Source organism: Bos taurus, chromosome 7 (assembly GCF_002263795.3).
Source record: "Bos taurus isolate L1 Dominette 01449 registration number 42190680 breed Hereford chromosome 7, ARS-UCD2.0, whole genome shotgun sequence".
NCBI lineage: Eukaryota > Metazoa > Chordata > Mammalia > Artiodactyla > Bovidae > Bos > Bos taurus.
In genome coordinates this window covers 98,554,061-98,842,418 of record NC_037334.1, presented here as the reverse complement: position 1 = coordinate 98,842,418, position 288,358 = coordinate 98,554,061, and the positions used below count along the sequence as shown (strand labels likewise).

The 288,358-nt window shown below is 38.3% G+C and overlaps 1 pseudogene; it reads right to left on the bottom strand.

Moving 5' to 3' along the window:
• Positions 1–55,104: 55,104 nt before the first annotated feature.
• LOC112447531 (uncharacterized) lies at positions 55,105–198,427 on the bottom strand (annotated as a pseudogene).
• Between the last annotated feature and the right edge of the window lie 89,931 nt (positions 198,428–288,358).

Sequence of the window (288,358 nt, the reverse complement as noted above, 5' to 3'; positions counted from 1 at the left end):
CACTTACCCCTCGGAAAGAAAGTTATGACCAACCTAGATAGCATATTGAAAAGCAGAGACATTACTTTGCCAACAAAGGTTCGTCTAGTCAAGGCTATAGTTTTTCCAGTGGTCATGTATGGATGTGAGGGTTGGACTATGAAGAAGGCTGAGCACCAAAGAATTGATGCTTTTGAACTGTGGTGTTGGAGAAGACTCTTGAGAGTCCCTTGGACTGCAAGGAGATCCAACCAGTCCATGCTGAAGGAGATCAACCCTGGGATTTCTTTGGAAGGAATGATGCTAAAGCTGAAACTCCAGTATTTTGGCCACCTCATGCTAAGAATTGACTCTTTGGAAAAGACTCTGATGCTGGGAGGGATTGGGGGCAGGAGGAGAAGGGGACGACAGAGGATGAGATGGCTGGATGGCATCACTGACTCGATGGACGTGAGTCTGAGTGAACTCTGGGAGTTGGTGATGGACAGGGAGGCCTGGTGTGCTGCGATTCATGGGGTCGCAAAGAGTTGGACACGACTGAGCGATGGAACTGAACTGAACTGAAACCTTTGAATTTCCATACAACTTTCAGAACCCACTTTTCAGTTTCTTCAAAAAACCATTCATTATTAATGATGACTCTTTTCAAATCTACAGATTAATTTAGAAAGAATTCACATTAAGAAAATATGAAGTCTTCTTGTCAATAAAAATTCTATGTTTTTCCATCAAAAAATATTTAGATCTTTTTAGATTTAGATCTTGCATTTATTTCTGCATGGTTTTGTCATTTTCAACAGAGATGTCGTGCATAATTTTATAAGATATATTACAGCTTGATATATGAATATCTTGTTGCTATAAAAAGGTATTTTTCTATTTCAGGTCTAATATTCCATTGCTACCATAGAAAAATATAATTTATTTCTGTGTACTGAAGTTCTATTTGCAGTCTTGCTCAGTTTACTTACTAATTCTAGGAGCAGTTTCTAGATACACAGCAGTGTCATTTACAGGTAGAGCTTCACTTCTTTCACAGTCACCTCAGCTATTATTCTTTATATGTATGTAATATATATATATGTAGGTTTTCTCTTATTCTGTTTTTAATTCTTATACTGTTATTAATAATAATTCCTTAGCAAAATTTATAAAAACAAAACAAAAAGAACTGTTGCAGAAGGGACAACAAATACTCTTATTCAAGGACTCAGACAAGACGACTTCTTTTGGAGAAGTAGAGAAAATAAAGTTTGCCTCTGGGGAAAGTATAGAGAAACTACTCATGTCCTAGACACAAACAATAACACGTCGATGCTGGGGTTAGAGAGATGCCAAAGTTCTTGGCCCTGGTAGAGAATCAGGAAGTCATCCTGGGCAGAGGGTCCTATACTGATTGCAAGTGGAGCTCTATAACCCCAAGACAAAAGGTAGAAAACTCCTTACTACCAAGGACATCAGGATGAAGTAGGTTTCTGAGAAATCCTCATCCTGATGCCCAGGAGCACAAAGTTTATATATGAATTAGGTGGACAAGGACAACGGCGGTCTGCCTCTGCCTTTATCATAAGCCTGGGGACAAGAAACAAGCAGTGACAGTCCACTGCTGATGGAGCACAAGGAACATGGATACTGACTCCCACCCTGTGCAAACAAGTAAGGAGGAATAGCAGAAAGCTTAGAGAGGAGTCAAAACACTGAGAAAAGTCCTCTAGCCTCCTGGGTCGGGCATTAGAGCACAAGGTATCTAGAGCCCTCACCCAGAGAATGATGAACCATACATTGCCAAGAAGATAAAATAGGAATGCAATCCCAACAGTTCCACTCCTAAGTAGACTGAATCAACCACCTACACTCTGGCCTAATAGAAAAAGCAGCATGACCATTCCCTGACAAAAGTAGAATTTTTGTCTCTATTGTTATGCTACATGTGATAGCTGTTAGTCAATCAAAAGTTAAAGAGCATGTTAAAAACAAGGAAAATGACCCACTTTTAAGACATAAAGCAATAAACAGAACCAGCCTCAGAAATGACCCAGATATTGTAGCTATTAGGAAATCAAAAACAGCTATATTTAATTTTTGAAAAATTGGAGGGGAAAATGTTGATTAACATACATGAACAGACTAGGGAATTTTAGTGGAGAGATATGATCTGTAAGAAAGAATATAATGAGATTGTTAGAAATAAAATCAATGATAAAGAATTCTTTTGATGAACTCAACAGTCAGCAGAAATCATCCAAAGTCAAGCATAAAGAGGAAAATAATTTAAAAAGAACAAAAAAATGACAGTATGCAGAAGCGGTGGAATTAAACAAACAGCCTAAATTCAAGTTTGAGAAGTTCAAGAATGAGAAGAGAGAAAGGGGAGAAAAAAAGGAAGGTTGGAGAGACAATAGCTGAGAACTTTCCAAAAGAAATAAAAGCATACAGGAGATAGACAACAAAATATAGACACCAGTAGCACAGAGAAACCCTAGCAGGATAATAACAACAAAAACACATACCTTAATCAAAAAAAAAAATTAATAACTAAAAGTAAAGAGAAAAGCTTAAAGGCAGCCAGAAAAAAAATATATATATATATATATATAAAGAGGGACAAAAATAATTATAGCATACTTCTTCTGAGAAACAATTCAAAATACTGTGGGGAGGGGAGAAATAAACCCAGAATTCCATATCCAGCGAAATACATTTCAAAAATAAGAACCCTTTCAGAAAACAAACACTGGAATGTATTGCCAGGAGACTTGCTATAGACTAAATATTAAATTGATGCTTTTGAACTGTGGTGTTGGAGAAGACTCTTGAGAGTCCCTTGGACTGCAAGGAGATCCAACCAGTCCATCCTAAAGAAATCAGTCCTGAATGTTCATTGGAAGGACTGATGCTGAAGCTAAAATTCCAATTCTTTGGCCACCTGATGAGAAGAGCTGACTCATTTGAAAAGACCCTGATGCTGGGAAAGATTAAGGGCAGGAGGAGAAGGGGACGGCAGAGGATGAGATGGGTGGATGGCATCACCAACTTGATGGACATGAGTTTGAGTGAACTCTGGGAGTTGGTGATGGACAGGGAGGCCTGGCGTGCTGCAGTCCATGGGGTCGCAAAGTGTCGGACACGACTGAGCAACTGAACTGAACTGAACTGAAATATTGTACAAAGTCTTATGAAAGTAAAAGTTTATCATCTTATGGAAATTTTATGGGCAAAAGTAAATGGAGAAGACAGCAACTACAAAAAGACATAAACATAAAAGACACTGTTGTCTTATTTCACGTCCCTTTGTAAGCTAACTGATTATGTGAGCAAAAACACAAACAACTAAGTGTGAGATTTACAAGGTCTATTAAGATAATCTGTGTTTTAAAACAGCACAAAAGTAAGAGGGAAGATTTGGGAACACACTGTTTTAAGTTTTATACACTTTACGCAGAGTAGAATAAGAAATAAAAACCAAAACAACAAACAAATGAAACAGAAATAGACTCCAATACAGGGAACAAATTAGTGATTACCACTTATGAGGGGTGGGGTGGGGGAACAAAACAGAAAAAGGAGAATAAGAGGTATAAACTACCAGTTATGAAACTAGTAAGTCACAGGGAAGTTAAGTACAGTATAGGGAATATAACCAATATTTTATAACAATTTCATATGGTGTGTATAATATAAAAATACTGAATCACTATGTTGTATATCTGAAACTAATAATATTTCAAGTCAACTATACTAAAATGACTTTTAAAAAGTAGACGATAATAAGTTACAGACATATTTCATTAAGTCTAGGCCAATTAATAAAAAAAAATAAGAAAGATAATACTGATTGACGAACAGAAAAGAGTTGGAATAAAAAATACTGAATCCAAATGAAGGTGGGAAATAAAGGCAAAAAGAAGGAACAAAGTCACCATAGAGAACATAGCTAACAAGATGGGATACTCACATCAAATCGCATAATTACATTAAACAGGAATGATCGAATACTCCAGTAGGAAGTAGATTGTCAAATTAAAATTTTAAAAGACCAAAATGAGTCATGTGTAATAGGAAACCAACTTTAAATACAAATACATAGATTGGTTAAATGTAAAAGACTGGGAAAAATACATCATGCAACATTGGTTAAAGGTGACATGACTAGATTACCAGGAAAAAAAAAATAAATAAATATATATATATATATATATATATATATATATATATATATATTACAGAATAAAAAAATTACCAAGGGTACAGAGGAACATCAAATAATTTTAAGCTAGTCAGTTCATCAAGAAAACATAACAATCCTAAGAATGGATTAGCCACCAAGAGTACCTCAAATTACATGAAGCAAATACTGTTATAGTAAAAGAAGAAATAGAAAAACATACAGGTATACATGGAGACTTCTCATTTCTCCCTCAGTAATCAATTTCAGAAGACAGAAAATCAGTAAGGGTTTGGAAGGCCTGAGATGTCAAACAGCTCGACCAAATTGAAATTTATAGTACAATCTGCCCAATAACAGCAGGACATACATTTTTTTTTAAGTGGATATGGCAGATTGACCAAGACAGACTATAGTCTGGGTTGTAAAACAAACGTCAACAAATTCAAAGAACAGAAATCATACAAAGTAAGTTCTTTTCATTGCTAAAATGGAAAAAAGCCCTACAATATATCTGGAAAAATTAGATTTCAGGGGCTTCCCTGGTGGCTCAAATAGTAAAGAATCTGCCTGCAATGCAGGAGACCTGAGTACAATCCCTGGGTCAGGAAGATGCCCTGGAGAAGGAAATGGCAACCCATTCCAGTATTCTTGCCTGGAGAATTCCACGGAGAGGGGAACCTGGGGAAGCTACAGTCCATGGGTTCAAAAAGAGTAGGACACAGCTGAGCGACTAACACACAATTAAATTTTAGCAGATTTCATTACATGAGGCTAGGTAGACATAAAAATTAATTATATTGATTCTTAAAATTATATTTAAAATTTTGTACTTATTTGCTATATAAAGCATATAATAAATATGACTAAAATTCTAAATTTCCAGAAGAGATATTAATTTGTGTTAGGGTCTAATGTTAATAATTTTTAAAATATTCATTATTGTGTTTTTGTACTTTTTATACTTTGTTATCAATTTTCTTGTATTCCACTATGAAATTTCAATGAGTTAAAAAAAAAAAAAGTGTCTTATACAAAGGGGGCTGTAGATGATGAGAAGATTAGATTCATGCATGCTAAGTTGCTTCAGTTGTATCTGACTTTTGACCCTATGGACTACAGACCTCCAGGCTCCTCTGTCCATGGGATTCTCCAGGCAAGAATACTGGAATGGGTTGCCATGCCCTCCTCCAGGGGATCTTCCCAACCAGGGATCGAACCCATGTCTCTCATGTCTCCTGCACTGGCAGGTGGGTACTTTACCACCAGCATCACCAACTCAATAGACATGAATTTGAGCAAACTCCAAGAGATAGTAGAGGATGGAGCCTGGTATGCTGCAGTCCCTGGGGTCACAAAGAGTTTGACATGACTTAGTAATGGAACAACAACAAATCTCACCTACTTTGTTGAGTATAATTATCTTAATAGTAATAACAAGAGGTAAAAGTAGCTTTTCTGCCACAAGATGCATTTAAAGCAGAGGACTTACAACAGACTAATAATTATGAGAGTGTATAAACATAAATCATCTGCATACTCACTAAGAATGACACAAAATAAATTCAATAACTTTTTCTGATTATGTTTTTCCCTAGTGGCTCCTGCAATGCAGGAGACTCAAGTACAATCCCTGGGTCAGGAAAATTCCCTGGAGAAGGGCATGACTACCCACTCCAGTATTCTTGCCTGGAGAATTCCATGGACAGAGGAGCCTGGTGGCCTACAGTCCATGGGGTCATAAAGAGTTGGACATGAGTGAGCGACTAACAGTTATCCAATATTTAGTTTTAAACAATAAAAAATATTTTTAAATTCTATCTTTGGAAAATAATACTGAGATCTCTGAACTGTTACAAATAATCAACCATGTATTTAAGCTTAGGTTGGCTATCATAAATATCAAACTTTTTCTAAGGGGAAAAAAAAAATACAGCTCCTTGTCCTTAATGCCAATTCTTCTTTCTTGATTCTTTAAAAAAAAAATATGGGGGGTGGGGGTGGTGGTGGTGGTGGGAGAATTTCAATTATATATTTTCTCCTAACTGAAATTGTTCATTGGCAGCTGGTTCTCTGGTTCTGAAGTTTTATAAATCCTCTTTGGACGCATATATTCTAGAAATGGATTTTGCCTTTAGCACTATGATTCATCTGGAGGTAGGAAAACTTCTAAATTAATGTCTGTCTCTCCTCACTCTCATTCTTGGATTTCAGGCTTTCTTTTTTTTTTCCTTATCAATATCATGAAAAGTGATACAACATTCTACATCTGGACCATTTGATTATTTTTCACTGAAAGTTGTATAAAATGAAAACTTACCAAACAACATCTTATGTGTTATCAATGTTTAAAAATAATTATTTAAATATAAAAGACCCAAATGTGCTTTATTTCTTAAATCTATTGATAGTGGATATCAATAATCATCACACACAGATGGTTTAATAATCATCACACAGTGCAGTCTTTAAAATATACCATGAATGCTTTGAATAAAGATTAAGCAAATAAAAATATCTTTATTAATTTGTGTTTAATACTGGTGAGAATCTAGACATGAAATATAACAGTTATATATAGAAAACAATAAGAATTTACAAATTACTTGTTCTTAAAAAATGTACTAAAAATTCACCTATCCAGAGTCTAATTTAGGAAATTGCTTTTCAAATATGTTAAGCAGTATGTTAACTCTGTTTCTACCACTGCATCACATTCCTATATTTACAATCTGATGTCAACTACAGAGCAGGGTTGGGGGGTGAGAGAGAAGGACGGTAGTCTTTGCCACTTTGAAGAAATCTATTCCCTGAGCCTCATGGAGTCTTAAAGGCCTTCAGATATGAAAGCTATTTCAGTTCAGTTCAGTGGCTCAGTTGTGTCCGACTTTTTGCGGCCCCATGAATTGCAACACGCCAGGCCTCCCTGTCCATCACCAACTCCCGGAGTTCACTCAGATTCATGTCCATCGAGTCAATGATGCCATCCAGCCATCTCATCCTCTGTCATCCCCTTCTCCTCCTGCTCCCAATCCCTCGCAGCATCAGAGTCTTTTCCAATGAGTCAACTCTTCGCAGGAGGTGGCCAAAGTACTGGAGTTTCAGCTTTAGCATCATTCCTTCCAAAGAAATCCCAGGGTTGATCTCCTTCAGAATGGACTGGTTGGATCTCCTTGCAGTCCAAGGGACTCTCAAGAGTCTTCTCCAACACCACAGTTCAAAAGCATCAATTCTTCGGTGCTCAGCCCTCTTCACAGTCCAACTCTCACATCCATACATGATCACGGAAAAAAACCATAGCCTTGACTAGACGAACCTTTGTTGGCAAAGTAATGTCTCTGCTTTTCAATATGCTATCTAGGTTGGTCATAACTTTCCTTCCAAGGAGTAAGGGTCTTTTAATTTCATGGCTTCAGTCACCATCTGCAGTGATTTTGGAGCCCAGAAAAATAAAGTCTGACACTGTCTCCACCGTTTCCCCATCTATTTCCCATGAAGTGGTGGGACCAGATGCCATGATCTTCGTGTTCTGAATGTTGAGCTTTAAGCCAACTTTTCACTCTCCACTTTCACTTTCATCAAGAGGCTTTTTAGTTCCTCTTCACTTTCTGCCATAAGGGTGGTGTCATCTGCATATCTGAGGTCATTGATATTTCTCCCAGCAATCTTGATTCCAGCTTGTGCTTCATCCAGTCCAGCATTTCTCATGATGTACTCTGCATAGAAGTTAAATAAGCAGGGTGACAATATACAGCCTTGACGTACTCCTTTTCCTATTTGGAACCAGTCTGTTGTTCCATGTCCAGTTCTAACTGTTGCTTCCTGACCTGCATACAAATTTCTCAAGAGGCAGATCAGGTGGTCTGGTATTCCCATCTTTTTCAGAATTTTCCACAGTTTATTGTGATACACACAGTCAAAGGCTTTGGCATACCCAATAAAGCAGAAATAGATGCTTTCCTGGAACTCTTATTTTTTCCATGATCCAGCAGATGTTGGCAATTTGATTTCTTGTTCCTCTGTCTTTTCTAAAACCAGCTTGAACATCAGGAATTTCATGGTTCACATATTGCTGAAGCCTGGCTTGGAGAATTTTGAGCATTACTTTACTACCGTGTGAGATGAGTGCAATTGTGCGGTAGTTTGAGCATTCTTTGGCATTGCCTTTCTTTGGGATTGGAATGAAAACTGACCTTTTCCAGTCCTGTGGCCACTGCTGAGTTTTCCAAATTTGCTGGCATGTTGAGTGCAGCACTTTCACAGCATCATCTTTCAGGATTTGAAATAGCTCAACAGGAATTCCATCACCTCCACCAGCTTTTTTCATAGTGATGCTTTCTAAGGCCCACTTGCCTTCACATTCCAGGATGTCTGGCTCTAGGTCAGTGATCACAACAACGTGATTATATGGGTCGTGAAGATCTTTTTTGTATAATTCTGTGTATTCTTGCCATCTCTTCTTAATATCTTCTGCTTCTGTTAGGTCCATACCATTTCTGTCCTTTATTGTGCCCATCTTTGCATGGAATGTTCCCTTGGTATCTCTAATTTTCTTGAAGAGATCCCTAGTCTTTCCCATTCTGTTGTTTTCCTCTATTTCTTTGCATTGACCGCTGAAGAAGGCTTTCTTATCTCTTCTTGCTATTCTTTGGAACTCTGCATTCAGATGCTTATATTTTTCCTTTGCCCCTTTGCTTTTCACTTCTCTTCTTTTCACAGGTATTTGTAAGGCCTCTGCAAACAGCCATTTTGTTTTTTTGCATTTCTTTTCCATGGGGATGGTCTTGATCCCTGTCTCCTGTACAATGTCATGAACCTTATTCCATAATTCCTCAGGCACTCTCTTTCTCAGATCTAGTCCCTTAAATCTATTTCTCACTTCCACTGTATAATCATAAGGGATTTGATTTAGGTCATACCTGAATGGTCTAGTGGTTTTCCCTACTTTCTTCAATTTAAGTCTGAATTTGGCAATAAGGAGTTCATGGTCTGAGCCAGTCAGCCCCAGGTCTTGTTTTTGCTGACTGTATAGACCTTCTCCATCTTTGGTTGCAAAGAATATAATCAATCTGATTTCAGTGTTGACCATCTGGTGATGTCCATGTATAGAGTCTTCTCTTGTGTTGTTGGAAGAGGGTGTCTGCTATGACCAGTGCATTTTCTTGGCAAAACTCTATTAGTCTTTGCCCTGCTTCATTCCGTATTCCAAGGCCAAATTTGCCTGTTACTCCAGGTGCTTCTTGACTTCCTACTTTTGCATTCCAGTCCCCTATAATGAAAAGGACATCTTTTTTGGGTGTTAGTTCTAAAAGGTCTTGTAGGTCTTCATAGAACTGTTCAACTTCAGCTTCTTCAGCATTACTGGTTGGGGCATAGACTTGGATTACTGTGAAAGCTATTTATTATCACTCAAAAGGGCTCTCTCATCCCATCCTTATTTCTGGCTCTCTTTTGTGACCCATGTGGCCCCACAGAGCCCACCAGTTTCCTCTGTCCATGGGATTCTCCAAGCAACAATTCTAAAGTGGACACCATTTCCTTCTCAAAAGGTTCTTCCTAACCAAAGGATCAAACCCAGGTGTCCTGTATTACAGGCAGATTCTTTACCATCTGTGCCGCCAGGGAAGTCCTCTGGCACATATAAATGTGCCTACATCAGGGATTTTATTTATTTGCACTCAGTTTCTTTGGAAGTTTAATGTGTAGCTTAGACAGATGTTGGGATGTTGCTATGGGTCTCAATGTTTCATCCCCCCAAAATCATATACTAAAATCTTAATCCCCAAGATGATGGTATAAAGGGGTGTGGTTTATGAGAGCCGATCACATCATGAGGAAGAAACCCTCATAACTGACATTAGTGACCTTATAAAAGAGTCCCCACAAAGCTACTTGGCCCTTTCCACCATGTGAAGACTCACCGGAGAAGTCAGCAGTCTCTCAAGCCAGAAGAGGCTCTTTGCCAGAACAGAAAACATGCTCACTCTCTGACCTTGGTCTGTGAGAAATAAATTTTTGTTGTTTATAAACAGCCCAAACAAATTAAGACAGATGAGTATAAAAATAAAGTGGCACAGGAAAGTAATGACAAAGAAATATGACCAGGAAGGCATAACTGAAATTGTTAATACTATGACGGTTAGGAAAAAAAAATCACCTGAAAAAGTAGGTAATAAGAGTCAGCAAGACATTGCCAAGAATTATGCTTTGAGTTGATACCTACACATGGCAGAACCTGCTGCCTGGGCTCCTTTCCCTCATTTCCTGAGGGCTTCATGGTTTACAACTTTTAACTGTGAAAAGAATAAACAGGCTCTGGATTAAAACTCATTGCAAGATGTTGCCATTGTGACAGAGAAGGAATTAACAGTTTGTTCATTTAATTTCAAATGGTGGCTCAGACAGTAAAGAGTCAGCCTGCAGTGCTGGAGACCCAGGTTCGATCCCTAGGTCAGGAAGATCCCCTAGAGAAGGAAACGGCAACTCACTCCAGTATTCTTGCCTGGAAAACCCCTTGGATGGAGGAACCTGACAGGCTACAGTCCATGGGGTCGCAAAGAGTCGGACATGACTGAGCGACTTCACTTAATTTAGTTTCTGAAATTAATGTAACACTTTAAACCAAATATTGAAAACTCATCTGTTTCCTTGCTATTAAGAAACATAATTGTATTCTCCAGTTGAAAAGATTTTTGCAAAATTTAGTAATATGTCAAATATTCACTGGTTCCAAATAGGAAAAGGAGTACGTCAAGGCTGTATATTGTCACCCTGCTTATTTAACTTATATGCAGAGTACATCATGAAAAACGCTGGACTGGAAGAAGCACACACTGGAATCAAGATTGCCAGGGGAAATATCAATAACCTCAGATATGCAGATGACACCACCCTTATGGCAGAGAGTGAAGAGGAACTAAAAAGCTTCTTGATGAAAGTGAAAGAGGAGAGTGAAAAAGGTAACTTAAAGCTCAACATTCAGAAAACAAAGATCATGGCATCTGGTCCCATCACTTCATGGGAAACAGATGAGGAAACAGTGGAAACAGTGTCAGACTTTATTTTTCTGGGCTCCAAAATCACTGCAGATGGTGACTGCAGCCATGAAATTAAAAGACCCTTACTCCTTGGAAGAAAAGTTATGACCAACCTAGATAGCATATTCAAAAGCAGAGATGTTACTTTGCCAACAAAAGTCCATCTAGTCAAGGCTATGGTTTTTCCTATGGTCATGTATGGATGTGAGAGTTGCAATGTGAAGAAAGCTGAGTGCCGAAGAATTGATGCTTTTGAATTGTGGTATCGGAGAAGACTCTTGAGAGTCCCTTGGACTGCAAGGACATCCAATCAGTCCATTACTAAAGGAGATCAGCCCTGGGTGTTCTTTGGAAGGAATGATGTACTTTGGCCACTTCATGCGAAAAGTTGACTCATTGGAAAAGACTCTGATGTTGGGAGGGATTGGGGGCAGGAGGAGAAGGGGACGACAGAGGATGAGATGGCTGGATGGCATCACTGACTCGATGAACATGAGTTTAAGTGAACTCCAGGAGTTGGTGATGGACAGGGAGGCCTGGCATGCTGCGATTCATGGGGTCGCAAAGTCAGACACGACTGAGCGACTGAACTGAATTGAACTGAACCTAAGTAAAAGGCTCATGAGATTTCTTCTCATTTTAATAATATAGAGACTATTACATGTACCAGATACTCAAGTAAAGACCTTATATTCTTGTTATTCAGTCGCCCAGTTGTGTCCAAGTAAGTCTTCACGACCCCATGGACTGCCAGGCCTCTCTTTATCTCACCATCTTCCAAAGTTTGCCCAAGTTCATGTCCATTGCATCAGTGATACCGTGTGACTTTGTATAAGCATCTTATTTAATCCTCACAACAGCCCTATGGTATGGCAAAGCTATATAGGAAAACAAACCAATGTTTACAGAAGTTAATGACTAACAGAGAGCAAAGCTAGAATGTGAACCCAGGGATTCTGATTATAGATTCTATGTGCTTAATTATCATGTTACATTGTTCTGTGTGTGTGTTAGTCACTCAGTCGTGTCCGACTCTGCAACCCTATGGACTGTAGCCTGCCAGGCTCCTTTGTCCATGGGATTTTCCAGGCAGGAATACTAGAGTGGGTTGCCATCTATGTATGCAGAAACTGAGCAAGGAAGAACCAAATGACTTGATCATGCTCATGTAGTGAATTAGAGATAACAGAACATTAAAATGAAAGTTACAAATGTCATTCATTCTACCAGTCAAACCAGACTGAAATCCAGGTGTTGGTCAGAACTAAGCTCTGATCAGAAGCTTGCATGGGGAATGGTCCCCTCCCAGGCTCCCTCAGATTGTTTGCAGACCTCATCTTCTTGTGACTAAAAGACTCAAGTCTCCGTTGTCTTGTGGGCTGTCATCTGAGACCTCTCAGCCCACACAGACTGATCAAAGTCCTCTGTTACCCAGCCTCTCCATAGCCAGTGAAAAGCCATGGCTTTCTGTCATACAGACACAAGAAAATGAATTCTGCCAACAATACAAGTGAGCTTTGGAGTGATTCATTGCCTAGTGGGGTCTCCAGATAAAAACATGGCCCAACTGAAAAAGTGACTGCAGCCTTGTAAGACTCTGAGTAGAGGACGTATGTAAGCCATCCCCACCATCCATCGCTACTGTGCTGACCCCTCTGAGGGAGGAAAGGAACAGGCCGAGCTGACTTCATCTTGAAAAAGAAGGAAACTCTGTCTGCATTTTCAGTGAGCTTTGGACTATGTGTTTGGTAGCAATGGGGATAACATACCTATGGCCAAACTGGCCTCCTGGACTGACAAACACGATTCCATACCAAGATCTCCTGTTGCCAAAAAGACTGTAATAATCTCCTATGTAGTCAATCATCTCTGTAATCTTTATGGCACCCATAGGTGTAGGCCACAATGTATAACCAGCTGACCCTTTTGATTATGAATCATGGCTGTAGCCTGACTGTATCTCCCTTTAACACTTTCCAGGCTAGGTTAAAGAAATTTGGGGATGTGGGCTTGAGCAGTGCACTTAAGGTATATAAGGTTTTCACAAAAGTCAGTCAGGGTCCTTGGGTAAAAGGAGACTCTGCCTTCGGCCCGCCGGTGTAATAAACTGGACTCTACCATCTGCATTATCCTTTTGAGTGAGTTTGTTTCCCGGAACACATGGCTATAACACCCTGACCTGAGGGGAATAGATTGCCAAGAGTAGGGACATGGCATCAATAGCAGAGGGCAAGGCATTAGCCCTCATTTTATGTAGACAAGAAGAGAAGCCTGGCTGCTGCTAAGTTGCATCAGTCGTGTCCGACTCTGTGTGACCCCACAGACAGCAGCCCACCAGGCTCCCCCGTCCCTGGGATTCTCCAGGCAAGAACACTGGAGTGGGTTGCCATTGCCTTCTCCAGTGCATGAAAGTGAAAAGTGAAAGTGAAGTCGCTCAGTCGTGTCTGACTCTTAGCAACCCCATGGACTGTATCCTACCAGGCTTCTCCGTCCACGGGATTTCCCAGGCAAGAGTACTGGAGTGGGTTGCCATTGCCTTCTCCAGGGGATCTTCCTGACTCAGGGATTGAACTCGTGTCTCCTGCATTGCAGGCAGATGCTTTTACCATCTGAGCCACCAAGAAAATAGTGGGCTATTTTTATGTCAAAGTTTATATGGATTGAAAAAGTCATAAAAAATCTTACCCAATATTTCTATAAATTGAATTGGTAAAAAAGAGGGATTCAGTGAACTTAACACCAGATTTGACGTACCAGCAGAGAAGGGTCTTGACCTAAACCGCCTGACTCCTCTTCCAGCCAGTATCTGCCTGCACCACACTGGTCTTCGTGTGGTTGTCTGTTTACTCATTTGTTTTCTCAATAAGCTGAATGCTGATCATACAGCAATGGACATAATTTTTCTAGGTACTGGGGGAAATACAATAATAATCTAAGTGTGCTATCAACAATGCAAAGAATGGCACAAAAGAGCATGCAGAGTGTTTCATAGGAGAGGTGCAGATAACGATAACTTGCAATTTAATGAAAAAAGAATAATTTTACTTTGGGAGGAATGATCATTGAGAAGAGATCTTTAAAATGAGGTTAGCATCCTACCAAACTTGAAAGCATCAATAAATTTAAAATTGATGGCATCAGAGTAAATGTTAAGATAAAATACTCCTTTCTCATGAGGATTTCATATAAAATGACTTGTTCTGCATCAAGTAGACTTAGTTTTCCCAAATGCTGGTCATATCAAAGTCATCCATATATATTTTTAAATGGATTTACCTTAGGAAGAATGCTTACATATGTGCTGGTATGTATGTGTGTGTTGAGAGTGGTGTGACTGCTTTTCCTCAAAGTACTTGTGCTATCAGTTAATAGTTCAAACCATCCCACAGCAATGGGCCCAGCAGCTGTATTTTTTTAAAGCCTCACTGAGGATTTTGGTAAACAACATGTATTGAGGAACCAAAGCATTACTTCCCAAGAATGCATTTAAAATTCTCTTGGACTTCCAGTTTCAGGACAGTGTCTTTCAACCTCTAATATGCATACATATTGCTGGGGGTCTTGCCCAAATGCAGACAATATTGCAGCAAGTCTAGAAGGGACCTGAGATTCTGCATATCTGAAGCTGGAACCAACTCCTCTGAGCTGCTTTGGCTTTACTTTGTACTCCTTAGTATCACAAGAACAGGATTCCACCTACAAAACTCACCCACTCCAGTTATTTATCCCTGTAAAGGAACTTTGCCCTCAAACCCTCCTGCAGGCTGGGGCTCAGCTACAGCAAAGTGTAGCACTAGAAGAGTTCCCCAGCTTTTCATGGGTATGTACCAATACCTAAAATCCATTGGTGGTTATTTTTCTCACTTAAAAAAAGAGGGGAAAACCCTTTAAAATTAATCCAGGTACTGCAAAGCAATGAGATTCCCTGTTAGATGCTTTTCAAAATATATATTATTGATGTGTCCTTCTATTTAATTTTGCCACTATTAGCCTATGAAATGAAGTATTTCTTTCCATATTGGTAAACAAAGATGTCACAGCCATCAGCAATTTCAGCCTTTCAAATGTAAATTTCTGAGCCCAGAAGGCAATACCAGCTACTTGGCAGCTACCAACCGCTTCCCTGGTAAGCACTGAGGAATAGGAGTGGGGGTGGGGGGAATGCAAGAAAGTATTAGAGGCAGCCACCTGCCACATCCAACACCCCTCATGGTGACCGAGGAACGAAGGACATGAACAATCCAAAGGCAGGATTTGGCCCAAGATAGATGCGATGCATATGAAAAACAACTTCAGTAAGCCTGGATGCTTGTATCTTCCCATACATAGAAAAGCGCTAAATCCCTTAATGCAAGGTACCTGGGTTTCCTTAATTAACAGTAATCTTTTAATATTCAGATTACCTGCCCCTTGCTGCAAAACTTCTATATAGCCTGACTCTTCCTCCAGCCTCCTCAGAAACAGTTCTCTAGGGGTCCCCTGAGATGCTGTCTTCCAGGCTTGAAGTCCTCAGGATTCCTATCAAACCTAATTCTCAACTTTTAGGTCACGTGTATTTTTTCAGTTGGCATCTATTACATCTATATGTAACTTTTAACAAATATCTAACTGAGGGGAAAAAAATCAATTTCCTCTGAACAAACAAAAGTGTGCTGACCTGTGATGCATTAAAAAATAAAAAAGCACCTTGCTGAATGCCACTGCATGAAAGAATACTCTGGATTTTCAAGACAGGCAGTAGAAGGCCTAAATGATAACAACATGGGATTCGGAGACAGGCAGGTCTGCATTTTACTTCTGGCTTGAAGTTAACTGCATGATCTTGGGTCATTTGCTTATGTCTTAGTTCTGAAAACTGGCACTTGCCACGGGTGTTTGCCATCCATCTCTATGTGGATTAAACTCTGTGCTGCTGCAGCTGCTGACCTCCAGCACCCCCTCAAGGAGCTCAGGATGGGGAACACATGCTGCAGCTGCTGACCCGCAGCATCCCCTCAAGGAGCTCAGGATGGGGAACAGACATGAGGCGCTCTGTGCTCTGGGAAAACTGGCAGGACAGGTCTTCAGATAGTTAGACATTCTCAGGAGCTGGTTTTATGAGCCCATTTCTTGTATCTCCTGATACCCAGAATAGCGTTAAAATCCATCATGGTGATCACTGTTTCTCTAGTCTAGCAGAAGTGTCACCAGACCAGAAGAAACTTCCTAAAAAATAAACAAGCTTAATTGCCTGTCCTGCATATTTACCAAAATCATGTCTATTCTGGATTTCTCCCCCCATCTCTCTGGAGCAGCCTCTCACAGCTATCTGATGTGCCGTCTCCCAGGCTGCAGTCCTCATATTGCCCCGAATAAAACTTAACTGGTAACTCTCATGTTGTGCATTTTTTTAAGTTGATGGTGCCTAGCTTTCCACAACTGCAAACAGGAAGTAGATTTTGATAGCCCTAAAGAACCAGGTTTTGATAAGCTTTACACATGGTAAAACTCTCAATCCATAAAGACCTACACAACAGGTATCATTGTGCTTAAAGTGGAAGAAACTGAAAACTAATTATTGCCCAATTCTCCTTCCCTGCCCTTTAGTCTTACAAATCAGGGGAAACATCTGTGATTTATTGTGAAAGAGGAACAGAAATGAACACTCTAGAAGCCTCTCTACAAAAGCCACAGAAGCCTTTATACCTTTTTTCAAGTAGCAGAATCCTAACTTCTATTTCCTTTTTCCTTTAGTATGATGTCCTTGAAAAGAACTGCCATTTTCATTCAATAGAAATACTAAAAGCTAAGTTTACTTTCTAAAATTGTAGCTAAAGTGAAATCAAAGTTAAATTCATTTTTTTTCTGAACTTTTCATCTGAGTAGTTGTATCTTACAGTTTCTGTGTAAACAGTATTCTTGCCATCATAACATTTTGTACAAACCAAAATCATAGGATAACTGTTACTTTAAGTAATGCATTACTCTATAAATGTAAATAGCCATAAAGGGTAAAGAACACATTAAAAAGCAACTGAGTTTAATTGCATCCCTGGGACTACAGCTGGATGTTAGCTCAAAAAAAGACAAGGTCTGAGATGTATTTTTCAATTGCCCCTGAAATTGTAGAGTGGCTCTATGTCTAGCCTTCAACCACTGAATAGTATTTAAAGATGAAAGGTTTTTAAATGTAATTTTTTTTTAAATGTTGACATTTTATCCCACAATAATAGTATAAAATTTACTTGTTCTGTTTCTGTTTTTCTCCCATCCCTCCCACTACCACATTCCACCTCACTTAGGGAGGGCATAAAATGGTATTTCTAAGCAGGCATCATCGAAATGTTGGCCTTCCCAAATAACTTAAAATTAGGACTGTAAAGAGACTATAAACAAATTGTATTGAATTTTAGTAATTCTGACCCATATGGCAGAAACCAAAGAAGAACTAAAGAGCCACCTGACGAAAGTGAAAGAAGAGTGTGAAAAAGTTGGCTTAAAACTCAACATTCAGAAAACTAAGATCAATGCATCTGGTCCCATCACTTCATGGCAAATAGATGGGGAAACAATGGAAACAGTGACAGACTTTGTTTTGGGGGCTCCAAAATCACTGCAGATGGTGATTGCAACCATGAAATTAAAAGATGCTCCTTGGAAGAAAATCTATGACCAACCCAGACAGAATATTAAAAAAGCAGAGACATCACTTCACCGACAAAGGTCCGTCTAGTCAAAGCTATGGTTTTTCCAGTAGTCATGTATGGATGTAAGAGTTGGACTATAAAGAAAGCTGAGTGCCAAAGAATTGATTCTTTTGAACTGTGGTGTTGGAGAAGACTCTTGAGAGTCCCTTGGACTGCAAGGAGATCAAACCAGTCAATTCTGAGGGAGATCAGCCCTTGTGTTCTTTGGAAGAAATGATGCTAAAGCTGAAACTCCATACTATGGCCACCTGATGTGAAGAACAGACTCATTGGAAAAGACCCTGACAGTGGGAAAGATTGAAGGCAGGAGAAGGGGATGACAAAGGATGAGATGGCTGAATGGCATCACTGGCTTGATGGACATGAATTTGAGCAAGCTCTGGGAGTTGATGATGGACAGAGAATCTGGCTTGCTGCAATCCATGGGGTCACAAAGAGTCAGACAGGAATGAGTGATTGAACTGAGGGTATAAAAAGGGTTTGTGTTAAAGGGGAGAGGAACATGTCACCCCAAAATATGCCTCTTCAGCATAAGAATTATTTTAGGCTAATTATTGAAAAAGCAGAAGCTGGAGAAGCTCTTAAGTTACCATTTTGTAAGAGACACTTGCAAGGGAAAATCTCCATTTGTAAGGATGTCTCCAGGACTGTACCTGGAACAGAAGACCGACTCTAAATCTCTGGGAATGCTTAACAATGGAGGAGGTAACAACCATACCCTGATTACTGTGCTTTTCCTGTTAACCTTCCATCACTGACCTTCCCACCCACTCCTTCCCATCCTTTTTATTTTTTTCCATCTTTAGCTGGAGATGGCATTTTTAAGGTGGAAGCTCAGGCCTTTTTGGAGAGTTACACAGGTTTCCTGGGTCTTTGCTGCATATACAGGAGGTATCCACTTTATTAAACTTCTGTTTGTTTTTCTCACATTAAACTGCCTTTTCTTATAGGAGGTTTCAGCCAAGATCTTAAAAGGGCAAATAGAAAATTATTTTTCCTCCCTCGACAGTATATAGATGGGTCAATATAGCCTGGAAACAAAGAATTCTACAGATTTCCTTTGGTAATAGGGCATTAATATGGCATATTTTTCCTTAGATCCTGATGTGGTTTCTAATTATCTGCCAGTATTCAATAAGCTATTTCCAAGAATAGGGAAGACACTGTTAGTTACTCTGACAATAGCTATGGAAATGAAATCCCTTAAGTATAATGTAGCAGGTGACCTTAAGCCAAAGAATAGGGGGTGAAAGCATATGCCACGGGAACACTCAACCACCAGAGTCTTAACCTTTCACCTTTGCATAATGTGGATCACTCTGTTGTCACAGGGAAAATAAGCCTAATGCATACCAGCTTTAAATCTTTCAGAAAAATAGCAATATCCCAAGTCACATTGTCCAATGGATAGTAACAATTTCCAAAACCTTGACTCAGAACTTTATGATTCTTGGGGAAATGAAGAAGAGCTTCATCTAATCAGTCGATTCATAAGACAGAAAAAGTAATAATGAACAATACTATCTGATGCATATATATTTTCAACTTTTCCTTTTGTAAAGTTTACTTTGCTGACAAAGGTCCATATGGTCGAAGCTATGGTTTTTCCAGTAGTCACGTATGGATGTGAGTTGGACCATAAAGAAAGTTGAGTGCCAAAGAATTGATGCTTTTGAAGTGTGGTGCTGGAGAAGACTCTTGAGAGTCCCTTGGACAGCAAGGAGATCTAACCAGTCCATCCTAAAGGAGATCAGTCCTGGGTGTTCATTGGAAGGACTGATGCTGAAGCTGAAACTCCAATACTTTGGCTACCTGATGTGAAGAGCTGATTCATTGGAAAAGACCCTGATGCTGGGAAAGATTGAAGGCAGGAGGAGAAGGGGATGACAGAGGATGAGATAGTTGGATGGCTTCACAGACTCAATGGATATGAATTTGAGCAAGCTCAGGAGATGAAGGATGGGGAAGCCTGGTGTGCTGCAGTTCATGGTTTCGCAGAGTCAGACATGACTAAGTGACTGAATAACAACATGCAAGGCACTGCCAGAGTATATTACTGTCACCACACTAGCGGATGGCCATGACCAAGGTGGCCTTAATGGTCTTACCCTTGTCCTCAGCTTCATTAAAATTCAAATGGGTTTCATTCTCACTTTAAGTCTCTGATCTCCCTTTTCTGAGAACATTTACTTTATGAGGTTTGTAATTACAAATTCTTTCTCGATCCCTTTGAATTATAAATAAATCTTCCAGCCTCTGACCAGTTTTCCAACCCCGGAATATCTTTTTCAAAGACCAAAGAGCCAGTACCTTTGAAATGTAATAATCTAATGAGACAGATCCCCTATCTCCAAGTTTCCTGAGCCTGATTTAGATAAACATCAATTAGCAAACACAAAAGACTTCATCTCATTCACCAATGGCCCCCCAGTAGCCTATCTCACCCCAGCTAATGGGAAACTCTCTTACCTCTTGTTTTAGTGGAGTTGAGTTCAATCTTTCCTATTGCAATAGTTTTGAATAAATTATTCCTTGGCTCTTTAACTCTGCCCAGGGCAATTTTTCTTTGACAGACTATGGATTCAATAGAAATTGTACAATAGGAAAGATGTTATATTGTTTCAAAGATTGAAAATTATCAGTTACAATAATGTGTATGAAGATGATGAGTCAGGGATGAAAGTCACAAATTCAAACTGTACCTGGGTCTCTGCTTAAGTGTAAGATTTCTTTGTCTTAGATTTCTATTTCATGCACGTATCTCTTTGTGTCCATGTGATCTGTAAGTAAAGTCAGATGTTACTCAGTTCCTCTGAGTTACTATGGAATGGTAGTAACCAGGCTTCCCTCATAGCTCAGTTGGTAAAGAATCTGCTTGCAGTGCAGGAGACCCCAGTTTGATTCCTGGGTCGGGAAGATCCCCTGGAGAAGGGATAGGCTACCCACTCCAATATTCTTAGGCTTCCCTTGTGGTTCACCTGGTAAAGAATCTGCCTGCAATGCGGGAGACCTGGGCTTGATCCCTGGGTTGGGAAGATCCTCTGGAGAAGGGAAAGGCCACCCACTCCAGTATTCTGGCCTGGAGAATTCCATGGACCGTATAGTTCATGGGGTCACAAAGAGTTGGACATGACTGAGCGACTTTCACTTCACTTCACTATGAAATCGATCTTATGAAGAGTCTAGAACAAACTTAAGTGTTCAGAGAACATGAGTAAAGAGGAAGGACCAAGGGGTAGGAGGGAGAAAGAAGTGACATGTCAGGGAACAGCAACCACATTTATTTTAACTAGAGAGTGCCAACTACAGATTGGCACTTGTCATGGCTACTTACCATCTACAAGGATTGAATCACGTTCTGCTGCCGCTGCTGACCTTTAACTTCCCTGAAAGGAGTTCAGGATGGAGATCAGAAATGAGGTACTCTATACTCTGGGAAAAACGGGCAGAGTAGCTCTTCAGATAGGCATTTTCAGGAGCCAATTTTATGAGCCCAATTCCTGTATCTCCTCATATTTAGAAAAACACTAAAATCCTTCATGGTGAAGATGGCTCCTCATGACTAGAAGAAACCTTCTGAAAAAAAAAAAAAAAAAAGGATATATAAGCTTGAATGCCTGTACTCTTCCTTCACCAAAACTACATAAATACTGACCTTCATCCCTTACCTCGGTGGAACACTTTCTTAGATCTGTCTGAGACGCTGCCACCTACATTCTTCATTTTGCCTCAAATAAGACTTAACTTGCAACTCTCACATTGTGTGTTTTTTCTTTTCTTTTTAAGTGAGCAAGTGTGAAGTCCAATTTGGGGAAAATAAAAAATAAAGGTGCTTAGTTACAGAAATCCATCACTGAGAAAGCTTAAACACATAGTCTCTGTTGCTTAAAGGGTTCTTTGAAATCAAGTGGATTTTATTAATAGTTTTGAAGACTGAAGTTTGTATTCAGACAACCCAAAAAATATCTGTTTAAAATGAGTATTAGAAGCCTTTCCCCTTTCTCATCTTAACATTAAAACTGATTGGATGACCAAATTATTTTAAAAGTATTTTCACAGTAATCTCCTCACATTAAAATACTCTATCTGGTTATATCATGCAATACTTTATTTAAATATTTAGATCTATACTGTTACTCTAGCTCTTTGTAAAGACCTTTGAAATGTTCTTATCATCTACATAAAGCAGTGTATGTTTTTATTTATACCATAATTACTACATTTATAATATCAGCATTCTGCTCAATGATTAATTAACTCACAGTAATAAATGCAAGGGTTTTCAGTTTACATGGCATTTCTGCAGTATTAGACCCTACGGATCACTCTTTTTTTCCTTCCTGATATTCTCTCATTTCTTTGCACTTATACACTGAATAATCACGATTTTCATTCTAATACTTTCTCCCTCTGCCTCTAAAGGTACATATGTAATTTGCATTAATTTTTCTTCTGTATTTTTTCCCCTTAGAAACCTCATCACTTAAACATTCATCTTGGCAAGCTTATTAAAGTAAGCGAGTTACATCTCTAGCATTCCTAAGATAGGGCTATAATTGTTTAGTGGAGACCTAAGAGCAGTTAATAGGAACTTGTCAGAGTAAATCCTTGGGACTGGGGGTATTATGATGTTCACTAGCATGCCATTTATTTATGCAATAAATATTTAGTAAGGATTTACAATGTCCCAAACACTGAGATAGATCATGAATATATACCAACAAATAAGAAGAAGAACTCATTCTAGCAAAGACAAAGTAAGCAAGGAAAACGAGGTAAGTGAATATTGTAGCAAACTTGTCTGCCAAAAGTTGTGTATGGTGTGAGAATGATTATCTCTTGCTATCATATGAGACAGTTCAAAGAAATGAAACAACTTTTAAAGGTTCAGTCTGGCATGGTTAGTGCATTGCACAATCAGGATGAGAATCTCTAATTATCAGGACACCCAAATTCTTTCTATAGTCCCTTTCTCAAAAGAAATTAACTAGAATGTTAAAACCATAAGACAGAGAAAGCCATCAACAAGATGATGAATAGCAGATATCAGGCCTCATCTGTCTCATAAACACTGGTTTGGCAGCCATGTGCTAACCAAAGTGCCTTTGCAAGAGCTTTGGGATCCAGGTAGGAGGATGCAGCACCCTAATGTCCAAGAGCAAGGACAGCAGCTTTCTGAAGGCAGGCCAGTTGAAAGCAGATCTGAGTGTGGATCTGATCTGGAAGTGGCCTGATGACTTATCTACAGTCCCGCTCAACCATCTCCCAGAGTCTCTTTCACCTAGGGATCCAAAAGGAACTACTACATATGCCAATGAAATAAACAAAATGAAAATGTATCCAATTGAACAGGAAAAAATATTTGTAGAGCATATACCTGATAAAGAGTAAATATTCTGCATATATAAGGAACTCCTACAACTCAGTAACAATAACAACAAAAAAAGCACCCAAATAATCCAATTTTTTAAATCTTTTTTTTAATCCAATTTTAAAAACAGGTAAAGGACCTGAATATACATTTCTCCAAAGAAGATATACAAAACGCCAACAGGTATGTAAAAAGGTGCTCAAAATCACTAATTATCAGGAAATTCAAATCAAAACCACAACAGGATATCACCTCACACCTATTTTAGGATGGCTACTATGAAAAAACAAAAAGATAAAAAAGTGTTGGTAAAGCCATGAAAATAATTGTATACTGTTAATGGGAACGTAAAATAGTACAGATATGGAAAAGTGCAAGGAGTTTCTTTGAAAAATTTAAAATACTGCTACCATATATTCCAGCAACCCTACTTCTGGGCATATATCCAAAGGAATTGAAGCCTCAAAAAGATATTGGCTGCAGCATTATTCATAATAACAATGTTCACTGCATCATTATTCATAATAGTTAACATGTGGCTGATTAGTTGCTAAGTCGTGTCCAACTCTACAGCCCCATGGACCACAGCCCAACAGGCTCCTCTGTCCACAGGATTTTCCAGGCAAGAATACTGGAGTGGGTTGCCATTTCACAAACTAAATATCCATCACTGCATAAATGGGTAAGGAAAATGTAGTATATATAAATATACACAATGGAATATTACTCAGCATTAAAAAAGAAGGAAATCCAACCATTTGCAAAAACATAGATAGACCTGGTGGGCATTTTGCTAACTGAAAAGAGTCAAATACAGAAAAACAAATACTGTATAATCTCATAGGTCAAAACTAAAACAGTCAAAACTTATCAAAGTAGACAGTAAAATAATGGTTACAAGGGACAAAGGAAAATAAGAAATTGATGGTCAAAGAGTACCAAACTCAGTTATAACAGATAAATCAGTTCTGGAGATCTATTGTAAAATACTGTGCCTATAGTTATTAATATTGCATTGTATACACAAAAGTTTTTAAGTGGGTAGATCTTATATTAGGTGCTCTTATCACAAAAGAAAAAAGGGATGAGAGGGAGGACATTTTGGGGGGTTATGAATAGGTATATAGTATTGATAATGATGATCATTTCACAGGTATAGATTTATCTTCAAGCACCTCAAGTTGTATATATTAAATATTCACAGCTTTTTACATATCTATCATACTTGAAAAAAAAAGGTGTTTTTTTTTTTAATCATGCACAATCCAGTCATTAGAGAATGTGTGCCAAGAAGCAAAGATCAAAAAGACATAACAGCATAGTAATCATTCTCCCAGCCATCTCTTCATATGTTTTCTCTGTGCTTTGAATTAAATAGTAGAGCATCTAAGGAAGTGTATTAAGATGTAGGTGAACATTAATAGACATGTAAGTTGAAGACAAATGGTGGTGGGGAAAGAGACAGTTAAGGTGCTTTAATTGGACTCTTTAATTTGAAGATGAATATTTTTAAAAAATCAGTTAATTTGGGACAATGTATATGCTACATTTTCTTTGTAAAGTATTCTAATAGAATACTTAATAGAAATCAGTATTATTCTGCCTTGACACTTAATGAATAAAAATTTTTCAGCAGTAATACCATAGTCTTTAAGTTTCTTTTTTACAAATGTGACAAATATTAAGAGAAAGAAAATAGAATGGCAGTGTTACAATTGCTAGATAAAACTGCTGTCATTTTTTACGTTCTTCCTCATTTTATAAAAGCAGTGAGAAAAATTATGAGAGTGCTTTCTTTTCTAAGCAGTTTGGAATGATATTATTTAGCTTGGATAACACTATCATTTATTTAGTATCAATATTAATGATTTGGAATGGAACTAAAATTACAGTAATGAAATTCACGGCTGATACTAAGTCCTCAGCTGTTAGAACTGCCCACGGGAGATAAATATACAAAATGACTTGCACTTCTTAGGACCCTGGTTTATAAATTGCAATGGGAGTCTTAACATGAACTTGGACATTGGGGAACAAGGAACAGATATTTCCAGTGAGGAAAGAAACTCTGAATTGAAGAATATTATTTAAAAACCAATATATCAAATAAAATAAGATCAGCTCATTTCATCTGAGTACTATTTTGTTGCTTTTACACTCTTTGTAAAGGAAATCTGTGTATTATTCTTTTAAATATAAATTACTCACAGGGACCCTGAGGCTAAAGTCCTGTTCCTGGACTATTCTAACCAACATCAGCTGAGTCCCTTGGAATGTTTGATTTAAAAAACAAACAAACAAAAAACATTTACTGAAAAGTTGAGGTTTAATGACATCTCTTACAGAGCAATTTGAGCTTCCTTCTCCTGTACCTACTACTGTCTGCCTTAACTGGGGCAGTGGCGCCGGTACCTAATGCCCGCTCCCATGAGCGTGCTAATCAAGCTACGTAGGGAATGTAATGGGAGCCATGTTTGCTTGTGTGTAAGAAGATTTCTTCTTAGTTTCTGCTTACAGAACACTGATCCTTTCACTAAAACCAGAGCAGTGCAATTCCCACCCAACTCCAGTACTCTTGCCTAGAAACTCCCATGGACGGAGGAGCCTGGTGGGCTGCAGTCCATGGGGTCATACACAGTCGGACACGACTGAGCGACTTCAGTTTCACTTTTCACTTTCATGCATTGGAGGAGGAAATGGCAACCCACTCCAGTGTTCTTGCCTGGAGAATCCCAGGGATGGGGGAGCCTGGTGGGCTGCCATTTATGGGGTTGCACAGAGTCGAACACGACTGAAGCGACTTAGCGGCAGCAGCAGCAGTGCAATTCCACCCCCACCCCACCCCCAAGTGAAAGTGAAAGTTGCTCAGTCGTGTCCAACTCTTTGCGACACCACGCCCTATACAGTCCATGGAATCCTCTAGGCCAGAATACTGGAGTGGGTAGCCTTTCCTTTTCTCCAGGGGATCTTCCCAACCCAGGGATCGAACCCAGGTCTCCAGCATTGCAGATGGATTCTTTACCAACTGAGCTATCAGGGAAGCCCCAGCCCTAGCTGTTGGCCAAAAGGTTGATCCCAGAGGCTCTGGGGGCAAAGAATAACACCTTGGATAATATATGCCTGGTCTTTAGCAGAGAACAACAGAGAAAAAAAATTCTTTAAACCAAATGAAGTTTTTTTAACCCCCCCCCCAAACTGGGGGATAGGAAATGATTTTCTGAAGGAAGAACTTAAGTTTGAGAAAAATATGAAAAATAAAAAGTTATAGATCATCATCATCATAAGAGCAGCTACCACTCACTATTAAGCTACATGGTGGGTGTTCCAAATGGTGTACTTTATACATGTGACTCCGTTTTGTGTAGACAACATCCCTCTACAAAGTATTATTCATACCATTAAACATAAAAAGAAATGATGTCTCAAAAAGTGATAGTAATGTAAAGAAGAAAGCTTGGCAAGCATCACAGTCCACACACAGCCAAGGGCAGGGAGCCCTGCTTCCAAATTTGACGATCTTTTCACCCAGTGTGGTAACTACCTATAAGATATTATCAGCAGAATTTAGATAAATGTAGACAAATGATACCAAAATCAAACTAGACTAACACAAATTGCCACGGATTAGGAGGCGATGAATTTTCACTGGTGTATATTAAGGAGGAATTAAGAATTTATATCAGAATGCCAACACAATATTTACATGTTTTATGGAATTACCATATGTTAATTTTATAAAATTCTCTACATAAAATTCTGTGCATTTTTTTTTCTGTATTCATATGTTTTCTTTCTTAAGCCAAAAGTAGAACACTTGGTGTACTTTTAAGTTCTTAGAACTATATGGTAAATGTCTTTACATGACTATTAATGACAAAATTTCTAAATTAGATTTATATAAACTGGCTCTCTATTCTAGGTCTGTGACTTATCAAGGCTTATGCCTTTTTGAGAGGGCTGCTGCTGCTGCTAAGTTGCTTCAGTTGTGTCTGACTCTGTGCAATCCCATAGACGGCAGCCCACTAAGCTCTTCTGTCCATGGGATTCTCCAGGCAAGAAATATTGGAGTGGGTTGCCATTTCCTCCTCATTTGAGAGGGTTACATATTACCAATGGAGTAGGAAATGGCAACTCACTCCAGTGTTCTTGCTTGGAAAATTACATGGATGGAGGAGCCTGGTGGGTCACAGTCCATGAGGTCACAGAGAATCCGACACAACAGAGTGACTGAGCACATACCTGTATTACCAAAGCAGATATGACGGCATTTAAGCCAGGCAGAGGAGAAGGGGACAGCAGAAGATGAGATGGTTGGATGGTGTCACTGACTCGATGGACATGAGTTTGAGCAAGCTCCAGGAGTTGGTGACGGACTGGGAGGCCTGGCATGCTGCAGTCCATGGGGTTGCAAAGAGTCGGCCATGACTGAGAGACTGAACTGAAGCAAAGGCAACACTGTCAGTAATAACTGTAGAGTCACCAGTTGATTCTCCTCCCTAAAGATTTTTACAAAGGAATGTGATTATTTAGAACTACATAGAAATTAAATTTTCCTCCTAAAAATAAAATCATGAATGCTCATTACATGTAGTAAAAGGACAAAATCCTCAATGGAAAACTTGGCTTAAAACCTCTTAAATCCTGATAAGCATTTGCTTAAGCTACCATTCTCTGACCACAGGAGATGGGAAAAGTTAAGGAAGTTGAAACAGAAAGTTGTGGGAGTCGGTGGTGTAGCATTGTTGCCAAGCAAGGGGTAGTGCATTGCAGAGAAGAGGGTGAGACAACTAGCTCCTTTGTTAAGTAGGAAAGGAGGAGAAGGCATGTAAATAAGGGGAAAAAAGTTTCTATAAACTATGTTCAAAATTTAAAAAGCGTGCCCCTCCTCGAGCATTATCTTCCTGCTGAAACAACGCTGAATTTCTGCATAGCTTGTCATCCCTGTCCAATACTAAGAACAAATTATTTCTGAAGTTCCTATTTGTTGCACATCACATTCCTGTCGCAAGTGTCTCTGATAACACTTTTGCAAAGACAGTTTTGAATCTACAAAACAGTATAGCAGGACTAACAGTCAATTTCACTTCAGAATTATAAAAAAGATAAAAACAAAGCCCAATATCGCAAGTGACTCAGGATTCTCACAGCATAGATAAAGCAGGAAATTTGAAAGCCTCATATTTTAACAAAAATTCCAGTGAAAAGGTAAAATAATATAGAATATGAGTTTCCTTTCTAAAAAAAATAGTAACGTAAATTAATGAGAAATAGGGATAACAATTCTAGCTTCATGGAATCTTTTTTTCACAGACATATAACGGATAAATCAATCTGCTGACATGGGCTAATATAATTTTAAAAATTAAACTTTCAGAAAGCATAGTAAGAAGCTGTCTTAGTCTACTGGAGTTACCAGAATGAAATACCATAGGCTAGGTGGCTTAAATGACAGATATTTATTTTTTCACAATCTGGAAGCTGGAAAACTCAAGATCAAGGTTCTGAAGGTTTCAATCCTATTCCTCCAAAATAAATAAATAAGCAATCTTTCTTTTTAATACAGTATCATCACATTTATTTATGACCTCTTCTCAATATATAGTTTGAGTATCTCATTATCATACTCTTTATTTCAATTATAACTGGTAGCTAACAGAGGAAGTCAAAATTAAATGCTAATTGGACATACAGTATGTTTTATTATATTTTCAGAAAAGTTTAAACAGTCTCTTCTTTCAAAGAGATAGCACAGACATGGAAAACTATAAGATAAATAGACTGGAATAAATTGCTACACAAGAACTGAATTAAATAAAAGATATTCTAGGTAACATAATTTGATGTGAGTACTCTCCATTATTACGGGAGAGATTATGTCATGATAAAAGGAAATCTCATTATCTTGATTGGTCAGGATAATTATAATCTACTAATAATTTGAATAATTTGACAGTCTATGAAGGTTTAGCAGACTTTCAGAAGCTATTTAAATTACCTAAATAATGCTTTGTGTGCTAGAATAGGAGGGTATGCCAAGATAAACTTTGCAAAGGGATGAAACAGGGTGACCATTTAAATGAAAAATAAGCAAGAAGGGGAATTCAAAGCCGACAAAAGCAACTGGGGGAGGTGAAGATAGAAAAAAGGAAAGCATTTTGATCTTTCTGGTGAAAGGCTTTAGGAATAATGAGAATATTGCAGACTTGGTGTTCAATGCAATGGAAAACTGATGAAGGGCTTCAGATAGGGAAAGATGGGTCAGTGTGACAGATGAAGAAGCCAGCTTTGACAATAATAGCCAGACAGATGAAAAGTACTCGATCCTGAAAATGGGAAATCAAGCGAAAATGAGGGACTAGCTGGCAAGCTGAAGATAATCATGTCTATTTTACAGTGAGAAAATAATATGAAGAGGAACAGGGACTAGAACGCAGAAAGCAATTGTGATGCTTCCTTGAGGAACTGGCAAAATGTAAGCTATCAAAAGATAATTCTTGAATGAAACAATTAGTGATTCACTGAATGATAGTATGTTCAGTTCAACAAACCTACTTAGTACACACTCTGTATCCGGTGAGTTTGTTGCTAGGGGTGGATAGCAAAAGTGGTGTCTGAGCTTCCTTGTTTGCTGCACTAAAGAGATGACATTTCCAACAACAAATAGAAATCTACGTTTAATCTTCATGGATGCATTCTGGTTTTGCTGGGACTTAATCCTAATGTCATCGACTACTTGGAAAATATTTATTGTTGACTGGCAAAAAGAAGGCATTTTCAAGTGTAACTTCTAAGCTTTCAAGCTTACTAGCAAATTGAATATTAAAGTCAATATAATTTGCATTTATGAAGATTTATATGCATAGAAGTGAATTTTTCAGAATGTTTCTATCTATCTCAGCCCTTGGAAAATGAGAAAAATGAAACATTAAACTGAGTCTTGCAGCTTACCTCCTCTGTCATTTATGACACCTAATTCTGCATCTTGCAAAATAAGAGTATAATTTCAGAAAGCATTTGGTTGATGGTTGAAGAAAATATTAAATGATGCTGTTATTCACCTACAAATGTCAGCACCAAATAATACAGCAGCGCTTTGCTCCTGGGTTTGTATATTCTCTACCCACAGGTTTAAGAACCAGTGGAAAAGAGTAAGGGAAGATTTTCTGCCTTGAGCTTCAGGTATTGTTTAAGGCCTATTTGCAATAATGATGTCTTCTTCATTGGAATATTATAAGGTATTTTTAGATCTAAAATGCCTTTGAAATATTAAAAAGTGTTTTCAAATCTAAAATGAGTTATTCAAGAGAAAGTAAATCCCTTGGAAGCTATTTGAATTATCTACGTAGAAAATAGCTCTTTCTAGCCCATAGTATTAGAAAAACAATCATCTTCTCTGACACTGTTTCTTCCACTTTCCTTGCTGAAATAAGCAACTTACAGTGGTGCTTCATATTGAACCCTGCCAAAACTAAAAGATAACAGCTTTCTTTATAATATAAATACACACAATCTTAGCATAGGTTTGGGGCAATAGATACTGAAATTTTAAAAGTAACCATATTGCATTGCTCCTTAGATGCTTTGAAATCTCTCAAATCTTGACTGGAAAGATTTTTACTTTCTTGGTCATTCATAGAATTCAGAGTTGTCTTAGGTTTGATGAAATAGAGCAAGATAAATTGTTATGTCCAGAAATAAATTCCCAACGTATCTTTGAATTTGTGGCCTGAAGAAAAATTTTAAAAAGGGTGTGAAAAGATAAAGACCTTCTTGCAAGACCTGTGAAGTTATTATTTGGGATGTGTTAGCCATACGATCCGGAGAAGGCAATGGTACCCCGCTCCAGTACTCTTGCCTGGAAAATCCATGGATGGAGGAGCCTGGTGGGCTGCCGTCCATGGGGTCGCGAGGAGTCCAACACGACAGAGCGACTTCACTTTCACTTTTCACTTTCATGCATTGGAGAAGGAAATGGCAACCCACTCCAATGTTCTTGCCTGGAGAATCCCAGGGATGGGGGAGCCTGGTGGGATGCCATCTATGGGGTCAAACAGAGTCGGACGCAACTGAAGTGACTTAGCAGCAGCAGCAGCAGCCATACAATCAGCAGCACAATTTTTACTCAGCGAACTTTTTGCTTGACCAGGAACTTGTTTAAAATGGCTACTTTCACCTTCACTTGGAGGCAAACTTTAATGCCCAAGAGACAAGTATAGCTGTTTAGGTAATTAAATAGTTTACTTTATTTAGTGTTTGGGGGCAAAAAATAAATGCCTGACAGTGTGAAGGTAGCAAGCTTAATTACCACTTCTGGAGCCGCTGCAAATCACTTGTGTGACCATTCTGTCTTGATTATATAGCAGGATGAAAATGGTACCACTGCCCAAGACAGAATGCTTGCTATAAAACCTGCCACATGGGAAGATGAAATAGTGAAGTTAGAATCACCTTAATGGCTAAAACACGAGCTTGGGAATCCAGAAACTACTTCTGTTTAATCTCTCTCCATCTTTCCCTCACAAGGCCGACACTCCCTTGGTTATATTAATTAAATGGAAATGATTATATTTCCAGTTTCTGTGAGATGATACACAAGTAACACAATCAAGACATGTAGCAATTTTTGCTCCTTGGAAGAAAAAGATCACTTCAATTCAAATAAAAGGAGAAAAAATTATGACAAATAAATGAGAATTACCATTTTTCAGGGTGGATAGAAATTTGATTTGTGATAAAGTTGCAAGTTACACTAAGTGAATTTTTGTTAAACAAGAAATATTTGGAGTTCTCAAGGCTCAATTTCCCACCAATTTGGTGTGACTATGGTTTTTATTGTGTTCCTACTAGAAAAAAAAAAAAAATCCTATCATCACTACCTAATGCACTTGGCAAGCTACTCACGATGCACTGCACCTCTAGGAAACAGAACTGGTGCCTAACACATTTCTTTAAGCAGGTGATCTTCGAATCCAGATGGTCTCCTAAGCAAGTTTCATTGTATTTCCAATCTCAGAGGCAGAAAAATACAGGCAAGATATTCAATATAGCTATATTTCAGAGGAGGTAAAGTAGCATTCTAGAATAAACAACTTAAAATTTCATGAGGAATGAGAGAGTAGCCTGTGTGAGGCTCATTTGAACAGGGATGCAGAGACAGGCATGGGTCCTGGCTCCATGACCCCAGCTTAATTACAGACTCCCTAAGTAAAGGTCCATCTAGTCGAAGCTATGGTTTTTCCAATAGTCTTGTATAGATGTGAGAGTTGGACTATAAAGAAAGCTGAGCACCTGATGCTTTTGAACTGTGGTGTTGGAGAAGACTCTTGGGGGAGTCCCTTGGTCTGCACAGAGATCAAACCAGTCAGTCCTAAATGAAATCAGTCCTGAATATTCATTGGAAGGACAGGTGCTGAAGCTGAAACTCCAATACTTTGGCCACCTGATGCGAAGAACTGACTCACTGGAAAAGATCCTGATACTGGGAAAGATTGAAGGTGGGAGAAGGGGATGACAGAGGATGAGATGGTTGGATGGCATTGCCAACTCAATGGACCTGGGTTTGAGTAAACTCTGGGAGTTGGTATTGGACAGGGAGGCCTGGCGTGCTGCAGTCCATGGGGTTGCAGAGTCAGACCAGACTGAGCAACTGAACTGAAGCATCTGCTCTCCATTATCTCAGAACTGGGAAGAACCCCAACAGTTTCTTCATTCACATTCCCATTTTTAAGATGAAGAAACTGATACTCCAAGGGAGTGAGGGACTTGCCAATAGTCCCAAAACCAGAACAGGGGCACACACAGGTGAAAACTCAGTCCAGCGTTTTTGCCATTGCAAACATGCCACCCTTCCTCAATGGAAAAAGAAATGAATATGCCGAATTACTATAGACTACTGTATGCTCTCTAGCATTCCCTCCAACTCTAAACTTGCATATTTTTACATCAACATAGTAAAAGCTTGGAAAGTGTTAAATATTTACATAGAAAGCAATTTTAAGCTGGCTAAACCAACAAAACAGAGAAGCTAAATGCAGAACAAAAATGGAAGAGACAGCACCACGTGCTCTTCTCCTCAAACCTCACTGTCAATCTTTAACATTTACTCTCAAGCATTTATATTCAAGATGATGTTTTTTCTTTATTTACTATTTCCATTTGCAAAAGCCACTCCGTTTCAAACTTCCAGGAATCTGCAATAAAATCACATTAAGCTAAGTAATAAAATGCCATTATTGGAGTGACAAGCAGCTTCACTACCTGAAGCTTATAATGCTTGCTCCCCGACCAACAGGGATGTTGTGAGGATTAATGAGATATTTAAAAAGTGTTTTATGCATACAGAGAAAAGAGCCTCATAAATGCAAGGGAGAAATAACACTAGTTTATCTCCCCCATCAACGGAGGGAATCTTGTCTAAACAGATGGACCTGGAACGATGTCTTGAAATTGAAAAAACACTACCTGTGTTAGAGGAGGCTTAGGAGAAAGGGATTCTTGAGAATAAAAACGCCTCTGAAACCAGATAGGTTTTATTCTTTAAGCATTTATCCAGGGTGACCCACCATCTTGGTGTGCCCCTGACTGTGGTGTTTCTTGGGTTGTGGATTTGCAGTGCACAAAGCCATACCGTCCTAGAACTGTCTGGTCACTCTCTTTGTAGGAGTTTTCTCTTAAATGGTTTTCATTTTTCCTAGCTCATTGACAACCTCACTTTCTAATATTCAGATTCAAACTGTGAGCTACTTAATCAGCTGTGATGGTGACATGTTTGGGGAAAACGTTCAAATTATTTAACGTGAGACTTCCCTGGTGGTCCAGTGGTTAAGACCCTGTGCTTTCAACATAGGAGGCCTGAGTTCGATACCCACTCAGGGAACTAGGTCCTGCATACCTCAGCTAAGAGTTCACAAGTCACAGTGAAGATCCAGTGTGCTGCAACTAAAACTTAGCACAGCCATATCAAAAATAATAATGAAAACGTAATGCATAAAATAACCTTAGTTCCTGTTCACAAAGGCAGCACTAGCTTTGGGGACAGCCAAGCAAAACAAGGGAAATCGCTGTAACAGTTCAGTCCAAACTTCATCGTCTAATTTAACTACTGATACTTCACCATCCCAGCCACTTCTGATCTGTCTCCCACTAATCTATCTTTTCTAATCATTTACTCTTAGTTGCACGAGGTCTTTGCTGCTGTACGTGGGCTGTCTCTAGTTGCAGTGAACTGGGGCTACTCTTTGTTGTGGTGCCTGGACTTCTTATTGTGGTGGCTTCTCTTGTTGAGGAACACAGGCTCTAGGTGCACGGGCTTCGGCAGTTGCAGCAGGCTGGCTCAGTAGTTTGTGGCATGTTGCTCTACAGCCTGTGGATCTTCCCAGACCAGGGACCAACCTGTGTCCCCTGCACTGGCAGGTGAACCCTTATTCACCACCAGGGATGTCTGCTCACACTAACCTTAACCACAATCTCCTACAGTAGTGCTGTGTGCTTCCTTGGGGTTGACAACAGAGGGGAATTTCCAAAGGGTTATAACTCCTGAAGTCCACTGTGGATTGCCTGATCACTGAAGGAGCTCCACTGTTTGAAGATGTGGCTGCATAGAGCATTTGCCCAGAATGCATCCTGTCTGTTGAGCACCATTCTCAACACGTTTTGGAAATGCTAAGATGCCTTTGCTTCTATTTTGGACCTCTCTTTGAACTCTATTTATCTTCCCTTTCACATCTCACTATTCCTTCTATTTCTTCCAATAAAATTTTAATGTCAAAAATAACAAAAATCTATGAAATGTTAGAAGCAAGTTAAATACTTCATTTAAAAACTTAGTTTAAAATATAGAATATCCCTTCCATTACAGTTTCTAACCCTGGAGGAGTTAGGGAGAACTTTGGGGCAGATAAAATATGGACTTTGCAAAAGCAAATATTATACAATTTTAAAACTGTTGTTTTAGCCTTTATTAGCAATTTCTTTTTCTTTCTTTTTTTCAATATACTGAAACATTGAAAAATGAAATGGTCCACAGCATTCTTACCCTCTGGCAGATGCTGGGACTGTGATGAGACCAAATAATAGAAGCAATATGTATCTATCTTTTACTCTGTTGTCAACGGTCTTCTTACTATAACTCTATAAAGAAAATGCACTGTATTTTGTCTGTTTTATGCATCTTTACATGGCAGGCCCATTTGATAAACCACATATTATCAGGAAAAGGGGACCTTAACTTCTAACTGTACTCCATGATGACCTCCTTCTGTATCAAATGATTATACACAGAGAAAAGAAGAAAAGGCATTATTCCCCAGCAACCTAATGCTCATTCTAGCTTACTAGTTGTCTAAACAGAGTTACAGCTGCCTTGACTGCTTTCCTGCCTCTAGCTCCTTGTAGATTAATGTATATTTGCCTGGATTGCTACTTTTCATTCTGTAGTACAGCTTGAAAAAACAAGCAGCATCTGAAACCAACAAGCCCGGTCACGTTTGGAAGGTTTTTCCATATACTTGGGCTTCCCTAGTGGCTCAGCTGGTAAAGAATCCACCTGCAGTGTGGGAGACCTGGGTTCAATCCCTGGATTGGGAAGGTGCCCTGGAGAAGGGAAAGGCTCCCCACTCCAGTATTCTGCCCTGGAGAATTCCATTGACTGTATTAGTCCATGGGGTCACAAAGAGTCGGACACCACTGAGCAACTTTCACTTTTCATATACGTGCTGTGCGCACATGCTCAGTTGCTCCCCCTCCCAATTTTACGTGAGTGTTCTCAGCCCCCCACAAGGTATAATTCTGCATTCTTCCTGATACTACGATTATATGAAAAATGGTTAACATCTTTCTGTAGCTCATAATGGAAGCAAAATATGACAGTTGTAGCTGGATGCCTAAAAATAAGAGCCCTCCCTGAAAACTTACATAGAAACCCCATATTTTAACTGTTAAAGTTGAAGAAAACCATGGAGAATTCTCATTTTCTGTGGAAAACATTCAAATATACTTCTATCCTGTGGACCTCCCCGGTGGTCCAATGGTAGAGAACCTACTTGCCAATGCAGGGTCCCATCCCTGGTCCAGGAAGACCCCACGTGTGGCAGAGCAACAAAGTCTGATTCGCAACAACCAAGCACGTGTTTCGAAACAAGAGAAGTCACTGCAATGAGAAGCCTGAACGCTGCAACGAAGAGTAGCCCCCACACTCACTGAAATCAGAAAAAGCCCATTTACAGCAAAGAAGACCCAGTGGAGCCAAAAAATTACATATAAATAAATACATTATATATATATATATATTATATATATATATATATAATATATTATATTATTATATTATATATAATATATATATTTATATATATATAATATATATATAATTATATTATAATATTATATATAATATTATAAAATATTATATATATATATACTTCCATCCTGTAAAATTGTCTTACAAATAGCAAGTCTTCAATTTTTAGACATCAGATGTAGGTCTGATAAGATAAGCTTAGCTATGACTGTAATTCTGGGTCCATAAAAACTTGAAACCAGCAACAAATATTTTTGAGCTCCTACTTCTTTCAGGGAGCAAAAGGATGCGGAAGACATGAGCTTCAGAAGCTGACACACCAGTAGAAACATAATGCAAGCATATGAGCCACTAGAAGGATCCAAATGCACACCAAGGTAGAGTAGAGTGGATAGGGAAGTAAGAAAAAGGAATTATGGCAGTTTGAAAAGTGTAGGGAGGTGGATTTCCTTTAGGAAGATGGCAGACAAAAATATCTTCCTGGAAGGAGTCCTATTTGATGTGGAAGCTTGAGGGACGAGGAAAATTCTGAAATACAACAGAGGGGAGTTATTTCTTTCTTTTCTGTGTTATCATCAATCAGGTGACACTTTACTATCCATCTTGAATGGTAACCATGATGAAGCAGAGACTATTTTTTCCTTAAATATCTTTATTTAACTAACATACATTTATTCATTAAGTGATGTTCCTGGTGAAGGCTCTCTGGGATTCATTCCTGTCTTTTCACTAGCTCTATAGCCCTGGACATATTACTTACATATTTTGTGTCTCAGTTCCTGTAACTGTAAAATGAATGTGATTTCAGTTTCTACTTCACAGAGCTGCCATGAAGATTATGTGAGAAAAAAGCACATAAAAATCTTAGAGAGATTTCAACACAGTAAGTAACATTTACATGTTAGATGTTGTGAACACTGCCAGAGGTATCAGTATGAACAAAAATTATAGAAGTTGGCAGTGGGGGGTGGGGGGTGGGGAATGATATTTAACCATGTAGGCCGGTCTCAATATAGGAAAGGAAAGTCATAGGAGCTACTGAGGATCATCTCCTGGAAACATAATGGGGGTCTTTCATATTGTGAAAGACGATGCACACCACAACTGGGAGGTCCTTCTCAGGGACCGGAAGTGATAAAGTATCAGTGTTGCATGGAGTGAAGTGGGAAAACCAAGTGGTAGTTATCAGATCAGCTCAGCCACTCAGTTGTTTCTGACTCTTTGTGACCCCATGGACTGCAGCCTGCCACATCTCCCTGTCCATCACCAACTCCTGGAGTCGACCCAAACCCATGTCCATTGAGTCAGTGATGCCATCCAGCCATCTTATCCTCTGTCGTCCCCTTCTCCTCCTGCTCTCAATCTTTCCCAGCATAAGGATCTTTTCCTCAACCCTTCTCATGAGGTGGCCAAAGTATTGGAGTTTCAGCTTCAGCATCAGTCCTTCCAATGAATACCCAGAAATGGTCTCCTTTAGGATGGACTGGTTGGATCTCCTTGCAGTCCAAGGGACTCTCAAGAGTCTTCTCCAACACCACAGTTCAAAAGCATCAATTCTTCAGTGCTCAGCTTTCTTTATAGTCCAACTCTCACATCCATACATGACTACTGGAAAAACCATAGCTTTGACTAGACAGACCTTTGATGGCAAAGTAATGTTTCTGCTTTTTAATATGCTGTCTAGGTTGGTCATAGTTTTTCTTCCAATGAGCAAGTCTCTAATTTCATGACTGCAGTCACCATCTGCAGTGATTTTGGAGCCCAAGAAAACAAAGTCTGTCACTCTTTGCATTGTTTTCCCATCTATTTGCCATGAAATGATAGACCAGATGACATGATCTTAGTTTTCTGAATGTTGAGTTTTAAGCCAGCATTTTCACTTTCCTCTTTCACTTTCCTCAAGAGACTCTTTAGTTCCTCTTCACTTTTTCCCATAGTGTGGTATCATCTGCATATCTGAGGTTACTGCTATTTCTCCCTGCAATCTTAATTCCAGCTTGTGCTTCATCCATCCCTGCACAAGGCCAAAGAATGTTCAAACTAGTGCATAACTGCAATTATCTCACATGCTAGCAAAGTAATGCTCAAAATTCTCCAAGCCAGGCTTCAACAGTACATAAACTGAGAACTTCAAGATGTTCAAGCTGGATTTAGAAAAGGCAGAGGAACTTGAGATCAAATTACCAACATCCATTGGATCATCGAAAAAGAAAGAGAGTTCCAGAAAAATATCTACTTCTGCTTTATTGACTACGTCAAAGCCTTTGACTGTGTGTATCACAACAAAATGTGGAAAATCCTTAAAGAGAGAGGAATACCAGAACACCTTACTGGCCTCCTAAGAAATCTGTGTGCAGGTGAAGAAGCAACAGTTAGAACTGGACATGGAAAAACAGACTGGTTCCAAATCCAGAAAGGAGTATGTCAAGGCTGTATATTGTCACTCTGCTTATTTAACTAAATTGCAGAGTACATCATGAGAATGCTGGACTGGATGAAGCACAAGCTGGAATCAAGATTGTTGGGAGATATATCAATAACTTCAGATATGCAGATGACACCAACCTTATGGCAGAAAGCAAAGAACTAAAAAGCCTCTTGATGAAAGTGAAAGAGGAGAGTGACACAGTTGGCTTAAAACTCAACATTCAGAAAACTAAGTCCATGGCATCTGGTCCCATCAGTTCAGGGCAAATAGATGGGAAATAATGGAAACAGTGAGAGATTTGTTTTTTGGGCTCCAAAATCACTGCAGATGGTGACTGCAGCCATGAAATTAAAAGATGCTTGCTCCTTGGAAGTAAAGCTTTGACCAAGATAGATAGCATGTTAAAAAGCAGAGACATTAATTTGCCAACAAAGGTCTGTGTAGTCAAAGCTATGATTTTTCCAGTAGTCATGTATGGATGTGAGAGTTGGGCTATAAAGAAAGCTGAGCACCGAAGAATTGATGCTTTTGAACTGTGGTGTTGGAGAAGTCCCTTGGACTGCAAGGAGGTCCAACCAGTCAGTCCTAAAGGAAACAGTCCAGAATGTTCATTGGAAGGAATGATGCTAAAGTTAAGACTCCAGTACTTCGGCCACCAGATGCAAAGAACTGATACATTTGAAAAGACCCTAAAGTTGCGAAAGATTGAAGGTGGGAGGAGAAGGGGATGATAAAGGAAGAGATGGTTAGATGCCATCACCGATTTGATGGACATGAGTTTGAGCAAGTTCCAGGAGTTGGCGATGGACAGGCAAGCTTGGCATGCTGCAGTCTATGGGGTTGCAAAGAGTCAGACATGACTGAACAACTGAAGTGAACTGAACTGAACCGAAGCAGGGTAATAATATACAGCCTTGACATACTCCTTTCCCAATTTTTCCCATGGGTAGTGGCAAAGAGTCTCAACCCACTAGGTTATAGCATTGCAAGAATGTTGAAGGTACTAGTGAGGATGGCATTAACAAAGCTAGAGAAATACATTTTCCAGCACAAAGAGATTATGGTATAAAAACGGGAAGATACTGATATAGACAAAATTGCCCTGGCTTCTTTAGAGTAAAAGATTTTATAGTCTTTAACATGGTCATATAAATTATAGACATCCTAAAATAAGATAAAATATCCCATAGTTTCCAAACTTAAGTGAACAATCCTGATGTTCTATTGAACCAACTTTGCAAAAATGTTGCTCTGTACTTTGAAGCTGGAAGTTTGGCAAGTTGCAGAGTTTCCGAACTCTAACCAATTAGCATGTAAACCTTGATATAAGACATTTCATATTTCAAAATGAGCCATATCAGGATTAAATGAAGATATGAAAAAGAAATGGTGCAAATGTAGATTTAAATACAAGTCTCCATATGATCCATACAGGAGGACAGACACTGCTTTTATGAAGTCCTCTAGGAAAGAAGAACCAAAAGACAGCCCAGAAATAGACCAAACAAGATCCATGTAGAAAATATAGATGACCTCCGTGTGTCTTTGTATGTTAGTGTTTTTTTCCATTTGGTAAACAAAAGTGGATGGTTCTATAGTATGTGTTCAGAGTTTGTTTGTTTGTTTTTTTAATTGAGTTTGACCCACTGCCTTTGACTGACTAGACTATAACTAGATGTATCAACTAAAATTAAAACGTCCATGAAGTTTTGTGTCAGAGAAGAAAAGCCTGATAACGACACCAATTACAGAAGGATGTGTAGACCAACCCTTTCTGTTTAGATAAACGACATGTTATGGCATTATTTAAATGAAAAAAAAAAAATCCAAATGAATTTAAGGTAATCATAATGAGAAAACAAAGGTTTGGGGCAAAATTTTTCACATTTTAACAATAGGAAGAGTATTTTTAAACAGAATGTTATTGCTAATTGAACTAAAAATAGTGAAATGTGAAGATGTCTTTTTGTCTGCCATTTTAACACAAAATAGAAATGTTATGGTAGATATGTGTTTGAGCACACTTGGTTGACAGAATAATCCATGAAATACAGAAATACATCTGAATTTCTCTGCTGCATACAGGATATATTTGAATCAAGAAAGTTCAATTAATAAATATTTAAAGATTACAAAAATTGCTCCACCATTAAAAAGTAAAACCACCTTCTTTGATATTTATTTCCTATATAGTTATTCCATGATAAGGGAAGAAAAATTAGTATAGCATTGAAGTTGGGAAAACAAATTTCAAAGAGAAGCAATGTAAAAGGCTTTGCTCAAGAAAGTTCAGTTTAAAATAGTCTAAAGAATTTCACCATAGCAAGAATAAGAAAATGGGGAAAATGCAGCATAGAGAATTATTTTATCAATATTTATTTTAAAAGTTCAATCAGTGACTGAGCCCAAAGGGCTTTTATCTGTAGGAAAGCATGATTTCAAATACAGTCATTTATATCAGCACAGAGGAGGAAAGATGTGAAAGGGAAATTAAATTTTCAATGAAGCAATTGCCAATCACTTTGCCATTTAAAACAGAATGAATTAGCAGGTGCACAAAGTATTTTATTCCATTTTTGACCTTCAGGAGTCACACTATTTGTTGATAAGACACCACGTAGGAAACTGAAAAGCACTGGTAATAACTGCTATGAATCAAACTTTATGAATATACAATGTGGTCAGTCCTTCTGGTTTTGCTGACTGTATCATTAAAATTTTTATTTGTTCTTTGAATGATTCACAATATACATTTTTAAAGAGATAATAAAATTGGAAATATTTATAATAATCTAAGGCATAAAATTAATAAATAATAAAATAACATCAAAATTCCAATTTCATTGTTTTATTGCCCCCCCATCTTAGAAAGTTGAAGGAAATTACTTTGCTCTTAGATGGACCGTCTCTAATCATTAATGTGTACCACACTGTCCCGGCAGAGCATTTTCTAGTTATGTAACACATGCACATAGACATCATTTTCTCTGTGTCAGTGGTTTGATTTGCAATTCATTTGATGTTTACAACCCAATAAAAATATTTTAATTACACCTAATTTATAGGTCAAGAAAATCTGACACAGAAAGTTCAGATAACTTGCCTACAGTCACAGAGCTAGCAGATGGCAATCCCCAAAATTTATCTAGATAACTAAATGCTAGGTTGTTTTTAATAATTAAGGCTGTTGCCTTACAATGCTCAGAGTAAATTCACAAGTTATTCATAATCTTAGGGTTTTGAACTATATTTAATTTTATTTCTAACAATAACTCACTTCCACAAAATGTATCAGTTTTAAATGAAGAAAAAATTTTACTAAATCTTAAAATATGTTTGACAGTAAATATTATATATGTCTGAAGTATCATGATAAAATACGATATGTGAATTGGAAAACTGAATTTACATCAAGTGATTCCTTGGAGGCAGAAAGGAGACTGAACCATATAAATGCTAAGTAACATTAATTAAGTTGTGTGTTACCTTATGACTTATCTACAAATCGGGATTTTAAAAATGCAAGCTATACAGGTAAGATTATACCAATAAAATGATAAAAGCATGTTTGAAATTTTTTCCAAATTAATATATGGATCAGCTAATATCAATACCAGACAAATCATTCAATTTTGGCTCATTCAAGTCAAATACAATTGAATCTATGACTATAAAAAATAGGTATTTGTATTTTATCAGGTTTTATTTTCCTTTAGACAATGATCGGCATCTGTATGGATTACTTTGTAAAGCCCATCCTTTTAAGTAAAAGACCTTCACCCTTCTTCACTCCCATGATGCTCTTGTCCTAAGTTGTCCTCCAGGGTAAGTGCAGAAATGCAGACTAGCCTGAGAGAATGAGAGCTAATCCATAGAGGACTAAGGTGAAGCCAGAGAAATCAGAAGAAGGGCTTACTGTTCAGACCATAACTAAGGAGGATGGAGAAGACCAGCTCTAAACCAGAAAACAAAACCTTGGAGGAAGCCAAATCAATAAGATACAAATATAACAACAGGCTCTTTGAGGAAGACGCGGTCGCGGCTGCAGCGGACTTGTGTGCCGCCCGCTCCTGCTCATGACTCACCGCTGTTCGCTCTCGCCGAGGAACAAGTCGGTCAGGAAAAAAATATATATATAACAACAGAACAGCTATAATATAAGCCATAAAAAACCTGGAAACATTTCATGGAAATGGGAAATGCATGCAAACTGAGATAAATCTAATAATTCATTTTCATAGGGCTTCTTTGGAAGATGTCTGCTGAATTCACAGAAACATAATGGAAGATTTCCTGAAAAATCTGCATTGGATCCTCCTGCCATCCAAGGCAGGTCCTGTGTTCCATCAGGTTTTCCTTATGTTAATTTACCTTTTTCTGAGTCATGGCTGGGAACACAGGAGCAGGGGAGACTTATTGGGTATATGTGTTCCCAAGCTCTGTGACCCTTACTTTTACATACTGTTAAAAAGTTATAACTGGATTGACACATCAGACCAAACCTGAACACATGACTTGCTTTCTCTTCCCCAGGAGTCCAAAGAGGTTATAGGTTGTAGGCATAGATTGAAGTCCTGCAGTTACATTCAGATAAGACCAATAGAACACATGGTGAATGTCCATGGGTTTAAGGGAAAGTGAAAAAGAGATAGAGAGGGACAAGGGAGAGGGCAGAATACTGTATATGAAGCTGTAATATTTAAATGTTGTGGTTTAGTTGCTAAGTCCTGTCTGACTCTTTGCAACCCCATGGACAGTAACCTGCCAGGCTCCTCTGTCCATGGAATTTTTCAAGGAAGAACACTGGAGTGGGTTGCCATTTCCTTCTCCAGGGAATCTTCCCCATCCAGGGATCAAACCTGGGTCTCCTGCATTGTAGGCAGATTCTTTACCAAATGAGCCACCAAAGAAACCCTAGTATTCATATGAAAATCCATAAACCAGAAAATGTAAACATTTTAATGCATATAACAGAGAACATAACATTTATATTTTGGGGGCAGAATATTATGAATTACCCAGTCAGATATTAGAAATGCAAGCTTTATATCTTAAATTTATTTTCAGAATCATTAAATCAGTAACAATAATAAAAGTTTTTATTCACTTGAAACCTGTTCCAGGTCGCCTACCACCTGATCATCTGGCCTTGTTACCACTCTATGTATTTGCATGAAAGTTTTCTTCACTGCAACTCTCATTGTTTGTTTGTTTGTTTTAATTTTATTTTATTTTTAAACTTCTGTTGCCAAGATGGACACCCATGCAAATCTCTAGCCTAACCTTCATTTTATTCACTGACTCACTTACTTAAAAAATGTTTTTGTCAAGTGCTGACTTTGATGGCTATTATGATTGGCACTGGAAATTCATCTTCCCTCCACCCCTATTTCCACAGCTTTAAATTCATTACCTCATAATTTTTCAACTAAATCTTAGCAGGAGCAGCTGTGCTCTGTCTGATTCTGATTATGCCCTTTTCAATCTTGTCTCTTTATTATTCCTAGAATGATCTTTATAATACACAAACCTGATTATGTCAAGTCCCTGACATAACTCAAACTCTTTAGTATAACACAGAAAACCCATCATGATATGTTCTGTGCTTACCTTTGCAGTCTCATCTCTTGCTACTCTTCAATTACCGCCAACTTCATTTTCCTGAATTAATTGTATCCCAAGAACATGAATTTTTCTTTCTCATCACTGAACCTCAGCTTCTAGTGCCTTCTCTCTTTCCTAGATCCCTGTCCATCTCTCTTTATTTTTTAGGACTCATTTCAGGTGACACCTCCTCTAAGAAGCCTTCCCTAACCAATCACTCCAGGAACACTGCTTTTGAAAGTTCTTCAGTAACTTTTCATAAACACCTGTGCACATCTTTATCCTCAAGGGTCTGTCACACAGAATAATCAGCATCTGTTTATTGTCTGTCTCCCCTCATACAAATCAGGCTGGAAATTTTTTGTGGCAGGGAATGTATCTTATTTGCACTTACCATATATAAATCTTTCAAAAAATTGGATGAAATAAAACATGGAAGAATATCTCATTTGTATATATATCAAACATCTCAAAAATTTGACAGGATGAAAATTATATCTGACAGAAAATAAATAGAGAAAACAACAAAGAAGATCTTAAATGTTCTCACCACAAAAAAGATATGATAATTATGTAACATGATAGAGGTGTTAGCTAACTCCACACTGGTAATCATATTCCAATATATACATAATTGTATGAAGGCAATACTTTTTATGTCTTGAGCTTACACAAAGTTACATGCCAATTATATCTCAATTAAAAAAAATAAAACTGCTTCCCTGGGTGTCAGATGAATGTAAATCAAGTTCTAGTTGATAATTACAGGCAACTTGAATAAGAGACTACTTGTTTTCTTAGAGAAAAGTTACAGAAAAATGGCTAATGGGGCAAAGTCAGTATTTGGAAGTGGAAGAATGGAAAAACAGCATTAGGAAAGTTTCCAAAACAAAGTCGTCAATGGAAATCATGAGTAATTGCACTTAATAAAACAAGAGAAATGTGTTTAAAGAAATAGATGAGGTGGCACAATAAACTCGATGGAAAAGTCATGTACAAAAGAGACAAGTTCAAAAGACTTTTAACAAAGTATTATGATATCTATAATTTACTGCTCTTTGTGACCCCATGAACTATACAGTCCGTGGAATTCTCCAGGCCAGAATACTGGAGCGGGTAGCCTTTCCTTTCTCCAGGGGATCGTCCCAACCCGGGATCAAACTCAGGTATACCACATTGCAGGCGAATTCTTTACCAGCTGAGCCAGCAGGGAAGCCCAAGAATATTGGAGTGGGTAGCTTATACCTTCTCTAGTGGATCTTCCTGACCCTGGAATAGAACCGAGGTCTCCTGCATTGCAGGCAGATTCTTTACCAACTGAGCTACCAGGGAAGTCCATATAATTTACTGCAGGGATCAACAATCTCTGAGACATAATGTCTGGCGATCTGAGGTGGAGTTGATGTAATAATAAAAGAAATAAACTGCAAGATAAGTGTAGTTGCTTGAATCATTCGGAAACCCTCCCCTATCCTGATTTGCGGAAATGTTTTCTTCCACAAAACTGACCCCTGGTGCCAAAATGATTGAGGACTGCTGATTTACTGCAAAACTCTTCAGCATGGACAGTGAATACAAATGTGTGTGTGTATGTGTATGTGTGTCTGTCTATCTGGAAATTCTTCCATTTGGCTCCAAAAATCTCTGTGATATTTCCCACTGTTTTATTTTGGGGTATTTTTTAGCTTTAAAAGATGTTCCAGCCTCATCTTGTCTATCTCCTGCCCCAGTCCTAGAACTAGTCATTTCTCTAAGAAGTACTGGTTCCTTTTATTGAAAAAGTCACCAAAAACTAAGATATGATCACTGAGTGTGTGTTCATTGGTACTAGACTGCCATTGCTTCTCAACTCCCTAAGCAGACAGGGCTAAGAAATATATGTATATATACCAACCGGTATAGATATGTCTAGAATTACCCATGTACGTATATATTGATGTTGCTAACATTAGTTGGTGTTGATGTCTTTAATCCTAATCCAGCACCACGTGGGTCATTCTACCCTTCTGCCTTGTTTATTTGAACCTCCACTTCAACACTGAGAAACACAGTTCCCACCATCTATGTACTTCACCCTTGATTTTCAACTGCACTTGTATCTTTTTATTGATTCAGAGGACTGTTTGTTATCTGAGTCTGTACAGAAAATTCCTGCTGCTAAAATAATGTTACATTTATCTTAGGTCTGCAAGCCATATGCTATTTGAACATTAAAAGGATAGAGTACAGAAGCCATCCAGCTCAAAAAGTTCATTCCATTGTTTGTGTCTACTTGCCTGTGAACAGAGAACTGTGTATCAGAGTCTCATTTGGATTATAGGGATGCCAGCAATAGACTCTTCCACTTCTAATTATTAGGATTTAGCTATATTTTCCCAAAGAGAGAATTGGATAGCTCTGCATGTTTCAACTGTCTTAATCAGTTTATAATAAGATGCATACCCAAGAAGAAATTTTAAAGTTGGCCTAGATTTTTAAGTATGTCACTAGTTACAAGGATGGGTTCTAATAAACGGAGACTTGTGGTTAATAATAGTGAAAAGTGAAAGTTGCTCATTCGTATCTGACTCTGTGCGACCCCCTGGACTATACAGCCCATGGAATTCTTCAGGCCAGGATACCGGAGTAGGTAGCCTTTCCCTTCTCCAGGGCATCTTCACAACCCAGGGATCTAACCCAGATCTTCCACATTGCAGGTGGATTCTTTACCAGCTGAGCCACCAGGGAAGTCTGTGGTTAATAATAAGAAGAGCATAAAGAGAGATTTTAGTTTTACCAGCCACAGAATAAGAACAGTAGCACAGATCTACTTCCTGAGAATGCTGCTGCCTGTCAGACTGGACTTGTTCCTGCATTCCTTTGTCCCAGAGAATAGCCCAGCACTACAGTAGTAAGCAATGATCCTGAGCCGTCTCTTCTCTCTTTCCATTTTATTCCTATCTTCTCTATCAAAGAGAATCATCTCTAGACATGAAAGATGTGGCAAACCCAGACAAAAGCAAACTCAAGTCCAAGATGGTAAAGAGAACATGAAGAGTAAACCTAAGCTTTACCAATGGGAACAAGCTTCTTGATTTGAATTAACTAGATTCTAGAGCACTAAGCCCAACTTCAAAGGAGATCCGTGAGCTACCAACAGCAGCCCTGGGGCAACAGTAAAGATATGCTTTCCGAATGGACAGTGAAGACTCACCAGGTCATCCTCTGTGTGTATCCAAAACAAAAGGTAGGTATGTGTGGAAGTTATACGAAAACTCTCTGGTAGTATTGGATGCCCTAAAATATAAGAACGTACTTGAAAAGGCAGTAAAATATTTCTGAAATATTCAAGTACTTATGAGAGATTACTGTGGAGTGAGTAGTGATCAGACTGGGACAAGACGGCCTCTGAACAGACTTCCAGTCCTAAGATCCTGCAGTCCCTCTGTATCCAGTCTCTGAATGTGGATATTATAGTACTATCTAGTGCTGACTATCGTCTCTTTTGTACTTTTCAAATTAACTCTTCTGACTGCAGCATTGTAAATAATGAATCTGAAAAGTCCTTTATATATAGCTAGAAGATAAAAATGAGCTCAGAATAAGTGTTAACTCATCTTGGTTGAGGTTAAAAAAGCTTTTTAAAAAACATTGCTTGGAATGTTTTAATTTAGATGTCAAGGTATATATCAGTGTTGATAAGTTTTTAAAAAGGTGTAAAAAAGCAAAAACACTAAAAATTGGAAACATGACCATCTTTATTTCACTAAAGTGTCACTAACTTTAATCATTAAAATTGAATATAAATACTTTAACTCAAGTAAAATTGTAGGTAGACAATTGGAATAAATCTTGCATGACCAATATTAGCCTGATATTCAGAATGAAAAACTGAAAGAAGCAGGCAATTTCTAATTTAAGCTTTTAAAAAAGGAGAATACATAAGTGAATCTATAAATTAGAAATGAATTGTTAGGGCCCTATAAGATACTTCAATTAAAAAAAAAAAACTTATATATTAAAACTTTAAGATACAATTTTGTTTCATTTTTCCCCTGAAATGAGACTCACTTCCTAAATTCCAACACATGGGCTTATAATTACTTTTCCAATAAGATAAGGAATTAAACTTCATTGTGCTCTTTCAGTCAGAAAATATTTATCAAATGTCTATTAGATGCAAGATGCTGCCACTGTATTAGACGCAGTGAGTTGAGAGAGAAACGAGACAGATTCTCTGCCGGTTTTAGAATTTACAGCCTAGCAGAGAAAATAGACATTAAACAACGGATTACTTGATTGGTCACATTTCACAGTTGAAAGAGATGTATCCAGGATAATGTTGACATTGTGTAGAGGGAAACCTCTTTAGACAAAGGAGAGGGTAGTGTAGGAGAGGTCAGAATAAATTGTTTTTGGTGGAAATGTTGACAGAGGAAAGTTTTAAAGCAGAAGAAAGAATTGGGAGAGTGAAATGTGAAGAGAAGATGATGACCCAAAGAAGAGGGCAAAGCAAGGGGAAAGCCTCTGAAGCAGGAAGCACCACAGTATTTAAGAGACTTGAAACGGTTCCTGCCCCAGGCCGCACAAGTGGTGAGGCATGGGGAGAGGCCAACATAATGGTCCTGCAACCAGGCAGGGACCGCAGACCCAGACCTGAGCTGATGGCTCCTTCCACTCCAGGTTCACCCAGCAGGTTACTCTTCCCCAAAGACTGCTGTGTTATGTTTGGGTAAAAGAGATACAGTTGTGGTTTCTTTACTCCTCTTTTGTCAGGTTTATTATCTGTCTACATTACTGATGGTACGCCCTGTTATGTCTTAAGTAAAGAGTGTGAGTTATTTTCAAAGTAATATACATGAAATCTGAAATAGGAAATGAGGTCTGAAGTGAAAGCCACTCCATCCTGTCCAACTCTGTGATCCCATGGACTACAGGGTCAATGGAATTCTCCAGGCCAGAATACTGGAGTGGGTAGCCTTACCCTTCTCCAGGGGATCTTCTCAATCCAGCAATTCGAATCCAGATCTCCAGCACTGCAGGTGGATTCTTTACCAGCTGAGCCACAAAGGAAATAGAAAATAAATGTAAATAAACTTCTGCTGTATTCTTGTCCATTTCCATTACAATATGGGATTTGCAAATAAATGTAAAACAATCCATTCTTCTTCTAAAACAATGTTAAAAGTTTAAAAATAAAAACTAGCATATACCACCAAATGCAGTTTGAGTGAATACCCTTCAAATATCAAGCTACATCTTGGAAAAGGGAGAAAATGCAGTGCATAGCATGGAGACAAAATGTATTTCTCTATTTTCAAAATCTCATGATTATCTTCCAAGTATAAAAATAAAATGTCTTCCTTTAAAACAGGTATCATACATGAATTTTACACTATTTCAGAATGAAATCACCAGCTGAGTCCAAAAACAGAATGATTTTCTTACAATAAAATCACATTTTCCAATTTAAGATTTATTCATTTTCATTCTTCTCTGTTCTTCCTGCTGTTTACCCATTGGGAAATAAACTATTTATTTATGCCACTATAAAAGAGTAAGTAGGGAAAACAAAACAAACACCTAAAACTAAATGCCATTTGTTTTGTTTCCAATTTCAAGGAAAGTATTGGTTGAAGAGACTTGGAAATGAATAATAAAATAATTAATTTCCACTTGGAAGAATCAAGAGGCCATCAAATAAATTTCTTCCTCTGATAAAGAAGAAAACTAAAACCCAAGGAGATTAAATGATTTATACAAGTTTTTCTAACTAGTAAGGCTGGTTTCTGGTTTCCAGCTCTTCCCAATACACCCTACCCATAATTTTACTTTGCCATATTTTGCTTTTTCCACATAACAAAAAAGTGGCTACATCCTGCTGTTCAAACTGCTGTGTGTTCCATGCTTAGTAGCTCAGTCACGTTCAACTCTTTGAAACCCCATGCATTGTAGCCCACCAGGCTCCTCAGTCCATGGAATTCTCCAGGCAAGAATACTGGGTGGGTTGCCAGGCCCTGCTCCAGGGGATCAACCCAACACAGGGATCAAACCCAGGTCTCCCGCACTGCAGGCAGATTCTTTACCCTCTGAGGCACCAAGAAAGCCCAGGAATACTGTTTAAATTGCAATAATGTTAAAAACAAAATTTATCCAAGATCCTGTTTTTAAAGTATCAACTTCAAAAGAATCTATGTTACAAAGTAATAAGATTGTCTCAAAAAAAAAAAAAAAAAAAGGCCAGCAAAGCAATAGACCAAGATGCAAAAGAAGGGCTCTAAGCCTGCTGTCATTTAATCTTTATGTACCCCTTCAAAGGGATAACCTTGATGTTGAAAGTAAAGGAATCAATTTTGTTACATTTTATGCCCATCTGTGACAGTAAATTTGTGAAGTGCTTACCAGAAAGAGAGAGCTTGGCTGGTTGTCTAGCAACAAAGTAAATACACATGTTGGTATAAACTAACTACTCTTTAGAAGAAACCACTTTCATTATTCATTTATTAAATCTATCTCTTAACAAAGAGAAAAAAAAATACAAGACCTGGCAGGGGAGAGGGTGGGCATGATAAGAGGAAAAGTGAGTTCCAGAAGTTTAAAAATTAACTTCTAATAATTTATGAGGATGGACTCTTCCACCTCCCCCCGCCCATAAGTCAAATAGACCTGTGAAGAGGTAGACTAGATACTGATGAAATGAAGGACAAAATACTCTAGAATCACAAATTCATAAAATCATCTCTGCATCAGCACTGAGCACCTAACTCCTATAATTCACCTAGATGAGACTGACTGTGGCTAATCAGAAAAAATTCGTTAATGATGTTTATCAAAATCGTTAATATTACAGAGGCCATTTTCAAGAAAAACTTTGGTTTAGCTATACACTGAAAATGAGTGGTGGAAGGAAAAAGAAAATATGACTCACTTACAGTTTATCATATGAAGTATGCCTACTGTTACTGCCAGGCACGTATCCCACCACAAACTGCCCCTCTTATTGTTGTTATTGTTGTGTTACTTTAATCTCTGATAACGGAGCCAAGACCAAGAGTATTTAGCTTTATTCCTGCAGTAATCAATTAAGACGCTTCTGTCTATCTATTTCTTTCTGTTACCCAGGAGCAGCTTTGACTCTTAAATTCCTGTCTGGCTTCTGAATTGATGGCATGGCAACTGACTTCTGTATGTTTTTTTTTTTAATTCCTGACTACTACAACTTGCTTTGGAGTGACCTCTGATATCTGTGTACTTCTTGGATTTGCAGTTTGCTTACCTGACTCCTATCTAGTATTTCAGTTTGTTTCATTTACCCTGGTTTTGTATTCTGCTTCTGCCCCAACACCTATCTCACTCACAGCCCCTGTGCCCATAAATTTCTATTAACACTTTCTATTCTAGAATGTAACATATTAGACAAATTTCAACATTTGGTCACATTTCTTTTCAGACAAAATACTCAACACTGATGTTTCCACACAGTGGTTTTCAAGATCTCTTGGGCTGCTAGTTTAAATGTAATAAATTCTTTATGAGTCAACTCAAACAAAATACACTTTTATATGAACAGCATGAATAATTTAGAAACAAGCAAAGCTCATTTTAAATCTCATTGGTTTCAGAGACTATACTATACTTAAATATTGCAATTGTAGGGTTAAAAAGGAAAGACTACAATAATATGATGATGACAAGAGTGATGACAAGGACTGGCATCATCTTTTGAGTTATACATGTGCCTACTGTGGTACCTGAGTTTTCACTGGAACTTAAAAAACACTATTCAGTGGATATGCTCTTGAGTATTAGCTAACTAATTTATTACAGATGTGAAGAAAAGCAACATAATTCAAGTAAGGTACTTATGTTACTTAAGATCACACACAAAGTAGGCCAAAGAGCTCTGATTAGAAATTGTCTTGTATGATTTCAAAACTGAGACTTTCAGCCATTTTCTAAGTTTCTCCTAAGAAACCCAACCTTAACATCCCTGAAATTCTATTAAAAAGAAAACAAATTAAATAGATGACTCTGACTAAAAGCTTCAAAGGCATTATTTTTTTACCTTTAAAGCAGTACTCCCAAAGGGAAGAAAAAGCAGTTATTCTTCTCCACTATTGTAAAATAGTGTGTGTGTGTGTAAACGGGTACAAATACCATGGGAAAGTATTTGGCAGTTTTTCCTAAAGCTAAAGATAGAGGGACACGGTCACCAGTGATTCTATGCTGGGTACAGTATGGACTGTAAAGAAATAAGTGTGTATGTCTACTAAAAGCCATGCATGTGAATGTTCATATAAAAATTATTAATAAGTCTAAAACTCTAAACTGCCTAAAACTCCATAAATAAATTCCTAAAATTTACTAATACAATTAATTCTACAGATTGTGATATATTCATACAGTGGAATAGCAATCAGAAAAGGACAACTATGTACCTCATAGACAGAAAATGGATCTACAGAACCCTGATGCAAAATAGTAAGCTGCTTGGGCTCATGAAGTCCTAAAACATGGAAAACTGAACTCTGGTGACTGGTGAGAAGAGTGTTTTCTTTGAGAGGCCAGTATTGCCTGGAAGAGGCAAGGAGCTCTTCCAGAGCGCTGGAAGTACTCTGCATTGATTTGAAAGTCAGGTGTCTCTCATATTCATGAACGTTCACTGGACAAGTAAGATGTGTGCATGTCTAACTTATGCTTTTGTTTAAAAAAAGAAATGTTCTAGGATGAGATAAAAATAAATTATTATTTATTAAAAGCTTATAACAATTCTAAAAAAAATACATAATTTGAAACACTGAGTTTCAGTTTAACTTTTCTATAAGCCATATCCAGGGGATCTTCCTGACCCAGGAATCGAACCCGGGTCTCCCGCATTGCAGGCAGACACTTTACTGTCTGAGCCACCAGGGAAGCCCTAACTATAAATTATAACTATGACTTTCCCCAAAAATATAGGCTTAAAAAGAAGAGTTAATAATCAATGCTGAGAAATGGTATCACCTTTTGGAGTAAGAAAAGGTCATATTAGATCATTTTCTCACAGTGTATTAGAAAATATATTCTATATGGAATTAAAAGTTAAATAAGCAAAGATATCTAAAAAGACACCCAAAAAGATTATTTTTCTATTACTCAGTTGCATAAGTCTATCTGTAAAACTCTATTTAAAACGTGAAGGAAAATATTGAAGTATTTTCTTCCATATTTTAAAATGTCATTGAAAACTCAAAAGCAGAATTTGAGAAGCAAACAATAGGATAGGAAATATATTTTCACAGCCTCTGACAAGAAATGGCAACATTATCTGTAGTACATAAAAAATGCTCATAAGCTATAAATGTATTTTTCTAAGAAAAGCAGCACAGCAGAAATAGAGAGAAGATACAGACAACATAAAAAATAAATAAAATATATAGTCTATCCACATGAATACTGTTTGACTTTGTATGTCAAGGACATGCAACTAAAATTACAAATAAAAAAATGTTTTTTTTCTAGCAAATTGATAAAAAGTAAAAATATAATATATAGAGGAGTAAGAAGACTCTTGAGAGTCTCTTGGATTGCAAGATCAAACCAGTCAATCCGAAAGGAAATCAACCCTGAATATTCATTGGAAGGACTAATCCTGAAGCTTCGCCCACCTGATATGAAGAGCCGACTCATTGGAAAAGACCCTGATGCTTGGAAAGAATGATGGCTGGAGGAGAAGGGGAGGAGAAGGAGGATGAGATGATTGGATGGTATCACCAAATCAAAGGACATGGGTTTGAGCAAACTCTGGGATATAGCGAAAGACAGAGAAGCCTGGCGTGCTGCAGTCCATGGGGTCCCAAAGTCAGACATGACTAAGCGACTGAACAACAGCAATTAAGAAGTACAGTATGTCTCCTGCATACAAATAACTTCCATTTCAGGAGCATGTTCGTAAACCCAACAAAGTTAGCCTAAGTGACTAACTATTGACACAATCATTTATATGCTGTATGTACTGTAATAAGTTTCTAATATTTTTCACACAAATGATACACAAAAAACAAAAACAAAGATACCATTTTTAATCTTACAGTACAGTCCCTTGAAAAGTCCAGTAGTACAGTACAAGAGCTGGCATACCAGGGCTGGCATCGAGTGAACAGGCAAGAAGAGTTACTGACTGGAGGAGTGAGAGGAGGTAGGAGATGGCAGAGCTGGAGGAGAAATAGGAGATGGAAGACAAGCTGCAACTTCACAGATGCCTGATGCTGATGGCATAGGTTTTGACTCCTTGCTGGACTCAATTCTATCTGTCCTCTTGAAAAAGATGATCTAGTGACGTCTGCGTAGTATCTCTCTCTTTTTTTTTCCCATCACATCACTGATGATGCCGCAACACTGGGCTGCTTTCTGAACCGCTGCTGCAACCTTCCTGTACAATTCTAGGTTCATGTCCTATGCTTCAAAAACTAACAGTGCCTCTTCAAACAAAGAATGTCAGCTTTCCTGTACTGGGAATCCCTTCAGTTCTTCATTTACTTCTTCTTCCTCTTGTCACTCTTTGCCCTTTCTCTGGGCCTCAATTCCATTCATTAGTAATTTCCTTGTGTTGCCCAGCAAGTTCAATGAAGTCATCCTCTTGCAAATTTAGCTCCAGCTTCTCACTGAGGGTCACTGAGTTGCTGAAGGCCTCTTTGGATTCCTCATCCACCTTCTCAGAGCCACAAAAACTGCAAACAAAATTCAGGCAAAGGTTCTTCCAAACTCCATTCATGGTGATGGCTGTAACCTCACATCAAACAAAGTCAATGTTTTTTATGGCCTTGTAGATGTTATTCAGTTCAGTGCAGTTCAGTTGCTCAGTTGTATCCAGCTCTTTGCGACCCCATAGACTGCAGCATGCCAGGCCTCACTGTCCATCACCAACTCCCGGAGTTTACTCAAACTCATGTCCATTGAGTCGGTGATGCCATCCAGCCATCTCATCCTCTGTCATTCCCTTCTCCTCCTGCTTCAATCTTTCCCAGCATCAGGGTCTTTCCCAGTGAGTCAGCTCTTTGTATCAGGTGTCTAAAGTATTGGAGTTTCAGCATCAGTCCTTCCAATGAATATTCAGGACTGATTTCCTTTAGGATGTTATAGTCCTTTGAAAATTGTTGTGTGATTATTCCTGACTTGTGACTTGTCTTTACTGCCTGACAAAAAGTGTGGTGTAAATGGCATTTCTTGAAAGTCACTACAACTCTGTGGTCCATAGGTGCATAGCGGGTATTTGGTGGCAGATGCACTATTTTGATGTTGGGATGAAAGACACCCATGAATGGAGGTGGCCTGGAGCATTGTTGAGCAGAAAAAGAATGCTGAATAGAATGTTTTTCTCTAAGCGATATTTCTCTACTTCTGTGATAAAATGATGGAAAAACCAGTCCTGGAAAATGGCCTGTGTAACCCAGGCTTTGGGGTCACTCTTCCACACAACAGCAAACAGCCCTTGGCTATGTTTTCAAGGGCTCTTGGAGTCTCTGAATGACCTAAGAGAGGCTTCAGCTTCACAGTGCCAGAAGCATTGCCACCAAACAACAGGGTTAGCCTATTTGCTGCTTAGCAGCCTGGCATCAGCTTTTCTTCCTTACTGATGTAACTTCAGTCTGACATCCTATTCCAGTACAGTCCTGTCTCAACCACATTCAAAACTAGCTCAGGTAAATGCTTGCCTTCATCAATAATTTCTTTGAAGCATTTCAGGAAATCCTCAGGCAGCTATGGTATTTGCACTTGTGGCCTCATCACTTACTTTTATGTTGGCTCTAGTCATGACCCAATGAAACTAGCCATGGCTGGCATGAAAAGATACACCCTCTGATTCTTTGCCACGTTTCTTCTGGAAGTCTTCATAAAGGCTTTTAGGCTTCCCTGGTGACTCAGATGGTAATGAATCTGCCTGCAATGTGGGAGACCCGGGTTCGATTCCTGGGTCGGGAAGATCCCCTGGAGAAGGGAATGGCAACCCACTCCAAAACTTCTGCCTGGAAAATTCCATGGACAGAGGAGCCTGGTGGAACTCCATGGGGTCCATGGGGTCAGAAAGAGTTGAACACGACTAAGCGACTAACACTTCACTTTCATTGAATCAACATTAAGCTGAGCAGGACTTGAAGCTGATGCCAATGCTGCATCCACACACACTGAGAAGTTTCTCCATGCTTCTTTGATATTACTATTGACATTTTTTGACATCACAGTTCACATTTCCATGATCCTGAGTATTGTGCTGATGGTTGCATGATTTGTGTTACAAGTGTGAGAGATATCTACCATCTTTTCACCTCATTCCAACTCAATTATTTTCACTTTTGTATCCACTGTTATCTCTTGGCACTTCTTAGCAGCCCCAGCTACATCTCTGCAGCTTCCAGACATCCTGGGCTTAAAATAAAGATACTGTGCTACTGTACTCTATGCAGTACTGAACAGTAAAGCACACAAAGGCACAACCACCTGCAGAGGATGCATGTGTGGGACAATGCATGCCGGACACGTGAACTTCGTGACTGGACACAGGAAAGCAAGTCCACATTTTTGAAAGTTCAAAACTTGAAGGTTCATATGTAGGGGACTTCCTATACAGTAAAATACACACTACTACGAATGCTTATGGAGAAGGCAATGGCACCCCACTCCAGTACGCTTGCCTGGAAAATCCCATGGACGGAGGAGCCTGGTAGGCTGCAGTCCAAGGGGTCACTAGAGTCGGACACAACTGAGCGACTTCACTTTCACTTTTCACTTTCATGCACTGGAGAAGGAAATGGCAACCCACTCCAGTGTTCTTGCCTGAAGAACCCCAGGGACAAGGGAGCCTGGTGGGCTGCCGTCTATGGGGTCACACAGACTCGGACACGACTGAAGTGACTTAGCAGCAGCAGCAGCATGAATGCTTATTACATGTAAATTGGCTCAAACTTTGAGTGAAATCTAGCAATAGAGCAAGCAGAAACATTTAAATGCCTGTGCCTTCTGACTCAGTAATTCCAATTAGTAGAATCCATTAAAAAAAATAAAACAGCAATGAGAAATGTAAATTAGTAGTTTTATACAAGAAATAAGCATCATTCTCTTCTAGAGAAACTCAGCAGATACTGAGAACCTACACATTCCAGGTAATATAGTGCTAAAGGCACTGTAATAAACAAGATATGAAGTCTGTGTAATAACCGCCAATATAAACTTTAAACAGATAATTATTAGCACAATTGTTACCCTGAACAGGGAATATTACTGGGCTGTGAAAGTATGTAAAAGATGCGAGCTATTGGGACAATTATAAAAGCCTCTGAGTAAATGATATTTAAACCAAAACATGATGGTTGATAGGTAGCACTGCCCTTAGACTCAGGCATGAAGGATCCTTGTCTGGGCTTTATTCTTAGAGGAGGTTACATATACTCTATCAAGAACACATGGCTTCGGCTACCACTCAGGGTCTGGCACACAACATCCACACTCATGACCAACATCATTCAAGCCCCAGGAACATATTTATTTTTCTGTCTTTGAAGCAAACAATACCTGTCTCCAAATGCCTTGAATGTTTGTGGATTACACCCTTGTCAATATCAGAAATGGGCATTATCATAGTATGAGGGTGAACTGATTGACAGAAGTGCTTAAATATGAGAAAAAAATAAACTAAATTACTTAAAAATTCTCTTAGTGGAAATTCCAATCAGATTACTTGAATGCAATCAAATCATGCATAACAAAGAAGCTTTAACTACTCTTGTCAAACATCTGTTTTTATTCTACTTTGGGGGATATAATTCATGGTCCTGAGGTACTCAGAAAAGTACAGTATTTGAAAGATTTGCACTTGGCAACTAAGAAATATTTTGAAAATAAAAAAATTCATATTATTCCTGTTTGTGTATATGTAGTCCTATATTTCAAATGCATGAAACATGAAACTAACTAAATGCAAATGGAAAGCCAGAATTATAAAGTAGTTTTACTCTATTAAAAATTTTTTAAGATTCTACTAAATGCTCTACTTACTAAAGTAGTAAAGTAAGTAAGAATCTACTTACTAGAGAATTAAGTACAAAATTATTCATAAAAAATAACTTTGTTCATATATTGACTTACATGAGTCAATTAATAAATTAAATATTAGTATATTATTAATTCATATATTAATTGAAAGTTATCTTACCATTACATTTAAGTAGATATTAATATTTTATAGGAAAAATGATTTTTCAAAACATGAAAAATAACTATATTCATGGTTTATATTTATATTAATTTCCATTTGTGAAAATATAAATTTATATGCTCTATAATAATTTTACTTTTTCATATTTTTAAAAAGTGAGTGAGAGTAGAAATCAAAATAAAACTAAATAAAATTATTTATTGATCTTAACACCACATTAACAAAAAGAAGAATAAAAGTCATATGAACATCTCAACAGACATAGAAAAAGCATCTGGTGAAATTCAAAATCCATTCCTGATAAACATTCTCAAAGTTGATACAGAGGAAATATACCTCAACATAATGAAGACTATTTATAACCAATCTACAGTGTTGGAGAAGACTCTTGAGAATCCAAAGGACTCTTAAGAGTTATACAAAGTGAAGTAAGCCAGGAAGAAAAACACCAATACAGTATACTAACACATATATATGGAATTTAGAAAGATGGTAACAATAACCCTGTGTACAAGACAGCAAAAGAGACACTGATGTATAGATCAGTCTTATGGACTCTGTGGGAGAGGGAGAGGGTGGGGAGATTTGGGAGAATGGCATTGAATCATGTATAATATAATGTATGAAACGAGTCGCCAGTCCAGGTTCGATGCACGATACTGGATGCTTAGGGCTGGTGCACTGGGACGACCCAGAGGGAGGGTATGGGGAGGGAGGAGGGAGGAGGGTTCAGGATGGGGAACACAGGTATACCTGTGGTGGATTCATTTCGATATTTGGCAAAACTAATACAATATTGTAAAGTTTAAAAATAAAATAAAATTTAAAAAAAAATAAAATAAAATAAAGTGGAGATTCTCCTCTGCCCAAGTAAATGTTTAGAGCAACTTGGAAGTTTAGAAAGAATTAAGTTTTTTTTAAAAAGATGAAAACTGTACACGAAGATGTAAATTTTTTAAAATATTAATGTCTTTGTGTTTTGTAAACTAAAAGTTTTCATAAATAAAATGGAAATCATAAAAAAGTAAAAAAATAAAAGACATGATTAAGTGTTAAAAAAAAAAAAAAAAGAATACCGTCCCTTTGACTGCAAGGACAGCAAACCAGTCAATCCTAAGGGAAATCAATCCTGAATATTCATTGGAAGGACTGATCTTGAAGCTGAAACTCCAATAATTTGGCCACCTGATGAGAGGAGCTGACTCATTAGAAAAGACCCTGATCCTGGGAAAGATTGAAGGTGGAAGGAGAAGGGGACAACAGAGGGTGAGATGGTTAGATGGCATCACCAACTCTATGGACATGAGTTTGAGCAAGCTCTGGGAGATGGTGAAGGACAGGGAAGCCTGGTGTGCTGCAGTCCATGGGGTTGCAAAGAGTCAGACACAACTGAGCTACTGAACAGCAACAGCAGCAGCTAACATCAAACTTAAAAGTGAAAAGCTGAAAGACTTTCCTCTAAAATCAGGAACAAAATAAGGATGCCCACACTCACTAGTTTTGTTGAACATATTATTTGAACTCCTAGCCACAACAATCAGAGAAGAAAAGTAAGTGAAAGTAATTCAAACTGGAAAGGAAGATGTAAAACTGTCACTGTTTGCAGATGACAAGGTACTACATAGAGAAAATCCTCATGATGCTACAAAAAAAGTTCTAGAGCTCACCAATGAAATCAGTGAAGTTGCAGGATATAAAATTAATGTGCAGAAATCTGTTTCTTTTCTATACACTAAGAACAAACTTCTCATACTGTTCATGGGATTATGTGTAAATGCTAGCTTAAAGTTCAAGATTCAAAAAGCTAAAATCATGGCATCCAGTCCCATCACTTCATGGCATATAGATGGGGAAAGGCTGGAAAAAGTGACAGACTTTACTTTCTTGGGGTCCAAAATCACTGCAGATAGTGACTGCAGTCATAAAATGAAAAGATGCTTGCTCCTTGGAAGAAAAGCTATAACCAACCCAGACAGTATATTAAAAAGCAGAGACATTACTTTGCCAACAAAGGTCCACCTAGTCAAAGCTATGGTTTTTCCAGTAGTCATATATGGAAGTGAGAGTTGGACTATAAAGAAAGTTTAGCTCTGAAGAATTGATGTTTTTGAACTGTGATGTTGGAGAAGACTCTTGAGAATCCCCTGGACAGCAAGGAGATCCAACCAGTCAATCCTAAAGGCATTCAGTCCTTACTATTCATTGAAGGGACTGATGCTGAAGCTGAAGCTCCAATACTTTGGCCACCTAATGTGAAGCACTAACTCATTGGAAGAGACACTGATGCTGGGAAAGATTGAAGGCAGGAGAAGAAGGGGATGACAGAGGATGAGATGGTTGGATGGCATCACCAACTCGATAGACATGAGTTTGAGCAGGCTCTGGGAGTTGGTGATGGACAGGGAAGTATGGCATGCTGTAGTCCATGGGGTCACAGAGAGTCGGACATGCCTGAGCTACTGAACTGAACTGAAGAACAAATTATCAAAAAGAAGAAAAAACTTCATTTAGTGTATCAAAAAGAATAAAATATCTAGGTATAAGATGAACCAAGGAGGTAAATAACCTATACTCTAGAACTATAAAACGTTCATGAAGGAAATTGAAGATGATTCAAACAAATGGGAAGATATTATATGCTCATGTTTGCAACAATTAATATTACTAAAGTGCCCATGTTATCCAAAGCAAATCTACAGATTCATTGCAATCCCAACCAAAATACCCATGACATTTATCAGTGTGTGAATGTTCAGCTGCTCAGTCATGTCCAACTCTTTGTGACCCCAGGGATCCTCTGCCCGTGGGGATTTTTCTGGCAAATATATTTGAGAGGGATGCCCTGCCTTCCTCCAGAGGATCTTCCTGACCCAGGGATCAAATCTGTGTCTCCTGCATCGCAGGTGGATTCTTTACTACTGAGCCACCAGAGAAGCCCCTTTATCCCAGAACTAAAACAACCCATGTAATAGAAATGTACCCATTATTTTGTACTAGCTTTAATCATGGTAAAATCTAGAAAATTACTGAATCACTATGTTGCACATCTGAAACTAACATAATATTGTAAATCTATTATACTAAAATAAAACTTACTTTAAATAAAGATAACAAGTTTCTGATAATATTGCCAATACAGATGGTGAAAGAAATGTGAATGAACCAGAAATTTAGCTGAAAAATCCCAAGAATTCTTTTTGCCAGTTATTTTATATGTTATTGATAGAAATGGTCTCAAGTGAAGCAAGACTGATCACAGTATTTGGAACAGTTAGATATTATAAATGACATTTTCTTGATCTGTCCAATATCTGAAGAGCATATTAAATATTTTACCCAGCAACCTCTCTCAAACACATTGTAGAAATATAATCTGCTTTAAAGCAACTGGATCTCGTTCAACAAAGTTACAGTATACCATAAGAATTAAAGGAAACAATCAAATATTCTCAGATGAAGAATGAAGTGTGATATAGCAAAATAAAAATTAATTTTGAATTTCAGCACATCTATAGTTCTTTGATAGTAACTTTTTTCTATTACTAATAATGTTAACAAACCTTTAAAAAGCTAAACAAATTTTGAAGTGTTAATTTTTTTTTAAAGATGAAAATTTTTTCCATTCAAACAAACTGCATGTGAAACTGGCAAAAAGTTGGCAATCCGATGAAATACAACACAGAAATAAAAATGTTTCCCTGAAGGAAAAGATTCACATGCAAATATAACAAGCTACTTAATATAGAGTTTATTTTCTATCTCTACAGACCAAGACACAGCTTTGATTAAATAGAGGGATAAACAGATTGAGGAAAACAGTACTATTTTTTAAAGTTGCTGTTTTTATAAACATTCTACCATTAAAATATTTGAAAATAGAAACCCTGTGTAGATCCACATATTGCTATGAGACTATGAGTATTGTAACTATAAATAAAACTGGTTTATATGATGTTAAAATATGTTGAACTACTTTCTCATTATGATAATTTATCATATGCAACCCTCATGATATTTTAACATGATGTATAAAATATTTTTTCCAATCTAGATACTGCTTTAAGAAATGTTCTTCTACTTTGCCAGAGTAACTGTATTCAATTTTAAATCCATAAGATTCAAAAGAAGTTGCTCAGTATGGAATACAAATCATGTGAAAATATTCTTTAGAACATGAGCAGTGACTTTGTTGAAATGAAAACAAATTTATGGATCAGTAATTTGTAAATGATGTGTTTTATACAAATATCTTCAGTATATCAAAACACATCAGATAAGGGCAGTATCAATTAGATGGAGTCATCTTTGATCCTGATATTTTTGCCACCCTTCAATAGTGGAAAAATCATGCTTTGAAAAAGTTTTTATTTATGATGGTATATTTGTGTGGGTAAGTAAAACTAACACGTTTTATACATCATCTGCTAGCTTAATTTATACCTTTAAAATATTTAGACATTATATGTGGCCTCCAATAGCACCTATGTTCCTGGTTGAACAAATGTAAGATATTGGACAGGAGTTCAATCAGTACAAGTTAACTCAGTAATGAGAGGGTGGTACACGGAGGAAGAGAAATATTTAAGAAACTAAAAACAGCATATATAATGTCTAGAATTATTTTTTAATCATTATTTTATTATAGAAACTAAAAGCATTTCAATATGCTAGAACATCAGATATGGGATAAAAATGCAGCAGTGGATATTAACAATAGGTGATATTGTTACCTATTGTTATTGTGTCACAATTGTGACTATTGTTATTCAACAATAGTCAAATATTTTATGTTATATCCAAAAAATAAAATGCCCTATAGTCACTGAAAATCAAAATTTTGAAGCCTATGAAATTTATAGGCAAATGTTTACAATCTAAGCTTAAGTACACAATAAGATATAAGCAAGATTTACACTGTGATGTGGATTATCTCTGTTTTTGCTTTCTCTCTCAATCTGATAACAGGTCTGAGTCTGTCTCTCTTCTGTGCACTCTGTGGACTTATTTACACACATAAAAAGTCTAAGTAAATAATCTAAAATAGAGTTGATTTTTAAAACAGTTCCTTTATTCTAAGAGGCTTAAAATACCAACTCCTCCCACACATCTCAGCCAAAATGGGATATACGAAGCATCTTATTAACTGGAGTCTAATTTTGTATCAGTGAAAGATAATCTGTTACATATTTTTGTATCTCCCATAGGGCCTACCCTATCATTTTGATATAATCATGCATCCAAAAAATGCTATTTTAAACATGAGTTCAGTATTTATTCACTGTAAGAACTGAACTTCTCAGTATTAGAATGAAATTAAAACAACAGGCACAGCAAATAAGCTAATGACAAAAAGAGACAAATGGACTGCCTTTACTTAACTGCAGTTACTTTAGCTATGAAAATGACAAACTACACTGTGAAAGGAACTGCAGGTTAATTGAAATTTTCTGTTCAGCTCTTGCTTGGGAATGTCAGAAGAACACCATTAGTATTTTCAAAGCAAGAGTAGACAGGCGGCAGGGGGGCGGTATGGACCTATTTAATATACATGCCTAATGACTTGTCCTTCTCCTCAAGTCATAATAATCAGAAAGAATCCCTGCCACTCATTCCCAGATCATGATACAGGAGGAGAGCAGAAGCATCAATAAATCGGGACTATCACGTCCAGAGCCAATGCAGACTGTTGCACTTCCTGCTTTAAGAATGCTAACAGGAAATTGAGTCCACAACACTTCATAAGCAGTCAGACATAAGGGGTTCTTTGAATGAACACGTGAAGGGTTCAGGCACCCTTTGCTTTCCACCATGTCTTTCTGTATTGCCCTCTGCAATATTTCAGTAAGGAAGCATAGACTTTTCCAAAAGTGAAAGTCTGTAGTGATTGGAGGTTGCACTTAGATGGGTGGACAGCGGTGCTACAGAAAGATGTTAAAAGTTGTTTCAGTTACAAATTGCCATACAACTAACTGCCTCAGAATGTATTGGCTTGGAACCACTACCATTTCTTTGCCATTGGTGCTGGCCATTTTGACATGCTCATCTGGGAGCATGAATCTCAGTTCCATGTGTTGGTTCAGAGACAGCAAGTCCCAGAGGGCTTCCCTTGTTTATGAACTCAACTAGGACTCCTGGCCAGGGTGTTTCCACTCTCCCCATCTAACTTTTCCAACAGAGGATTACTGGACTTCTTGATTTGGTGGCTGACTTTCAAGAGAACAAGCCCCAGTGTGCAAGGACTTATCAAGTCTGGTTGAGTCATGTTTTCTGTGTTCATTTGACCAAGTCAGTCAGTTCAGTTCAGTCACTCAGTCGTGTCCAGCTCTTCTCGACCCCATGGACTGCAGCACGCCAGGCTTCCCTGTCCATTACCAACTCCCAGAGCTTACTCAAACTGAAGTCCATCGAGTCAGTGATGCCATCCAGCCATCTCATCCTCTGTCGCCCCCTTCTCCTCCCGCCTTCAATCTTTCCCAGCATCAGGGTCTTTTATTTGGTCAAAGCAAGCAAGGAAAACAAGGCCAGAGTCAATGTGCAAAGAGTTTAGATCAGGGTATGGGCTTCCCTGGTGGCTCAGAGGATAAAGCATCTGCCTGCAATGCAGGAGACCTGGGTTTGATCCCTGGGTTGGGAAGATCCCCTGGAGAAGGAAATGGCAACCCATTCCAGTATTCTTGCCTGAAGAATCCCATGGATAGAGGAGCCTGGCGGGCTACAGTCCACGGGGTCGCAAAGAGTCAGACAGGACTGAATGACTTCACACACATGGGTACCATTACTACATCAGCAGAAAGGTACATAGAGGGGCTTTTAGCAGTGCAGTCAAATGGCCTCAAAAAAACATGACACAGCTTTTGGAACTAGATAAAGGTTACAGTTGCAAAACATCGAGAATGTACTACTTGCCAGTAATTACACACTTTAAAATGGTTAGTTTTAGAAGAATTTTACCTTAATAAAAAGAAAGGGAGAGATTCTAAAATGTTTCTTCAATTAAGAGAATACATAGCCTACATAGTATACATAAATATGGACTCTTCTCACTATCAATAAATAATCATTTAAATATTAAAATTTACACCTCACAGACTTTGAAGAAACTTTTTTATCAGTGTAAATCCCATAATAGCTTTATGGAAAAATAACAAACTGCATGTTATATGGGACTCTTTTATAACATTTACTTATGGATATTTTTAAACTATCCCTCTTTCATTTGTTGTTTGGCAGAAAAATAAACTCCTCAGAAGAGATAAAATGAGAAATTTACAGAATAAGAAACAGTGTTCTCATTTATTTTACTTCAAATAAATATTTCTACTTCACTTTTTTTTGCAGGAATAATTTCTCTTTCTGTACAATGTAAGTGCTAGGTTCTTAATGAAGTCTTATCAGCCTGATTCTTGTGTGTGCTACATGTTTGGTTGCTCAGTCCTGTCCATCTCTTTTCAGCCCCATGGACTGTAGCCCACCAGCTTCCATTGTCCATGGGATTCTGCAGGCAAGAATACTGGAGTGGGTTGCCATTTCCTTCTCCAGTGGATCTTCCCAAGCCAGGGATCGAACCCAGGTCTCCTACATTGCAGGCAGATTCTTCACCGTCTGAGCTACCTGTAAGTAGGGGCTTCCCAGGTGGCACAATGGTAAAGAATTTGCCTGCCAATGCAGGATACGCAAGAGATATGGATTCAGTCCCTGAGGTGGGAGGATCCCCTGGAGGAGGGCATGGCAATAGTCCATGAAAAGTGAAAGGGAAGTCGCTCAGTTGTGTCCAACTCTTAGCAACCCCATGGATTGCAGCCTACCAGGCTCCTCCGTCCATGGGATTTTCCAAGCAAGAGTACTGGAGTGGTGTGCCATTGCCTTCTCTGGAACAGATCCCTAATGTTAAATAATTTGAAAGCAGAATAATATATTGATTGAAAGGAGAAAATATTAAATTAAAATTGTCATTCTCTCTTTAAATTTGAAAATATTTCTAATTAAAGGGAAACCATGCAACTGTCTCTTTGTACTAAAAAGCCATTTGTTGTATTATAAAAATGTCTCAGCTTACACAGAAGAGGAAACAAAAATGACAGGCATTTCGACTAAACAAAGAGCTGATTAATTTTCAATTGATTAATCAAAGTTAAATGAAGTTTCCTAGGAAGATTCTTTTCGACTGTCTTCTGTTCTCTAGTAAAAATGATAGATTTTTATATTATGTGATTTACTACACAATGTAAATAATTAAGGACCCTTGTCAAATTTTGTTTTACATAGTCTATGTCTACACATCTAAATCTTAGACCTTTATATTTGAATGGGAGTTCATGTAACATGTTTCAAATAGCATGCAAAATATTGAAACATGTCTTTGGAAGGAAATACATTTATTTTCCAAGTAATTGTTATGTAAACTTTGAGTTTTTCAAAGTTTATCTGGGTTTACAGTTTCTAAGAATGATATAAGAATAGATTAACTCATAGTTCATGGGATATACATTAAATTTGAAATCTCAAGTCTGAAGACATAACAAGCTTTCATTAAAAAACTCCTTTTTATAATGCTTAAACCTGAAGACACTGTGGAACTCAGTTCATGCATTATTTCAGTATCTGGCCCGTGACATAAGAGAATCATCTACTTCCTTTGGAGTTGTGAAATCTTCCTGTAAATTCTTTATAAACATTCAAACTTTCAAAAAGAATAAGAGTACCCCCAGATCCATCTCATCTTGAATTATGTGCTATGTAGAGGAAACACTTTTCATTTTCATGCATTGGAGAAGGAAATGGCAACCCACTCCAGTGTTCTTACCTGGAGAATCCCAGGGATGGGGGAGCCTGGTGGGCTATCGTCCATGGGGTCGCACAGAGTCAGACACGACTGAAGTGACTCAGCATAGCATAGCATAGGGATCTGTTCAATTATATGGCAATTGTTCCTCATGCCTGAAACTCTATCCTACTCCTTTAAGGCTTTAGAAATGTCATTAGGACTATATAGAACTCTAGAAGATTTGTTACCCCTATGTTCTTGCCTGGAGAATCCCAGGGACGGGGGAGCCTGGTGGGCTGCCATCTATGGGGTTGCACAGAGTTGGACACGACTGAAGTGACTTGGCAGAAGCAATGGGCTTCCTGATAGCTCAGTTGGTGAAGAATCCTCCTGCAATGATGGAGACCCTGGTTTGATCCCTGGGTAGGGAAGATCCACTGGAGAAGGGATAGGCTATCCATTCTAGTATTCTTGGGCTTCCCTTGTGGCTCAGCTGGTAAAGAATCCGCCTGCAATGCGAGAGACCTGGGTTCAATCTCTGGGTTGGGAAGACACCTGGAGAATGGAAAGGCTTCCCACTCCAGTATTCTGGCCTGGAGAATTCCATGGACTGTGTAGTCCATGGGGTTGCAAAGAGTCGGAGATGAATGAGTGACTTTCACTTTCAATAACATCACAATTCAAGAAAATTTCAGAGTATCAAATTCAGCTACTATTTATGAACAGTTTATTTTCTAACAAACTTTTCAACAAATATCTTAAAATACTCGTTGAAAGATACTTTTTCATCAATATAAGTAACGTTCTCCTACATTTAAATTATTAGTGAAAACTGAACTTAAATACAACCTCATACATGCTCTAAAAATTCATATAATTCCAGAATCCTAATTACAACACCTCATCATTTGAGGTTGAAGGCGGATGGAATAATACAACGTTAAAAATTAAATGTAGCTTCAACTAAGAGAAGATTTTAACAAATTATATTTCTCTTTTATAGCCTAACTAGAAAAAAAATAATATAAACAGACTTGGAAAATCAATGCTGATGTAGATTTGTATTTATTTACATAAAATATACCTATAGCATTCTATTGAGTGGAAAAGCAGATGCCATCCATTCATTGGAAAGTCACAATATGAACTAGATTCATTTGTCAGGATCCAGTTAGGAAATCAGAATCCTGTCTATGAGAGGAAGCAGGAAGTGAAGGTTGTTGCAAAGGTGATGGAATGCAGGAGGGAGCACAAAGGAGAAGATGATATCACCTGGAGATGAGGAGTACTACCTAGGCGGGATTCTAGGAGCTCAGATCCACTGTTGATGCTTGTTGAGGTGTCTGTTCAACTAAGCAGCTGCTTTCCTGTTTCCATCACTGGAACCACCAATGCTGCTGACAGGGGCCCACAGTCACCTGTAATTACTACCAATGCTGATATTAGAGCCAGAGATAGAAAGGCACGCCCTCCTATCAGGCATCTTATCTCTCTAAGAACATCTATTGGCAGAACCTGTGAAACATTCAACTGCAAGAGACTGCAAAATGTCATGTTCAACGTCTAGACCCTTGCAGTAATGGCAACACAGAAGCATGGGGCTAGGGGTGGTACTAACAGGTATTCTTCAAATGGCAAGGAAAGGTTTTAAGCCATGCCCTCATGGAAGGCTTACTCTTTGGGGTGGGGGTACAGAGCTGGGTGGAATATAATGATCAGCTTATCTGGAAAAAAATGTAATATTACATCTGTTACAGTGTAGATGTAGAAGTATCAATGCAAGTGTTATAAGACCATATAGTATTGGGAATTGGTCTAGCAAGGGAGAATTGTAAATGTTTCTCTGACAAAATAATGGTTTAGCTGAATTTGCAAATGTCATATGTGTTAACTAGGGGAAGACTAGAAGGGAAAACATCTCAGGCAAAGATATTCTCATAAGATAACAGAGACATACAAGGTACCATTAGAAAATCACTGAGGCCATGGTGACTGCAGCCATGATATTAAAAGATGCTTGCTCCTTGGAAGAAAAGCTATGACCAACCTAGACAGCATATTAAAAAGCAGAGACATTACTTTGCCAACAAAGGTCTGTCTAGTCAAAGCTATGGTCTTTCCAGTAGTTATGTATGGATGTGAGAGTTGGACCATAAAGAAAGCTGAGCACTGAAGATTTGATGCTTTTGAACTGTGGTGTTGGAGAAGACTCTTGAGAGTCTCTTGGACTGCAAGGAGATCCAACCAGTCCATCCTAAAGGAGATCAGTCCTGGGTGTTCATTGGAGGGACTGAGGCTGAAGCTCCAACACTCCAAAGTGTTTACTCCAACACTTTGTCCACCTGACGCAAAGAACCGACTCGTTGGAAAAGACCCTGATGCTGGGAAAGATTGAAGGCAGGAGGAGAGGGGGACGACAGAGACTGAGGTGGTTGGATGGCATCACCGATGTGATGGACATGAGTTTGAGTAAGCTCCAGGAGTTGGTGATGGACAGGGAGGCCTGGCGTGCTGCAGTCCATGGGGTCGCAGAGTCGGACACAAATGAGTGACTGAACTGTGGCCAGATGAGAGAGCTAAGGGAGAGGGGTGGATGAATGGAAGTTGCTGAGGTAGACAGGATCTGAAATAATACGTGGAATAAAATACCCACATATGGGAATTAGTGCAATGTAATATATGCATTTATATACTACAGATATTTTAAAGCTGTTCACCAAAATTTTAGTAGGAATTATTTCGAGAAAGTATAATTCTAGACAGTTTATAATATCTTCTGAGCTCCTTTTTTTTTTTTAACCAATGAATGTACATACTTTTTATAACAATACTATTGAAGCACAAGCAAAATCATTGGTCTGAATATATACTCCTAGAAAACTTGCAAAGAGGATCTAATGTAAGTAGTACCATAAATGAGAGAAATTCAGTGAATTAATTTTGAAAAAAATCTTTATTTTTTTTAAACAAGACTAAACTCTTAAGTTCCTTTATTTCTTGCCTCAGATGCTGTTTAAACATAGGTTTATTATCCAGGAACATAAACTGTGTAATTATAAACTGTTTATAAATTATATATACCCCTGAAATTCAAATAAGGAACTATGGTCAGAATTCATGCCTGAATTACTGAACACTTGACCAGGAAAGACATTCCTGTGTAATCAACCTATGCTCTAAAATTAAAAGAGAAATTATATCATGGTAAGCATCTTGAATGGCACAATTACCTATGGTATCATTAACCAAAAAGTGTTTTATAGGTTCCAGAGTACACTGGTTACACAGGATGTTAACAGTTACTTCTTACAATGAATTTATGGCCAAACAATGAAATACAATTCTTTTAACCATAAGACTTCTTCCTTGAAATATTAATAATGAGCATTTAAATCTGTATGAGGGAGATGTAATATGTAGAATTTCCAAAATTGTTTTATAATAGGGCCTGCTGTTAAATTATCATCTTGCATTGTTGATCTTCTACAGGACACACTGAAAATGTTGTTTTGGAGAGGTATAATTTAAAAAATCCTTCTGGAATAGGTAGTTCATCTCTGTATATGTACATGCACGTAGACTTCAATAAACCTATAGCTTCGGACTTGACACAAATAGGAAGCAGCTTTAAAACAATTCATATGTCCTAGACATTTCACTCATTCATTCAATCATTCAGCAACTATTTTCTGAGAGCCCACTCTATGCAAGTCCTATTCTACATTCCAGAGACACAGTATTGAATGAATCAAATCCCTAATCTTGGGGAGCTTACACTCAAATTGGAGAGTCAGACTTTAAGTCAATGCTAAGGCTCAAGGCAATGCTTGACAGTTTGTCTAAAATTTGCACCTATAATTCTACCAGGATGGCCATTGTATACCTATTAATTTATATTTTCATTCATGTATGTGTGTGTATTGTTGTTTACTTGCTAAGTTGTGTCCAACTCTTTTGTGACTCCATGGACTGTAGTCCGCCAGGCAACTCTGTCCATGGGATTTTCCAGGTGAGAATACTGGAGTGGGTTGCCATTTCTTTCTCCAAGTGATCGTTCCAACCCAGGCATCTAACCCATGTCTCCTTTGTGTGGAAAAGACCTGCATATTTTATACTCCACTTTAAAAATTAATAACAGGTTAACAAAAGTATAGGATCTAACAGTCAAATTATACTGGCTTAAATTCTGTCACCTTCTAAGGCTGTAAGTTCAAGTAGTTCATGCAACATCTTTCTGTCTCAGTGTTACCCACTGTAAAACAGGAATGACAACATTATTCATATTCTGTTAATATGAAAATAAGAAAATTATAAACAAATTTGGAACAATGTTTTATACACAGTATATGTTTAATATATGCTAATAAATACCAAGATATATTCATTTGATCACAATATTAAAGCTTTTGGTGAATGTTTTAAGTGACCAGTTGCATTATATTACTGTTATATCAGTGGATGATTAGATTATTCCTATGCATTTATTATTATGAAAAGCACCAGAATAAAACTTTTCTCTGTATAAATAGTTATTTTCTTTTTAATTATTGTTAAAGATATACTATTAGAAAGAAAGCTGTGGTTCAAAAATAATGAAGGTTTTTACATATTAAAAAGTATTTATTAAATTTTTTATTTTATTAATTTATTAAAAGTAATTATTAATACTTTTAGGGAAGTATTAATAAAATTGCCTTCTATTAAGGTTGTACAAATTTCTCTTTCCCCAAAACTTCAAGAGCAGATTCTTTTCACAATACTATATTTTAATCTTCAAACTCTTGCTAGATAAAAAATTTTGTTGCTTTCAGTTCAGTTCAGTCGCTCAGTCGTGTCCAACTCTTTGCAACCCCAAGAAACACAGCATGCCAGGCCTCCCTGTCCATCACCAACTCCCTGAGTTTACCCAAACTCATGTCCATTGAGTCGGTGATGCCATCCAACCATCTCATCTTCTGTCGTCCCCTTTTCCTCCTGCCCTCAATGTTTCCCAGCATCAGAGTCTTTTCCAATGAGTCAGCTCTTCACATCAGGTGGCCAAAATATTGGAGTTTCAGCTTCAACATCAGTCCTTCCAATGAACACCCGGGACAGACCTCCTTTAGAATGGACTGGTTGGATCTCCTTGCAGTCAAGGGACTCTCAAGAGTCTTCTCCAACATCACAGCTTAAAAGCATCAATTCTTCAGCACTCAGCATTCTTTATAGTTCAACTCTCACATCCATACATGACTACTGGAAACTACTGTTGTTTTTGCTTGCATTTTTTATTTCAAGCAATATTGAACATTTGTCTGTCATCAGTCACTTGGGTTTCTCTGTTAAACAGCTAATCTATGTCAGGCCTTGGGCAAAAATTGGAACATGAAGCAGACCAAAGATCTAGCATCCCTGGCTCTTAATCTTTTCTTTATTGACTTTTGTGAGCTCTTCACACAGTCTTCAGCATCTAACACATTTGACTTAGAGTTGTGTTCAGTAAACAGTTGCTGAGTGATCATATAAAATATTTTCTGTCATGTTTGCTATAAATTTTTTAATTTGTCTTTTTTCTTTTAAATTTTTGAAAATGATTCTTTGATCACTTTGAAATCCTCTTGTTTAAAAATCATTATTTTATAATATTTGTTATCTTAAGGTAATACTTAATACTGTATAGAATCCTTGAAATTTAGGCAGAAAGGCATAAAAAGACCATTATATGTGAATATACATATTTGTTTAGATACATATGCTCCTGTGTATACATATCTACAGTAAAAAAAAGTAAAGATACTATAATTCAATGGTTTGTGGAAATTAAAATATTAAAAAGAATACTAATAAAAGTAGCAAACTGTTAAAAAGGCATTTATTTGTATGAATTTACCCCATTTTCTAGGTTTTTGGTGTAACAAGATGGTTCGTTTTTCTCAGGTTTCACCAGGTACTTAAAATCTTTAATCCTGTGTTTATTAATATTTAATGCCAATAACTGATGAGCATGTTAATGTAGGAAAAATATTGAGCTGTCACAGATACACTGGAACAGTTGCGTTTTAATACAGCACTTGTTTTCATATGTTTAAATGATCTAAATTTAGTGGCTTTTTCTATTTCTTTAATTTATTCCACTTTTGAGAAGCTTTTTTTCCTTTAAACTGAGAAACTAAACTTTTGTATTATAATTAGAAAAAATATTAATCTTTATTAACTATTTTGTACATATTTATAGTATTCCAATAAAAAAATGGAAGAAATTTAAAATGATCTGTCATATTAAAATACTTATTAGCCAAGTAGAATAGAATATTCTTTAAAATAACAAGATGATTTTGTTGAAGATGCAGAGAAAGCCTTTGACAAAATTCAACATCCATTTATGATAAAAACTCTCCAGAAAGCAGGAATAGAAGGAACATACCTCAACATAATAAAAGCTATATATGACAAACCCACAGCAAACATTATCCTCAATGGGGAAAAATTGAAAGCATTTCCTCTAAAGTCAGGAACAAGACAAGGGTGCCCACTTTCACCATTACTATTCAACATAGTTTTGGAAGTTCTGGCCACAGCAATCAGAGCAGAAAAAGAAATAAAAGGAATCCAAATTGGAAAAGAAGAAGTAAAACTCTCACTATTTGCAGATGACATGATCCTCTACATAGAAAACCCTAAAGACTCCACCAGAAAATTACTAGAGCTAATCAATGACTATAGTAAAGTTGCAGGATATAAAATCAACACACAGAAATCCCTTGCATTCCTATACACTAATAATGAGAAAACAGAAAGAGAAATTAAGGAAACAATTCCATTCACCATTGCAACGGAAAGAATAAAATGCTTAGGAATATATCTACCTAAAGAAACTAAAGACCTATATATAGAAAACTATAAAACACTGGTGAAAGAAATCAAACAGGACACTAATAGATGGAGAAATATACCATGTTCATGGGTTGGAAGAATCAATATAGTGAAAATGAGTATACTACTCAAAGCAATTTATAGATTCAATGCAATCCCTATCAAGCTACCAACGGTATTCTTCACAGAGCTAGAACAAATAATTTCACAATTTGTATGGAAATACAAAAAACCTCGAATAGCCAAAGCGATCTTGAGAAAGAAGAATGGAACTGGAGGAATCAACCTACCTGACTTCAGGCTCTACTACAAAGCCACAGTTATCAAGACAGTATGGTACTGGCACAAAGACAGAAATATTGATCAATGGAATAAAATAGAAAGCCCAGAGATAAATCCACACACATATGGACACCTTATCTTTGACAAAGGAGGCAAGAATATACAATGGATTAAAGACAATCTCTTTAACAAGTGGTGCTGGGAAATCTGGTCAACCACTTGTAAAAGAATGAAACTGGACCAGTTTCTAACACCATACACAAAAATAAACTCAAAATGGATTAAAGATCTAAACGTAAGACCAGAAACTATAAAACTCCTAGAGGAGAACATAGGCAAAACACTCTCCGACATACATCACAGCAGGATCCTCTATGACCCACCTCCCAGAATATTGGAAATACAAGCAAAAATAAACAAATGGGACCTAATTAACCTTAAAAGCTTCTGCACATCAAAGGAAACTATTAGCAAGGTGAAAAGACAGCCTTCAGAATGGGAGAAAATAATAGCAAATGAAGCAACCAACAAACAACTAATCTCAAAAATATATAAGCAACTCCTACAGCTCAACTCCAGAAAAATAAATGACCCAATCAAAAAATGGGCCAAAGAACTAAATAGACATTTCTCCAAAGAAGACATACAGATGGCTAACAAACACATGAAAAGATGCTCAACATCACTCATTATCAGAGAAATGCAAATCAAAACCACTATGAGGTACCATTTCACACCAGTCAGAATGGCTGCGATCCAAAAGTCTACAAATAATAAATGCTGGAGAGGGTGTGGTGAAAAGGGAACCCTCTTACACTGTTGGTGGGAATGCAAACTAGTACAGCCACTATGGAGAACAGTGTGGAGATTCCTTAAAAAACTGGAAATAGAACTGCCTTATGATCCAGCAATCCCACTGCTGGGCATACACACTGAGGAAACCAGAAGGGAAACAGACACGTGTACCCCAATGTTCATCGCAGCACTGTTTATAATAGCCAAGACATGGAAGCAACCTAGATGTCCATCAGCAGATGAATGGATAAGAAAGCAGTGGTACATATACACAATGGAGTATTACTCAGCCATTAAAAAGAATACATTTGAATCAGTTCTAATGAGGTGGATGAAACTGGAGCCTATTATACAGACTGAAGTAAGCCAGAAGGACAAACACCAATACAGTATACTAACGCATATATATGGAATTTAGGAAGACAGTAACAATAACCCAGTGTACGAGACAGCAAAAGAGACACTGATGTATAGAGCAGTCTTTTGGACTCTGTGGGAGAGGGAGAGGGTGGGAGGATTTGGGAGAATGGCAATGAAACATGTAAAATATCATGTAGGAAACGAGTTGCCAGTCCAGGTTCGATGCACGATACTGGATGCTTGGGGCTGGTGCACCGGGACGACCCAGAGGGATGGTATGGGGAGGGAGGAGGGAGGAGGGTTCGGGATGGGGAACACATGTATACCTGTGGCGGATTCATTTCGATATTTGGCAAAACTAATACAATTATGTAAAGTTTAAAAATAAAATAAAATTAGAAAAAAAAAAAACAAAAAAAAAAGAAAAAGAAAAGGTTTTCTTTCTACATTGTTCCTTCCTTTCTTCCTCCTTCCCTCTCTCTCTCCTTCCCATTTTTTTGTGCTGGTTTATTTCAAATATGTTTTTATGTTGCCTTGATATATGTATTTGAGCAAACAACTCCACTGGATATAACTCATTTAAAAAAAAGGAAGGAGACTTCATCTCAACAAAAATCAGGCTTTTTATACACTTACACTGCTTCTTACTTGGCTCACTCATTTTCAAAAGAAGAAAATGGTAATAGGATAAGATAACTTAGGGAATTAAATTGGATATAATTCATGCAAAGTAGCCTTTAATCAGGGAAAAATTTATAAGCACTAGAATTAGGTTTCCATAAACAGTCAGGCATATATATTTACTATGAATACTTCATATTTATGTTTATAAAAAACATTAAAAATTATCTAAGAATCATACATAAATGATAAGAAAACCTATCATTACTTTACTACTATCATCACTGTTATTATTCTACTGAGCACCTGACTTTTTACTACGACTTGAAATGATTAACCTGTGAATATATTCATAAATCCTTTATCTTTTTATTTTAGGAAGATGAAGGTTCTATCATCTGTTACCACAAATGGACAAATATCAGAAACAAACTGATGTTTGTGATATCAGCCTTAGGAAGCATTACTATGAACAAAGCTAGTATAAGTAATGGAATTCCAGATGAGCTATTTCAAATCCTAGAAGATGATGATTCTATAGTCGTGCACTCAATATGCCTGCAAATATAGACAACTCAGCAGTGGCCACAGGACCAGAAAAGATCAGTTTTCATTCCAATCCCAAAGAGGGGCAATGACAAAGAATGCTCAAACTACCACACAATTGAACTCATTTCACATGCTAGAAAGGTAATGCTCAAAATCCTTTAAGCTAGGCATCAACAGTATGTGAACAGAGAACTTCCAGATGTACAAACTGGATTTAGAAAAGACAGAACTGAATATCAAATTGCCAACATCTGTTGAATCATAGAAAAAGCAAGGAAATTCCAGAAAAACATCCACTTCTGTTTCACCGACTATGCTAAAGCCTTTGACTGTGTAAGTCAAAGAGATGGGAATACCAGACCATCTAATCCACCTCCTGAGAAACCTTTATGCAGGTCAATAAGCAAGAGAACCAGACATGGAATAATGGAGTGGTTAAAAATTGGGAAAGGAATATGTCAAAGCTGTATACTGTCACTTTGCTTATTTAACTTATATGCAGAGCACAATGTGAAATGCCAGCCTGGATGAAGCACAAAATGGAATTAAGATTGCCGGGAAAAATATAAATAACCTGACATGCAGAAAATACCACTCTAATGGCAGAAAGCGAAGAGGAACTGAAGAGCTTTTTGATGAAGGTGAAAGAGGAGAGAGAAATAGCTGGCCTAAAATTCATTAAAAAAACTAAGATCATGGCATCTGGTCCCATCATTTCATGGCAAAAAGAAGGGGAAAATGTAGAAACAGTGACAGACTTTACATTCTTGGGCTCCAAAATCAATGTGGACAGTGACTGCAGTCACAAAATTAAAAGACGCTTACACCTTCTAAGAAAAGCTATGACAAACCTAGACAGCATATTTAAATCAAAGACATCACTTTGCCAACAAAGGTCTGTATATTAAAAGCTATGGTTTTTCCAGTAGTTATGTACAGATATGAGAGTTAGACCAAGAAGAAGGCTGAGCACCAAAGAACTGATGCTTTCAAACTGTGGTGTTGGAGAAGAATCTTGAGACTCCCTTGGACTGCAAGGAGATCAAACCAATCAAACCTAAAAAAAAAAAAAAAAATCAACCCTGAATATTCTTTGGAAGGACTGATGCTGAAGCTCCAATACTTTAGCCACCTGATGCAAAGAGCTGACTCTTTGGAAAAGACCCTAATACTGGAAAAGAGGCTAAAGACAGGAGGCGAAGGGGTCGACAGAGGATGAGATGGTTACATGACATCACCACTCGATAGGTGTAGTTTGAACTAACTTGGGAAGATACTGAAGGACAGGGGAGCCTAGCATACTGCAGTCCATGGGGTCACAAAGAGTTGAACATGACTTAGCAACTCAGCAACAACATCTTAATTCATATGATGGATGCTTCAGACATCACTATTTGTAAGCTGTGTTCATTTTTTAAGACATATTTTGAGGAAATATATGAAAGTTTCTCCATGCCTATAACATTTTCAAAAAGGATGGAAAATGTAATTTCATCTTTTACTGTCTTTTTTTATATCCTCCAGTAAAAGTTCATTAATTTTCAGAAGGTAGTAAGTTTGATATTGGTATTCCAAGCCACACATATTCTCCTTTTTTCTCAAAACTTCTAAAAGTATAGCTGAAATTTCCTAAATGAATTCTGATACATCCTCCTTTAAACGTGTATAAATTGACAGCATATAAGAAAGTTTAGAAGAATCCTTGCATCCCTGGGATAAAGCCCACTTGGTCATGGTGTATGATCTTTTTAATATGTTGTTGGATTCTGATTGCTAGAATTTTGTTTAGGATTTTTGCATCTATGTTCATCAGTGATATTGGCCTGTAGTTTTCTTTTTTTGTGGGATCTTTGCAAATCAATCAATGTAATACACCACATTAACAAATTGAAAAACAAAAACCATATGATTATCTCAATAGATGCAGAGAAAGCCTTTGACAAAATTCAACACCCATTTATGATAAAAACTCTCCAGAAAGCAGGAATAGAAGGAACATACCTCAACATAATAAAAGCTATATATGACAAACCCACAGCAAACATTATCCTCAATGGGGAAAAATTGAAAGCATTTCCTCTAAAGTCAGGAACAAGACAAGGGTGCCCACTTTCACCATTACTATTCAACATAGTTTTGGAAGTTCTGGCCACAGCAATCAGAGCAGAAAAAGAAATAAAAGGAATCCAAATTGGAAAAGAAGAAGTAAAACTCTCACTATTTGCAGATGACATGATCCTCTACATAGAAAACCCTAAAGACTCCACCAGAAAATTACTAGAGCTAATCAATGACTATAGTAAAGTTGCAGGATATAAAATCAACACACAGAAATCCCTTGCATTCCTATACACTAATAATGAGAAAACAGAAAGAGAAATTAAAGAAACAATTCCATTCACCATTGCAACGAAAAGAATAAAATACTTAGGAATATATCTACCTAAAGAAACTAAAGACCTATATATAGAAAACTATAAAACACTGGTGAAAGAAATCAAAGAGGATACTAATAGATGGAGAAATATACAATGTTCATGGATTGGAAGAATCAATATAGTGAAAATGAGTATACTACCCAAAGCAATTTATAGATTCAATGCAATCCCTATCAAGCTACCAACAGTATTCTTCACAGAGCTAGAACAAATAATTTCACAATTTGTATGGAAATACAAAAAACCTCGAATAGCCAAAGCGATCTTGAGAAAGAAAAATGGAACTGGAGGAATCAACCTACCTGACTTCAGGCTCTACTACAAAGCCACAGTTATCAAGACAGTATGGTACTGGCACAAAGACAGAAATATAGATGAATGGAACAAAATAGAAAGCCCAGAGATAAATCCACGCACATATGGACACCTTATCTTTGACAAAGGAGGCAAGAATATACAATGGATTAAAGACAATCTCTTTAACAAGTGGTGCTGGGAAATCTGGTCAACCACTTGTAAAAGAATGAAACTAGAACACTTTCTAACACCATATACAAAAATAAACTCAAAATGGATTAAAGATCTAAATGTAAGACCAGAAACTATAAAACTCCTAGAGGAGAATATAGGCAAAACACTCTCTGACATACATCACAGCAGGATCCTTTATGACCCACCTCCTAGAATATTGGAAATAAAAGCAAAAATAAACAAATGGGACCTAATTAAACTTAAAAGCTTCTGCACATCAAAGGAAACTATTAGCAAGGTGAAAAGACAGCCTTCAGAATGGGAGAAAATAATAGCAAATGAAGCAACCGACAAACAACTAATCTCAAAAATATACAAGCAACTCCTACAGCTCAACTCCAGAAAAATAAATGACCCAATCAAAAAATGGGCCAAAGATCTAAATAGACATTTCTCCAAAGAAGACATACAGATGGCTAACAAACACATGAAAAGATGCTCAACATCACTCATTATCAGAGAAATGCAAATCAAAACCACTATGAGGTACCATTTCACGCCAGTCAGAATGGCTGTGATCAAAAAGTCTACAAATAATAAATGCTGGAGAGGGTGTGGAGAAAAGGGAACCCTCTTATACTGTTGGTGGGAATGCAAACTAGTACAGCCACTATGGAGAACAGTGTGGAGATTCCTTAAAAAACTGGAAATAGAACTGCCTTATGATCCAGCAATCCCACTGCTGGGCATACACACTGAGGAAACCAGAAGGGAAACAGACACGTGTACCCCAATGTTCATCGCAGCACTGTTTATAATAGCCAGGACATGGAAGCAACCTAGATGTCCATCAGCAGATGAATGGATAAGAAAGCAGTGGTACATATACACAATGGAGTATTACTCAGCCATTAAAAAGAATACATTTGAATCAGTTCTAATGAGGTGGATGAAACTGGAGCCTATTATACAGACTGAAGTAAGCCAGAAGGACAAACACCAATACAGTATACTAACGCATATATATGGAATTTAGAAAGATGGTAATGATAACCCTCTATACGGGACAGCAAAAGAGACACTGATGTACAGAACAGGCTTATGGACTCTGTGGGAGAGGGAGAGGGTGGCAAGATTTGGGAGAATGGCATTGAAACATGTGAAATGTCATGTATGAAACGAGATGCCAGTCCAGGTTCAATGCACGATGCTGGATGCTTGGGACTGGTGCACTGGGACGATCCAGAGGGATGATATGGGGAGGGAGGAAATAAATTAAAAAAAAAAAAAAAGAAAGTTTAGGTTGGAGAATAAATTCTAACAGTGCAATAACAACAAAAAAACACTGGTTAAGAAGTGCAGGGAACTTGTTTTGGAGGAGGTCATCAAGAAGACATGACTCCTGGATGACCCACGAGCTAGACATGGGCCACCGAGGTTCCTCACCCCACTCCTGACCTTGAACTTTGCATTCTGCTCACTGTCTCTGTGCTAGGACACAGCCTAAGATAGTCGTGCATTGTTGAGACCATCGGGATGATGTAAGTGACTGAACCCAGGGAGGCCTCCACATAAACTTTCTTAAGATTCTGGAAAGAAAGGTGCAGGGATCTACTCATCTTGTGATCACCCAAGACAAGTGTCATGTCTAAGTTCCTTGGTTTACCATCCCTGGCACCTCGAGGGATTTGCCTCTCTGTTCGGTTTCTCCTTGCCTGCCAGTGTGTGGGGGCTGGTTTATAATTTCACCCAGGAAGTTCCTGAGGTTGCAAACAAACAGCTTAACATCAGATCTTAATGAGAACTATAGCAAATGCTTCATATCTGATGGGAAAAGAAAATAGGCTGCATAATACAACCTTACCTAGTTCCCGTAAAGACTGTTATTCCCTGAATATGTATGGATCGTAATTCATGGAAGGTATCTCTAAACATAGAAATAAAAACCTAATGATGAGACATAGATAAGAGGAAGATTATTTTTAAATCACTGCTCGTATATTTATGTTATATTTTAAAAGTTAAGAGATATTTAGTTCAAAATGGCACACTTTGAACGTACATTTAATTCTGCTACCTCCCCAAATCTCATCTATATGCCACTGCATCTAAACATCAGAACATCAAAACATAAGCATTCTGGTTGAAAAATGGGCAGAAGACCTGAACACACATTTTTCCAAAGAGGAAATGCAGATGGCCAACAGGCACATGGAAAGATACTCAGCAGCACAAGTTATCTGGGAAATGCAAACCAAAACCACAATGAGACATCACTTCACATGTCAGAATGGCTATCATCAAAAAGGCCACAAATAGAAATGCAAAGGGAACACTTGTATGCGGTTGATGCAGCCACTGTGTAATACAGTATGGAGGTTTCTCAGAAAACTAAAAATAGAACTATCATACGACCCAGCAATTCCACTCCTGCATATATATCTGAAAGAAACTAAAACACTAATTTGGAAATACATATGTATTGCATTGTTCATAGCAGCATTATTTATAATTGCCAAAATATGGATGCAACCTGTCTCTCAACACGTGAAAAACAGATTAAGAAGATGAATGTGTGGGATATATATATATATATATATATATGCATACACACACACACTGGGATACTATTCAGTCATAAAATGAATGAAATTTTGTCATTTGCAACAATGTGGATGGATTTCAAGAGCATTATGGTAAATAAGACAGAGAAAAAAGACCACATGAGATCATGCATGTGTGATACCTAAAAAATACCACAAACTAGTTAATAACAACAAGAAACAGACTTACAGATATAGAAAACAAATTACTGGTAACCAGAGGATAGAGAGAAATGGGGAGGAGCAATATAAAGGTAAACCATTAATATTAAGTATAAAATATGTTGGGGCTTCTCTGGTAGCTCAGCTGGTAAAGAATCCGCCTGCAATGCAGGAGACCCCAGTTCAATTCCTGGGTCGGGACGATCCCCTGGAGAAGGGATAGGCTACCCACTCCAATATTCTTGGGCTTCCCTTGTGGTTCAGACAGTAAAGAATCCATCTGTACTGCTGGAGACATGGGTTCGATCCCTGGATTGGGAAGATCTCCTGAAGGAGGGCATAGCAACCTGCTGCTGTATACTTGCCTAGAGAATATTCATGGACAGAGGAGCCTGGAGTCCTTGGGGTCACAAAGAGCTGGACACAACTGAGAAACTAAGCATAGCACAGCACATAAAATATGCTACGAGGATACATTGTACAACACAGGGAATGTAGCCATTATTTTATAGTAACTGTAAAATGATTATGTCCTTCAAAAATTGTGAATCACTATATTACACACCTGTAACTTATATAATATGCTATAATACATCAACAATACTTCAATAAAAATAAGTAAAAATCAAAACTACCTTGACACACGTTTTCCCTTAACTCAGAGCCCACAGGCAGTTCTGTTCAAATAAGAGACTATTTGACAAATTGCAAAGGTCACAACAATAGTTCATACTCATCACTCTTCAGTTCAGTTCAGTTCAGTCGGTCAGTCGTGTCCAACTCTTTGCAACCCCATGAATTGCAGCATGCCAGGCCTCCCTGTCCATCACCAACTCCCGGAAGTCACTCAAACTCATGTCCATTGAGTCGGTGGTGCCATCCAGCCATCTCATCCTCTGTCGTCCCCTTCTCCTCTTGCCCGCAATCCCCCCCAGCATCAGAGTCTTTTCAATGAGTCAACTCTTCGCATGAAGTGGCCAAAGTACTGGAGTTTCAGCTTTAGCATCATTCCTTCAAAAGAACACCCAGGACTGATCTCCTTTAGAATGGACTAGTTGGATCTCCTTGCTGTCCAAGGGACTCTCAAGAGTCTTCTCCAGCATCACAGTTCAAAAGCATCAATTCTTCAGCGTTCAGCTTTCTTCACAGTCCAACTCTCACATCCATACATGACCACTGGAAAAACCATAGCCTTGACTAAATGGACCTTTTTTGACAAAGTAATGTCTCTGCTTTTGAATAGGCTATCTAGGTTGGTCATAACTTTCCTTCCAAGGAGTAAGCGTCTTTTAATTTCATGGCTGCAGTCACCATCTGCCGTGATTTTGGAGCCCAGAAAAATAAAGTCTGACACTGTTTCATCACTCTTAGTCCTTGTTTAAAAATATAAACAAATAATCAAGAATTATCAAATATTTGGAGTAAAGCTCTAACAGAAAAAAAAAGGAGGGGGAGGACTAAGATAGATTTAAAAGAGATAATGCAAATAAGAGAATTTTAAAATGCAAATCTTTATTCTCAAAAATGCAATCTCCAAAAAGAAATAATTATGTAATTAAATTAGAGATATTAGGCATTTTAAATTTGACTGCTAAAGGAAAAAAAAAAAACAAAACACTAAACTGGGCACAAGTGGAGAGTAAATTAGTAATCTGGAAGTTTAATCAAAAACAAAGCATTGGACAAATGCATGATAGTAATTATATGTTTTATTTGACTTTTTCTCAGAATAATTTATGAAATTGATATTTTCAATACACTTTACTAAATAAGAAACTCGGGTACAGACAGTTTTTTTAGCTTGCCTAAAGTCACCCAGTTAACCAAATGTTAAAATGAGAATTTGAAACTTAATGTTGTTCCTCCGAAGATTACCTTCTTAACTACCTCACTATTCTGCTTTTTCTTAATGAAGCAAAAAATAGATTCAGAGAAATCAAAAATCTATTGTATTATAAGCTCCATAGAATAGAAGGAATGAACTACTTAAACACAACAAAATAAAATTTGTCATTGCTAAAGAGAAATCCCAAAATATCTCATGTATTGAGCCTTTCAAGAACCAATCAAGACTGGTTTTTTTTTTCCCCTGAAAAAGACACATCTAAATCTTACTGATGAAATTTCAAACCTCCAAGAAAATGAGAGAATTTTAAATCACAAAGAGAAGTGAAAAAAATTTGCTGCATTGGAAGTAAAAGTCGTTTAAAACACTAGAAACTGATACCACTTGAATACTATTAGCAAGGGTTACTAATCTAGGATGACTGGGAGGTTGAGCAGAACTCCTGAAAATCTCATAGGACTGCAAGACCAAATCAGTGCACATCCCCCAGGGAGGTGGAGACCATGTCACGTGTCTTGTCTGTTTGCATTTTTGAGGTAGTAGGAATACCAAAGGACTAAACTTTAAGAATAACAGTGAACCAGAAACAGTTAAACTCTATGAAGAATGAAACTTCAATCCTCAGTGAATTCAAGGTGATCTCTTAATCCTAACTACCTGACAGAATCAAAAGTAAATTATTTTCAATGAATAACTTCATTATGAGCTTCAAAATTAACTCTACAATTTTCACCTATAATGTCCAATATTCAATAAAAGAAATAATCGGTAATGAAAAAGCACAAGGATCACTAAAACTGCAAGAGAAAAATGATAATAAAAACATACTCACAGGAGAGCTGGAGATTAGATTTGTTAGACACATAATGAAACCTCCTAACTATAATTAATTTCTTCAGGAATGCAAATAAGGTGTAGAATTAAGATAAATGACTAAAAGCTATATTAAAAAAAAAATAAGTGGAGATGGAGATATACTTAAGATATACTTAAGGATATCTATACTTAAGATATACTTAAGGATATCTATACTTAAGATATACTTAAGGATATCTATACTTAAGATATACTTAAGGAATCTCCACACTGTTCTCCATAGTGGCTGTACTAGTTTGCATTCTCACCAACAGTGTAAGAGGGTTCCCTTTTCTCCACACCCTCTCCAGCATTTATTATTTGTAGACTTTTGGATCGCAGCCATTCTGACTGGTGTGAAATGGTACCTCATAGTGGTTTTGATTTGCATTTCTCTGATAATGAGTGATGTTGAGCATCTTTTCATGTGTTTGTTAGCCATCTGTATGTCTTCTTTGGAGAAATGTCTATTTAGTTCTTTGGCCCATTTTTTGATTGGGTCATTTATTTTTCTGGAGTTGAGCTGTAGGAGTTGCTTGTATATTTTTGAGATTAGTTGTTTGTCAGTTGCTTCATTTGCTATTATTTTCTCCCATTCTGATGGCTGCCTTTTGACCTTGCTAATAGTTTCCTTTGATGTGCAGAAGCTTTTAAGTTTAATTAGGTCCCATTTGTTTATTTTTGCTTTTATTTCCAATATTCTGGGAGGTGGGTCATAGAGGATCCTGCTGTGATGTATGTCAGAGAGTGTTTTGCCTATATTCTCCTCTAGGAGTTTTATGATTTCTGGTCTTACATTTAGATCTTTAATCCATTTTGAGTTTATTTTTGTGTATGGTGTTAGAAAGTGTTCTAGTTTCATTCTTTTACAAGTGGTTGACCAGATTTCCCAGCACCACTTGTTAAAGAGATTGTCTTTAATCCATTGTATATTCTTGCCTCCTTTGTCAAAGATAAGGTGTCCATATGTGCGTGGATTTATCTCTGGGCTTTCTATTTTGTTCCATTCATCTATATTTCTGTCTTTGTGCCAATACCATACTCTCTTGATAACTGTGGCTTTGTAGTAGAGCCTGAAGTCAGGTAGGTTGATTCCTCCAGTTCCATTCTTCTTTCTCAAGATAGTTTTGGCTATTCGAGGTTTTTTGTATTTCCATACAAATTGTGAAATTATTTGTTCTAGCTCTGTGAAGAATACCGTTGGTAGCTTGATAGGGATTGCATTGAATCTATAAATTGCTTTGGGTAGTATACTCATTTTCACTATATTGATTCTTCCAATCCATGAACATGGTATATTTCTCCATTAGTGTCCTCTTTGATTTCTTTCACCAGTGTTTTATAGTTTTCTATGTATAGGTCTCTAGTTTCTCTAGGTAAATATATTCCTAAGTATTTTATTCTTTGCATTGCAATGGTGAATGGAATTGTTTCCTTGATCCAGCAATCCCACTGCTGGGCATACACACTGAGGAAACCAGAAGGGAAACAGACACGTGTACCCCAATGTTCATCACAGCACTGTTTATAATAGCCAGGACATGGAAGCAACCTAGATGTCCATCAGCAGATGAATGGATAAGAAAGCTGTGGTACATATACACAATGGAGTATTACTCAGCCATTAAAAAGAATACATTTGTTTCAGTTCTAATGAGGTAGATGAAACTGGAGCCTATTATACAGAGTGAAGTAAGCCAGAAAGAAAAACACCAATACAGTATACTAACGCATATATATGGAATTTAGAAAGATGGTAACAATAACCCTGTGTACACCCTGTGTACAAGAGACACTGATGTATAGAACAGTCTTATGGACTCTGTTGGAGGGAGAGGGTGGGAAGATTTGGGAGCATGGCATTGAAACATGTACAATATCATGTATGAAACGAGTCGCCAGTCCAGGTTGGATGCACGATACTGGATGCTTGGGGCTAGTGCACAGGGACGACCCAGAGGGATGGTATGGGGAGGGAGGAGGGAGGAGGGTTCAGGATGGGGAACACATCTATACCTGTGGTGGATTCATTTTGATATTTGGCAAAACTAATACAATTTGTAAAGTTTAAAAATAAAATAAAAAATTTTTAAAATGATATATTTATAGATATACTTAAGTATATCTATACTTATACTTAAGATATACTTAAGTATATCTATACATATCTATACTTAAGATATACTTAAGAACTAGTTCAGTTCAGTTGCTCAGTCATGTCCGACTCTTTGTGACCCCATGGACTGCAGCATGCCAGGACTCCCTGTCCATCACCAACTCCCAGAGTTTACTCAAACTCATGCCAATTGAGTCAGTGATGCCATCCAACCATCTCATCCTCTGCTGTCCCCTTGTCCTCCTGCCCTCAATCCTTCCCAGCATGAGGGTCTTTTCAAATGAGTCAGCTCTTCTCATCAGGTGGCCAAAGTATTGGAATTTCAGCTTCAACATCAGTCCTTCCAATGAACACCCAGGACTGATCTCCTTTAGGATGGACTGGTTGGATCTCCTTGCAGTCCAAGGGACTCTCAAGAGTCTTCTCCAACACCACAGCTCAAAAGCATCAGTTCTTCAGCGCTCAGCTTTTTTTATGGTCCAACTCTCATATCCATACATGACTATCAAAAAAACACTTGGCTTTGACTAGACAGACTTTTTTGGCAAAGTAATGTCTCTGCTTTTTAATATGCTGTCTAGGTTTGTCATAGCTTTTCTTCCAAAGAGCATGTCTTTTATTTTCATGGCTGCAGTCACCATCTGCAGTGATTTTGGAGTGCAAGAAAATAAAGTTTCCACTGTTTCCCCTTCTATTTGCCATGAAGTGATGGGACCGGATGCCATGATCTTACATTTTTAAATGTTGAGTTCTAAGCCAACTTTTTCACTTTCCTTTTTCAAGTTTCATCAAGAGGCTCTTTAGTTCTTCTTCACTTTCTGCCATAAGGGTGGTGTCATCTGCATATCTGAGGTTATCTGTATTTCTCCCAGGAATCTTGTTTCCAGCTTGTGCTTCATCCAGCCCAACATTTCCCATGATGTATTCTGCATATAAGGTAAATAAGCAGGGTGACAATATACAGCCTTGACATACTCCTTTCCCAATTTGGAACCAGTCCATTGTTCCATGTCCAGCGCTAATTGTTGCTTCCTGACCTGTGTACAGATTTCTCAGGAGGCAGATCAGGTGGTCTGGTGTTCCCATCTCTTTAAGAATTGTCCATAGTTAGGGGCTTATAAGTAACTATATATTAATATTTTCAAAAAATCTCAACCTTAATCTTGCACTCATTAAAGCTTTTTAAGTTATATTATTAAAATTTATCTTCCTTTTTCCTTTCTTTATATTCTTTAAATAGTATTTTCTATTATTTTCATTATTTTCTATTACATTATTTTTCTATATCACTTTCAAATAGTCTATGGCCAGACACTCTTTCTGTACTTTTTTAAACCTTATTTGTATTTATCGTTTGGACTAACAAAAACTTCATTTTGTTTATTTCTATGATAATTTTTCTATGATTATTTTTTGTTTGGTTATTTATTATGATTATTTTTGTTTCTATGATTATTTTTGTTTGGTTGTTTACTTTTCTGTTGAGATGTTTTCAAGGTCACTAAGCACTTTTGTTTATCACATCACATTTTTGGCAGCAGAAACCCTATCCTGACCTTAATTTGAACATGTATGTTATAGACAGAATTTCACTGGTTCTTTTTCTAACTTATTTGGAGCCTATTTGAAAATTTTCTTCAGAGCTACAGTCATAAGGCTTAATTTTGTAGGTCTAGATAGCATTTTTCCTGTTTCGCCTAGGGGTTTAAGCAGTCATGGTTATGGATTTGGTCTGAAACTTGTTTGTGCTTCTCTTATTTTGTTAAGGGAACTGGCCAGAGTGGACTCACGTGGATGCCCTCAGGTTCTGCTTTGTTTCTCGATCAAGGGTTAGCTATTGAGACTTCATTTCAAATAGAAATGATCAATCCAAGGGACTTTGAGAAATTTTCTCTGTCTTTCCTACCATCCAGGGGAGGGAAAATGAATAGGCAAAGCTTATTGGTTTTGACCAATACTGTTATTTTTTTTTTAATTAAAAAAAAAAAAGACCAATACTGTTATAAATCATCAGAAAAAGAGGCGAATATCATATCAGATTACCTATTACCGCCATAGTTTACATATCTACCCCTGTTCCTTTCTATTTTTATATTTTGTTCTGAATGATCATTATCTAGATCATCTCGTAGGTTCTCACTAGTCAGGTAAAGCAAATGGCTAGTTTTTCTCCCCAGTGTTTGATGAAAGATGATTTCCCTACAGTAGTGATAAAGAGCTCTTAATCTAGAGTGACCGTCTGCACTTCTTCACCCCTGCCAGTTAACACCAAACTCTCTCATTAAGTTCCCCTTCAGTCCCTGTAGTTATAAGGACCCTCTTTTGATGGTGTTAATGGAATCTTATCTGAGATAGCTTGTTCTCCTTCAGGTCAGCTTCTCTCTACAGTGTGTACTCTTCACTCTTTCCCATGGTTAAGTGCTTTACCCTAGCTATATGCCTATAGTTTTTTGTCTACCCTTGATTTTCTTCCCTAATTTGAGGAGCTGGAGGAGGACTGCACAGAACTTTAAAAATGTGGTCAGAATCCCTTATGGTTAAGCCCAGGCACACTTATCAGTGGGATTGGGGAGCTGACTAAGCTACAGTGTCATCACCAGGATGCTGGTGAAGGTAAATAGCAGAGGAAGTGGTGGTCCTTTTGGGAGGAGACCTGGGATAGTAATAGGGAGGCAGTCAGCAGTGGTGGTATTTTTCATGATGGTTGTCATGAGAGCCGTGTTGATATTATGAGCAATAGTAAGTGGCTATAATTGCAATGATGAGGGCAATTATGGTAGCTTGGGGGGTGTTGGTAATGGCAGAGGTGGTAGGTGTGGGGTGATAATGATGGAATGAAACTCCTGAAAAATCTTTCCCTTCACCAGTGAATTTATACCTACCCTGCCTGAAACCTTTTCCCTATTTCTGCCACCACAAGTTATTAGGATTAAGAGACACATCAACTTCTCTTTAAAAGATAAACCTTTACCATCTAACTTGGCTGTTACAACTACAGAGGAAAAGATGTACTCCTGGATTTTATGTGGAACCTGGAAGGTATTCGTTTATGAAAACAAGGATATACATGAGATAAACATATGAAATAATAAATCCATTTTCTCAGCTATAGTATTGGAGTATAAGGAGTCTAATAATGCCTCTCCTCTGAATGTGAGGGCTGCATGAGAAATATCACCTGTCAAACATACAGTAGCACTGCCATGTAACTTTTAACATTTTTTTCCCTCGTTTTCTCTCTTTTCCTTTAACTTTGTGAGCCAACCTGGTACGCAAACTGTTATTTCAGTTTGAAAATCTTACTTCTACAGAAAAATCAGTTCCAGGTTTTAAGGTTTACAAATTAACTTACAAAACACAACATGATCACAGAAAGGAAAGTGAGATGTGGCTTCAACAACTGGGTAGGAGATCTGTCCAAATGTCAAGGGAGTGACTCGAGGACAACTTCCCTCTCCACTCATATTTTGTGGTTTTACAATTGCTCAAGAAGAAGCAGAAGAAAGATCTGTTTTATTTTGTTTTGACCATAGTAGGGAGCATGCTGCTTACTACAACAGTCAACACAGATGCGACTAAGAATGCTCAGGTTAGAAGTCACAGCATCACAAAAACACAAGTTTCCTCTAATGAGTAGCTAGGATCACACATATAGCAGAGAATACTGAGAGAGACAGACATCTTCAAAACAATCTGCAACAACAAAATGTACTAAAGGGGCACTTGTAAGAGTTGCAAATCTAAAAGCTAAGGTGTTTCTTGAAATAGAAAAAGACAAGTTTGGTCTCCACTTCCAATCAGTTCTCCACCCTAATACTAGAGAAATTATCCCCAAAGAAACATTTGATCATTTCACCTTTCTGCTTTTGAATTCTTCTGATGGACACTCAATACCCTTAGAATAAAGGTAATATCCTTTAAGATCCAGAATCATTTTGTCCCAACCTACCATCATGATTCCCACCCTCATTTCACACCATGTTTCCCTGTGCTGACTCCACTTCAACCATCTCAAGTTTATTTCATTCCTTCTCAAACCATTTCCTCACTGCTTGGAATATTATTCTCCTCCAATGATCCTCTTCCATACCCCAGTGAACCAGATCATTTCTTCAGGGAAGCCTTCCCCTAACTTCCTAACCTTGGCCAAATTAGCCTTTTTCATGACTTTTTTTCACATTTATTCACAATGGTAATTTTATATTTGTTTAGAAGATGAGTTGAATGATGTATCATCTTGCAAATTAAAATTTAAGCTCTAAGAGCACAGGGACTGTGGCTCTTTTGTTCCCTTCATTTATGCTTCCAGTACTTTGCCCAGTGCCAATACCTACTAGGTTGATAAACTCTATCATCTGTTAAAACTGATCCTTCCCTATCAAATCAGGTGAGATGAAACCAAAAGTCACATCAGAAGTTATTAAAAGCTAGAGAAAAGAGCAAACAAAATACCTTAGTCATAAGAGCTAAAGTTTCTCACCATGTCCTTATTGAGGAAAGAATTAGTACATTAGTACATTAGTTCATGCTATAAACTTTGAGAGTTCTTCTGGGATAAAGCTTCCATTTGTTTAAAATTTGGAGGACTTGTTGCTAGACCCACTCTATCCAAGTATTTCCATTAAAGTACCTGAAATTGGTAGATCCTGCATATTTCAGTATTACTGTTGAGTTTCTTTTCTAAAAAAGAGAAAAATAAGGTGCATAATACGCCTTTCTCAAGCAATAGTTCTTAACAGATGGTCTATATCTGTGTTTGATTGACAGCATGGCTTTTCTTGGTGCAATACCATGACAGAATTGCTGCTGCATATACCCACTCACAGTGTTGTGTGCTTTTTTCCAAGAGAAACTGTGGTTTGCATTCTCATGGCCTGCTTTCACACCAGCTTGCCCACCCATCTCACCCGACACTATGACCAATACTCTAAAAATCAGAAATAGACCACACAGAATGACTTCACAGCCTATTCCTGGGAAGAATGAAGATCCGAATACATATTGAATCCAGGCTGATAATATATGAATGAGAGACACTTTATAACACCCCGTCTGATATCCATGCATCACTCACTCTAGCTGGTGGAAATCATCAGTCTGATCAGTTTGCATTTCTAATTGTCATTATTCATGTGACTCCACACGGATGTTCATATCTTATTCCTTTCCACTATGCCCAGGCCACTGAGAACTCAACTTCTGCTCTGTTTCTGAGAGGCCTACCCTAGTGTTCTGCATTGGAAGTGGGTTATGGTGCAAGGAAGGTTCAGAACATATAGTATCACTGCTTATATGTCAGGATCAGATGCAGTAGCTGGTTCACTAGGAAGGGTTTGGCAGGAGGAATCAATGGTAATGGGAATCTAACTGCTGGCACTAGAAATATATATTGTGATCTAATAGTTAAAACTATGAAGCCCTAAACTTTTAGGACATGACTGTGGAAACTGGTCCTTATCAGCTCCATCTTCAACCAAAGGCAGATGCACCACTCCCTGTGAAAATCACCTATATCTCAGCTCCTAGGCTTCAGGGGAATCCACCCATTCTCTGCCTCTGGTATCCTATCAATTTGTTGAGTCATTGTGTCTCCAATTTCAGTACCTCATCTTGGAATTTATACCAGTGTCTGTGAATGCGGAAAGATCCATCAGTTGCACTATTCACTGGGATTTCAATCTGAACTCAGCTTCTGATGCTGCCTTCTGAACTACCCTAGATGCCCTGTCCTAGATTTCACTGGCCAGGTTCACAGCCCCCATGTGGCTCTTAGTTGTCTGCCTTGCTGGGTTCCAGGTCTTGAGCTTCACCTTTTTGGAAAGGGGATTTGAAAAAATATTAAGGACAGGTTTACAGTTCTCTTGGCCTGGTAGATGTCAGTGGAGAGAGAAAGCAGTGGGCATCCAAAGGGTTCACGTATCTTGGCTAAGGATGCCAAATTTAAGAATCATGCTGTGTAGCTGCCTTTTTAAGTTTCCTCTGTCAGTACTCAGCTCACAGGAATCAGGTCATATCTAGACCAGTCAAACCTGAGATTATAGTCCCCAGCAGCAGATTATACACAGTTTCACTTCTCTTTCCAATTTATTCCCAATACTCACAGAAGCAACATCTAAAAAGATGCTTACCTTATTATTTACATATATAAGAAAACACCTAAAATTATAATACATTGAGCTAGTAAAAGTGAAAAAGGAGAGTGGTAAGATCACAGTCTTGTGTTTTTTTTCTTTTTAATTTGATCTCAAATGTTTGCTCTCAGAAAGCAATTTCTGACTATTTCAATTCTAGTGCAAGTGTTTTAACAAAAGCTCTGAAAAAGCTTTAAGAAGTTGGGGTCAATATTGAGATTATACAGCATGACCTATAAGCAATCCCTGCCTTTTGCAATCAAAAGCTGATGGTAAAAGCCACAGAAAGAGTTTACACTTAACTGATTTTTCTACAAGAGAAAAAACAGAGTGTCTACGATAGAGGTGAACCATAAAAGAGTTGGGAAACATTAGACTAGTTTTTCTTCTTCAAGATGTTGATTTCCAAATTCTCACTTGAAATATATTGGCCACAAAGTCAGCAAGGATTTAGATGGTACCTGGTGAACTGTAAAGTTTTTTACCTAGGAGTTGTTGCTGTTTAGTTGCTAAGTCATGTCTGACTCTTTTGCAACCCCATGGACTGTAGCCCGCCAGGTTTCTATGTCCATGGGATTTCCCAGGCAAGAATACAGTAGTGGGTTGCCATTTCCTTATCCAGGGGATCTTCTCCACCCAGGGATCAAACCTGTGTCTTCTGAAGCCCTTATCTTGGAATAGTTTTCTTTATTCAATATTTATATTAAACTCATGATGGCTATAGATATTGGGTAGAAATGTCCTCTCAATGTGACAACTCATCTTTTGTAATAATATAGAAAGTCTATTGCTATTGCTAAGTCAACTTCAGTCGTGTCCGACTCTGTGTGACCCCATAGACGGCAGCCCACCAGGCTCCCCCATCCCTGGGATTCTCCAGGCAAGAGCACTGGAGTGGGTTGCCATTTCCTTCTCCAATGCATGAAAGTGAAAAGTGAAAGTGAAGTCGCTCAGTCATGTTCGACCCTCAGTGATCCCATGGACTGCAGCCTTCCGGGCTCCTCCATCCATGGGATTTTCCAGGCTAGAGTACTGGAGTAGGGTGCCATTGCCTTCTCCGATAGAAAGTCTAGTTCCTCATAAAGAAAAAAGTATTCCTGTGTACACTTCTAAGAAGCATGTAAGCAAAGATATCATAATGGTTACATGTATTAGGCTCCAGCAGCCAGACATCAAGTCCCACAGCGGCTTGGAACAGCCTTCAGCAAACTTCCACATAAGCTTCTATGTCCTGGACAACCGCTCCTCTGTTCCCATGCATGGCCTCCTCACGTCCCGCACCAGCAAGCTTTCTTCAAATGTCCAGGCCACCATTTATTTTCCAGGGGTAGGAACATTTAAAAACAAGAGGAACTGAAGGAATATGTGTTTAAGAATACAGACTAATTCATGGCATCACAGAAGAGCTGAACTACCAGGCCACAGGAAACAGGAACCAGAGCAAATGCAGTGGCAGACATTCATATCATCCCATTAGCTTGCTGCCTTGGGATGGCTTAGCTGGGGCTACAGCCTCTCCTTGTATCCTTAGAGGGTGTAAAAACTGTGTTTGATAGATGAAAAAACCACCCTGGAGTAGGAAATAAAGAGGGTCTCCCAGTGGAAGAGATGTTGGTGTGGCACACATCGTCTAATACACTGCTCTATGATGCAAAGAGTATTTTTCAAAGGTAAAAACTGGCCAGTACTTACCCTATACATGCTCAGTGTGATACCTGTAACTCCAGTCTGTAAAAGCAAACTTTCTCCTCCAAAGTTGATTCCCAGAAAACGAGATAATTGCAAATATTACCCTACTACATGTAGCACTGTTGTTTAAAAGTGTTTATTCTAGTATTCTGATGATGCTATAGTAAAATTTATAAATAAAAATAGAAAATACTTCAATATGTAGTCAAATAAAATACTTAACAAGATGACACACATCCAATTTATCACCTATCAGGGACACTATATTTGGAGGAAAAATATACTTAACCATGGTCTTAAAGTTCTGTTTCTCTACTCTTCTTGTCTTGTGCTTCTTTTACTCTCCATTTAAATTTTTGTTCATTCTTATAAAGTGAATTGAGTACCTAAATCATCAATTTTGATAAATAAAAAATGGGATATATTTGTGATCTTATCTTTTTTATTGTTGCTAGTCATTCTCATAATCTAACAGTTATGTAAATAAAATTATTTTTAGCAAATTATAAATACCAGTGCTTCTCTATGTATTGAAGTTAAAAATGTAAGTTAGTTTAAAACATAAGGATTTTTCTTGTTTCATAAAAATTGTCTTTGTTTTCTTTGCTTTTATGCACATCTGCCAGCAGTCTTTTTCTGACATATTTAAGAGACACAGTCATAATTTAGCAGGCATTCTGGAAATACATTTTTATCATTTCAATTCTATTTAACATAAAAAATACAAATTAAATATAAACTAAATACATTCAAAGCAGCTCCTTCATAAGACATTTTCATTTTCATCAATCTATACTATAACTTGCTAATTACTTAAAAAAAATTTTAAAGATGTACCCTAATGATAATGTCTTTTTCTAGATGTCTAGTTTATTAAGCAACTTTTTTGCTATTACCTTGGTGCAACAATAATTGTGGTTTTGCATTGTTGAAATTTGCTCTTTGATATTGGAATACATTCTTAAATAAATGCAGTTATGTTATACATCACTTTAATACACAATCCTTGCTTTATGTTCTTTTGCTAATGATATTATTTGATGTTTATCTTATATTTATTACAGACTAGGGAAATGATATTAGACAGAAAGCAAATTTGAGCAATTTTTTATTCAAGTTCAAAATGAGTTGCAAAGCAGCAGAGACAACTCAACATCAACAATGCATTTGGTCCAGGAACTTCTAACAAACATATGGTGTGGTGGTGGTTCAAGAAGTTTAGTAAAGGAGACAAGAGCCTTGAAGACGAGAGTGCAGTGGCCAGCCATTGGAAGTTGGACAGCAACCAACTGACAGGATCATCAAAGCTGATCCTCTTACAACTCTAAGAGAAGTTGCCGAAGAATCCATCATCAACCAACCATTCTATGGTCACTCAGCATTTAAAGCAAATTGGAAAGGTGAAAAAGCTTGATAAGTGTGTGCCTGAAGAGTTGACCACAAATCAAGGGAAGTGTCGTTTTGAAGTGCCCTCTTCTCTTTTTCTATACAACAATAACAAAACGTTTCTCAATCTGATTGTGATGTGTGACAAAATGGATTTTATACCATAACTGGTGATGACCAGCTCAGTAGCTGGACTGAGAAGAAGCTCCAAAGCACTTCCAAAAGCCAAATTGGCACCAAAAAAAAAAAAGGTCATAGTCACTGTTTGGTAGTCTGCTGCCATTCTGATCCATTACAACTTTCTGAATCCTGAAAAAGCCATTACATCTGAGAAGTATGCTCAGCAACTCAATGAGATGCACCAAGACTGCAAGGCTTGCAGCTGGCATTGTCCACAAAAAGGGCCCAATTCTTCTCCACGACAATGCCTGACCACATGTCACACAACAAACACTTCAAAAGTTTAACAAACTGGGCTACAAAGTTTTGCCTCACCACATTCACCTGATCTCCTGCCAACTGACTACTACTTTTCCAAGAATCTTGACAACTTTTTGCAGGGAAAATACTTCCACAAGCAGCAGGAGGCAGAAAATGCTTTCCAAGAGTTCCTCAAATCCTGAAGCAAGGATTTTTACACTACAGGAATAAGCAAACTTATTTCTCAGTGGCAAAACTGTGTTAATTGTAGTGGTTCCTATTTTGATTAATAAAGATATGTTTGAGCCTAGTTATAATGATTTAAAATCCGTGGTCGAAAACCACAAGTATGTTTGCACCAACCTAATAAATACTAAACAGTTCCAAGTAGTTTGTTATTATTATGCCTTGTCCTGGATCAAATTTTTACTTCCATTCTTTGAAACTGGTATGTTCCAATGAGATTTTTTTTTTTTTTAGCACCAGAGTTTTGGAGATAACTTTGGTTGAAAAAAAAATAAGCAAAGACAGAAAGATAAAAGACATTTTGTGCATTTTGTGGCAATGGCTTATATTTACATATCATTTCATTGTATTAAAAAAAAATGTCCAAAATGCTATTGAAATGGCAACCCACTCCAGTGTTCTTCCCTGGAGAATCCCAGGGATGGCAGAGCCTGGTGGGCTGCCGTCTATGGGGTCGCAGAGTCGGACACGACTGAAGCGACTTAGAAGCAGCAGCAGCAGACAGCATGAGTTCTAACATGCTGTTCCTAACAACAGCAAACTTAAAGTTGGATATCTATTGTCTCTGTGCATGTTAAGTCGCTTCAGTCTTGTCCAGCTCTTTTCGATCCTATGGACTGTGGCCTGCCAGGCTCCTCTGTCCTTGGAATTCTCCAGGCAAGAATACTGGAATGGGTTGCCATGCCATTTTCCAGGGGATCTTTCTGATTCAGGGATTGAATCCACATCTCTTACATCTCCTGCATTGGCAGGTGGTTTCTTTACCATTATTGCCACCTGTCTGTTGTTTAAATAAGAAACAGTTTGATTTTTAGGGTCTATTTCTATAAAATGACTTGCCAAATAAATGTTGGTTGTAAGATGATCTCATTAGATTTTTTTTTTTTCAGATAAATAATGGCTCAGCTGAAATAATGGCAAAAGTCTTGACTGTCATTTCAGTGCATCAGTACTATACACACATGTCATATAAAGATTTCAACTGGACACTAGGTCAATGCAGAGAAAGATCTGGAAGAAATTATAGGTTTTTGACAAAAGAAAACGGTTCCAGAAATTGGAAGTGGCAGGGTCCATGCAAACAAGAATAGAAAAAGAGAGAAGAGACCCAGAAAATTTATAGCAGGGAAGGGTTAAAATAAGACTTAGGAATATAAGTAACACCAGATCCATAACAGAGGAGCATAGAGGCCAAGGTGGGAACCATTTAGGCCCTATATGTATATGAAACTGAGGGAGAGGAATACTGAGTGCTCCCTGAAGGACACATTTCTGTGTAGGTTACTACTCTTACTGCCGTGTATATTTCAATGTAGATCTGATTCTCTCTGCCCTAGGGTAGTGGAAGCTAGGACTCCGAAGAAAAACTACTTTGAGAGAATATTCTGCCCAAAGAAAAGAACAGACTACAGAGTGGATTTTCTTTACAGTGGAAACGCTTACCAGTCTCAGACGGACCACCACCATAGCCTTAGTTGGTTGCTTCCTACTCCACTCTTTTACATTCATCTCAAATGATTATTTCATGGGTTCATCTCTGTCCTCATATTTCTGATACCTCCTCTCTCTGGCTTTGCTCCCTTGTCCACACTGAGAAAATAAAAACAATCAGGAAAGAACTCCTAAAAGTTGCCACCACCACACCTCTTCCCCTGTATCTTCCTTTCCTTTTATGGACATCGTCTGTCCTAACTAGAGCCAACAGAAACACCACATTTCTTGTTTTACAGCAAACTCCTTGAAAAAGTCTATTTTCACTGTTGACTTGTTTCACTTCCATTTTTTTTTTTTTTTTTCCTGAACCCATTCCAGTCAGATTTTTTAAGTCACCAGTGACCTTTGAGTCATTTTGAGTCAGACTTCAAAGATCATTTACTTGATCTTTCAGCAGCCTTTCACACAGATGTTTAATTTCCACTAAGCAGGGTCTTTAGTTTGCTAGGTTTTTAGCAGACACATTTGCCTGGTTCTTCCTACTTCTCTGGCCCTTTCTCAGTCTCTTCTGCTATTTCTTTGACTCATTAGAGTTTCCCAAGAGGGCTGGGGTGGGGGGTAGGGGGGGCGTCCCTTGATGGTCTTGTTGCTTTCAACACCAACTATGTATTAAATGGGCTTCCCTAGTGGCTAAGTCAGTAAAGAAACAACCAGCAATGAGGGAAACCTGGTTTCGATCCCTGGGCTGAGAAGATTTCCCTCCAGGAGGGAATGGCAACCCACTCCAGTATTCTTGCCTGGAGAATCCCCACGGACACAGGAGCCTGGCAGGCTACAGTCCATGGGGTCGCAAAGAGATGGACATGACTGAGTGATTAAGCACAGCACTGCATACCTAGAAATCTAATTGTCTCTGGGTCAAACTTAAATTAAAAAATTTACCGTTAACAATTCCTGTTAACTGAAAAAGGTTATTAATTTAGGCACTCATTTATTCACTCATTTATTCAGCAAAGAGATATTTATTGAAGGCATATTATGTGTCAACACTAAAATTCACCGAAAATCACTGTCTTAGAGGGGAAGAAGACAAAATTTGACAATATGATAAATAAAATAAATAAGAAATAAAAGTGGAGCAGAGGGAGGAAATATTAATTCTGCATAAAGTAAAGCATTTAAAGCAGACCATTATTATTGGCATCTAAAATGGCTTGGGTGAAACCGTAGGTGATTACACTGAAAAAGAAGATAAAGGCCACGTCAAGTTCTTTGAAACACAAAGAATTAAAAACTGTTCTAAAAGTTATTAAAGGAGTCAATGTGGTTGATGGTATATCATAGACGCATTTTAGAAAGGTAAAATGCTCTGGGGTATGACGGACACATTGGGGCAAGAGAAAGTGTTAAGGCAGGGGGAACCATTACAGTTAAAAAGAGAATAATGTGGAAGGTATAAATTAAGGCAATGCACTAATTGGCTTAGATATGATCACCAACCCCCATTCATACAGATTTAGGCACTGACTTATTGTCATCCACTCTGTCACTATTTTTTAGGAAATTCAGCATCAGTTAAGTGATTCATATGACACCCAGCACCTCTTGGACTTTTGAACTCTTCATCTCCAAAATTTTATATCCTCAGCTATGCAAGTCCAAGGTCTGTATTTACCTGCTAACTGGGCTTCCTCTGATTTATTTTTTCACTCTTGGAACACCACCACTGGGCTCCTTGATTTCCTCCATGAGCAGTATTTCCATAGTCAATGCTTTAATCTCCTCAAAGCCATCAATCCAATGACTTCATACAGAGAGTTCTGTTCCTATAAACCTCTTTAAAACATCCTTCACTCTTTCATACACAAATTCCAAACTTGCACGAGATCAATTTTCTTACTCTTCCAAGGCTGGTTCTGAGCACTTCCTGAATAAAACATGCATATACACTGATTATTTACCACTTAAATACATCAGTCCATTTAGCAAATATGTTTTGGATGCCTCCTATATGCTGGATTCTGCTCTAGGCTTGGGGGATTCAGAGATGAGCAAGACAAAAGCCTTGTCTCACTAGCTTTTCCATTCTAATGAATGAAATCCATAAACAAAAGAGAGAAAGGAAACATTTACATCAAGCAACTTCAGTTGGCAGTAAACATCAAAAATCCACATCAAGGTAAATGGATAGAGATCAGGTTGGAAAGTCAATTGCATTGGATGTTGGGGGAAGTCTTTCTCAGGTGATGAAATCAGAGCTAACAATTGAAAGGTGGAAAGAAAGAGCAAGCATGATGTAAAACCAAGAAAAGAGTCAGCCTGCACTTGGCTCCTGCTTCGTTCAGGGTTGAGGGTCACAGGCTTCAAGGCCTTCCAATGGCCTTTGAGGCCCTAGAGCAAGGAAGGTCCCTGTCACCTCTCTGGCCTCAGCTTCTTTTACTCACCTGTTGGCTCACTCTGTTCCAGCCACGCAGGCCTGCTGGACGGACAGAGAGCAGGCAGGCTGCCTGGTGAAGGTGTCCACAGGCTCTGAAATGGCTCTTGTCTCTCCCTAGAGCACGGTTCTTCCTGGCTAACACCCTCAGTGAGCCTACACACAACCAGAATCGTGCTGGGCACGTAGTCTCTGTTGACTATTGATTTTTTTTTTTTTAACTAGCTGAATTTTTATTTTGGTTTCCACCTAGTTTCATGGGGAAGTTTACATAGGCCTTTTAAGGAGTCCCCAGCCCTATTTCCGTGACAACAGAGGCAGGCACAGGGGACTTGCTTTGCCCACATACTTTCTAATTAAAAATTAAAATCAGCAAACACTTTACCAGAAAATATAAAACACACCTCTGGTGTGCTTTTAGTCTGCAGACCTAATTTTGAGGTTTCTGATTTAAGGACTCAGCCTTTGGAAAACCACGGTCAGTCCCAACAATTTCTGCTTTTGTGTTGTATCACATTGCTCTCTTATAGCAGTGAATATAGGATCTATGTACTGTTGGAAGGGAAGTGATGGAAAAGAAGAAAATACAGGAAGAAAAGAGTGGGAAAAAAAAACAAATTGAAATGGTTTTCTCTCTCAAAATATGAGTGTAGATTTTACAAACTGTTTCAAGCACCGAAAGATTTCTCTGAAAGTTGTTTGAAATGTTTGTGTATCAGCAAAAGACTGGTAAAGGGACTTTGTATTTCATCAGGAAAATTTAAACTCTCTGATTCATATTCTTTTTTCTCTAAGAGAAGTGTAGTTAGAGCAGTGCTTCTCCAACTTTATGTACAGTGAATTACCCGGGGATCTTGTTAAAAAGCAGAATTTAAGCAGTTAAGGTGTGGTGCCTGTGGTTTCACATTTCTAACACACTCTCAGGAAATGCTGATGCTGCTGGTGCTAGGACTATAATTCAAATTTGGCTCAGACTATGTTTCACTTAAAAGAGTCTATACAGTTGTTCTATATAACGTATTTTGATGTGTGCAGGTTAAAGCATTTCGCAGAGGTTAAAACTTATTTCACAGAGTAATAAGAAAATTAAAAAGTTCAATAATTTTATTTGGTTTATTGCTTTATTCAGGGAATGAGTTATCAGTACAGCACATCTAGAATCTTAGTTAATGGTCCTTAGTATTACACACTAGATTATTCACTTCTAAATTTTTAACAATACCTAGAATTTGAATTTTTGCTGTATATTTTTAAGAAAAAAATTTCATGTGTATTTTTAAGAGAAAGTGTTTAAATCTTGTATTAATAAAAATTGATCAGTAACATTTCCTCTCTCATACATACAGAGACACAATTTTTAATGGAAGAAAGAACATAAATCGTCTTTAAGTAACTTGAAATCATCTATAGTATTTTAACTTTATACATTTAAATGTTAGTAAAGTATCTGGACTCATCACTTCATGGCAAATAGATGGGGAAACAGTGGAAACAGTGTCAGACTTTATTTTGGGGGGCTCCAAAATCACTGCAGATGGTGACTGCAGCCATGAAATTAAAAGACACTTACTCCTTGGAAGAAAAGCTATGACCAACCTAGACAGCATATTAAAAAGCAAAGATAATACTTTGCCAACAAAAGTCCATCTAGTCAAAGCTATGGTTTTTCCAGTAGTCATGTATGGATGTGAGAGTTGGACTATAAAGAAAGCTGAGTGCTGAAGAATTGATGCTTTTGAACTGTGGTGTTGGAGAAGACTCTTGAGAGTCCCTTGGACTGCAAGGAGGTCCAACCAGTCCATTATGAAGGAGATCAGCCCTGGGTGTTCTTTGGAAGGAATGATGCTGAAGCTGAAACTCCGGTACTTTGGCCACCTCATGCGAAGAGTTGACTCATTGGAAAAGACTCTGATGCTGGGAGGGATTGGGGGCAGGAGGAGAAGGGGACGACAGAGGATGAGATGGCTGGATGGCATCACTGACTCGATGGACGTGAGTTTGAGTGAACTCTGGGAGTTGGTGATAGACAGGGAAGCCTGGCATGCTGCAGTTCATGAGGTTGCAGAGAGTTGGACATGACTGAGCAACTGAACTGAACTGAAAGTAGAATATGAAAATTGAAATGAAAGAAATAGGCCTCTTAAATGAGTTTTTTAAAATTACATTTGTTTCAACATATTGACAAAGTTATCAAAGAGATATTGAAATAAAATTTACCTCAAAGAAATTTCATGAATATGTGATTATATTATATAAACTCATTAATGCAGAAACTTCAGAACACAAATATCTGGTTTAAAGAAAAGTGTTTCAATCAGCCCTTTATTCTGTTTAATTAATTCCATAAGAGAGACTATTTTTTCCCCTTACTCTCCCCTTCTTACATGACCCTGGAGATACAGAATTTACTTCCATAAGGACTGACCTCCAAGTATACTTGGGGAAAAAAAAAACCATTATCACTATGCAAGAAAATATTTTAAAATTAAATGCAACTTGAACAAATCTTTACCATCAAAACACTATGTATCATTAGTAAGTTGCTAGAACAAAGTAGGAAATATGAATTTTTCCAATGTTAAAACCATAGTACTCTTTTCTGTAAACTCCCTTGGCAATCTCAAGTTTCTTACCTTAAATATCACATAAAGAAGATAAAGGCCATCAAGTAAAAAGGGAATGCAAGATTAAGGTATAGAATCCTCAAAGCCCACAGATACAAAGCAATAACAACACAATTAAATATTCCTCAGTTCAGTTCAGTTTAGTTTCTCAGTTGTGTCCAACTCTGCGACCCCATAGACTGCAGCATTCTAACCTCCCAGTTCATCACCAACTCCCAGAGCCTACTTAAACTCATGTCCATTGAGTCAGCAATGCCATCTAACCATCTCATCCTCTGTCGTCCCCTTCTGCTCCCACCTTCAATCTTTCCCAGCATCAGGGTCTTTTCCAATGAGTCATTCTTTGCATCAGGTGGCCAAAGTATTGGAGTTTCAGCTTCGGCATCAGTCCTTCCAGTGAATAGTCAGGACTGATCTCCTTTAGGATTGACTGTTTTGATCTCCTTGCAGTCCAAGGGACTCTCAAGAGTCTGCTCTAGCACCACAGTTCAAAAGCATCAATTCTTTGGTGCTCGGCTTTCTTTATAGTCCAACTCTCACATCCATACGTGACTACTGGAAAAACCTTGGCTTTGACTAGGCCTTTGTTGGTAATTCCTGCTGTGTGTTTATTTAATAACAGGCTCAGTAAAATTATAAGTAGGAGGTACCTTTTTGGCACTTGAAAGAGATATAGCAAAGTACTTATCAATTTATACAGCAATTAATACATTTACTGGACCTATCACCTTTTTGTAGAATATAGGAAACCATTTTTAATTAAAAGTAAGATTTATATAAATACCTTTGTGAAAACTCTATGATAAGTTAAGAAAATTATTTATTTTGTGAAGTTTATGATCACAGATAGAAGCTATGCCTTATGCCAACACACCTTTGATTGCCATGGCCAAAACAGAGTATATTCAGCAAATATTTGCTTACTGGAACACAGTGTCCACTGAGACTGACAAGTATTACACATTTTTCCTTACATCAGTTCAGTTCAGTCGCTCATTCATGTCCGACTCTTTGCGACCCCATGAATCGCAGCACGCTAGGCCTCCCTGTCCTTAATTACAGTTGTTTGCATTATTTTAGAGGACTTCTTCATAGGCAGAAGAAATAAACATTCTCATACCAGCTAAGAGTTGGCCCAGGTTATAAATCTGGGAGAAACTGATTTTCTTTACAGTTTAATGGAAATAACACTAATTGTCCTTTTTTTTTTTTTTTTTAAGTCATACCTATCCAATAGAGATCTCTTTTGGCCATGGGAAAAACATTTAGCATTCTCCAAGCTCAACAAAATTTTAAGTATCAGTGGCATTTGATAGCTTGTTATTTGTCAAGAATGACCAGGATACTCCAACCCCTTGTTTACCTGATTTATTTCTTGTCAACAGTTTAGACTCAAGAACCATCTTTCCGCGAGAGTTTTCTGAATTGTTTGTTTATACTTCAGCTGACATTTCCTTCTTCCTGGGGCCACACTGGCATTTCATATGGATCTCTCAGCGCCAGGCCCACTGTATTATAACAGGTTGATTTCACTCCCATCTCCTCTATTAACCACCAGCTTCACCAGGGAGGGGACTGGGGCCAGCCCAGATTTCCCTCTCTCATGCCTAATATACTACCTGAGTACAATAGAGACTCTACCAAGAAGCTTGATAGATTAGATAAGGGGCTAGATGAATCATGAGTACATTTTCTCTTCAATGTATGGGCTTATTAAACACTTAAAATATGGCAACATCCAAGTTTCAAACACCACCTGTATTGTAACATATAATCCCCACTACATTTCCAAGAGGAGGGAACAATTATTAATTCTATGAAAGTAATGAGGAAACCAAGGCTCGAAAGGTTAATATATTCAAATGCCATGTAACTAGCAACTGATAAGGCTAAAATATAAATTCAGGCCTCTTGAGTTGCTTACTGCATGAAACCTTGAAACAGGACAGGAGCAGAGGAGAAAGACTGGAACATTTCAGACAAATCTGAGCCTGTGACATAGCAAAAGCTACTATCCACAGAAATGTTCAATCCTTATATTTTAGCTATGAACTCACCATGAAACATTGCCCTCATGTGGATTTGGGAATTTCCAACCTTGGCCATGCTGTATTACATCATACCCCACAAACAAGGTTTTAAGTTCTTTTTCTGGCTCTTCAGAATTCACAAATCATTAATCTACCTCCACTTTCAAGTCTATAGCACACAGTGAGCCAGGGCAGTCCAGATAAGAGAGCAGAGAGGCCAAGGGAAAACAAGAGAGGGAGGAAACATACAATAATCGAAATACTTTAACTCTGTTCCATGCTTTTTTGTTAAATGTTTATGTCAGAAATGTATTTGTAACCTGGCAAACCACAAGTAGCAGTTGATAAATACATGCCACTTAATAAAAAAGAGATTAAATAAAAATTACAATTAAAACAAGCATCATATATAAATCATATGTTACTATTTCTACTTCATGATATACCATGTTGAAAAAGAAAATTGAACAAAAGAAAAAAACATGAATTTGCTATTTTTGTTTGTTTTTATGGGGTCGTAATCTATTAGAAGTTTTGATTAACTAAAAATCTGACTTATACACACTGGGTTTTCAGACAGTGAAAAAATGGTAGAATAGAATTCAGCTTAACATAGATTTAAGTGATGCTAAGAGTGTATGAATAGAGCCCAGACATCATTCATGTAGAGCTCCAAGTTCCACACAATTAACAAAAGGAGTTACTGATCATCCAGAATAAAGGACATGAGTCAGTAGCACTTTAGCACTTACTTTTTTCAGAAATGGTGATGGGTTTTACTAAGCTTTTCAAACTCATTTATGTAGTGCTTTATTAAAAATACAAGCAAGAATGCTAACGCCATATGTTTTTCTCAGTACTGCTAACCACTGCATCTTCTTTCTCTATGAACTACTGGGTTTATCTTATACTAAAATTTATCGAATAAAAAAAATACATGAAATAAAAAATATGGTTCCCCGTCTCCTTTGCATGACAAGCAAAATTGAAAAAGTTTCTTATGATCAACAACATGCATTTAGTATCCAAAAAAAAGTTATACATGAAGTAAAAAATATGGTCCTGCTTCTCCTTCACATGATAAGGAAAACTGAAAAAGTTTTTAATGATCAACAACATGCATTTAGTATCAAAAAAATTTATACATGAAATTAAAAATATGGTTCCCCTTCTCCTTAGCATGATAAGCAAAACTGAAAAAGCTTCTTATGATCAACAACATGCATTTAGTATATGTATATATCACAAATCCTGAGAGAAACCAGAAGAGATGAAAGGTATGGTGTCTAACCTTGAGCAACCGAGGCTGAGTGAATTGCCATGGACACCATGGGTGAGCAAGACTGAGCTGAAGGAGTTCAGTGGCCAGTGCATGCACATTGTCTAGGTGTGCCTCCTTGAAGCCACTCATTGACCACATTGCTACCTGTGCCTCTGCTTGGTGCTTGCAAGAGCTGTAAGAGTAAGCTTTAAGCATATATTCTTTCAGCATGGAACTTTTCCATGAACTCGGTCATGATCTGGTCTTATTAGTCAAGTATTCTAGGCAACTGGAAAGGAATGCTTTGACTCATTCAGATAATCAGAAAAATGCTTTCTTTCCGAAAACAAGTATGGGAAAGAATAGTCACCAAATCCCTTATTTTTTTTTTTTTTGGAAGTTCCATAATACTAAATAGAACTTGACACAGAAAATAAAAAACACAATAACCTGACATTTTAAATTCAATATTTAGTAACAATTTTATGGTAGTGGGCATTGATGAAGACTCCCACTCAGGCTTTATTACTTTAATAAAACAATTTTAGTACACTTACTATTCTACAGTAGCATTTTATTATGAATTACCAATAGCAAACTACCCTTGTCAAAATAAATAAAGCAAGTACATCTCAGGATTCCACATTCCTAATTTTATAATGTTGTCTTTTAACATTCATTGCAACTCATTTGCACAATTTAGTTATCTCTTGGGAATACTCAAGTCTTTAGTGTGAATTACTATAGCATTAAGTATGAAATGACAGATGCTTCAAGAAATTTTAAAAGAAATGCACTCAGGCAAAGATTAATGGCAAATAGTGTATCTCCTTCTACATTTACAGCTCCTACAATGAAAGCAGATGGACCACAAATATGCTTTTTGCCAAGTGGTCATTTTTAGGAGCAGAACTGCTAACACAGCAATATTCTAAGTCCATTTTTCCAACACAATCCCACATAGAAACTCAACATCCTATAGCAGAAAGAACCCTGAAGAGACATCAGATAAGATTCTATCCAGTCCTTGAATGACTCCATGCATCATATGGGTCCTTCATCTGTCCTGGAAGGCTGCCTTCCACACTGCACATACTTCTGAGTCAAGAATATCTGGTGTTGTTCAGGGAGTTGATAAAGTAGTTTGTAATTTATATAGCTCTTTCTTCTCTACATTATTTCATTTTCACCTCTCCATAGTACGGAGTCTAACAGGTAGGGAAACTGCTGCACCTATAAGAAGTAAATTATAAGAGCATTCTGCTACAAAGTGCCAAAATCAGTACCATAACCTACATATTCTAAGTCCTTGTGGGTTTATTATTAGATTAGAAAGCTCTCTCGGTTCATGACCCCGTAAAGATTTCATATACCAAAAAGACTGGTCAGAGAGAGCAAGGCACATGAAAAATTTGCTAATGTGCACTTCCGTCTAAATTAATAAATCCCCACCCAAATTAAATAATCTATGTGCCCAACCTTTGAGGGAATATGGTTATCTTTTATGAGTAACAACTAGAATCACCTTGAGCTAGTGTTTTTTGAGCTCTTGCTAACTCTCAGAAGGAATCATTGATAACATCTCTTTGGAGAAACCATTATCCCCACATTTAACACACCATGGCTATACAAATACTAAGTTCTTAATGCATTCCATACCTGCTTTAGCTTAAATTACAGCAATTGAAATTATGTAAAAACTAAGAAAAATGCCAACGCTGAACATATATGTCATCAAGTACATGGTAAACTATTGTTGTAAGTCTAGTTGGTATGAGAGAGGAAATACAAAATGGAACTTTAAATTAAACCTAGTTATAAATATTAAATACAGAAACGATGACTATCATATTCTTGTTATTATTCTTATACCCCCAAAGAAATCCCTATGCTATTTCTTCTTCGGGGATTCTTTATTCTCAACCCATCCTCCAATCCACTTTTTTGCCTGAAGAGTTCCTGCTTACACTGCTTGGACCCCAGTTCTCAGTCTTTAGGTGTGGCTTTCCTAGACAATTTAAACACATCCTATCTACTCCTCTTCTATGATACCCAATTTAACTGTATTTCTCTTTCAATATTTCTCATTTGCATTAGTTATTACTTGACACAGTTATTACTTTACACATTTATCCTACACTTGAATTATAGAGTCCCTCACATAAAGGACCATATATATTTATTTTTTGGTGGGTAGGGTATACTGAACACCTAGAACAGAGACTCAATAAAGATCTAGAATTACTGTATAAACAAAGTGAGAAGACATGAAGTACTGAACTGTGATGACTAAAAGTCAGTAAACCACATCATAAAATTAAGTGTAATATTTCCTTATAGTCCATATATAACTTACTGCAGTAGCAGGTGTAAAAACAATTTAATAAAAGTCAAGAGGGAAAAGCATTTGTATCTTTCCATAGCACTGGAAAGAGAGGAGGGACAAGTTTAAGATTATCATAGTCCATCAAATTATCTCTTATCTCTTCTGGACATGAGTCAAATGGGTTCACTAATTTGTACTAATGAACAGAAATCCTTAGGTAAATCATCAACTTCCTTTTGAAAGGAGGCCAAATTAATATTAGGATGGGTCAAAGTTAGATTCAGAATCTTTAGAAATGACTATTTGAGTGGATTTAACTTACCTTCCCATGATAACTGATAGCAGAAGCAGTCATTTAATTGGAAAGCTTCATGAAATAAAGCAGGACATACTGAAATCCTATTCCTCAGTTTTCCATGAACCACTTATCTCTAAAGAAAAATGAAGTTACCTTTGTATTTAGCAATTAGTTTTTAGTTAAATGTCACACAATCTCAATCTTTGATCAAAAAATTAGACAACTTTGACAGTTTACTTCTAAAATTAACAAACAATGCCAAATGTATGTGATAGTTAAAATGTTCACTGTAAATATACAAACTCTTTACCATGAATAATTCTTAATAGTAACACAGAGTTCCCCAAGACAGAATTGCAAAAGAGCATCCTTAGATTTGGGGGTTGTTGTCACAAATGTAGATGTTAAAAAAAAAAAAAAAAAAAAAAAAACCTATTTCATCAGTTCAGAAGATCAATGAGCTTTAGTAAAGAGATATAGAAGATAATGAAACACTGTTAAATAAGAAACATAAATTGATCTCAGATCTGCTTTCCTCGTGGCTCAGATGGTAAAGAATCTGCTTGCAAAGCAGGAAACCTAGGTTCTATCCCTGGGTTGGGAAGATCACCTGGAGAAGGGAACGGATATCTACTCTAGTCTTCTTGCTGGAGAATTCCATGGACAGAGGAGCCTGGTGGGCTACAGTCCATGGGGTCGCAAGAGTCAGACACACCGAATAACTTTTTTCATACTTCTTTGATCCTTTATTTAAAAGAAAAAAAAAAAAAAACATAAAAACAGGAGGATAAAAATCTACATACTGATTACCAACACAAGGAATCTTGCAGACAGGGGAATCTGGATGGTGGTAGAAATGAAACTAGTGACCCTGCTCCCAACCATCAGTCCTGAGATTTAAGATGAAAGGCAGCTCCCTTGCTGCAGAATATATAGGTGGAGTCTTCATATGCTGTGAAACCTTCAGGGGCAGAGTAAGGGAGAGAAGCATTTTTATCCTCAGAAAGTAGTAAAAAAGAGATACCCTCAAAATTCAGGACCCAGGGCAGAACCCTAAGAGTAAAAGGGGGGTTCATATTTCAGAGCATCAGTGGCTGACCTGGGTACTGGGAGTCACTGCAGCCACAGAACAGGAGGGGACAAGGGGGTGGCTCTGCTGGAAGTGAGTGCAAGAAGCCTCCAGAAGGTAGTAGAAATAGCTGCACCAAGACAGACTTGTAGGCTAACGCTCTTCCTTCCTTGCTGGCTTTGCGTACTTGTTCAAGTTCATGACTCACTAAACCTGTCCCTTTAATAGAAGAGGAGAATATGAACACCAACATGTTATCAGTGTTTCCCAGGAAAACAGAAGCCACTTTATGTGTTCTAACTGTGAAGGGATTAATACAAGCAGTAGAGAATTACCCAGCCATTGAAAGAGCTGGGCAGTGAAGTCCAGGCAAGTCACAGCTGACCACCTCGGCCTGAAGCACTGCTAAGGTTTTGTTTTGTTTTCAAGAGCTCACTTGAAGCTGCTGCAATCCATGCAAATACACAGAAGCTCCCATCAACTCTGCAATTGACTCTGCTCCCATTGACTCTGTCTGCAGTAATAAAGGGTGTGGTTCTCAGGAGCTGGCCAGGAAGCCAGTGTGCTCACTCATCTGCACAGCATTTGGCTAAACTCTTTTCAGACAACGATGCCCTACCTTCCTTCTGCCTTTCTATCAAACGGAAATACGTCTGCTTGGCATAGGCCAACTGCAACGTACAGGGAGAGGAATTCTAAAAAATGAAGGCCTTGGCTTTGGCTTTTCTGCACAGCAGAGAGGACCTTGCAAACAGGTGGTGACTAGGCAATTACCCAGCCTAACTGGAAATAAGGGTTAAAATAAGATTATGCATGATGAGTGTACAGTGAATATTGGCATTACTATTATTAATTTCATCATCACTATCATCACCTCTACAGGGCAGACACAACTGCTGGCAACACCAATTATGTAAAAGAGAATATGTCTCATTTGGTTCCAGGAAGAAGAACTGCACAAGAGAAGCAGAGTTTGATGGACCTTCAGGGAATGAAAACAACCCAGGAGGTTTTTTCCATTGTTGCTGTTGTTGTTGTTTAGTCACTCATTTGTGTCCAACTCTTTGCAATCCCATGGACTGTAGCCCACAAGGCTCTTCTGTGCATGGAATTTCCCAGGCAAGTATATTGGAGTGGGTTGCCATTTCCTCCTCCAAGGGATCTTCCCGACCCAGGGATTGAACCCGCATCTCTTGCAAGTCTCCTGCATTGCAGGCAGATTCTTCACCGCTGTGCCAAAATTTTATCAGTGGACTCATGTAACTTAAACAAGCAGAAATTAAACAATATTATCTTAGGGGAAAACAAGGAAGAAGAAAAGGAAGAGAAGGAAGGAGGGGGGAAGGAAGACTGGTAGTTGGAAGCAAAGGGTGAAAGAACCTTGAATTTCAAGCCAAAAGCTTTTGCTCTTTACTCTAGGTTAACCGTAACTGATGTGTTCTGTTTCTTAGCCTAATAACTGGAAAAACACCTACTGTATCTTGAATCAGCAGGAGACATGACAATGAGAAGGGCAGTTTTAGTTAGCAGGAGTTTAGAAAATAGAATCAAGCACAAGAAATTGAATAATCTAAATGCTAAAAATTATCACTGACATTTCAGCAAATTCACACAGCACATGCCTTATGTGCGACAAATTATAATACAGAGAAAATCAAATGCACTGACACACCAATACAGCAGAGTATCATCAGCAAAACCAACATGTACTGAGCCTCTCTAATATACACAGCTCTGCACTGAGATGTGTGGAGACCATGACCCACAGGCAGAGGCGGGAGACCAGCCAATGATAGACGACAGCACAAATTAGCTCATGCCAAGTGTCCACTGACTGCCACAGTCAAACCGTCAAGACAAGGAGGTCGCAGCTGAAATCAAGACACAAGAGCAGCTCTCCATCAAAGTGAAATAAAGTAAGAAAGTGGGTTCAAACTTCTCTCTTTGTAAGAGAGTGAAGAACAAGGGAAACAAAAGGAAAGTCGTTGGCAATGTTCCCAGAGTTCCAGGAGCCACAGAGCTGTTCACCATGCTCTGTGAGGTCGGTCACTGCAAGGGGGGTCATCAGTCAGTCTGGTCACATGGGGACACTCCCTCAGGCCAACTTAAAAGGAAAAAATAAAGACCTAAACAGTGCCATGGTATCAGTCCCAGGAATCTGGGAACAGGATGGTAAAAGTGGCATTTATGGTACAAATTAATCCAAATGACCAAGGAGGGCAAATGTTTCCGACACGAATGCTGTATGTCATAAAGGACCTTGTGACCATGTGTAAAAGAGTGGTGCACTTTGCCAGAAAGGTCATTTTGTTGACTTCAGCCTTTTTCTTAAGCCTTATCTGCCCAAAACATACACGTAGGTCGGCAGCATGCCAATATACTCAAGAATACATGAAGACATTTTACTACTTCTATTCTCATGCCTTTTGATGAACATTAAAGTGTTTTTTACCTGGCACTTTCTCACATTGGATTGAGTTCAACTACATTGGATTGCACTGGATTGTAACGGATGCTTTAGAAAAAAAAAAAAAAAATACTAATTCTAGTCATACATTCAGTGGTCACTCAAGAGGTTCTTGGTTACGAACAATGCAATGGTTTTGTGTTCCTCTAAGCAAATGAGGCCAGCTCCCCTTGTCTTCAGAGTTTAAAATACCACATCCCAGTTATAAAGGTGTTCTACAACATGCCCTCAGTTCATCATTCAGACACATCTTTTATTATAAATCTCAGATAGCACATTCATTTCTCTGTAACTGACCGTGGCCTTTCCCTACCTAAAATATCTTTTCTGCTCTTTTATGGAACATTGCGACTTGTTCCCAGTACGGACTGGCTTGTAACAAACTTCCCTCAAAAATTTAGAGAATAACGATGACCACATTTATTGTTTGTTATGTTTCCAAGTACTGGCGGGGAGGTTCTCACTGATTTTGTCTGTTCTCACTTAAGTGTCTGCACTTGGTTGGAAAGTTCCAAATAGCCCACCCATGTGGCAGGGCAGGCTGCTACCAGCTGGCGTGCCTTTGTTTTCTTCAACACGTCCTTTCCTCCTGCTCTAGCAAGACTGACTCAGGTATATCATGGTCTCAGAGCAGAATTCTAAGAGGGCAAAGAAGGAAGCTGCAAGGTCTCTTGAGCCCTAGACTTTGGAGATCCCACATCATTTCATCTATATTTTTACTAGGGTCAGTGAGTCAAAGCCAGATTTGACTCAAGGTGTGGTACAGGAGACTCTACATCTTGATGGAAGAAGCTATGAAGAATGTATGGCCATATTAAATCTACCACCATTCATCATCTGGTCATAATTATTTACATCCTCCCATATGTAAAATATAAGTTAAATAAGTAGGGTGACAATATACAGCCTCGACATACTCCTTTTCCTATTTGGAACCAGTCTGTCGGTCCGTGTCCAGTTCTAACTGTTGCTTCCTGGCCTGCATACAGGTTTCTCAAGAGGCAGGTCATGTGGTCTGGTGTTTCCATCTCTTGAAGAATTTTCCACAGTTTATTGTGATCCACACAGTCAAAGGCTTTGGCATAGTCAATAAAGCAGAAATAGATGTTTTTCTGGAACTCTCTTGCTTTATCCATGATCCAGCAGATGTTGGCAATTTGATCTCTGGTTCCTCTGCCTTTTCTAAAATGAGCTTGAACATCAGGAAGTTCACGGTTCACGTACTTCTGAAGCCTGGCTTGGAGACTTTTGAGCATTACTTTACTAGTGTGTGAGATGAGTGCAATTGTGTGGTAGTTGGAGCACTCTTTAGCATTGCCTTTCTTTGGGATTGGAATGAAAACTGATATTTTCCTGTCACAGAGTACATCATGAGAAATGCTAGGCTGGAAGAAGCACAAGCCGGAATCAAGACAGCCGGGAGAAATGTCAATAACCTCACATATGCAGATGAAACCACCCTTATGGCAGAAAGTGAAGAGGAACTAAAAAGCCTCTTGATGAAAGTGAAAGTGGAAAGTGAAAAAGTTGGCTTAAAGCTCAACATTCAGAAGACGAAGATCATGGCATCCGGTCCCATCACATCATGGGAAATAGATGGGGAAACAGTGGAAACAGTGTCAGGCTTTATTTTTTGGGGCTCCAAAATCACTGAAGATGGTGACTGCAACCATGAAATTAAAAAACACTTACTCCTTGGAAGGAAAGTTATGACCAACCTAGATAGCATATTCAAAAGCAGAGACATTACTTTGCCAACAAATGTCCGTCTAGTCAAGGCTATGGTTTTTCCAATGGTCATGTATGGATGTGAGAGTTGGACTGTGAAGAAAGCTGAGCACCGAAGAATTGATGCTTTTGAACTGTGGTGTTGGAGAAGACTCTTGAGAGTTCCTTGGACTGCAAGGAGATCCAACCAGTCCATTCTGAAGGACATCAGCCCTGGGATTTCTTTGGAGGGAATGATGCTAAAGCTGAAATTCCAGTATTTTGGCCACCTCATGCAAAGAGATGACTCATTGGAAAAGACTGATGCTGGGAGGGATTGGGGGCAGGAGGAGAAGGGGACGACAGAGGATGAGATGGCTGGATGGCATCATTGACTCGATGAACGTGAGTCTGAGTGAACTCTGAGAGTTGGTGATGGACAGGGAGGCCTGGCGTGCTGAGATTCATGGGGTCGCAAAGAGTCAGACATGACTGAGCGACTAAACTGAACCGAACTGAACTACTATGTAAAATACATTTACCTTTCCTAAAGGATCCTACAAGTCTTACCCCATAAGTAGCTGCTGCTGCTGCTAAGCCACGTCAGTCATGTTCGACTCTGTGCAGCCCCAGAGATAGCAGCCCTCCAGGCTCCTCCGTCCCTGGGATTCCCCAGGCAAGAACACTGGAGTGTGTTACCATTTCCTTCTCCAATGCATGAAAGTGAAAAGTAAAAGTGAAGTCACTTAGTTGTGTCTGACTCTCCATGACCCAGTGGACTGTAGCCTACCAGGCTCCTCCACCCATGGGATTTTCCAGGCAAGAATACTGGAGTGGGTTGCCATTGCCTTCTCCACCATAAGTAGCACTGGATTCAAAATCCAATATCTGATTATCTGTATCTTGTCCAGAGATTTCTAAGCTAAAAACACTGATGTAACAAAACACACACCCATACCCACACATACACACACCCATTCATATAACATACATTGGTAACATATGGACAAAATATTCTCAATAGAAATAATGTGAATACATAAGCTCAGTAGGAAGAATGGGAACATATAGAATTTACTGGCTCAGGCTAATTCTGATATGCAGCCCATCACTTATGGCCAGTTACCCTAACACTGAAGGTACAGGATAATCCTTGATCATAACCCATATATGCTCCTGAAGAATGGTTCCCTAATCCATTGTTCTCCTAAATTCTTGGTTCTTTCTCTCCATTCATGGGTCTACTCTCAAAGACACTTTTGCCCATGTTTAAGTAGTTCTCATGGTGCACTCTCTGTCCAGAGATCTCTTTTCTGTGAACTTCTGTCCCTAAAGGGCAAGTCCAAGTTGGTACCTTTTTCATCAATTCAATACCAAATATTGAGCATCTTTTCATGTGTTTGTTAGCCATCTGTATGTCTTCTTTGGAGAAATGTCTATTTAGTTCTTTGGCCCATTTTTTGATTGGGTCGTTTATTTTTCTGGAGTTGAGCTGTAGGAGTTGCTTGTATATTTTTGAGATTAGTTGTTTGTCGGTTGCTTCATTTGCTATTATTTTCTCCCATTCTGAAGGCTGTCTTTTCACCTTGCTAATAGTTTCCTTTGATGTGCAGAAGCTTTTAAGGTTAATTAGGTCCCATTTGTTTATTTTTGCTTTTATTTCCAATATTCCGGGAGGTGGGTCATAGAGGATCCTGCTGTGATGTATGTCGGAGAGTGTTTTGCCTATGTTCTCCTCTAGGAGTTTTATAGTTTCTGGTCTTACGTTTAGATCTTTAATCCATTTTGAGTTTATTTTTGTGTATGGTGTTAGAAAGTGGTCCAGTTTCATTCTTTTACAAGTGTTTGACCAGATTTCCCAGCACCACTTGTTAAAGAGATTGTCTTTAATCCATTGTATATTCTTGCCTCCTTTGTCAAAGATAAGGTGTCCATATGTGCGTGGATTTATCTCTGGGCTTTCTATTTTATTCCATTGATCAATATTTCTGTGTTTGTGCCAGTACCACACTGTCTTGATAACTGTGGCTTTGTAGTAGAGCCTGAAGTCAGGTAGGTTGATTCCTCCAGTTCCATTCTTCTTTCTCAAGATCGCTTTGGGTATTCGAGGTTTTTTGTATTTCCATACAAGAGTTGCCAGTCCAGGTTTGATGCACGACGCTGGATGCTTGGGGCTGGTGCACTGGGACAGCCCAGAGGGATGGTATGGGGAGGGAGGAGGGAGGAGGGTTCAGGATGGGGAACACATGTATACCTGTGGCGGATTCATTTTGATATTTGGCAAAACTAATACAATTATGTAAAGTTTAAAAATAAAATAAAATTAGAAAAAAAAATACCAAATATTCTTTAATCTAGAAATCACATGGCCTTCTATTCTTCTAAAATTTGCTTTCTAATCAGACATTTCCTTCTCTAGTGCATCTCTAGTTCCCCATACTAAATCATACACAGTTAGGAAAAGCAGATGGGCACCATCAGTCTCTGTCTAGAGACCTTCTTAGTCAGACCCATATGGGCATTTATTTAGTGCAATACCAATCTTTTGAATTACAGTTCAGTTCATTTCAGTCGCTCAGTCATGTCTGACTCTTTGTGACCCCATGAACTGTAGCACACCAGGCCTCCTTGTCCATCACCAACTCCCAGAGTCCGCCCAAACCCATGTCCATCCAGTCAATGATGCCATCCAACCATCTCATCCTCTGTCATCCCCTTCTCCTCCTGCCCCCAATCCCTCCCAGCATTAGAGTCTTTTCCAGTGAGTCAGCTCTTTGCATCAGGTGGCCAAAGTACTGGAGTTTCAGCTTCAACATCAGTCCCTCCAACGAACACCTAGGACTGATCTCCTTTAGGATGGACTGGTTGGATCTCCTTGCAGTCCAAGGGACTCTCAAGAGTCTTCTCCAACACCATAGTTCAAAAAATCAATTCTTTGGCACTCAGCTTTCTTTATTGTCCAACTCTCACATCCATACATGACCACTGGAAAAACCATAGTCTTGACTAGACGGACCAGTAAATGAATGTTTTAACTACTCTTCAGCCAGACACCATAGCTTCCAACCATGCCTTGTCTACTTTCCTAGCCTTTACCTATGGTCAGTCTCCTTGCCTCTGACTGTCACTCGGTCCCAAATATTAAACCCAAATATTTAGGTACCAAATATTTAGGGTTTTGTTACCGCAGAACATGTTTCCAGCTTATGTCTGGAAGTTTGTTTCCCACCAGCTGGGGCGCCTCAGTTCCTTGCATGGGGCCCCTCATTCTTCAGTCAGTAATAACAGCTTTTTGACATGATGGTCTCGGGGCAGCATTCCAAGCGCACAAGTCAGAAGCTACACAATGTCACTCCCATCTCATTCTATTGCTCAGAGAAACTGATAGGTTTGGTTCCCCTTCAAAGATCAAAGAAACAGACTCCACCTTGAGGCAGAGAATGTGAGGCCACATTTCTACCATGCACCTCTTATTAGATACTCTTATTCTTACCAGTTCTCTAGGTTAGGGACTCTATTACCAGGGTATCTCCAGTATTATTTGGCACAGTTTGTTATTTATCTGTACTTAATATTAATCCTACAAAATTTAAGAGTCACCATGGTATTACGTCTTAGTCATATGTCTTATGTTATATCTATGCAAATGTTTAAGACAACATGTTTTTAAAATTGAGGAAATATCTATTGGTCATTAAGCACTCATGAAAATCACCAGCCTTTCTAATATGCTCAGTCTTCCTTCTGCTAACAGAAATGTGAACTATGTGTCCTTGGGGAAAATAGTAAATTTCTTTTAAAACAATTATTTAGATTTTTTTTTTCCTTTTCTAATTTGGATTTTGTACATCAAATGGAATTGCAGTATAAGAAAACTTATAAAACCACCTTCAGAAAGGATACATATTGTCAAATAAGCTTCCAAAAAGTTAGACAATGACTTAAAATTTCTCATTTGAGAATGGATATATTTTTGATTATCAGTTGAACAATTTTCCAACCATATTGACCTTGCCCTCTATGAGGGAATTCCATGACGAGAATACTGCATAAAGTATGCTTTGTTGCCTTGTTGATATAATTAATTATTTCAACTAAATGTTTACATTCTTATTTTACTTCCACTTAAGCATACTTTAAAATAAAATTGAATGTGCCTCTGTTTTTCCCCAACAAAAGTAAAGTTTTATATATGAGGATGTAAATGCATTTCATTAAAGGTTAGATTTTTAATTAGTAATTTTTTCTTACACTAACTATGTGACATTGAGGAAATTTCCTGATCCCTTTGTATTTCTATCTTTAAGATAGAAAAGAGGAACTTCTTTCAGGTCTTACAGCTCGAAGACAACTTGTTCTCTACATGCCTCTTTGCTAATGCAATTCAAGGACTCATTCAATTTTTTTCACTACTCATCAGTTTCATTAACAAGAGCTTTAATACTTAGAAGGGAGGCTACAGTAGTAGATGATTAATGAGCCACAGCTTCAGCCCAAACATACATTCCCAAGTTGCTCAGCAAAATATAAACCAGTCAGGAAAGAAACACACATTGAGAGTGTGTGTGCTTGTTCAATTCTCATATGGTGGCTATTTTAATTTGTAGTTAATAAAGTTAGTACCTAGGAGATCTAACAAGAAAAAGAGATAATGAACAGATGTCTGCAAAATGAGGAGGAATGCCAAATACAAGGAAAAAGTAAAATTAGAATAAAAGTTTAAATTTAATTTACAGATAAACATTATTAAATTATTAAGTTCTCAGTTGTTCCTCTTTTCTTAAAGTATTTACACAAACTACTGTCCTCTGATCATAATGTCCCTTCTTCTCAGTTATTATTTTGACCTCTAAGAAAGGTTAAGATACCACAGAACTTTTAGATTATGGAATTTATAACTATACTTTTCTTACTGAAAGGAACAAAAGCTTCTTAGGCAAATAATTTCAGCTGGATCAGCTAATACATCGTCCACTGTGCTAAATCACTCAGTCTTGTCTGACTCTTTGCAACCCCATAGACTGTATAGCCCGCCAGGCTTCTCTGTCCATGGGATTCTCCAGGCAAGAATACTGGAGTGGGTTACCATTTTCTTCTCCAGAGGATCTTCCCAACATCTCTTATGTCTCTTGCATTGGCAGGTGGGTTCTTCACACTAGTACCACCTGGGAAGACTAGAGATGTCTGAGATATTCTATTTTGACAGAAAACAAAGACCACTGTGTTAAAGATACAGGAGCCAACCAGAAGACAGGCTCTTACTGTCCAAAGATCTCCATCTTTGTTTTAGCAAAATATAATAACGATAATAACAGCAACTGTAATATACATAGCTATGTCAAATAAATGAAGTTTTTGTAAGTTCATAATGGTATTTTAAAACATAGAGTTTATCATTGGAAGTAATTAGAATACCCACTCACTGTTCCAAAAACTGGTGGAGGGAATAACTGAGCGTTCATTTCATGAATTACATTTAGGGTATTCTAAATATAGTATAAGATAGGACAACAATAAATAAAACTACATAGTATGTAAAGATATAAAAATAGAAATGTTCTTGAAATCTCTTAAGCAAAGTTTTCTTAAATTCTCTAAAGATGAAGACTATCCCTAACTTTCCCTAAGTGCTTATGTGTTTTTCCCCATGCTCCTCCCAATAAACAAGAGCTCTGAGCTCCTCTGGTTCTCTGCTCCCTTCCTCCATGTGAGCACACTCTCTAACCTTGATGTTTCTCAAGGAAGAGCATGGAGAGTCCCAATTTGTTGTAGCCTTATCACACGTGTATTCTTCTCACTCTTTGTGAAAGCAATGAACTTGTTCTCAAATATCATTTTGCAATTTTTCAACCCAAAACAAGTCTTTGTTTTAGCTTAATAAATCTTCACTAATTGTCAAAGAGCTTCCATAGAAATGATCTCATTTAGTCATCAATAATGTTATTCTGAACACTATTACTCACTTGGAATGTTATCAGGAAGAGGGTACTTCAGTATTATAGTGTGGCTGTAGGATAGAAAGAAACCTACTGGAGAAGGAAGAGGAGGAAATAAAAAAGAAATAAGAGTAGATTTGAGTGGGGTATAAAAATAACCTGATGGAGTAGAAGAAAAAAGGATTGGGGAACTCAATGTAAAACAAGAGAAAAGATGAGGAAGAAACACAGAGATAATCTGTTGAAAAAAGGTTTAAAAACTTATGCAAAAAGAGGAAATGAAGATCAAAGAGGAAGGAGTGGAAAAGAAAATGATAGATTCAATAGGTTCTGAAATATGTTCATCAAGTTGAATGCTTACACCTCATTTCGCTGTCCATTTAATCTGTGGCTATTAAAGTAAGTTATAACTCAATGTATTATCTGTCCTTTGAGACGCTAATTAGCTGTCCTACAATTAAATGCTATTCAGGACTCCTCAGCTGTTCTTATCAAACCTTCAATTAGCTATAAACATACAGTCAACGCAGTCTTTGGGGAAAGATGATTCAACTGCAAAACTATAATTAAAAAAAACAAAAAACCTATGAGAGCAGTTTTTCTCAAAGTGTGACCCAAGTCTCTAGCATCAAAATCACCTAGAATCCTTAGTAAATGCAGATTCTTGAGTGCTAGCAGAATACACTAAATCAGAATTTCCAAAGGTGGGACCCAGGAAATTGCAATTTACTAAGAATCTCATCTTTTTTGATATGCAATAATGCTTCTTCTGCTAGGAAAAGAGTTAAGAGGCAGGGCAGGTTAGTCATCTAAAGTGGTGCTTACGTTTATAGCTTACTGGATCAGTATCTTTCAGAAAGAGAAAAACAACAGTTCTCTGCTAGGCTTGATCATCTCAGGGTGAGTTCAAGAAAACACTGGTTGGTTGAGTCGCTATCGCTTTTTAACTTCCACAACTGGTTGACTAAAATAAAAGATGAGTGTCTTTAAGTTAAACAGAAAATTAAACAATACAATTTTAAAGTAACAAACTGCCTATAATTCTGCAGGGTTTGCTTCTTTCTCAAGTATTCATTCCTTATCTTACTTAATGTCTTTATTTCACCCAAACTCAGAGCCTAGGAAGATTAAAATGGGAGCATGAGTTTATTCCAAAAGCCTTAGGAAATTTTGCTTTAGGGTCACAAAGACCAGGGACTTAAGAAAATACGAGCCCATGGTGATAGGGACAGAATAGGGAGTTGTCGATACAGAGGCAACTCTAGGGAGACTGGGGAGGCCACCATAAGACCAACGATCACTCAAGAAAGTAGTGGGGAAATTCTGAAACAATGAGGGCCTGCTTGACTCAGAAAGCAAAACAAGTCACTTAGCGTCAAAGTTAGATTGGCTTGTTTAATGATAAAATCCAGCTAACTTGCTTAGCAACAAAACCATGCAACAGAAACAGGAGACATGACCCCAAACAATAAAACAATGGTGGCAAGAGACCTACATCTTTTCAGTAAGCTCAGTGAGTTAGTAACCTCCAAAATACGTTCTTTGGTCCCTAAGACATGTTCTTTGCACCCAGGTCCCCAAACAATAGTAGAAAATAAGGCCTACAACCTGTTCAGTGGTGTCATCAAGTTAAAGACTCCCAAAATAGGCTCTGTTGCACACCAAAAAAAACAATCATTTATGGGAAGTTGACTTTTCAAAATGAAAGATCCTCATTGTACTGAGACCTGAAAATATTTTTTCCAAAGTGCTACGACTGTTCTGGCCTGACTGTATAGAGAGGGAAAAATAAACTTCCCGGCCCTATCTGGGGGAGGAACTGATGATGAAAACGTGACGTCTACTCAAGAACTCAAGAAAGACAAAGATCATCTCCCCATCCCCTCTCTTCCTCTGACTATAAAAATGTAAACCACTGAGTACCTGGGCAGCGCAATGCCTGCTTGCCCGCTTGTGAACCTTACAAGCATCCTATTCTAATAAATCACTTCTTGTCTATCACTACCTCTTGCTGAATTCCCTTCCACAGTGAGACATAAAGGACTGTGGTGTCAGAGGTCTTTGGAGCCCTGGAAATGATTCCTAATGCTTTCAACGAAAGCCCACTTTCAAGGCAGATGGATAGCAGGATTCAGCAGGGACTCATGTTACGCGTGTGCTAGCCTTCCTCTCTAGAAACCTTCAGCTCTATGGAATCAAACACATTTTTGCTGATGTGGGGGTGGGGTGGGCTAAAATTCGTGTGGTTCACTTACTGCTTGTTCTTGGACAGATTCCTGGTGGGAACAACATGAGAGATCAAACAGCTATCCATTTTAGGAAGCCTGGTTGAATAAGATCTCAATAACTGTTTGGAAGCCGTACTTGTCACTGTATCAAGTATCTTTGGACAAATGGCCCAGAAAACACCCCATTTACAGAGTCCAATTTTGCTGAAGCCCAGGGTGATTTCTGTTCTACACAAGCTGAAACATCTCAGAGGTTTCATGTAAGATTTCATCGATGCAATATTGAAGAGATGTGAATGGATCTAGAAATTCTGAAAGAGACTGAATTTATCCAGTTCCTAACCAGATCAAGAACCCCATGAAATTATAAATGAGCAATGAGCAAAATATCCACTACAGGGTCATTACAGGCTCATTTATTTGTTAACCCCAATAAAAAATAGGATTGTCAATATTTGTTCTGCTACCTCTCATGTGGTTATAAGAATTATTTAAGATTTATATAAAAGTGCTTTTAAAAAGCATGAAGTATAATATAGAATGGGATCATGTGATTGTATTCTAGAAAATTTGTTCTAAGATATTGTGCTCATAGTAATATTCCATTGAGAAAGTAATTTTAAAAATTAATTTGCAAATATGTTTAGGATCACTTACAAAAGTGATTCTGCACAAGAAGCTGGTTACTCTATTAGATAACTGCCTATTGCTTCCTCTTCCCCTTCACACATCTCTCTTGCATGATGGGTATCCTCAGCCTTCAATGATGTCCCACTGATTTCTGTAACTTACAGACTCTCGCTATTCATATAAGGGGATTAAATACAGCAAAATGAGCGTTTTAAGTTGTGCACGTGGAAATATTTGCTGCAATAATTACTGACATGTATGGAAAACATGAATGTTACTATGTTAATGTGTGACAATGTACGAAAAACTTAAACATTGCTCCTGTGCTCTGCTTTCATTCCTTGACTTCCTTAGATACAGTAATTTTTTTGCAATAAGTATGAATTCAAGAAGTACCTAAAAAAACACTCTGAACAACATCTTTGACAGTTCATACAGGATTTTCTCACCTAGACTTCCATATAGTAAACTGTGTCATGAACATGAGAGCATGATAACAGCCAGCAGGTATTTTTATTTATAATTTTGTTATTCCTTACAACCCCATGTAGTAGATAACCATTACCATTTCTGTATCATGTATGCTAAACTGAAGAACACAGAGGTTAAGTCACTGACCTAGGCCATGCAGCCCATAGATGCCAAGCCCAGGTTTGAACCAGCTTATTTGACTCCACAGCTGAGTTAGTTCAAGTGTTCCCAGAAGCACACAGCAAAATAGGATTAAAAGTGCAAAGATCAGTTTGGGGAGATGCTGATGGGGAATGGAGGAGAAAGCCAGGAAATGATGGGAGAGCTATCAGACCACCACACAGGTCCCTCAGCGTAGAAGAGGAAGAGAGTCAGATGGAAATGACTCAGACACAGGCCAGTCCAAGGAAGGTTTGCCAAGGCTGTCAGAGTCCTCAGGCCAAAGCTGCCATCCAAGGAGCCTCCATCTCCCCGGACCGGGTCCCCCTCTGTCTCCCTGATGTGTTCAGTCATGGACCAGGAGCAGCCATGGGAAGTGTGCCTCAGAGCAACCCACAGCTCTGGGTTTCATATCACAGCATCCGTGGTCATGGTCAGCTATGCTCCCTGTAGCTGCAGAACTGCATGGCGTGTGCTTAGGACCACCAGCACATAGAACAGGGCTCTATATTGTCCCTTAGTCTAAAGCAGGGCAGGGAGAGGTAGGGGGAAAAAAACAGAAAGAGCAGTCCTGTGGCTGTTTAAGATTGAATGTAGCAAAGAGGATGTAGTATGGCAGTAAATCCTGGTAACAGATTCTTTAAATCCTTACACATTTTTGCAAGTAAGAATTGGGATTCTACAAGACTTCTCTTTGTAAGCCTGTATAACTTATGAACAAAGGTAATATCCATTTGCTGGATATATCTCAGATAGATCTGAAACATGGGCTCTCGGGGAGTTTGACACAGCTGAGAAATTCATTCTAGGACCTGCCCCCTAGGCACTCTGGGCAGTGCTTGGGAGCCCACAGTTACTGTGTCTGGTAAGCAGTCAGGCACTGGAGGAGAGGAGGGGGGAGGGGAGGGGGAAAGGAAGAGGGGAGGGGGAGGGGAAGAGAGGAGGGGCGGGGGGAGACGGGAGCAGGGAGGGGAGCCAGAGACAGAGACTCCCAAGCAACTGGGAAAGGCATAAAGGGTCTAAAAATCCCTAAAGGCAAATGGGTGTTGAAAAAAACCTATTTGGATCTTCACCCCATTAGATGGTAAATATCTGTAACAAATGGTCTTTGGGGGTTTTAAAAGTCAAGAGGAGCTTGTTCCTCTAATGGAGATTGTTCTTAAGTCTGCATTTCACAAGCTCTAAACACAGTAAGATGTATTCTTTGGATACATATCCAAGTATCATGTCTTTTAAATGAGTATATTGACATTTTTCAGTCAACTCCTTTCACTACATAACACTTGAACTGTGGGTTTTTATACATGTTTACCAGCTTCACTGGAGAAGGAAATGGTGACCCACTCCAATATTCTTGCCTGGGAAATCCCACGGACAGAGGAGCCTGGCAGGTTACAGTCCATGGGGTCACAAAGAGTCAGACATGACTTAGCGACTGAACAGCAACAACAACCAGCTTAAGTGAGATAAGAAAATTCAAAGTTTACACAAGAAATGTCCATGCAGTTAGATATTTCAGAACCCTCATTTTCTTCTACCTGACTTACTATAATATTTACCAGTTATTCCTATTCCAGCTTCACTCCCACTGCAATCTATCCTAAACACTGTTGCTGGATGAATCTTCTAGAAAAGCAATGTATCACGAAAACTAAAAGCACACGAGTTTGAATTTCAAGCTTTTTTTGATCACTTGTGTGACTGGGCACACCACAAAAATCTAACAATTTCCAAATATGAATTGCAAACATGACCGTTCTTCCAGTTTTCAGTTTCCTATCTTTCAGCTTGAAATTTACTTTACGTTACCTGGTCTGTTGTCGTTTAATCATCCAGTGGTGTCCCGCCCTTTTCCTGCTACCAGGTCCTAACTGTTTCTCCTTTCCCTGTGGGAATGAAGCTAAGCCTTACAGATGGAGGGCATTAGAGGAACACTAGACGTTCAAGTCGTTTCTCTTCCTGGTTCTGCCATGTCTCTTCTGCATGTTCCTGCAGCACTCAAGGCTTGGATGCCCAGTTCCCACTTGTGGAAAGCCCATTTTTGGCAAGCAGCACTCTGCATCTCTCCATGAGCAGCTTCCTTGGGCTGGCACTCCAGCATCTTTGCAGGGGCTGAGATCATCTGCACATCTCCAGGAATCACTTTATTCCTGGCTTTACCTGGAGTTCTGAGGCTCAGTCTTTGCCCAGGCACAGCTTCAGTATTACTCATAAGGAGGATTCCCAGTGAGCCCTGCTTGCAATACCTCAGCCAACTTCGTCATCCACTGCACCATTGGGTGTGCACTTTCCAACAGCATTTGGACCTCAGTTGCCTGGGAAGAAATTACCCAAATATATCTTTTCCCAGCTAAGAGTAGCAGCTTCTTCCTGTAGTTGCTATTCTAAAATTTCTTTAGTTTTCTTTTCCCCTTCCTGGCCAATCCCATGATATAGTCAGTAACTCTTTATATTTAACTTTCCCTGTTTAAATTACCGTGTGATTTCTGTCTCTTAAGTGGAACTTCACTAATACAAGAGTATATATAATTCATTGCCATAGGAGGGTTAATTGAAATGAAAGATGTAAATCACAAAGCACAGAAACATGCTAACGGCGAAAGTGCTCAGAAGATTGTAAATGTTAATATTATTAATGAAACTTAATCCTGACAATAATTCCTAATTGGCCAAACTGGAGAACCCACTATTCTGCAAATGTACCTGTATTTCTTATCTCTATGTCTTGTTTATACTAATACCTTTACTTAGATTGCCTTTCAACCAATCCTTCAAGATTCAGAATCACTGGGAAAATAACAGAATTCCAGCCTCTTGGTTATTCAGCCCAAGTACAAAAGAACCTTGATTTCAAAGCAAATGCTCTTGGTGGAAAAATTTATCTCAATCCAACAAACATTGTTTTAGCATTTTCTCTATGCCAAGCATTATGCTCTTCACAACAGATACCAAAGAGTAAGATAACTCTCTGCCTTCAAGTCACTTACATCCCATTAGTATATATAGAATTGATGACCAAGAACTATAATGTAACCCTAATGGGGTTACAAAGTTATTTACATTGCACTTAAATGTGCACAGAAGATGTATCTTCTTTTATCTATTACTGACCCTACTTTCTAAGCAGTAGGATAGACATAAATATTAAATGTTTGCCCAACATTATGTTGTATGCCCAACAACATGCCCTTTCACTATACCCAAAAATAAACTCAAAATGGCTTAAAGACTTACACATAAGACATAACACCATAAAACTCCTAGAAGAGATCATAGGCAAAACATTCTGACATAAATCATAGCAATGTTCTCTTGGGTCAGTCTCCCAAGGCAATAGAAATTAAAACAAAAATAAACAAATGGGACCTAATCAAATTTACAAGCTTTGGCACAGCGAAGGAAACCATAAACGAAATGAAAAGACAACCTGCAGACTTAGGAGAAAATATTTACAAACGATGCAACCAACAAGGGCTTAATTTCCAAAATATAAAACTCATACAACTCAACAAAAAAAGGCAAACAACCCAATCAAAAAATTGGCAAAATATCAAAATAAATATTTTTTTCCAAAAAAGAAATATACATGGCAAATATACACATGAAAAGATGCTCAACATCACTAATTATTACAGAAATGTAAAATAAAACTGCAATGAGTACCATCTCACACCAGTCGGAATCATCATCATTAAAAAGTGTACAAATAAATGCTAGAGAAGATGTGGAGAAAAGAAAATCCTCCTACACTGTTGGGTGGGAATATTAAGTTGGTATAGCCCTTGTGGAAAAGCAGTATAGAGGTTCCTCAGAAAACTGAAAATGGAATTACCATATGATCCAGCAATTCCAGTCCTCAGCATATATCCAGACAAAACTATAACTCAAAAGCATACATGCACCCCTTATATTCATAGCAGCACTATTCACAATAGCTAAGACATGGAAACAATGTAAATGATACTATAAATGCTGCAGTTATAAACAACATAAATTACCTTCGACAGATAAATGGATAAAGAAGATGTGATACATACACATAATGGAATACTACTCAACCATAAAAAAGAATGAAGTTGAGCCATTTGCAGCAACATGGATGCAACTAGCAATTATCATACTAAGTGACACCACCCTTATGGCAGAAAGTGAAGAGGAACTAAAAAGCCTCTTGATGAAAGTAAAAGTGGAGAGTGAAAAAGTTGGCTTAAAGCTCAACATTCAGAAAACGATCAGGGCATCTGGTCCCATCACTTCATGGGAAATAGATGGGGAAACAGTGTCAGACTTTATTTTTTGGGGCTCTAAAATCACTGCAGATGGTGATTGCAGCCACGAAATTAAAAGACGCTTACTCCTTGAAAGGAAAGTTATGCTAACCTAGATAGCATATTCAAAAGCAGAGACATTACTTTGCCAACAAAGGTCCGTCTAGTCAAGACTATGGTTTTTCCTATAGTCATGTATGGATGCGAGAGTTGGACTGTGAGGAGGGCTGAGCGCTGAAGAATTGATGCTTTTGAACTGTGGTGTTGGAGAAGACTCTTGAGAGTCCCTTGGACTGCAAGGAGATCCAACCAGTCCATTCCGAAAGAGATCAGCCCTGGGATTTCTTTGGAAGGAATGATGCTAAAGCTGAAACTCCAGTACTTTGGCCACCTCATGCAAAGAGTTGACTCATTGGAAAAGACTCTGATGTTGGGAGGGACTGGGGGCAAGAGGAGAAGGGGACGACAGAGGATGAGATGGCTGGATGGTCACTGACTCGATGGACGTTGAGTCTGGGTGAACTCCGGGAGTTGGTGATGGACAGGGAGGCCTGGCGTGCTGCGATTCATGGGGTCGCAAAGAGTCAGACACGACTGAGAGACTGAACTGAACTGAAGTAAGTCAGAAAAGACAAAGAACAATACCATATGGTGTCACTTATGTGTGTAATCTAAACTATGACACAAATGAGGGGAGTGGGAGTGGGATGCTGGGGCTAGCAGAGTAAGCTTTTATATGTAGAATGGATAATTCCTAGAAATGGATAAGTCCTTTTTTTAATATAAATTTATTTATTTTAATTGGAGGCTAATTACTTTACAATATTGTATTGGTTTTGCCATACATTGACATAATTCCTATTGTACAGCACAGAGAACTATATCCTTTATCCTATGATAAACCAAAATGGAAAAGATAATTTTTAAAAAGAATTTGTGTATGTATATGTATATATATACAGAAAAATAATGTACATATATATATAAACACACACATTCTTGCTGTATGACATAAATTAACACAACATTGTAAATCGACTGTACTTCAACTTTAAAAACTTTATAAACTTGCCAACATAATAAAATGTTTCCAATAATGTCTTTTAATAAGGAGCCTCTTGTCTAAATGACACACCTCATTCTATATTCAGTCCATTCTGAGAAGGCCTCTAGGTTTGTTAAAGACAGTTTATTTGGTGTCACAGCATCCACAGAAAGCAAACAGCCTCACGCTGCACTGGCTGGGGTTTCTGAGGCATCCTTGTCTGAGTTCCCGTCCTTGGGCAATGGGATGGTTCCTGCCGCTCAACTGCTGCCTGGAATAGCTTGGTTTTTGTCTCCATCAAGCCAATTGGGCCTCAGTGAGACCTGCTGTCTGACTGGGGCTCCTGCTGGCATTGTACACAGACTCTGATTTTGCTCCCCGCTTTTCATCACGAGGTCCTAGACTGGGTCCATGAGACAGTCTCCGTGGTGAGCACATCTTGATTCATGACATGCACACAAAGGCTCAGGTACCTTCAACATCCCCCTGAGAGGGAACAAGGAGGAAACACTGGCGCCTCATGACTGAAAGAACCCAGGGTTACTCATGAGTGCGGAGGAGATCATTACTGACTACAGTAGTCTAGTCTCCAGAACTGCCGGGCCCCAGACCACAGCATGCTACCAGTTGTCCTTAAAGAATCCCACACAGGAGGAGGGGAAAAGGTGGCTTCTGCTTCAGTGGCCCCCTCTGACATCGGAAATACCTTCTGTTCTGGGATTTCACTGGGGCTAACCCATCTCAACTGGATATCTCTCTTACATCTGCTCCCTTTTGTTCTCCTAATTCCCTCGAGCCAAAAGAAGCAGATTTTTACTTTACTTCCCCATCTTCCTTAACAGTAATTTCATCTATTGTATTTGTCCTTTCTTAGTTTGTTTTACACAGAAAAGCCAATGGCAGCACAGAAACCGGCTTAACAATAAAGGCATTTTAACCGTTCAACCTATTACACCCCTTTAATTTTCCAAGATAGTTCAATTATGCAATTGCCTTTGCAATATTCCCTGAAAACTATAAAAAGTCTTGAGGCTCCTTGTTTTCTTTACGGAAGGGGATGTCATAAATTGCATCCAAATCCTCTTTTCCTGAGGGCCTACCTCATTAGTTCAACCACAGTCCAGCATCTGACACTTACTCAAGATACTGCTCTGACTCATGTGTGTGTGTGTGTTTGTGTGTGAAAAATATTTAGCATGACTTTTGAGCCAGAAATTGATTTTGCAACCTGTGTTCCCCTCTTAAGATTCTTCTAGCAACAGCATCTTCATTTCTCTGTTGGGACTACATGTACAGACAGAAAATAATTTGGACACAGGATCTAAAAGCAATGTTTCCAATAGTTAAAAATGCTGTAGCCCCACTTCAGAGATATACAAACAAATAAAGTGGTACTTGACTCCAATACAAGCCTCATGATGAATCTCACCAAACTATAAAAGGGTACGTATGGTCTAAAAGGACTCTGAAAGATCAAAAGGAAGTATTGAATTAGCTTGGGAGGAGGGGAGACTGCCCTGAACTCAGAGACGGTGTCTTGGTTATCTCTGTATTCTGTGTAATACCTCATACAGCTCCTCTTATATTGTAGCAACAGTATTTCTTGAACTGAATTTATGAAATTAATCTGTCATCCTCAGTTTCATACTGAATAGGTGGAAATTAAAATCATTCATGTTTCCTTGATAATATAAAAGCATGTGCCCTGTGTGGTGTACTTAGTGATGTCTGTATCTTTGCAACCCCATGGACTCTAGCCTGCCAGGCTCCTCTGTCCACGGGGAGTCTCCAGACAAGAATACTGGAGTATGTTGCCATGCCTTCCTCCAGGGGATCTTCCCAACCCAGGGATTGAACCCAGGTCTTCTGCATTGCGGGTAGATTCTTTACCATGTGAGCCACCAGGAAAGCCCAAGACTACTGGAGTGGGTAGCCTATTTCTTCTCCAGGGGATCTTTCTAACCCAGGAATCAAACCAGGGTCTCCTGCATTGCAGGCAGATTCTTTACCAGCTGAGCTACCAGGGAAACCCATATAAAAGCATCTTCCTCTGAAAAAAAAAAACAAAAACCCTCATGAAATTTCAGGAAGAACCTAAAGTATTTTGGTTTAAGTTGGGCTTATTTTATTTCTACTAAAAGGCCTAAGTGAGCCAGGACATGGAAGCAACCTAGATGCCCATCAGCAGATGAATGGGTGAGAAAGCTAGGGTACATATACACAGTGGAGTATTACTCAGCCATTAAAAAGAATACATTTGAATCAGCTCTAATAAGGTGGATGAAACTGGAGCCTATTATATAGAGTGAGGTAAGTCAGAAATAAAAATACCAATACATATGTATGGAATTTAGAAAGATAACCCTACATGCAAGACAGCAAAAGAGACACAAAGAATAGACTTTTGGACTCTGCGGGAGAAGGCGAGGGTGGGATGATTTGAGAGAATAGCATTGAAACATGTGTATTATCATATATGAAACGAATCGCCAGTGCAGGTTCGATGCAGGATACAGGATGCTTGGGGATGGTGCACTGGGATGACCCAGAGGGATGGGATGGGGAGGGAGGTGGGAGGGGGGTTCAGGATGCGGAGCACGTGTACACCTGTGGTGGATTCATGTTGATATATGGCAAAACCAATACAATATTGTAAAGTAAAAAAAAAAAAAATAGAAAAACCAAATGGACAATGTCAGTATATCTCTCTTAATTCTATGAAACCAAAAGTATGATTGGCTTTTATCAGTGGAATCAATATGTATATGATCTGTGTTTACATCTGTTCAATATGTACCTCCTTGGCCTCGAGCTGTCAGGGGGGAAAGTCTTCAGCAGGCGAGGTAACAAATAAAGCTAATGTAAAAAATAAGTAAACAAATAAAAGGCCTAAGTGGTTGCCACTATATTTGTAGACCCCAGTTGATAAACATTTTCATGAACTATATTGCTTTTGTTTGCCTTCTCTTGAGGGGTGTTTGGGCTATTTCTCTTGACTGGAAAAAGAGGAGAGAAGCTGCTGTTGCATGTACATTTCAAAACAGCCTTCCTCCCTGACTGATTCTGTAGTCAAAACAAGCATATCGCTGCAGGTGCTTGTGAGTCTGAAATTCAGCTTAAGGGAGAGAAATCAATGATTCACTTTAAGGAAAAATAACTAGCTTTAGGCAAAACATTAAAATTCAGGACAATAAATGAAAGCAGTATATATCACGTTCTGAAATTGTTTGTGTCTCAGAGAGCTGAGAAATACAACGCTGTTTCAGCCTTGCCTTTATTTTTTTTTTTTAAGTGTTATGGATGCTTTCTATAAAGTCATCTAAGCTTTCATCTAAGCATTGTCTGATGCAGTATTGTAAACTTAGCAGAAAAGTGAAATACCCTGAAAAAGAAATTTAGTCAAAATTCTATCACACTGATTAGACCATATCGTCTACATGGGAACACAGGATTTAAGTATATCAGTTATACACCACAGAGATAGACTGAGCTGATTAGAGAGACCCCAAAATGGTCTTTGGAATAACTGAACTCACATACTCAGGTACAAGTTTGAAATACATGAAAAGAACTCAGTATCTATGTGCTTACTTTGGCATAGACTGCCGTAGTGTCTGGGAATAAATGTAGATGCACACTGTTTTTCACAGTATTAATAATATGTTATAAACGATATAAATTAGGTGTAAGAGACGACCATGTAGATTGCCATTGGCTCTTCACTTGGACTACCTTGGGTATGGCAATGCTGTAACTGCCAAACAGCCAAAAACTAAGCAGCATTTCTTGAAGAGGCTGAGGACAAAGGAGCGCTTGTGCATTGCTGGAGGGGGTGCAGAATGCTACAACCCTTATGGAAGGGAATTAGCCAGTATCTAGAGAACCCAGAAATGCTCTAACCTTCAGTGTAGCAATCTCTCTCCTAGAAAGCCATCCTAAAATAACATGGGAAAAAGGATAAAGATCTATGCAACTGTCTTTCAGTAAGACCGTTTCAGTTTACAAAATAAAAGACTGGAAATAATCATGAACAGAACTTTAAAAAAGTACATCATACACACACAATGAAATGTACAGTTTTGTAAAAGTAGTAACTAATATGTGGGGCTATGGAGTGATCCCTGGTATATGTTCCTAAGTAAACAGGCAATGAGAGAAAGTATTATCATTTATCTAAAGCTAGTATTGCTATAATTCCACTTGTCTTTCAAATGAAAAACTAACTGATGGATATTTAAATCTATAAATTTAGAAAAATTTTTTAAAGAATCTCATTGATCACATATACAACATGTTATAAAATTAACTCGATTTTTCAAAATAGGATAAAAGAAAAAGGTTAAGCATTAATCTGGATTTTGTATATGAACTGTACCTCAGAGGAACAAAATAGTTCATGAGGAAAATTTTCTCTTCCCAAAAGCATTGTAGTCAATAAGTAAAGAAAGATGAGCAGAATTAGAATATCATGATTTTGCAATCCTTAGGGAAATAATCATTTATAGCTATGAAAGGAGAAAAATCACACCATAGGTCCTTATATACATAAGTATTCAATACAACTTAAGAAGAAATCTTTACAAATATAGACTTGTACCTAAGGAAGCCTCAAGCTTTGAACAACCACTTTTTGTAGAACAGGGGACAGCATAACGCTTTAAACAACACAAGAAGGATGCGCTCAGATTGTGGAAAATTCTACCAAACAATCCTGTTATTTCGAGAGCTGAATTGCAAAAAATAAAATTTTTAAAAGGAGAAGGAAGGGAGCTTTAGGTTAAAGTAGAACAATTACATCAACCAATTATTGGCCTATTTTAATCATAATTCGAAGTGAGAAGAATGAGGCAGAAGAATTTGAAACCTGTATATTTATTAACACTAAAATATAATTTTAAATGTGATGATAGTATTGTTGTCAGTTTCATTAATAATTTTTGAATTTCCTATATGAGTAATATGAGTATTTTCTTTGTAATAAAACAGAGAGAAAGTGGGAATGAGGGTCAATAAATAAGATTAGATGAGAGCTGATAATTATTTAAACTGAGCAATGGGCACAACACAGCTCAATATACCAGTATGTTCTAATTTTGTATATGTTTGAAAATGTACTAAGAAAAAATGAATGTTGGTACAATGAGCTCTGTAAAGTTATCAGCCCAGAACTTCCCTGAAAAGCATATATAAAAGGAGGTATTGTTTTCATAGAGGGTTTATCTAGCAGGTTACTAGCTGATGCTGGCTCCCTTTACAGCTTAACCAGAGTCCACTAAATCCTTTGGCATCTAACATAAAATGATATACTTCTGCTGGTTAAGTAAAATGTCTATATTACCTGCTACATTAATAGAAAAACAGAAGCATGGAAACTTAAGCACATTTGATACAATCACTTATGACAAGATTCAACATTAAATCTCAAGTCCGAGTATATTTTTATAATAAAAATGTTAAACACTGCAAGTTTACTTTAAAATTACTGAAATTCCAGAGTTTGGCTTTACTTCATGTAAAAATAATCAATAAGCTATATTATTTTTATAAAAAACCTACTTGTATTTCTGAGATTTACCTGTATATGAGGCATGACATTTTTTAAGCTTTACTCTTATAGGAGAAAGGTACTGAATCCATCTTTAACTACAACATACACTTTAATGCTAATTCACTATACCAGCTCTGGAGAAGAATAACCCTGGAGCCTGTTTAGAGGGACTGGAACTGTCAGGAATAAACTTTTTATGGGCATGGGGTCAACAGCAAGGCAGGTTGGGGTTCACCTCATGACATTTTCACAGTGGCTCATCATAATTATAGATGTAAAAGGTGCTTGGTCAGTTAATTCCACACATTATTGGCAGAAATGCCAAAAACATCTCCCTGTCCCTCCCTCAAATGACCTGAGGCAGCACAATATTCTGCATTTCCCATCTATCACTTTAATAGACAGTCACAAATTTTGTTTTAAACAAGTATCTGTCCAATTTCGTGCAAGCCACACATGTACACATCCCACTCCATCCTCCAAGAACCAAAGAGTCACCCTTCTAAGGTTTCTTTTTTAAATAATTGAAATAATAATAGCAGAAAACATGATGGTGCTTATTCCATCTATACTGCCAAGACACTTGGGAATTGAGCCATGTAGAAGTAATGGTATGTTGGTTTGCTACTTCTAGGAGAATCTGGATTTTTGAGCATTCTTTGTTTTCCACCACTTAACAAGCAGTTGCTGTTAAGTTTCCCAGTAGAGAAATGGGTTAGGCTGCTTTTAGGAATATTTTGTCAGCCTATGGGAAAGAACAGGAGTAAGACATAGAGAAAGATCTGTGCTGGCCCAAAATGTTCTGAGCACAGCAGGTCAGGAGTCAAATTAAAAGTTGGGTTATAACCAACTATACCCCAAAATCAGTTCAGTAGCTCAGTCACATCAAGCTCTTTGCGACCCCATGGACTGCAGCATGTCAGACCTCCCTGTCCATCAACAACTCCTGGAGCTTCCTCAAACTCATGTCCATTGAGTTGGTGATGCCATCTAACCATCTCATCCTCTGTCGTCCCCTTCTCCTCGCACCTTCAATCTTTCCCAGCATCAGGGTCTCTTCCAGTGAGTCACTTCTTCATATCAGGTGTCCAAAGTATTGGAGTTTCAGCTTCAGCATCAGTCTTTCCAATGAAGAGTCGGGACTGATTTCACTTAGGACTGACTGGTTGGATCTCCTTGCAGTCCAAGGGACTCTCAGGAGTCTTCTCCAACACCATAGTTCAAAAGCATCAATTCTTTGGCGCTCAGCTTTCTTTATAGTCCAACTCTCACATCCACACATGACTACTGGAAAAAACAGTTTTGACCAGACAGACATTTGTTGGCAAAGTAATGTCTCTGCTTTTTAATATGCTGTCAAGATTGGTCATAACTTTTCTTCCAAGGAGCAAGTGTCTTTTAATTTCATGGCTGCAGTCACCATCTGCAGTGATTTTGGTGCCCAAGAAAATAAAATCTGTCACTGTTTCCATTGTTTATCCATCTATTTGCCATGAAGTGATAGGACCAGATACCATGATCTTCATTTTCTGAATGTTGAGTTTTAAGCCAGCTTGTTCACTCTCCTCTTTCACTTTCAACAAGAGGCTCTTTAGTTCTTCGCTTTCTGCCATAAGCGTGGTGTCATCTGCATACCTAAGGTTATTAATATTTCTCCTGGAAATCCTGATTCCAGCTTGTGCTTCATCCAGCCCAGCATTTCGCATGATGTACTCTGCACATAAGTTAAATAAGCAGGGTGACAATATACAGCCTTGACGTACTCCTTTCCCGATTTAGAACCAGTCTTTTGTTCCATGTCCAGTTAGTTGCTTCCTGACCTGCATATAGATTTCTCAGGAGGCAGGTAAGGTGGTCTGGTATTCCCATCTTTTGAAGAATTTTCCACAGTTTGTTGTGATCCACAAAGTTAAAGGCTTTGGCGTAGTCAATAAAGCAAAAGCAGATGTTTTTCTGGAACTCTCTTGCTTTTTTGATGGTCCAACAGATGTTGGCAATTTGATCTCTGGTTCCTCTGCCTCTCCCAAACCCAGCTTGAACATCTGGAAGTTCATGGTTCATGTACTATTAAAGCCTGACTTGGAGAATTTTGAGAATTACTTTGCTAGAGTGTGAGATGAGTGCAATTGTGCAGTAGTTTGAGCATTCTTTGGCATTGCCTTTCTTTGGGATTGGAATGAAAACTGACCTTTTCCAGTCCTGTGGCCACTGCTGAATTTTCCAGATTTACTGGTATATTGAATACAGCACTTTCACAGCATCATCTTTTATGATTTGAAATAGCTCAATTGGAATTTCATCACCTCCACTAGCTTTGTTCCTAGTGACACTTCCTAAGGCTCACTTGACTTCACATTCCAGGTGTCTGGCTCTAGGTGAGTGATCACTCACACCATCGTGGTTATCTGGGTTGTGAAGATCTTTTTTGTACAGTTCTTCTGTGTATTCTTGCCACCTCTTCTTCTCAAAAGAGAAATACTTAATTCTAGATGAACCTATTAAATTTATAAACACTGGGCTTATAGTATTTACAGATACTATGTTATGTGCTTAATATACATTATATCTTTAATGTTCAATATACATTGTATTTCTAATCTTCCTAATAAATTTATGGATTAGGTCCTAATTTTATTCCCATGTTTTGGGGAACATGCAACAAATTCACACTGATTTCAGAATTTAAAAGAAAGCTGACTCCCAGGCTGAGCATTAAATCACTTTTTTTGAATTTCATGAAGTTAGGCATTAATTCTGGAGAAGGAAATGGCAACCAACTCTGGTATTCTTGCCTAGAAAATCCTATGGACAGAGGAGTCTGGTGGGCTGCTGTCCATAGGGTCGCACAAAGTTGGACATGACTGAAGCGACTTAGCAGCAGCAGCAGCAGGCATTAATTCACGATGTTCAAAAGTGCTAACGACATGACAAAAGTTTCTGTAAAGTCAAGAAAGATACTAAATTTAACATAGAACTACAGAATCAACTATGAAATAACATATAAAAGGAGACATAAATTTGTTAAAATATTAATAGTTGTTGCTGTGGGTGGTGATTTTAAGGCTGCTTTTTTTCTTAGTTTACATTTTCCCTGTTTAAAAAAAAATGTTCTAGGTGTCATACCTTACTTTCATAATTAGGCAAAAAATGTGCAGTAATTGGTCCAGTTCCTTCAAATTATATTTACTCAGACCAATTTTAATTGATGTAATGTTACTTCTCAAAAACTTAAATTTGTTAAAGCTCACTACTTACTTTATCCAAAGTCTAGTCAATTTTTCTCTTAAGACTTTTGGTTAAAATATCATAAAAATTAATTCCCAAATCTATATCAAATCAAAGAACCTCTTATTCCCTTCTGGAAATTTCCTCTTCTCAAATTCAACATGTCTAAACCCTAAATTAACATTTTGAAAACCAACGTCATCACCTGTCTTGTCCCTATGAAAGTGCCTTTTCCTAATGTTTTAGGCAAAACTCTTGGGACAACTTTAAAGGAATGACTTTATTCCTTACACTCCTATCAGTCTCTTTGTAATCCTTACAGAGGCTTCCTCTGAAATATTTGCCACAAGTATCCCTGACTTTCTAGTTTAAATGGCACCACTCTGATTCATGTCCTTGTCAAGTTGGCCTCAAGTATGGACTAGACATATTTCATACGCAGTTCTCAAAATTATGTGAAAGCACTTCCTTCACTGTGCCATTCCTATGCTTTCCAACCATCAGTACTCCCAAATGCCTAGCGACCCTTTACCCAAGTTTTACGCCCCACCTCCTGCCTCACCTATTTTAGTCAGTTTTTTGGTTTCAAAAGCTACTACCTGGTTCCTTCATTCCTGCTGAACACTGGTTATTCCCCTTCAACTCCTCTTACACCTCTGTGGTCAGGTAAGTCTTGTCTGTTCCTTACAGCCTAATTCACCCTTCCGCTTCCCTAAGCCCTCACCAGCATGGAACCTTCTTAGACACTATAGAACGTTTCTTCCAGAGAAGACTAAGCAACTGAAGAGGGTATTGCTCCATGTCAAGACATAGAGGAGGATTTTGTTACCCTTTTAACAAATGTTTAGAGGCTGAAAAATGGTTTCAGCAAGCTACAGAAAAGATCAGGGTCTACATGGTAAAAAAGAAATATATTGAAAAGCACCAAACTGGTATGAGTAGACATTTTGTAACAAGAATTAATGAAAATAATGGATACTTTGAGTTTCTTTCTCCACATGTTTAGCTTAAAGAGACCATGGAAGATGAAAGATGACAGATACTCTATCTAAGAAATTCTTGTATCTCTAATCCTTGCTCATTTTAGTCACTGCTTTGATATATACCTCAGGAAAAATACACAATATATTATTTGTTTACAATATATTAGGGACAAATAATTCATATGGTGGCTTTTTGGAAAGCCAGTTCCATCAGAGGTACAGACAGAAAACTAGAACAGTGATCTCTAGTCTCTGCTTCTCTCTGTGTCATGAGCTTAAGAAAGTCAGAGCAAATGTATTTTTATTTTCACTCATGAATAAAACAACAAAACTTAACCCTTGTTTTTCATCATCCATGGGAAAATGCTCACTTTTGTGTTCATAGACAAGTTGTTATCCTTTGCCTCCTTGATTCCAGCAATGAATTTCAATTTAAATAGTTGGTGAGGGATGGTTACAGCTCTAGGTGTTGGGGATTGGGGGAAGTGGAAGGTGAGTGTGTATCTGTGGGTGTGTATGCACGAGTGCACACACTCAGTCATGTCCAACTCTTTGTGACCCCATGAACTACAGTGTGCCAGGCTCCTCTGTCCATGGAATTTTCCAGGCAAGAATACTAGAGTGGGTTGCCATTTCCTTCTCCAGGAGATCTTGACCCAGGAATTGAACCCGAGCCTCTTGGATCTCCTTCACTGGCAGGCGAACTCTTTACCACTGCGTCATCTGGGAAGCCCCAGTCAAAGCTCTAGGAATGCTTAATTTATCAAATACATTTAAGAAAGTAATGAATATTGAATTACTGTCGTGACTTTCATTTTTAAAATACAACACCATGCCATATTTTCCTGCTTTTTGCCTAATACCTGCTTTTATTTGTGTTTCTATTTTCTATTAGATAAATGAATGCAGAGTTAACATGAGTCAAAAATAAAGTATTATGAAATGTTAATATTAAAATTATCTACTTATTATCTCAGCAGGCTTCTACATGATTTCCAAGGAAATATTTAGTCCTTAAGATATTTCAGACTACAAATTTCTAAAAGAATTAAAGAGAAGCTGCCTTTCTTTGCCTCAGCTATTAAACCAAGTGTACATAGTTCTCCATAAAGAATTTTTAAAAAGGAGATCTCATCATTAGTATTATAATTGTTCTTATTAAAAATACTGAAAAACAAAGCATTTAGATACTATATAAAATCGTATATATATATGTGATATTCTAATTTGAACATATTTTCTAATTTTTAAGCAATGATTTTAACTATAAATGAAATCTAAAACAAGCAAAATATGCTGTCATATCTCTAAATATCCTTCAGAAAATTCCTCAATAAGTTTGTTCAATCTTATTCATTCAAAGCAATTAAAATTTTGCTATTTAGTTAAATAATTAACAATTTCACATGTAATAAGTCTGATGAAATAGTGCACAATGTATTTTAAGAACCTTTACTTTCATGCCCACCATGAATGCACCTTCCAAGAAATTCCAGTATCTGCAGGAATAGAGTGAGGACCATTTGGTGGGCCTGGAGTCTCATCACCACAGTAAATTCCTAGGAAACCCTAATCAGCAGAATGTTGGAAGCTCACAGAAGATGAGCGAGCCACAGAAAGCAGAAGCATTTGGGAGCCAGAAAGGAAGTACTGATGGCAAACAGGCAGGAGGAAACTTTGGCCGAGACATATGCGTGCCCAGCGGCCTCACAAAGTGCACACTTAGGTTATGAGACACACCTTCTGTTTGAGGCTGTGATTATTTGCCCTGGGGCCCTCTTCCTGTTTTCCTCATTTGCTTCATTTTCTGTCACTTTTCATGTTGAGATACTTGTGCTTTTCTTGAAAGGTATTTGAAAAGTGTAAAGATTATATGTAGAAACCTTGCAGCTCTTCACAGGAAAAGCGCCATAAAATCTAATACATAAATAATAAATCAGCTCAACAGATGTTGACTTTTTCTTGCTATACAGTGACTTTAAACTCCTGATTCAGAATCTGTGACCGAATAAATAAACTAAAAGTGAAACTCAATTTGTCTACCTTACCCAAGGACAAAAGATAAAAAGCCTAGATTAAACAGAATTATCTATATCCTATCAAACAAGATGGGACAAGAAGCAACATTCATATCTTCAAAGCAGATCTGGTAATAAAAAATAACACTCAGAGAGGACTTTTTCAAGTTAAATATCTTGTTCATTAAATAGACATTAATAAATCCAAACCCCATATGTTCCTAATTAGATTCTGAAAATAATTTAATGTACTTTTTTAAAGACAGCAAACACTATTAGCTGAGAAATATTAAAATATAAGGAGCAATTGAGATCACCTTGATATTTCATTTCTTAAAAAAAAATCACTGTTTTCTGGCATTTCAAGCAGAACATCAGTCAAGAAGTAGACCATCTTTATATCAAGAAATGGAATATAGCCCTCTGGAATTTTAAGTTCACTATCAACAGTCTTTGGAAATTTATCCTCATTGAGTACCTTTCTACTTTTAGCACTACAGTGCAAATATTTATTATTTATATTTATCTATCAATAAAAATTCCACAACTTTGATTGTTACAACTTTTAAGTATCATCCATGGGAAAACCTCTGAACCTCTGGCAGTCACAGTGTAAGGCATGGGCAAGCAGCACAGGCATGACATTTGGATCCTATTAGACACATGGAATTGAGAACTTCACCCCCTCATCTCGATCTACTGAGTCAAAATATGAATTTTGACAAAAATTCCCAAGTGATTTATATTCACACTATAATTTGAGAAGCACTCTGTTTGGCCACTGGCACATAATTAAGCCTCCAATGACTATTAATAATCTTTCGGTGATTTCTGTAAATTAATTTTTACAAATCTAATCCTATCTCCCAAATATACTCAAAAGAGCTACATGATGCCATTGAATGAATGGAAAGGAGTGCTTTTGCAAGTTAAATTTCATGCTAAAATATATAGAGAGAGAAAATAAAAATATCTTAGAGAAACTATGAAATACATCAAGTTTCTTTTCTGTGATCTGACCCTACCCTCACAAATGACAACAATTCCCTCATAAATGTCCATTTGTCTTTCAACCACATTTTCTCCCTTTATTATTCTTGTGCACTGGTATTTCATTTCCTTTGAGAGAATTACTTTTGCCAAAATTTTGTCAAGCCTTTAAATGTTTTGGTTGCTTTTTTTTTTTTTTTGCATACACTTAATTTTTATTTTTTTAACTTAAATTTATTTATTTTAATTGGAGGCTAATTACTTTACAATATTGTATTGGTTCTGCCACACATCAACATGAATCTGCCACAGGCTTACATGTGCTCCCCATCCTGAACCCCCCTCCCACCTCCCTCCCCGTACCATCCCTCCGGGTCATCCCAGTGCACCAGCCCCAAGGATCCTGTATCGAACCTGGACTGGCGATTCGTTTCATATATGCTATTATACATGTTTCAAGCCACTCCCCCAAATCGTCCCTCCCTCTCCCACAGAGTCCAAAAGACTGTTCTATACATCTGTGTCTCTTTTGCTGTCTCGCATACAGGGTTATCGTTACCATCTTTCTAAATTCCATATACACTTAATTTTTAAAACATAATTTCCTTTCTCTTTTGGGGGTTTTGTTTTTCTTACATATCTAAGAAACTCATAACAAATGTCAAGTGCTTAAAAATAACATTGGAACCATAAGAAGAATTCAGAGACCAGAAATAAACCCATGTATATACTGTCAACTAATATTTAACAAGGGAGCTAAGAATACTCAACAAAGACACTCTCTTCAATACATTGTGCTGGGGAAATTGGATACTCAATGTAAAAAAAAAAAAAAATGAAACTAGACTCATATATGACATTACTCATAAACATTAACTTTAAATGAGTTAAGATTTAAATATAAGACTGGAAACTCTAAAACTCCTAAAAGAAAACAGAAAAAAAAAGCCCTCCTTGACATGGATCCTAGAAATCACTTTTTCGCTACCACACCAAAAGTACAAGCAACAAAGGCAAAGGAAAATAAGTGGGACTACACAGAACAAACAAATTTCTACATGGCAAAAGAAACAATCATCAAAATGAAAAGGCAACCTAAGGAGTGGAAAAAACAGGTACAAACAATATATCTGATTGGGGTTAATATGCAAAATATAGAAAGAACTCTTATACCTCACTAAGCTCCCCTAAAATAAAATCCCAATGTAGGAAAAGCACCTCAATAGACATTTCTCCAAAGAAGAATATAAATGATCAACAGTTACATGAAAAGTTGTTTTCTCCAACACCACTAATGGTTCAGTTCAGTTCAGTCGTTCAGTCTTGTCCGACTCTTTGCGATCCCATGAATCACAGCACGCCAGGCCTTCCTGTCCATTACCAACTCCTGGAGTTCACTCAAACTCATGAGCATCGAGTCAGTGATGCCATCCAGCCATCTCATCCTCTGTTGTCCCCTTCTCCTCCTGCCTCCAATTCGTCCCAGCATCAGGGTCTTTTCCAATGAGTCAACTCTTCGCATCAAGTGGTCAAAGTATTGGAGTTTCAGCTTTAGCATCAGTCCTTCCAATGAACACCCAGGACTGGTCTCCTTTAGGATGGACTGGTTGGAACTCCTTGCAGTTCAAGGGACTCTCAAGAGTCTTCTCCAGCACCACAGTTCAAAAGCATCAATTCTTCAGCGCTCAGCTTTCTTCACAGTCCAACTCTCACATCCATACATGACCACTGGAAAAACCATAGCCTTGACTAGACGGACCTTTGATGGCAAAGTAATGTCTCTGCTTTTTAATATGCTATCTAGGTTGGTCATAACTTTCCTTCCAAAGAGTAAGCGTCTTTTAATTTCATGGCTGCAGTCACCATCTGCAATGATTTTGGAGCCCAGAAAAATAAAGTCTGACACTGTTTCCACTGTTTCCCCATCTATCTCCCATGAAGTGATGGGACCGGATGCCATGATCTTCGTTTTCTGAATGTTGAGCTTTAAGCCAACTTTTTCATTCTCCTCTTTCACTTTCATCAAGAGGCTTTTCAGTTCCTCTTCAATTTCCGCCATAGGGTAGTGTCATCTGCATATCTAATGTTATTGATATTTCTCCCGGCAATCTTGATTCCAGCTTGTGCTTCTTCCAGCCCAGCATTTCTCATGATGTACTCTGCATAGAAGTTAAATAAGCAGGGTGATAATATACAGCCTTGACATACTCCTTTTCCTATTTGGAACCAGTCTGTTGTTCCATGTCCAGTTCTAACTGTTGCTTCTTGACCTGTATACAGGTTTCTCAGGAGGCAGGTAAGGTGGTCTAGTATTCCCATCTCTTTAAGAATTTTCCACAGTTTATTGTGATCCACATAGTCAAAGGTTTTTGTATAGTCAATAAAGCAGAAATAGATGTTTTTCTGGAACTCTCTTGCTTTTTCCATGATCCAGCGGATGTTGGCAATTTGATTTCTGGTTCCTCCGCCTTTTCTAAAACCAGCTTGAATATTTGGAAGTTCGCGGTTTACATATTGCTGGAGCCTGGCTTGAAGAATTTTGAGTATTACTTTACTAGCATGTGAGATGAGTGCAATTGTGTGGTAGTTTGAGCATTCTTTTGCATTGCCTTTCTTTGGGATTGGAATGAAAACTGACCTTTTCCAGTCCTGTGGCCACTGCTGAGTTTTCCAAATTTGCTGGCATATTGAGTGCAGCACTTTCACAACATAATCTTTCAGGATTTGAAATAGCTCAACTGGAATTCCATCACCTCCACTAGCTTTGTTCATAATGATGCTTTCTAAGGCCCATTTGACTTCACATTCCAGGATGTCTGGCTTTAGGTGAGTGATCACTCCATTGTGATTATCTGGGTCATGAAGCTCTGTGTACGGTTCTGTGTTCTCTTGCCACCTCTTCTTAATATCTTCTGTTTCTGTTAGGTCCATACCATTTCTGTCCTTTATTGAGCCCATCTTGGCATGAAATGTCCCCTTGGTATCTCTAATTTTCTTGAAAAGATGTTTAGTCTTTCCCAGTCTGTTGTTTTCCTCTATTTCTTTGCATTGATTGCTAAGGAAGGCTTTCTTATCTCTTCTTGCTATTCTTTGGAACTCTGCATTCAGATGCTTATATCTTTCCTTTTCTCATTTGCTTTTCCATAGTTTATCAGGCACTTTGTCTATCAGATCTAGTCTAACAAGTGTGAGGTGATACATCATTGTAGTCTTGATTTGTATTTCCCTAACCATTAGTCATAAGGGATTTAAAAAAAAAAAAAAAAACTAAATCAAATCCCTTATGACTAATGGTTAGGGAAATACAAATCAAGACTACAGTGATGTATCACCTCACACTTGTTAGAATGGTTACCGTCAAAAAGACAAGAGGCACCATGTGTCAAAGGTATAGAGAAAAAATAGCCCTTGTGAATTGTTGGTGGGGTTGTAAATTGGTACAGTTGCTACAGAAAACAGCACGGAGGAGCATAAAAAACTGAAAATATGATTCAGCAATTTTATTTCTGGAATATATTCAAAAGAAATGCAAATACTATATTGAAGGAAAATCTATAGCCTCATATTCAGAGCAGCATTATCCATAATAGCTAAAATATACTGCTGCTGTTCTTTAGTCACTAAGTGGTGACTCACTCTTTTGAGACCTCATGGACGATAGCCCACCTGACTCCTCTGTCCATGGAATTTCCGAGGCAAGAGTACTGGAGTGGGTTGCCATTTCCTTTTCCAGGGGATCTTCCCAATCCATTGTTCAAACCCACCTCTCCTGCTTGGCAGGCAGATTCTTTACCACTGAGCCACTGGGGAAGCCCAAGATATGGAGACCACCTAAATGCTCACTGACAAATGAATGGATAAAGAAGTTACCAAATTTCACTGTGGAATATTATTCAGCCTTCAAAAGAAGGAAATCCTATCCTTTGTGACAACAACTATGGACCTTGAGAGTATTATTATTTTTTTTTTCATTTAATGATCTTTATTTTATTTTATTTTATTTTATTTTTATACAAAAACAGGAAAGAGACAAAATGTCCTAGTGGCCCACTGGAAGTAACAATAGTTTTCTAAACCCCAATAAATGCTGTAATTATTGTGGTTCCAAATGTGTGCCATTTTTTTTTTATATTTGATAAATTTAATGCCTTTTATTGCCATACCTCATTTTACTGTGCTTTGATTTAGTGAACTTTATAGATACATGTTTTTTTTTTTTTTTCCTTGTTAATTTTCTGTTTAATTGATCTATCCATAGGTGTGAGTGGGGTATTAAAGACTCCCACTATTATTGTGTTATTGTTAATTTCTCCTTTCATACTTGTTAGCATTTGTCTTACATACTGCGGTGCTCCCATGTTGGGTGGATATATATTTATAATTGTTATATCTTCTTCTTGGATTGATCCTTTGATCATTATGTAGTGACCTTCTTTGTCTCTTTTCACAGCCTTTGTTTTAAAGTCTAATTTATCTGATATGAGTATTGTGACTCCTGCTTTCTTTTGGTCCCTATTTGCATGGAAAATCTTTTTCCAGCCCTTCACTTTCAGTCTGTATGTGTCCCCTGTTTTGAGGTGGGTCTCTTGTAGACAACATATGTAGGGGTCTTGTTTTTGTATCCATTCAGCCAGTCTTTGTCTTTTGGTTGGGGCATTCAACCCATTTACGTTTAAGGTAATTACTGATAAGTATGATCCTGTTGCCATTTACTTTATTGTTTTGGGTTCGAGTTTATACACCATTTTTGTGTTTCCTGTCTAGAGAATATCCTTTAGTATTTGTTGGAGAGCTGGTTTGGTGGTGCAGAATTCTCTCAGCTTTTGCTTGTCTGAAAAGCTTTTGATTTCTCCTTCATACTTGAATGAGATCCTTGCTGGGTACAATAATCTGGGCTGCAGGTTATTTTCTTTCATCATTTTAAGTATGTCTTGCCATTCCCCCCTAGCTTGAAGAGTTTCTATTGAAAGATCAGCTGTTATCCTTATGGGAATTCCCTTGTGTGTTATTTGTTGTTTTTCCCTTGCTGCTTTTAATATTTGTTCTTTGTGTTTGATCTTTGTTAATTTGATTAATATGTGTCTTGGGGTGTTTCTCCTTGGGTTTATCCTGTTTGGGACTCTCTGGGTTTCTTGGACTTGGGTGATTATTTCCTTCCCCATTTTAGGGAAGTTTTCAACTATTATCTCCTCAAGTATTTTCTCATAGTCTTTCTTTTTGTCTTCTTCTTCTGGAACCCCTATGATTCGAATGTTGTAGCGTTTAATATTGTCCTGGAGGTCTCTGAGATTGTCCTCATTTCTTTTAATTCGTTTTTCTTTTATCCTCTCTGATTCATTTATTTCTACCATTCTATCTTCTAATTCACTAATCCTATCTTCTGCCTCTGTTATTCTACTATTTGTTGCCTCCAGAGTGTTTTTAATTTCATTTATTGCATTATTCATTATATATTGACTCTTTTTTATTTCTTCTAGGTCCTTGTTAAACCTTTCTTGCATCTTCTCAATCCTTGTCTCCAGGCTATTTATCTGTGATTCCATTTTAATTTCAAGATTTTGGATCAATTTCACTATCATTATTTGGAATTCTTTATCAGTAGATTCCCTAGCTCTTCCTCTTTTGTTTGGTTTGGTGGGCGTTTATCCTGTTCCTTTATCTGCTGGGTATTCCTCTGTCTCTTCATCTTGTTTAAATTGCTGAGTTTGGGAGTCCTTTCTGAATTCTGGCAGTTTGTGGAGTTCTCTTTATTGTGGCGTTTCCTCGCTGTGTGTGGGTATGTAGAGGTGGCTTGTCAAGGTTTCCTGGTTAGGGAAGCTTGTGTCGGTGTTCTGGTGGGTGGAGCTGTATTTCTTCTCTTTGTTCAGTCGCGCTGTGGGGAGGGAGGGAGGGATGCTGCAAACAAATGACACTGGCGTGCGCTCGCAGTGCCTCAGCCACACTGGGTCTGCCCCCGCTCACAGCGCGTGTAGCCTCCCTGCCCACACTGCTCAGGCTCTAGGTTGTTCCGCCGGGAACAATCCGAGGCTGGTCCTGGGTTGCATGCACCTCCCAGGTCCAAGCCGCTCAGGTTCAGGCACTCAGGTAGTCCTCAGAGGCGCAGACTCAGTTGGGCCTGCGTTTTGTGCTCTTCCCAGGTCCGAGCAGCTCAGGTGATGAGGTGTTTGGCGAGCGCCAGTGTTGCGACTTATCGCCTCCCTGCCACTCGGTTATCTGGGTGTAAAACCGGTGCACCTTCTCAGGCAGATGTTGACCGTCCAGACCCCCAATAAGTTTTAGTTAGCAAAGAAGCCAGTTTTATAGATAATGTCTCTCTGGGGCTGCGATTGCCCCCTTCCGGCTCTGGCTGCCTGTCACCGGAGGGGGAAGGTCTGCAGCCGGCTATCTCTGTTTAGTCCTTTGTTCCGTGCGCAGGCTGGCGGTGTCTTAGGTTAGGGCTGGCTTTTTGCATGGTAGATATCCCACAGTCTGGTTTGCTAGCCCAAATTATTTCGCTCAGATAGTGCTCAGGGTATTCAGGCCAGATTCTTACTCTCAGCGATGCAGCCCGCGCCGCGCCTCCCTGCCCAGCCCCCGCTTGCTAATGGTGGATGCAGGCGTCTGCGCTGCTTCTCCGCTGGGGGAGTTACCGTAGGGCTCGCAATCTGCGAGTTTTAATTGTTTATTTATTTTTTCTCCCTGTTATGTTGCCCTCTGTGCTTCCAAAGCTCGGCACTGATTCGGCAGTGAGAAGGTTTCCTGGTGTTTGGAAACTTCTCTCTTTTTAAGACTCCCTTCCCGGGACGGAACTCCGTCCCTCCCTCTTTTGTCTCTTTTATTGTCTTTAATATTTTTTCCTACCTCCTTTCGAGGAGTTGGGTTGCTTTTCTGGGTGCCTGATGTCCTCTGCCGGCATTCAGAAGTTGTTTTGTGGAATTTACTCGATGTTTAAATGCTCTTTTGATGAATTTGTGGGGGAGAAAGTGTTTTCCCCGTCCTACTCCTCCGCCATCTTGGCTCCTTCCCGAGAGTATTATTTTAAATTAAATGTCAGACAGAAAAAGACAAAAGCTGTATGAGTGCAGCTATATACAGAATCTACAAAACAAACCAACAACAACAAAAAAACTCATACATAAAAGAGATCACATTTGTGGTTATGAGAGCTGGGAGGTACTAGGTAGGAGAATGGGATAAAGGAGATCAAACAGTATAAACTTTCAGGAAAAAAAAAGGAACATAAATATACACATCACCCACTTTTAGACAAAGAAGCCTTTGTGTGCTCCTCTCCAGGAAATCATATTTTAAAATTTAGCATGTTGCTGCTTTATAATTGTATAGAGATAACTGTATCACTAAACAGTGTATCATTTAGTCTTGCATGATGTTATATAAGTATGTCATTCTATAATACTTGAGTTTTTGATTCAGTGTTATGTTCCTGACAGTCATTTTATTTTGACATAAACTGTAGTAGATTGACTTTCATTGCCATATAATGATCCAGTTTTCTTTCAGTGGGCTTGGTGTTATTCCAAGACTTTAGTTAAGATTAACAATACAATCTTTTACAAGTGGTTGACCAGATTTCCCAGCACCACTTGTTAAAGAGATTGTCTTTAATCCATTGTATATTCTTGCCTCCTTTGTCAAAGATAAGGGGTCCATATGTGCGTGGATTTATCTCTGGGCTTTCTATTTTGTTCCATTGATCTATATTTCTGTCTTTGTGCCAGTACCATACTGTCTTGATAACTGTGGCTTTGTAATAGAGCCTGAAGTCAGGTAGGTTGATTCCTCCAGTTCCATTCTTCTTTCTCAAGATAGTTTTGGCTATTCGAGGTTTTTTGTATTTCCATACAAATTGTGAAATTATTTGTTCTAGCTCTGTGAAGAATACTGTTGGTAGCTTGATAGGGATTGCGTTGAATCTATAAATTGCTTTGGGTAGTATACTCATTTTCACTATATTGATTCTTCCAATCCATGAACATGGTATATTTCTCCATCTATTAGTGTCCTCTTTGATTCCTTTCACCAGTGTTTTATAGTTTTCTATATATAGGTCTTTAGTTTCTTTAGGTAGATATACTCCTAAGTATTTTATTCTTTCCGTTGCAATGGTGAATGGAATTGTTTCCTTAATTTCTCTTTCTGTTTTCTCGTTATTAGTGTATAGGAATGCAAGGGATTTCTGTGTGTTGATTTTATATCCTGCAACTTTACTATAATCATTGATTAGTTCTAGTAATTTTCTGGTGGAGTCTTTAGGGTTTTCTATGTAGAGGATCATGTCATCTGCAAATAGTGAGAGTTTTACTTCTTCTTTTCCAATTTGGATTCCTTTTATTTCTTTTTCTGCTCTGATTGCTGTGGCCAAAACTTCCAAAACTATGTTGAATAGTAATGGTGAAAGTGGGCACCCTTGTCTTGTTCCTGACTTTAGAGGAAATGCTTTCAATTTTTCCCCATTGAGGATAATGTTTGCTGTGGGTTTGTCATATATAGCTTTTATTATGTTGAGGTATGTTCCTTCTATTCCTGCTTTCTGGAGAGTTCTTATCATAAATGGATGTTGAATTTTGTCAAAGGCTTTCTCTGCATCTATTGAGATAATCATATGGTTTTTATTTTTCAATTTGTTAATGTGGTGTATTACATTGATAGATTTGCGGATATTGAAGAATCCTTGCATCCCTGGGATAAAGCCCACTTGATCATGGTGTATGATCTTTTTAATGTGTTGTTGGATTCTGATTGCTAGAATTTTGTTAAGGATTTTTGCATCTATGTTCATCAGTGATATTGGCCTGTAGTTTTCTTTTTTTTGTGGGATCTTTGTCAGGTTTTGGTATTAGGGTGATGGTGGCCTCATAGAAAGAGTTTGGAAGTTTACCTTCCTCTGCAATTTTTTTGGAAGAGTTTGAGCAGGATAGGTGTTAGCTCTTCTCTAAATTTTTGGTAGAATTCAGCTGTGAAGCCGTCTGGACTGGGGCTTTTGTTTGCTGGAAGATTTTTGAAAGAATGAAACTAGACTACTTTCTAACACCATACACAAAAATAAACTCAAAATGGATTAAAGATCTAAACGTAAGACCAGAAACTATAAAACTCCTAGAGGAGAACATAGGCAAAACACTCTCTGACATACATCACAGCAGGATCCTCTATGACCCACCTCCCAGAATATTGGAAATAAAAGCAAAAGTAAACAAATGGGACCTAATTAACCTTAAAAGCTTCTGCACATCAAAGGAAACTATTAGCAAGGTGAAAAGACAGCCTTCAGAATGGGAGAAAATAATAGCAAATGAAGCAACTGACAAACAACTAATCTCAAAAATATACAAGAAACTCCTACAGCTCAACTCCAGAAAAATAAACGACCCAATCAAAAAATGGGCCAAAGAACTAAATAGACATTTCTCCAAAGAAGACATACAGATGGCTAACAAACACATGAAAAGATGCTCAACATCACTCATTATCAGAGAAATGCAAATCAAAACCACTATGAGGTACTATTTCACACCAGTCAGAATGGCTGTGATCAAAAAGTCTACAAATAATAAATGCTGGAGAGGGTGTGGAGAAAAGGGAACCCTCTTACACTGTTGGTGGGAATGCAAACTAGTACAGCCACTATGGAGAACAGTGTGGAGATTCCTTAAAAAACTGGAAATAGAACTGCCTTATGATCCAGCAATCCCACTGCTGGGCATACACACTGAGGAAACCAGAAGGGAAACAGACACGTGTACCCCAATGTTCATCGCAGCACTGTTTATAATAGCCAGGACATGGAAGCAACCTAGATGTCCATCAGCAGATGAATGGATAAGAAAGCAGTGGTACATATACACAATGGAGTATTACTCAGCCATTAAAAAGAATACATTTGAATCAGTTCTAATGAGGTGGATGAAACTGGAGCCTATTATACAGAGTGAAGTAAGCCAGAAGGAAAAACATAAATACAGTATACTAACGCATATATATGGAATTTAGAAAGATGGTAACAATAACCCGGTGTATGAGACAGCAAAAGAGACACTGATGTATAGAACAGTCTTATGGACTCTGTGGGAGAGGGAGAGGGTGGGAAGATTTGGGAGAATGACATTGAAACATGTAAAATATCATGTAAGAAATGAGTTGCCAGTCCAGGTTCGATGCACGATACTGGATGCTTGGGGCTAGTGCACTGGGACGACCCAGAGGGATGGTATGGGGAGGGAGGAGGGAGGAGGGTTCAGGATGGGGAACACATGTATACCTGTGGCAGATTCATTTCGATATTTGGCAAAACTAATACAATTATGTAAAGTTTAAAAAATAAAATTAAATTTAAAAAAATAAAGAGGATAAAAAAATAAATAAATAAAGTATTTTCTGGAAAAAAAATACAATCATACTTGTGTTGCCTCTTACACATGCAATACTTCTAGGACACATACCTCAGAGGAAAGTTGCAGGGTTGGGGAGAATTCACATGTTAACATTGTTAGACAAATATTCTCTCGGTTGGTTATTCAGATTTCTACCCCTCTAAGAACTACACTGGGATCATCAGAGGAGAAAAAGCTTCAGGACACTCAGGTAAGGACAGAAAGGTAGACATACATTAGCAAGCATTGAAAAGGCCCGCTGAAAGGTGTGCTGATAACATATATTCAAAGACATCATTCTACTGTCCAGGAAAATACTCAGCATCTGCAAGAGAGGTTACATTGGAGATCTATAAAGTGGGACCTGTGTTTTTCCAGAGTAGAAAAACATTCACAGTCTCTTTGTAAATCAGATATTCAATTTTTAGGATGTGTGATATGAATCACTGTGGTTTTATGGAGTGGTAGCTTTCATCACACATTTATATGTGTGTGTGTGTGTGTGTGTGTGTGTGTGTGTGTGTGTGTGTATTTACACTATGCGCACTCAGTTGCTTCAGTCTTGTCAGACTCTTTGCATCTCTATAAACTGCAGCCCACCAGGATCCTCTGTCCATGGGGATTCTCCAGGCAAGAACACTGGAGTGAGTCACCCTGCCCTCTTCTCCAGGGGATCTTCCTGACCAAGGGATTGAACTCACATCTCTTATATCTCCTGCATTGGCAGGTGGGTTCCTTACCACTAATGACAGCTGGGAAGCCTGATATTTACACAATAGACACACTTTGCCAGTGATGAAAAGGGATCCTTGACAGAGACAGGAAAGAGGGGTGTTCCTGGTGAGCATAGGTTAATGCTACAGCATTTTTTTAGATGGGATATGAAGTATACAGTTGAAGTTGTTTAACACTTCACAAGTATATTATAAAATGTGTATCTCAAAAGAAATGTTGGAATGGCATTTTCTACCCTGCAGGAGAAAATCTAGAGAATAGGTATATTCTATTAACATATTGCAGTACAAAATCGACACAGAATGTTATTTTGTAGGAGGATGAGAGACCCTAAAGTCTTGATGTTGTTCTGATGTATGGGACTCAGATCTTTTCTGCATTATAGACATCACAGAGCAAACAGAGCCCACAGTGAGAAACTGCCAAAGTATGAAACGGAGTATAACTAAACATGTGTTCTATCATCTCCCTTTTGCCTACCTGTGAACGTGGGTGGTTCCTGGATTAGTCCAGGAAAATGGGATTTAGGAGATCCAAGAATCCCTTCTACAAGTGGTTGCAGAGTAAATACAGTGGGGAAGGAGCTTGGTAATGCTGGCCTTTTGCAGATCAAGCATTTAGTAGCCAGGGAATGGAACAGAGATGCCAGCAGTGGTGGTTTAGTTGCTAAATCATGTCCGCCTCTTATGACCCCATGGACTGTAGCCTGCCAAGCTCTTCTGTCCATAGGATTCTCCAGACAAGAATACTGGAGTGGGCTGCCATTTCCCTCTCTAGGGGATCTTCCCAACCCAGGGATCAAACCCGGGTCTCCTGCATTGCAGGCAGATTCTTTACCAACTGAGCTATGAAGGAAGCCTGGAGATACCACTGCTAGTGGTTAATGGTGTGTGTATGAAATGGATTTAGCTGGATCACTTCAAATATTGCCTTTCTTGGTATTAATATTGCATGCTTTAACAGATACAACCTTCCTGATTAGAAAATAATCCCTATAAATCTAATATACTGAACTTACACTTTGAATTTAAAGTTATCTTAGATGTTTCAATACTAAGAAAAAATTTAGTAAGGTTTCACTTCAAAAATCAAAGTCTAAATTGGTCATTTACATCATTGTTGGGATCTTTACGGAGAAGGCAATGGCACCCCACTCCAGTACTCTTGCTTGGAAAATCCCATGGATGGAGGAGCCTGTTAGGCTGCAACCCATGGGGTCGCTAAGAGTCGGACACGACTGAGTGACTTCACTTTCACTTTTCACTTTCCTGCATTGGAGAAGGAAATGGCAACCCACTCCAGTGTTCTTGCCTGGAGAATTCCAGGGACGGAGGAGCCTGGTGGGCTGCCATCTATGGGGTCGCACAGAGTCGGACACGACTGAAGTGACTTAGCATAGCATAGCACGGGATCTTTAGAGCTCTAACAACACCACCTTCTGAATGAATGTATTGTCATTATTTCATGTTCTTAAGATGGTATCACTCTTAAGGATATCTAATATTTTATCAAAGTGAATTCTCTACATTTTGTTTATTTCTGTCTGCCTCCATATAACACATATGGGTGTGGAGAGGGAGGCTGTGTATGCATTTTAATTGTTATTTCTTATGATTTAGAAAATACCATTTAATCGAGTTAATAGTTATAGTTTCTATTTTCTTCATTGATGCATTAAAATAGACCAGATGAATAACTGACTTTGATTTAGAATGCTCTGTGATTCACGGTTTTTAGGATTTAATGTGTTTCAATAGACCACAGATATTTTTCTTCTTTTGATGCTCATTTTCACAACTTTGGCCTGAGAGAGTCCCATTAACATTTGCTTTTGTGACCTTTTGACATGATGTCATTAATATTTAAAAGCCTCTGTGCTTTTAAGCACAACATGATTTCCCGGCCTCATTTATACCTTCCTGCTCCTAACAACCTTATCTTCAAGGAAGCCTGGTTCACTTGAGCAGAAAAATACAATTAACAATGAGAATCTGGACACTAGGGTGAACCATTTCAGTGAACAAAGTCAGAAAAGACATATTCTCTTTTTTACAAAGACATGCATTTGTATTGATGGTTCCAATAGCAAATAGTCTCCATTAAAATTTTCCTACATTGTATTTCCTCCATTAAAATTAATCCTACATTGTATTTCTATCTGCTTAAGTATAAAACTGAAAAATTATTATATCTATTCAATTAAAGGTCATTACCTATGTTTTATCTGCATATTCAAGAAAACCAATTATATGACATTATGGCAAACAGAAAATAACTGAAGCTCAAAATTTTTCTACACTATTTTCTTTATTCTTGAGCTATGCAGCTCACAAATGATATTCGATCAAATTTCTTTGTTATGGAGCTGCTTTTAATCTCTCATTCTATGTGGTTATGTAAGCATTATTTGATGGACATAATGGTCCCATTTTTTTTTTTCAGTTCACTTTCAATTTTTAAAGTTTTGGCATTCATCTAAGCTCCTAGAATATGAAGGCTTCCAACTACTAGACTGTTCTTAGTAGGAGAAATATTTCCTGGAGAGAAGAGAGTCTTTTCTTCTTTGTCATGATTAAAACTGATCAACTTAGTCTCCAAAATGTTTTTGATGATTTTATTTCATTACCTGGTCCATGCATGACAAATTCCTAGATAGGTATAGCTGCAAGTTTAATATGCATGATATCTACTTGCTTTTTATTTTTATCTGCCTTTTTTCCCAAGGTATTAATTTTATAATCAATACTATCTTACCATGGCAAGTATCTTTTCCTGGCAAATAGATGGGGAAACAGTGGAAACAGTGTCAGGTTTTATTCTGGGGGGCTCCAAAATCACTGCAGATGGTGACTGCAGCCATGAAATTAAAAGATGCTTACTCCTTGGAAGGAAAGTTATGACCAACCTAGAAATAGCATATTAAAAAGCAGAGACATTACTTAGTCAACAAAGGTCTGTCTAGTCAAGGCTATGGTTTTTCCAGTGGTCATGTATGAATGTGAGAGTTGGACTATAAAGAAAGCTGAGTGCCGAAGAATTGATGCTTTTGAACTATGGTGTTGGAGAAGACTCTTGAGAGTCCCTTGGACTGCAAGGAGATCCAACCAGTCCATCCTAAAGGAGATCAGTCCTGGGTGCTCCTTGGAAGGACTGATGCTGAAGCTGAAACTCCAATACTTTGGCCACCTGATGCGAAGAGCTGACTCATTGGAAAAGACCCTGATGCTGGGAAAGATTGAGGCCCGGAGGAAAAGGGGAGGACAGAGGATGAGATGGCTGGATGGCATCACCACGGGATGGATGTGGGTTTGGGTGAACTCTGCGAGTTGGTGATGGACAGGGAGGCCTAGCCTGCTGCAGTTCATGGGATCACAAAGAGTCGGATATGACTGAGTGACTGAACTGAACTACCTTACCAACATAATATAGCATGTTAAATAGTGCTAAATCAAAATTTACCACATATAAATCCAAATATCCTTTCAATAATAGTTGTAGAATTAAATTTCCTGAAGAGTAATAAAAATACATGAACAGTCTTAGATTTCCATTAGATTACCAGTAAGTACAGGCATTTGATATTTACATGAAATCTTTTGACTCATCAACAGAATTCAGACTTTATTTCACATTACCAATGTCTCTTTTTTTCTAGATCTTTATATTGTAGTCTGGTTGATGTACAATATTGTGCTAGTTTCAGGTGTGCAGGAAAGTGATTCAGGTATACATATTTTTTTCTGGATTCATTTTCATTATAGGTTATTACAAAATAATAAATATTTTTCCCTGGGCTATAGAATAGGTCCTTGTTGTTTATGTACAATTTGATTTATGTGTTAATTCTATATCCCTAATTTATCCCTTCCCCCTTTCCTATTTGGTACTCATAAGTTTGTTTTCTATATCCCCTCCCTTTTTTTGTCTAAGTTGTTTTGAGTTGGGATTTGTCACCTGTAGCCAAAGGAGTTCTGATTGAAATGTTTCTTAATTACTAACATAGAATAAAACTTCAATTTTTAAGAGGCTTTTGGATATGTTTCTTAATTACTAACATAGAATAAAACTTCAATTTTTAAGAGGCTTTTGGATAAGCACAGACATTTATTATCTTATTTTATATGAATTCAAACTATCAAATGAAACTTAGGAAACAACAAAAAATATATCAAATAAACTATAACAACATTTTTAAAGCAGCCATAAAAATGTGTTAGAAATTTGTATTTTTAACATTCTCCAAAAACTTCAGGTAGAAAAATTTTAATAAATTCATATAACTTAAAGATCATTTGTATGACTCCTGCTATAACTGATGTATAAAATATTCCAGTTTTTACAGTCATAGCACTCCACTTTTTTAAGGGAACAAATTATTTCACCTATAAAACCAGTATTGGCAGGGATTTTTGAAAACCTGTGTTAAAACAATGAGATCAAGTACTACCTCTTCTGGGCTGCTGAAATAAACTTGGCTTAAAAAATAAAAATAAACATAATCCAGATATTAACCTACAAGTTAAAATGGAGCTCACTTGTGTTATATATGTTAAATGTAAGCATTTATTCAATGTCTCCTGATAGACAAAGATTGTTATCTCTTCAATAAAGAGGCTTGGTCTTCACTGAACTAGAACTAGACTCTAGAACTTGTTCTGGACTTGAATATAGTACCTGCAGACTCTAAGCTGTGACTTGAAAACTAAGCCCTTAATGACAATAACTTGGGGATAAACTGCTAGTCTAGGCATTTTGATAAACACTTGCATTCATCTTCAGGGAAATCAGGAAGCTTGTGGGACCCTGATACAAGAATCAAATATGTCCAGGGTCAGCAAAAAGAGCTGCTGATGTTTAATTTTGCATTTATTGAACAATTACTATATACATTTTAAAAAATAGTTATATTTCCCACAATGTAAAGATAGATGAAATAAGTTCCATACCTTCTCTAAGGCAGGGGACCTCAACCTCCATGATCTAATGCCTGATGCTCTGAGGTGAAGCTGATATAATAATAATAATAGAAATAAAGTACACAATAAATGCAATGCACTTGAGTTATTCCAAACCAACTGTCCCCTACCACCCAGTCTGTAGAAAAATTGTCTTCCATGAAACCCATCCCTGGTGCCAAGAAGGTTAGGGATCACTGCCCTAAGGTGTGATAATTTGGTCTTTTTGCTCTTGGGAGCTATATGTGGGTATTTGAGAAAATTCTCCAAGACATCCTTGAAGTCCTTAAATAGGTCTGGCACCTCTCTTATGAAAGGTCATGATTTTTTTTTTTATTATTTTTACTTTATTGCTAAATCTCATCATCCCACAAATTTCTTGAATACACGTAAACTTGATGAAGTGTTCCAAGCTTTTCCACTAGCTATTTCAGTACAACCTAACAACAGCATCCAAAAAAGAAAAAAAAAAAAAAAAAAAAGTAGTTTTGGTGGTCATATTTTGATATCTTCTAGAAGGAAACTCAACCAAAGATTTAAGTGCAAATAGTTTCTTTGTAGGAGAAGGCAATGGCACCCCACTCCAGTCCTCTTGCCTGGAAAATCCCATGGACAGAGGAGCCTGGAAGTCTGCAGTCCATGGGGTCACTGAGGGTCAGACATGACTGAGTGACTTCACTTTCACTTTTCACTTTCATGCATTGGAGAAGGAAATGGCAACCCACTCCAGTGTTCTTGCCTGAAGAATCCCAGGGACAGGGGAGCCTGGTGGGCTGCCATCTATGGGGTCGCACAGAGTCGGACACGACGGAAGTGACTTAGCATCAGTTTCTTTGCAAGGTAATTCCAGAAATAAGCAGCCAGAGAGAATGTGGAAATGAGACAAGAAGAAAATCAGCCAAATATATGACTACAGTGGGTCATTAGAATTCTGTACTACATGAGAACCCTAGGAGACAGTGAAGAAACATTTCTCAGAAATGTCAAAAAGGGGAGCAAGGAAACTACAATATTTATCTCTCAATGTCCTATTAGCAATTGGCTGGTGACAGCATGACTGCCATCGTTTTAAAAAGGCACAGTAGACTGAGACAAAGATCCCACATGGGAGATCTAACAAGGCTGACAGATATAAAAAGTTCAGAAATAAGCAAACACAGGCACTATATATAGCAGAGGGATCAATCAGTTCAGCTCAGCTCAGTCATGTCTGACTCTTTGCGACCCCCATGAATTGCAGCACGCCAGTCCTCCCTGTCCATCACCAACTGACAGAGCCTACTCAAACTCATGTCCATTGAGTCGGTGATGCCATCCAACCATCTCATCCTCTGTTCCCTTTTCCTCCCGCCTTCAGTCTTTTCCAGCATCAGGGTCTTTTCCAGTGAGTCAGTTCCTCGCATCAGGTAGCCAAAGTATTAGAGTTTCAGCTTCAGCATCAGTCCTTCCAATGAATATTCAGCACTGATCTCCTTTAGGATGGACTGGTTGGATCTCCTTGCAGTTCAAGGGACTCTCAAGAGTCTTCTCCAACACCACAGTTCAAAAGCATCAATTCTTCGGTGCTCAGCTTTCTTTATAGTCCAACTCTCACATACATACATGACTACTGGAAAAAAAATACCTTTGAATAGATGTATCTTTGTTAGTAAAGTAACGTCTCTGCTTTTTAATATGCTGTCTAGGTTGTTCATAGCTTTCCTTCCAAGAAACAAGTGTTGTTTTTTTTTTTTTAATTTCATGGCTGCAGTCACCATCTAAAGTGATTTTGGAGCCCCCAAAATACAGCCTGTCACTGTTTCCATTGTTTTCCCATCTCTTTACCATGAAGTGATGGGACCAGATGCCAAGATCTTAGCTTTCTGAATGTTGAGTTTTAAGCTAACTTTTTCACTCTCCTCTTTCACTTTCATCAAGAGGCTCTTTAGTTCTTCGATTTCTGCAACAAGGGTGGTGTCATCTGCTTATCTGAGGTTATTGATATTTTTCTCCCGGAAATCTTGATTCCAGCTTGAGCTTCATCCAGCACTGTGTTTTGCATGATGTACTCCATACAAGTTAAATAAGCAGGGTGACAATATACAGCCTTGATGTACTCCTTTCCTGATTTGGAACCAGTCTGTTGTTCCACGTCCAGTTCTAACTGTTGCTTCTTGACCTGAATACAGATTTCTCAGGAGGCAGGTCAGGTGGTCTGGTATTCCCATCTCTTAAAGAATTTTCCACAGTTTCTTGTGACCCACATACTCAAAGGCTTTGGCATAGTTAATAAAGCAGAAGTAGATATTTTTCTGGAACTCTCTTGCTTTTTTGATGATCCAACAGATGTCAATTTGATATCTGGTTCCTCAGCCTGTTCTAAATCCAGCTTGAACATCTGGAAGTTCATGGTTCATGTATTGAAGCCTGGCTTATAGAATTTTGAGCATTACTTTGCTAGTGTGTGAGATCAGTGCAATTGTGCAGTAGTTTGAACTTTGTCTTTCTTTGGGACTTGAATGAAAACTGACCTTTTCCAGTCCTGTGGCCAGTGCCAAGTTTTCAAAATTTGGTGGCATATTGAATGTAGCACTTTCACAGCATCATCTTTTAGGATTTGAAATAGCTCAACTGGAATCCCATCACCTACACTAACTTCACATTCCAGATGTCTGGCTCTAGGTGAGTGATCACACCATCGTGGTTATCTGGGTTGTAAAGATCTTTTTTGTACAATTCCTTTGTGTATTCTTGCCACCTCTGCTTAATATCTCCTGCTTCTGTTAGGTCCATACCATTTCTGTCCTTTATTGTGTTCAGCTTTCCATGAAATATTCCCTTGATATCTTTAATTTTCATGAAGAGATCTCTAGTCTTTCCCATTCTATTGTTTTCCTCTATTTCTTTGCATTGGTAGCTGAGGAAGGCTTTCTTATCTCTCTTTGCTATTCTTTGGAACTCTGCATTCAAATGGTATATCACTCCTTTTCTCCTTTCCTTTCACTTCTGTTCTTTTCATAGCTGTTTTTAAGGCCTCCTCAGACAACCATTTTGCCTTTTTGCATTTTTTTTTTCCCTTGGGAAGTCTTGATCACTGCCTCCTATACAATGTCACAAACCACCTGCCATAGTTCTTCAGGCACTCTATCAGATCTAATCCCTTAAATCTATTTGTCACTTCCACTGTATAATTGTAAGGGATTTGATTTAGATCATACCTGAATGGTCTAGTGGTTTTCCCACTTTCTTTAATTTACATTTGAATTTAGCAATATGGAGTTCCTGATCTGAGGCATAGTCAGCTCCCGGTCTTGTTTTTGCTGACTATATAGAGCTTCTCCATCTTTGCTGCAAAGAATATAATCAGTCTGATTTCAGTGTTGACCATCTGGTGATGTCTATGTGTAGTGTCTTCTCTTGTGTTGTTGGAAGAGGGTGTTTGCTATGACCAGTGCATTCTCTTGGAAAAGCTCTGTTAGCTTTTGACCTGCTTCATTCTGTACTCCAAGGCCAAATTTGCCTGTTACTCAAGGTATCTCTAGACTTCCTAATTTTGCATTCCAGTGCCCTATAATTAAAATGACATCTTTTTGGGGTGCTAGTTTTAGAAGGTCTTGTAGGTCTTCATAGAACTGTTCAACTCCGGCTTCTTCAGCATTACTCATTGGGACACAAACTTGGATTACTGTTATATTGAATGGTTTGCTTTGGAAATGAACAGAGATCATTCTGTCATTTTTGAGATTGCATCCAAGTACTGCATTTTGGACTCTTTAATTGACTATGATGGCTACTCCATTTCTTCTAAGGGATTCCTGCCTGCAGTAGTATATATAATGGTCATCTGAATTAAATACACCCTTTCTAGTCCATTTTAGTTCAATGATTCCTAAAATGTCAATGTTCACTTCTTGCCATATCCTGTTTGACCACTTCTGATTTGCCTTGATTCATGGACTTAACATTCCAGGTTCCTATGCAATATTGCTCTTTACAGCATCAGACTTTACTTCCATCACCAGTCACATTCACAATTGGGTGTTGTTTTTGCTTTGGCTCCATCTCTTCATTCTTTCTGGAGTTATTTCTCCACTGATATCCAGTAGCATATTGGGCACCTACTGACCTGAGAAGTTCATCTTTCAGTGTCCTATCTATTTGCCTGTTCATACTGTTCATGGGGTTCTCAAGGCAAGAATACTGCAGTGGTTTGCCATTTCCTTTCAGAACTCTCTGACCCGTCCGACTTGGGTGGCCCTACACGTCATGGCTCATAGTTTCATTGAGCTAGACAAGGCTGTGGTCCATGTGATCAGTTTGGTTACTTTTCTGTGATTGTGGCTTTCATTCTGCTGCTCTCTGATGGAGAAGGATAAGAGGCTTATGGAAGCTTCCTGATGGGAGAGACTGACTGAGGGGGAAAGAAGGTCTTGTTCTGATGGGCAGGGACATTTTTAGTAAATCTTTAATCCAATTTTCTGTTGATGAGAGATCAATAACTTCATCTAAAATCTGGACAAGGTATAAGCTTATAAGGTCTACCTAAATATGGCTATTCTTAGAGCTACACAACTGTAGATAATTAGTCTAACAATGTCACATTAGACCATCTGGAAGTTTACTATACCCTCCATCCCAGCTTTATGTACACAAGAATGCAACAATTCTGCACACAGTCTGGTCTGGATACACACTAGGGACTACCTCAATTTATTTTTATTTTATTGATCTTGGAGTTGTGTAATCACAACAATAGCCTGATTACAGAACACATAAACAAGAGAATTACTTCACCTGAAATAGTCCTGTTGCCCACAGCCCTCCCAGGATAACACATCCTGGTCTAGGTATTCTCTTGAATTGAGACCTCTGGAACTAGAACTAGAGTCAGTTAACCACCTGTCTCTCAGCTGGTGTCATTAGACTCTTAGATACACTGTGGCCCTCTCTTAATTTTCTGCCAATTTTCATCCTTACTGAAAGAAACAAAGATAACTGGGAAATAGCTTTGGATTAAAGTTGCCAAAAATGCTAAAAATTTTAACTTACTATAGTGTCCAGTTCATAAAACCTTTCTCCTTATATGTTCCATTGACTCTTATAGCACACACATTCATCAAATTTATGGCATAATCTCAGACTCAGCATCTCTCAAAGGACCCAATAACTTTCTGTCACCAAGCTTATTCTCCCTCTCTTAGCATTAATTTTATTGCTGGACTTTTCTATTTGTCTAACTCAAAACCTAACATTTCTTTCTCCCTCATATGCCACATCCAATCAATCTTCAAGTGTTCTAAGTTTGCCTTATCAATCTTGAGAATCTATCCCTCAATGGCTATATCCTCAGCTTCTGATTTATTTCTAGCCTTCATGGTTCCTCAGCTAAGCTACTTAGGGAGCTTCCTAATTGGATTTATTGCTATAGTCCCATGCCACCTAAATCCATTCTTCACAATGCAGCTATCAGAATGATTTTGTAAATCCAGACCTTATCATTTTATTTGCCCACTCAAGCTCTTTTCATAACTATCAAACACAAGCATTTTGTTTAAATAGGATAGATGCTAATGCCAATATCTTTTTATTCCTTTTGATCTTTCACAGCAGCATTTCTAGTCATAAGGTCTTAAACTTTATCCACAAGAAATACCAAAGTCTTCCCAAACTTTCCCTGAACTTCAGCCCCATTTGCACATAACATTCTCACTTCCAAGGAAAATCTGTTCTTTGCCTTTCCAACAAATACCACCTTCCACCTCAGTCATACTGACAGAAACTCTAGTTATACAAGTTGAGTGAAGATTTTTAAATTTTACTGAAGAATAGTTGATTTACAATGTGTTAATTTCTGCTGTACAGCAAAGTGACTCAGCTTATATATGTAATATACATATAATTTCATATTCTTTTCCATATGGTTTATCACAAGATATTAAGGAAGGACCTATCGTCGACCCACCCTATATATAAGAGTTTGCATCTGCTAATTACAACCTCCCAGTCCTGCTCTCACTTACCTCATCTTGAGAGCCACAAGTCTGTTTTCTATGCCCATGAGTTGGTTCCTGTCAAGTAGGTAAGTTCATTCATATCACATTTTAGATTTCACATATAAGTGATATAATACAGTATTTGTCTTTCTGAGTTTCTTCACTTAGCATGAAAATCTCTAGTCCCATCCATGCTGCTACAAATGGCATTGTTTCATCCTTTTTTATGGATGTATTCCACTGTGTAGTATATCACATCTCTTACTTCATTCATCTGCCAATGGAATTTTATGTTCTTTGCCTGTCTTGGTTATTGTGGACGGGGCTGCTATAAAAATAGAGGTGCATATACCTTTTCAAATTAGAGTTTTGCTTCGGTGAGTGAAAATATTTTTACATCAAAGAGGTTTAGCTGCTCCAGAGGATGATGTCTGTCTACTCCAGTCATGGTTCTCTCATTACCTTTGACCAATGATCTAAGTCATCTCCTTCTCGTTATCATAAGGTTCAACATATACATAAGGTACAGTTCTGGCTGAGACAGGATAAGTGTTCCATAGAAAGGTGACTTTATCAAAATAAAAAGAAATCATCTCAAAAGGAGAAAGCTCTTTATACTCTATTCTTATACTTTTTTTTTTTTTTTTTTCAGAGTCGTCTTGTCATCACAAGGCGACAAGCAAACACACTCAGAAGGGTAGAGAAGGAAGAAGAAATTGGGATCAAATTCCCAGTAGACTTTCACTTTATTTCGTAAGATAACAATGTTATTTTAGCATTATGAAGCTCTCATATATCACGGGCTGCAAAATCTGAAGAGAAGATTATCACCAGGCAAAATTTAATCAAGTAGAAGTCCAGTTTAAAAAGATCACTTTGGTTCATGCCATAAACCTTTTTCTCTTATTATTCCATCAGGAAGCTTGATCTAAAATTTGCTATTAATTGTATTGAATAATAGGAACTAATAGCATGGAAAATACAATTGACCCTTGAACAACACAGGGGTTAGAGATGCTGACTGAACATGCAATCAAAAAACCCAAAAAGCTAGGAATAATTTATAGTCAACCCCCTATACCTCTGTTTCTGCACCCATGAATTCAACCAATGATAAGATTGTATAGTGCATGCATGCATGCTCAACTGCTTTAGTCAGTGTCTGACCCTTTGCGACCCTACAGACTGTAGCCCTCCAGGCTCCTCTGCCCATCGGATTCTCTAGGCATGAATACTGGAGTGGGTTGCTGTGCCCTCCTCAGGATTGTGTAGTACTGTACCTATTTATTGAAAAATGTAAATGGACCCATGCAGTTCAAACCCACATTGTTCATGAGTCTACCATGCATTATGTTTAACAATGAACATTGTCTCAAAAGAAAATATTTATTAAAGATCTCAATTACTGTAAGGAAATATTATTCATATATTAAATGAACAATTCAAAGTCATTTTAATATGACAAATATATTCTAATTATAATTTAAAATCCATTATATTGTCATATTTTGCCTCATATTGAATAAAAGAGTTTTTTTATTGACTATACTTTTATTTATTTATTTTTAGTATAAATTTATTTATTTTAATTGGAGGCTAATTACTCTCAATATTGTATTGGTTTTGCTATACATCAACATGAATCCACCACGAGTGTACACGGGTTCCCCATCCTGAACCCTCCTCCCACCTGCCTCCCTATACCATCCTTCTGCGTCATCCAGGTGCACCAGCCCCGAGCATCCTGTATCCTGCATCAAACCTGGACTGGCGATTCATTTCACATATGATATTATACATGTTTCAATGCCATTCACCCAAATCATCCCACCCTTGCCCTCTCCCGCAGAGTCCAAAAGACTGTTCTATACATCTGTGTCTCTTACTGTCTCGCATACAGGATTATTATTACCATCTTTCTAAATTCCATGTATATGTGTTAGTATACTGTATTGGTGTTTTTCTTTCTGGCTTTCTTCACTCTGTATAATAGGTTCCAGTTTCATCCACCTCATTAGAACTGACTCAAATGTATACTTTTGAGGCTGAGTAATACTCCATTGTGTATATGTACCACAGCTTTCTTATCCATTCATCTGCTGATGGACATCTAGGTTGCTTCCATGTCCTGGCTATTATAAACAGTGCTGCGATGAACACTGGGGTACACATGTCTCTTTCAATTCTGGTTTCCTTGGTGTGTATGCCCAGCAGTGGAATTGCTGGGTCATAAGGCAGTTCTGTTTCCAGTTGTTTAAGGAATCTTCACACTGTTCTCCATAGTGGCTGTACTAGTTTGCATTCCCACCAACAGTGTAACAGGGTTCCCTTTTCTCCACACCCTCTCCAGCATTTATTGCTTATAGACTTTTGGATCGCAGCCATTCTGACTGACATGAAACGGTACCTCATTGTGGTTTAGATTTGCATTTCTCTGATAATGAGTGATGTTGAGTATCTTTTCATGTGTTTGTTAGCCATCTGTACACTTTGTTTTAGTTTGCTTTTCCCCCCATTTCACATGTCTTTGCTGTAAAGTTACAACAGGAGAGCCAAAGACTTAATACTGAAATACATAATATGATGAAAATAAGAAATCATTGCAAAGACTAGTCCAGGGTCTATATAAATAATACAGTCATGTCTAGAAAAATAATTCCTACCCTAATCTCTAAAAACTGTTATGTAGCTCAGTCAGTAAAGAATCTGCCTGCAATGCAGGAGACCAGGTTTGATTCCTGGGTTGGGAAGATCCCCTGGAGAAGGAAATGGCAACCCACTCCAGTATTCTTGCCTGGAGAATCCCATGGACAGAGGAGCCTGGAGGGCTATAGTCCATGGGGTCAAAGAGTCGGACACGGTTTATTGACTAAAGCACCACCACCACCAAGAGCAGAGGAATAGGTTTTTATTTGGTAGACACCAATAGAAGAAATAATTCTGAATGTGATCAGGCATTATTTTGCAGTTTTTACTTTAGCTCCAACGCACGAAAGGAAATCCTTCCACTTATCTAAATGTATATCCTTGTTTTAACAGCTTACATTTCAAAAAGACAATCTTTTTTTTTTTCATTTCATTAGACTATGAGCCTATGTCTATGTAGCAAAATTAACTTAGAAAATTCCAAACACAAGAGAGAATCACTTACATACTTATCTGTGATCATCCACCTCACCTTGAGCAACTTCACCTTTCCAAGTGCTATAATCTATGCAAGGGAAACAATATTTAGGTGATTATCCAGAATATTTAGTGGGGAGAAAGCCAAATTACTTTCAAGTTCTAGAAAATTAGTTCATAAACACTGTCCTTTGTGTTCAAATTCCAGAATGAAAGATATGTCTAATTTTTTGTTCAGTCTGTCAGTAATTAAAGTTCCAGGCAACATGCTAGTCATTATGGAAATCAAGACTAAGATAAAAGCATTGTCCTAAAATATTGTAGACCAAGTGGAAGAGAGAAAAGTGAATAAAGAGGTACAAAACTGACTATTACATTTGTAAATGTGGTATGAAAAGATAAAGAAATAGGTGAAAAAAATAAAAATAGAGGAAGGCTACAGAGAAAACGTGGTATTTAAGCTGATCCTTGAAGGATGAGCAACAGAGCACAGAAGAGAGATACGAAGAAAGGGATTTTGAGGCCAAAGATTTTGTCACAAGCAGCTTAGCAAAGGTAGGACGCAGTGAAAGTACGAGAGAAACACAAAAGACACAGTTGGCCAGATTATGGAACGCTTTTAATTTCAAGGCAAATAGGCATGTAGGAAATAGGGAATCACTGTAGTATTTAAACAAGTCAGAGATATATCTGGATTTTTGGTAGAGTCCCTTGGTAGGTCTGTGAAAGACGAGTTTTAAAGGGACAAGACTGGAGACAGGGGCATGAGTTATGATACAGCACATGGATCAATCAATCAATCTCGGTAGTATCTTAAGAAGATTGACAAGGTAAAGAGAATGGAGTAGGTCTGAAGAAGCTAGAGAAGTAAATTAGACTGAACTTAGAGACACTTGGGATTTGAGTCTTCAAGGTAAAATAAGAAAACCGTTTGGCTTATTGAGGGTGTTTCAATTTACTGAAGGATAAAAGAAGGAAAACCAAAGTGGATTACTTTTGTGGTTCTTACTTATGTTGGTTATTTTTGTTTGTTTGGAGAATGAGAATGGTTGGAAAACAGTAAGTCTACTGATGGCCAACAAGATGTCAGAAATGTGTGCTATGGGGACGGTTTTCAATACATTTAACAAATAGCTTAACGGGAGGACCAGGTGAGGCCAGCTGGGAGGAGGCGCCAGTATCTAGAGCCGCCCTGTTGTGTCAAGTCTTCAGATTCTCAAGTGCAGGAGATGTGCAGCAGGACATTGTGGGAAGGAGTGTGGCAGTAGGGTGCAGGCAGTGACTATTAACTAGTATGGAAGTATTTCAAGATTTTAGCTACCAGTATGTTAAGAGGGTCCATACAACCTAGGCATCGTCCCTCAGTGAAGTTAGGAAACAGCACAATTCAAAAATCTGTAGTTCTTTCCACACTTTAAGATATAGAGGCAGCATGTCTCTTTGGTGGAGAATGTTCTTTTGAATGGAAGCACTTTAATGGTATTATATTTTTGCAAGATGAGTCTCAGGCTCAGGACCTAGGCCAGAAGGTACAAGTGGAGGGAAAAAGGGGGGAAATGCTTTCAATAATAAACCAAAAGAATTTCTCGTATGTTGGAGAGAAGATATTTGCCCTAAAGAGATATTTTGATAGAGGAGACTTTTTTAGCCTTTCCTAAGAGTCAATGACGGAGAAGGCAATGGCACCCCAATCCAGTACTTTTGCCTAGAAAATCCCATGGACGGAGGAGCCTGGTAGGCTGCAGTCCATGGGGTCGCTAGAGTCGGACATGACTAAAGCGACGCAGATGCAGCAGCAGCAGCAGCAAGACTCAATGAAGCAAGAACTTTAACAGGATGAGTGGGTCCCAGCGAGATGGTGGCTGACGAGACCCAAGTAGAGGAGCAGCCAGCAGGATGGTGCCAGGGAAAAGTAGGATAAATGTCAAGTGTGGGGGGAAGGGAACTGATGAACAGAGCTATGAAATGCAGAAGCAGTGATTTGGTAGCCAAAGTTAACAAAGCATAAGTCCCAAACAGGATATAATAAGTACCAATTTAAGGTTCTTTTGAGGATATTTATTAGTCAGTATAGTCTAAGCTATGATTTTTCCAGGAGTCATGCATGGATGTGAGAGCTGGACCATACAGAAGGCAGAGTAACAAGAATTGAAGCTTTCAAACTATGGTGCTAGAGAAGCCTCTTGAGAGAGAGTCTCTTGGACTGCAAGGAGATCAAACCAGTCAACCCTAAAGGAAATTAACTCTGAGTATTCATTGGAATTTTCCACCATTTATTGTGATGCACACAATCAAAGGCTTTGGCATAGTCAATAAAGCAGAAACAGATGTTTGTCTGGAACTCTCTTGCTTTTTCCATGATCCAGCGGATGTTGGCAATTTGATCTCTGGTTCCTCTGCCTTTTCTAAAACCAGCCTGAACATCAGGAAGTTCACGGTTCACATATTGCTGAAGCCTGGCTTGGAGAATTTTGAGCATTACTTTACTAGCGTGTGAGATGAGTGCAATTGTGTGGTAGTTTGAGCATTCTTTGGCATTGCCTTTCTTTGGGATTGGAATGAAAACTGACTTTTTCCAGTACTGTGGCCACTGCTGAGTTTTCCAAATTTGCTGGTATATTGAGTGCAGCACTTTCACAGCATCATCTTTCAGGATTTGAAATAGCTCCACTGGAATTCCATCACCTCCACTAGCTTTGTTCATAGTGATGCTTTCTAAGGCCCACTTGACTTTACATTCCAGGATGTCTGGCTCTAGGTCAGTGATCACACCATCGTGATTATCTGGGTCATGAAGATCTTTTTTGTACAGTTCTTCTGTGTATTCTTGCCTCCTCTTCTTAATATCTTCTGCTTCTGTTAGGTCCATACCATTTCTGTCCTTTATCGAGCTCATCTTTGCATGAAATATTCCTTTGGTATCTCTGATTTTCTTGAAGAGATCCCTAGTCTTTCCCATTCTGTTGTTTTCCTCTATTTCTTTGCATTGATCGCTGAAGAAGGTTTTCTTATCTCTTCTTGCTATTCTTTGGAACTCTGCATTCAGATGCTTATATCTTTCCTTTTCTCCTTTGTTTTTCACTTCTCTTCTTTTCACAGCTATTTGTAAGGCCTCCCCAGACAGCCATTTTGCCTTTTTGCATTTCTTTTCTATGGGAATGGTCTTGATCCCTGTCTCCTGTACAATGTCACGAACCTCATTCCATAGTTCATCAGGCACTCTATCTGTCAGATCTAGGCCCTTAAATCTATTTCTCACTTCCACTGTATAATCATAAAGGGTATGATTTAGGTCATACCTGAATGGTCTAGTGGTTTTCCCTACTTTCTTCAATTTAAGTCTGAATTTGGCAATAAGGAGTTCATGATCTGAGCCACAGTCAGCTCCTGGTCTTGTTTTTGCTGACTGTATAGAGCTTCTCCATCTTTGGCTGCAAAGAATATAATCAATCTGATTTCTGTGTTGACCATCTGGTGATGTCCATGTATAGAGTCTTCTCTTATGTTGTTGGAAGAGGGTGTTTGTTATGACCAGTGCATTTTCTTGGCAAAACTCTATTAATCCTTGCCCTGCTTCATGCCATATTCCAAGGCCAAATTTGCCTGTTACTCCAGGTGTTTCTTGACTTCATGGGAAATAGATGGGGCAACAGTGGAAACAGTGTCAGACTTTATTTTTCTGGGCTCCAAAATCACTAAGATGGTGACTGTAGCCATGAAATTAAAAGACGCTTACTCCTTGGAAGGAAAGTTATGACCAACCTAGATAGCATATTCAAAAGCAGAGACATTACTTTGCCAACAAAGGTTCATCTAGTCAAGGTTATGGTTTTTCCTGTGGTCATGTATAGATATGAGAGTTGGACTGTGAAGAAGGCTGAGAACCGAAGAATTGATGCTTTTGAACTGTGGTGTTGGAGAAGACTCTTGAGAGTCCCTTGGACTGCAAGGAGATCCAACCAGTCCATTCTGAAGGAGATCAGCCCAGGGATTTCTTTGGAAGGAATGATGCTAAAGCTGAAACTCCAGTACTTTGGCCACCTCATGCAAAGAGTTGACTCATTGGAAAAGACTCTGATGCTGGGAGGGATTGGGGGCAGGAGGAGAAGGGGACGACAGAGGATGAGATGGCTGGATGGCATCACTGACTCGATGGACGTGAGTCTCAGTGAACTCCAGGAGTTGGTGATGGACAGGGAGGCCTGGGGTGCTGCGATTCATGGGGTCGCAAAGAGTCAGACATGACTGAGTGACTGATCTGATCTGATCCATTGGAAGGACTGATGCTGAAGCTCCAATACTTTGGCCACCTGATGCAAAGAGCCGACTCACTGGAAAAGACCCTGATGCTGGGAGGGATTGAAGGCAAAAGGAGAAGGGCGCAGCAGAGGATGATATGGTTAGACAACATCACCAACTCAATGGACATGAATTTGAGCAACTCTGGGAGATAAGTAAGGACAAGGAAGACTGGTGTGCTGCACTCCATGGGGATGCAGAGTCAGACAGTGATATAGCAACTGAACGGCAACAACAGAATAGCTTGAAGGTATGAGCTTCCTAAAGTCAAACAGGATAAACATGCAGCCTATAGGTAAATGGATATTAAATAGGAGATAAAGGAGAAGATCGGGCTTCCCTTGTAGCTCAGTCGGTAAAGAATCTGCCTGCAATGCAGGAGACCGGGGTTCGATTCCTGGGTGGGAAAAGTGGATATTAAATAGGAGGTAAAGGAAAACATGATATTTTAGGTAAAATACAGATACAATATTTAAGTTCTTCCCTAAGTACTTTGTGCAAAAGATAATTCCACTATTCCAGATGGTTTGATGATAACAAGTTTGTAGAATTAGGAGAACCAACAACAAAATTCTGCAGGACAGTAACATCTGTAGAACAAATGGAGAAAGAGGTGATTTTCAGGAAAACTAAGAAGGCACTCTTAAATGTAGAAGAACTAGAAGAATGGATTTTTGAAGACACTAAGATTTTTAAAGTGTATATAATCAGAATAAGTTAATTAAGATAGAACTGAAAAGAATCAGTTTGGTATTTGGTAGTAAAAAAGCAATTAGGAAGCAACAATGGAGACCTCTCAGTAAAGTAGGGGTAACATAGCCTATTTATAATGAGTTGAGAAAAGAAAAGGTGGAAGGGAAAAAGAAATAGCAAGTACAGGCCGAACTCTTGCTAAAGGATTGTATGGACAAGAAATGATGCAAGGGAAGAGCTAAAGAAATTACTGGGTTGAGGAAGATATTTTTCTTAAGATGAGATCAAGCTAAACATATTTATGTGGTAAAGGAAGCACAAGCAAGGAAGGGAAATAAAGAAAGAGAGGTGGGGACAAATAGATAGTGATAGAGGTCTCCAAAGAACTAGAGAGTGATAACGATCCAAATGCAAGGAGGTAGCACTAAGAAGAAGAAAGTTCTCTTCTTCCTGGAATCCTTGTCTCTTTAACTCCTGTTTCAGAGCTGGAAAATTCAGAGCTCTGAAATAAGTGAGAGGATAATTGACAGGTTGCATTAGGATGGTGTTGTTCAGTTGCTAAATCATGTCTGACTCTTTGCAACACCATGGACTGTAGCCCCACGCCCACACCACCACCCCCACACCCCGCCACCTACTGCTGGCTCCTCTGTCCATGGAATTCTCCAGCCAAGAATACTGGAGTGAGTTGCTGTTCCCTTCTCCAGGGGATCCTCCCAAACCAGGGATCAAACCCATGTCTCCTGCATTGCAGGTGGATTCTTTACCACTGAGTAGCCAGGAAAGCCCCTACAACAGCACAGCTCTTAATAATTTGTTGTGTAATAATAACTGAAGTCCCCTTACACAATTTTAAAAAATAGTTTTTATATTTAAGGCAATACTTGGAAGAGTTAGGATATGGAAAAGTTATTCCTTGAGGATGCTGTTTGAATAGTGATCCTGTTTTTTTTTTTACCTTTTTATTATTATTATTAATTTTTACTTTACAATATTGTATTGGTTTTGCCAGTATGTAAATCATTCCACACAATACCATCAGCAGCAGAATAATTATGGAAGGTCATTTTATTTGAAAACTCTAAGTCTCTCATAAAGAAAACTGGTTTTAAAAGAAGTGTTTCCATCTCTTTGACTTCTATATGGAGGGAGTATTTTGGGGGAGGGAGGTATTTAGTTTTGTTTATGAATTTAGCGATTATGTGGGTCTCAAAAAAAATAAGGTAAATGATTGAAGTATGTACAAGTGGGTTTATAAATGCTTGATTCATATCACTGACAAGCAGCTTATGAAAGTCATTAAGAAAGTGGATTCTGAAACTGAACTGCCCAGGACTGAATCCCTTTTCTTGAGCAAATTACTTAATCTAAGTCTGAGTGCCTTACTCTGAAACAGAGCAATGAATAACAGCAATAATAATCGTATTACTCACGTCATAAAATAATTAAGAGGTTTGTGTGTATGTATGTTTTTTTTGTGTGTGTGTAAATGCACTTGGAGTGGCTAAAGATGCATTTGAAGTGGCTAAAACATTTCTTTCTCCCAGAATGTAATGAGTTTCCTCACAAATAAGAATCAGCTAGAAGATAAAGTGATCAAACCACATATTTGCTATAATTTATTAAAACTCTAGGATTTTGACATTTTTATAATCTTCATGTTAAAGACAGAAAAAATGCTGCACTATTTATTTGACCCAAGGAAAAGCATTAAGTAAATTTGAGACCACATACTTAACCAGGATCAGCTTAACCTGGAAAATCAACTTACAGTGTGTGTGTCCTGTATGTATGTATGTGTGTGTGTGTGCGTGTGTGTTGTGGCAAATACTACTTAAAGAAATTGAACAGCAGGTGCCTGTTATTAAAGTCAGTCTCTGCCAGTTTGCAGTGCATCCCACTGACCTCCTCAGAGGGAAACAGCCACTGGAAATATGAAAATCCAGTTACAAATTTCCACAGAGCCCTGTGAGACCTATAGATGGGTGGACACAGAGTAGAGATGCATATTCCAAATAGCTGACATTTTGATAATACATTCTTTTGAAAGAGACATCAGAAAAGGAGACCTTTACTAGTTCTGTCTCAGAATGTCAGTGGGGTGCTTCAGGGATTCACTGAAGTCCTCATCCTGTTGAACTTCCACCTTTTGATCAAAAACGTCAGTTCTAAAACAAAACTAAATAAATAAAAGTTGCCTTTCTCTCATAAATTCCTCAAGGAGAAACAGATATGCAGTCATAAATTATAGATTCTCTGCCTTTTAAAAAATGGCACTTTGTACAATGTCTGCAATCTGATTATTTTTTAATCTTTTCTCCACACAGTATCTCAGAATTATCATACTACAATGACATTAGGAATTCATATTCAGAAAACTAATGGAGATCCAAGGTTGATGGAGAAGAGCTGAACACCTTGGGAATGAATTCACCATTTTAATACATGTCACAGCTATAATCTAATGATAGCTGTTAAATGTACATTGATCTCAAAGTTCCTGATTGCTGATAATGAAAATGGCTCACTGAAATGTAACAAGGTTTCATAAATAATTCCATTGGTTTGAATGAGGACCAGTGAACCACAATTTCCATTGCATTTTAGGCACTGACATCTAAAAAAATATAAATATGCCTTAATACCATGAAAAAAAAAGGTGGAATATTTAGTATCTTTTCATGTTTATGGAACAAACCCCAAACCCATAGGACACACGAGAGTCTGCATAAATAATGTAGTTATATCTACCCAATACATGCCTATATCTGGAAAACAAAGAATAACGTGGCTTTCAAATAAAAATTTTTTCTAACCCTTTCTTCATCACTCTTCTCACTAAAACAGATAAAGTATGCCTTCTCTATCAAAAGACAAACAGCAGAGAAAATATTTGCAAACCGTGTATCAGATAAGGGTCTAGTATCTAGAAAATAAAACAATTCTTAAAACCTAACAGAAAGAAACAAAAAATAGGAAAAGAGTTCAACAGACACTTCTCCAAAAAACACGTATTAATACTGACCAATAAAGCATAAAAAGATGTTCAGCATCACTATTAATTAGGTAAATGAAAATCAAACCACAATGAAATACTACTTCATATTCATTACAGTGGATATAACTTAGAAAATGAAAAATAATATGTTGGTTAAGAAGTGGAGAAATCCAAACTCGAACTGTTGTTGGGAATGTGGAATGATTCAGCCACATGGGAAAAGTTTGGCAGTTCCTTAAAAAGCTTAAATATTGAATATGCAATCCCACAATTCCACTCCTAGGTATATACCCAAAAGAACTGAAAGAGGTACTCAAAACAAATGTACACATCTGAGTATTGATAGAAACAAGGTTCAAAATAGCCAAAAGCTGGAAACAGCCCAAATGTTGATCAACAGATGACGGCACAGACAGAAACCAGTCACAAGAAGTCATATATTATATGATTCTCCAAATATTTTTTTGTGGCACACAAAACATATTTTACTTATATCAGTGATCCAGAATAAGTACATCCAGAGAGTCAAAAAGTAGATTAATGGCTTTCAGGGCCTTTGTGGGGAGAAAGGAATGGGGAATGACTATATGCTGTGATATATTTCCTTTGTGGGTGAAGAACATTTTTGAAACTAAATAGAGGTGATAGTTGCACAACTCCGTGAATATACAAAAGACCGCTGAAGTGTTCACTATGATTAATTTTATATTGTGAGAATTTCACTTCAAAAGTAAAATGTCAGACAGTATTCCTACATGAGTCATCCCCCTGACTGTCTCAAGATTTATATCTTAACTTTCTGTATCTTCAACCTCTCAGTCTCCCACTTTTTGTTTTATTGAGATATAATTTACATACCATAGCATTTAGCCATTGGAAATACATAATACCATGGTCTTTAGTATATTCACAGAATTGTAACAATCATCAAAATCTGATTGTAGAACACTTCCCCAATCCAATAACAGTCAGTCCTAACCCCAGATAGCTAGTAAGCTACTTTTCATGTCTATGAATTTGTCTATTCTGGACATTCTATAAATGGAATCACATAATATGTGGCCTTTTTTGTCTAACTTCTTTACTTTAAAATGGTGTTTTCAAGGTTCATCCACACTTAGAAGCATAGATACCTTCTTCCTTTTATAACTCATATAAATGCTACATTTTGTTTAACCATTCATCTGTTAATGGACATTTGGGTTGTTTCCAGACTTTTGTCTACTATCAGTAGCGGTGCTATGAATATTCATGTGTAAGTTTTTGTGTAGATATGTTTTATTTTTCTTGAAGTTATAACTAGGAGGGGGATTGCTGGACCATAAGGTAATTCTACAGAGAAGGCAATGGCACCCCACTCCAGTATTCTTGCCTGGAAAATCCTATGGATGGAGGAGCCTGGTAGGCTGCAGTCCATGGGGTCCTAAGAGTCAGACACGACTGAGCAACTTCACTTTCACTTTCCACTTTCATGCATTGGAAAAGGAAATGGCAACCCACTCCAGTGTTCTTGCCTGGAGAATACCAGGGATGGGGGAGCCTGGTGGGCTGCCATCTATGGGGTCGCACAGAGTCGGACATGACTGAAGTGACTTAGCAGCAGCTGCAGCAAGGTAATTTTAACATTCTGGTTTGGTTTAGTCATTCAGTTGTGTCCAACTCTTGAGACCCCTTGGACTGTAGCCCACAAGGCTCCTCTGTCCATGGGATTCTCCAGGCAAGAATACTGAAGCGGATTGCAATTTCCTTCTCCAGGGGATCATCCTGCTCCAGGGGTTGAATCCTGATTTGCCGCAATGCAGGTGGATTCTTTACCAACTGAGCTACCAGGGAAGAGGAACTGCCAAATTTCTTTCTACAATGGCTCTTGACAATACCATTTACATTTCTCAGTTTAATGTAATTTACTTTCTTTGTCTGCCATCTAACATATGCACTTACAATCAGTAGAAGATTGTGTTCTACCCTTTCTTCTTAGGGTGGCTCCTAGAGTTCATGGAATTGGAGGGAAGTGATAGTATGGCACCAAATTTGCCACCCAGTGCTACAAGAATTAAGTCACTAGTCACTGCATTTGTTCACCTTCAATATACACTGAAATGAATTCAGAGCACAATGAAGCACCCTGTCTTCAGGGAAATTTGGCAGAAAAGACTTTTAGATAGTTAGATATTTTCAGGAGAAATTTTTTAAAAATCAAATTCTTGCATTTTTGCATACTTAGAAAAGCACTAAAACTATGAACTAAGATGTTTGTTCCAAATGAATAGCAAATGCAGAGTTCCAAAGAATAGCAAGGAGAGATGAGAAAGTCTTCCTCAGTGATCAATGCGAAGAAATAGAGGAAAATAATAGAATGGGAAAGACTAGAGATCTCTTCAAGAAAATTAGAGATACCAAGGGAACATTTCCTGCAAAGATGGACTCGATAAAGGACAGAAATGGTATGGACCTAACAGAAGCAGAAGATATTAAGAAGAGTAGGCAAGATTACACAGAAGAACTGTAAAAAAAAAAAAGATCTTCATGACCCAGATAACCATGATGGTGTGATCACTGACCTAGAGCCAGACATCCCAGAATGAGAAGTCAAGTGGGCCTTAGGAAATGTCACTATGAACAAAGCTAGTGGAGGTAATGGAATTCTAGCTGAGCTATTTCAAATCCTAAAAGATGATGCTGGGAAAGTGCTGCACTCAATATGCCAGCACATTTGGAAAATTCAGCAATGGCCACAGGACTGGAAAAGGTCAGTTTTCATTCCAATCCCAAAGAAAGGCAACACCAAAGAATGTTCAAATTACCAAACAACTGTACTCATCTTACACGCTAGCAAAGTAATACTCAAAATTCTCCAAGCAAGGCTTCAACAGTATATGAACTGAAAACTTCCAGATGTTCAAGCTGGATTTAGAAAAGATGGAGGAACGAGAGATCAAATTGTCAACATCTGCTGGATCACAGAAAAAGCAAGAGAATTCCAGAAAAACACCTACTATCTACTTCTGCTTCACTGACTACACCAAAACCTTTGACTGTGTGGATCACAACAAACTGGAAAATTCTTCAAGAGATAGGGATGCCAGACCACCTGACCTGCCTCCTGAGAAGTCTGTATGCAGGTCAGGAAGCAACAGTTAGAACTGGACATAGAAAAATGGACTGGTTCCAAATCGGGAAAGGAGAACACAAAGGCTGTATGTTGTCACACTGCTAAGTTAACTTATATGCAGAGTGCATAATGAGAAACGCTGGGCTGGATGAAGCACAAGCTGGAATAAAGATTGCAGGGAGAAATGTCAATAACCTCAGATATGCAGTTGATTCCACCTTTATTGCAGAAAGTGAAGAACATCTAAAGAGCCTCATGATGAAAGTAAAAGAGGAGAGTGAAAAAATTGGCTTAAAACTCAACATTCAAAAATCTAAGACCATTGCATCCAGTCCAATCACTTCAAGGCAAATAGATGGGGAAACAATGGAAACATAGTGACAGAATTTATTTTCTTTGGCTCCAAAGTCACTTCAGATGGTGACTGCAGCCATGAAATTAAAAGACACTTGCTCCCTGGAAGCAAAGCTATGAACAACCTAGACAGCATATTAAAAAGCGAAGACATTAGTTTGCTGACAAAGGTCTATCTAGTCAAAGCTATGGTTTTTACAGTAGTCATGTGTGATGTGAGAGTTGGACTATAAAGAAAGCTTAGTGCTGAAGAATTGATGCTTTTGAACTGTGGTGTTGGAGAAGGCTCTTGAGAGTCCCTTGGACCTCAAGGTGATCAAACCAGTTAATCCTAAAGGAAATTGGTCCTGAATATTCATTAGAAAAACTGATGCTGAAGCTGAAACTCCAATACTTTGGCCACCTGATGCAAAGAACCAACTCACTGGAAAATACCCTGATGCTGGGAAAGATTGAAGGCAGGAGTAAAAGGGGATGACAGAGGATGAGATGGTTGAGTGGCATCACTGACTCAATGGGCATGAGCTTGAGTAAACTCCGGGAGTTGGTGATGGACAGGGAGGCCTGGCATGCTGCAGTCCATGGGGTTGCAAAGAGTCAGACATGACTGAGCGACTGAACTGAACTGAAGATGTCTGTCCCTTGTGACTAGCTACAACCTTCTACTGAGATCTATGTTTGATTGTGCATATTCTCTTCACCTAAACCACATGCATACTAACCACCACCCCCTCTTGCTCCTTCAGAGAAGTTTTCAGAGCCCTCTGAGAGGCTGTCTCCTGGGCTCTAGTCTAAGACACTGAATAAATTTGACTCATGGCTTTTATTCTTGTGTGGGTTTTGTTTTTTTTTTAGTTGACAATAGAAAGGTAAAATAGTGCTTAAAGTATAGAAAGAAATAAAGGTACAATACTTGGTTAACTGAATTCACAATCATAGGAATCTGAACCTTATATATGCAAATATAATTAGAATAATGCTTATGATGTGCATACATGTACCCTTGATCAAATCTTGGAAGTTATGTCTCAGGAAATGACTATTATACCTTTAATTGGTTGGAGGAAACTTTCTTCAAACTGGGACCGTAGCTGTTTAAGTGATGGAAGACAGAGAGTTGGCAAGTTTTACAAGCAGTGGTCCTGGAGGAAAGCAAGAAATTTGACTGAGATAATTAAAAGCAAACAACAAAAAGATCAGAAGAATCACAGATTTGTATAAAGAGATTTAGAGTAGAATCTTGGTCCAAATTTGAAGGACATTTGGAAAGTCACTATATGATGCAAAGGAAGCAGGTGGCAAGGTTAAAGCAGAGGTCAAATTGATTTAACAGCAGTTCTAAGAAATTGCTGGAGTCAGGCAGGACTGAAGTCTGCAAATGAAAAGATATAAAACCAGGCCAGGTGGATGAAGCTGGCTCTGATGCTTGGCAGCTTATACACTTGGTTAAGAGTATGATTGATAAAAGTCCACATGATGCTAAAAGGCTGATTGGAAACTGTTTACAGCAGAAAGAAGTGAATACTTCAAGACCAGTCTCTGATCCTCTTTTGTGTCCATCTTTTATATAGATTGATGAGAAGAGAAAAGAAAGTCAATTTAGATGATTTAAGAAACACTCTCCTTCCAGCCAGCCATGCACACTGAGTCTGCTGTTTCCAAACACACTGGTGATAGGAATTACCTGGCAGCAACAAGAAATATCTTTCATTAAACAGAAGGTTTTTCAAAGACCATTCAGTCAAGCAAATGGCTACCTCATTAACCAAACTGGGAAGGAGTCCAAATATTTACAGAATAACTATATTCAACACCTATGGCCCATCCCAAGCTTCTTTCATGGGCTTTCCATCCTTTCAGCTGAATTAAAGCAGCCTACCATTTTCCCAGGTAGCGTTTCAATGCTTTTTTTTTTTTTCTTATTCCAGACAAAGCATGACAGACACTGATAAAGGAAACTACGTATTAATTTTCCATCACCCAAAATAAAGAAAAGAAGACATGTTCAGATGCTCCATGCTTCCACTGAGGCTTGGTGTATAAATTCCAAGCCATTCATTTAAGCGAGTTCACGTCATCATTTGTTCAGCTATGCATGAAAGCTTAACCAGTCAGACTGCAGAAAACATATAATTATCATGTCTATTCTAATTCTAAAACTCCCTTTGAGTCCCTTTTGCAAGTAAAATTATCTCAAAAAGCAATATTCTGTTTATTTAGTCTCAGATCCTCTCACTTTAAAAAAGTATTACCTGTAATTTGATTGGGGAAAAAAAAAAAAAAAAAGGTTGTTCAAAATTTTTGCAGCAGTTTAGTGTACTAAAATAAAATCAGGCTTAAGGAGACGGTATTTGCCTAAGATCTCCCTGACCTCTACTGAAAACCTACTTTCTACAGTATTTTCTATATACACCCACCCTTAGGTTCTTAGTGACCTCCAATTTCCTCTTTACTCTCGGGATGCTAATAACCAGAAGCCATGACGTCATGCTTCAGAAGGTTCTTATCCAGCCTCCAATCAAAATACACCTGCCTTTGGCTTTAATTTTTTAGAACTTCTCTCTTGAAAGGCACTTTAGTCCTCAGATTTATTAATTATGATTGGCTGTTTATCTTAGCACCCCTCTAAGAAAATGTATTTAAATCCAAACAGGAACCTTCTGTTCATAAATCTTCATTCAGAGAAATAATCCTGATGGTAGGAACGCCAAGCACTACATAGCAGGCTACTCTGGAGAAATTCTGAACAAAACATAAGCAACTGCCTTTTTCAACTTTGCATCAGACTGATTGCCTCAGTCTAGAAAATAAATGCACATGGATAGAAAATCTTCAAAGAGCAAAGCCTAAAAGCTAAGTCACAGGAGTCGTTCATCATAGCATTAGGTAATTCTTGACCCTTGGGATGATTGATGTGTTTAATTTAAACTGGCCTGGGTACACTCGATGTGTCCCTGACGTGGTAATAGGGTGAGTGGGAGAGATGGAGGAGATTTTAATGGAAAGCAGTTTTCTTTCAAACTTCCTGTGTGTTTTTTTTAATGACAATTTCTAAAGTGTTTTAATCACTGCCATATTATTCAATTCTACCCTATTCTCTGGGTTTCTTCTAAAATAACAGTGAGGTATAACATTATCTTAAGTCCCATTGCATAAGTGGAAACTTGCATTATCATATGTAAAATAAATAGCCCACGGGAATTTACTGTATGGCTCAGGAAACTCAAACAGGGGCTCTGTATCAACCTAGAGGGGTGGGATGGGGTGGGAGATGGGAGGGAGGTTCAAAAGGAGGGGATGTATGCATACCTATGGCTGATTCGTATTGAGATTTGACAGAAAACAGCAAAATTCTGTAAAGCAATTATCCTTCAATAAAAAATTAATTAATTTAAAAAATAAAATAATAGTGAGATATAACTTTGTCTTAAGTCCCACTGCATAAACCATTTATTTTTAAATAAGTAACGAGTAATAAAGCCTTTCATAGAGAACTCCTTCAGTTTCTTAGGACAGTAGAACCTGGAGTCAGGTGAAATCCCACTTAATATGTAGAAACATGTTAGTAGACATAGTGGAGTTCATATTAGTGGGCTCTGATTTAGTCTTTCTATTTAAGGGAAAATAGAGGAATTAAATACATGTGACAGAAATAAAACTTATTGCATTCTATGACTTTCTGGTCTTCATTGCTAATAAAAAAAAAAAGCTTTTCTATTTGTAATTTAGTATTCCCTAAATTGGATAACAGAATATGATTGAGGTAGAGTTGTTAAACTCTGGTATTAAATTTTGATACATATATGAAATGTCTAAGTAGTTTTGATGAAGGAAATGCTTTGACATGGTCTGATTTCCCTGATTATTTTTTCAAGTATTGAATATTTACACTTATGTGGGCCCAATACTGTGCCAGATTCTATGGATAAGACAGTGAGCCCCTTTATTTAGATAAGCAAAATACTTAATAACAAAAAGTTTCATGAATAAAAATATAATCAAATTATACATGTAGTACCATGAATAAAAACTAAATGTGCTTTGAGGGCATGTCACAAGAGACCCTAATGTAGTCTGGAAGATCAGAAAAGATCTCCCTGAGGAGGTTATTACCTGATCAAGTTCTGCAAGATGCTTGGGAGCTACACAGTGGGCACTATAGGAAGAGACCCAGATGGGAAGTGTGGCCGTGAAACATGATGACAGTGATGGGAGAAAACTGTGAAACATGAGGATGAAAATATAGGCAGAAAGCAAATAATGGAGGGCATATTACAACAGGCTAGCAGTTTTGTTTTCCAGCCTAAAGACACTATTTGATGAAAGTGTTTTAATTAGGATATAGCATGAGCATAGCTAGCATGAGGCAAAGCTATTGTTTTTCCAGCAGTCATGTATGGATGTGAGAGTTGGACCATATAGAAAGGTGAGAGCCAAAGAATTGATGCTTTTGAACTGTGGTGTTGGAGAAGACTCTTGAGAGTCCCTTGGACTGCAAGGAGATCCAATCAGTCCATCCTAAAGGAGATCAGTCCTGGGTGTTCCTTGGAAGGACTGATGCTTAAGCTAAAACTCCAATACTTTAGCCACCTGATGCGAAGAACTGAATCCTTAGAAAAGATCCTGATGCTGGGAAAGACTGAAGGCGGGAAGAGAAGGGGATGACAGAGGATGAGATGGTTGGATGCCATCAGCAACTCAAAGGACATAAGTTTGAGTAAGCTCTGGAAGCTGGTGATAGACAGAGAGGCCTGACATCTTGCTGTAAATGGGGTCGTGAAGAGTCAGACACGACTGAGCGACTGAACTGAACTGAGCATGAACACCTATTCACCTTTACACCATTCTGGTGCTAACAAGGAGAATGGATGGAAATTGAATCAAAGTAGAAAAATCAAATTTTCAGTTATCATATCAGTCCAGAAGAATGGATTGTAGCTTAACTTTAATGGAAATTGTAAACTGGAGAGACATAGACAAACTTAAGAAATAGTCAAGAAGTAATGTAGACAGAATCTAGTAAAGGATGAATTACATTTTCAGGAGAAACAGGCCTTTGTCTTGTGCAACTAAACAGATGTGTTGCCATTTGCTGAAATAAAAGAAAAGTGACAGCAGAATCCAGTCTTGTAACATAAAAAGTTCAATTTTTATCATATTGCTCAAACTTTAAGTTCCCTTGAGGCATCAGAGAGGAGATGTATTTAAATACATGAATCTGAAACTTAGGAAATAAATGTGAGCTATAGATATAAAAGATATATATAGATATAAATATGAAAGATGATGCTGTGAAAGTACTGCACTCAATATGCCAGCAAATTTGGAAAATTCAGCAGTGGCCACAGAACTGGAAAAGGTCAGCTTTCATTCAAATCCCAAAGAAAGGCAATGCCAAAGAATGCTCAAACTACCACACAATTGCACTCATCTCACACGCTAGTAAAGTAATACTCAAAATTCTCCAAGCCAGGCTTCAGCAATATGTGAACTGTGAACTTCCTGATGTTCAAGCTGGTTTTAGAAAAGGCAGAGGAACCAGAGATCAAATTGCCAACATCCACTGGATCATGGTAAAAGCAAGAGAGTTCCAGAAAAACATCTATTTCTGCTTTATTGACTATGCCAAAGCCTTTGACTGTGTGGATCACAATGAACTGTGGGAAATTCTGAAAGAGATGGGAATACCAGACCACCTGATCTGCCTCTTGAGAAATCTGTATGCAGGTCAGGAAGCAACAGTTAGAACTGGACATGGAACAACAGACTGGTTCCAAATAGGAAAAGGGTTCGTCAAGGCTGTATATTGTCACCCTGTTTATTTAACTTATATGCAGAGTACCTCATGAGAAACGCTGGGCTGGAAGAAACACAAGCTGGAATCAAGATTGCTGGGAGAAATATCAATAACCTCAGATATGCAGATGACACCACCCTTATGGTAGAAAGTGAAGAGGAACTCAAAAGCCTCTTGATGAAAGTGAAAGTGGAGAGTGAAAAAGTTGGCTTAAAGCTCAACATTCAGAAAACGAAGATCAGGGCATCTGGTCCCATCACTTCATGGCAAATAGATGGGGAAACAGTGGAAACAGTGTCAGACTTTATTTTTATGGGCTCCAAAATCACTACAGATGGTGAGTGCAGCCATGAAATTAAAAGACGCTTACTCCTTGGAAGGAAAGTTACGACCAACCTAGATAGCATATTCAAAAGCAGAGACATTACTTTGCCAACAAAGGTTCATCTAGTCAAGGTTATGGTTTTTCCAGTGGTCATGTATGGATATGAGAGTTGGACTGTGAAGAAGGCTGAGTGCCGAAAAATTGATGCTTTTGAACTGTGGTATTGGAGAAGACTCTTGAGAGTCCCTTGGACTGCAAGGAGATCCAACCAGTCCATTCTGAAGGAGATCAGTCCTGGGATTTCTTTGGAAGGGATGATGCTAAAGCTGAAACTCCAGTACTTTGGCCACTTCATGTGAAGAGTTGACTCATTGGAAAAGACTCTAATGCTGGGAGGGATTGGGGGCAAGAGGAGAAGGGGACGACAGAGGATGAGATGGCTGGATGGCATCACTGACTCGATGGACGTGAGTCTCAGTGAACTCCGGGAGTTGGTGATGGACAGGGAGGCCTGGCGTGCTGCGATTCATGGGGTCACAAAGAGTCAGACATGACTGAGTGACTTGATCTGATCTGATCTGATCTGATAGATATAAACCAGGATCATTGGCTCATAGATGGCAAACAACATGATGAACATGAAGAGAAAAAGAGTCTAGGATGGAATACTGAGAAATAATTCCAGTTCAGTTCAATCACTCAGTCGTGTCCAACTCTTTGCGACCGCATGGACTGTAGCATGCCAATCCATCAACAACTCCTGGAGTTTACTCAAACTCAAGTTCATTGAGTCAATGACGCCATCCAACCATCTCATCCTCTGTTGTCCCCTTCTCTCACTTTCAATCTTTCCCAGCATCAGGGTCTTTCCAAATGAGTCAGCTCTTCGCATCAGGTAGACAAAGTATTGGAGTTTCAGCTTCAACATCAGTAAATCAGAACTGATTTACTTTAGGATGGACTGGTTGGATCTCCTTGCAGTCCAAGGGACTCTCAAGAGTCTTCTCCAACACCACAGCTCAAAAGAATCAATTCTTCAGTGCTCAGCTTTCTTTATAGTCCAACTCTCACATCCATACATGACTACAGGAAAAACCATAGCTTTGACTAGACGGACCTTTGTTGGCAAAGTAACGTCTCTGCTTTTGAATATGCTATCTAGGTTGGTCGTAACTTTCCTTCCAAGGAGTAAGTGTCTTTTAATTTCATGGCTGCAGTCACCATCTGCAGTGGTTTTGAAGCCCATAAAAATAGTCAGCCACTGTTTCCACTGTTTCCCCATCTATTTGCCATGAAGTGATGGGACCAGATGCCGTGATCTTCGTTTTCTGAATGTTGAGCTTTAAGCCAACTTTTCCACTCTCCTCTTTCACTTTCATCAAGAGGCTTTTGAGTTCCTCTTTACTTTCTGCCATAAAGGTGGTATCACCTGCATATCTGAGGTTATTGATATTTCTCCCAGCAATCTTGATTCCAGCTTGTTTTTCTTCCAGCCCAGCATTTTTCATGATGTACTCTGCATATAAGTTAAATCAACGGGGTGACAATATATAGCTTTGATGTACTTCTTTCCCTGTTTGAAACCAGTCTGTTTTTCCGTGTCCAGTTCTAACTGTTGCTTCCTGACCTGCATACAGATCTCTCAAGAGGCAGGTCAGGTGGGCTGGTATTCCCATCTCTTTCAAAATTTTCTAGTTTGGAGAGGGAGAGGGTGGGAAGATTTGGGAGAATGGCAATGAAACATGTAAAATATCATGTAGGAAACGAGTTGCCAGTCCAGGTTCGATGCACGATGCTGGATGCTTGGGGCTGGTGCACTGGGACGGCCCAGAGGGATGGTATGGTGAGGGAGGAGGGAGGAGGGTTTGGGATGGGGAACACATGTATACCTGTGGCGGATTCATTTTGATATTTGGCAAAACTAATACAATTATGTAAAGTTTAAAAATAAAATAAAATTAGAAAAAAAAATTTTCTAGTTTGCTATGAAGATTCCATATATTATTGCTGTGTCTCCTAAAGAACTTTTGGGATGGAGCAAAACTGTAAAACTAGAAGACAGGTGAATTTAAGGCAATAATGTGTGCATTATGAATAAAATGAAAAATTAGGGATAACTGGACATGGAACAACAGACTGGTTCCATATAGGAAAAGGAGTTCATCAAGGCTGTATATTGTCACCCTGTTTATTTAACTTATATGCAGAGTACATCATGAGAAACGCTGGACTGGAAGAAACACAAGCTGGAATCAAGATTGCCGGGAGAAATATCAATAACCTCAGATATGCAGATGACACCACGCTTATGGCAGAAAGTGAAGAGGAACTCAAAAGCCTCTTGATGAAAGTGAAAGTGGAGAGTGAAAAAGTTGGCTTACAGCTCAACATTCAGAAAACGAAGATCATGGCATCCGGTCCCATCACTTCATGGGAAATAGATGGGGAAACAGTGGAAACAGTGTCAGACTTTATTTTTCTGGGCTCCAAAATCACTACAGATGGTGACTGCAGCCATGAAATTAAAAGACGCTTACTCCTTGGAAGGAAAGTTATGACTGACCTAGATAGCATATTGAAAAGCAGAGACATTACTTTGCCAACAAAGGTCCGTCTAGTCAAAGCTATGGTTTTTCCTGTGGTCATGTATGGATGTGAGAGTTGGACTGTGAAGAAGGCTGAGCGCCGAAGAATTGATGCTTTTGAACTGTGGTGTTGGAGAAGACTCTTGAGAGTCCCTTGGACTGCAAGGAGATCCAACCAGTCCATTCTGAAGGAGATCAGCCCTGGGATTTCTTTGGAAGGAATGATGCTAAAGCTGAAACTCCAGTACTTTGGCCACCTCATGCGAAGAGTTGACTCATTGCAAAAGACTCTAATGCTGGGAGGGATTGGGGGCAAGAGGAGAAAGGGGATGATAGAGGATGAGATGTCTTGATGGCATCACTGACTTGATGGACTTGAGTCTGAGTGAACACCGGGAGTTGGTGATGGACAGGGAGGCCTGGCGTGCTGTGATTCATGGGGTCGCAAAGAGTCGGACACGACTGAGCAACTGATCTAATCTGATCTGATTCAACTCAATGAGCGTGCTTATTATATAAGAAGAAAGACCCAAAACTAGTGGAAATTAAGTTTACTCTCTTGCCATGAATTTGAAAATTATACTTATTGAAGCCATAAATTTTGAAAATTCTGTATTTAATGGTTTTTTAGTGTCTTAGAGATAAATATTATAGCATATTCAAACATAGATAGCAAAGATGTTGCTTGAGCTTAAAGAGACCATCAAAATCAGGGCATTCCATGCATGTTCTGTGTCAGTTGAAAATATATGTGTTTGCATCTTTCTTATTCTTTGCTTAATCTTCTATGATCTTAGCATTAATTGCTCCTCAAAATTTCTGGCAGAAGTGAACTCATTTGAGTTCATGCAAAGTCATTAAGCAACCTACATATTATCTTGGGAATAACCACATTTGAGTCCATGGATATCAATCTTCAAAACAGACCAGAGGCTTTCTAATATACTAGACAATAGTGTAACCAGTAAACCATAACTATTTCTGTAGAAATTACTTTAACAGCATCTTGGGAATTTTGTCTCTTTACTGATTTCTATGTTTCTGCACTTTTTCCAGCTTATTGAGATATAATTGACAACATTTTATTGGTTTTAGGTGTAGAACATGATAATTTGATACCTGTATATATTGCAATTTGGTTACAACCAAAATTAGTTAACATTCACTACCTCACCAAGTTATTAATACAATTTTTATGATACCTTTTAGTATGTATCTTCTTAGCAATTGTTAACTACAGTCACCATGTGTAGTGGGAAATTCCTAATAATGTACTTTCACAGCCTTGGAAATTTCACAGAAATAACACCAGGAAAAACAGCATATATTAAGAAAGTATGTTAATTATTATCTTTCAAGTTTTTCTTAAAAACAATCACCCTGTTACAAAGCCCAAGGCCAGACCCAGAAGGGAATATGACTGAGATCATGAAAGCACGGACCTTGGAATACCGGGTGGGCGCCAGGCATGAATGCTGCCTACGCACTTGCTAATTGTTCCTGAGCCCAGAAGGGAAGGGCCTGCGGTAAACACAAGGAGATCTGGACCACGTCAGTGTCCTCCATGACATTTAGGAGTATGTGATTAACACAGCATGTGTCTTGAGAAAGACAAGATCGGAGAAAGTCTTGTAGTCTTTGAAAGTCTTGAAAGTAGCCTTGAAAGTCTTCCTAGCAATTAGGAATTAAAGGTGGACTCAGAGTGGACTCTGCACCTCAGTCCAATAGAGGCTGCAGGTGCCCTGACCATTGCACTGCATTTTGTGTCCTGTCATCATTTTCATCACTCCCTCCCAGACCATTAGGGCAACAATCATGCTTTATATTACATCCCCAAACCCAGAACTTACATATCCTATAACTAAGCTTTGAACGTCTGACCTTTTGCATTTAATCTCTTGATTTACCTCGCTATTTTGGAAGAACACCTCATGTTTTTCTGAAGAAAGAATATATAGTGTGTGTATATATATATATTTTTTTTTTTTTAATTATTACATGTCTGAAAACGTGTTTGTTCTATCCTTGCACTTGACTGACAGGTTACTAAAGCATTCAGTCACATGGAAATCACTTTTCTCGTAAACCATGAAGGCACTGCCCCATTGTCTTTGAGTTTCCCATATTGCTGTTGATATAAATAGTGATTTCTCTTTTCTTTCCTCTGTGATTTTTTTTTTTTACCCGTATGGAACATTTAAGAACCTTTTCATCACCAATATTTTGAAATTTTCCTATTAATGAGTCTTGGTGTAAGTGTTCCTTTGTCCATCATGCTGAACAGTCACTTGGCTCCTGCAATATGGAACAATATGCCCTTAATTCTGGTTAATAGTTTTTTATCTTTGTTAATTTTACTCCCTCTCAACTTTGTTTCCTTGAAATTCCTGAAAATTTTGCAGATATTGGAATTTCTGAACCAATTCTCCATCTTTTTTTCCCCACTATTTCTTTCTCTTTTATTCTATTTTCTGGGAGATTTCCATAATTTTATATTCCAAACTTTATAATGATTTTATATGTTATCTATTCTTTTACTTTTCAAGGTAAAAGAATCTTTTACTTTCAATTCAGGTCAGTCGCTCAGTCGTGTCCAACTCTTTGTGACCCCATGGACTGCAGCATGCCAGGCCTCCCTGTCCACCACCAACTCATGTCCATTGAGTCAGTGATGCCATCCAGCCATCTCATCCTCTGTTGTCCCCTTATCCTCCTGCCCTCAATCTTTCCCAATATCAGGGTCTTTTCAAATGAGTCAGCTCTTTGCATCAGGTGGACAAAGTATTGGAGTTTCAGCTTCAACACCAGTCCTTCCAATGAACACCCAGAACTGATTTCCTTTAGGATAGAATGGTTGGATCTCCTTGCAGTCCAAGGGACTCTCAAGAGTCTTCTACAACACTACAGTTCAAAAGCATCAATTCTTCGGCACTCAGCTTTCTTCACAGTCCAATCCTCACATCCATACATGACTACTGGAAAAACCATAGCCTTGACTAGACAGACCTTTGTTGACAAAGTAATGTCTCTGCTTTTTAATATGCTGTCTAGGTTCATCATAACTTTCCTTCCAAGGAGGGTCATTTAATTTCATGGCTTCAGTCACCATCTGCGGTGATTTTGGAGTCCCCAAAAATAGTCAGCCACTGTTTCCACTGTTTCTTTCTTTTACTTTCACTTTTCTTTTTTCTTTTACTTACACTGTTTTCTATATGGCTAAATTTTTTTTTGTTGTTTTCTTCTACATTTATATTGACTATTCTTCCAGGATATTCTTCCATTTCTCTCTGCATGTATCTTTCATTGTATAAGCATTTCAATTTTTTGGTGATCCTTGGTTATTCATTAACAGCTAAGCATGAGGTTAAGTGTGAGCCCTCAGTGTCTTAGGCATGGGCTTCAAAGTAGGATGACTGAAGGAGTCAGTTCCCTGTTATATTAGGGCACCACCTGCTCTCAGTCACCCTTTCTCTTTTAACAGTCCATTTCCTCAGAGATAAAACTTATATTCTCCTGCCCAGGAGCTATGAACCTGGCTGCTATAATAGCATTGGGAACAGTCAAAGAAGGCAAATGTCTTTCTCCTTGCTTTGTATGTGGAGTTAATTCCCATATTCCTATGGCACCCATGCCCTCCACTGTACTTGATGTTCAGGAGTCAGAGTCCCTCTGATTCAGCCTCTCTAGTGATGAGTCTTCATTTCTTCTTTGGGGGTAGAGAAGAGGAGGTATCTGACTATGATGGTTGTGGAGAAAATTGGTGAGTCTTCTCATACAGACTTTCTGCTGACTCTTCTGTCTGTAAGACACCCTTTACAGTTGATCTCATTGATAACTTGGTTCTCCCAGTTTATGAGCCTATTGGGTATTCTGATATACAAACTATCTTCGGCCATCTTAATTTTGTCAGTTTGGTTGCCATTTTTATCTTCTTTCCAGTGTCCACACATTATTGATATTGCTCCTCACCAGATCCACATTCTCTATTTTTTTTTAATAAACAGCAGTTAATTTGATCCAGACATTGTTATACGTTCTTTGCAAGTACTGAATTATACTGTACCTGGAACAATCCTATGGGATAGGCATTATACAGATGAAGAAACGGTTACGAAAAGGTTAAGTACATTGCACAATTTACAATGCTGGTAAATGCAAACCCTGAATTAGAACCCTGGCTCTTGGATCCAGGTTTTTTACCCCTTCTCTAACAGACTATTAGTGGGCATGATTTAGCCATGCTGAAAGTGCTAATAGGAACACTTTCCCCACATTTATAAACACCAAAAAAAGAGAAGACTCCTTTTTATTAGTTACTTTAACCTTAAGAGTTTTTACCCATTTATTCCCTTATTTTCCATTTCTATCATGTTAATCAGAAATCTTAATAGTTCTTAAAATAAGAATATTTTAAAGGTAGGCTACATTCATATTTAAAATCTGGTGGTACTGTGTTTAATTATCATCCAACACATCAAATAACATCAAAACTAGTGAGAAATGCTTGACTTCAATCTAATTCATCTGTTTCTGATCTAGAAATTTCTTTGATCTTAAACTCAACATTAACCCAAAGTACTAGCAGCCTATTAAACAAGATAGTACATCACCAACATACATACAATAAAAAAGGGATATTAAACTATAAATAAATTCTGTACTGACCAGATCTATATTTATAGGTGCTAAAATAATAAGAGGTGACAAGAATAGTAAAGCTACTGAAAACAGGTCAAAAGTAGAAATTTGGAATGTTCTAGTCTCAAGGGCAAAGTAGTGGTGGTTGAGGGAGCAGACCTGATGGGGGAAAAGTCCACTGAAACCTGGAGAAAGGCAGAGTGTTGCTGGGCAGCTTCTCCTTTCCCCTATCAGTACTTCAGGACAACCTAGGGAATGGGAGAAAACACTTGCAAATGATGTGACAGACAAGGGCTTAAACTCCAAAATATACAAACAACTCATACAACTCAACAACAACAAAAACACAATTGAAAAATTGGCAGGAGAAATAGAAGTCAGAAGGTACATAAAAAGATGCTCATCATCAATAACTATTAGAGATAAGCAAATGAAAGCTACAATAAGGTACCACCACACATAAACCAGAATGGCCATGATTAAAATTCTACCAATAGCAAATGCTGTAAAGAGTGTAGAAAAAAGAGAAGCCTCCTACACTTTTGTTGGGAATATAAATTGGTACAGCCACTGTGGAAAACAGTATGGAGCTTCCTCAGAAAACTAAAAACAGAACTATGATATGATCCAGCAACCCCCTTCCTGGGCATACACCCAAGACAAAACTAATTCAAAAGATACATGCACCCTTATGTTCATAGCAGCACTATGCACAATAGCCAAGACAAAGAAACAACCTAAATGTCCATCAACAGATGAATGGATAAAAGAAGATGTGTTATGTACACACACACACACACACACACACACACACACAATGGAATATTACTAGGTCATAAAAAAGAACAAAATGATGTCATTTGCAGCAACATGGATGCAACTAGGGATTATACTACTAAGTGAATTAAGTCAGAAAGATAAATACAATATGATATCACCTATATGTGGAATGTAAAATATGGCACAAATAGAAACAGACTCACAGACTTGGTTTGCCAAGGGGGAGAGGGAGAAGCATAAATTGCAAATGTAGGGTTAGAAGATGCAAACTATTACACTCAGAATAGATAAACAACAAGGTCCAATGTATAGCAGACGGAACTATAGCCTACTCCTGGGATAAATCATAATGGAAAGGGTGATTAAAAAATAATAGATATTATGATCCAGCAATCCCACTGCTGGGCATACACACTGAGGAAACCAGAAGGGAAAGAGACACGTGTACCCCAATGTTCATCACAGTATTGTTTATAATAGCCAGGACATGGAAGCAACCTAGATGCCCATCAGCAGATGAATGGATAAGAAAGCTATGGTACGTATACACAATGGAGTATTACTCAGCCATTAAAAAGAATACATTTGAATCAGTTCTAATGAGGTGGATGAAACTGGAGCCCATTATACAGAGTGAAGTAAGCCAGAAAGAAAAACACCAATACGGTATACTAACGCATATATATGGAATTTAGAAAGATGGTAACAATAACCCGGTGTACGAGACAGCAAAAGAGACACCGATGTATAGATCAGTCTTATGGAGTCTGTGGGAGAGGGAGAGGGTGGGGAGATTTGGGAGAATAGCATTGAAACATGTATAATATCATGTATGAAATGAATCGCCAGTCCAAGTTCAATGCACGGTATTGGATGCTTGGGGCTGGTGCACTGGGATGACCCAGAAGGAGGGTATGGGGAGGGAGGAGGGAGGAGGATTCAGGATGGGGAACGCGGGTATACCTGTGGTGGATTCATTTCGATATTTGGCAAAACTAATACAATATTGTAAAGTTTAAAAATAAAATAAAATTTAAAAAAAAAGAAAAAAAAATAATAGATATATGTGTGTATATAACTGAGTCACTATGTTGTACAGCAAAAATTAAATCCCTGTAAATAAATCAACTATACTTCAGTTTTAAAAACTAGAGGAAAAAAGAACTTCGGGGCTCTGCCTTTCCACATGGAGGCTGGGCAGTTCCTCCTCTTAGAGCCCTCCTGAGACAGAGACTCTGATGGAACACAGCTTCCTCCCCAGGATCTTCTGAAAAAGGAATACAGAGGATGTTGCTGTTTTCATAACATACTTGACATTTATGAGTATCAGACCAGAATATATTTGAAAAGCACACAATATGGCTTTGAAGAAAAATCTTGCTGATAATTTTAGCATAAATTATGTAATCCACTGACTTATTCCACATCAAAATCTAAAGATACTTGTATTGTGTCATCACACAAACAGATGCAACTTAAAACATTCCAAAAACAGTCATTTGGAATTTTGTCTGGACCTGCATTAAAGTAATTGAGAGAATGGAAAGGTTCACAATCTTGAGACTTCTCATTCAGGAACTTGAAAACTAAAAGATATGAATTGGCATGACTGGGTTTCTGTTCTTTCTGAAAAATTGTTTCTTCAACCAAAGCCTAACAGATCACAGGAATGGCTTGGAACAATCTGGGAGGAAATAAATTTGGACAGATAGTGAAGAAATAATAGAAATGGTTGTATTAAAGGGAGATGATCCTTTTCTATCCAGCAAATAGAGAATCAAAATCATTTAGATCAGTAAACAGCCATAAACCTCAATTTCTTAAAACTATTTTCAGATTTCTGCCTGAAAAAAGGATTGAGTATTATTTCTAAGGAGCAGATTTCAGATGTCTTGATATAAGTTAAAAGAAAATGATGTTAATAAAAATTGGCATTTATAAAAATATGGAAGCTTTGTTTATGAGAAACTTTTCAGTAATGCCCATAGCTTAGATTACCATGATACTTTTTGAAGATAATACAAACTTCCACTAGAAACGAAACAATATTTTGCAATATTTGCATCAACTTCTTAGAGTTATAATGTTATAGGTGGAATTTAAATTAAGTTCATAATATTCCCTAATCCATTTCCCTTTTCTTTTACTATGCCTTTCCCTCCTGTCCTCCCAAGAATTAACCATTAATATAATTCAGTATTTATTTCTTCTATGCATATATATATATTTTTTGTTGTTGTTGTCAAATAATCCTTTATTTTTCTTTTCCCTTTGCTGTTGTAAAGTTGCAGTTCCTTTCCTAGCTGGGCACTCTACCATATCACTGTTGATACCATCTACGATGTCCTAAGGGTGGCAGCCGTCAACATTGCAGCCCACAGACTGGGCAGTCCTCGGGATTTCTTTAATGGTTCTAGAGAGTTCTCTAGCTAGAGATTGATGCCGCATCTGCCAGGCAATGTTGACAGTCTCATCAAAAGTGATATTTTCACTGTGCTTAATGTTTTTCTGCCTCTTTCTGACTCTTCATGGTTCCTTGAGGGCTTTCATAACCAGGGTAGAAGCAGAAGGTACCACCTCAATCTGAGCCTGTCTGTTCTGAATGGTCAGTTTCATTGTCATTCTTGTACCCATCCAATCACCAGTTGCCTTGGCAGTGTCATCACCAACAGTTTATGGAGACAGACCCAGGGGGCCGATCTTGGGGGCCAGAGAAGACCTGGCACCAACTTCCCCACTGGTGCACCTCAGGTACACTAATTTGATCTCGCTGGGGTCGAATTTAGGCGGGATGGTGGAGGCAGCTGGTGTCAGATGAACCTGGATTCGGGATGACCTACGAAAGCTGCACCTTTGCCTCCTCCCAGCTGAAAGCCAATAGAAGCCTTCTATATGTATTTTCGGAGCAGGCAATGGCACCCCACTCCAGCACTCTTGCCTGGAAAATCCCATGGATGGAGGAGCCTGGTGGGCTGCAGTCCATGGGGTCCCACAGAGTCGGATACGACTGAGCGACTTCACTTTCACTTTTCACTTTCCTGCATTGGAGAAGGAAATGGCAACCCACTCCAGTGTTCTTGCCTGGAGAATCTCAGGGAGAGGGGAGCCTGGTGGGCTGCCGTCTATGGGGTCGCACAGAGTCGGACATGACTGAAGGGACTTAGCCGCAGCAGCATACATATTTCATAACTACATTTCTGTTGAATGCTTTTGTACTTTATGGAAAATATATCACATATATTCCTCCACGTTTTTATTCAATGTGTTTAAATTGCTCTAGTTTAATTATTTTCATTATTATCCAGTTCCATTTTTTGACTATAGCAAAATCTATTGAGGCATGCTCAGATTGATAGATATTTCTATTATCTCAATATATTCATTGCTATAAACATTGCAGGTCAGAAAGCAACAGTTAGAACTGGGCATGGAACAACAGACTGGTTCCAAATAGGAAAAGGAGTTCGTCAAGACTGTATATTGTCACCCTGCTTATATGCAGAGTACATTATGAGAAATGCTGGGCTGGAGGAAGCACAAGCTGGAATCAAGATTGCTGGGAGAAATATCAATAACCTCAGATATGCAGATGACACCACCCTTGTTGCAGAAATTGAAGAACTAAAGAGTCTCTTGATGAAAGTGAAAGAGGAGAGTGGAAAAGTTGGCTTAAAACTCAACATTCAGAAAACAAAGATCATGGCATCTGGTCCCATCACTTCATGGGAAATAGATGGGGAAACAGTGGAAACAGTGTCAGACTTTATTTTTTTGGGCTCCAAAATCACTACAGATGGTGACTGCAGCCATGAAATTAAAAGACGCTTACTCTTGGAAAGAAAGTTATGACCAACCTAGATAGCATATTCAAAAGCAGAGACATTATTTTGCCAACAAAGGTCTGTCTAGTCAAGGCTATAGTTTTTTCAGTGGTCATGTATGGATGTGAAATTTGGACTGTGAATAAAGTTGAGTGCTGAAGAATTGATGTTTTTGAACTGTGGTGTTGGAGAAGACTCTTGAGAGGCCCTTGGACTACAAGGAGATACAATCAGTCCATTCCAAAGGAGATCAGTCCTGGGTATTCTTTGGAAGGACTGATGCTGAAACTGAAACTCCAATACTTTGGCCACCTCATGCGAAGAGTTGACTCATTGGAAAAGACACTGATGCTGGGAGGGATGAGGGGCAGGAGGAGAAGGGGACGACAGAGGATGAGATGGCTGGATGGCATCACTGACTTGGTGGATGTAAGTTTAGGTGAACTCCAGGAGTTAGTAATGGACAGGGAAGCCTGGCGTGCTGCAATTCATGGGGTTGCAAAGAGTCGGACATGACTGAGCGACTGAACTGAACTGATAAACATTGTAATGAGCATTTTTAAATATGCTTTTTTGTATACATGGATGTGCAATTTTCTAGGATAGGGTTTCTCAACCTTGACATCTGGTGCAGGATAATTCTGTTGCTGAAGTCAGAAATGAGGAACTGCCCTGTGCATTGTAGGGTATTTAGTAGTATCCCTGGTCTTTACCCACTACAAGTCAATGGTAATCCCTATTTTATGATCAACAAAAATGTCTCCAGATGTTGTCAAATGTCCCCTGGGAGATAAAATCATCCCTGGATTAAAATAAATACAAAAAGCACTACTCTAAAGTGTACACATTTAAATGTAACTGCTGTTTTACAGACTGCACTTATCTTCAGCTTCACAAAATATTGCTGAATTTCCCTACAAAATAATTGTACCAATTTGCTTTGCAGTCAGTAGATGATCCACTCCTAGATTTATTATGAACTATTTCTAACATAAAAATAATGCAGGTAGAAGAGGTAAAGTTGCTCAGTCATGTCCAACTCTTTGTGATCTCATGGACTGTAGCCCACCAGGCTCCTCCATCCATAGGATTTTCCAGGCAAGAGTACTGGAGTGGGTTGCCATTTCCTTCTCCAGAGGATCTTCCTGACCCAGGGATTGAACTAGGGTCTCCCACATTGTAGGCAGACTCTTTACCATTTGAGTCACCAGGGAATCCCCCATCTGCCAATAGAAGATGTCAATAGCAGTTAACACATGTATTCTGAACTTGGTTTAACAAACAGAACGTCAACATACGTTAGAGACCAATGTGTCCCTATTCTGAAGCCACCCTTCTTTTCCTCGCTTCTATTTCGGAAAAAGTAACCATTATCTTGATTTGCTTATTCATCATTCCTTTTATTCTCATACCACATATAAGCACATGCCTAAATTTTATGTTCTTTTGGATGCTTTCATATACTTTTCAGTTTTATATGTATGAAATCATATTTCTATAACTTGGTTGTTTTGTTTTTGTTCAACCTCATGATTATTGTTCATCATTATAATTTTAGTTCTAGCAGTGCTCGTGCAGATAATTGTAATCCATTCACAGGTAAAACATACAATTACAAATCTTTTGTTTTATGGTTTCCAGAATACTAATAAAATAAAAATTCAACCTGATTTATCATTTAAATATAAACATAAAATTTATAAGCCAAGGCTCCAAATAAGAATAAAATAGACCTAAGAGAACCAAATGGTCTTAAGTAATCCCTTGGTCGAATCCTGACATTTTACAAGTCATTGAAACTCAAATGAAATGACTAGCTATGGTTTATCAGTTCAGTTAAGTTCAGTTCAGTTGCTCAGTCATGTCCGAGTCTTCACAATCCCATGAATCGCAGCACGCCAGGCCTCCCTGTCCATCACCAACTCCCGGAGTTCACTGAGACTCACGTCCATCGAGTCAGTGATGCCATCAAGACATCTCATCCTCTGTCGTCCCCTTCTCCTCCCGCCTTCAATATTTCCCAGCATCAGGGTCTTTTCCAATGAGTCAACTCTTCGCATGAGGTGGCCAAAGTACTGGAGTTTCAGCTTTAGCATCATTCCCTCCAAAGAAATCCCAGGGCTGATTTCCTTCAGAATGGACTGGTTGGATCTCCTTGCAGTTCAAGGGACTCTCAAGAGTCTTCTCCAACACCACAGTTCAAAAGCATCAATTCTTCGGCACTCAGCCTTCTTCACAGTCCAACTCTCGCATCCATACATGACCACAGGAAAAACCATAGCCTTGACTAGACGGACCTTTGTTGGCAAAGTAACGTCTCTGCTTTTGAATATGCTATCTAGGTTGGTCATAACTTTCCTTCCAAGGAGTAAGCGTCTTTTAATTTCATGGCTGCAGTCACAATCTGTGGTGATTTTGGAGCCCAAAAAAATAAAGTCTGACACTGTTACCACTGTTTCCCCATCTATTTCCCATGAAGTGATGGGACCAGATACCATGATCTTTGTTTTCTGAATGTTGAGTTTTAAGCCAACTTTTTCACTCTCCTCTTTCACTTTCATCAAGAGGCTTTTGAGTTCCTCTTCACTTTCTGCCATAAGGGTGGTGTCATCTGCTTTTCTGAGATTATTGATATTTCTCCCGGCAACCTTGATTCCAGCCTCTGCTTCTTCCAGCCCAGCATTTCTCATGATGTACTCTGCATATAAGTTAAATAAGCAGGGTGATAATATACAGCCTTGACGTACTCCTTTTCCTATTTGGAACCAGTCTGTTGTTCCATGTCCAGTTCTAACTGTTGCTTCCTGACCTGCATACAGATTTCTCAAGAGGCAGGTCAGGTGATCTGGTATTCCCATCTCTTTCAGAATTTTGCACAGTTTATTGTGATCCACACAGTCAAAGGCTTTGGCATAGTCAATAAAGCAGAAATTGATGTTTGTCTGGAACTCTCTTGCTTTTTCCATGATCCAGCAGATGTTGGCAATTTGATCTCCAGTTCCTCTGCCTTTTCTAAAACCAGCTTGAACAAACCATATCAATTTAATTGCATAATCCAAGACTAGAATTTCCCAACTCCCAATCATGGTTCTTTCCAATAATCAAACTGGCTCTGCTATAATCACCTCAGGGTAAAAACAGGCTCTTTTACATCTTTCCTCCCTTTCTCTTTGACCCAGTGTACAGGATCATGTCTTATACATAGCAGAGTGAAAATCAAATATTTCAGCGTATTTGGAGTTATGCTTCATTAAAGCATGACTAACTTTAGCTGGCAAAACATCTTAATTGTAGCTGATTATTTATTCAAAGAAAATCAAAGGGCAATTTCATTGAAGTCAAGAATGCACTTGGATTCAACTTCTGTGGAAATGTCTGACCTAAATACATGCTCCTCCTTGAATGTCATGAATCTATTCATCACTTAGCAGTGCCTTTATGGATAGCAGATACAAGAGTCCCAGGAGGTAAATGGTTCTCTCAGAAGAGAAGTTATAAAGATATGCTACCTTTAAAAGATAAGATATGAAGGAGGAAAGGAAATTGATATTTTTATCATCTCTCAGAAGTAAATGAAAATAACTTGGGAATGATAGTATAATATGGCATTAAGCCATGCACTTCACTCATTTTGTCCCCACCAACCGAGGAATAGCTATAAAACTGTTAATTATATGCATAACTGATATGGAATGTTATTAAACCTGGCATTTTGAAAGTGTACTTCTCATTCCTCTGAAAAGTGCATGCAAATGAAAAGAGATGTGAGACTTCTCATTGAGCTAAATAAAGTTAGACAAGAGTTAGATGACTCATTTAACACATTTAGGAAAATGACATGATAGAATACATTTCTAATCTGGGTGACATAAAAGGAAATAGAGCTATATTTGGTCATGTTCAGTGGTTTCCGCCTCCATGGCAGAGGAAAATCATCTAATTAATTTGTAGTCTCAAATTAACTTCTCAATCAAGCTATGACCAGGAACAGACAGCCTGGTGTCCCTTCAGTTCTGCTGCACCTGCTACCACTCAAGGGATCTCCAAGGAAAAAGGATGACCCTTGCTGACAGGATAGCAAGCACTTCAAGACTTATTATGTGGAGATAAACCATAATGAAGCATAATGCTGTCTCAACATCTTTGGATTGCTCTACTAGGAATCATTACAAGTTCCAAAGTTGTTCTTTTTTTATATGTGTTTTTAATTTATTTTTATTGAAGGATAATTGCTTTACAGAATTTTGTTGTTTTCTGTCAATCCTCAACAAGAATCAGCCGTAGGTATACATATATCCCCTCCCTTTTGAACCTCCTTCCCATCTCCCTCCCCATCCCATCCCTCTAGGTTGATACAGAGCCCCTGTTGGAGTTTCCTGAGAGGGTGAAATGTATGGAAAAAGTAACACAGCTCTTGTTTTCCTATAAAAAATATATAGTTTTGCATCATTAGATGTACTTATTTTCTTCTATGTGCCAGACACTGTGCTTGACATCAGGGATAAATTGTAAACAAAGCTCATATACTCCTGACATTAAACAGACTTTAAATGAATGTAGCACGGCCTCAGCTGCCCATGGTGGGGAACCAAGCCATATGCCTTTGGAAGGGAATCAATCTAGAAAAGGTAAGATGCAACCAAACTTATGTATTGGTTATTTTCTTCAGAACATGTCTTATTCTCCTGCAGAATCAAGAAGAATAAATGAGTTAGATACCTGTTTTCAGAGTACAAAATAATTTGATTCAATTCTAATGTAAGGACAGGGACTTTGTTTTACCATTGCATCACCAACGTGTAGTGAAGCACTTCAGTTCAGTTCATTTGCTCAGTCGCATCTGACTCTTTGAGACCCCATGAATCGCAGCACGCCAGGCCTCCCTGTCCATCACGAACTCCCAGAGTTTACCCAAACTCATGTCCACTGAGTCAGTGATTGCCATCCAGCCATCTCATCTTCTGTCATCCCCTTCTCCTCCTGCCCCCAATCCCTCCGAGCATCAGGGTCTTTTCCAATGAGTCAACTCTTCGCATGAGGTGGCCAAAGTATTGGAGTTTCAGCCTCAGCCTCAGTCCTTCCAATGAACACCCAGGACTGATCTCCTTTAGGATGGACTGGTTGGATCTCCTTGCAGTCCAAGGGACTCTCAAGAGTCTTCTTCAACACCACAGTTCAAAAGCATCAATTCTTCGGTGCTCAGCTTTCTTTATAGTCCAACTCTCACATCCATACATGACCACTGGCACTTAGTACACAGTAAACATTTAAAGACTATGTTAAAAGGAGCACTTCCAGAATGATGGAGTAAGGACCTCCAAAAATCAGTGATCTATAAAAGCAGTGAGAAAACTGGCAGGAAAAAACAAGTCACAATTGAATTTTTCAGAAGTATGGAAACTAACCAACATCTCCAAGAGTGCTTATTCTAGAAAACTGTCTGAATCTCAGTAAGAACACATTGTATAGAGTTGTAAATGTCACTGTTCCTTTCCCTCTCTCCCCAGCTCCACAGAGCCTCAAAAATCAGCAGCAACCTTGGAATTACAGTAGGTGTGATAAACAGCATTCTAGAAACAAATGAAGGGGACAGAAGGGGCTGAGAGTTCTTGCCCTAAAAATGTTATCCACAGAGAATTAAGCTTTGGGCCTGGCTGAAAACATTTTGGAAGAGCTCCATTCAGAAGGCTTGTCTTCATTTGACCTGACTCAAGGCTTCCTCAGCAAGGAAGTCCAGCTTCAAGGCATTTTTGGAAAACAATTGATAAATATTATTTCATCCCACAGCTAATGAGGCAGCGGTGGGGCAAACAGGAGGTGGCTGCCCAACTCCTCCCCACCTCCTCCCTCCTCCAAAAAAAAAAAAAATAAGGCCACATAAATATGCAGGCAGTGCACATACACAGAAAACACCAGCAAAGGCTGCAGTCTCTGACACTGTCTGACACTGGGGGCCTGTGCCAGCTGAAACTGCAAGCAAAGGCAGAGTTGACTAGTGCACCTGGCTTCAAGATTTCTGGATCTTCCATGGCTTTGGCAGAAGGGACTGGTTCAGACTTCACTGGTGATGGCGCAGAGCAGCTGTCTTTTGACTGTGGCAAGAAAGGCAAGTTGAGTTTTGCTGTCTATTCAGCCCCCTATCTACAGCAGTTGTAAAACATTGTGTAACTTCGTCTTGACCATCCACACCATCCTGGAGCACTCGATTATGACTCCATGGTAGGTGAGGAGGCCACCTCTGACATCTGCCACTGCAGCCTGGATGCTGAGCTTCCTACCTACACAAGCTTCAACCGGCACAATGGCCAGACTATGTGCTCCTTCACTGCCTCCCTTCACTTTGACGGTGTCCTCAGTGTGGACATTAAAAAGTTCCAGACCAATCTGGTACCCGACTTCCACATCTACTTTTACCACGTGACCTATTCATCCAGTGTCTCAGCTGAGAAGCTGCCATAAGCAGCTGTGAGTGGCATTAGAGCTCCTGCCAGAACACCCTCAAGGCCTTTCAGCAAAGAAGGAAACAGCAATTCAATCCATTTAAGTAAAAGCATCTATTTCTGCTTTATTGACTATGCCAAAGCCTTTGACTGTGTGGATCACAATAAACTGTGGGAAATTCTGAAAGAGATGGGAATACCAGACCACCTGATCTGCCTCTTGAGAAATTTGTATGCAGGTCAGGAAGCAACAGTTAGAACTGGACATGGAACAACAGACTGGTTCCAAATAGGAAAAGGAGTTCATCAAGACTGTATATTGTCACCCTGTTTATTTAACTTATATGCAGAGTACATCATGAGAAACGCTGGGCTGGAAGAAACACAAGCTGGAATCAAGATTGCCGGGAGAAATATCAATAACCTCAGAAAAGCAGATGACACCACCCTTATGGCAGAAAGTGAAGAGGAACTCAAAAGCCTCTTGATGAAAGTGAAAGTGGAGAGTGAAAAAGTTGGCTTATAGCTCAACATTCAGAAAACAAAGATCATGGCATCCGGTCCCATCACTTCTTGGGAAATAGATGGGGAAACGTGGAAACAGTGTCAGACTTAATTTTTCTGGGCTCCAAAATCACCACAGATGGTGACTGCAGCCATGAAATTAAAAGACGCTTCCTCCTTGGAAGGAAAGTTATGACCAACCTAGATAGCATATTCAAAAGTAGAGACGTTACTTTGCCAACAAAGGTCCGTCTAGTCAAGGCTATGGTTTTTCCTGTGGTCATGTATAGATGTGAGAGTTGGACTGTGAAGAAGGCTGAGCACCGAAGAATTGATGCTTTTGAACTGTGGTGTTGGAGAAGACTCTTGAGAGTCCCTTGGACTGCAAGGAGATCCAACCAGTCCATTCTGAAGGAAATCAGCCCTGGGATTTCTTTGGAAGGAATGATGCTAAAGCTGAAACTCCAGTACTTTGGCCACCTCATGCGAAGAGTTGACTCATTGGAAAAGACTCTGATGCTGGGAGGGGTTGGGGGCAGGAGGAGAAGGGGACAACAGAGGATGAGATGTCTTGATGGCATCACTGACTTGATGGATGTGAGTCTGAGTGAACTCCAGGAGTTGGTGATGGACAAGGAGGCCTGGCGTGCTGCGATTCATGGGCTCGCAAAGAGTCAGACACGACTGAGCGACTGATCTGACCTGATCTGATCTGCCTAATCATTAGAAAACACAAAGTTAACTTAGCAGAGACAATAGTGTCCACACACATAACAAAAAACAGAAACTTTAGGAAATTAGTCCAAGCAACTCACTAAGCAAGGAGCAAAATAATGAATGGCTGCAATAAGAAAACTCTGGAGTTCTGTCATTTTAAAAGTCCAGTTTCCAACAAATTATAAGACACATACAAAAACAGGGAAGGATGCAATCAATAGAAAGTTTTCCTGAGGAAGCCTAGATGTGGACTAAATAGGCAAAAACTTTAAATCAGCCATGATAAATAGATTCAAAATTAAACATATTTTACATATAGCCAAAACTAAAAGAAAATATATGAACAATTAAAGTGTGAAAAATATTATGAAGTAGTATCAATTAAGACATAGGAAGTATATAAAAACAAAATAAAATTCTGGTGATGAAAAACACAATTAATGTAAGACAGATTTAGTAAAGAAGCTTGAATTGTAGAAAAAAGAAAGAATGAATTTAATAAGTCAGTTGAAATTATCCAGGCCAAAAGAAAATAAATGAAGAAAAATTACCAGAGCCCAAAACACCAGAGGTAAACTGTTAAGCATACTCAGTTCAGTTCAGTTCAGTCGCTCAGTCATGTCCGACTCTTTGCAACCCCATGAACCGCAGCACGCCAGGTCTCCCTGTCCATCACCAAACTAACATATGCATAATGGGAACTCCAGAATGAGAGGGGAGGAAGAAAAGGACAGAAAGAATTTTTTAAGAAGTAATGACCAAAATTTCCCAAATATGATTCACATTAACCTACACACTTAAAAGCTCAATACACTCCAATCAGGATAATGTTAGAGAAATCCAAAACTACACACATGGTAGTTAAACTATTAAAAGACAGGCGAAAAAATAAAAAAAGAGAATCTTGAAACATCAAGAGATATGACTCCACACATACAAGGGGTTCTCAGTAATAGCATCTGTTCAAAGACACAAAATAGGTTGAAACTGAAAGGCTAGAAGACAGAAACTCTCTGCAAACATTAGTCAAAAGAGAGCTGAATACTAATATTATGCTAAAATAGACCTGAAGACAAAAAAGTTTTCTTGCAATAAAAAGAAATTTTTATAAGGAAAGAAGTTTCATCAGGAACAATTATAAAAATTTGCTTTTACATTTTTATAAAATATAGCAGCACCTTTTGATAATCAGATCAGATCAGTCACTCAGTCATGTCCGACTCTTTGTGACCCCATGAATCGCAGCACGCCAGGCCTCCCTGTCCATCACCAACTCCCGGAGTTCATGCAGACTCACATCCATCGAGTCAGCGATGCCATCCAGCCATCTCATCCTCTGTCGTCCCCTTCTCCTCCTGCCCCCAATCCCTCCCAGCATCAGAGTCTTTTCCAATGAGTCAACTCTTTGCATGAGGTGGCCAAAGTACTGGAAATCATTCCTTCCAAAGAAATCCCAGGGCTGATCTCCTTCAGAATGGACTGGTTGGATCTCCTTGCAGTCCAAGGGACTCTCAAGAGTCTTCTCCAACACCACAGTTCAAAAGCATCAATTCTTCGGTGCTCAGCCTTCTTCACAGTCCAACTCTCACATCCATACATGATATCCTGGAATGTGAAGTCAAGTGGGCCTTAGAAAGCATCACTACGAACAAAGCTAGTGGAGGTGATGGAATTCCAGTTGAACTATTCCAAATCCTGAAAGATGATGCTGTGAAAGTGCTGCACTCAATATGCGAACAAATTTGGAAAACTCAGCAGTGGCCACAGGACTGGAAAAGGTCAGTTTTCATTTCAATCCCAAAGAAAGGCAATTCCAAAGAATGCTCAAACTACCCCAAAATTGCACTCATCTCACACGCTAGTAAAGTAATGCTCAAAATTCTCTAAGCCAGGCTTCAGCAATATGTGAACCATGAACTTCCTGATGTTCAAGCTGGTTTTAGAAAAGGCAGAGGAACCAGAGATCAAATTGCCAACATCCGCTGGATCATAGAAAAAGCAAGAGAGTTCCAGACAAACATCTATTTCTGCTTTATTGACTGTGCCAAAGCCTTTGACTGTGTGCATCACAATAAACTGTGAAAAATTCTGAAAGAGATGGGAATACCAGACCACCTGATCTGCCTCTTGAGAAATCTGTATGCAGGTCAGGAAGCAACAGTTAGAACTGGACATGGAACAACAGACTGGTTCCAAATACAAAAAGGAGTTCGTCAAGGCTGTATATTGTCACCCTGTTTATTTAACTTATATGCAGAGTACATCATGAGAAACGCTGGGCTGGAAGAAACACAAGCTGGAATCAAGATTGCCGGGAGAAATATCAATAACCTCAGATATGCAGATGACACCACCCTTATGGCAGAAAGTGAAGAGGAACTCAAAAGCCTCTTGATGAAAGTGAAATTGGAGAGTGAAAAAGCTGGCTTTTGATAATAGAACCCCAAAATACATGAAGCAAAATCTGACAGTTTGAAAGGAGAAATAGAAGATTAATAATGGAGGCTTCAAAATTCTACCTACAATACTAAGAAGAATTAGACAGAAGATCAACATGGAAATGGGGAGGGGGGTTCAGGATTGGGAACACATGTATACCCGTGGCGGATTCATGTTGATGTATGGCAAAACCAATACAATATTGTAAAGTAATTAGGCTCCAATTAAAATAAATAAATTAAAAAAAATTAGATCTAACAGACATCTAGAGAACATACCACCTAACAAAATAGAAAACACACACACACACACACACACACACACACACAAAACAGAATATACCTTCTTCTCCGTGCACATGGAATGTCCTCCAAATTAGGTCATAAAACAAAAACAAATTTAAAAGACATAAATCATAAAGAGTATATTCTCCAAACCACAACATAATTAAAATCAATAGAAGAATTTTGAGAAATTTTGTGAATGTATGGGCTTCCCTGGTGGCTTATATGGTAAAAAGTCTGCCTGCAATACGAGAGATCTGGGTTTGATCCCTGGGTTGGGAAGATCCCCTGGAGAAGGAAATGGCAACCCACTCCAGCTTTCTTGATTGGAAAATCCCATGGTGGAAATTAAGTAATGCATTCCAAAAAAAGAATGAGTCAAAGAATAATCAAAAAAAGAAATTAGAAAATATTTTGAGATTAATTAAAATGAATATATCAAAATCTATTGGATAGAGATAAATCTTACTTACTATTTACTTATTTATTAAAACCTATTCGATATAGCTGTAAATGCTTTATTAAAAAAGATCTTAAATCCCTGATCTTTCATTTTAGAAAACTTAAACACACACACACACACAAAGAAAAACCAAACCAAAGTAGAAAGAAGGAAATAATTGAGATTAGAACAGAAATAATTAAGATTAAAAAAAAAAAAAAAACAGGAAAATCAAGGGAGATAATCAATGAAACCAAAAGTGAACCACTCCATTTGATATCAAAACTTATTACAAAGTACAGTCATCAAGACAGTATAATGTTGGCTTATAAATATATACACAGACCAATGGGATAGAATTGAGACACCAGAACCCTTACATTTATGATTAATCGATTCTCAAAAAGATGGTCAAATCAGTTTAAAAAAGGATAGAATGGACTTTTTAAAAAAATGGTGTTGAGACAAGGGAATATTCACATATACAAGAATGAAGGTGGACTTCTATTCAAACCATATACAGATTAACTAAGAATGGCTCGTAGACTTAAATATATGATAAAAGTTCAAACTGTAAAAATCTTAAAAGAAAACAGGAGTAAATCTTTGTGAATGTTGGTAATCTTCAGATACACTTATTGTCATCTTGCTAAGTTTTCAGTTGTCTACCAAGATATTCGGAGAAGGCAATGGCAACCCACTCCAGTATTCTTGCCTGGAAAATCCCATGGATGGAGGAGCCTGGTAGGCTGCAGTCCATGGGGTCACTAAGAGTCGGACATGACTGAGCGACTTCACTTTGACTTTTCACTTTCATGCATTGGAGAAGGAAACGGCAACCCACTCCAGTGTTCTTGCCTGGAGAATCCCAGGGACGGGAGAGCCTGGTGGGCTGCCGTCTATGGGGTTGCATAGAGTTGGACATGACTGAAGCGACTTAGCAGCAGCAACCCAAGATATTAGTAATTAGTAATATAATTAGTTAATTATATTAATTAGTAATATAACTAAATTATATTAGTTATATTAGTAAGCTAATTAGTAATATAACTAAAGTAATATAATTAATTAAAAACTCAAAAGCTTAAGGGAGAAGGAAATGGCAACCCACTCCAGTGTTCTTGCCTGGAGAATCCCAGGGACAGGGGAGCCTGGTGGGCTGCCATATATGGGTTCGCACAGAGTCAGACACAACTAAAGTGACTTAGCAGCAGCAGCAGCAGCAGCAAAAGCATAAGATCTTTCAATTGCACCACATTGCCTTCAACTGGATTTAAAAAAAGATATCTATTTTTACGGGAGTCAAGCACAGTTAATATTAAAGCATCACTATTTAAATTCAAATAACTGAATAGTGTTTAATATTTTGAGGAAAAATAAATTTTGTCATTGTTTATTGTTATCTTCTGAAAGATATGGGAATACCAGACCACCTGATCTGCCTCTTGAGAAAACTGTATGCAGGTCAGGAAACAACAGTTAGAACTGGACATGGAACAACACACTGGTTCCAAATAGGAAAAAGAGTACATCAAGGCTGTATATTGTCACCCTGTTTATTTAACTTATATGCAGTGTACATCATGAGAAATGGTGGGCTGGAGGAAGCACAGAGTGAAATCAAGATTGCTGGGGGAAATATGATAACCTCACACATGCAGATGACACCACCCTTATGGCAGAAAGTGAAGAAAAATTAAAGAGCCTCTTGATGAAAGTGAAAGAGGAGAGTGAAAATGCTGGCTTAAAGGTCAACATTCAGAAAATGAAGATCATGGCACCTGGTCCCATCACTTCATGGCAAATAGACGGGGAAACAGTGGAAACAGTAGCTGACTTTATTTTTCTGGGCTCCAAAATCACTGTAGACAGTGATTGCAGCCATGAAATTAAAAGATGCTTACTCCTTGGAAGGAAAGTTATGACCAACCTAGACAGCATATTAAAAAACAGAGACATTACTTTGTCAACAAAGGTCCGTCTAGTCAAGGCTATGGTTTTTCCTGTGGTCATGTATGGATGTGAGAGTTGGACTATAAAGAAAGCTGAGCACTGAAGAACTGATGCTTTTGAACTGTGGTGTTGGAGAAGACTCTTGAGAGTCCCTTGGACTGCAAGGAGATCCAACCAGTCCATCCTAAAGGAGTTCGGTCCTGGGTGTTCATTGGAAGAACTGATGCTGAAGCTGAGACTCCAATACATTGGCCACCTAATGGGAAGAGCTGACTCATTGGAAAAGACCCTGATGCTGGGAGGGATTGGAGGCAGGAGGGGAAGTGGATGACAGAGGATGAGACGGCTGGATGCCATCACGGACTCAATGGACATGGGTTTGGGTGGACTCTGGGAGTTGGTGATGGACAGGGAGGCCTGGCGTGCTCGTGTTCATGGGGTCTCAAAGAGTTGGACATGACTGAGCGACTGAATTGAACTGAAATGGTGAGCATGTGGAGAGTATGCCTTGAGCCTTAGAATATTTTTCACCTGTTAGTGCCTAGTATGTAGTAGCAATAGAATAACCTTTTGTTAAAAGGAAAGACAATCCCATTTTCAGTGAATTTAGTAAGGAAACTGCAGCATTTTAGAAAGCTATTACCCAGCATATGGCTGTTTCAGATAGCATGCATTCAAGGTGGAGGAGAACACAAGGAGAGTCTATTTTGCATGAAGCCACATAAGAGGACACTATTTACTAAATCATAAGGATATATAAGTGTCCATCTTAAATTGAATGATGATTGATAGAGTTGAGAGGCAAAGTCTTTACTAATAAAATATTTTTTAGGTATTTTATCCTTCAGTTATTACTGCAGTGTCCGTGAACACATAAGTTTCAAAAATTAAAATATAAAAATATTTTTCTTAGTCATAAAGCAGAATGGAATTTTGATATATGCTATAATATGGACGGACCTTGAGAACGTTATTCTTAGTGAAATAAGCCAAACGCTGAAGGGCAAATATCATATGATTCCATTTATATGAATTACCTAGAATATGTAATTCATAAATACAGTAAGCAGAACAGAAAGCAAGAAGGGAGAGTTATTGTCTGTTAAGTACAGAGTTTTTGTTAGGGACGATGAAAATGGTTTGGATGTAAACAGTGCTGGTGGTTACATAACACTGTGAATGTATTTAATGGCACTGAACTGTATCCTTGCAAATAGCAAAAATGATAAATATTACATTACATATATTTTACCACAATAATAAAAGGAAGAATATGACAAAATGAAACAATTTTGATGAACAAAATGTAGTCAGAAATAAGTTATAATCCCCTCATCTCAAGATACCTACAGTTACATCTTTGACATAAAAAATTTTTTCTGCAACTTTAGAAGTTTAATAAGAAAATATATGCTGTATATAAATTCTTATTAAATAATAAATGTATTCCCAAGTCACTGAAAAAAATAAGATTATTAATGATACGCTCAGATTAGCTGGTGTCCAGAAGACCTGCAATATGGAAAATGTTAAAGGAAGTTCTTCACATAGAAGGAAAACACATGATAAAACTTGGATCCACACAAAGGAATGAAAAGTGTCAGTGAAGGTAGTATGTGGGTAAATATGAAGGATTCATCCTCTCATTTTTTCTTGTTAAACTCAGGAACTCACTTTAAATATATGAAACCAAAAATACACAAAATGATGCTACTCCATCAAAAATGTAACATTTTTTATTATGCATTAGACATATATTATGAAAAACTTATTTTTAAGTTTAAAATAAATTTTACCAAATGTAAATGCAAACATACTCAACAACATACTAACATATCAAATCTAACAATACAATAAAATTATCATATACCATGATCAAGAGGGATTTATTCTAGAGAGGCAAGGATTCTTTTACATTAAAAAATCATTCAGTGTGATTCAACATGTTAACTGAAGAATAAAAATCATGATCATTTCAATAGATGCAGAAAAAACTTTTACAAAATTCAATGCCCATTTATGATTAAAGTTCTCTAGAAAGTGGGAATAGAAGGAAATTACCTCAATGTGTGTGTGTGTGTGTATGTGTGTGTGTGTGTGCACACACGTGTTAGTTAGTTGTGTCTGACTCTTGCAACCCCATGGACTGTAGCTCACTGTAACTGTACCATGAGCCTCTGTCCATGGTATTCTCTAGGCAAGAATATTGGAGAGGGTTGCAATACCTTTTCTCCAGGGGATCTCCCCAATCCAGGAATTGAACCCAGGTCTCCTGCATTGCAAGCAGAATCTTTACTGTCAGAGCCACCAGGAAAGCTCCTACTTCAACACAATAAAGGCCAAGTATGACAAATCACAGCTAACATAATTCTCAAAAGTGAAAAGCAGAAAGCATTTCATCTAAGATCAGAAACAAGGCACGGGTGTCCATTGTCACCACTTTTATTCACAGTTTTGGAATCCCTAGCCATGACAATCAAAAAAAAAATGAAAAGGAATCCAAATTGGAAGAGAAGTAAAATTGTGACTGTTTGCAGATGACTTGATACTATTCATAGAAAATCCTCAAGATGCTGCTAGAAAACTACTAGAGCTCAGTGAATTCAGTAAAGTTGCTGGACACAAAATTAATACAGAGCAATCCCTTGCATTTCTATACACTAACAACAAAACATCAGAAAGAGAAATTAGGGAAACAATGCCATTTACCATTGTATCAAAAAAAATAAAATATCTAGAAATAAACCTACCTAAGGAGACAAAAGACCTCTACTCTGAAAACATTAAGACACTGATGAAAGAAATTAGAGATGACACAAACAGGTAGGAAGATATACTGAGTTCTTGGACTGGAAAAGTCAACATTGTCAAAATGACTATACTACCCTATTCAATCTACAGATTCCATGAAATCCCTATCAAATTACCAATGGCATTTTTCACAGAACTAGAACAAAAAATTCTAAAATGTATATGGAAACACAAAAGACCCAAACAGCTAAAGCAATCCTGAGAAAGAAAAATGAAGCTGAAGGAATCAGCCTCCCTGATTTCAGACTATACTACAAACCTACAGCCACCAAAACAGAATGGCACTGGCACAAAACCAGAAATATATATCAACAGAGTAAGAATAGAAAGCCCAGAAATAAACCCACATACCTATGGTCAATTAATCTAGGACATAAAAGGCAAGCATATTTATTGGAGAAAAGGCAGTTTCTTCAATAAGTGGTGCTGGGAAAACTGAACAGCTACATGTAAAAGAATGAATTTGGAACATTGTATACGCTAACAAAAAATAAACTCAAAATGGATCAAGGATGTAAACATAAGGCTAGACACTATAAAACTCCTAGAGGAAAATATAGGCAGAACTCTCTTCAACATAAATTACAGAAAGATCTTCTTTTTAATAAAATAACAGCTAACATTTATTGAATGTTTTAGTTGTACTTATGCTGTATCAGAGACAGACTTCTTAGAATAACTTTGTTAAGAGGATGTTAGAATCAGAAAGATCTTTTTAGATCCACTTCATAGAGTCATGAAAATAAAACAAAAACAAATGGAACTGGATTAAACTTTAAAGCTTTTCACAGCAAAAGAAATCATAAGCAAAATGAAAAGACAACCCACAGAATGGGAGAAAATATTTGCAAACGAAGTAACTGGCAAGGGATTAATCTCCAAAATATACAAACAGCTTGTGCAGCTCTATGCTAAAAAAAAAAACAAAACTAAACCAACACCCAATCAAAAACTGGGCAGAAGATCTAAACAGACATTTCTACAAAGAAGACATACAGATAGTCAAAAAGTACATGAAAATATGTTCAACATCACAATTTATCAGAGAAATGCAAATCAAAACTACAATAAGATATCATCTCACACCATTCACACCATTATCAAAAAAAATCTGCAAACAATAAATGCTGGAGAAGGTGTGGAAAAAAGGAACCCTCCTACACTGTTGGTGGGAATGCAAATTGGTACAACCACTATGGAGAACAATATGGAGGTTACTTAAACTAAAAATAGAACTATTGCATGATCCATCAATCCTACTCCTGGGCATGTATCTGGAGAAACTATCAATTAGAAGAGACACATGCCCCTGAATGTTCATGGCAGCGTTATTTACAATAGCCAAGATGTGAAAGCAACCTGTGTCCACTGACAAAGGAACAGACAAAGAAGATGTGGTACATGTATACAGTGGCAGCCATAAAAAAGCCTGAAATAATGCCATTTGCAGCAACATGGATGGACCTATCCAACTAAGTGAAGTAAGCCAGACAGATAAAGATAAATATCACACGATGGCACTCGTGTGAAACCTAAGTTTACAAAAAATGATGATCTTATTTTACAAAACAGAAACGGACTTACAGATATTGAAAACAAAATTATAGTTACCAAAGGGGAAATGTGAGGAGGAGGGATAAACCAGGAGCTTGGGAATGAACACACACATACACTACTGTATACAAGATACAGTATATAAGACAACCAAAAGGACCTACTGTATACCATGATATCTGTATGAAAAAAGAATCTAAAAAAGAATGAGTATATGTATATATACATATATATGTATATACACACACACACACATATATATGAGTCACTTTGCTGTACAGCAGAAACTAACACAACATTATAAATCAGCTATACTCCAATAAAACTAAAATATTTTAAAAATAAATAAGTCATATGTGCAATATCACAAACACAATTACTTTACCAAATTGCTTTTCTTAGGAAAGATCACCCTTAATTTTCAATGTGACCTGCATGACCCGTAACTAACACAGTACTAATTTGGAGTATGAAGTATAAAGACAATTCAGTTAATCATTTGAGGCCCTACTTTTCTAATGATTAGACAGTTCAAGAGCTGTGGTATCTTCCTGCATCTTAAGTTGCCCTTCACAATTTGTCCTAAAACCATTGAGTCAAAACTTCAACTGGCAAAATTTGAAAAAAAGAGTCAAAGTCTTTGATTTTACTCATTTGTAAAATGTAAAATTCTGTAACCAACCTTCAAATTCTGATTCTGAAGGAAAGAAGGATGAAAGTCTAATAAACCAAATGATATAATATGAAAAAAAAACTTTATAGAAATATTTCTCTTTTTGAAACAAGATGGACTTTAAAAGGAAATTAAAGTGTCTGGAACACATTCAGTTAAAAGCAAAATGCACTGAAACACTCTGCACAAATTTCCATTTCTTAAAAAAGATAAGCCCAAGTGCCCTTCAGAAACACACAAAATGGCACATGTGTGTATACACACACACATATACACATTTACACAGCTTGAATTATAAGAGCAGATGTGAGATTTAGGGTAAAAAAAGAAGGGAAAAGGAATTTTGAGTCATCATAGTCCAGGAAGACCTCTGCCTGACAAAAAATGAACCTATTTAAATTGTAGGTAATTTTCTCTTTCCTCTTAGTAAAGACCAGATGGCTATGTGAGGTATTGTGTATTAAACCAACACACATGGGAGAAGTTGCCAAACACATCCAACTGGAACTAAAAGGGATATTTTTTGCACAACAGAATTCAACATCCCTCTTCCGTGTTTCAGCCAAAACACCCCTGTTAATTTACTTCCATAATGGAGACTGGCAATCCGCCCTGATAGTTATTTAGAATAGCACCCATAAATTTCCATGCTTTCAGTGCTACTTGACAATTTATACTTTGATTCCGATGTTGATTCAAGTTATCAATCATGTATTATTTAATTGAAAAATAAAGACATTTTAACTTTACTCCTTTGTTTTACACAGTCTTTATTTAAAAAAAAAAAAATCAACTTCACTGGCTAATATTAAGCCACAAAGAAAACGTGATTAGCATTACCCAAAGTAAACAAAACCCTTTTGCTAATGCCTAATCGTGTAGGAAATATTTGCAGCCACTGCACAATACGTTTTTCAAAATAATGAGTTGATAGATGAATCCCTCAAGCTCCCATTTATTTCCATTATTCTACTATTTTCCCCCACTAAAACCTAAAATCCCTACCTAAAATTCCTCGACCCAAGGAACATATTGCTATCTGTCTTTTACTTCAAAGAATGGGACCCAGTAATACTCTAGAGTCCTTTGGCAAGTGACCAGGCAATCAAGGGCTGTGGCCTTGGTCACCAATATTGAGAAGGAATCATACATCTATTAAAAAAAAAAAAAAAAGGAAAGCTTTTTTTTTTTTTTTTTTTACAAAATCCATTCCTCTCTATAAATATTTGAAGTTTGAAGGCTCAACTCGTTACAGTTTCACTCTTTCAACTATTTCACTCAAAAATAGGAAACACTGTGGATATTCCACTAGGTTTCCATCAGTACCAGAATGAAAGAATGTATGAATCTTCAATATTTTTCTCTCATTCATGCTAGTCAGGAAACAAAATGCTGTCCTCAATAACTTTGAAAGTTACTTTCCTGATGAAACCAAGCACTGACTATTAGAACTGGAAGGGGTAATTTTTCTAGAGAATATGTAATTTAGGATTAGTTCAATACCTCTATTTGTAAAGATCTAACTCATGGGATCTCTCAGATTCAGTGAAGAGGATGAATGACTCAAAGGACAATCAAGAAATAAGCTAAACTCCTTATCAGACTGGGGAACGAGCAGGTGAAAAAATAGAATGGAAGGACATACCAAACAACATGTCTCATACAAGACAGCTGCTTAGTATTATGTCGCAGTCACTAGATACACTAGCATTCTATTCTGTTTTATCTTTCAAGGATAATGATTCAATATAATACTTGAATCTATTTCTTACTTTATCATAATTATATATCTCGACTTTCTACAAATTCATTTTAAGAAATAAACTCCCCTATATTCCCCTCCAGGTTTTCCTCTGGAGTTGATGATGGACAGGGACGCCTGGCATGCGCAATTCATGGGGTCGCAGAGTCGGACACGACTGAGCGACTGAACTGAAGTGAGGCATCATAAACTTATGTTACCTACAACATCTCTGTCATTGAAAAAAACACCATCTTATAATATTTTCATGACATTCATTAAAACATCTGTACTTTCAGTAGATTTACTTCATTTTAAAAATTTCACAGTGATTTTAGTTATGGTTACATAATTTTTTTCTCCACATAGCAGTTCAATATAATTTTAACACAGAGAGAAATAGAAACCTGAGTTAAAACCATCCTGTAGTTTTGTTTTATACTTTTACCGCAATTTCCTTGTAAAGACTTGGATTTTTTTTTCCTTTTTAAAACTTTTTTTGGTGAAGACTTTACCAAAACACTAAAATTATGTATCCTCTTGATCATATCAAACATTATCTAAAATCTTCCTTCCTGAAGATGATAACCTTCATTCATCCCTCTAATTTGGGTTTAGACCTGGATCAGGCTATTATGAGTTTATTCCCTACCATATTCCTTAATATTTTCAATAGCATTTAGGAAATAAGATATTGTCTTAGGAAATACATGCCAGGTTCTGAAAGATGCATATCTTTTTAATCCCGCTTCACAACTTCTGCCTTTTGCCATGAGAATACCCTTGCTAGCAAACAGTCTTTTTAAGCAAGTCTCAAAATGGCTCAAAATTACTAAGATGGATCAAATTTGGTTCCCTTTTACCTGTGCTATTTTTACACAGAACACTGATACATTACTATGTGTCTGCTCATTTGTGTGTGCATTAGGAATAAAAATCTCACTTCTGGCAATAGCACCTTATTAGAATCTACTCAAAAGAGTTCCTAATGAGGACAACTACACCACAGTGTTAACATATTAGGGGTGTGTAATTTGCATATACATGGAATCTTAGCCAAAAGGGGGTGGGTGATAGAGACAGCATGTGTACTAATAATATCTCTGAGTCTCTGGCTAGAAGCCCTGGACCTTGCTCTTTTTAGAGCTCTCATACTGGACTCAATCCACAGTGATGGCCTAAGCACCTGTCACAGAGAGAAAGCATTAGTTGCCTGTACAGCGACTAATGGACCATTACAAACATCTTTTAAAGGTTAAAGCATTATGGTGTTCTTTCCATATTTCCTCCCTTTCAATTTTTTTAGAGAGAGGAACAGATAAGGGTTTTATTTTTAGTTGAATGATTGATCTATGTGTAATTGCTGAAAGATGGGGAGCTTTATTTCTTGGTATTTTCTGCCTTGAATAGAGGGTTATTTTTTTTATAATTGAAGTCTAGTTAATTTATAAAGTTGTGACAAGCAAAGTGGTCAAATATGCATTATTTAGAAACATATATATATATGTATATATACACTACATACATATATATAATGTATATATTCTCCTAGATTCTTTTCCATTATAGGTTATTACAAGATATCGAGTATAGTTCCCCGTGCTATACAGTATGTCCTTGTTGATTATATATATTCTATATCTATTTTATCTCAATTAATCCCAAACTCCTAATTTTTCCCTCTTCTGCACTTTCCTCTTTGGTAACCTATGTCTGTATAAATAACTTCATTGGTGTCTTTTTTTTAAAGATTATAAGTGATATCATATATTTTTCTCTGATTTATTTATTTAGTGTCATTATTTTACATCCATCCCATGCTGCTGCAAATGGCATCGTTTCATTGCATAAAGTTTTGATTTCCTCCTTGGCCTAGAACTATCTTCCCAAGTGTGATTCCTTGGTTTGAGAAAGCCTCAGCCTGGTCAGCCAGGACCTTCTTATGGACTTTTATTGGCCTCAGCTTCTGGACATGTTCAAGAGAACACACTGGGTCAAACACATTTCCATTCACCTCTAAGTACAGACTGACACAGGTGGTAGTAAATCATCTTAGATTCACAGAATCTTCTGCGAAGCAGAGTTGCCATCCTTCTCATCTGGGGTACCTTCTCAGGCACCCCAGCACTGCCAGGACCCCTTCTCAACTTGTGACCATATGCCTGGTCTCCAGGCAGGCAAGGTGTTCTAGATCAAGCCAGCAGATGTGCAGCCCACCCACAGTCAGCATCCAGATCTGCTGATGGGAGTTGGCTTTGGAGACTGCATTGGTCTTATCGGGATCCAACCAACATTTTTGACAGAACGGAAGACACTGGACGGAGAAGGCAATGGCACCCCACTCCAGCACTCTTGCCTGGAAAATCCCATGGACGGAGGAGCCTGGTTAGGCTGCAGGGGGTCACGAAGAGTCAGACACGACTGAACGACTTCACTTTCACTTTTCACTTTCATGCATTGGAGAAGGAAATGGCAACCCACTCCAGTGTTCTTGCCTGGAGAATCCCAGGGACGGGGGAGCCTGGTGGGCTGCCATCTGTGGGGTCACACAGAGTCGGACACGACTGAAGCGACTTAGCAGCAGCAGCAGCAGCAGCAAGACACTGGAGGCAAACGTCTTCTGAAGAGTGAGTATACTTATGGCTGCAGCAGCAGCAGCAAAAAGAAAACTTCTTTCCCATGTTCTAAAAGATTACAGATAGGTGTGGTACATGTATAAATATGAAGATTTACTTCAGACAAATAGCTGAAGTTTGTCTACTTTTTTATTACTTATTTATAATTCCTCTATCCACAGGATTTTCCAGGCAAGAACACTGGAGTGGTTTGCCATTTCCTTCTCCAGGGTATCTTTCCAATCCAGGGATTGAACCGGGATCTCCTGCACTGCAGGCAGATTCTTTACCAACTGAGATACCAGGGAAGCCCTACGTTTTTATTACTATGGCAACTCACTTCGGTACTCTTGCCTAGAATATCCCATGGATGGAGAATCCTGGTACAGGCTACAGTCCATGGGGTCGAAAAGAGTCAGACACGACTGAGAGGCTTCATTTTTACTTTCATAATAATAAACAATGTTTTAAATATTATGTTGATACTATGTTTATACTAGTATGACTAATTTTAAATGTTTACCTCCGGAACTACGTTATTAAGGTCAAAAGTTTCACATTCTTAGACTTAATGTACCATGATCCACATATAGTTCAGTTCAGTTGCTCAGTAGTGTCCGACTCTGCAACCCCATGAATCGCAGCACACCAGGCCTCCCTGTCCATCACCAACTCCTGGAGTTCACTCAGACTCACGTCCCTCAAGTCAGTGATGTCATCCAGCCATCTCATCCTCTGCTGTCCCCTTCTCCTCCTTCCCCCAATCCCTCCCAGCATCAGAGTCTTTTCCAATGAGTCAACTCTTCGCATGAGGTGGCCAAAGTACGGGAGTTTCAGCTTTAGCATCATTCCTTCAAAAGAAATCCCAGGGCTGATCTCCTTCAGAATGGACTGGTTGGATCTCCTTGCAGTCCAAGGGACTCTCAAGAGTCTTCTCCAACACCACAGTTCAAAAGCACCAATTCTTCGGTGCTCAGTGTTCTTCACAGTCCAACTCTCACATCCATACATGACCACAGGAAAAACCATAGCCTTGACTAGACAGACCTTTGTTGGCAAAGTAATGTCTCTGTTTTTGAATATGCTATCTAGGTTGGTCATAACTTTCCTTCCAAGGAGGAAGCGTCTTTTAATTTCATGGCTGCAGTCACCATCTGCAGTGATTTTGGAGCCCCAAAAAATAAAGTCTTACACTGTTTCCACTGTTTCCCCATCTATTTGCCATGAAGTGATGGGACTGGATGCCATGATCTTCATTTTCTGAATGTTGAGCTTTAAGCCAACTTTTTTACTCTGCTCTTTCACTTTCATCAAGAGGCTTTTGAGTTCCTCTTCACTTTCTGCCATACGGGTGGTGTCATCTGCATATCTGAGGTTATTGATCTTTCTCACAGCAATCTTGATTCCAGCTTGTGCTTCTTCCAGCCCAGCGTTTCTCATGATGTACTCTGCATATAAGTTAAATAAGCAGTGTGACAATATACAGCCTTGACGAACTCCTCTTCCTATTTGGAACCAGTCTGTTGTTTCATGTCCAGTTCTAACTGTTGCTTCCTGACCTGCATACAGGTTTCTCAAGGGGCAGGTCAGGTGGTCTGGTATTCCCATCTCTTTCAGAATTTTCCACAGTTTATTGTGATCCACACAGTCAAAGGCTTTGGCATATTCAATAAAGCAGAAATTGATGTTTGTCTGGAACTCTCTTGCTTTTTCCATGATCCAGTGGATGTTGGCAATTTGATCTCCGGTTCCTCTGCCTTTTCTAAAACCAGCTTGAACATCTGGAAGTTCACGGTTCACATATTGCTGAAGCCTGGCTTGGAGAATTTTGAGCATCACTTTACTAGCGTGTGAGATGAGTGCAATTATGTGGTAGTTTGAGCACTCTTTGGCATTGCCTTTCTTAGGGATTAGAATGAAAACTTACCTTTTCCAGTCCTGTGGCCACTGCTGTTTTCAAAATTTGCTGACGTATTGAGTGCAACACTTTCACAGCATCATCTTTCAGGAATTGAAATAGCTCAACTGGAATTCCATCACCTCCACTAGCTTTTTCCACATATAGATCCCTTGTAAAAAGAAAGTATAGTTGCTCAGCCGTGTCTGACTCTTTGTGACCCCGTGGACTGTAACCTACCAGGCTCCTCCATCCATGGGATTTTCCAGGCAAGAACACAGGAGTGGGTTACCATTTCCTTCTCCAGGGGATCTTCCCAACCCAGGGATCAAGCCTGGTTCTCCCACACTGCAGGCAGACTCTTTGCCATATGAGCCACCAGGGAAGTCCAGAACCCTTGTAATGATTAATTTTAAATGTCAACTTGGCTGGGCCATGGTGACCATATATTTTCTTAAAGATCATTCTAGGTATTTCGTAAAGATTTCTTTTGGGTGAGATTAACATTTAAATATTCAGACTTGGAGAAAAGCAGATTATCCTCTGGTGTGGGTGGGCCTCACCTAATCAACTGACACATTCACTAGCATAGCCTTCTCTTCAACAAAATGGAATACTGCCAGCAAGTTTTCTTTGAACTTGAAACTCTTCCTGAGTCTACAGTTTGTTCATGAATCCTAACCAATGTTAAATTTGAAGATCAGATGTTATGTTCATGGATCTTAAATAATTGCATAAAGCTAACTCCTTAAAATCAGTCTTTCCCTGCTCCCCTCTCAATATGTATCTATATATAAGATATAAAATATGCTATACATATAATATATACAAATATAATTTATATAATTATATGCATACACTTATGTAATATATATTACATATAATATATATTATAGCACTAATTAAAATATAATTACATATTATATAAATTACATCCTATTGTATCTGTGTATATGTATATATACACATACACACACACACATATATATATCCTGTTTGTTCTTTTCCTCTGGAGGACCCTGACTAATACTCCCTCCTTTGCTCTGAGGACTACCAAGCTGTAAGAAGAAAAGCTTTTATGGTGAACACCATAATGTGCTATCCAGACCTCAGTTTTCAAATCAACAATTTCATGAAGCCAGAAGAAAGCCCTCAGCTGCCAGCTGTCTTTAGGAATTAACTCACCTGAGAAAAAAAAAATGATCTTGCCCAAATTCTCACCTCTTTCAGAAACAGCCTGCCCAATGATCAGTCAGTGCAGGGGTATAAAGGCCCAGCCCATTCATTTCAACTCAGAACAACTTTGATGATCTTTCCAGCTTCAGAGATGAAGCCTTTGTCAGGTTTGCAATGCCCAATCCTGCCTCCTTCCCTCTTTCTCCCATAGGTGTTACTCCCAAAAACAATCCCTACTAAGTGACCAACATACTAATCTGCATCTTAGATTCCTCTTCTGAAAGGCTTCCCTGTGGCTTAGCTGGTAAAGAATTCACCTGCAATGAGTGAGACCTGGGTTCAATCCCTGGGTTGGGAAGATCTCCTGGAGAAGGGAAAGGCTATCCACTCCAGTATTCTGGCCTGGAGAATTCCATGGACTATACAGTCCATGGGGCTGAAAAGAGTTGGACACAACTGAGCGACTTTCACTTTCACTTTCTGAAAAAATGCAGCATGCAATAGTATTTTTTTTCTGCCCTGGTATCACTTTGCATTACCTTCCTGCCAGCTCATATCAGTATAGAGTATATCAGCAGTCTGATCCATACATTGATATTCAACCCAGAAACAAGATACTGATCTCTTCTTGGAACACTCCTTATTTCTACAGGTGATTTTCCTGATGCTCTCCTAACTTAGTTTGGCAGGGTAGTGCAAAGCCTCCCCTTTCTCCTTGCCATTCCATCTGCTCCATCTGCAGTCCTCTGCATCTGGAGCTGCCATCCTCAATCATGCCTCCAGAATCACAGGTATACAGTTCAAGTTCTCCACAGGGACTTCTCACTTTGCTACACTGCAAGGATGGCAGCAAGAGAACACACGGATTAAAGCTCAGCAATCTAACAGAAGAACAAGATTCTGCTGGCTATCTGTGCCCCTAAGAATGTTTCTCTTGAAGCCCTCCCTCACTTAACTTGATAGGATGAGTCACACTTCCAACCCCCCTTCTCTCATAGCACTTCTCTCCTTCATAAGGACTCACTGAAAGATTCGAGCATAAAATGATTGAGATTATTTGTTAATTTTAGCTATCTGTGGCATCTTTATTTTATGTTCACATATATTCTTCGTGTGACTATTATTCCCATGCTTGACAAGTTTGGGGCTTGTCTTAGTATGATCTGGCTCAGGACTTACTCAGTGAGAAAAATCCAGTCTCAAGGTATTTGTAGAAAACAAAAATTGAGTGTCCTCAAATTTGTGCCCCCTTTGGCATATAAAATTAGTCAATACAGAGTTATACCACATTTGATGATGCTAATTAGAACTGCTAGCTGTCACTGCTTCTGGAGTTGTTTTTACTCAAGGGCCCAACTGTATTTATGACCCAACACTGTAAGATGGCTAGCCAATGTCACGGGTGCATTTCTTTCCATGGACCAGAGTTCTCTATTCAAAGCTAAATGGGTGCTGACATTATTCAGATCATAGAGCAATCATTTAAGCTAATCATCCATCCTATTAAAACATAGATCTTCTGCATCTTCACTGAGTTCTCAGAAGGAAGTGATTGCGTGAATTCTTGTGAGAGGATTTTGCATGGACATAGCAGCCATGAACTGACTTATAAATTTGTACCACGTGTAATTCACGAAACCAGAGTCCTCCTTCTACCCTGTCACCAGGCAAATGAACATCCATTAACTATAGTATGTATGCTTTAATACTTAAAGTAATAGCCTACCTTCTTCTGCCTTCAGACTAGAGATTTTGTCTCCTTCAATAGCGTAGTCTAATTAAATAAATTTTATCTCTCTGCTTTAAAAATATCTTCGGCTTAAATCTTTGATCATGTTGTGTGTTTTTTCTTTTTGAAGTTCATTTCAATGACACTATTCTTTAATCTTAAAATCCTTTGCTAAAAATGCTCCACCTTACTGATTAGAGTCTACAGTCTCTTTCAACCCATCAGTAAAATGTGTCCCAGGAGGAAGAAGTCAAACAGAAAAGATCATTCAAGCATTTCTCAATTAGTTAAGGAACTTCTGATGCATCTCATTTAAGGTTCCAGGTGAATAGAACACCTCAGAAATGTTTTCTTCAGGTCAAAGTGCACACTTAGCATGATACTTAGCCACATTTTTGTATAATTACATCATATGGGGATTTAGGCCTGCTATTACTTTAGTTGCATATGATATGAATAGAATTTGCTAAATCATGACCTACTGAGAAACAAAAATAATTGAGAAAGTGACCTTGGCACTTTAGGAAAGGAAGCATAGAGGCTTTTGACAGCAGAAAATAATACAATTATTAGTAGGCTAAAGTTCAGGGGAAAGAAGCTATAGTCATGTGAAGGGAAAAAAAAAATGGCAGCTGACTGTGTCTGACACTTTTTACATTGTTCAGTAAAGACTTAAAGTGTTTCACATACTAGTACCGCATATTCAATGATACATGAAAAATAAAAGAAGAATTATGTTGGATAAACAAGTGCCTTGTATTAGATATTTGGCAGCTTTACTTTCCATGATTATCAACAACTAAACTTCCAGAAAACATATAGAGCCCTCGGGTGAATAGTAATATCAGTCATGGCTGTGGAACTGAATAAAAGAGAAACATTTTCAAAGGTTAGGTTTAATGTAAATATTAATTGCATAATAATTTTCATACATCTATGTATGACTAGAGTTAGGCATATCAAAGTTAAAATTTCTGTTCTATGATGTACTAGCTGGATAATCTTGGCCAAAACATCAATCTTTGCTGGTTTACTAATGTACAAAATGGTTAATACTGTTGGACCTTTAAAAGGACTGAATGAGAAAATACATGTAAAACAGTTTGACACCTGGCATACACTAAATACTAATACATTTCAAAATATTTAACTAATAAGTTTTTAGAATATGAATGGTAAGAATAAGATTGAATTTTTTTGGAAATAAGATTCAATTTCCAAGAGTGCTTTATCTCCAATAATCCTGTATGAAAGTCTAAATGTATACAGTGAAATTCATGGCAAGAAAACAGCACACTTTTTAATCTTTCCTGCATTTCCCTTCATCTTCCCTTCCCCAACTTCTATGATAACTTCTGTTAGACTTTTTGAAAATTCCTCTCTAAATTTTCATAATGACATGTCCTAAAAATTTCCCTATAACGTTTGTGGGAATTAGATATAATGTCATGTTCAGTTCAGTTGCTCAGTCATGTCTTTGCAACCCAATGGACTGCAGCACACCAGGCCTCCCTGTCCATCACCAACTCCCAGAGCTTACTCAAACTCATGTCCACTGAGTCAGTGATGCCACCCAACCATCTCATCCCCTGTCATCCCCTTCTCCTCCTGCCTTCAATCTTTCCCAGCATCAGGGTCTTTTCCAAGGAGTCAGTTCTTAGCATCAGGTGGCCAAATTATTGGAGCTTCAGCTTTAGCATCAGTCCTTCCAATGAACATGCAGGACTGATTTCCTGTAGGATTGACTGATTAGATCTCCTTGCAGTTCAAGGGACTCTCAAGAGTCTTCTCCAACACCACAGTTCAAAAGCATCAATTCTTCAGCACTCAGCTTTCTTCATGGTCCAACTCTCACACCCATACATGACCACAGGAAAAACCATAGCTTTGACTAGATGGACCTTTGTCAGCAAAGTAATGTCTGCTTTTTAGTCTGCTGTCTGCTGCTGCTGCTGCTAAGTCACCTCAGTTGTGTCCGACTCTGTGTGACCCCACAGACGGCGCCCACCAGGCTCCCCAGTCCCTGGGATTCTCCAGGCAACAACACTGGAGTAGGTTGCCATTGCCTTCTCCAATGCATGAAAGTGAAAAGTGAAAGTGAAGTCACTCAGTCGTGTCTGACTCTTAGCAACCCCATGGACTGCAGCCTACCAGGCTCCTCCACCCATGGGATTTTCCAGGCAAGAGTACTGGAGTGGGTTGCCATTGCCTTCTCCGAATGTGCTGTCTAGGTTGGTCCTAACTTTTCTTCCAAGAAGCAAGCATCTTTTAATTTCATGGCTGTAGTCACCATCTGCAGTGATTTTGGAGCCCCCCAAAATAAAGTCTGTCACTGTTTACATTTCCCCATCTATTTACCATGAAGTGATGGGACTGGATGCCATGCATCTGCATCTTAGTTTTCTGAATGTTGAGCTTTAAGCCAATTTTTTCACTCTCCTCTTTCACTTTCATCAAGAGGCTTTTTAGTTCCTCTTCACTTTCTGCCATAAGGGTGGTGTCATCTGCATATCTGAGGTTATTGATGTTTCTCCCAGAAATCTTGATTCCAGCTGTGCTTCATCCAGCCTGGCATTTAACATGATGTACTTTTGGCCACCTCATGCAAAGAGTTGACTCATTGGAAAAGACTCTGATGCTGGGAGGGATTGGGGGCAGAAGGAGAAGGGGACAACAGAGGGTGAGATGGCTGGATGGCATCACCGACTCAATGGACATGAGTCTGAGTGAACTCTGGGAGTTGGTGATGGACAGGGAGGCCTGGCGTGCTGCAATTCATGGGGTCGCAAAGAGTCGGACACAACTGAGCGACTGAACTGACTGACTGACTGACTCTGCATATAAGTTAAATAAGCAGGGTGACAATATACAGTCTTGACATATCTAGAACCAGTCTGTTGTTCCATGTCTGGTTCTAACTGTCACTTCTTGATCTGCATACAGATTTCTCAGGAGGCAAGTGACGTGGTCTGGTATATCAAAATTCCTTAGGATGTTGAGCAACTCAGTTTTGTTCTAATTGCCCATTTAGAAATTCACGTGTCTCTGTAGACACACAGTATTTGAGAGATGGTACACCAGACCATGGACACTAACACCAGTCACCAGAGCATCAGTTGCTCCACATACAAGCCACACATGCACAGAACCAAGGACCAGAAGCAGTCCTGACAGATCATTTCATTTCTAATTATTAAATGTTTGTTCATTCTTAAATATCTTTTGTCTGGTTAGTCCCACAGAATACTATGGTCATTTGAAACAAAGGTTCTGATTAAAAACTGCATTCAGCAAATTTGATCAAATCATGAGAAACATCAGATTTCTAGGATTTGTTTCAATTTTTTTCCATTTTTCTTTTATTTAAAAGTCACAGAGCTTAAAGATTTAAACACAAGACACAACAGCATAAAACTTCTAGAAGAGATCATAGGCAAAATACTCTCTGAAATAAACTGTACAACTGTTCTCTTAGGTCAGTATCCCAAGGCAATAGAAATAAAAATAAACAAATGAGACAATCAATCTTACAAGATTTTGCACAGCAAAGGAAACCATAAACAGAAGGATAACATATGGAATGGGAGAAAATATTTGCAAACAATTCAACCAATAAAAGCTTAATTTCCAAAATATACAAACAGCTCATACATCTCAAATAAATAAACAGATAAAAACAAACAAAAAAAAAATTAAAAATGAGCAGAAGACCTAAATAGACATGTCTCCAAAGAAGAAATACAGATGGTCAATAGGCACATGAAAAGATGTTCAAATCACTAATTATCAGAGAAATGCAAATCAAAACTACAAAAAGGTATCACCTCACACCAGTCACAATGGCCATCATTAAAAAGGTCTACAAATAAATAACAAGGCTGGAGAAGATGAGAAAATGGTAAGAATGTGAGTTGGTACATCCACTGTGGAAAACAGCATGAAAGTTCCTCAGGAAACTAAACATTTAATTATCCTATGATCCAGGAATTCCACTGCTGGCATATATTCAGACAAAACTCTAATCCAAAAAGATACATGCACCCCTATGTTCATAGCAGCACTGTTCACAAGAGCCAAGACATGGAAATATAAACATCCACTGGCAGATGCATGGCTACAGAAGATATGGTGCATATGTACAATGAAACACCACTCCCTCATAAAAAAAAAGAACAAAATAATGCCATCTGCGGCAACATGGATGTAACTAGAGATTATCCTATAAGTGAAGTAAGTCAAAGAGAGAAAGACAAATACCGTATGATATCACTAATACGTAGAGTTTGAAACATGGCAAAATGAACCTATTTACGAAACAGAAATAGACTCATAGAGAACCAAGATGAAATGGGAGGTGAGGGTTAGTAGATATAAGCTATTATATACGAATGGATAAACAACAAGGTCCTACTATATAGCATAGAGAACTATATTCAGTATCCTATGAGAAGCCATAATAGAAATGAATATAAAACACACACACACACACAGGTATGTATGACTGAATCAATTTCTGTTACTGTACTTCTGAAAAAAAGCAAAGTAATACAACATTGTAAATCAAATCTATTCCAATAAAAAAAAATAAAATTAGAAAAAAAGCTCATAGATCCATAAAGAAAAACACAATTTTTTTCTACTATGTAGGAACTCGTGAAGAAAATTTACGCTTTTTAAATCATCAAACAAAAGAACGACCAAATATATATGATGAAAAATATTTGTAAATTACTCAGGAACTAGGAAATGACCACAGAATGGTTAATGTGAATACACAAGAGATCAAAGTAGCATTATCAATCTATATTTTAAATGTGGAAATATTTTATTTATTGAAGCATTACTTACCTTTTATATCATTTTACTCATAACACTTCTGAAGAAATGGAACATGAGCTGTTGTTATGAAGCTATTATACCCAGTAGAATTGGAATTGTTAACCAACACCAAACACAGGCAAGAATCTATTCAAGGTTCCCATTTGAATCTAAAAAACAGATTTTTCAGGAAGTGAGAGGTAAAAATCCATGTCACCAATTCTTTAGCGATGCTTCTTTATTGAACAGGTACTAAATGAAACTTTACCTAAAGGGCCATTTCTTGACAGACAAATTAAATGACTTCAAGATCAAACATACTCAATTTATATCCAAAGTCAATGCTTAGGGGGCAGAGGAAGCATAATGTAGTGTACTGAGCGCTTAAGTCATCTGCAGTTTTGCTGAGGTTAAGTAGCAGAATGTTAAGCTTTTTGATTTCTAGCATGAAACATCATTTTAGCAAATCCTATATCTACACTAAACATTGATTTTAGCTGACTAAAATCCATTTGGAATTCTATTTCCTACACAGAGTAGTCTTCCTTTCCATGAGTATAGAAGAAATGCTTTAAACTAAAGGCATTTGACAACTACAGAATAACTTGCCTTTTCAACATAGTCTAATCCAATACATCTTCAATTCTCAAAGTCCATTTAACAATGCTTTGATTGCATTCTACCATCTCTGCTTAAGAAATTGTTTTTTACTTAAATATGACAAACCACATGTAAATTCTGGAAGTTCAGTTTGGAATTGGGAAAATAACTCAGATTCTAATAATTTTGCAATCATAATTTATTTTTGTAAAAATTGTTGTTATAAAAGTAAGGACGTTAAAGCATTTCTGCATGAAACATTTAGTTATAGCAGTCTTTCTTGAATATTATCGCTTACAATAGTTTAACACAGGTCATTTGATTGTTCTGCAACTGAATTTTAGCATTTTCAGGGTTAGGATATTAAATTCAAGTAACATTTTGATGAGACATTAAAAAATGTGATATGTATATGAAAGTACAAACTGTATAAACTATAATGTTAGCCAAATTAAAGTTTTTATATTTCATCAATGTAAATCAAACAGCTAATTGAAGGCCCATGAGGAGTTAAAATTGTTGGACTCTAGGCCATTTTACCAACTTAGAGTGAGAATACTGTAATGTCCATTTTATATGTTATTTTAGCAGTAAATATAAAAGAAGGTATGTTGCAAACAGATGGATCTCTGTAGTAGGTATAATCAAAATCAGTTCCATTTATTGATCCAATAGCAGAATTTACATATGGTTTGTATTCACCATTGATCTGACCTTCATACCAAAGAATCTCTTTGTAGAAAATACTAAAGACAAACACAGCAACCAGCACCTGACTTTAAGATAATTGTGTGTTGTGTCTTTTGAAGTTTTTTACTTCTAGATATTTTAGTCACCTGGCTATTAAAATTAAGATATGCTTCTGTAAATCCTATCTCTACTAGAGATTATTTCTGCTAGTGTTTTACAAGAATTACAAATATTTTCTTTGAAGAGTTTTTAATCATTCCCATTTTTTATCAAATACTGAAAATTCAGAGATTTTATCTATGCCTTAGAAAATATTTGAATAGGTTTAGTGTGAAAGATATGATATCAATTCTGATTTTTCACAAATATTACCTGCCTTAGAACCCAGATAAAGCTGATAATTTGATTTTCATATAATTTCTGGCTCAGTTTTTTAAAGTACTTCTATACACTATAATAAAATACTTTTTAAAAGAAATAATTGCAGAGGGGATTAAAGTCACTATTTTCAGATGAAGTGATTTTATACATGACAAATCTAAAAGAAATATCTAAGAAACTGGGAGAGTTCTGAAAAAGGACTACTCAGCTGTCAGAAAATACATTGATAACAAACTTCATACACCAAAACACACTAAGTACCTCCTAATAAAGTTCAGAAATATGGGAAAACCTTAAATTTTTAAAAATATTGTAATAAGTGGGAAGTTTTTCTGACTAGAAAGACTCAGTGCTGTTTATCATGTTTTATTTCTAGAAAATTATCTCACAGATTACAAGCCCAGTCAAAATATCATTTTTTGTCAAAACACAATAATAAATTTGATACTCAATCTGATAGAAATCCACTTCCCTGGTGGCTCAGATGGTAAAAGCGTCTGCCTCCAATGTGAAAGACCCGGATTCTATCCCTGGATCGGGAAGATCCCCTGGAGGAGGAAATGGCAACCCACTCCAGTACTCTTGCCTGGAAAATTCCATGGATGGAGGAGCCTGGTAGGCTATAGTCCATGGGGTTGCAAAGAGTTAGACACGACTGAGCAACTTCACTTTACTTCTTTCTGATAGAAATCAGCAAATTTAGTCAACACAGGCTTAAAGAAAGCACACCATTTAAGAAGAAACAGACTTAAGCAGAAATAAAATGCATCCTTGAGTTCAGGTTAGAATATGACATGACATGGAACTGATCAATGGGCGAAAGGAGAAGGCCCAAATAGATTTAAGGCGTATAGAAATTTAGTATATGATAAAGGTAGCAATTAAACAATGAAAAATAGATACTTTGAAAATTAGTATCTAGAGCTCCAAAGGAAAATAAAACTAGATCTCCACTTCATTTCTTATTTTAAAATATTTTAAAGATAAACATAAAAGTGTGATGTTTCTAGTGTAACGTGAAAGCACTAAAGTGAAAAATACATCATTGTAAAAGATAATTCTGGGTTCAAGTTACCTTCTAAGACGGTACAAATCTCATTCACAGAAGACAGCTCTGATACATTTATTTCAGCAAAATGTCATCTTATACGGATTTAAGTCTCAGAAACATCATTCATTCATTCATTGAATAAGTATGCAAGAAACAACACAGTGTTTCAAGTACTTTTCTAGCATAAGGGCTACGGCAGCGAACAAATTAGACAAAACCTTCTGCCCCAGGTAGATTCTCAATGAGTAGAAATAGATAAATAAGTGAACATAAGATGACAGGTGGTAATAAGTGCTATGAAAGAAAAAAGCACAGGGGAAAAAAGGTAATAATAAATATTTGTCGAATAAATGAAGGAGTCTGAGAGTAGACAGTATTATCAAGGGTATGAAGAAAAATGTATTTCCATATGCTATTACTGAGAGTATTTATTGGTACAACATTATGGATAGGAGTCTACCCAAATGTAAAATGTGCAAACACTTTGACTCAGTAATTCTACTCAGAGGTATTTACCCTACGAACATATTTGTGCATAACTCATACATACAAACACAAGATTATTTTTAAGCAGTATTTGTATAAGGGGTGTGGGGCAGAACTGTAAACAACTTTAATGTTTCTTGGAGGCAATTGGTTAAATAAAATAAGAACATTCATAAAAAGGGTGACTACATACATCTGTTAAAGATAAAGTAGATTTGCTATGATAATCTGGAAAAGTCCACCAGATATAAAGCAAATAACAGAACAGTTTGTACATATTATCCCACTAGTATAAAACAAGGTGGATCCATATGGTTGTGTATATGCCTGAAAACATTCTGGAAGGATGCACAGAATTACTTTGAGGGAGGAGGACGGATGTTTTGAGAATTAAACAGACTCATCTTTGTTTGTGCTACTTAAAATTTTTTACTATGTTCACTGTTATTTTCATAGAAATAATTTAAAAATTTAAGCACTGAGGAAACATTGTTCATTTTGTGCAAAAAGCTGAAATGCCCTCATGACAATATTGCATTAGATTAGTAATCAAAATAAATATTGAATTTATCCTACGAGGATGGCCAGAACAAATAAATTATGCCAACAAATCCTCTACGGGTTCTAATTATATTGGCTGGATGACTATAGCAATCACATTAAAAGCCTAATTAGCAAATTGCATCTCAAACTGTGATTAAAAAAAAAAGATGATGACAGACTACAACACAAACTGTCTTAGTCTATTTGGGTGGTTGTAACAAACTACTGTCAATGGCCAGGCTTATAAACAACAGGAATTTATTTCTCACAGGTCTGGTAGGAAGGCCAAGGGAGCTCTCTGGGGCTGTATCTTACAAGGGTACTGACCCCATTCACCAGAGCTCTACCTCATGACCTAATCATCTCCCAAAGATCCCACCTCTAATGACCATCTCATCTGACACATGAATATTCCTACTTGATAAAAAAGTAAAATGAGTATTATGGGAATTTACCACCGCACCTTCTAAATAATTAAAACTCAGAGAGAGACACACGATAGGCTCACATATGTCAGAAAACCTGTCACACAATGCAAACTATATCTCACAAAAACTGCTGAACTCCCTTTTGATAATTCTAACTTGCATATGATATTTTAAAAATGATTTCTTACCAAGATAAATAAATGCTATAGAATGTTGTGTACGACTTGCTGCAATTGACAATTTTCAGGTGCTACTCATTGCCCAGAACCATCCCTTTCTCTCAGGTTTGTGTTTCCTTTCCTTATTTATATATGTGTATCTTTGCAGTTTATAAATACTTAAAATTTCTCAATAAAGTAAATTAAATGTTGCTCAGTTGTATCCGACTCTTTGCGACCCCATGGACTGTAGCCTACCAGGTTCCTCCATCCATGGGCTTTTCCAGGCAAGAATGCTGGAGTGGGTTGCCATTTCCTTCTCTAGGAGATCTTCCTAACCCAGGGATCAAATCCAGGTCTCCTGCATTGTAGGCAGACGCTTTACCGTCTGAACCACCAGGGAATTCTCAATAGTAGTCTTTAAAAAAATTCTCACTTAAAATCATGTACAGATACCATGGCACCATCAGGTATACAGACGGGGAGTGCCCACCATCTTCAGCATGGTGCATGTTGGGGCCACAGGACCTAGGAGAGCACAGAGGCTGGACTTGGGAAGGGCAGTTCCAGGAACTGCCTGAAGGCTAGGTATCCAGGAAGGACCTGGTAGAATGGCAGAGTGTGGCCATCTCTAGCAAGGTTTAGGCAGATGTAAGAGGCTGGGGTGGATGGCAATATAATCTGACTGGAGGAGAATGAAGTGACAATGTAGATACAGATCCTAGCAATCTGTGCTTTTACAGCAGGTCTCCAGCCTGTTACTAGAAGTTCAGCTGACAGTAACACACCCTTCTGAAGGAGGGGACTTTTCAGCAGTCAGGAGGGCTTGAGGACACCAGAAAAGTTCAGTGTAATACAAAAAGAGAAAGTCAGCACTGACGGAAAAGTGAAGTATTTGCCAGATAGTTGAAAAGACTTCCAGATGAGGCTTAAGGCTTTGTCCTACATCTCTGTCTTCTTATTTTGACAAGACCAGCAGAGAAAGATAGCCAGATCTGGTTGGCAACAGGGTATGATCCAAGTCCTATCACACCATGGGTGGAGTCTGGATCAGAATTAGGCCCACTCACTGATACTGTCAAGGGGATTCAGCTCGTAAAGAATCTGGCTGCATTGTGGGAGACCTAAGTTAGATCCCTGGGTTGGGAAGATCCCCTGGAGAAGGGAAATGCTACCCACTCCAGTATTCTGGCCTGGAGAATTCCATGGACTGCATAGTCCATGGGGTCGCAAAGAGTTGGACACAACTGAGCAACATTAAGTGATGACACATGGCCCATCTGGTTATACCTATAAGAATAGAGATTCAATACAAATGAAAATGTCTTGAAGAGCTCATCAGGGACCTAGAAAAGCTCCATATTAATTTCTAGAAGCTCTCTATTATCCTCCTCCTAATTTCTTAAGTAAGAAATTAAAGAGCTGGTATGATAAAAGGATACTTGTTTGCTAACATCAAGAGTTTCTGGAATGACCTATGACTTTATTATCACTAGACTTGTTGATGCTCTGAAGAGAACAATACCATCATCATCACTCAATGTTCATCTTGTCTTACCACTGCAGGATACATGACAGCCGTCACCTGCTTGGGGTTTTGCCATCATTACACCACCATTTGCTGTTGATCTGAAATATCCTGTAATAAGTGCTTTCACTGCTAGGATTGTAGTTTGTAGCTTTTGCGTTATAACCACTTTCCCACTTGGTCAAACACAACCCTGAAAAAAATGTATTTTTAGTTGACAAACAACAACAGGACATGATTTATACTTCATAGACAAATCAGTTCTTTTAAATAATAATATTTCACCTGACCTGCCTCTTGAGAAATCTGTATGCAGGTCAGGAAGCAACAGTTAGAACTGGACATGGAACAACAGACTGGTTCCAAATCGGGAAAGGAGTACGAAAAGGCTGTGTATTGTCCAACCTGCTGATTTAACTTATATGCAGAGTACATCATGAGAAACGCTGGGCTGGAGGAAGCACAAGCTGGATCAAGATTTCTGGGAGAAATATCAATAACCTCAGATATGCAGATGATACCACCCTTATGGCAGAAAGTGAAGAGGAACTAAAAAGCCTCTTGATGAAAGTGAAAGTAGAGAGTGGAAAAGTTGGCTTAAAGTTCAACATTCAGAAAACGAAGATCATGGCATCCAATCCCATCACTTCATCGGAAATATATAGGGAAACAGTGGAAACAGTGTCAGACTTTATTTTTTTGGGTTACAAAATCACTGAAGAAGGTGACTGCAGCCATGAAATTAAAAGACGCTTACTCCTTGGAAGGAAAGTTATGTCCAACCTAGATAGCACACTAAAAAGCAGAGACATTACTTTGCCAACAAAGGTTCATCTAGTCAAGGCTATGGTTTTTCCAGTGGTCATATATGGATGTGAGAGTTGGACTGTGAAGAAGGCTGAGCACCGAAGAATTGATGCTTTTGAACTGTAGTTCAAAAGGGACTCTTGAGAGTCCCTTGGACTGCAAGGAGATCCAACCAGTCCATTCTGAAGGAGATCAGCCCTGGGATTTCTTTGGAAGGAATGATGCTAAAGCTGAAATTCCAGTACTTGGCCACCTCATGTGAAGAGTTGACTCATTGGAAAAGACTCTAATTCTGGGAGGGATTGGGGGCAAAAGGAGAAGGGGACGACAGAGGATGAGATGGCTGGATGGCATAACTGACTCGATGGACATGAGTCTGAGTGAACTCCGGGAGTTGGTGATGGACAGGGAGGCCTGGCGTGCTGCTATTCATGGGGTTGCAAAGAGTTGGACATGACTGAGCAACTGAACTGAACTGAACTGAATGACGTTTACAAGTATTAATATAAAGAAATATTTTCCTTGCAAAATATTTTAACACTTTCATGTTAAAGCATCCTTAAGAGAAAGGAGATCAGTCCTGGGTGTTCTTTGGAAGGAATGATGCTAAAGCTGAAACTCCAATACTTTGGCCACCTCATGCAAAGAGTTGACTCATTGGAAAAGACTCTGATGCTGGGAGGGATTGGAGGCGGGAGGAGAAGGGGATGACAGAGGATGAGATGGCATCACCGAATCGATCGGCGTGAATTTGAGTGAACTCTGGGAGATGGTGATGGACAGGGAGGCCTGGCATGCTGCGATTCATGGGGTTGCAAAGAGTCGGACATGACTGAGCGACTGAACTGAACTGAACTGAGCAACTTTCACTTTCACTAATACTGTCTTGGGAAGTTGGGGAAGAAGTTGGGAAAGGCAAGGGTATCAGAGTTGAAGGTATTATTATGTGTTACCAAGGACTTCCCTGGTGGCTCAGACGGTAAATCGTCTGCCTGCAATGCGGGAGACCCAAGTTTGATCCCTGGGTGGGGAAGATCCCTGGAGAAGGAAATGGCAACCCACTCCAGTATCCTTGCCTGGAGAATCCCATGGACGGAGGAGTCTGGTAGGCTACAGTCCACAGGGGTCGCAAAGAGTCGGACATGACTGAGCTACTTCACTTTCACCAAGGACTCATGCTTAAACACTGAAACCTAAGCCATGGTCTAGCATTCCAGGCCTGGCCACATGTAGCTTCAGTTCATCTTTTCAAAATTATCTTCTATGAATCAGTTTTTCTCACCTTACAGTCTAACTGGATAAATATTGCAACACACCTTCTTTATATCCTAGTATCTCCTATGCTTTATCTCTGATATTTCTCATGTCTGAAATGTCTTTCCACACCTCCCCATCTTCCTATCCACATGTTCAAAAGAAATCTAGCTCTGCTCAGAATTATCTACTCTTCTCCTTAGAACCTGAACTGAGAGCCACTTTAGGAAATAGCCTTTTCTATGCAGTAAGACACATCATTTCCTACCTGGTGTAAGTTTTAAAAAATCAATTTACATTTCCCATCAGCTTTTCAAGTCTGTACCATTTTGAGGAAAGACCCATGATGATTATTTGTGTATGCCCCTTGGTGCTTCACATACATCTTCACCAAAATACAACTTTTTAACAAATGTCTATTAAGTCAATATTTTTCAACCTTACCCTGTTAAAAAACTAGTCATGTTAAACCAGTCTGATGCAGATAACACAGACAATTCATTTCTGACCATCATAATTATGGAATGCCCTATTGTTTTAATACTGTGGAACACAAATACCAGAAGGAAAAACACATTAACTCCCTTTTCTTAAAAAGACTCAAATTAATCCTACTGAACACTTAATTGGAATCTTAACCAAAGTATTAACTACACAAGATTTTAATTCAGCCCTGTCTCAGCCATTTTTTTGTGGTTCTAGAATTAATGTTTCCATTGGCAAATACTAAAAGTGACTGGCCATTAAGTAATCAAATAATGGATATAAAAGGCAGTTGAGTTAGAAGCCATAGCTGAGCAGATCAATATTCTCAAAAAGCACCAGGACAAGCACACTCATCTGGAGTCATTGTACAGTAAACAAATCCTCATGTTTTAGGAATTCCATTGAAAACAAAAAATATTCTTTCAAGGTGTGGACAGTGATCCAGAGTGATTAGTTGCAGAGATATTGTAAAGGGCAGTAAATTCTACATTTTTTACTGCCTTTTTTTTAATATCTACTTGCCATGTTTCGTGCATTTTGATTTTCCTTCAAGTGTGTATTTCTCTCTGTGGAGAACAGATTCTCCTGAGCCTTTAAAAATGATTTAACTCTTAATACCGAAAGCTCAGCAGTCTAGAGCAGTTCTGCAACACAAACCATAGCATATGGGTCAAAACTGAAAGTGCTGCAGTGGGGAATCAGAATTCTGGAGAGATATTATTTGGCATGGGAAAATGCTATACAGTGGGGATCATTGTGAATGATGAGTTAGTAACACGCCTTTTCACTTGTCCATTTCACTCAGGCATGTTTTGAAGTAAGGGATATTTTGGCAAGTTAAACAGTAAGAACTCTGTAATTTTTTAGTGGGTAACAAATCAAAAGTTATATTGTTAATATCCAGATTTAGAAGCTAGGACAGTAATGGCAATTGCCTTTGTTGCTTCAGAACCCTATTTAAATGACAATATTTAAGGTCATTTGGGGCATATAAATTCCAGGCGGTTAAGGAGGTTATACGTATTGACTAAATAGCATCAGTCTGACCCATAGAAAGAGTGCTTTGGTCTTGTGAGGACTGAAACCATCTGAACATCTTCAATGACACCCCACTCCAGTACTCTTGCCTGGAAAATCCCATGGACGGAGGAGCCTGGTGAGCTGCAGTCCATGGGGTCACTAAGAGTCGAACAAGACTGAAGCAACTTCACTTTCACTTTTCACTTTCATGCATTGGAGAAGGAAATGGCAACCCACTCTAGTGTTCTTGCCTGGACAATCCCAAGGATGGGGGAGCCTGGTGGGCTGCCATCTATGGGGTCGCACAGAGTTGGACACAACTGAAGCGACTTAGCAGCAGCAGCAGAACATCTTCAAAACATAGCAGACCAGTCCCCAGTCTCAAATAACCTCCGGGTGATCCCTGGTAAATACAACATGAAAAAGAACAGGCTGTAGATACTTTATGTATGAGTTATTCAGCATCACGGATAAGAGAGTTTTCTTTAAAAATGAATGTATTCATCACTTCAGGGTAGAAAGGGGTCTTTTTCACAACTCATTTCAGCTCAAATTTTTTAATCTTTTCTGGAAATAAGACAATTAGGAAATTTTCAAAGAGGAAATTGTCATTACATCATAGGATACCATCACTGCATTTACCAGTAGGCAGGGTTGATTGCTACCCAAAGAATATTCTGTCACTGGTAAATAAAAAATGTTCCAGTTCAGGAACTAAACTGTTCTACAGAAGGGATAACAACTGAGGGAAGATTTTATATCTCTTGGCCACCTCATGCGAAGAGTTGATTCATTGGAAAAGACTCTGATGCTGGGAGGGATTGGGGGCAGGAGGAAAAGGGGACGACAGAGGATGAGATGGCTGGATGGCATCACTGACTCGATGGATGAGAGTCTCAGTGAACTCTGGGAGTTGGTGATGGACAGGGAGGCCTGGTGTGCTGCAATTCATGGGGTCGGACACGACTGAGTGACTGATCTGATCTGATCTGAATCCCTTGATTATTTACTTCAAAATTATTTACCCTGCCCATATCAATCTGCTTTTTCTATACTGTATAAAGAATTATAACAATTTCTGCTATTAAGGATACCAAGAGGAGAAAATTCCTAGTGCAGTACAAGTATTGTAGTAGGTACAGGAAGAGATGGATTGGGATAAAGAATAGAAACACATTTTTCAAATTAATGTTCAAGTAGGGAAGCACAGAAATGGGGCAGGAGTTATAAAGGGTTGTGAAATCAAGAGAGTTTTGAAGACAGAAATTACATAATGATGTGAACTCCAACTGAGAAAGAAAATTTGATGATGCAGAAAAAATAGGGGAGAATTTTTGGAGCAATATCCTTGACTATGCAAAACACTTTAGGCTCTGGAACACAAGTAGGGAGGCTGTCCTTAGGCTAGGTGTGGAAGGACACCTTGTCCACAGTGACAGGAAGAAAGAAAATAGGACATAACGGTAGGTAGATCAAGAGGTGGCAACTTATGGGGGTCTTGAAGGTCATCAGACTAAGAGAGAGTGGAAAAAGGAAAGTTTCAAAATTTGAGGAGAAAAGGAAGGGTGTGGGAGACAGCCTCTAAGGTAACTGCCAAAGACCTCTGCTTCCTATTATTCCTGTATTTGGGTAATCCCATTCTGAATTAACGAGGTGTGCTCGACCTAGTTAACGTTAATGAAGAATACATGCTTCCCAGGTGGTACTAGTGATAAATAACTCACCTGCCAATGCAGGAGACATGGGTTCAATCATGGGTCATAAAGATCCCCTGGAGAAAGAAATAGCAACTCGCTCCTCTATTCTTGCCTGGAAAATTTCATAGACAGAGGAGCCAGAGGGACTACAGTCCACGGGGCCACAAAGAGTTAGACACAACTGAGGGAACATACGTGATAAAAGTGAAAGGCTGGCACTTGTGAAATTAGGTTCTATGACTATGATATCTAGACTATGATATTAATTGCTGTCTCTCAGCCCTCACTCTGGGAGAAACAGCTGCCATGTTTTGAGCTGCCTTTGAAGGGTCCACACGGCAAGTTACCACTGTCTCATCAGCAGCCAGCAGAGAGTGGGGCCTACTGAAAATCATGAGTGGGCTTAGAAACAGACCCTTTCCTATGAAAACCTCAAGAGACTGGAGCCCTTGCCAACACCTTGTCTGAGCTTTGTGAGATCCCTCTAGCCAGAGGCATCCAGCCTAAAGGGATCCCAGATTTCTGACCATCACAGTCTACAGAATCACTGATGTTCATTGCTTTACACAGTATGAGGCTTGGCATGCTACAGCCCATGGGGTCACAAAGAGTTGGACATGCCTAGGTGACTGAACAACAACAGGATGAGACTATTTAGGGCTTGCATGGGTAATGACCAGAGAAGGCAATGGCACCCCACTCCAGTACTCTTGCCTGGAAAGTCCCATGAGTGGAGGAGCCTGGTAGGCTGCAGTCCATGGGGTCGCTAAGAGTCGGACACGACTGAGCAACTTCACTTTCACTTTTCACTTTCATGCATTGGAGAAGGAAATGGCAACCCACTCCAGTGTTCTTGCCTGGAGAATCCCAGGAATGGGGGAGCCTGGTAGGCTGCCATCTTTGAGGTCGCACAGAGTCGGACACGAATGAAGCGACTTAGCAGCAGCAGCCGCATGGGTAATGACAAGACATATTTTTTGACCATGGAAGGTAGTTGCTGGAATATGGTAAAAGACAAGATCATTAAAGGAGAGCACATCCAGGGACTGAGAGACCAGGATGAAAGTGAATGTGAAAGTAGCTCAGTTGTGTCCGACCCCATGTACTAGACAGCCCATGGAATTCTCAAGGCCAGAATACTGGAGTGGGTAGCCTTTCCCTTCTCCTGGGGATCTTCCCAACCCAGGGATAGAAACCAGGTTTCCCACATTGCAGGTAGATTCTTTACCAGCTGAGCCACAAGGGAAGCCCAGGATAGAATACGGTAATATTAAAATCAATTAGACATAACAGAAATAAAATTAGATATATTAATACAAAGAGTGAATTATGAATCACAATCTTCTAGAAATTAGAGCGTGCCCCAGGTGTTGGCAGATAACTGTATAAATAATGGGTTGGAGGCAATTTAATCTGATGACCTAAGAATAAAAACTGCATTTTCCAGGAATCTGGATGATTTTTGTCACCCAAAAAATGTGATGAAAAACGTTAATGAATATATTAATAATTTTTCAAAACTATTATCACTGGATCATTTGGAACAAAAATATTGAGGAATTCTCAACTGTCCCATTCCCTCCCGCCAACACTTCAGTCTCCCCGCTCAGAAGACCTACCACACTGCTGGGTGGTCATTGTACCATTTGCCCTCTCAATAGACTCTAAATATTAATATTGCAAAGGCCGTGTATGATGCATCCCAGTTGCATTCTCAGCTCTAGCCACTGCTTGTGAAGCACTCATATTTGGTGCTTCATAAATGCTGTTGAATAAAGGAAAAGAAAGCTGGTCTTTGTAAATCATTTTAAAGGCGTATGTCATGAGAGCTATGTCAGGCACTACTCTAAGAGCTTTGAATATAATAATCCATTTAATTCTCACAATCCCACTTTGAGATTACTATCACTAGTGTTCCCATTAATCTACATTACATAATTTGAAAAAATACATGCACCCCAATGTTCATAACAGCTTTATTTACAATAGCCAATACATAGAAGCAACATAAATGTCCATCAATAGTTGAAAGGATAAAGAAGATGTGGCATTATATATATAATGGACTATACTCAGCCATAGGAATGAAATAATGCCATTTGCAGTTACATGGATGGACCTAGAGATTATCGTACTAAGGAAAGTAAGCCAGAGAAGACAAATATCATATAACCTTGCTTATATGTGGAGTCTAAAGAAGAAATGATACAAATGAACTTATATACAAAACAGTAGACCCACAGACATAGAAAACAAATCTGTGATTACCAAAGGGAATAACAGGGAGAGGGAAGATAAATTAGGAGTTTGGGATTAAAATATACATACTACTATATGTAAAACAGATAACTAACAAGGACCTACTGTGTAGCACAGGGAACTATACTCAATACCCTATAGTAACCTATAAGGGAAAAAAATGTAAAAAAAGGATATTTTATATATATAATATATATAAAAGGATATTATATATATAATATAAATATATATGTGAATCACTTTGTGTATACCAGAAACTAACACAATATTATAAATCAACTATATTTCAATGAAAATTTCATAAGTATATAAATAATGAGTTAGAAACGCCCATCCACCTCACAGAAATCAACTGGGAGAACCAGGATTAAATCCAGGCAGATTGTACTCACTTTACAAGACCATATATTAAGGTAAAAACACAAGACAGTGAAAAAGACTTCCTGGACATGATCCATCACACACTGTTTTGAGCCCATTAGACAACAAAGCTGTTATTAATAGTAAGAGAATGGAAAAGAGATAGTAGAAACACATCATTGATTTCAGGGTTTCAGCTACCAGTGATAAGGTTTTACACAGTGACACACAAAGAACTGAAAGAGTGAATAAAAACAGCAACAATTCCAGCATCATCCATCACTGAGAAGGGAGTCAGAAAGTTGGAAGCAACCTCTGACAGTATTTCTAGAAGTGCTCATTTAAACTAGATAGGGAACAGAAGTGAGTTGGAGATGCCTAATGATGTTTGACTATCCTTGAACAGAGTTCTGAGACAGAGAAGTGGAGATCAAATAAAAGTTGTCTGTACTCATTATCAAGTAAAAAGGGTATCACCCAAAAATATTATTCACATTGTATCATTTCAGCAAAATGATTTAAGCTTTTTAATACTACTTTAAAATGCAACATTTTGTTCATCCTTTAACACTGTTGGATATGTCTTTGAACTCATCTGAAAGATGCAATATAAATTCAAGTTCATTTTATATTCTGTAAATACCACATAATTGTCTTCCTCCCATTCTAGCATTATCATCCAAGATTTCATGGAGGCTCCAAGTTGTTTAATGATATGAAAATAGGGTGGTTTTGATTATTCAAAGTTCTTTTGGGAATCCAAGAGGAATATAAGAGACAAAGGTTATTCAGCAAAGAGACACAGATGTAAAGAACAGACTTTTGGACTCTGTGGGAGAAGGCAAGGATGGGACAATATGAAAGAATAGCATTGAAACATGTATATTACCATTTGTAAAATAGATAATCAGTGTAAATTCGACTCATGAAGCAGGGCACCCAAAGCTGGTGCTCTGGGACAACCCAGAGGGATGGTGTGAGGAGGGTTCAGGATGGTGGGACACATGTACACCCATGGCCGTTTCATGTCGATATACGGCAAAAACCACCACAATATTGTAAAGTAATTAGCCTCCAACTAAAATAAATAAATTAATAAAAAAGGTTATTAGTGATGGTGGTGTCATTAAGATGTCTAATAAAATTGCATTATACCTTACTATTCTATAAGATCTTTATTTAAGAGGTTGGAGGAAAATTGTATAAGATAATTGTTTGAAGCCATTTAGCATTGCTGGAGGTATACGAACATAAACAAGGAAGAAGGTGAAAAATGTAGACTTACCTTCAGGATCCCAAGTGCTTTGTATGAGAAACATCCAGTTATGCCATTATAAATTTGCTTTACTACAGCACTAAAATAATAGATTTGCATTTAAATTTGTGGGTAAAGAACTAAACTACCAACAGTAAATTATAGAATTAAAGGAGTATGCTTTTGGAATATTATTCAGTTCAGTTCAGTTCAGTCGTTCAGTCATGTCTGACTCTTTGCGACCCCATGAATCACAGCACGCCAGGCCTCCCTGTCCATCACCATCTCCCAGAGTTCACTCACACTCACGTACATTGAGTCAGTGATACCATCCAGTCATCTCATCCTCTGTCATCCCCTTTTCCTCCTGCCCCCAATCCCTTTCAGCATCAGAGTCTTTTCCAGTGAGTCAACTCTTCACATGAGGTGGCCAAAGTACTGGAGTTTCAGCTTTAGCATCATTCCTTCCAAAGAAATCCCAGGGCTGATCTCCTTTAGGATGGACTGGTTGGATCTCCTTTAGGATGGACTGGTTGGATCTCCTTGCAGTCCAAGGGACTCTCAAGAGTCTTCTCCAACACCACAGTTCAAAAGCATCAATTCTTCGGTGCTCAGCCTTCTTCACAGTCCAACTCTCACATCCATACATAACCACAGGAAAAACCATAGGTTTTTTTCTTGACTAGACGAACCTTTGTTGGCAAAGTAATGTCTCTGCTTTTCAATATGCTATCTAGGTTGGTCATAACTTTCCTTCCAAGGAGTAAGCATCTTTTAATTTCATGGCTGCAGTCACCATCTGCAGTGATTTTGGAGCCCCCAAAAATAAAGTCTGACACTATTTCCACTGTTTCCCCATCTATCTCCCATGAAATTATGGGACCAGATGCCATGATCTTCGTTTTCTGAATGTTGAGCTTTAAGCCAACTTTTTCACTCTCCTTCACTTTCATCAGGAGGCTTTTTAGTTCCTCTTCATTTTCTACCATAAGGGCAGTGTCATCCGCGTATCTGAGGTTATTGATATTTCTCGTGGCAATCTTGGTTCCAGCTTGTGCTTAATTCTAGATTATTCTAATAATATTAGAATATTGATGCAATGCCTAACTCAAAGAGCACATCAATAATAGAGCAAATATTAAAAACTGGTGATGTAAAAGGAATTTTTACAATACATTCTTAAAATAAGAAATAGCTATATTATTATGTGTGGCAGTTGAAAAAAATTTTAATAATGATGCTAATAAAGATGGTATATTTCAATTCAGGTGCACGCTATTAAGCCTCGACATTGATAACATTTTCAGTTTGGAATGTGTGATTAAAAGTGTATGTTTACCCAACTGGTAACCTGGAATACTTTGGTATATTCCACAGCAGTCTTACCATAACATACAAGCATTTCCCCTTGCTATTTTTGTCTGAAAGTGCAAAAATAAGTGATATAATAATGTGGATGATCAAAGCAAGGTTTCTTTTACATATATGTATGTGTGTGTACATGTGTGTATACATGTGTGTATTATACACATATTGATATATACATGTGGATATATACACATACTTGTTATGAAACCTCAAATATGTGTGCATGGCTATAAATAAATGATTCAATTAGAAACAGAAGTATTTAGGTAAATAGATGAAAACATTGGAGGACACATAAGGAAGTAAGAATAGGTTTGAAGATATGTTACCAACAGAAAAAGATGAGCAGTTGTACGATTGTTATCTTCTGAAATGGTCTGAAAATGAGAGAATTACAGTACTATAGTGATAATGAATTTTTGGAATCATCTTGTCTTCACATCTGGAATCATCTTGCATTCACAACTGCAAGCAGATCAGAGTGAATTTTTTTCCATGTACAACAGCTTGCACCCTACCCGAAACCTACCCAATCGGCATTCCCACGGTGGGATTGCCACGGTGGGTTGAGATGTGCAGTATTGATTAAAGTTCTGATTAAATCTGCAACTTCCTGATTTAATACCTAGGAACAGAATTCACTTTCTTAAGTATTGCCAAAAAGTTTATTTAATAAAAAGAGAAAAAAATCAAAACTATATTTATTGTTGCTTGAAAGATTATTGTAATTTAAATGTTACTAACTTACTGGTTCAACATAATGCTGCATATTAATTATATTCATATTCAATTGATAAAACTCATAAGCAACTCAGAAAATGTCAAAGTAGTAGATAATATCTATTGTTTTAAAAATGTATTAAAGGGAATATAAGTGATGGATTGGAAGGAAAGTTGTATCATCACTTTTCTTCCTATAGCAGGACCTGAAAGAAGGCTCCTCTTTGGCTTATCTATGTTATCTACCTATTGTATCTATCCTTACAATTCCAGGCTGGATGCAGACCTCATCCTACAGCTTTACAAACTTTTTAAAAAATTATGTACCTCTATTTTTTCCAAAATTAAATTCTGACATCTCTGGCAAGACGACATTTATCCTCTTGCTCCATTTTCATTTGTTTCATTGCTATTACACCAATGCACAGTGGTTAAGGATAACAGCTCTGAGGTTTGGCAAATCAGACATCATCTGCCAGTTCATTAACTCCTATAAACACCTTGCCCTTTGGCTGTATTCCTTCAAATGGGAAAGTAGCCACACTCTTGCTCCTTACTCCTCCACAAACAGATTGAATGCACACCCACTCGAGGAGTATTCATACACTCAAATTTCACTATCTGTTTTCAAAATCAGTCACCAGCAGGAGACATGTTGTGAATGACACCTATTCTACCATGTATGGCTTTTAGAAGACATGTAGCCCCATTTTGAAGCCAGAACTATACACCTTAACAAGTGCCTTCTGGCGCACTCCCTGACCCCAAACTTTGATGCAGACTCTAAAATACAAGTAAGGTGAGAGAGAAGAGTCATGGTATTCTTTTATCTCTGGGTGAATACAAACTGGCTTACAAACAGTGTTCATGAAGTACATTATTTTGATCACATCAATTTTCTGTATTTTATAATAGTGGAGAAATAATGGAAGTTTGTGAGAAACGGTGGGCTTCCCAGGTGGCTCAGTGGGTAAAGAATCTGCCTACAATGCAGAAGACGCAGGACATGCAGGTTTGATCCCTGGGTCAGGAGTATCTCCTGGAGGAGGGCCTGGCAACTGTATTCTGAGGGCCTCCAGTGTTATGGCCTGGAGAATCCCATGGACAGAGCCTGGCAGGGAGAGTCAGACATGACCAAAACGACCGAGCACACATGCACACACATGAGAAAAGACATTCAGACGTTTGAATTACCAAAGTTGACCATGTCTATTTGTCAGGTTGGTGGGTGGAAATACATTCTCCAAAATTAGCTATAGACCTCATGCCTCGTGACTATAAAGTAAAAGTATTATTTGGCGACCTGATGTTTGTAGCATTATACTTTCCTACTATGTAGCTGGACTGCATTAAGACTAATCTCAATAGTATTTCTTCAAGCCTACTCAAAATTCATTGTACTCTTTTCTTTTAATATGAAAAGAGCACTTAGTAGGGTCACAAGCTCTTTTTCATTAGATACTAAGAACAAAATCACATACTGTACACTACCAATTGTGTTCAACTTAAATGTGAAATATCTAACTAGGAGACATGTGATAGTTACATAAATACATGCTGTCTTATTAACCAGAACATTCTGCTTAGTCTCCAAACAAAATGTTTGTCATTATTGGCAGCTATGTTTACAAGCTTCTTGAAAATAGTATACCTTGTGACTGTATTTACACAGAGTGAAATTTTGATGGACACTTTAGTGCTAAAGCAGGAAAGCTATATTTTGTACTTGTTTAAGATGACAAATTAATGGGTTTATCATAAGACTTACTGTGCTTTTTATTATGCAAAATTTTAATGAGCCATAAGACTTTTTAAAAAACAATATTTTATACAGTGTTCTCAGGACTTAGGACAAGTAGAGCAAGCTAATAAAACCTAATATCCAAAAAATGTATTATTTGATTAACTACTTGATACTTTCCTTTTTTGCTATTTGTATAGAAAACACCAACAAATTCACACTGCATTTGAATCCCCAAAAAGAAATACATCTTTACATTCAAAGGACTCTGTTCATTATTTTCACTGTAACTGGTATTCTGAGTTGTAGTGTTTTTTTTCCTGAGTTGTAGTATTTACAATATTTTTGTCATCAGTTCTTTTGTGATTCAATGATTCCTTATGAGCTATTTTGTAACTTCTGTGCAACGTCACAGCTATGGTGTTTGTACAATAGTACAAGAAAACAATAAAGCTACAGTAATTAAAACAGCACAAAACAGGCAAAAACACCAGCATAAAGACCAGTGGAACCGAAAATAGTGCCCAGAAAACAATCCACCCATATTTGGTAAATTCGTCTTTGACAATGATGCCAAGAACACACAATGAGGGAAGGACAGTCTTTTCAACAACCAATGCTGGGAACACTGGATATCTATACTCAGAAGAATGAATTAAACCCTTTTCTTATATCAGACACAAAAATCAACTCAAAATGGATTAAAGATTAATACACAAGACCTGAGGGGAATTTGGTTCCTTATCAGCTGAAGATTTTTATCTATTAAATCCAAATGACCCAGCACCCACCTACAAAGATTGGTTTATTTCTAGCCTTAAACCACAGATTTATTTATGATTCACAGTTTACTAAGAAATAAGGACACAATGTCTTCTAATGTCTAATTAATGCTTACTTTCAGGACAATTTTATCAAAATAATATTTTCACTCACAAACAGAGATAGAAGCAGAAGAAAGAATTACCACTGTCTGCAGCATTAGTAAAGTGATAGCAGGAGCTATTGCTTAATATCTCAGACAATTAAAGTAATAACTGTAACAACTAAAGAAGCAGAGAAGAGCAAAAACTTTACTGTCTCCATTTCCCATGAACCCCTTCAACAACTTGAGCAGTTGGGCTGTGTATTCTGTGGTTTAGGAATTTTAAATAATATGAATTGACCTAGAAATGTGTTTAAATGGTAGTGTCTCCTCAGGCAAGAGGCACACTGTGTAACTGCTACATGGGAAATAAGTATAAAGTAAAATGTGATGACCTTTGAAAATAAAACACTAAAGGAAAATGCATTCTAATAACAAGTAATTTATTCTTCAACCCCAAGTGACTCCATTTAAAGCAGTTTAGAGTTGGACATGACTGAAGTGACTTAGCAATAGCGTGGCCTAGAGAATTCAATCCATTTATGGTAAAAAAAAATAAAATAAAATAAAGCTCTGAGAGTTTTATGTGAGTGAAGAATTTTAAAATACAGAAGATAGCAATGCCAAAGCACAGGTCAGCAAGGAATCATGAATAGTCCTTGGTTTTGAACACAAGCCTACATAATAGCAAGGCAAAGACTCATTTTTGTGCCCTGTATGTATTTGAATTTTGGTATCTCCTCCCCTCTCAACCCCAACTCAGGGCCGAGAAATATGACGGGCAGCGTCAGTGGAGATGAATCATTCATCACGAAGCGCCCTCTTCCCGGACGTCTGCGTGGGCCGCTGCCCACATCACCTTTTCTGAGCACTTCTGAAGGGGATGTGTCCTGCGAGCCTGCTTGGTATTCAGAACAGAGCAGCCTTTGAAGAACTTTATGTACTCCCTGAAGGCCATTTTTCATCTGCAATCCAGAGGACCTCAACTTTCTGACAGACTCTTCCTTTTATCTTTTCAGTCTACTGTGAACTGCAGTAATTACCACAAGCACACAGGGCCTTAGAAAAGTCATGTTTCGCTTCTTTCCCCTATATTTATTTACTTCCATTTCAACTTTCTGCCTGACTAGGCATTTCTTTTTCATTCGGCTGACACACTCTTTCTTCCATTGTTTCTCTCTTTCCCTCCCTCCCTCTTCTCACTCTCTCCTCCAAGTTTCCCCACCTCTCCCTATTTCTTTCTCCCTCTTCTCCTTTTTTGCCAGCAGAGTTTTTACACTTTGATTAACAGCCCTTACATACATAAAAATCACCTTGCTGATAGCAGAGGGGACAAGACTACTGCAGAAGTCAAGATGAGTAAAGAGCCTTCTGTTTTCTTTCCCAGGTAAAAGAGCCAACAGGAGACCAACTTCCTATCAACACCCACCAGTTTTTTGCCATACAAAAGACAAAGTGAAGCACAACTATTTATTCAGCTTTTGGTGGATATATGGATGTCTCTGAGAATACCGAGGTCAAGCTCCCAAGTTCTCATGGCCACAATACTGAACAATCTTGTTGGGAGTTGCTTTTTTTTTACCTCCCAAGCTTCAGCCAGTATTGCAATTTATTTTGTAAATAAAATGACCTTGCTTTAGGCAGTCCTGTTCTACACTGAGGAAGAGAATTAATCTGTCCTGAGAACTGGTGTGTACTATAGCCATAGGAACAGGGGAGAAGCCAGGAGCCATGGTCACAAAGTGGAAATGGAGATGCATCTCCAGTCTTACAGGGAAGGAGGGCTTCCTTGTTAAAGACAAGCATGTCAAATAGGCTCATTAGTGATGACAACGCATGCAGGTCCCTGACCAGGGCTGCACATGTGTACAATCCAGGTCTCTTAATGAGAATCTAATGTATTTTCTAGTTTTGTCACCTGGAGAAGGAAGTGGTAACCCACTCCAGTATGCTTGCCTGGAAAATTCCATGGACAGAGGAGCCTGGTGGGCTACAGTTCACGGGGTTGCAAAGCGTCAGACACAACTGAGTGACTGAGGATAAAATGTGGTCACAGTTTATTCCTCTTAAATAATATCCAGCATCATCATTTTCATAATATAAACTAGGAAAAGAATACAAAGGGTATGCTCTGACTGAGCAGAGGGACACAAGTCACAAATGGAAGGCATCTTACTGTTAATAAGAAAATGCCAACCTCCCATGGTTGGGTAACAGCTGCTACTTAGATTATTTGCAATCTTTACACAGGTATAAGAAAAATGAGTCTTTTCCATTCCTGGAAATTTTGCATTTCTTTCCAAGCTATGATGGTGACCTGTAGGCCCAACAAGATAAAGAAAGAAAGTGCAGTCACTCAGTCATGTCTCTCCGTGACCCCATGGACTGTAACCAGGCTCCTCAATCCATGGAATTTTTCAGGCAAGAATACTGGAGTGGGTTGCCATATCCTTCTCCAGGGGATCTTCCCGACCTAGGGATTGAATCCAGATCTCCCGCATTGCAGGCAGACGCTTTACCTTCTGAGCCACCAGGAAAGCCCAAACAAAATAACAGAGATGTAATTATTTAAGTTATCTCACACACATATTTACTCAATATATTGATGACACTGGCTGCACGCAAGTCAGCAGGAGAAACAAGCAGCCAAGTAAACCTTAGACTCTCAAGTGTGTAAGTGCAAGTTCCTCCCTTTTATGCATTTTCCTCCACTCAAAACTTCTCAAATTCCATCCCAGATCTCCCCCACAGCCTCATGGAAGCAAATTATCAATCAGATGATTGAAGACCTACTTTTTAACTACATTTGCTTCATTTGAAGATGGTTTTATTACTTATATTATTATTACCATAGGTAGGATTTCTTTTGACAAGACAACTGTAGTGAGTCAAGCTTTAAGACTAATTTTTTTTTCATTATCTTATTTCGGGATTCTCCACTGCCTTCACTCCTCACTCAACAGAATGGAAATCATACTTTTCTGATTTGCTTTGCCTAGTTTTCTCCTTGTCTCACACTCCATGTTTCTCTCCATAAATTCTCACTCTAGCTCCTTACATCCTGGCTGACCTGCAGAGCTTGAGTTGCATAGTTTTCCTTCATTTTTATAAGCAAGTTCTTTGATGAGTTTTCTTCTCACTGTATAACAGATATTCCTCTCTAACCAATATTTTGCAATTAAAATTTGTCAATATATTTCACAATCAAAACATCATATAGTTATAGTATTATTGCCTTGACAAAACTAAAATATTTTTAGTATATTTGGAAAGCCTTGCAAAGGAAGATAGTGGACTAAGACAGACTGAGGAAAAGATTTATTTGTTGAAGCCCTTTGACCTAGTTTCTCTAAAAGGCTGGCCAATGCCATAATCCCCATCCCAGGAGCCAGTTGACAAGGCCTTTTGCACCAGAAATCACACCAACCCCCACCCTTGTATCCCAGGAACAATTGCTGACCAGCTAGGTTTCCCATCACATTCTATAATTCACCTTTAAGAGCCAAAATGCTTCATCAACAAAGAGAATAGTGTTATGCTTATGAATAATTGCCTTTTGTACAAGAATGACTTTCGTATACTAAGCAGAATAATAAGGAGACTGAAAATTACAATGGTTAAGATCAGAGACTTCACTGTAGGAAGACTTTGAATTTAAATATAGGATAGAGGTTCGTGACATTGTACAGGAGACAGAGAGCAAGATCATCCCCAAGAAAAAGAAATGCAGAAAAGCAAAATGACTGTTTGAGGAGGCCTTACAAATAGCTGTGAAAAGAAGAGAAGCCAAAAGCAAAGGAGAAAAGGAAAGGTATACCCATTTGAATGCAGAGTTGCAAGGAAAGATAAGAAAGCCTTTCTCAGTGATCACTGCAAAGAAATAGAGGAAAACAATAGAATGGGAAAGACTAGAGCTCTCTTCAAGAAAATTAGAGATATCAAGGGAATATAATTTCATGAAAATATGAGCACAATAAAGGACAGAAATGGTATGGACCTAACAGAAGCAGAAGATATTAAGAAGAGGTGCCAAGAATACATAGAAGAACTGTACAAAAAAGATCTTTACAACCCAGATAACCACAATAGTGTGATCACTCACCTAGAGCCAGACATCCTGTAATGCAAAGTCAAGTGGGCCTTAGGAAACATCACTATGAACAAAGCTAGTGGAAGTGATGGAATTCCAGTTAAGCTATTTCAAATCCTAAAAGATGATGCTGTGAAAGTGCTGCACTTAATATGTGAACAAATTTGGAAAACTCAGCAGTGGCCACAGGACTGGAAAAGGTCAGTTTTCATTCCAATCCCAAAGAAAGGCAATACCAAAGAATGCTCAAACTACTGCACAGTTGCACTCATCTCACATGCTAGCAAAGTAATGCTCAAAATTCTCCAAGCCAGGCTTCAGCAAACCAGAGGTCAAATTACCATCATCTCTTGGATCATCGCAAAAGCAAGAGAGTTCCAGAAAAACATCTATTACTGCTTTATTGACTATGCCAAAGCCTTTGATTGTGTGGATCACAATAAACTGTGGAAAATTCTGAAAGAGATGGGAATACCACCTGACCTGCCTCTTGAGAAATCTGTATGCAGGTCAGAAAACAACAGTTAGAACTGGACATGGAACAACAGACTGGTTCCAAATAGGAAAAGAAGTACGTCAAGGCTATATATTGTCACCCTGCTTATTTAACTTACATGCAGAGGACATCATGAGAAATGCTAGGCTGGATGAAGCACAAGCTGGAATAAAGATTACTGGGAGAAATATCAATAACCTCAGATATGCATATGCTGCTGCTGCTAAGTCACTTTAGTTGAGTCTGATTCTGTGCGACCCTAGCCTCCCCTGTCCCTGGGATTCTCCAGGCAAGAACACTGGAGTGGGTTGCCATTTCCTTCTCCAGATATGCATATGATACAACCCTTAAGGGCAGAAAGTGAAGAACTAAAGAGCCTCTTGATGAAAGTGAAAGAGGAGAGTGGAAAAGTTGGCTTAAAGCTCAACATTCAGAAAACTAAGATCATGGTACCTTGTCCCATCATTTCATGGGAAATAGATGGAGAAACAGTGGAAAAAGTGGCAGACTTTATTTTCTTGGGCTCCAAAATCACTGCAGATGGTGATTGCAGCCATGAAATTAAAAGATGCTTGCTTCCTGGAAGAAAAGTTATGACCAACCTAGACAGCATGTTAAACAATAGAGACGTTACTTTGTCAACAAAGGTCTGTCTAGTCAAGGCTATGGTTTTTCCCGTAGTCATGTATGGATGTGAGAGTTGGACCATAAAGAAAGCTGAGCGCTGAAGAACTGATGCTTTTGAACTGTGATGTTGGAGAAGACTCTGGAGAGTCCCTTGGACAGTGAGGAGAACAAACCAGTCAATCCTGAAGGGAATCAGTCCTGAATATTCATTGGAAGGACTGATGTTGAAGCTGAAACTCCAGTACTTTGGCCACCTGATGTAAAGAACTAACTCACTGGAAAAGACCCTTTGCTGAGTAAGATCAAAGGTGGGAGGAGAAGTGGATGACAGAGGATGAGATAGTTAGATGGCATCACTGACTCAATGGACTTGAGTTTGAATAAACTCTTGGAATTGATGATGGACAGGAAGGCCTGGTATGCTGCAGTCCATGGAGTCACAAAGAGTCGGACATGACTGAGTGACTGAACTGAACTGAACTGATAATTCTAACATGTACTCAGTAGAAAACCTTAGGCACACCCCTTAATCTGAGTCTCGGTATTGTCATCTGTAAAGTAAGGATGATAATCTACCTACCATACAGGACTGTTTTGAAGGTAAATAAAATAAACTTTTATTTTAGGTACATCAACTTACATCACCTACTTAAAGCTCAAATAATTTTATTTTTTCAAGATAGATATGTAAAAACAATCTGTAAAAAAAAAAAAAAAAAACTAGTAGCATAATAACTAGCTGAGAGTCAAAGAAAAATTACCTAATAAACCAGAACTCATATTAGCCTTTGTAATGATATCAGCCTTGTATCACACTAATTCCTGGGACTCCAGAAGCAAGTTTAAGTGGCTTTTTGACTACTTCAGGGACAGCAGCCACTGTAGGACATGTGCTCTGAGGTCCTGAACAGGACACAGTAAATGAACTAAGCAGTACTACCCAAGGTCAGGAGCAGGGCTTTCCCCAGGCAGCTCAGTGGGTAATGACTCCATCTACAAAGCAGGAGATGTCGGCTCAATCTCTGGAACAGGAAGATCACCTGGAAAAGAAAATGGCAACCCACTCCAGTGTTCTTGCCTGGAGAATCCCATGGACAGAGGAGTCTGGCAGGCTACAGTCCCTGGGGTCGCAAGAGTTGGACACGACTTAGCACCCTCAAAGATGAGTTATTGATAAAATGATCATTTTGAGACAAATGAGAGTGAACTACTTAACTGCCTTCTTTGTGAATCACCATAAGTAGTACCCTTTCACAGGACCCAAAATAAATTAGAGATTTTCTACTCAAAAACATTTATTTACATGAGTATTAGTACAAGTCATTGTACCTGAATCTCTGAAAATGTTAGGAATCATCCTCGAGAGCTAGTGAAAATATTACTACCAAGAAGATAGATAGATTCATGAGGTAGATTCTGAATGCAAAGATATTATCAAGTACAGTATGATAAGCAGCGAACAAAATTGGAACTGGCTGTCCAATGATAATGCCAATCAGTTTCCATAGTAACATTATTTTAACTTTTGATTTTGATAACTTTCTGTCTAACTCATACATTCTCATGGTGTATAAGTACTTCCCAACAAAATCTTCTGTTTATATTATTTATAGTTTGTACCACATTAACTTTGGCTTCCTTACTATCCTTTGTACTGATACTAGAGATGGTTCACATCTTAAGTTTTATAAAATATCAGACTTATCTTTTATATTGAATTAATATTCCAAAAATATCACAACTTCTTATGATGGAAACAGATTTCATGCCTCAGAAAGGCAAAGTAGATTAAATCCAGTTTTTGAAAAATGAAATAGAAGATCTTCAACAATTTGAAATGTAAAATATTTATACAGCTGATTCAACAGTTATAAAACAAATTACATTAAGTAAAAATATAAAGGTATCCACTGTTTTTCCCTGATAAACAGGATTTTTCATTAATCCTTTTCAGATGAAATAAGTAATGTTGTATGCAGATGTGCTCCATAAATATTGTGATTTAAATTTTTATTCTTAAATATGCGATAATAATAAAATGTAATAATGTAGCAACAACCTAAATCTTCTTTGTGTGCATCTCCCCAAGCTCATTGACTAGCTACCAATGGAAGACACCAGAAGAGAGAAAAAATGCTAAAAACTGACATGGTAAAACAAGCTCCACAACTCCACATCTTCTGTAGCTACTAACCTTATTAACAAAGGAAGTAAAAGGAAAAGCTTTATTCTTTGTCCTGATCTATGTCATGAATAAGCCAACCAATTGAATCTAACATAATTTTAGTGCATTCTTCTTAAAAAATAAAGGCCTATTTTTAAATTATTTTACTTTATATAGAAGGGGAAGTTTAACACATAAGAACATTTTCCAGACTGAATTCTGGTAACTTATACAAATTTTTTTTTTATTTATTTAAAGTGAATTTTGAGCCAATATAAATTCTCTATCTCAACACTAGCTAATACCCATGTCCATAATAAAATATCTTCTTTCAACTGAAACTCAGGAAATAAAAGCCAATTAAAAGTATGATTTCCAACAATTTTTGAAGAGAAGACTCCCAGTGATGGTCTTATGATAGATAACTGAAGTCACAGGGAAGGGAGAAGTAAAGAAACAAAATAGTATCAGAGCCTTTAACTTGGACAATTAGACTTAAATTCATCCTTCCAGGTTGATGAGCTCATGAGAATGATGACTCCTACTTCTTTAGCCCTGTTGAGATGTGGAGAATAGGGATTATAGTGTTCTAAAAATCATCAGGATTAGATTTCCCTTAACACCCATACATTCAAAGGGGGAAAACATCTTAAGATGAATTTCTCATAATGAGGCTAAGATGAGAAACTAAAGATTAAGTCACTGAGAACATTTATAATTAGAAGAGCCATTTTTAATTTTTTTGTTTTTGTTTTTCAGTACCAGATTTGGGTAATATATTCAATATTTGACCAAGTAGAAAAATTATAAATGTTCTTATGATTTAATCATACAAGTATGAGAGGGTCAATTGGTGTAATTTTTCTAGTAAGAATATTTGGTAAAAAAAAAAAAAAAAAACTCTAGAAATGGGCATAGAAGGAACCTACCTCAACCTAACAAAGGCCATATATGACAAACCCACAGCAAACATTATTCTCAATGGTGAACGACTGAAAACATTTCCTCTGAGATCAGAAACAAAACAAGGGTGCCCGCTCTCACCATCCCCCCTCCACTCTCAATACTTACACAGAGACACACACATAGAAAAGGCTCAGTGCTTTTCAACACATGGAGGGATTTTTTAGAAGAACCGTGATGCAGCGTGAAGTAAGTCAGAAAGAGGAAAACAAATATAGTAACAAATATCGTATGCATATACATGAAGATGCTAAATACAGAGTTCAGCAACATTTGTAGTAGCATATAAATATTACCCATTTTGTGTGTTGTAATTAAACAAAAGTACAATATGATATCAGTAAGAGTTTTAGTGCTTCGTGACGCTTTTCCTCCCTTTCAGATCCAAAAATACTCTCCTGCTCATCATATAATATTTCCCAGTTCTCCCTTGTTTCTAACTCTTAATTCCTTAACTCTGTCTTAACAAATCTACTGTCATTCCCTTGATTTGCTCAGTTGCTTCTTATCCAATTCTCCTTCTGTTTTTTCCAAAGAGATGGTATTCAAAGGTTGGCTTAAGAAATTATTCCTAATGGCAACTGTGACCCCAGTGACACACCTACAGTTTGGGAGCAAGTCACTTAGATTTTCTGTGCCCCTTGTTTCGCACTTTCTAAAACTTGTCATAATGACACTGACCTCCCGGCCTTCCCCAACCAGACTGTGAAGCTCATTATTGTTCATATGACATAGAAATTTTAGTTTGACTGGTCACCTAGCTATTCCCCATCTACAGCTTTGCTTTCTGTCAGAGAATTTCCCTGTACCCCGAAAGAGTTTCCCTCTACCCCTAAGAAACAAAGTTCTTATTCCCTGACAATTTTCAATATGTTACCTTACTTTAGGGAAAAGCTTTCCCACCAAAAAAAAAAAAACAAAGAAAATAAGAAAAAATCTTACGTCCAAGAAGATTGCTGCTGCTGCTGCTAAGTCGCTTCAGTCGTGTCTGACTCTGTGCGACCCCAGAGATGGCAGCCAACCAGGCTTCCCCTCCCTGGGATTCTCCAGGCAAGAAAACTGGAGTGGGTTGCCATTTCCTTCTCCAATGCAGGAAAAGTGAAAAGTGAAAGTGAAGTCGTTCAGTCGTGTCTATCGACCCCATGAACTGCAGCCTACCAGGCTCCTCCACCCATGGGATTTTCTAGGCAAAAGTACTGGAGTGGGGTGCCATTGCCTTCTCCGTCCAAGAAGATTAGGGGTGATTATTAGAGAAAACAGTCTTGTGAAAGCATAGATTTTTAGGCTCAGAAATCAATTAAGTCTGCTGTATAGGATGAAGGCAATGGCACCCCACTCCAGTACTCTTGCCTGGAAAATCCCATGGATGGAGGAGCCTGGAAGGCTGCAGTCCATGGGGTCGCTGAGGGTCGCAAACAACTGAGCGACTTCACTTTCACTCTTCACTTTCATGCATTGGAGAAGGAAATGGCAACCCACTCCAGTGTTCTTGCCTGGAGAATCCCAGGGACGGGGGAGCTTGGTGGGCTGCCGTCTGTGGGGTCTCACAGAGTCGGACACGACTGAAGTGACTTAGCAGCAGCAGCATAGGACAAATGCTGTTTGAGGATATGTTGCTGCTATTATAATTGGGAGAAGGGAGGTTGAAGATTATACTCAATGTTGGATGTGAGACTTGATGGATTGGAAGAATTTAAACAATACAAGGTAACTTGTTTGGGGTTTAAGATTTGCAATTGGAGGTCTAGCCTTATTGGATTCATCATAAACAAGGTAAGTTTCTTCCCTGATATGCAGGCTGGTAGAGAGCTCTGTCTGCTTTATCTCCAAGGAGCTTTTTCACTGCTATATTCCCACTTAAAAAAATACCTGAGAAATAACTGTTGATTCATTTGGTAATTCTTGTTCAACTTAACAGCATGGCCAGTAGCACTAGATGTCCATCATAATCTATGTTCATTTCAGGGAAAAAGAGTAAGATTTAGAGATGTCACACATAGCAATGAAATCCTTTACCTTGTTATACAAATATTAGAAATTTTCTGAAAACAATTACAAACCAAAATAAAATTGGGAAATTAGGTTTGGCACAGCACTAGGATGATTGTCTTATTTAAAGGTGACAGAAGCAGTTCCCTAATGCATATACTAGGGTTCATTTTTCCCTTGTATCAGATACTTTAGGGTGTTCAATATCTATTCATGAGAAAATCTCTTACCTAATTCATCAGGATGGAAACTGAATATCTCAAGGGCAATAAAACTGCGTAAGTCAAACTCTATCATAGTAAACATTTTCTCCTTGGGGTATAAATAAAGCTATCAATTTAAAAACTCTCATTTTGAGAACAAAGCAAAGTAAGAAAATAACAAAAACTCCTAACAAAATTACTACAATTCAACAAAAAATTTCTATATACATTGCTATGGCCCCAAGGTAATTAGCCCAATATAACATAAAACTTGAGATTGGCTTTGGTGAGAAATTTAGCTCAAATAAATATATGACATGATTGTCTTACATAGTTCACACTTTGAGCTCAAATATCTCATCACTCCAAAATAAAAGTATATAAATTTATGTTCTGTGGCTTAAAATTATTTGCATTATACATTTGCTCATTTCATCCATATTACTCAGACTCCTCTACTACTATCAATACATTACTTTTTGATATGCTTTATTTCAACCATCTTCATGGCAGAGACAAATTATTTAGCCACTGCATGCTAAACAAACCTGTTTCATTTTGTTACAGAAAACGCTTCTCAGCTTCTGAGTGTTTTCCTTCCAGTTAAAAATGTCTAAGTCTAATAAATTTTAAAGGTAATCTTACATTTCTTCAAGATCTAGTCTCAATAGATGAGAAAATATTTATCTAGGTAGAATCTTTAGACAATTTAAAGAATAAAGGACAGCTTTCAACTACCTAGTCATTTTAGATGCTCCAAGCAAATAATTTTAGCAAAATTAGCAATTCAAAAATGATTTATTCCACTGGGTCATTGGATACAAACATAGCTCCAAGAACGACATCATGTTGATTTGAGGGAATATAACCTTACGTTTGGGGACTTGACTAAATTTTGTCTGAGGCACAAAATACCCAAGAATTTTAGCAAGGAAGAAAGAGGAGAATTAGTTAGAAGATTTCCAGGTAAAACATACATACATACTGCAAGAATACATTAAATTGTTGCATAAAACATTTTAAGCCCTTCTTTGAAATTATAGCAGTCAGCCTTACTTCTGCAGGGACACAAGCAGCTTAAGTGATGATGACAGTATCCTTGAGGAAGCAGATAAGACACAGCAGCCCTGGAGACCCACGGGCTGAAGATGTGGAGTTTGAGATGGAGCAGTCTGAGTGCCTGAATCAGAGCTTTGAATAGAGCCACCCTCTCATCAAAACATCTCTTCTGCACTTTACCTGCATGAAGAGTAAACACTCACATTTGACCCATTCCTCATTTGGGGATTTGTCTGCTATAGCAGCTAACGTAACCTTCATTTAATCTGCTAAAGAAAAAGCTATCTTCCCCAACTCTGGGCATGAAAGAAACACTGATTGCTTTAAATTTCAAGTTTGAAAGAGTTTCATCTTTAATGTGACTGTAGAGGTTCAGAAAGCTTTTCACTGTTGACATCTTTGAGTGCTTTTGATCTAGCCACATGCTTCTTAGTGCAGCACCTTAAAAATTAAGGCAGGGGGTGGGTACTTTTGACTTGTACTTGTTTATCTCTTTCCAAGGTTTCAAAGATTTGAATTTTTTCTCACCCTGGCACATCAAAAATCTGATTAATGCAAAATTACTCTATGGTTTTAGTCAGGACTGAATTGTGGCACTTAATTCACTGTCTATCAGACAAAGCTATTATAGAGCACTAGGGTCTAAGTAGCTCAGGTGGTAAATAATCTGCCTGCAATGCAGGAGACCCCAGTTTGATTCCTGGGTCAGGAAGTTCCCTGGAGAAGGGATATGCTACCCATTCTAGTATTCTTGGGCTTCCCTGGTGGCTCAGATGGTAAGGAATCTGCCTGTAATGTGGGAGACCTGGGTTTGATCCTTGGGTTGGGAAGATACCCTGAAGGAGGGCATGGCAAACCACCATAGTGTTCTTGCCTGGAGAATCCCATGGACAGAGGAGCCTGGTGGGCTACAGTCCATGGGGTCTCAAAGTCGGACATGACTGAGTAATTAACCACACAGGGTCAAAGTTGAAAACTGTGTTGCCAACCTTGTAACTGTCCCACCACTTAAAACACAGTATCTCATAAAGTGGATTTCTATAGTGTATTAGCAATGAAGATGAGAAATAAGTTGTTAATACTAGTCTCAGTGGTGACAGAAAATAGGAAAAAATAAAAATGAATAACAGAAACATGATATTATACAGGTCCCATTAAATCATAATTGGTTAATATGGTAGACCCACTGCTATGCCAACCATGAACAACCCCTTTGTGTGCCAAACGCTTTAATATATTACTTACAATTCTATGACTTAGGTGCTATTATTATTTACATCTTTCAGATAAAGATAAAGGCTTAGAGAAGCTAAGTTATTGTGTGTTAGCCGCTCAGTTAACACAGTCTGTGTGTTATCCTGGAATTCTCCAGGCAAGAATACATTCCCTTCTCTGGGGATCTTCCCAACCCAGGGATTGACCCAGGTCTCCTGCACTGTAGGCAGACTTTTACCATCTGAGCTACAAGGGAAGCCTGATTAAGCCGTTAATACTTGCTCAAAGTTTGACAATTAACCTGTGAAACCTCAAGCCAAAACTAAAGCCAATTTGCTAATACATTCAATGACCCTTAAGACTTTTTTTTTTTTTAATCTTCACTGAATTTGTTACAATATTGCTTCTGTCATTTCTGTTCTGATTTTTTGGCCAGGAGGCATGTGGGATCTTAGCCCCTCAACCAGGGATAGAACCCACACGCCCTGCATCAGAAGGCAAAGCCTTAACCTCTGGACTGCCAGGGAAGTTCTGCAGTGCTTTATTGATGCTATTGTTGGTGTTCCTTTAGTCATCAAGTTAAGTCTGACTCTTTTGTGAGCCCATGGACTGAAGTCCGCCAGGCTCATCTATCCATGGAATTTCCCAGGCAGGAACACTGGAGTGAGTTTCCATTTCCTTCTCCCAGGGGAGTCTTCCTGACCCAGGGGTTGAACCCAAGTCTCCCGCATTGACAGGCAATTCTTTAGTTCTAAGCCACCAAGGAGTAGCCATATAATATTACAAAGTATTAGTCAATGTGCTTTATTCTTTTTTTCTGTTATACTGTTATCCTATAATTCTACCCTATTTTGGCCACTTGACATAAGATTACCATTATGACAAGTATTAGCAGAACCAGATCACATAACCTAAATTCTTGATGTTAAAAATAAGTTAATAAATGAGCTCCAGGTGCATATGAGGATCTAAAACTATCCCGAAGCTCTACTTGTGTGTTTCTCAGTTGTCTTATAGAGAACTCCCTATCTTCTACAGCAGGGCAGATAATCAACCAGTGGTTGGATGAGTTGCATAGGCAGGTGGGACTATATCAGGCTCAGTCAGCACCCACTGGTCCAAACTCAGCTTGGGAAGCAGCAGTGCCTTCTCCTTTGCCCAGAATCGGGCATAATATTCGAGAAGCAGAAAGCTTGGAAGAATATCATCAGCATGAGGAGGACTCCACCCTAAAGCATGGCACAAACTGTGGCCCCAGGGAAAAATACAAAAACTGGAGCAGAAGCAAAAAGAGAAGCCTCAACCCAGGGACAGGCTACTTCCCTGAACCCAAAGCTGTGACTACCTCTAATCCCTCAGCTTTTCAGGCCAGCCCCTGGAAGATGGCAAGGAAAAACCCTGTTTACTGCATTTTAAATGGATCTAATTTGGAGAATCCAAAATTGAGTGACAGGACATTTTTGCCATCAGGCAGCATGACAACTTGACTTCAAGATTAGGTTGAGACAGAAAAATGTGGTTTCAATGTTTGCATATGAAACTACATGATTTTATATACCTCTGTATAAGTAATGTATTGTTGCCTTTTTCTGCAATGATAACTCTTAGCAAATGTACTCTCTTAGCAAATTTCAAGGATACAATAGAGTACTGTCAACTAAAATGACCATGCTGTACATTAGAGTCCCAAAAATGTATACATACAGTAAATCATCACATTCAGTTCAGTTCAATCACTCAGGCATGTCCAACTCTTTGTGACCCCATGGACTGCCACACCTCAGACCTCCCTGTCCATCACCAACTCCCAGAGCTTACTCAGACTCCTATCCATAGTGTCGGTGACACCATCCAACCATCTCATCCTCTGTCTTCCCCTTCTCTCCCTGCCTTCAATCTTTCCCAGCATCAGGGTCTTTTCCAATGAGTCGGTTCTTTGCATCAGGTGGCCAAAGGATTGGAATTTCAGCTTCAGTATCAGCACTTCCAATGAATAGTCAGAACTAATTTTCTTTAGGATGGACTGGTTGGTTTTCCTTGAAGCCCAAGGGACTTCCAAGAGTCTTCTCCAACACCACAGTTCAAAAGCATCAATTCTTCAGTGCTCAGCTTTCTCTATAGTCCAACTCTCACATCCATACATAACTACTGGAAAAACCATAGCTTTGACCAGATGGACCTTTGCCTCTGCTTTTTAATATGCTGTCTAGGTTGGTCATAGCTGTTCTTCCAAGGAGCAAGTGTCTTTTAATTTCATGGCTACAGTCACCAGCTGCAGTGATTTGGGAGCCCCCCTCCCCCCAAAAAAAATAAGTCTCTGACTGTTTCCATTGTTTCCCCATCTATTTGCCATGAAATGATGGGACCAGATGCCATGATCTTAGTTTTCTGAATGTTGAGCTTTAAGCCAACTTTTTCACTCTCCTCTTTTATATTTATTAAGAGGCTCTTTAGTTCATCTTTGCTTTCTGCCTTATGGGTGGTTTCATCTGCATATCTGAGGTTATTGATATTTCTCAAAGTAGTCTTGATTCCAGCTTGTGCTTCATCCAGCCTGGCATTTTGATTGATGTCCTCTGCATGTAAGTTAAATAAGCAGGGTGACCATATACAGCCTTGATGTACTGCTTTCCCGATTTGGAACCAGTCTGTTGTTCCGTGTCCAGTTCTAACTGTTGTTTCTTGACCTCCATACAGATTTTCAGGAGGCAGGTCAGATGGTCTTGTATTCTCATCTCTTGAAGAACTTTCCACGTTTTTTTGTGATTCACACAGTCACAGGCTTTGGCACAGTCAATAAAGCAGAAATAGATGTTTTTCTGGTATTCTCTTGCTTTTTCGATGATCCAGCAGATGTTGGCAATTTGATCTCTGGTTTCCCTGCCTTTTCTAAATCCAGAAAGAACATCTGGAAGTTCATCGTTTATGTACTGTTGAAGCCTGGCTTGGAGAATTTTGAGTATTACTTTGCTAGCGTGTGAGATGAGTGCAATTGTGTGATAGTTTGAACATTTTTTGGCATTGCCTTTCTTTGAGATTGTAATGAACACTGACCTTTTCCAGTCCTGTGGCCACTGCTAAGTTTTCCAAATTTGTTCACATATTGAGTGCAGCACTTTCACAGCATCATTTTTTAGGATTTGAAATAGCTCAACTGGAATTCCATCACCTCCACTTTGTTTGAAGTGATGCCTCACATTCCAGGATGTCTGGCTGTAAGTGAGTGATCACACTATCGTGATTATCTGTGTCATGAAGGCCATTTTTGTACAGTTCTTCTGTGAATCCTTTTCACCTCTTCTTAATATCTTCTCATTCTGTTACACAATCATCACATTGTGCACTTTAAAAAAGGAAAATCACATTATACAATCTAAATATGTACAATTTTTATTTGTCAGGCATACTTCAAGAAATTTACTGATAAGAAAAATATGCTGTTTATACTTGTGTGTTTCTAGGATACCTTTTGCTTCTTTTTGCATGCTTTCTCCATAAGTTCATGCTTACTGAACCATGAAGAATCATAGTGACCTATTTATAAAAGTTTTGAACATAACATACAAAGGAAGAGTACAATGCTTAGCGTTTGGTAGGTGCTTAAAAATCATTTGTTGAATTTAAAATGATGGTAGAGGACCCCATATTATCATCTACATTTTTCTTACAGAGTCTCACTAAGAAAGAGAGTAGAAAATAGATGCTAGATCTAGTAAGTAAAATGCCTTTTTTCTGCATGATTAGTTATCCAGTGGATGCTGTATCTGAGACTTCAGCACTTATGGATTCTTTGGGTGGTATCAAAATTACTACCACATGGCTAGCCACAAAATTAAAGAAAATGTTATTCAAATACAGTACATGTGCATGCATTTTAGTGCCCCTATGAATCTCTCTGAAAATGAAAGATATTGATAGTTAACTGTATTCTCAGAAGGAAGAAGGGTGACTCATTTCTCAAACAGTCATATTCACTTTTCACTTCCTTCTGAAATTTTGGATCATAATAAGAACAAACATTTTTAACCTTCCTAGAGCTTTATTTAATTGATGTTATTATTAAAATCAGTTGTCAAATATCCATAAATGCACTGCAATCTTCTTAGTACTATAAAGAGTATGTAAAACTAAGAAAGTGTACAAATGAATTTACTATGTAATTTCTTTTCTATCTAATATAGATTTCTTTGCTAAATTCTGTGGGCAATTTTGGAGGTTTAATAATGAGCAGAGATTATGAGCCTTTATAGTTATTGCATATCCACCTACGTATAACCAGTCTCTTAACAGGAGAAAATCAAGATTATGCAAATGGTTAAGAAGATACCAGGTCTAAGGAGCAAGTACACATTACCTAGCCCAGCATTGTGAGTGACAGAGTGCTGTCTCCCAGGAAGGTCCTAAGCATCTACTTAGAGCAACACTGGGTGAATAATAAATGCTGATCATAGGAGGAAACAACTTTGCTTTCTGCTAATGAAATTAAGAAGTTGAAACTAAGCTACTTTATAAACTTGAAGAACTGTCTTTTAATAAGCAAATTAACTACATTAATGCTTTTAGCAGCTTTACCAAGTCTGTTTTAACAAATGAAAACAAGATTCAGGCTGAGGTCAACTTTAATCTGCAGGAGAACTTTCAAAAAAATATTAAAAGATGTTTACTCATCTCATCACTTCACAGGAATGGGAACTGAATACTTTCTTATGTAATCCCTAGTGAGTATAAGGCTTACTATCTTGGTTTTGAAACTTTTTAAAAGCCTAATATATTGGTAATGAAGCAAATCGCTAATGACTCAAGCATCAGCTTGAGGGATGAGCTTCTATATAATCCACTGATGCACAGGAATAAAAAAGTTATATATTTATCTCTGAGGATAACCATTGATAAATCTGTGCATAAAGTTTAATATATCCTGAATTATTACATTTTAGCTTAAGAATATACAAATATTTTACACTTTAAAACAACAGATAGAAGATGGTGGAGGAATAGGACAGGGAGACCACTTTCTCCCCCACAAATTCATCAAAAAAACATTGAAATGCTGAGTAAATTCCACACAACAACTTCTGAATGCTGGCGGAGGACATCAGGCACCCAGAAAAGCAGCCCATTGTCTTCGAAAGGAGGTAGGAAAAATATAAAAGACAAAAAAAGAAACAAAAGAGGTAGGGACGGAGCTCCGTCCCAAGAAGGGAGTCTTAAAAAGAAAGAAGTTTCCAAACACCAGGAAACACTCTCACTGCTGAGTCTGTGGAGAGCCTTGGAAGCACAGAAGGCAACATAACAGGGAGGAAAAATAAATAAGTAATTAAAACCCACAGACTAAGAGCCCAACGGTAACTCCCCCAGTGGAAAAGCAACACAGATGCCTGCACCCGCCACTAGCAAGCAGTGGCTGGGAAGGGAGGCACGGGCTGCATTACTTAGAGTAAGGGCCAGGCCTGAATGCCCCGAGGGCAATCTGAGCCAACTAATTTGGGCTAGCAAACCAGACTGAGGAATAGCTACCATGCAAAAAGCCAGCCCTAACCTAAGACACCGCCAGGCCCGCACACAGAACAAAGGACTGAACAGAACTAGCCGGCTGCAGATCATCCCCCTCCAGTGACAGGCAGCCAGAGCTGGAAGGGGGCAATCACAGCCCCAGACAGAATTTATCGACCAAACTGCAAGCAGGCTTCTTTGCTAACTAAGACTTCTTGGGGTTCTGGACAGTCAACATCCACCTGAGAAGGTGCACCGGTTGTACACCCAGAAAACCGAGAGGCAGGGACGGGGGAGGCGATAAGTCACAGAGACCGCACTCACCAAACACCTCATCACCTGAGCTGCTTGGACCTGGGAAGGGCACAAAATGCAAGCCCAACTGTTGGGGGCCAGAGTGAGGCACTCCACCCTGGCAAAGGTCATGAGGAAGGAGGCTCCACATATGCAAAGGCGGGATCGAGCCTCAGGAGTCCCCCTGAAAATCCTCGAGCATCTATCCCCATAACCAAAGCCTGCCTGCTTTACTACTTTGTGCTCCCACCTACACCTCTGACTTTACGGGGGGCTGTCCCCCACCACCTCTTTCGGAGAAGGAGTTAACCTAGAGCTCCAGTTAATAAAAACTCCTGGGCGTGACAAGAGTGTTTTAACCTACAAACTCCTCTGAAGGTTCTCTAGCCTGTGTGACAGGCTTGTCTGGCCACATGTGATTGTTCACAGCCTCCCAACCGTGAAAGGCATGAGATGCTTTAAACCTAAAAACAGGTTCCTTAGAAAAGTTAGAAAACTATTAGTATAAGTATAATGGGCTGATTAGAAATTGTATTGGTGAAGGGTTTTTCATTTGTTGAGCCAATGTTTGTTGCTAAGTATCCACATCCCCTGCCCTTACACACATTAATGAATATATAGAAGAAATAAGTATTAACCTTTGATATAAATCACGTTAGACCTTAAGCTAAGTAAATTCTTTCCTTAACTAAAACCCACTATACCCGCACCCTATAGGAATGTAACTTTATTTGGGTGGTGTCTGTTTTAAGAATAATCACCCCTGGAGAAATAAGTGTCCTGGTTGACTGACTGCTGTCACAAGGAGAGGGTCATAAATTGTCAGCAGGCCCCCCTGGCCAGAAGATGATGTAACACCCCTAAGACCTCTGTATACATTTGTATGAAGCACCTGACTTTGATAAAAGTCAGGACTGCTGACCCCGCGTGACTTTTGCATAACATCTCAATGTATAAAAGTAGACCATGGAAAATAAAGAATTGGGATCAGTTTCTCGAAATACTGGTCTCCCCATGTCACTCTCTCACTCTGGCTGAGTCTCCATCTGTAGCGCGGAACCCGCCATGCTTACTAATTATGCCTGGGCTTCTAAGATCCGACCGGGGAGGCCTCAGGGTCTCCTCTCATTTGGGAGAACGGAAGGACGCCTGCAGCCTATGTAAGTGGTGCAAACTTCTTGTCTTGAAGTTTTATTGGTCTCCCGCATAAACCAAGCTACTCAGCCTCTTTTCTCCACTGAATTTTCCTACTGAGCTATCTTCATCCTATTACTCTTTACATCTCTAATTAATATCTAATTGAAGCTATTGTATCCTGATCCTCGCCGATGCCGTCCCCGCCTCGAACTCCCTGGATCAGCCAGGGCTGGACCCCGGCACCCAACTGAGTCTGCACCTCTGAGGTCTACCCAAGTTCCTGAACCTGAGCGGTTTAGACCTGGGAGGTGCATGCAGCCCAGGGCCAGCCTCAGGCGGTTCCCGGCGAAGCAACCTAGAGCCTGAGCAGTGCGGGCAGGCAAGGCACACGTGCCGTGAGCTGGGGCAGGCCCACTGTGCCTGAGACACTGCGAGCACACACCAGTGTTATTTGTTTGCAGCATCCCTCCCTCCCCACAGAATGACTGAACAAGTGAACCTAAAAAAGTGTCCACCACTGTCACCTTGTGTCAGGGTGGAAATCAGACACTGAAGAGACCAGCAAACAGAAGAAGCTAAAACAGAGGGAACTGCCTTGGAAGTGACAGGTGCAATAGATTAAAACCCTTTAGTTAGTACCAACTACATAGGAAGGGGCTTATAGATCTTGAGAAATATAAGTCGGACCAAGGAACTATCCGAAAATGAACTGACCCCACAATACCCACAACACCACCAGAGAAAGTCCTAGATATATTTTTACTATTTTTATGATCATTCTTTTTTTTATTTTTTTTAAATTTTTAAGTCATCTATTACTCCTTTAATTTTCATTTTTATAACCTACCATTACTTTGTAAAAAAAAAAAAAAAAAAGACCCTATTTTTTAAAGCACACTTCACATATATATATATATATATATATATATTTTTATAATTTTTATGATTTTTTTCCTTCTTTTCTTTAATATTGTATGTTTGAAGATCCAACCTATACTCTAGAATTTTAATCTTTGCTTTTTGGTATTTGTTATCAATTTTGTACCTTTAAGAACCCAATCTTCAGCACTCATTTTTACTTGGGAGTGAGATTACTGGCTTGACTGTTCTCTCCCCGTTTGGACTCTCCTTTTTCTCCACCAGGTCACCTCTGTTTCCTCCCTCCCCCTTCTCTTCTCTACGCAACTCTATGAATCTCTGTGTGATCCAAATGGTAGAGAACACTTAGGGAACTGATTACTGGCTGGATCTGTCTCTCTCCTTTTGATTCCCCACTTTTATCCTCCTGGCCACCTCTGTCTGCTTCCTCCCTCTTCTCTTCTTTGTATAACTCCATGAACTCTTGAGCAGTCTAGACTGTGGAGTGCACATAAGGAAGTGATTACTGGCTAGCTTGCTCTCTCCTCTTTTGATTCCACCTCATCTCATTCGGGTCACCTCTAACTCCCTCCTCCCTCTTCTCTTCTCCATGTAACTCTGTGAACCTCTCTGGGTGTACCTAACTGTGGAGAAACTTTTCATCTTTAACCTAGATGTTTTATCAATGGTGCTATATAGAAGGAGAAGTCTTGAGACTACTGTAAAAATAAGACTGAAAACCAGAAGCAGGAGGCTTAAGTCCAAATCCTGAGAACACCAGAGAACTCCTGACTCCAGGGAACATTAATTGACAGGAGCTCATCAAACGCCAACATACCTACACTGAAACCAAGCACCACCCAAGGGCCAACAAGTTCCAGAGCAAGACATACCACGCAAATTCTCCAGCAACACAGCCCTGAGTTTCAATATACAGGCTGCCCAAAGTTACTCCAAACCCACTGACATCTCATAACTCATTATTGGACACTTCATTGCACTCCAGAGAGAAGAAATCCAGCTCCACCCACCAGAACACCACCACAAGCTTCCCTAACCAAGAAACCTTGACAAGCCACTGATACAACCCCACCCACAGCAAGGAAACTCCACAATAAAGAGAACTCCACAAACTGCCAGAATACAGAAAGGCCACCCCAAACTCAGCAATATAAACAAGATGAAGAGACAGAGGAATATCCAGCAGGTAAAGGAACAGGATAAATGCCCACCAAACCAAACAAAAGAGGAAGAGATAGGGAATATACCTAATAAAGAATTCTGAATAATGATAGTGAAAATGATCCAAAATCTTGAAATAAAAATGGAATCACAGATAAATAGCCCGGAGACAAGGATTGAGAAGATGCAAGAAAGGTTTAACAAGGACCTAAAAGAAATAAAAAAAGAGTCAATATATAATGAATAATGCAATAAATGAGATCAAAAACACTCTGGAGGCAACAAATAATGGAGGCAGAAGATAGGATTGGTGAAGTAGAAGATAGAATGGTAGAAATAAATGAATCAGAGAGGAAAAAAGAAAAACTAATTAAAAGAAATGAGGACAATCTCAGAGACCTCCAGGACAATATTAAACACCCCAACATTCAAATCATAGGAGTCCTAGAAGAAGCCAAAAAGAAAGACCCTGAGAAAACACTTGAGAAGATAATAGTTGAAAACTTCCCTAAAATGAGGAAGAAAATAATCACCCAAGTGCAAGAAACCCAGAGAGTCTACAACAGGATAAACCCAAGGCGAAACACCCCAAGACACATGTTAATCAAATTAACAAAGATCAAACACAAAGAACAAATATTAAAACCAGCAAGGGAAAAACAACAAATAACACACAAGGGGATTCCCATAAGGATAAAAGCTGATCTTTCAATAGAAACTCTTCAGGGCAGGAGGGAATGGCAAGACATACTTAAAGTGATGAAAGAAAATAACCTACAGCCCAGACTACTGTACCCAGCAAGGATCTCATTCAAATATGAAGGAGAAATCAAAAGCTTTACAGACAAGCAAAAGCTGAGAGAATGCAGCAACACCAAACTAGCCTCCAACAAATGCTAAAGGAGATTCTCTAGACAGGAAACACAAAAAGGGTGTATAAACTTGAACCCAAAACAATAAAGTAAATGGCAACGAGGTCATATTTATCAGTAATTACCTTAAACATAAATGGGTTGAATGGCTCAACCAAGAGAAAAAGACTGGTTGAATGGATACAAAAACAAGACCCCTATATATGTTGTCTACAAGAGACCCACCTCAAAACAGGGGACACATACAGACTGAAAGTGAAGGGCTGGAAAAAGATATTCCATGCAAATAGAGACCAAAAGAAAGCAGGAGTAGCAATACTCATATCAGATAAAATGGACTTTAAAACAAAGGCTGTGAAAAGAGACAAAGAAGGTCACTACATAATGATCAAAGGATCAATCCAAGAAGAAGATATAACAATTATAAATATATATGCACCCAACATAGGAGCACCACAATATGTAAGACAAATGCTAACAAATAAGAAAGGGGAAATTAACAATAACACAATAATAGTGGGAGACTTTAATACCCCACTCACACCTATGGATAGATCAACTAAACAGAAAATTAACAAGGAAACACAAACTTTAAATGATACAATAGACCAGGTAGACCTAATTGATATCTATAGGACATTTCACCCCCAAACAATGAATTTCACCTTTTTCTCAAGTGCACACGGAACCTTCTCCAGGATAGATCACATCCTGGGCCATAAAGCTAGCCTTGGTAAATTTAAAAACAAACAAACAAACAAACAAATCATTCCGAGAATCTTTTCTGACCACAATACAGTAAGATTAGACTTCAATTACAAGAGAAAAAAACATTAAAAATTCCAACATATCGAGGCTGAACAACACACTGCTGAATAACCAAATCACAGAAGAAATCAAAAAAAAAAAAAAAATCAAAATATGCACAGAAACGAATGAAAATGAAAACACAACAACCCAAAACCTGTGGGACACTGTAAAAGCAGTGCTAAGGGAAAAGTTCATAGCAATTCAGGCATACTTCAAGAAACAAGAAAAAAGTCAAATAAATAACCTAACTCTACACCTAAAGCAACTAGAAAAGGAAGAAATGAAGAATCCCAGGGTTAGTAGAAGGAAAGGAATCTTAAAAATTAGGGAAGAAATAAATGTAAAAGAAACAAAAGAGACCATAGCAAAAATCAACAAAGCCAAAAGCTGGTTCTTTGAAAGGATAAATAAAATTGACAAACCATTAGCCAGACTCATCAAGAAACAAAGGGAGAAAAATCAAATCAATAAAATTAGAAACAAAAATGGAGAGATCTCAACAGACAACACAGAAATACAAAGGATATTAAGAGACTACTACCAGTAATTATATGCCAATAAATTGGACAATGTGGAAGAAATGGACAAATTCTTAGAAAAGTACAACCTTCCAAAACTGAACCAGGAAGAAATAGAAAATCTTAATAGACCCATCACAAGCACAGAAATTGAAACTGTAATCAGAAATCTTCCAGCAAACAAAAGCCCAGGTCCAGACGGCTTCACAGCTGAATTCTACCAAAAATTTAGAGAAGAGCTAACACCTATCCTACTCAAACTCTTCCAGAAAATTGCAGAGGAAGGTAAACTTCCAAACTCATTCTATGAGGCCACCATCACCCTAATACCAAAACCTGACAAAGATGCCACAAAAAAAGAAAACTATAGGCCAATATCACTGATGAACATAGATGCAAAAATCCTTAACAAAATTCTAGCAATCAGAATCCAACAACACATTAAAAAGATCATACACCATCTCCAAGTGGGCTTTAAACCAGGGATACAAGGATTCTTCAATATCCACAAATCAATCAACGTAATACATCACATTAACAAATGGAAAAATAAAAGCCATATGATTATCTCAATAGATGCAGAGAAAGCCTTTGACAAAATTCAACATCCATTTATGATAAAAACTCTCGTGAAAGCAGGAATAGAAGGAACATACCTCAACATAATAAAAGCTATATATGACAAACCCACAGCAAACATTATCCTCAATGGTGAAAAATTGAAAGCATTTCCCCTAAAGTCAGGAACAAGACAAGGGTGCCCACTTTCACCACTACTATTCAACATAGTTTTGGAAGTTTTGGCCACAGCAATCAGAGCAGAAAAATAAATAAAAGGAATCCAAATTGGAAAAGAAGAAGTAAAACTCTGTTTGCAGATGACATGATCCTCTACATAGAAAACCCTAAAGACTCCACCAGAAAATTACTAGAGCTAATCAATAAATATGGTAAAGATGCAGGTTATAAAATCAACACACAGAAATCCCTTGCATTGCTATACACTAATAATGAGAAAATAGAGAAATTAAGGAAACGATTCCATTCACCATTGCAACGGAAAGAATAAAATACTTAGGAATATATCTACCTAAAGAAACTAAAGACCTATATATAGAAAACTATAAAACACTGGTGAAAGAAATCAAAGAGGACACTAATAGATGGAGAAATATACCATGTTCGTGGATTGGAAGAATCAATATAGTGAAAATGAATATACTACCCAAAGCAATTTATAGATTCAATGCAACCCTATCAAGCTACCAACGGTATTTTTCAAAGAGCTAGAACAAATAATTTCACAATTTGTATGGAAATACAAAAAACCTCGAATAGCCAAAGCAATCTTGAGAAAGAAGAATGGAACTTGAGGAATCAACCTGCCTGACTTCAGGCTTTATTACAAAGCCACAGTCATCAAGACAGTATAGTACTGGCACAAAGACAGAAATATAGATCAATGGAACAAAATAGAAAGCTCAGAGATAAATCCATGGACCTATGGACATCTTATCTTTGACAAAGGAGGCAAGAATATGCAATGGAGAAAAGACAATCGCTTTAACAAGTGGTGCTGGGAAAACTGGTCAACCAGTTGCAAAAGAATGAAACTAGAACACTTTTAACACCATACACAAAAATAAACTCAAAATGGATTAAAGATCTAAATGTAAGACCAGAAACTATAAAACTCCTAGAGGAGAACATAGGCAAAACACTCTCCAACATAAATCACAGCAGGATCCTCTATGACCCACCTCCCGGAATACTGGAAATAAAAGCAAAAATAAACAAATGGGACCTAATTAAACTTAAAAGCTTCTGCACAACAAAGGAAACTATAAGCAAGGTGAAAAGACAGCCATCAGAATGGGAGAAAATAATTGCAAATGAAGCAACTTACAAACAACTAATCTCAAAAATATACAAGCAACTCCTACAGCTCAATTCCAGAAGAATAAACAACCCAATCAAAAAAAGGACCAAAGAACTAAATAGACATTTCTCCAAAGAAGACATACAGATGGCTAACAAACACATGAAAAGATGCTCAACATCACTCATTATCAGAGAAATGCAAATCAAGACCACAATGAGGTACCATTTCACGCCAGTCAGAATGGCTGCGATCCAAAAGTCTACAAGAAATAAATGCTGGAGAGGGTATGGAGAAAAGGGAACCCTCTTACACTGTTCGTGGGGATGCAAACTAGTACAGCCACTATGGAGAACAGTGTGGAGATTCCTTAAAAAACTGGAAATAGAACTGCCATATGACCCAGCAATCCCACTGCTGGGCATACACACTGAGGAAACCAGAATTGAAAGAGACACGTGTACCCCAATGTTCATTGCAGCACTGTTTATAATAGCCAGGACATGGAAGCAACCTAGATGTCCATCAGCAGATGAATGGATAAGAAAGCTGTGGTACATATACATAATGGAGTATTACTCAGCCATTAAAAAGAATACATTTGAATCAGTTCTAATGAGGTGGATGAAACTGAAGCCTATTATACAGAGTGAAGTAAGCCAGAAAGAAAAACACCAATACAGTATACTAATGCATATATATGGAATTTAGAAAGATGGTAATGATAACCCTGTATGTGAGACAGCAAAAGAGACACAGATGTATAGAACAGTCTTTTGGACTCTGTGGCAGAGGAAATGGGTGGGATGATTTAGGAGAATGGCACTGAAACATGTATAATATCATATAATAAATGAATCACCAGTCCAGATTTGATGCAGGATACAGGATGCTTGGGGCTGGTGCACTGGGATGACCCAGAGGGATGGTACAGGGAGGGAGCTGGGAGGGGGTGTTCAGGATGGGGAACATGTGTACACCCGTGGCAGATTCATATTGATGTATGGCAAAACCAATACAATATTGTAAAGTAATTAGCCTCCAATTAAAATAAATAAATTTAAATTTAAAAAAAAAAACAGATAAAAGAAAATCCATTGTTAATGGAAACAGTCATCTTAGATTCAAGAGAGGCATGTGATCAAACTTCAGTATGATCATAATTCATAGACCACAGGAAACAAAAATCTACTTCCTCGACCTATTAAAAATGTAAATCTAAAATAACTTGCAGGAATTCACCCTTAAAATATTGGCAGCATCTTCTTATAAGTCATGGTTCAAGTAAGAGTGTTAAGCATAATTGTTTCATTCACCATTATAGGTGTCTTATCCAATTTAGAACAAAAAAGTGCCATGTAGATATGATTAATAGTATTAAGCCTAGACAGAGAGCAATATAATTTACAGATAAATTATTAGAACTCATAATGGATTCAAAACCTAGGTCCCAGCTGACTGCTGGCTAGCAGTCGCCCTCAGCTTCTCACTACATTGGGATTAAGCAGAACAACAGTGTTAGAAAGTCAGAGTGCAAGTAAAGACATGACAAATACCCAGGCTTTTTTTTCTGAAAATGAAAATCAACACTTATTTGTCATTTCTAAAACTACTATTCATTAACATAATAAAATAATCTTTAGAAACAACATTCAGTATCATTTGTATCTAATCGTGCCACAGTCTTTTATAACCTAATCTCGGAAGTCACTGGTGATCACTTTTGTCATAATTTATTTCTTAGAAGCAACTCCTAGGTCCATCCCTACTCAAGAGGAAGGAGGTTCTACAGGGGCACAAAGAGTAGGAGGGGGAAACCACTGAGAGTCACTTTAGAAGCAGTCAACTATAGCTATAGAGAGGAAGAGGCAGTCCTTTGAATTTCTTGATGCTTCCTGGAATCAGGAGTCAGCTTATGGCTGGACATGAGGTTCTCTTTGTTTTGTCAAGCTTTACCATGTAGTTATGTTTACCCAGGAAATGCCTGGTTTACAGGTGCTATAGCAGTATTTCATCTCTTCACTGCCTCCTTACGTTCTGAAAGGGTCCCAGTTTAGACAACAAATTAAATTGTCACCAAAATCTTAGACTCTAACTGGGTTCCTCACCCCAGTTGATACTATCAGAGTTTTGAAGTACAGATGGCTCCATAACAGACAAGGGATACATTTCAAAAGCCAGCAGAATCTTCATAAAAGAGCACGGAATTCACATAAGTAATTAATGTTCCTTCAGTGCAAATAGACAGTCATCATACAAGGAGCAGAGTGACTTCTGGCTCTCTTAATTGATCAAACAATTAAAAACTATTACCTTGAGAAACTATAGGAGTTTCCATTTTGGAAGTTAATGGAGTTAACTTTCCATTTTCAGAGAAAATTTTCTGAATTTTCCCATAAGATCTGTATCTCAGTCATTTATCTCACACAGTAAGGAACATCTACACAAGTCATCAGTATCATCAATTCATTTACGGTAGTACTGAAGAAAATCAGAAATTAAAGACCTGATCTCTGGCCTGAGTATGTTTATGGTATCTTTGGTGAGACAGAACGCAGAAGTTAACCAACAAAACCATGAATTAAATGATCCACAGCAAATCACTGTTAGAGAAAAGACATCCAAAGATTGAAAATATCATAAGTAACTGAACTACTTAGGGATGAAAGTTTTACAGAAGCAATGTTTTTTGTGTCTAACAAAATAGTTCACAGTTGAATAAGAACAGAGAGGAAGGAGGCTTCAAACAAGGTGAAGGGCATATGGTGAGCACTGAGATGAGAAACTTTAAAAAAAACAAAGGACTGTTCTATACATCTGTGTCTCTTTTGCTGTATTGTAATTAGCCTATAATTAAATAAATAAATAAATAACAAAGAATTCCATGGGGAAATAAAGTGATTCCAATCTTCTAGTGGGTAAGTGAGATCAGGCTGGAAAGGCAGAGAAGACCTATAATAGGAAGGGTTTCAAGTATGGTACAAGAAAGTTACTGGATCAGAGTGGCAATGTTTAAGGTTAATCTGACTAAACTACGTAGGATAAATTATGAGAGAAAACGAGAGAGAGAGGAGTCAACCAGTTTAGGTATTTTAAAAAGAGAGTTAACAATGAGATTAGAAAAGAGAGGCAAATGCAGTTAACTTTGTCTGAGTCCTGGCAGAATATGGAAACCAATTGGTCTTGAGGATTAAAGATGAAAGGACTAAAGGCAGCTTCGGAATCAATCCTAGGTAGCAACCAAATTGAACAGTGGTCTGGTAGGTAATGTAAGTAATCAAACCAAGGCATATGTAAGCAAGTAAATATGTTACTCCTTATTTTTCATGGGACACTTTGTCTTCCCAGTTTAGTTCTATAACTTTGACTGAGATGTAAGTCTGCAGAAAAGTGTGCTCTATCAGAAGAAAACATTTACTCTACTATAAGGATGCTTTTGAACTGTGGTATTGAAGAAGACTCTTGAGAGTCCCTTGGACTGCAAGGAGACCCAACCAGTCCATCCTAAGGGAAATCAGTCCTGAATATTCATTGGAAGGACTGATGTTGAAGCTGAAACCCCAATACTTTGGCCACCTGATGTGAAGAATTGATTCCTTGGAAAAGACCCTGATGCTGGGAAAGATTGAAGGCGGGAGGAGAAGGGGATGACAGAGGATGAGATGGTTGGCTGGATGGCATCACTGACTCAATGGACATGAGTTTCAGTAAACTCCGGGAGTTGGTGATGGACAGGGAGGCCTGACATGCTGCAGTCCATGGAGTCGCAAAGAGTTGGACATGACTGAAGGACTGAACTGAAGCAAAAAAAAAAAAAAAAAAAATTCCACCCCAATTCAGAGGCAAAAAGATGAGTGGGAAGACCCAGGTGATAATATAGAGGACACGCCCCACCTTAAGGGCTTGTTCTCATTTCACTCAGCTCTTACCCTGAAGGAATTCATGCCAAATACTGACCTGCTGCTCTTTCAAGAGAAGGCAGAAATGTGTCTGCTATCATACAACAGTATGTAAATGTATGCCCTAAGGCTCTAAAACAGTCCTACCAAAAAATTATGTATTCATCTAGGCGTGATCTATGGACTGAGAGTTGAGTTTAAAGATGCTAATATTTAATGCTGTTTTATCTTTTACTTACCTTACTGAATGAACCCAAAAACACCTTCCCAGTATAAAATGTACATATTTTATATACTCATACATATCTTGTCTACACATGTGGAAAGCTGGCCACTTGTTTCATTTTTCTTTCTCAGACTAAGTGAATCAATAAACTCACAGCAGATGATATAACTTAGATCACAAAAGCCAGGACTCCCCAAAATGTGGATTTGACTCTTAGTTTTTATATAACAGAAACAATATGTACTATTTATGTAGCTATTTAATATTCTGTATTGTCTTTATGTTTACTTATGTCAGTTTATTTAAGGGTCTCCCCCAGAAGCAGCAGCAATGATTAAACAACTACCAAACCTCTTATGTAAATAAGGGGTCTCTCCTAACAATCCATTCTGCTGCTGCTGCTGCTAAGTCGCTTCAGTCGTGTCTGACTCTGTGCGACCCCATAGACGGCAGCCCACCAGGCTCCCACATCTCTGGGATTCTCCAAGCAAGAACACTGGAGTGGGTTGTCATTTCCTTCTCCAATGCATGAGAGTGAAAAGTGAAAGGGAAGTCGCTCAGTCGTGTTGGACTCTTAGCGACCCCATGGACTACAGCCTACCAGGCTCCTCCATCCATGGGATTTTCCAGGCAAGAGTACTGGAGTGGGGTGCCATCGCCTTCTCCGACAATCCATTCTGTGTAATTCAAAACATGCAATAATCTAATATATAATTTCCTATCAATAGGTTTTCTAACAGTATGAAAGTTTCTACACCCAGAAATGTTATAGTTTCTATATAAAATAATTATAAAATTATCATTCACCACTTTGCCACCATTTTACTGTAAATATCCAGAATTTCACACTTTTAAATATTTGTTTGCTTTGGTTTTTATTTAGATGGAGTATAATTGAAGCTGAAATTTCTTTAACATTTGGTATTATTAATAATGTCCATCTATGCCTCAGTTACATCAACTTATGAAACTTAGTTTTTTATTATTAGTTACTTTATTTAACATATACATAAGTTAAAAAACACAACAGAAGCTAAGTAACTATAGAAATGACTTGTTAGATGTGTAAGGTATAACTAGAAAGCAAATTATGGGGAATAAGCAATCAATAGCTTGGGTTTTCTTTATAGCTTGGTCTTATTTTCTGAAAAATTTGCTGCAGTATAAGTGACATTACAATATCAATAATCATTTATAAAAATACATTTTTAAGTTACATATCATTTAGATAATATGCTTTGCTAATTCTCTGAACTAGAACTGATATTCAAATTCTGTATATTAGACTATTTGTAATTTTATTCTGCCAACTATTTTTTATTCTAGTCAAGTCACAATATGAGACTAAAAGTGAAAAACAATCCTGTCTCTGGCCCTGGAATCCCAATATTATTTGTATAGAGAAATTAAGCCAACAATTTTGATTGTGTTATGAAACTCTCTTTTATAATGAGAACAGCCTTAGGGAATTTTAACAGTTAAAATGTTACAACTTATTTGTTACACTGAAATCCTATATATTATTGTGTAAATATTATTGCATAAAATAGTATACTCTATATTAAAGTCAAGTTTTTTTAAAATTTTTTAATGTTTCTTATTTTATGGATAGCGATTAATATCCAGCAGCTATTTGTGAGCATTGCCAGGAGTTTTTATAAGGAATTTCATCTTTTAAAATATTTTTCTTTAAATCGAAGGTAAAGTAGTTTCACTGGGATAGTGCTAATTTTGGATTTGTGACACCATTAGACAACGACTACCCAGTGTGTCGGATATATATTTGCAAAATAAATTAACCCTGCAAACCACATGTGATCTAATTAATAAAATAGTCTGAATAAACATTTGACAGCATAAACCCTCTGTCACTCCTGAATACGTGATGGATCCATGTATCTCCATGCATTTTGCTGTGAACACAGTAGACCTTATTACATTATTACACTTTCTAGGGTAATAGCGTTTATCCCAGTAGTGGAGGCAGTGATGAGCATCTTCCAGCTCTTTGAGAATGGTGATGTCAGGAAGAGCTGGTATGTTTCTTAAGTTATGCCCTACTTTTCAAAAGAAAACTGAAAATAATATCTGAGTACCTATTTTGTGCTACTATTTTATATGCGTTATTGAAATCCTACTTTACAACAATCCTACAAGGTACTCATTTACTATTCCTAATTGATACATGAACAAACTAAAGCTCACACAGTTTACATTAGTCTTGGGTTATTTAGCTATGAAGTACTAGAGTCAAGTTCCCATGTTCCACACATATTTTTATTTATAGACTTAGTTACAGCTTTAGATTCACCTCAAGATTATTTTCTAGACGAATTTCCATTGTGGATTTGTGACATTTTCCTTTGTTGAATATTTATTCCTTTATTTTTTCAGATAACACTTTATTGAATGAACCTGAAATAAATTTCTCTACTGGGCTCTAGAAAGAAAAGAAAAAATAATGCATATTTACTGCTCTTGCAGTAACTAATCCTCAGAATCAAGATTGCTGGGAGAAATATCAATAACCTCAGATATGCAGATGACACCACCCTAACGGCAGAAAGTGAAGAGAAACTAAAGAGCCTCTTGATGAAAGTGAAAGAGGAGAGTGAAAAAGTTGGCTTAAAGCTCAACATTCAAAAAACTAAGATCATGGCATCCAGTCCCATCACTTCATGGCAAATAGATGGGGAAACAGTGGAAACAGTGGCTGACTTTATTTTTCTGGGCTCCAAAATCACTGCAGATAGTGATTGCAGCCATGAAATTAAAAGATGCTTACTCCTTGGAAGGAAAGTTATGACCAACCTAGATAGCATATTCAAAAGCAGAGACATTACTTTGCCAACAAAGGTCCGTCTAGTCAAGGCTATGGTTTTTCCAGTAGTCATGTATGGATGTGAGAGTTGGACTGTGAAGAAAGCTGAGTGCCAAAGAACTGATGCTTTTGAACTGTGGTGTTGGAGAAGACTTTTGAGAGTCACTTGGACAGCAGGGAGATCCAACCAGTCCATTCTAAAGATCAGTCCTGGGTGTTCACTGGAAGGACTGATGTTGAAGCTGAAACTCCAATACTTTGGCCACCTAATGCAAATAACTGACTCATGTGAAAAGACCCTGATGCTGGGGAAGATTGAGGGCCGGAGGAGAATGGGACAACTGAGGATGAGATGGTTAGATGGCATCACCGACTCAATGGACATGAGTTTGAGTAAACTCCAGAAGTTGGTGATGGATAGGGAGGCCTGGCATGCTGTGGTCCATGGGGTCACAAAGAGTCGTTCATGACTGAGCAACTGAACTGAACTGCCCTTGCAAAGCTTGGAGTCTAGTACAAAGAGAGGATGGGGCGCATGTATGCTTGTGGGTTTGTGCGTAAAAGTTTCAGCGCTAACACAGAATTACTTAGAGACAAACAATGTGATCACAAAAGAGAGAAACATTAATTATTACTGTGCAGTGAGACTCCAGAGAGGAAGTGTTGTGTTGAGTCTCCAGTAATGACTTAGTAGATAAAATGAAAAGAGAGGCAAGTGCACAGGCATTAGAGAATTTTAGAACATGGGGCCTTAGGGAATTGCAATCACTTGGCACATTTGGTATTAAGGGTGGTTTTAAAAGGTGAATAGGGACCAGGTCATGAAAGCTTCTTTATACTATGGTCAATAATTAGGCCTCTGCGGTGGTCTTTGAAGTGTTTCAGAGAAAGGAGCAATACAGTGTGACTTATGTTTAGAAGGATCATTCTGTGACAATGTAGAGAAGGGTACGTGGATTCCTGAAGGCACAGAACCAGTTAGATGGGTATTTCAACAATCCAGGAACAAATGAAGGGTCAGAAATAAGGCAGGATCAGTAGAGCTAGAGAGGAGAGGTCAGATACAAGAAGTTAATGAGGTAGCATTGCCAGTTCCCGACCACCAAGCATATTTTTGGATTGACAGAGAGGCAGACTGAGGATGACTCCAGCTTCTAGTTTAGGCTGGACTATTTCAGCAGGAACTAGAGATCAAATTGCCAGCATTCTTTGGATCATAGAAAAAGCAAGGGAATTCCAGAAAAACATCTACTTCTGCTTCATTGGAGAAGGCAATGGCAAGCCACTCCAGTACTCTTGCCTGGAAAATCCCATGGATGGAGGAGCCTGGTAGGCTGCAGTCCATGGGGTCGCTACAAGTCGGATGCAACTGAGCGACTTCATTTTCATGCATTGGAGAAGGAAATGGCAACCCACTCCAGTGTTCTTGCCTGGAGAATCCCAGGGAAGGGGGAGCCTGGTGGGCTGCCGTCTATAGGGTCTCACAGAGTCGGACATGACTGACGTGACTTAGCAGCAGCAGCAGCTGCTTCGTTGACTACACTAAAGCCTTTGACTGTGTGGATCAAAAGAAACTGTGGAAAATTCTTAAAGACATGGGAATACCAGACCTGTCTCCTGAGAAACCTGCATGTGGGTCAGGAAGCAACAGTTAGAACAAGACATGGAAAAAATGGATCGGTTCAAAAGTGGGAAAGGACTACAACAAGACTGTATATTGTCACCCTGCTTATTTAACTTATAAGCAGAGTACATCCTGTAAAATGCCAGGCTGGATGAAGCACAAGCTGAAATCAAGATAGCCAGGAAAAATATCAATAATCTCAGATATGCAGATGACACCAGCCTTATGGCAGAAAGCAAAGAGGAAATAAAGAGCCTCTTGATGAAAGTGAAAAAGAAGAGTGAAAAAGTTGGCTTAAAGCTCAACATTTAAAAAATGAAGATCATGTCATCTGGTCCCACCACTTCATGGCAAACATAAAGGGAAAAATTGGAAACAGTGACAGATTTTATATTCTTGGGCTCCAAAATCACTGCAGATGGTGACTGCAGCCATGAAATTAAAAGATGCCTGTTCCTTGGAAAGAAAACTATGACAAACCTAGACAGCCTATCAAAAAGCAGAGACATCACTTTGCTGACAAAGGTCCATATAGTTAAAGCTATGGTTTTTCCAGGATTCCTGTACAGATGTTAGAGTTGGACTATAAAGAAGGCTGAGCACGAAAGAACTGATACTTCTGAACTGTAGTACTGGAGAAGGCTCTTGAGAATTCCTTGGACAACAAATCAAGGGACAATAGTCCATCCTAAAGGAAATCAGTCCTGAATATTCATTGGAAGGACTGATGCTGAAGCTGAATCTCCAATACTTTGGCCACCTGATACGAAGAACTGACTCATTGGAAAAGACCCTGATGCTGGGAAAGAGAAGGGGGTAGCAGAGGATGAGATGGTTAGATAGCATGACTAAGTCAATGGACATAAGTTGAGCAAACTCCAGGAGATTGTGAAGGACAGGGGAGCCTGGCATGCTGCAGTCCATGGGGTCACAACGAGTTGGACATGACTTAGCAACTGAACAACAGCAACAATTTCAGCAGTAGTTAATTTGTATGCGGAACACAGGAGAAAGGTCAGGTTTAAAGGCCAAGTTATAACTTTGACATGTTGATTTCAGGAGACCTGTTTTTATATACAACTGGTGATATCTAGCAGGCTGGTGGGAATATGAATCTGAAGCCCAGAAGAAAGGTGTAACACCAAATCCTTGCCCAGACTATGCTGACCTGGTGTTTCTGAAATGTGGTTATACTTTTTTTCATCTTAGGCTCTCTGGCTATTTGTTTAAAATTAGCTTCTAAATTTTCCAGAAATTTGATAAGCTCACCTTCCTCCCAGTAATGACAAGTTTGGGCTAGTTGATTTGAAGATATTGTGCCCAGTAAACCAATCCTAAAATACAATTAGTGCTAATCTGAACTCTGTCATTAATTTTCAGTGTCACCTTAGGCCACTTATTTAACCTTTCTATGTGTTAATGTTCCCAGCTGTGAAATGCAAATACTGTAATACAAGCTAATACACCAAGCTAAGGGAAAGAAAACTAATATAAACTTTACTAAAGTGCTTAGTAAATAGAAAATCTTATATAAATGCTAATCCAAATATATTTCCCAGTTTATCACTGTGCTGTTAATAACTTAGAGAGGGAAGGGGTGACAAGCACAAAGTACCACTCCACAATTGGTTGCAAAGCAAAAGAAAAAATGGGATAAAATGCACATACAACAGCCTCTAATACAGCATCTATTTACTGACAATTCTGACCCATGGCTAAAAATTCTTATGAATTTCTATGAGCTATCATGATTGAATTGTGGAGTCATCAGCCCCAAACCCATGGAAAACTACACCCTGTCTGTGACACTCTGGTTTCTGGTGAACATAGGAAGCAGACTCATTATCCAGCATTTTCAATAATTTGCCTAAGCTGTTCACTGAGCTGAGATGCCAAGATAAGTTGTGCTTTAAGAATGGATTGCTTAGAGGGCTTCCCTGGGGGCTCCATGGTTAAGCATCTGACTGCCGCCTCAGGAGACACAGGTTCTATCCCTGGTCTGGGAAAATCCCACAGGTTGTGGAGCAGCTAAGCCTATGTGCTACAACTACTGAGCTTGCACTCGAGAGCCCTTGAGTTGCCTCTGCTGAAGCCTGTGTGCCTAGAGACTGCTCTACAACAAGAGAAGCACTGTAGTGAGAAGGCCACACACCGCAATGAAGAGTAGCCCCAGCTGATAGAAACTAGAGAGAAAGCTGTGTGCAGCAACAAAGACCCACCACAGCCAAAAAATAAAATAAATCTAAAAAATAAAAAAGAATGGATGCTTAGAGAAGTAGACATTGGAGCACTCCTGGGAAGACAGGGATGAGTCTATCTGGGAAATATCTATGCACAGGGCCCTGAATGATTCGGTCCTCAAGGCCAAAGCCCAATGCACTGCTTTGAAAGGTGACTTTCCTACATGTTGTTCTTGACACATTCTTCCCCATCCTCCATTTCTCTCCTTTTCTATTCCTTGCTGCCCACTCCCTGACTTTCCATGGTATTGAGAGGGATGTGGAGATAAAGAGGTGCCAGAGACCCACACCTCAGCAGAAACCACTTCTGGGAGGCTCCCAGGAAAACGAGCTGCTTCCAGGTAGAGTTCCCATGGCACCATGGCATTTTTAGGAGACTATCCTGCCTTTCAATTTCAGGATCCTCTGAAGGCTGCATCTCTAGTCTTTCACCTGCACCCCAGAAGTCAGTGTTTCTAAGTCATTTATTTATTTTTTATTTAATTCATTTTTTATTGAAGGATAATTACTTTACAGAATTTTTCTGTTTTCTGTCAAACCTCAACATGAATCAGACATAGGTATACATATATCCCCCCTCCCTCTTAAATCTCCCTCCCCTCTCCTTCCCCATCCCTCCCTCTAGGTTGATACCAATACCCTGTTGGAATTTCCTGAGCCATTTGTTTATTTTTAACACATGTATTAAAAATCTTTGTTTCAGGCACCATGCTGGGTACTGGAGTGATGATGAGGGTTAGACATTTTTAAGTGTTCACAGTAGAATGCTAGCCACAGTCATCATAATGATGTTTGTTGAGGAGTTTTCCATGCCAGGAACTCTATACGCTAATGATATGCTCTTTTATACTCATATAAATTCAGCTTCATGGCAAATAGATGCAGAAACAGTGGAAATAGTGGCAGGCTTTATTTGGGGGGGCTCCAAAATTACTGCAGATAGTGACTGCAGCCATGAAATAAAAAGATACTTACTCCTTGGAAGGAAAGTTATGACCAACCTAGATAGCATATTGAAAAGCAGAGACATTACTTTGCCAACAAAGGTCTGTCTAGTCAAGGCTATGGTTTTTCCAGTGGTCATGTATGGATGTGAGATTTGGACTATAAAGAAAGCTGAGCACCGAAGAATTGATGCTTTTGAACTATGGTGTTGTAGAAGACTCTTGAGAGTCCCTTGGACTGCAAGGAGATCCAACCAGTCCATCCTACAGGAAATGAGTCCTGAATGTTCATTGGAAGGACTGATTTGAAGCTAAAACTCCAATGTTTTGGCCACCTCATGCGAAGAGCTGACTCTTTTGAAAAGACCCTGATGCTGAGAAAGATTGAGGGCAGGAGGAGAAGGGGATGACAAAGGATGAGATGGTTGGATGGCATCACCGACTCAATGGACATGAATTTGGGTAAACTCTGGGAGTTGGTGATGGACAGGGAGGCCTGGTGTGCTGCAGTCCATGGGGTCGCAAAGAGTCGAACACGACTGAGCGACTGAGCTGAACTTCAGTAGGGTATATATTACTTTCCTAGGGCTTCCATAACAAATGGTCACAAAGGTGATGGCTTATAAGAGCAGTGTGTTATCTCACAGTTTCCAGGGACCAGAAAGTCTGAAATCCAGGTACTGACAGGTTTGATTGCCTGGGGAGGCTCTGAGAAACAATCAGCTCCATGTCTCTTTCCTTGTTTCTGGTGGTTGACCTGCAATCCTTGGCATTCCTGGACTTGTAGGTACATCAGTCCTATCTATGCCTCAGTCTTAACCCCTTAACCCTCTGTCTCTTTATGTCCCCCCCCCCTTTTTTTTTGTCTAATAGGAGAAACTCATTGGATTTAGATCTAATCTAAATACCCTAATCTAGTATAATTCCATCTCAATTCTTCACCTCAATTCTGCAAAGACTATTTTTAAATAAGATTGCATTCTGAGGATCTGGGTAGGTAAGAATTTAGGTGGTAGGGTGGTAGGGTGGGGCTCAATTCACAATAAGGTATACAAGATCATTACAGCAGAGAAATTTGAGGCTCAGGTAACTTCTCTAGTATCAGTAATTGCTGCATAACAAACTCCCTCAAAACTCAGTGACTTAAAAATAAAACAGATAATTATTCATCAGTTCAGTTCAGTCGCTCAGTCGTGTCTGACTCTTTGTGACTCCATGGACTGCAACACGCCAGGCTGCCCTATCCATCACCAACTGCCGGAGTCTACCCAAACCCATGTCCATTGAGTCGGCAATGCCATCCAACCATCTCATCCTCCGTCGTCCCCTTCTCCTCCTGCCTTTGATCTTTCCCAGCATCAGGGTCTTTTCAAATGAGTCAGCTCTTCACATCAGGTGGCCAAAGTATTGGAGTTTCAGCTTCAACATCAGTCCCTCCAAGGAACACACAGGACTGATTTCCTGTAGGATGGACTGGTTGGATCTCTCTGCAGTCCAAGGGACTCTCAAGAGTCTTTCTTCAGCGCTCAGCTTTCTTTATAGTCCAACTCTCACATACATACATAACCACTGGAAAAACCATAGTCTTGACTAGATGGACCTTTGTTGACAAAGTAACGTCTCTGCTTTTAAATGTGCTATCTAGGTTGGTCATAACTTTCCTTCCAAGGAGTAAGCATCTTTTAATTTCATGGCTGCAGTCACCATCAGTAGTGATTTTGGAGTCCAAAAAATAAAGCCTGCCACTGTTTCCAATGTTTCCCCATCTATTTGCCAGGAAGTGATGGGACCAGATGCCATGATCTTCATTTTCTGTATGTTGAGCTTTAAGCCAACTTTTTCACTCTCCTCTTTCACTTTCATCAAGAGGCTCTTTAGTTCTTCCTCACTTTCTGCCACAAGGATGGTGTAATCTGCATATCTGAGGTTATTGATATTTCTCCCAGCAATTATTATTTATACATTGTAATCATCTGAGTAGTTCTTTTAGGACTAGTTTGGTTGGGGTTGCACAGTGTAGTCTATAACCTTACTTATATGTCTGGAGCTAACAGGATGACTTCGCCAGCAGTCTCTCTCTATTCAGCAAAGTAGCCTGGGCTTATTATTCACACAGTCCCAGGAGCAGCAAAAGAAAAATCCCTGTGTAAGTGCTTCTCAAGACTCTGTTGGTCTTTTATTTGGCAATTTCCCATTGGCTAAAGCAAGTCATAGTGCCAAATCTATAATCAAGG